The 288,358-nt window shown below is 45.4% G+C and overlaps 5 protein-coding genes, 1 long non-coding RNA gene and 1 other non-coding gene across 11 annotated transcripts in view; 5 read left to right on the top strand and 2 right to left on the bottom strand.

Moving 5' to 3' along the window:
• The window catches only part of LOC129839818 (mitochondrial Rho GTPase 1-A-like), a 24,694-nt gene extending 563 nt beyond the window's left edge, over positions 1–24,131 (top strand). The window contains exons 2-20 of one of the 2 annotated variants that reach the window (XM_055907475.1): positions 6,217–6,275; positions 6,536–6,617; positions 6,784–6,827; positions 6,927–6,980; positions 7,095–7,147; positions 7,796–7,904; positions 11,611–11,712; positions 11,832–11,930; positions 12,096–12,204; positions 12,417–12,540; positions 13,360–13,444; positions 13,627–13,772; positions 17,048–17,148; positions 17,639–17,769; positions 17,996–18,079; positions 18,200–18,322; positions 18,564–18,766; positions 20,118–20,240; positions 22,706–24,131. In XM_055907475.1, coding sequence (XP_055763450.1) covers positions 6,217–6,275; positions 6,536–6,617; positions 6,784–6,827; positions 6,927–6,980; positions 7,095–7,147; positions 7,796–7,904; positions 11,611–11,712; positions 11,832–11,930; positions 12,096–12,204; positions 12,417–12,540; positions 13,360–13,444; positions 13,627–13,772; positions 17,048–17,148; positions 17,639–17,769; positions 17,996–18,079; positions 18,200–18,322; positions 18,564–18,766; positions 20,118–20,240; positions 22,706–22,823 — 1,949 coding nt within the window. In that variant the 3' untranslated portion in view covers positions 22,824–24,131. The remainder of the gene's footprint in view (positions 1–6,216; positions 6,276–6,535; positions 6,618–6,783; positions 6,828–6,926; positions 6,981–7,094; positions 7,148–7,795; positions 7,905–11,610; positions 11,713–11,831; positions 11,931–12,095; positions 12,205–12,416; positions 12,541–13,359; positions 13,445–13,626; positions 13,773–17,047; positions 17,149–17,638; positions 17,770–17,995; positions 18,080–18,199; positions 18,323–18,563; positions 18,767–20,117; positions 20,241–22,705) is intronic. The other variant, XM_055907476.1, reaches the window with a different exon arrangement.
• Positions 24,132–24,172: 41 nt separating this feature from the next.
• Positions 24,173–26,508, bottom strand: LOC129839821 (uncharacterized). Its single transcript, XR_008757103.1, has 3 exons — positions 26,421–26,508; positions 24,944–25,076; positions 24,173–24,567 (listed from the first exon to the last, which is right to left on the bottom strand). It is a non-coding gene; the product is annotated as an uncharacterized LOC129839821 (long non-coding RNA).
• Positions 26,509–26,708: 200 nt separating this feature from the next.
• LOC129839819 (rhomboid-related protein 3-like) lies at positions 26,709–92,584 on the top strand. 2 transcript variants are annotated; one of them, XM_055907477.1, is made up of 9 exons: positions 26,709–27,700; positions 28,596–28,619; positions 75,472–75,630; positions 77,937–78,164; positions 78,636–78,784; positions 83,500–83,612; positions 89,215–89,315; positions 90,274–90,334; positions 90,831–92,584. In XM_055907477.1, the coding sequence occupies exons 1-9, from the start codon at positions 27,581–27,583 to the stop codon at positions 91,100–91,102; spliced, it is 1,227 nt and encodes a 408-aa protein (XP_055763452.1). In that variant the 5' UTR covers positions 26,709–27,580; the 3' UTR covers positions 91,103–92,584. The 2 variants fall into 2 exon arrangements, with proteins under 2 accessions (XP_055763452.1, XP_055763453.1); XM_055907478.1 differs by lacking the exon at positions 28,596–28,619.
• Positions 92,585–99,630: 7,046 nt separating this feature from the next.
• LOC129839113 (BUB3-interacting and GLEBS motif-containing protein ZNF207-like) lies at positions 99,631–105,955 on the top strand. 2 transcript variants are annotated; one of them, XM_055906380.1, is made up of 11 exons: positions 99,631–99,814; positions 100,365–100,491; positions 100,596–100,731; positions 100,858–101,049; positions 101,284–101,365; positions 101,576–101,640; positions 102,218–102,351; positions 103,509–103,607; positions 104,350–104,574; positions 104,807–104,963; positions 105,118–105,955. In XM_055906380.1, the coding sequence occupies exons 1-11, from the start codon at positions 99,774–99,776 to the stop codon at positions 105,261–105,263; spliced, it is 1,404 nt and encodes a 467-aa protein (XP_055762355.1). In that variant the 5' UTR covers positions 99,631–99,773; the 3' UTR covers positions 105,264–105,955. The 2 variants fall into 2 exon arrangements, with proteins under 2 accessions (XP_055762355.1, XP_055762356.1); XM_055906381.1 differs by lacking the exon at positions 103,509–103,607 and having other exon boundaries at positions 99,632–99,814.
• Positions 101,668–101,798, top strand: LOC129840046 (small nucleolar RNA SNORA49). The gene has a single exon (XR_008757164.1). It is a non-coding gene; the product is annotated as a small nucleolar RNA SNORA49 (small nucleolar RNA).
• A 52-nt stretch (positions 105,956–106,007) lies between the features above and the next one.
• On the top strand, positions 106,008–113,092 carry LOC129839114 (uncharacterized). The gene is made up of 8 exons (XM_055906382.1): positions 106,008–106,016; positions 106,967–106,994; positions 107,243–107,288; positions 109,893–109,925; positions 110,560–110,916; positions 111,184–111,549; positions 112,004–112,107; positions 112,608–113,092. The coding sequence occupies exons 4-8, from the start codon at positions 109,910–109,912 to the stop codon at positions 112,854–112,856; spliced, it is 1,092 nt and encodes a 363-aa protein (XP_055762357.1). The 5' UTR covers positions 106,008–106,016; positions 106,967–106,994; positions 107,243–107,288; positions 109,893–109,909; the 3' UTR covers positions 112,857–113,092.
• A 5,503-nt stretch (positions 113,093–118,595) lies between these two features.
• LOC129839509 (trinucleotide repeat-containing gene 6C protein-like) lies at positions 118,596–261,248 on the bottom strand. Of its 2 annotated transcripts, none has more exons than XM_055907006.1 (20): positions 261,010–261,248; positions 166,075–166,169; positions 164,103–164,124; positions 156,403–156,765; positions 143,986–146,823; positions 142,093–142,302; positions 141,302–141,549; positions 140,943–141,000; positions 140,692–140,837; positions 140,144–140,287; positions 138,924–139,064; positions 138,632–138,751; positions 138,014–138,097; positions 134,656–134,887; positions 134,303–134,467; positions 127,256–127,453; positions 126,869–127,018; positions 125,547–125,768; positions 124,667–124,880; positions 118,596–124,262 (listed from the first exon to the last, which is right to left on the bottom strand). In XM_055907006.1, exons 2-20 carry the CDS (start codon positions 166,132–166,134, stop codon positions 123,887–123,889), a joined length of 5,991 nt encoding a protein of 1,996 aa, XP_055762981.1. In that variant the 5' UTR covers positions 166,135–166,169; positions 261,010–261,248; the 3' UTR covers positions 118,596–123,886. The 2 variants fall into 2 exon arrangements, with proteins under 2 accessions (XP_055762981.1, XP_055762980.1); XM_055907005.1 differs by lacking the exon at positions 261,010–261,248 and adding an exon at positions 176,637–177,458.
• Positions 261,249–288,358: the final 27,110 nt, after the last annotated feature.

Below are 288,358 nucleotides of genomic sequence, written 5' to 3'. Positions count from 1 at the left end.
TACACTACTCAGCTAGTAGTGTCATAACATAGTTATCTAGCTAGCTTTAGATCCAAGTGACATTGGCTATTTACCATCTGAACTTGATGTTGACTAACTGCCTGTCGACATGACATGTTTGTCATATGAATGCATGGATTGCCTTTGCTATCTAAGCTATTTGCTCTAGCTAAATGTCAGCTTTAGTTAATGTGTTCAAAATATTCACTGACTCACCTAGGCAGCACCTGTCCACTTTAAATATACGCTACATGGCCAAGAGTATGTGGACACCCCTTCAAATTAGTGGATTTGGCTATTTCAGCCACACCCTTTGCTGACGGGTGAATAAAATCAAGCACACAGCCATACAATCTCCATAGACAAACATTGGCAGTAGAATGGCCTATTCTGAAGAGCTCAGTGACTGTCAACGTGGCACCGTCATAGGATGCCATCTTTCCAACAAGTCAGTTTGTAAAATTGCTGCCCTGGTCAACTGTAAGTGCTGTTATTGGAAGTGGAAATGTCTAGGAGCAACAACGGCTCAGCCGCAAAGTGGTAGGCTACACAAGCTCTCAGCACGTGACCGCCGAGGGCTGAAGCGCGTACAAATAGTCTGTCCTCAGTTGCAACACTCACTACCGTGTTCCAAACTGCCTCTGCAAGCAACGTCAGCACAAGAACTGTTCATCGGGAGCTTCATGAAATGGGTTTCCATGGCCGAGCAGCCGCACGCACACAAGCCTAAGATCACCATGTGCAATACCAAGCATCGACTGGACTGGTGTAAAGCTCGCCGCCATTGGCTATGAAGCAGTGGAAACGCGTTCTCTGGAGTGTTAAATCACCATCTGACAGTCTGACAGTCAAATCTGGGTAGTGCCAACTGTAAAGTTTGGTGGGGGAGGAATAATGGTCTGGGGCAGTTTTTATAGTTTGGGCTAGGCCCCTTAGTTCCAGTGAAGGGAAATCTTAACGTGACAGCATAAAATTACATTCTAGACCAGTCCTGGGCAATTATTTTCCATGGAGGGCAACATTAGAATATATTTTTGCCATCGCGTGCCAGAATCATATTACAGGATTATACATCATGTATATGACTGTGTTGACAGATATATCTACTGTAAATCACGTCCAGATATGCTAATTATTTAACTTTTTTAACATGCACAGAAATAAACCACATTCATGTTCTCCTTTTGGTAGGTATTTCCATTATTAAACATGCAATGAACTACACGGAGGGAAAAGTACACTGTGCATTCAGCACCACGGACAGAACTCTTGATAACGTGTATGCACAAAAACACAAGAAAGTGAGAGCTCAACATTACATTTAAACTACTCAATCAGTGTGAGGAGTGAAGTCTCTGATGGGCATTGACTAGAGCAGTGAAGTCAGGTATAGTTTCTGACGTCGCTATGCGCAGGATTGCTGAGAGTCAGTAAGAGATGATCTGTGCCTTGACTTGTTATATTTCATCACTGAAAATGTCTCTTCACATACATAGGTTGACCCAAACAGTACAAACATCTTCTGAGCATGACTCCTAATCTTTGGAAGGTTTTGTTCATCGAGAGATGCATAGAACCTCGTCAGTGACATTGTTCTGAATAGTTCTCCAATCACTGCATCAGACTGAAGATCGATAAGCTCAAGTTGCAGGTCAGTGGGAGCGTTATCCGCATTGAAGGTGAAAGGAGAGGAAACCAACAGCATGTCATTTTCCAACATTTTGAAATCCTCAAAACGACAAGAACTCACTGTTCAATTCACGCAGCAGCGATGTATAACGTTACTTCTCCCGCTGGTCATCTGATAGGGAACAGACTAGTAGTGTTGGAAAGTGGGTGAGATTGTTGGCTTCTACTTGGCGGGTCAGGAGTAATTTTCCCTTAAATGTACATCTGATGTGGAATAGACCAAAAAACACTCTACATTCATTGTCTACTTTCCTTTCCTTTTTGAAAAACAATGTTTGCGCTATTTCTAGCTAGCTACTATTTGTAACTGAAGTGTGTCAGCCTGTCAGTCACTGTCTGTCCTCTTGCAGTTATTTATACGTGCCTTCAAAATAAATGTCCCACAAGCGGTGGGAGTTAAATCATTAAACAAAGGCGAGTATTCATTGGGCTTTTAATTTGAATAACAAATACTTTTTTCAAAACTTTACTTTTGCAAAATCTTTGATCTGAGCATGATTCCCTTCCAACTTTGTGGCAACAGTTTGGGGAAGGCCCTTTCCTTTTTCAGCATGACAATGCCCCTGTGCACAAAGCGAGGCCCATACAGAAATGGTTTGTCGAGATCGTTGTGGAAGAACTTGACTGGCTTGCGCAGATCCCTGACCTCAACCGCATCGAACACGAATGCTCTTGTGGCTAAATGGAAGCAAGTCCCCGCAGCAATGTTCCAACATATAGTGGAAAGCCTTCCCAAAAGATTGGAGGCCGTTATAGCAGCAGTGGGGGGAGCAATTCCGTATTAATGCACATGATTTTGGAATGAGATGTTCGACAAGCAGGTGTCCACATACTTTTGGCAATGTGTATGATTCTCTCTAATAACAGGGTTTCTTATACAGTGCCTTCGGAAAGTATTAAGACCCCTTGACCTTTTCCACTTTTTGTTAGGTTACAGCTTTATTGTAAAATGGATTAAATAAAAAAAATAAAATCCTCAGCAATCTCCACACAATACCCTATAATGGCAAAACGAAAACAGGTTTTTAGAAATGTTTGCAAATTTATTAAAAATAAAAAACACCTTATTTACATAAGTATTCAGACCCTTTGCTATGAAATTGAGCTCAGGTGCAACCTGTTTCCATTGATTATGGAATGGAGATGTTCAGATGTTTCTACAACTTGATTGGAGTCTGCCTGTGTTTAAATTCAATTGATAGGACATGATTTGGAAAGGTACACACCTGTCTACACCACAGTTGACAGTGCATGTCAGAGCAAAAACCAAGCCATGAGGTCAAAGGAATTATCCCTAGAGCTCTGAGACATGATTGTGTTGAGGCACAGATCTGGGGAAGAGTACCAAAACATTTCTGCAGCATGGAAGGTCCCCAAGAACACAGTGGCCACCAAGACTCTTCCTAGAGCTCGCCACCCGGCCAAGCTGATCAATTGGGGGAGAAGGGCCTTGGTTAGGGAGGTGACCAAGAGCCCGATGGTCACTCTGACAGAGCTCCAGAGTTCCTCTGTGGAGATGGTTATCCTTCTGGAAGGTTTTCCATCTCTGCAGCACTCCACCAATTAGGCCTATATGGTAGAGTGGCCAGACGGAAGCCATTCCTCAGTAAAAGGCACATGACAGCCCGCTTGGAGTTTGCCAAAAGGCACCTAAACACTCAGACCATGAGAAACAAGATTCTCTGGTCTGATGAAACCAGGATTGAACGCTTTGGCCTGAATGCCAAGCGTCACGTCTGGAGGAAACCTGGCATCATCCCTACGGTTGAAGCATGGTGGTGGAAGCATCATGCTGTGGTGGTGTTTTTCAGCGGCAGGGACTGGGAGACTAGTCAGGATCGAGGCAAAGATAAACAGTGCAAAGTACAAGGGAGATCCTTCATGAAAACCTGCTCTAACGCACTCAGGAACTCAGACTGGGGCGAAGGTTTACCTTCCAACAGGACAACGACCCTAAGCACACAGCCGAGACAACGCAGGAGTGGATTCGGAACAAGTCTCTGAATGTCCTTGATTGGCCCAGCCAGAGCCCGGACTTGAACCTGATCAAACATCTCTGGAGAGACCTGAAAATAGCTGTGCAGCAGCGCTCCCCATCCAACCTGACAGGACTTGATAGGGTCTGCATAGAAGAATGGGAGAAACTCCCCAAATACAGGTGTGCCAAGCTTGTAGCGTCATACCCAAGAAGACTCGAGGCTCTAATCGCTGCCAAAGCTGCTTCACCAAAGTACTGAGTGAAGGGCCTGAATTCTAACAGATTAAGTCGGAGGTTTACATACACTTTAGCCAAATACATTTAAACTCAGTTTTTCACAATTCCTGACATTTGATCAAAACATTCCCAGTCTTAGGTCAGTTAGGATCACCACTTTATTTAAAGAATGTGAAATGTCAGAATAATGGTAGAGAATGATTTATTACAGCTTTTATTTCTTTCATCACATTCCAAGTGAGTCAGAAGTTTACATACACTCAATTAGTATTTGGTAGCATTGCCTTTTTAAATTGTTTAACTTGGGTCAAACGTTTTGTGTAGCCTTCCACAAGCTTCCAACAATAAGTTGGGTGAATTTTGGCCCATTCCTCCTGACAGAGCTGGTGTAACTGAGTCAGGTTTGTAGGCCTCCTTGCACGCACACGCTTTTTCAGTTCTTCCCACAAATTTTCTATGCGATTGAGGTCAGGGCTTTGTGATGGCCACTCCAATACCTTGACTTTGTGGTCCTTAAGCCATTTTTCCACAACTTTGGAAGTATGTTTGGGGTCATTGTCCATTTGGAAGACCCATTTGCGACCAAGCTTTAACTTCCTGACCGATGTCTTGAGATGTTACTTCAATATAGCCACATAATTTTCCTACCTCATAATGCCATCTAGTTTGTAAAGTGCACCAGTCCCTCCTGCATTAAAGCACCCCCACAACATGATGCTGCCATCCCCGTGCTTCACGGTTGGGATAGTGTTCTTCGGCTTGCAAGCCTCCCCCTTTTTCCTCCAAACCTAACGATGGTCATTATGGCAAAACAGTTCTATTTTTGTTTTCATCAGATCAGAGGACTTTTCTCCAAAAAGTACAATCTTTGTCCCCATGCGCAGTTGCAAAACGTAGTCTGGCTTTTTAATGGCAGTTTTGGAGCAGTGGCTTCTTCCTTGCTGAGCGGCCTTTCAGGTTATGTCAATATAGGACTCGTTTTACTGTGGATATAGATGCTTTTGTATCTGTTTCCTCCAGCATCTTCACAAGGTCCTTTGCTGTTGTTCTGGGATTGATTTGCACTTTTCGCACCAAAGTATGTTCATCTCTAGGAGACAGAACACATCTCCTCTCTGAGCGGTAAGACGGCTGTGTGGTCCCATGGTGTTTATACTTGCGTACTACTGTTTGTACAGATGAATGTGGTACCTTCAGGTGTTTGGAAATTGCTCCCAAGGATGAACCAGACTGGAGGTATACCATTTTTTTTCTGAGGTCTTGGCTGATTTCTTTAGATTTTCCCATGATGTCAATCAGAGGCACTGAGTTTGAAGGTAGGCCTTGAAATACATCCACAGATAGACCTCCAATTGACTCAAATGATGTCAATTAGTCTATCAGAAGCTTCTAAAGCCATGACAACATTTTCTGGAATTTTTCAAGCTGTTTGAAGGCACAGTCAACTTAGTGTATGTAAACTTCTGACCCACTGGAATTGTGATACAGTGAAATAATCTCTGTAAACAATTGCTGGTAAAATTACTTGTGTCATGCACAAAGTAGATGTCCTAACCAACTTGCCAAAACTATAGTTCGTTAACAAGAAATTTGTGGAGTGGTTGATAAACAGGTTTTAATGACTCCAACCTAAGTGTATGTAAACTTCCGACTTCAACTGTATGCAAATGTGATATTTCTGTTTATTTTTAATACATTTGCAAACTTTTCTAAAAGCCTGTTTTTGCTTTGTCATTATGGGGTATTATGTGTAGATTGATGAGGGGGAAAAACGATTTAATCAATTGTAACGTAACAAAATGTGGACAAAGTCAAGGGGTCTGAATACTTTCCAAATGCACTCTAATTGTTTATACAGGGACCCAGGGCTCTATCTTTCACATTTGCTAATTTCAATTCCCTTCCCTTCTAAAGCAAAGCCCTATTGTGATTTAGTAAGCTGTCAAGTAGCTCTCTCTGGCCACGAATGGATTTAGAGCCAATGCTCATATCTTAGATTTGTGAGGCAAGTTGGTGTAGGAGACAAATATTCTATCTCACCTTGTGTGTGTGTGTGAAGCACAGACTGCCAATTTGTACAAGGCAAGCCTATCTCTTCATGCTATCTATGCTGTTTGAAGTGTGCAGAGAAACAATGCATGACAGGCTGCAGCTCTAAAACATTTACTTTACATAAATATGATAATAATGCAATATGAAGTGAGGATGAGCAAATTGCCTCTCCCTCTGCCAATTCTAGAATTGAAAAGAGGCATTGCCAGGTGGGACACACAGCCTATATGACTTCCTCCTTGTCTTTTTTCCCCCGACAGCCAAGGTGGGGAAGACTTCCCTGATCATGTCCCTGGTCAGCGAGGAGTTCCCACAGGTGGTACGTAAAGAAGCTTCCTGTAACCTCTGTGTTTATTAAAGAGATTTATTCATGTCTATTCAGCCTATGAAGCACCTTTCTCAGAGTGCTTTGAGTTGTATCGGGTAGACGGATAACTCCCCGTGGGAGATGCACGTCTTGATGATCAGCAGTCGTACTAATAAACAGTTATACATGCATTACCTATGTAGAATGTACGTTTTGAGTATCCCATTGGTGTCTTTTTATGATGGTCATCCTTGGTTGGTTCCTTGTAACAGGTGCCCTACCGGGCTGAAGAGATCACCATACCGGCAGACGTCACCCCAGAGAGAGTTCCTACACACATAGTAGACTACTCGGGTACTGTAACTGTAACTAACAGTGTAGCTATATAATGTGTACCTTATCTCTGTTGCACTATGCAAACCATGGGTAAGCATGTTACTGTACATTCAAGCCATGTACACCGAACTACTACACTAATACTGTCCTGTTGTTCACGAACTGCGTGTTTTAACTCGCACAGAGGCGGAACAAACAGATGAGCAGTTGTCTTCAGAGATATCAAAGGTAATATTAGAGTCAATGTCCAGTATTGTAGAAAGATGTGTGTAGAGATTTGAGAGTACTGCCGAGTCCAGATTGTAATGGTTGTCGCTCCCTTTACAGGCCAATGTGATTTGCATAGTGTACGCCGTCAACAACAAGAAGTCCATTGAGAAGGTGAGTTTAGCCGTAGTACTTGAAGTACTGTATGCACATTATGTTATGATATCAGCCAGTTCACACTCATGTTTGCTTTTTGTAATGTATCTTTACCATCTTGTTTTCCTTTAGGTGACCAGCCATTGGATTCCACTTATAAATGAAAATACAGATAAGGACAGCAGGTAGGGGATACAGTCTAGGTTTAGTTGTGGTTCTTATGGGTGGTTTGTATGTAGCCCAGTTGCTGCATGAGCTTTGCAATGGTGACGCTATCGTCTTAATGACCTATGACATGAAGAGTATGGGGGTTGCAGTGTAGTAGTGGTATCCAATGGGGTATGTGTGTTGCAACACTCAACCACTACCAGGGTTTACCCAACTGGGTCACTGTAAAAGGCACTCTACATGAAGTTACATGAATGCGGTTTCTCCTAAATACATGATATATGCATGGCTGTTTTCCTAAAGTTTTGAAAGAGGAGATGGGCACGAGTCATAGACACAAGTCCACGCTTTTCACAACGAGTCATTTCAGTAAATGTACACATTTTCTCAGTAGAACAGCAGTCTAGAAGTGCAAGTCATGATGAGCCTAGCTTCATGCATGCAGACCCACCACTTGATCATATTATTTCTAGGAAGTGCAATTGAGATCAAAAGTATCTATTTTCCGAGGGAGACTTCACCAGAATGCAAAACTATCACACACTACAATTGCATGATTTGATGTCTGGATTGGGAAAACAGCCCTGAATGTACAGCTTTAAGCCCTAGTAAATAACTATATTTATAAGCAATCTAATCAACCATTTACAACCCTCCCCCTATAGGGTTCCTGTCATCCTGGTCGGGAACAAGTCTGACCTGGTGGAACACAGCAGCATGGAGACCATCCTGCCCGTCATGAACCAGTACGCTGAGATAGAGACATGTGTAGAGGTGAGACTGCCAGAGGGCTTCTGTACTGAGTCACCCACTGTGTTGTAGCACTGTGACGTCACTACCCAGAGTAGTGATGCATCGCCAGATATTGCATAGAGGCTGCTGGGTAAAAGCCACTGACCTACAGTGGTTCGTCCTTTTAAAAGTAGCAGCGTATTGCTGCACAGCTTGCATGGTGCCGCAGAATTCTATGGCATGTTATTTAAGTGTCAACCACTGTCACCATTAATGCTAGTTAGTGCTAGTTTGATCACCAGAGGGCGTCTTTGAAAAGCATTTGATAGCCTTCAATAGTGGCTGTATTAGAGAATTTCATATCTGTTTTTGTAAGAACATAGTATATGGGACTGATCTTAATTAATTTGATTAACGTTATGGTGTTTCTATTCCAAAAAACGAAAAACCCTCTGGGTTTTAAGATGGAATGGAAAATATTGCGCTGTACAACGTGACTGTCGGGAGTAGGCTACATTACTGGGCTATTTAGCTAAAGAATCCCTGTGTCGTGCGGGCACGTGGGAGACCGGGGTTCAATTCCCAGACGGGGAGGAAGGAGTAGGCTGTTCTTGTAAATAAGAATTTGTTTTTAACTGACTTGCCTAGTTAAATAAAGCTTACACTAAGAGCATAACATTTCTATACCCTAATTGTGTAATTCTAGTCTAACCAATACCCAAACAGAGATTCAGTGAAAATAAAAATCTCATTGATTTATCAAGACCAGTCCCCATGCCTGTCTCAGAGCAGCGCGAAACGGTGCTAAAATAGTTGTAGGCTATTGCTTCAAATCCTATTGCTTCTAATTTCAATATGCTCTTTAAATAAATAAGACCTACACCACTTTCAACAGCACATTACTCAACACTAGTGAGACTCATGTTGCCTACGGTAGACCTACAGTATATTGAAAAATATGACGTGACTCTCCGCTAATAATTTTATATAGAGGATTGTAAATTAAAACCAAAAGCCGCCTCATGGGTCTCCCGGTACGGGTATCGAACCTGCAACGCATTTTGCGCTGCGATGCGGTGTCTTAGACAGCTGCTCCACCAACACAGAGAGGTGTTGGTAAAGGTATATTGTCCTGCTAATAGCCCATTATGGGCTATTATAATACTGTACATGGTGTCCAAATCAGGATAACCAAAACATTTATTTTTTAAAGACTATCAGAAAGAGTGTTGGTACTTATTTATTTTGATCCAAAGCCATGAATGAGTGAGTCACGAAAGTGAGCGATTGTAATCTGAATAAAGGACAAAATAATATTTGTAAAGGCCAAAACATTTATTTCTGTTTTTAGAGGGAGAGAAACGCTGGGCCAATTGTGCGCAATTGGACTCCCAATCACGGTTGGATGTGATGCATAATAATAATAATACTTTTTGTTATATTATTTGTTTTGTCTTTTTTGGTAGATTAAACTCAAGTTGTAACCAATCATGGGCGGTTGTGATACAGCCAACCTAACTAAGAAATACATTTGACGATAGAATTCTCCCCCTACCCTCCTAGGCAAGTCTATTGTCCAGCTACCTGCTAATAGCCATAATGGTGCTGTATAACATTACCATGTGTGTTTGAAAGAGTATTTTCCAGTAAGCAACAATTCGTTTACCTTCATTTGTTGATTTGGCTATAGCAGAACAACATAATGGTCCAGATGGCCCTTGCTGTGCCGGGGTGAGCAGTTAGTCAAATTCTGTTGTCAAAAGAGGAATGGAAATGTCAGGGTGAACCGATGACCTGATGAACCTGCCAGGTATATTGACTGCCTGTCGAAGGTGGAGTTCTAGAGCTCACAGGTGTGCCTGGCATGGATTGTGACTCCATCTCGTTCCTTGCCCTCTTCAACGCGTCATTCTCCGCCTGACTCTCTGCCAATGCCGCCTTGCTCTGGACCAATGCATCACCTGTTGTGCGTATCTCTGCCCTCAGAGAATGGTTATCTTTCTGCTGGTCTGCCTTCGACGACTCGATCTCGGTCTTCAAAGTTTGAATCTGATCCATGTGTATCAGATCGGCAGATTGGTACCGTGACTCCAACACACAAATGCTGCGTACACATTCCAAAAATCTAGCAAAACTAACCTCTTTCTTGGCAACCATGCGTTTTTTCGGTGCTGCCCGTTGTCCAGGCCTTTGTCCACTGATCTCCACGGATGGTTGTCGGCATTGCTGTATGCTCTGCAAAAACACATTGACTGCTAATTTTTAAGTCCTCTTGTGGTTATGGTCCTAACCCTGGAATGGGTAGCACCATAGAAAGAAGCTGGCTTGATGATAATTATGTACATTTTGTCTGTTCTCTTTGGTCGTAATTATTATTATTTTTTGGTGATGATGATGATGAACAGCTCGTTTTTGAATGGTAAGTGTGTTAAGGGTGGAGTTTGTGGTGGGGTGATGAGCACTGGAAAGGTGTGACTTTCACACCTACAATAGCTGAGCAATAAAGAGTCTGTTGTCCTGCTAATGAACTAGCTTGAACAGTTCCACTATCTATTAAAGATGTATAGCGGGGGTGGTGATTATATTATAGCAGTCCATCTACAGCTTTTAGTGTGCTGCTGTAAGAGCTTACAAATGGCACATGTTGTCAATCTAAATCTGTAGGGTTTAAAGCTGGTCCCAGATGACATGCTCTATCTCTGTAGCTTTTTTCCTATCATCATGCAGGGTGACAGTGAGTCCATACAAAGTGTATATAGTCTAAGACTATATGTTGTGCTTGTTTACTGTATATGCACTTATTTTCTATAGCCTATGTTGGACATTTATTTATGAGCATGACCTTCACCCAGACACTCTTCGTGCTATTTGTCTCATGAGGGGAATTCCATGGTTCAATCATGTGCTTAGCGTGATGCACGGGGTCAGTTTGGTATTGGTTTCAGTCTAGACTCTTAATGGAGCTATTGCTAAGGGATTTTCTATAGCTTGCTCGAGTCGGTATGTGAGTATACATGCCTCTTTCGAGGAAAATCCATTAGGCCTAATGGACAGCGCTCCATGTCCAAGAGGTGTACTAGGGATACGTTTCATTGTCAATTCAAGGAAACAGACTTGACAATCAAACTGATCCAATCAAGCCTGGAGTTTGACCCCCATGGCTCTCCTCCACCCAGCTAGCCATAGAGCCATGTCCACGGTTCAGCTTGGCTGCTAACTCCTCCATGTTTCACAGACTGTCTAATTAGTATTGGCTTATCCCTCAGACCAATCCCGGCTGGTAGATCCTCCCAGGCCCCAGCCAGCCAGGTCACTATGGAGACGGATCTTGAACACTACTATACTCTACTGTAAACAACTCTCACTTTCCTGACCCATCTAGTGGAAAGCGAGCGAGAGGGAGGGAGTTTACCGTGCACAGCTTAAAGACGGAATCCGCATTAGGGGGAACAGCGGCATTGTTTTTGTTTTTGTGGACAAAACGGAGGTGAGCTGCGCCGAGCAGCTTGCAGCGTTCGTTGTTTGCAGTAACTTCTTTGATGTTGTAATATCCCGAATGGACGTGGCTGTTTCACCATTTTAAGGATTCCAGCTCTAAGTGCTTTCTGCACTGAGATATATATTTTTAGGTATTTTAGTTCTGCACAGGAACTGCATAGTTTTTGATATGTTGGTAAATATATATATTATTATGAAAATTCATATTTTGTATGCTCTTTCTGTATTTCCATATTATTCTTTTTTTTAGTGTTCAGCAAAGAACCTGAAGAACATATCTGAGTTGTTTTACTACGCCCAAAAGGCTGTCCTGCACCCCACTGGCCCGTTATACTGTCCAGAGGAGAAACGGGTAAAGAGTGAAGAAGCCCTGTCGACAGAATGTTACAGAAATAAGAATTGTTCATAAAGTCTCACGTTTACTTTGAGGCCACCTGTGTCATTAGACTGTTGATTGGACTTGATTCCCAGATGAAGCCCGCTTGCATCAAAGCGCTGACTCGCATCTTCAAGATATCCGACCTGGACAACGATGGGATTCTCAATGATAATGAGCTCAACTTCTTCCAGGTGAGTTTTCAACTCTGACTCTTGACTCCTACAGCAGCACAGCGCACGTTTTTACAGGACTAACAAGTTCACTAGCCCTTTTTCTTTCAGGTGAAGGGTTCGAATAGTTATTTCAGTGTTTTCCTTGTCCGCTTTGGTGATTTGTGTGTGTGTGTGTGTGTGCAGAGGACATGCTTCAATGCCCCACTGGCATCCCAGGCCCTGGAGGACGTGAAGAACGTTGTGAGGAAGAACGTGATCGACGGTGTGTGTGACATCGGCCTCACACTCAAAGGTATGATCTATTGACAAAGGGAGGGAGCGAAGACAATGAACTTCCTGTTGATCCAAATGTGTGTCCTTTTCTGTTTCTTTGCCATCTCAGTCCTGCATTTCTTATCAAACTAGTCACACCTTTCTGAAGCACCATGTTTGAGCATGTTGGGGTATGTTTGAATAATGTCCACACACACTGTAGTTGACCTGTATCATGGTGGTGGTCCTCAGGGTTCCTGTTCCTCCACACCCTCTTCATCCAGAGGGGGAGACATGAGACCACCTGGACGGTCCTCAGGAGGTTCGGCTACGACGACGACCTGGAACTCCACCAGGACTACCTGTTCCCACTCACGTGAGTGTGCTGCCTGTTTCTGCACGTCCCACTACAACGTGTTCCTCCAGGGTGTGCTGCCTGTTTCTACACGTCCATTACAACCTGTTCCTCCAGGGTGTGCTGTCTGTTTCTACACCCATACCAACTAACTATGTCCCCTTTTAGTAGTGATGGGGGGGGGGGGGGTCAATACAGTTTCATATCGGGATTTTGTTATTGATGAAATGCTGTGTCGTTTTGACAATATTGCAAAATATTATTTTTGAGTTTGTTGGCTGTACCTGCACCAAAACTCCAGTATTTTTCATTCATAGCTTGTTCTCCATCTTGTTTTTAAATAGGGAGCCAACTTGTTTTCAGCACTTTTATTTCAATGACTGATCAAAAGACGTTTTTTCTTGTCCTTCTGCAGCAGACATATGGTGAGCAGTATGTTTGGAAAATTGAATCGCAATAAAAACACAGTGTCAAATCGCAATACATATCGTATCGGCACCTAAGTATAGTGATAATATTGTATCATGAGGTCCCTGGCAATTACCAGCCCTACCTATTAGTTTGGCTTGACCCAGTACAACAAAATATGTCTGTCTCCCTTCTTTCAGATTGAGATGGGTCACTAAATCCCCAGTACAGTCAGGATTAACATCCATCCCCCTTCTGGCTCTGACCTCAGTTACCCACAAGTCTCTCTCTTTCCCCCCTGCAGAGCTTCCATTGAGGACGCTATAATTGAATCTGTGTCCTTATTTATCTCGTAATCTCTGCAGTATTCTCCATCTGACGTGTGTGTGTGTGTGTGTGTGTGTGTGTTCCCCACCTCTACCGTACCTCCAGGTTGAAAGTACCTCCAGACTGCACCACCGAGCTGAATCACAATGCCTACCTCTTCCTCCAGAGTGTCTTCGACAAACATGACAAGGTATTGACCTTTCCTGTGGTAAATGATACCATTTGAATTTGGAGCCAACATTTCAGACTAACAACAGTCAAACTGTTTCTAAACCCTGCTGGCAGTGAATGAACCATAAATCGAGTGGTCAAGCTAGTGTGTGTCCTTATGTTTTAGATGCCAATGACCCGTGAGGTGTGTGTGTTTTTCAGGACCGGGACTGTGCCCTGTCCCCAGAGGAGCTGAAGGGCCTGTTTGACGTGTTCCCCTACATGCCCTGGGGTCCCGACGTCAACAACACGGTGTGCACCAACGACGAAGGCTGGATCACCTACCAGGGCTACCTGTCCCAGTGGACGTAGGTTACAGCCACACGCACAAACAGACCGGTACAGACCGACACACCTGAAGACACGCACAGACCGACACACCTGAAGACACGCACAGACCGACACACCTGAAGACACGCACAGACCGACACACCTGAAGACACGCACAGACCGACACACCTGAAGACGCGCACAGACAGACACACCTGAAGACACGCACAGACCGACACACCTGAAGACACGCACAGACCGACACACCTGAAGACACGCACAGACCGACACACCTGAAGACACGCACAGACCGACACAGCTGAAGACACGCACAGACCGACACACCTGAAGACACGGACAGACCGACACACCTGAAGACACGCACAGACCGACACACCTGAAGACACGCACAGACCGACACACCTGAAGACACGCACAGACCGACACACCTGAAGACACGCACAGACCGACACACCTGAAGACGCGCATAGACCGACACACCTGAAGACGCGCACAGACCGACACACCTGAAGACACGCATAGACCGACACACCTGAAGACACGCACAGACCGACACACCTGAAGACACGCACAGACCGACACACCTGAAGACGCGCACAGACAGACACACCTGAAGACGCGCACAGACCGACACACCTGAAGACGCGCACAGACCGACACACCTGAAGACGCGCACAGACCGACACACCTGAAGACGCGCACAGACCGACACACCTGAAGACACGGACAGACCGACACACCTGAAGACACGGACAGACCGACACACCTGAAGACACGCACAGACCGACACACCTGAAGACGCGCACAGACCGACACACCTGAAGACACGCACAGACCGACACACCTGAAGACACGCACAGACCGACACGCCTGAAGACACGCACAGACCGACACACCTGAAGACACGCACAGACCGACACACCTGAAGACGCGCACAGACAGACACACCTGAAGACGCGCACAGACCGACACACCTGAAGACGCGCACAGACCGACACACCTGAAGACGCGCACAGACCGACACACCTGAAGACGCGCACAGACCGACACACCTGAAGACACGGACAGACCGACACACCTGAAGACACGGACAGACCGACACACCTGAAGACACGCACAGACCGACACACCTGAAGACGCGCACAGACCGACACACCTGAAGACACGCACAGACCGACACACCTGAAGACACGCACAGACCGACACGCCTGAAGACACGCACAGACCGACACGCCTGAAGACGCGCACAGACAGACAGACAGACACGCCTGAAGACACGCACAGACAGACAGACAGACACACAAATCAAATCAAATAAAATGTTATTGGTCTCATACACATAGTTGTTAGATGTTATTGCGAGAGTAGCAAAATGCTTGTGCTTCTAGTTCTGACAGTGCAGCAATATCAAACAATTCCACAACTACCTAATACACACAAATATAAGTAAAGGAATGGAACATGAATAAATACATATAAATATATGGAGGAGCTATGATCGAGCGGCATAGGCAAGATGCAATAGATGGTATAAAATACAGTATATAAATATGAGATGAGAGTCATGCAAGATATGTAAACATTATTAAAGTGGCATTATTAAACTGACTAGTGATCCATGTATTAAAGTGGCCAATGATTTCAAGTCTATGTAGGCAGCAGCCTCTCTGTGTTAGTGTTGGCTGTTTAACAATCTGATGGCCTTGAGATAGAAGACATTTTTAGTCTCGGTCCCAGCTTTGATGCACCTGTACTGACCTCGCCTTCTGGATGATAGCGGGGTGAACAGGCAGTGGCTCGGGTGGTTGTTGTCCTTGATGATCTTTTTGGCCTTCCTGTGACATCGGGTGCTGTAGGTGTCCTGGAAGGCTGGTAGTTTGCCCTCGGTGATGCGTAGTGCAGACCGCACCACCCTCTGCAACTGGGACCTGGACTTCCTGACTGGCCGCCCCCAGGTGGTGAGGGTAGGTAACAACATCTCCACCCTGCTGATCCTCAACACTGGGGCCCCACAAGGGTGCGTTCTCAGCCCCCTCCTGTACTCCCTGTTCACCCATGACTGCGTGGCCATGCACGCCTCCAACACAATCATCACGACACTACAGTGGTAGGCTTGATTACCAACAACGACGAGACGGCCTACAGGAAGGAGGTGAGGGCCCTCGGAGTGTGGTGTCAGGAAAATAACCTCACACTCAATGTCAACAAAACAAAGGAGATGATCGTGGACTTCAGGAAACAGCAGAGGGAGCAGCCCCCGATCCACATCGACGGGACAGTAGTGGAGAAGGTGGAAAGTTTTAAGTTCCTCGGCGTACACATCACGGACAAACTGAAATGGTCCACCCACACAAACAGCGTGGTGAAGAAGGCGCAGCAGCGCCTCTTCAACCTCAGGAGGCTGAAGACATTTGGCTTGTCACCAAAAACACTCTCAAACTTTTACAGATGCACAATCGAGAGCATCCTGTTGGGCTGTATCACCGCCTGACGGCAACTGCTCCGCCCACAACTGTAAGGCTCTCCAGAGGGTAGTGAGGTCTGCACAACGCATCACCGGGGGCAAACTACCTGCCCTCCAGGACACCTACACCACAGGAAGGCCAAAAAGATCATCAAGGACAACAACCACCCGAGCCACTGCCTGTTCACCCTGCTATCATCCAGAAGGCGAGGTCAGTACAGGTGCATCAAATCGGGGACCAAGAGACAGAAGCTGTTTTTCAATCTCAAGGCCATCAGACTGTTAAACAGCCATCACTAACATTGAGTGGCTGCTGCCAACATACTGACTCATCTCCAGCCACTTAAATAATGAAAAAATTTATGTATTAAATGTATCACTAGCCACACTTTATATAATGTTTAATACCCTACATTACTCATCTCAAATGTATATACTGTCTCTATACCATCTACTGCATCTTGCCTATGCCGTTCGGCCATCGATCATTCTTATATTTTTATGTACATATTCTTACTCATTCCTTTACACTTGTGTGTATAAGGTAGTTGTTGTGAAATTGTTAGGTTAGATTACTTGTTAAATATTACTGCATGGTCGGAACTAGAAGCACAAGCATTTCGCTACACTCGCATTAACATCTGCTAACCATGTTTGTGACAAATACAATTTGATTTGTTTTAACACGAGAGATGTACTACTGTGTTAAATGCACAAAGTGTATCGTTTGTTTATCTAAACTATGGAAGTCTGAATGAACCCCCAAGACAATGTTTCTTACAGTGTATGACAGTTTCCATTCACTCCTCTGTGTTTCCCTGTGCCCAGGTTGACCACCTACCTGGATGTCCAGCGCTGCCTGGAGTACCTGGGTTACCTTGGTTACTCCATCATCTCTGAGCAGGAGTCCCAGGCAGCGGCCATCACAGGTGGGAGGACAGCCCGTTGTCATGGCAACTGAGACGGCCACTAGATTAGATATGAGCAGAGACCTATAGATATGGCTCTGAATGTGGGACAGTATATATTACGGTGCTATCACTCTGTTATTAGTGCGCCTGCGCAGGACTCTCGTTTTCGATGAACCTGGCCTGCGTGCAATGGCAGCCATGTGTTGTGGTAATACGGTTGAGTAAACGTTGTTCGACTGGAACCTTGTTGTGATTTGAGTTAACAGTATAGAAGATGACTTCTACCAAAGTCAGCTGTAACCACTAGACTACAGCTAACCTGGAAACATTGTGTGTTAAAACTTTGCGTTGTATTAACTTCTCTATCTAGAGAGCAGGGGCGAAGTTACACGTACTGAAACCACATTCTGCACAGGACTAAAGACATCCGCAGCATATAAAGCATTCAATCATATACGTTCATTTGCTGTAAACTTAACAGTGTGTGTGCGTCCTCTCCGTTCTACAGTGACGAGGGACAAGAAGATTGACCTGCAGAAGAAGCAGACCCAGCGCAGTGTGTTCCGCTGTAACATCTTCGGGGACAGCGGCAGTGGCAAGAGCGGCTTCCTGCAAGCCTTCCTTGGAAGAAACCTCACGGTCAGTGTCAACATTAAATCATTCCCTCAAAGAGTAAGTTGTAAGTCGGTGGCAAGGAAAACTTCCCTGGACGGAAGAAACATTTGAACGACTTAAATTGAAACAACTCCACGCCACTCCAAATACTTCAGTCTACTGCCTGTTTAAAAAATGTTGGAATTCCTCTTGGTATTGGTAAACTCTTTGTGTGTTTTGAAGTTTTTTTCCCCCTCCTTTTTTCTCTCAGCGTCAAAACACTGTTAGCGAAGAGCACATGTCCTACTATGCTATCAGCACAGCATATGTATATGGTCAGGAGAAATACCTACTGGTGAGTCATCTGTTTTGACTTACTCTTAATCGATTGGATGGTGTTTATTTGTCCACAGCGTTTCAGCCTAAACGTTGTGTGTGTTCATTAACTTCTTCCATTTGGTTTCCTCTCCCTCAGCTCCACGAGGTCTTCTCAGACTTTGACGTCCTCTCGGACACTGACCTGGCTTGTGACATTGTGTGTCTGGTGTACGACGCCAGCAACCCCCACTCCTTCGAGTACTGCGCCAGAGTCTTCAAGGTATGTGCCGTTCACAACCAATACCCTGTTTGTCTATTTAGTATTTCAAGATGGCTACCCAACACTATTCTAATCTACCACTGAATTAAAGTGAATGTTTTTAAAGCGGAAACCATCTTATTACCATCTTATTACCAATATGTGCTTCTCTGGAGCGTTTAAAAATGTTCATGGTCTTTAAAGTATATTGCTGAATGGAATACGACAGTGTCCAATAACAATATCCCTCTGCCTTTTGCAGCAGTACTTCATGGACACCAAGACGCCGTGCATGATGATCGCAGCCAAGTCGGACCTCCAGGAGACCAAGCAGCTATACGCCCTCACCCCTCTGGAGTTCTGTAGGAAGCACAAGATGCCCCCTCCGCAGGCCTTCACCTGCAACACGGCAGACGCACCCTGCAAAGACATCTACACCAAACTCACCACCATGGCCATGCACCCGTGAGTAGTGGGGGCACTCTGTTGAATTAGGCCCCATGTCGAGCCTTAAAATCCCTCGCTCAAACCCTAAAGCTCTACCTTAAGCCCTTAAACCCTCTCCAATCCCTAAAGAAAATCCTTTAAAATATTTTAAGACCCCATCTCATGCTGTAAAACCCATTGCCCCAAAACCCCACCTCAAGCCCTAAAACTGCCCCTAAGCTGTTAAATTCTACCTCATCCCTCACTTCCCAAATCCCTCACTTCCCAAATTGGTGCCACTTCACATTTGAAATATAGAGACTCTGAACTCTTGGTTAGACGTTGTAGGTAATGTGGTAGATTCAATTTGCCATTAGCTGCTACTGTATGTTTACCGCCCTTGTGTGCCCCTTCTCCCACTAATCTCTCTGTCAGGCTGTTGTCCACACTGATCACCTCTCTGTCACGGTGGACTGGACTCATCTGAACTGTACTTCTCAGAACTGTAGCCAACACAATGGGGACAGCATCAACATACTTAATCTAGTGCCTTTTTTTTATTTAAATTTTTTTTTACCCCCTTTTTCTCCCCAATTTCATGGTATCCAATTGTTAGTAGTTACTGTCTTGTCTCATCGCTGCAACTCCCCTACGGACTCGGGAGAGGCAAAGGTCGAGAGCCATGCGTCCTCCGAAACACAACCCAACCAAGCTGCACTGCTTCTTAACACAGCGCGCAATCAACCCGGAAGCCAGCCGCACCAATGTGTCGGAGGAAACACCGTACACCTAGCGACCTGGTTAGTGTGCACTGCACCCGGCCCGCCACAGGAGTCGCTAGTGCGCGATGAGACAAAAATATCCCTGCCGGCCAAACCCTCCCTAACCCTCCCGACGTTAGGCCAATTGTGCGTCGCCCCACGGACCTCCCGGTCGTGGCCGGCTGCGACAGAGCCTGGGCTCGAACCCAGAGTCTCTGGTGGCACAACTAGCACTGCGATGCAATGACTTAGACCACTGCGCCACCCAGGAGGCCAATCTAGTGCATTTTGTTTTAATATATAGACCTCTAACTCTGTGGTGGCATGAGGACACAATGTTGAAAATTATCCAAATTGATCCAAAGTGGCTATTTGGAGATTACTAACCCCAACAGTGTGAGGTAAAGATTACAATGGATCAGACTTGTGGTCATGCTCTCCCGTTGTTTAATTAGACAATTATGCTCATCTCTTCCTGGGTGGGTGCACTTGGTTTTTACCCTGATAAGAGATGAGCTCTATGGACCAAAGAGCTCAAACCTTCTGGTGACATCGGTCTTTGTTCTAACTCTCTCGTCTTTGTGCCTGTGTATGTGTGTGGGTGGGTGCACCTCTGTCTCTCTCCTTAGTCACGCTCGGCTGCGCTGTATGTGTACCTGTAACAGGTGCACCTTCTGCCACCTGCAGAACTTCATCAACTCAGAGCTGGTGCAGACGGTGAAGGCCAAGCTCTACTCTGCCATTCTCAGCAGGTCCTTACTCTTTCAGAGACCTTCCAACTCTTCTGTTTCACAATCCTCCTTTACGTTATTCCTCCTCTTCTTCTTCTTCGCTTGCCGTTTCATTTTGCCCCCGAAACGTTTTGTCCTTTTGTTAATCATGTGGATTCTGTCTTTTTTCTCTCTCTTTCTCTCTCTTTCTTTCTCTCTCTCTCTCTTTCTCTCTCTGAGAAACCTGTCTTTGCCTTCACACTCTTCTGTTTAACAATCCTCTTCTTCATTTGTCCCTCTTCTCTTCATTTGCTGTTCATCACCTCTGTTTTGTCCCTGTTTTGGAGTTTGGGCGTTTTTCTTGTGGATTTTGTGCTGTAGATTGTCATAAACCACTGTTTGTTTTCCTGTAAATCTTCATGACGTCTCACTCTTATTCTTTTGCCTCATCCCAACATTCCCTGATTCTGAGTTCCTTGATCCTCTCTGTCATTTGTCACTTGTTTTACCATCTTGTTCTATTCCAACCTTGTTCGTTATGTTCCTCTTCATTAATGAATAATGCATATGTAGTCTAATAATGCGCATTTCTAGTGTCTCATCTGTTCATCCTGTTGGACGTTCATCTTTTGGCAGCTTTAGTTGTGATTAGTACATAGGACTGTACGGAGGTTCAAAGTCACGCTGTTTTGAGTGAACTCCTACATACAGTGCATTCGAAAAGCATTTCACACCCCTTGACTTTTTCCACATTTTTTTTTTATGTTCTAAAATGTATTAAATTGATGTGTGGGGGAAAAAACAATCTACACACAATACCCCATAATGACAAAGCAAAAACAGTATTATTATTATTATATATTTTTTTTTTGCAAATGTTTAAAAAATATCAACTTGAAATATCACATTTACATAAATATTCAGGCCCTTTATTGAGTACTTTGTTGAAGCACCTTTGGCAGCAATTACAGCCTAGATTATACTTGGGTATGACGCTGCAAGCTTGGCGCACCTGTATTTGGGGAGTTTCTCCCATTCTTCTCTGCAGATCCTCTCAAGCTCTGTCAGGTTGGATGGGGAGTGTCGCTGCACAGCTATTTTCAGGTCTCTCCAGAGATGTTCGATCGGGTTCAAGTCCAGGCTCTGGCTGGGCCACTGAAGGACATTCAGAGACTTGTCCCGAAGCCACTCCTGCATTTTCTTGGCTGTATGCTTAGGGTCGTTGTCCTGTTGGAAGGTGAACCTTTGCCCCAGTCTGAGGTCCTGAGCGCTCTGGAGCAGGTTTTCATCAAGGATCTCTCTGTACTTTGCTCCGTTCGTCTTTGCCTCAACTTGACTAGTCTCCCAATCCCTGCAACTGAAAAATATCCCCACAGCATGATGCTGCCACCACCATGCTTCACCGTAGGGATGGTGCCAGGTTTCCTCCAGACGTGACACTTGGCGTTCAGGCCAAAGAGTTCAATCTTGGTTTCATCAGACCAGAGAATCTTGTTTCTCATGGTCTTGAGAGTCCTTTAGGTGCCTTTTGGAAAACTCCAAGCGGGCTGTCATATCTTTTACTGAGGAGTGGCTTCTGTCAGGCCACTCTACCATAAAGGCCTGATGGGTGTAGTGCTGCAGAGATGGTTGTCCTTCTGGGAGGTTCTCCCATCTCCACAGAGGAACTCTGGAATTCTGTCAGTGACCATCGGGTTCTTGGTCACCTCCCTGACCAAGGCCCTCCCCCGATTGCTCAGTGTGTCTGGGCGGCCAGCTCTTGGAAGAGTCTTGGTGGTTCCAAACTTCTTCCATTTAAGAATGATGGAGGCCACTGTGTTCTTGGGGACCTTCCATGCTGCAGATATGTTTTGGTACCCTTCCCCAGATCTGTGCCTCAACACAATCCTGTCTCGGAGCTCTACGGACAATTTCTTCGACCTCGTGGCTTGGTTTTGCTCTGTCATGCACTTTCAACTTTGGGACCTTAGATAGACAGGTGTGTGCCTTTCCAAATCATGTCCAATCAATTGAATTTACCACAGGTAATGTTTCTACAATCAAGTTGTAGAAACAACTCAAGGATGATCAATGGAAACAGGATGCATCTGAGCTCAATTTCAACTCTCATAGCAAATGGTCTGAATACTTATGTAAATAAGGTATTTCTGTTTTAAATCTTATAATATATTTGCAAAATTATTATTTTTTAAACTGTTTTTGCTTTGTCATTGTGGGGTATTGTGTGTAGATTGAGTATTTAAAAAAAAATATATATTTTAGAATAAGGCTGTAATGTAACAAAATGTGGAAAAATGGAAGGGGCCTGAATACTTTCAGAATGCACTGTAGCGTGTATCATGATCTGTGTAAGCAGAGAGGTTATGTACAAGCATTACATATTGTTGCTTAGTTGTCTCTGCCAACTCTGACCTATGTGCTCTCACTCTGTTTATTTCTCTCGCTCTCGCTCTCTTCTGTATCTCTCTCTTCTGTATCTCTCTCTCTCTGTATCTCTCTCTTCTCAGACATGTGACACAGGCTGACCTGAAGAGCTCCACCTTCTGGTTGAGAGTGAGCGTGGGAGCCACCATGTTCGCCGTGCTGGGCTTCGCCATGTGCAGAGTGCTGCTCAAACAACGGTGATCCGCCCACCACCGTGCAAATCTAACCTCTGCGATACTTGTACCCAAATTTGTTTGTGCTGTTTTGCCAACTACTAGGGCTATAAGTGAAACGCTAGGATTCACTCCAGTCTCCCATTGACATCAATACATGACTAAGTGAAAATTCAACTTAAGTGCAAGTTAGGATCTGCCACATAGGCGATAGGATTTGGCAGAACAGCAGTAACAGATCTGGGACCAGGCTAAACCTTGTACCCTCTCCCAATAAATATCTCTCTGGGGACATACTGGATGTTTTATGATATCAATGTGATGAGGGGAAAAGGCAAACCTTATTTAGTTATACACCTAGAGATTTCACAAGAAAATTACGTTTTGGTGTCTGCGCACTCAGTATGTCTATATATAATATTTATATTGAGAATGTGATTATACAACTACTGATGAAGCTCGGAATTTCTTCTCTTTGCGCAATATATATAAAAAAAATTGGGGGGCATACCTGTGTGGATTGAAATGGTGAAACAACTCAATCTTAATCAGTTGAAGTAAGGGTAGTGAAATGGGTACGCAAAAGAACCAATACCATACACAAAAACATATGCTTTAAAACAAATACTGAAACAATGTGTAAATAATGTGTATATATATATATATAACTGCTTGTATATTTGTTTTATTTGAACAAACGGGACATTACGAAGTTCACGTGCTGAAGCTATAATTGTACAACAAAGCCACATTCGAGGCTATAAAGGGATTAGCTTTCACTCCGTTATTTAGTATTTTCTAATATCCTCAAACCTGTTCAGGCTGTTCTGCTGTTATTAAAAGAAGGTTGTTCTTTAGTCTGCCTTCCAGGGCCAGAAGCTTGGGGGCACACTTACACATCTGTAAGTCTGAATCAGCCCATGTTGTGTGTCTGCACCTTACCCCTAGAACTCAGTAAGGCCGAAGTATCCTCTGTGGCCCACCCATGGCTTCCTGTATGGGTATGGACCGCCCAGGTGGTGTGTGTGTGTTGGGCATGCATGTCATTGTGTGTGTTGGGCATGCATGTCATTGTGTGTGCTTGCTATGTGTGTGTGTGAGGCTGAGCCGTTATTATATTTGCAGGAGCTCTATTTGCATGCTATGCTTTTTTTCTGATCATCCTCCAATATTGTTATAATATCAAATATACTGTTATTATGAAGCCAACATTCTTCACAATGGTACTATTCCTGTTATCCAAATGTTATCCAGCACCCCCAAATCCCAGAACATTAGGACAATTGTGTTTGACATTTTGCCTTTCCAATGTTTATAATAAATAAATCCACTTTAATCCTGTGTCAAGAATGTTTTATTGCATTTGGGATCCATCCTTTTTTTTCCCCATTATGCACTTTATATAAAAAGCAGAGCAGTTGATGCTCATCCGAATAGTCAGAGGTGCTGACAACCGAGAGGTACATTTAAATAAAGTCGCATAATATATACGCTTCCAATGATTTATTGGGTATCGCCAACGTTTTCGGGAACAGTACCTTCGTCAGAGCACATTATGCAAGTCATCTCCAGAAGTGATTGGTGTAATTTTGGCTAGAGTATTTGTTGTCTTGAGGTCATTTCATTCCAGGGCCTCACTACATTGGTCAGGGAAGGTCCAACTGAGGGGTAGGGAAGGAAGCAGCCAGTGATGTCATTACCCCTGATTCTTGCTCCCAAAGTTCACGTGAAGGATGAGGTCATGTGATGAGGTGATGTAACTGTAGGTCTGCCTGTGGACACATGGTGGCAGTATTGTCATAATGATTCCAATATCCACAGACAGCACAGACTGTACACCACCACGGCTACCTAATAGCAATATGCAGGGCCCAAACGGGTCCCTCAGGGACCAGATGTAACTAGTCTCTCTCTAATGATCCCCACCAGACTGCATAAAATTGCCTGTTAAGCCATGAAGATTATTCCCTCGGGCCTAACCGATCGGTCTGTTTATTTTTACTCTGTGTTTTTGTGTGGGAGAGTTGCAAATACATGGAACGCAGAGCCTTAACAGTGTGTACGTGTGAGTGAGTACATGTGTGTCTGGCAGGTCGTATGTACCTGTTTTCACCAGTTAACACCTACGCAGACAGAGCTACTACTCACATTCTGAGACAGAGTTGATAAGCATTCCTCTCGCAGTGCAGGTGTTTTTCCCACGGTTCGCCTCCGTTCCTCTGCTCTCTCTTCTGTTCCGTGGGCTGTTCCACTTTCAGAGCTGACACCACCAGCAGTTGACCTGTGAAAGTTGACATGTGAACGCTTCACCCAATTAGATCATTTAAATTGATGGTTGCCTGCCAATGGTTTGAGTCACTCGCTGGTGACATGGGGGATGTGGATACTATGATTGTCTCCCAAGTGTCGCTGTAACTCATGAGTAACATATGAGTAAGTGTCTAACTGACTGGCCAAATTGCCTAGATTTCAACATGTGCAACCAGCAGGGGATTGGAATGCTTTCCTCATGGGTTAGTTAAGCCAAGGCTATCTGACGGTGATACTCAAGTGAGCATGATCTAAGTAGACGTTTGAATGGAAACCACAGCAGTGTTAGGCAAAAGTAATAGGAAAAGTCATTAGAAATGGAGACCCCACATTCAGTATACTTATAGAGTAGTTGAGATTTGGTTCTGGGTGATGAGATTAGTTTAATTGTGATCTCACACATGGTAATTGTACAGTTGACTGCAGATGGCATCCCAACAGTTTAGCTCTCTCTCGGAGGAAGCGTTTTGAGGCCAGTTGAAGACTGTAGGGTTGGTAGTATAGTATTTCGCTGTTAAAACATTGTAGGCTGCAGTTTCATCCAAAAGTGCTGTGTAGGTGTCAGAAGACCCATAAGGTTAAAAATAACCTTTGCCATATTGTTTCCATGGTAATACTATCGAATAGCGTGGGGAAGTTTTGTGAGAGAGATACAATCTCTTTACAGTGCTACCCACTCAAAAGCAGCTGCACCCCACAGCCACAAAATAACTTACGTGGGCACACACAAGCACATGCATGTGCACACAAACAACACAACACACACACACACACAGGTTGATCTTAAATGAATGGTTTGTTTGAAGTGATTATAGATAATGGGTAGGTGGTCCTCTGGAATGGAAGACCCATCATTTTGCTGATTGTCATTGCAGGCCTGCAGGGGAGTGTTTGTTTATGACCCTAAAACGCAACCTGGAATTTACAGGCCCTTATTACCCTCCTCTGAACCTCAACCCACTTTACCACCCAGATACAGAGAGGAAGGAAGGTGAAAAGAAAAGTAAAACATTGGTTGGTACTTGGTACTATAGGTGTCCTAAACTGACTATGATAGTAGATCAGTAGGTGCTATGCTTCATGATTGAATGTACTACCCTTTCAGTGAATGTTGGATGGAAATATTACAGGATAGAATTGGCCCTCTTTGAATTAGATCCGTATCAGGCACTTCCACTGTCTGAATACTATGTTATGTATTTTAATAGCCTACACCCAAATTTGTGAGAGTTGAATTTGAATAGTCTTCAGCCAAGTCTACTCACTGAGTCACATGCGCGCACTGTCTATCTGATGACATAACGTGATAAAGTACCGGAGTGAGAGCCAGCTGGTGTGAACCGGGGTTCCTCGAAGCCTTCTGTGGGTGTGGGTGGTGTTCTCACCTCGCAGCCAAAAATCCATATTTCTCTGCGCCGGAGGCACGCATGCGGCAGTGCAACGGAGCCGAAGGTACTTGCCTGCCTGCCTACCGGCTTGAACAGGGCCAGATTGCAGGCTGGTCCCGATCCAACTGGGGGAGCAGAGTCAGTGTGTTCCTAGAGGCTGCTGACTGTGCGACAGCGGAGCTCGGCAGCTGGCTGATCTGCGTCGCTGTAAACAACTGCGAGGGTACAATGACGCACCTGAATTTACATTTGCGCGACTTTTGGACGGTCGACTAGACGTCTTTGGAGTGAATGTTCAGTGACCGACTGACATGACATTTAGGCTACGCATGCTGATTTTTGCGAAGTAGACTGAGTTGCATTATATGCTGTTTTATGCTGTTGTTTTTTTTGTACAACTATGCCTATTGCCTTGTAATACACTATGACGTCTTCTCTTATTCACTATTGAAGTGAGTAGCCAATTGCTTTCATTATCGCCACACACACCTCTATTCTATTTCATTTTCAGGTGAGTCACATTGGAATGAACAATCACTGCAGTCAACTTGGATAGTTGCCTTTTTGTCCGTCCCAATGACAATTCAGTACTTCGGCAGTGAAAAATGCCGTGTCTGTCAACAGAGAGCTGGACTGAGGTGCAGGTGGGCTGTCGTATGAAATAGGAGAAGGACTTGGTGGCCACACACACCCAATTCAGTTGTTACACATACACACTGTCGATCGGAGTGGCGAGATGCAGATGCGCACTCCACGGACACTCAACTCGGCACTCAACTTTTTCTCTGTGCGTGGATCTATTGAACATATCTTTTCTCGTCAATGAGCTTGTGAACAAACGGAGGTTAGATGTTATTTTGTGGGCTAATATATTTTTCCAAATAGCCTCAAAGGACCAGGGTTGGAATAAGGATACCCAATTGTGTTTGAGACACCTGCGTTGATTAGCCTCGTTTGGGATTTCTCAAATATGGATTATGTGCGTAATGTGTCTCAAATATCAGAGAATGGATATTGTTTGTCGGTAAGGATTTAATATTGAATCGCCCAGTAGAGGATTGAGGAGAGGGGCAGCCGCAGCCTGACGATGCCGGACGCGTCTCGGGACATACCGGTGCATTCCTCTCCAGCAGTGGCGGCGAACGCGGAGGGAGACGAGATAGAAGTGCTGGAGAGTATCGATGTCCTTCCCGTGGCCCCAGAGGACGTAAGCATTGAGCCATATTCATATTGTCATCAGCGTTTTTCAATTTCATCCTAAAACAGAAGATCACCCTAAAGGCACATTTTTCCCACGGTGTATTCTACACTAGCGCATGTTTTTATTTAACAAAACAATTCAAATAATAACTCATTTTTATTTACAATGATGGCCTATGTTATATCAGCATTATATCATACTGTGTTATGGTTGTAAGCTATGAATATTACTATGCCAGCGACCATTCTCAGACAGCTTCATAGACAATAGTCATTATATCATCACAGTCAACAATCCATTGACTATATGTGTTCATTACAGCTAACTGAGCAGGCGTAGCATGGCTACTACCATACATAACTGATGATGTCCTCAATTGTTCAATGATATTGATTCATTGAATGAAGGAAAGCCCTTGTATGCTACCTGCTGATATCATTCCTTAATGACAGGTGTGTCTGTCTGTTAAATGGCACCTTCCTCTCTGAAATCTTTTCTTTCCTCTTTTCTCTCTCGCTCTTTCCCTCCCCGCTCCTTTCCTCTTTCCCTCCCCGCTCCTTTCCTCTTTCCCTCCCCGCTCCTTTCCTCTTTCCCTCCCCGCTCCTTTCCTCTTTCCCTCCCCGCTCCTTTCCTCTTTCCCTCCCCGCTCCTTTCCTCTTTCCCTCCCCGCTCCTTTCCTCTTTCCCTCCCCGCTCTTTTCCTCTTTCCCTCCCCGCTCCTTTCCTCTTTCCCTCCCCGCTCCTTTCCTCTTTCCCTCCCCGCTCGTTTCCTCTTTCCCTCCCCGCTCCTTTCCTCTTTCCCTCCCCGCTCCTTTCCTCTTTCCCTCCCCGCTCCTTTCCTCTTTCCCTCCCTGCTCCTTTCCTCTTTCCCTCCCTGCTCCTTTCCTCTTTCCCCATCTCAGCAATGGAAATCTCTGTTCGACAAGGTATGTATAGTTGTTGTGTTACAGACTCTCTCTGTTGCATGCGCACTCATGAAGGGTGTCAACTTACCTGTCTTGTTATGTGAGGAGCCGTTTGCGGTCCTAACTTTGTAACTTGTTACAAGTTAGCATGTGCTTTATTACTGCCGTGTTTAGTACTAAAACTGTGACTTATGAGCTGAGCTTAATCTTCTCCCCAATACTCATAGAATAACAAGTCAACTATCCTTGCCATTATTATAAAGTCTAACTCCTGTCATTCCTGTTGTGGCGGTGAGTTGGGCCCTTGATGCCTGACGAATGGGAAGCGGAGAGCCAGCTAAAAGAAGCAAGCAGGTTGTGATGGGTGTGTCCCTCCTCCAGTCCTCCTGACATCGACCCTCCCAAATGCATTTAGAGTAATACATAATCCTGGTTACAGTTGCCGTTGCTCCGCCTGTGGCCCTGTGGGCTGTCATGTCAGCGACAAACAAGGGGTGTGTATGTGTTATGCCCAGGCCATCAGGTTGTCCTGACAGATGGAGAACCAGACCCCCCCCCCAACTCGCACACCCTCTCTCCCACCACTCCATCCCACTGGAGCTGCCTCAACACCTGCCTGCTCCAGCCCGGCCGACGAGCCCTACACTCACTCCTGGTCCCTCAGGGGGGGACAAAGGAAGTATAATGGGGTTAGGGGGGGGGAAAGGGGGGGAAGTCAGAGACTCGTGTCAGGCTCGCTCTTTCAGGCTCTGGGAGGACTGGCCGGGGACTCATGGGATTACGGGAAAAAGGGGTGGGGGTCTTTGGTGTGTGTGTGTATGTGTGAGTGTGGGGGGGGGTAGACATTGTGGACAGGCATTAAGCGGGCCTCTCAATCCACTGCCTTTATGCAGCGCGGCGTCGCTTTGAATTTCTCAAGTGGCCTTCAGACTAGATGGGAGGGGGGCGAACCAAATATAGCCTATAGAAGGGGTTGCTGTCCAGTCTGGCAGCTACAAATGCCCTTTCACTCTTTTATTCCCTCCCCCGTTCACCTCTTAAATGACCCCTTCCATTTGTCATACATTGGAAATGTTGACCTCTAGGGTCACTCAGCTCCTCACAGTGGACACTAAGGAAGATAAATGATAGGTTGGATGGTGGACCAGAAATGGGGATTTTTACTGGCAACCATTGGGTGACTGAAAAAAAAGGAATAGTTGGACGTTCATAAATGGAGGAATAGGCCTTGCTCGTTGGATGTTTAGTTCATAAATGGGGGAATAGGCCTTGCTCATTGGATGTTTAGTTCATAAATGGAGGAATAGGCCTTGCTCATTGGATGTTTAGTTCATAAATGGAGGAATAGGCCTTGCTCATTGGATGTTTAGTTCATAAATGGAGGAATAGGCCTTGCTCATTGGATGTTTAGTTCATAAATGGAGGAATAGGCCTTGCTCGCTGGATGTTTAGTTCATAAATGGAGGAATAGGCCTTGCTCATAGGATGTTTAGTTCATAAATGGAGGAATAGGCCTTGCTCGCTGGATGTTTAGTTCATAAATGGAGGAATAGGCCTTGCTCGCTGGATGTTTAGTTCATAAATGGAGGAATAGGCCTTGCTCATAGGATGTTTAGTTCATAAATGGAAGAATAGGCCTTGCTCGCTGGATGTTTAGTTCATAAATGGAGGAATAGGCCTTGCTCATAGGATGTTTAGTTCATAAATGGAGGAATAGGCCTTGCTCGCTGGATGTTTAGTTCATAAATGGAGGAATAGGCCTTGCTCGCTGGATGTTTAGTTCATAAATGGAGGAATAGGCCTTGCTCGCTGGATGTTTAGTTCATAAATAGAGGAATAGGCCTTGCTCGCTGGATGTTTAGTTCATAAATGGGGGAATAGGCCTTGCTCGTTGGATGTTTAGTTCATAAATGGAGGAATAGGCCTTGCTCGCTGGATGTTTAGTTCATAAATGGGGGAATAGGCCTTGCTCGTTGGATGTTTAGTTCATAAATGGAGGAATAGGCCTTGCTCATAGGATGTTTAGTTCATAAATAGAGGAATAGGCCTTGCTCATAGGATGTTTAGTTCATAAATGGGGGAATAGGTCTTGCTCGTTGGATGTTTAGTTCATAAATGGGGGAATAGGCCTTGCTCGTTGGATGTTTAGTTCATAAATGGAGGAATAGGCCTTGCTCATAGGATGTTTAGTTCATAAATAGAGGAATAGGTCTTGCTCATAGGATGTTTAGTTCATAAATGGAGGAATAGGTCTTGCTCGTTGGATGTTTAGTTCATAAATGGAGGAATAGGTCTTGCTCGTTGGATGTTTAGTTTATAAATGGGAAAGTTTGTGCCCCAAATAGCACCGTATTTCCTATATAGTGGACTAATCTTGAACAGAGCCGTGTTCAAAAGTTGTGCACTATTTAGGGAATAGGGAACCATTTGGGTCACAGGTAATTTGATACAGGGATAACATTTCCCATAATTCTCTGCCTTGTCATCTTGAGAGCACAAACTGTCCATCCACATCACCCAGATTGTTTAGCTGGCCCATGTGCCAATGCCTCTTTCTAGGCTCTTTCCCAAATGGCCCCCTATTCACTATGTAGTGCACTACTTTTGAGGGTCCTGGTCAAAAGTAGTGCACTATAAAGGGAATAGGGTACCATTTGGAAGACTTAACTAAATGTCTCCCAGGCTGGTGTTTTAATCAAAGTGCTGTGTGCTCTGTTCAGTACCCACACTGTCCCCCGAGAGGGCTTTGTTGCAGTGAAAGTGATTTCTCTTCAACCAGGAAATAAGATAATAAAAATACGATAGCTCTGATTTGTGTTACCCATCTAAGATCTCTAAACATACTAGGGAATGGGGACTACTACTACTACTACTACTACACACACACACACACACACGCGCACACACGCACACACAAACAACACACGCACACACACACACACACACACACACACACACACACACACACACACACACACACACACACACACACACACACACACACACACACACACACACACACACACACACACACACACACACACACACACACACACACACACACACACACACACACACACACACACACACACACACACACACACACACACCACTAGCCTGATTAGTGATGATGGTGAAACCACTCAAGAAGAAACAGTCTGAGTATTCGTGTCTTGCCCTCACAGATTTTCAGCTTGTTTTCCAGGATTGGACCGATGTAAGTAGGAATGTATTAAGGGCTTGTTGTTATTGTCACGTTCCTGACCTGTTTTCCTTTGTTTTGTATTCATTTTAGTTGGTCAGGGCGTGAGTTGGGTGGGTTTGTCTATGTTTGTATTTCTATGTGGGGTTTTGTGTTCGGCCTGGTATGATTCTCAATTAGAGACAGGTGTGTATTGTTTGTCTCTAATTGAGAGTCATACAAAGGCAGCCAGGGTTTCACTGGTGTTTTGTGGGTGTTTGTTCCTGTGTCAGTGTTTGTTCCTGTGTCCTCACAGGACAGTTGAAGGTTAGTCACGTTTGTTGTTTTGTAGTTTGTAGTGTCTTGTTTGCTGTGTTCATTAAAAGATGGCTTATTTCCCTCAATCCGCATCTTGGTCCTATCCATGCTCCTCCTCGTCTAAGGGGGAGAACAACAATGACTGCCTTTACAGAAACACCCACCACAACAGGACCAAGCGGATTGAGGAGAGAGAACAAGAACTAAAGCAATGGAGAGAAGAGGAATGGAGTTGGGAGCAAATTTTCAATGGAGAAGGACCCTGGGCTAAGGTGGGAGAGAATCGCCGCTCTCGGGAGGAGAAGAAGGCAGCCACAGCCCAGGAGCGCAGGTATGAGGGTACGCGGCTAGCACGGAAGCCCGAGAGGCTCACCCAAAAATTTCTTGGGGGGGGGCTAAAGGGGAGTGTGGCGAAGCCGGGTTGGATACCTGAGCCAACTCCCCGGGCTTGCCGTGGAGTAAGAGGGCGTCGTACTGGTCAGACACCGTGTTATGCGGTAAAGCGCACGGTGTCCCCAGTATGCGTGCTTAGCCCAGTGCGGGCTATTCCACCTTGCCGCACTGGGAGGGCTAGGTTGGGCATCGAGCCGAGTGCCATGAAGCCGGCCCAACGTATCTGGTCTCCAGTACGTCTCCTCGGGCCGGTGTACATGGCACCAGCCTTACAGGTGGTGTCCCCGGTTCGCCTGCATAGCCCAGTGCGGGCTATTCCACCTCGCCGCACTGGCAGGGCTACGGGGTCCATTCAACCTGGTAAGGTTGGGGAGGCTCGGTGCTCAAGAGCACGTGTCCTCCTTCACGGTCCGGTATATCCGGCGCCACCTTCCCACCCCAGCTCAGTACCACCAGTGCCTACACCACGCACCAGGCTTCCAGTGCATCTCCAGAGCCCTGTTCCTCTTCCACGTACTCTCCCTATGGTGCGTGTCTCCAGCCCGGTGCCTCCAGTTCCGGCACCACGCACCAAGCCTCCTGTGCGTCTCCAGAGCCCTGGACGCACTGTTCCTTCTCCCCGCACTCGCCCTGAGGTGCGTGCCCTCAGCCCGGTACCTCCAGTTCCGGTACCACGCACCAGGCCTAGAGTGCGCCACGAGAGTCCAGTGTGCCCTGTTCCTGTTCCCCGCACTCGCCCTGAGGTGCGTGCCCTCAGCCCGGTACCTCCAGTTCCGGTACCACGCACCAGGCTTATAGTGCGTCTCAGCCGGCCAGAGTCTGCCGTCTGCCCAGCGGTGCCTGAACGGCCCGTCTGCCCAGCTCCGTCTGAGCCATCTGTCTGCCCAGCGCCGTCTGAGCCATCTGTCTGCCCAGCGCCGTCTGAGCCATCTGTCTGCCCAGCGCCGTCTGAGCCATCTGTCTGCCCAGCGCCGTCTGAGCCATCTGTCTGCCCAGCGCCGTCTGAGCCATCTGTCTGCCCAGCGCCATCTGAGTCAGCCGTCTGCCACGAGCCATTAGAGCCGCCCGTCTGTCCCGAGCCAGTAGAGCCGTCCGTCAGTCAGGAGCCGCTAGAGCCGTCCGTCAGTCAGGAGCCGCCAGAGACGCCCGCCAGTCAGGAGCCGCCAGAGACGCCCGCCAGTCAGGAGCCGCCAGAGACGCCCGCCAGTCAGGAGCCGCCAGAGACGCCCGCCAGTCAGGAGCCGCCAGAGACGCCCGCCAGTCAGGAGCCGCCAGAGACGCCCGCCAGTCAGGAGCCGCCAGAGACGCCCGCCAGTCAGGAGCCGCCAGAGACGCCCGCCAGTCAGGAGCTGCCAGAGACGCCCGCCAGTCAGGAGCTGCCAGAGACGCCCGCCAGTCAGGAGCTGCCCGCCAGTCCGGAGCTGCCCGCCAGTCCGGAGCTGCCCTACAGTCCGGAGCTGCCCTACAGTCCGGAGCTGCCCTACAGTCCGGAGCTGCCCTACAGTCCGGAGCTGCCCTACAGTCCGGAGCTGCCCTACAGTCCGGAGCTGCCACTCAGCCCGGACCTGCCGGAGTCCCTCAGCCAGGACCTGCCGGAGTCCCTCAGCCAGGACCTGCCGGAGTCCCTCAGCCAGGACCTGCCGGAGTCCCTCAGCCAGGACCTGCCGCCCCTTATCCCGGTGCTGCCCCTTGTCCCGGTGCTGCCCCTTGTCCCGGTGCTGCCCCTTGTCCCGGTGCTGCCCCTTGTCCCGGTGCTGCCCCTTGTCCCGGTGCTGCCCCTTGTCCCGGTGCTGCCCCTTATCCCGGTGCTGCCCCTTATCCCGGTGCTGCCCCTTCATTTAGGTGGGGTTAGTGGGAGGGTGGTCATTGGGAGGGGGATAAAGAAGCGGGGATTGATTATGGTGGGGTGGGGACCTCGTCCACCGCCAGAGCCGCCACCGTGGACAGACGCCCACCCAGACCCTCCCCTAGACTTTGTGCTGGTGCGCCCGGAGTTCGCACCTTAAGGGGGGGGTTCTGTCACGTTCCTGACCTGTTTTCCTTTGTTTTGTATTCATTTTAGTTGGTCAGGGCGTGAGTTGGGTGGGTTTGTCTATGTTTGTATTTCTATGTGGGGTTTTGTGTTCGGCCTGGTATGATTCTCAATTAGAGACAGGTGTGTATTGTTTGTCTCTAATTGAGAGTCATACAAAGGCAGCCAGGGTTTCACTGGTGTTTTGTGGGTGTTTGTTCCTGTGTCAGTGTTTGTTCCTGTGTCCTCACAGGACAGTTGAAGGTTAGTCACGTTTGTTGTTTTGTAGTTTGTAGTGTCTTGTTTGCTGTGTTCATTAAAAGATGGCTTATTTCCCTCAATCCGCATCTTGGTCCTATCCATGCTCCTCCTCGTCTAAGGGGGAGAACAACAATGACTGCCTTTACAGTTATAAATAGGATGGATCTGGAAAAATGAAACAAACAAGTTGCTGTTTTCCCTTGAAAATGGCCCAGGGGATATTTTGTTTTTGTTTTTATGACTGTGTAAGGCAGTGCCGTGTGCATTACAAATGTTATAGCGGATATTTGTTGCGTTACCTCATCCAGTTTCCTTAGTGGTTGGTGGAGAGGGAGTAGGAGCTTATTGTGTTTCTTGCTTGTTGCGCTGTCAGATTTCTGTGTACAACCCAGACTGTGTACACACTCAGTCATTATCTGGAATGGGAATGTCTCCATTAGTCACCCCCTCTTACCTTCCCATGGAAGTGCCCAGAGGAAGTCAGCACCAGACATGGAATAGTAAGTCCGTATATACTGATGCAAATGGTTTGGAACTCATGGGTGAAGGAACATATGGAGGCTAGCCTGCTTGCTAATGTTACAACTCTCCGGCTGACCTTTGAATGACTTAAACACAAGCTCTTAACACCATTTTATTTGAGTCACAGAGTACACACCATAGAAATAGAATCTATAGGACAGTTCCCAGCCCTATCTACAGATGATATTTCTGTGGTACAGACTGTGACTGAACCATTGACCAGTAACAGAGAGAACCCGTGCTGAAGGAGTGCTGTGCGATAACACTTGTTCTGCAGGCCCCAATCCCGTTTATTACCCCATCTGCCTACCCTGTGTGTCCCCACAATGGCCAGTTGTCCCCACACTGTGCCCTTTGTGTTGACATGTGCCACTGCACTGTACACACAATCCTGCGCTGCCTGCCTCTGACCTGTTAAGACGCCAACAGGCACGTGTTCAGAACAGAGGGAATTATGGGGATTAAGATTTTTTCACATGGGCACACAGTGTACACCACAGGAGGTTGGTGGCACCTTAATTGGGGAGAACGGGTATTTGGTAATGGCTGGAGCGGAATGGGTGGAATGGTATCAAATAAATGAATTAAACACATGATTTCCATGTGTTTGATGCCGTTCCATTTGCTCCATTCCAGCCATTATTATGAGCCGTCCTCCCCTCAGCAGCCTCCACTGGTGTACACACATCCAGTTGTTTTAACCAGGATCCTGTCACATTACACGCTACAGTGAACTGGGGACATGAACCAGTCAAATGCTCTTTGATCGGAGTGGGGACCCACCTGTTTTTAGTGTGTGTGTGTGTGTGTGTGTGTGTGTGTGTGTGTGTGTGTGTGTGTGTGTGTTTTTGTGTGTGTCTGTCTGTCTGTCTGTCTGTCTGTCTGTCTGTCTGTCTGTCTGTGTGGCTGCGTGTGTGTGTGTGGTGTGTGTGTGTGTGTGTGTGTGTGTGTGTGTGTGTGTGTGTGGTGTGTGTGTGTGTGTGTGTGTGTGTGTGTGTGTGTGTGTGTGTGTGTGTGTGTGTGTGTGTGTGTGTGTGTGTGTGTGTGTGTGTGTGTGTGCATGCCTCTCAATCTGGGCTCTTTATCTCATGCTGTTGTATGTGTCAATGAGCATGTGAAGTGGAGCATGGCTGCCATTGACAGAATAGGAAGACAGGCAGGCATCATTTCAGGAATCTTTTGTTTAGCGCGACTCCCTCGGTCCCCACATGGTACAGCTGCCAGCCTCTCAACCCTGTCATACCTCTCCATTGTCATGACTCAGAGGGTTGATTGTCAACAGTCCAGGTAACTGGTACTAATTGGGTTTGAGACAAAATGGTGGCCCTGGTCTGATTGTAGGGTTGCCGTACGTCCTCTCTCATCCCATTTCTCTCAGCATTTAGCTGTTTACTTCCTGTTAGTTCCCCAAACTTGCATCTGTATGTCTGGATGCTGGTTTACCATACTTCCTCTCTGCCCCTCCCAAACCACTGTTCTCTCAGTATTGAGGTTTTCATCATAGAGATAGATCAGTCTATATGTAAAGCTCTGTATGTAGGCTATAGTCTATCTCTATCTTTTTATTTAGAGACCCAATCTGTTTGCGTCTCTCTTACTAGTCTCTAAAGGCTTTAAATACATTTCCTTATTTCCCTAATGAAAGGGAGTTCCAGTCGGTAAGTTGTGAGCAGCTCTTTTAATGTTGCACTATAAGTAGCCCCTCCCCTGCCTGTCGATCTGTCGATGGACAGAAAGATGTGCTGCTGCTTCAGTCATAATTGGCTGCGGACTGCAGTGTGTACACATGGAGAGATGAATGATGGCAGCATCATGAACGTGTATCTTTTGATGGTTCAATGCCATGTGCTCTACCCACATGGTGCAGGGTGGTCCCCTCTGTTTGTGTGTGTGTGTGTGTGTGTGTGTGTGTGTGTGTGTGTGTGTGTGTGTGTGTGTGTGTGTGTGTGTGTGTGTGTGTGTGTGTGTGTGTGTGTGTGTGTCTGTGTGTCTGTGTGTGTGTGTGTGTAGAGCATATGTTTGTTTAATGTGTATTTGTTTGTACATGTGTGAGTGACTGTGTGTACATACAGTATGTCCCTATGTTTGTCTTCGATATGTTCATCCGTTAGAGGGGGTCAGCGGGGTGGAATCGATGCCAGTGAGTGGTACTCTGTGGAGAGGGGTTGACTCTGTGTGTGACTGTGTGGGTGTAGGGACACGCCAGCTGTAAGTGCAGATATCCTGTGTTCTCTCTCTTCCCCCCCACCCCCCCTCTCTCTCTGTTTAGTTTTTCGGACGATTTGGCTTCGGTTTCTACAGTGAAGTGGATAGCATTGCTGAGGAGAGGAGAGTACCCATCATCCACTTACAGGCTCTCTTAAGTTCACCGCCGCTTGAGTACATTTACACACACTTCAGTAGGTTACTGCAGGGGTCTGATGGGGTGACATCCTGTTAGTGACATCCTCTGGGGTTTGTTAACTTGAGTTATTACATTCAGTGTATCATTCCCTTTTTATGCTCAGTGAAAGTTAATCCTCTTAATTTCTCTCTGACTGTGGGAGCAAGTTACATGTCACTCAAAGCTCCCAGTCTAGCCCGTATGTTGAGTACAGTAGTAGAACCTACCCTGCAGTGTCTGCAATATATTTTGTGAATTCCCCTGCTTCCACAGAAACCCTTGACATACCGATCGAGATTCCCCGAACTTGGGAGCGGGCAGAGGTGCTAAACGTCTCCTATTTCAGCTTGTCACTCAGATCTATTGGGATCATAGACACTAAGGTCCATTCATTCCTTATGGCTGAAACTGTGATACCTTCCCACAGGTTGTGGTTACAGGGGATACTATACTGGGAGAGTCCTCTCCTGACAGGGACCCACCACTCTGCTCTAAACACCTGGGGGCCTGCAGTATGTGTGGGTTTCATGCCTTTTGTGCCAAAGTCTTTCTGCGGTCTTTGTGTTTGTTGGAGTTTCTACGTTTTACTCACTGGGTTTGTGTGTGTTTCTTGTGAAAGTGTGTGTTTGTGAGAGTGTGTGTATCAGGGTTCCCGGATCAGTTATACTGGGGTTTAGGTGAGACAAAAGGTCTAGTGCAGTGGTAACCAACCTTTTCTGAGTTAGGATCACTTTGTGAGTTAGGATCACTTTCTGAGCCAGGATCACTTTCTGAGTTAGGATCACTTTGTGAGTTAGGATCACTTTCTGAGCCAGGATCACTTTCTGAGTTAGGATCACTTTCTGAGCCAGGATCACTTTCTGAGTCAGGATCACTTTGTGAGTCAAAATGCAAGCCGAGATCTACCGCTCAGATTTAGTTTTAAACACGTCTTAAAAAGCGTAAGCCAGTGCACCATGAACCTATTAAAAACAGTTCTGTATCAATCAGGTTTGTAGTAGGCTATAGGCGCAATACATTACCACTGCATATTGGCTATGCTTGAATTGACCTGCCAACATTGGCAGATTTAGGTTTGGGCGACATGGGCAGCCGACCAGGGGGGCATCTCGCCAGGGGCGGCACGGGGCGCCCGCACAAAAAATAGATTTTCTATCGCTCATTTGCACGTCACGTCAATGATATCATGTCACCATGTGGGACTGTGGGTCAAATAACCTTGTCGGAGTGGGAGCCCTGATTCTAGTTTGTGAGCTAGGCAGGCTACTGCCTGGGAGGTCTCCGACTCAGAAGTATGAGATGGGGAATGGGGCGGGGGTAGGTTGACCTCAGGTCTCCCCACTGGAAGCCCAAGGTAGGGGGAGCGGGCAAATCTATCAAATAACGCACCTCTAACTTTGTACAGTACTAATGCTTTTAGTAAAATCAGTCACACTGCAAATTGCTACCAAATAAACCACAAATCATTCATAATACTGTGAATATATACTGTGGTTTGGCAGACATTTTGTTGCATTTGTATACTGTATTTCAATGCAAATTCAGGGGCACTTCTGAAATACTTTGGAGCACCCTCTGGCACTGGCCAGAATGAGGAGCCATCTACCTCCTCAGCCACACAGGTGTCTTCACAAATGTTGTCTGAGCCTGAGGATGAAGACCCATTTGCTTCCACTTCTCCCCAGCAGGATTCTTCAGGTGTGTTTGTGAGCACACGCACGTGTGTGTGTATCCCTGCATAACATAAACAAAACAAATAATTTCCCTTTTGCAAAGTTCTAAGTTTCCATATTGTAGGTAACAAGGATTTTATTATTACTGGGTATGTATGTGGGATTTTCCACCACAATACATGCTGTGAATAATGTGTGTAAACTACTGCCCATGTGATCTCCATTAGAAATGCCTGTAGCAGCATCCCCACCAAATCCTGCTGCTGAGGATGAACCACTGTCTACAGACCCTGCTGGCTGTCCTTCAGTTCTGACTGACAGAAATCAGACACAACTAGTTTGCAGAGGACTAATTGAGGTACCACTTTGTTTCCCCAAGGAAGGAGAGTGATGGAAGAAGTTGCCACCACCAGTATTTCAGGAAGACCTTGGTGAGTGGTCAACAAATCCCTAGAAGTTGGTTGGTGTATTCTGAAAGAAAAAACAGCCTCTTCTGCTTCTGCTGCAAACTCTTTTCTAAGAAGAAAATTATTTATCAAACTCAGGACTGACAGACTGGAAACATGCAACTTCTTTGCTCACTTCACACGACAACAGTCCAGAACACCAAAACTGCATGAAAACATGGAAAGAACTGGCAATGAGACTCACAAAAGGGGAAACAATTGATAAGCATGAGATGGCATTTATGGAGGCTGAGAGGATAAGATGGAGAGAGAGGTGTTGACACATCTGACTGCTATTATGTAGTCTCTGGAAATGAGAAATCTGGCACTAAGGGGACACAGAAGCACTGTACTCTCCATCAAATGGACATTTCCTCAATGAGGTTGAACTGATGGCACAATTTGATCCAGTCATGAAAGAGCACCTTAACCGTGTCCAAAAAGGGACCTCGAGTCACACCACCAGCAACCTTGGCCACCAAATACAGAATGAACTCATTGATTTGTTGAGTAGCAAGGTCATTTCAATAACGGTGAGTGACATCAAGCTGGCAAAATTCTTCGCTATCATTCTAGATTGCACCTCAGCCACACTGAACAGTTGTCAGTTGTGATTAGAATTGTTTCACTGAAGGAGGAGCCCCACAAAATGTATGGGTTTTCTGGAGGCAGAGGAGTCCACGGGCCAACATTTGGCATCCCTGATTCTCAAAAGATTAGAGGAGCTAAAAATGCTTTTTAAGGACTGCAGAGGACAGTCTTATGATAACGGGGCCAACACGAGAGGCAAAAACAAAGGTGTCCAAGCCAGACTCTTGGAAATGAATCCAAGAGCTCTATTCGTGCCATGTGGGGTTCGCACATTGAACCTGGTTGTGGCTGATGCTGCTAAAAGTTCTGTCGATGCCACAGGTTACTTTGGCATCTTACACAAACAGACACCTTGTTCTCAGCCTCCACACAGCGATGGGCCATCCTGAAAAAACATGTGGACGTCACTTTGAAGATGTGGACTGAGACAAGGTGGGAGAGTAAAGTCAAGAGTGTCGAGCCACTGAGGTATCAGGCAGCAGCTGTGAGAGAGGCACTGATTGAGGTGAGGGATCAAACCAAAGACCATGTGATAAAGATTGAGGCCCAGTCCTTGTCAGAGGAGGTGGGATCATACTGCTTCAGCATCTGTACAGTGGTGTGGTTTGACATCTTGAGCCAGATCCAACATGTGAGCAAGCTGATGCAGTCTCCCAGTATGCATGTGGATGTTGCAGTCAGTCTCAGAAAGACAGAGAGAGGTCTCAGCAACTACAGGGCGACAGGCTTTATGACCGCACAAACGGTCCACAAAGCGGTAGTTTTCATACGGATCATTTGATGAGTCTTTCAGTGATGCTCTGAAGAAGCTGGAGGGAACATTTATCAACGTCGTTGTTGATGCTGCAACCTCAGCCCTTCAGGAAAGATTTTCCACATTGGAAAATGTGGGAGAGAAGTTTGGAGTGCTGTCAACCTTCCAAAGTCTCTCAAATGAGGAGCTGACAGAACAATGTGAGGCCCTTAGTATAACACTGCACTATGAAGAACACTCAGACTTGGACGGCAGAGAGCTTGCACAGGAACTGAAGAACTTGCCTGACTTGCCGTCGAAGACCATGACCCTGCTTGAGCTGCTGATATTTATAATTGATGGCTTTGCATCAAGGAAGACAAGAAAGGTCAGGGTTTAGATGGCAGTTGTGCAATTTACTTTTTGTGTTTCTTGTTTGAAGTGCAATAGTGTAATAATCAGGTTCTCTTCTTTATAAGTGTGTCATTCTATTTGTGTATTTGTGTGATATAGGATTTGTGCAATTTAGTTTTATTTGGGTGTTTTTTTGTTAGCAATAGGGTAATAGTGTAATAATTCGATTCTCTTTTTTATTTGTATTTATATACTACAATTTGTTTCTATTTGTCTTTGTTACTTATTTTTTTATAGTTATGAGACTTCTTTTTGTATATATTTGTATATTTATATAGTTTTAATGTTATGATTATTTATTTGTGTTGTTCCAAATGTCTGAATAAAAATGACAGTTAGTGCAGAATGGTGCTTTTTGGGGGGGGGGGGGGGGTTGTCCAGGGAGCCATACAAGCTAGAACCACCACTGCCTGCCAATGTTGTTCTTCTCAGACCGTTTAGAAATGACATTACAACATTTTAGGTATATGATCACACTGGTAATATATTTGTTGTTTTACTTATGAGGTACAGCTGAGTGAGCATAATCATTTCCTTTTTTTACTGGACTGATGACCTGCATCTGATGGTTAGTCTGAAGGGAGGGAGGGCGCAGCGGTGAGGCTCCGCTCTCCCTCCCTCTGGGGACACGGTCTTCCGTTGATGGAGAAACTCGAGTCGCACTGCATTATTTCTGCCTCATGCACCAATTCACGTTGTTACTCCGATGACCAGAGAAATTGAAATATTCATTGATATTAAAAAAGTCAAGCAGGAAGCTGCTAATAATAGCAACGTAAGCTTATGGAAACACTTTGGTACTCATTCATTGCAGCTGCAGTGCTGGTTGTAGCGCTAGTGGAAGTAGGGAGAATGCACATTTCATGGCTTTTAAAAGTGTTGAACAAAGTGTTGACAGTGCTGAATAACAACTTAAACATGAACATACTCATAAAAACAGCAGCTCTTTGCTGTATTCGTTGACAGTCTCTCTCTAGTCATGGTTTTACAAGTTCAGCAATCTCACAGTATCAAATTTGCTGTGTGCTCGAGGCTTCTTTTTAGTCTATGGCTCAAGGAAACTGCAGACACGGTGATCTGAGCTATCTGATTGGCCAGCGGTAGGCCTATAAGTGCGCGCGATTTGCTCTCTGGGCCTGCAGGGTAGGCGGAGTTCCACCTTCAGACACATGAAATGGTTTAAAATGGGAACACATTACCATCTCGGCACTAAGACTGCTGAAAAAAGTGCACCTACTGCCAACAGCGCGACTTTACATAATAAAAAAATATATAGGAACGAAAGTCCACAGAGTTTTTAAACCCAGAGACGCAACATCGCTAGACTTCCGGGAATGCTTGAGAAGCAGACTAAACAGACCAGGCCGGGGTTTGGGGTTTGAGAAGTCAATGAGAGAAGTGAAAAATTCTTCCTTAGTTGTTAATATTCTCATAATCTAAAGACTCAACGTAGATTCAAGCCAATGTCTTTGAACATGTTATTGCTCCAACTTTGTGAAACTGAACAACTGACACTTTTTATTTTTGTCAAAAACAACTTATCCTGAGTGGCTCAGCGGTCTAAGGCATTGCAGTGCTAGAGGCGTCACTACAGATTTGGGTTTGAGCCCGGGCTGCGACGCAGCCGGCCGCGAAGGGGAGACCGGCACACAATTGGCTCAGCATAGTCCGGGTTAAGGGGGTGTCACGTTCCTGACCTGTTTCTGTTAGTTTTTGTATGCGTTAGTTGGTCAGGACGTGAGTTTGGGTGGGCAGTCTATGTTTTCTGTTTCTATGTTTGTTTAAGGGTGACCTAATATGGCTCTCAATTAGAGGCAGGTGGTTTTCATTTCCTCTGATTGAGAGTCATATTAAGGTAGGTGTTTTCACACTTTGTGGTGGGTGGTTGTTTCCTGTGTCAGTGTTTGTTGCATCATACGGGACGGTTTCGTTCGTTCATCGTTTTATGTAGTCATTTTTCCTGTTGTGCGTTCTTCGTGTTTTATGTAAGTTCGTATGTTCAGGTTTGTCTACATTCGTTTTGTTATTTTGTAAGTATTCAAGTGAAGTTCGTGTTTTTCGCCTACACTTAAATAAATTCATTATGTCTAAATACAACGCTGCAGTTTGGTTCAATTCCTGCTCCTCCTCTTCGGATGAAGAGGAGGAGGAACGCCGTTACAGGAGGGTTTGGCCGGCTGGGATGTCCTTGTCCCATCGCGCTCTAGCAACTCCTGTGTCGGGCCGGGAGCATGCACGCTGACACGGTCGCCAGTTGGATGGTGTTTCCTCCGACACATTGGTGCGGCTGGCTTTTGGGTTAAGGGAGCAGTCAAGGAGTAGTGCGGCTTGGCAGGGTTGTGTTTTCGAGGACGCATGGCTCTCGACCTTCACCTCTCCCGAGTCCGTACGGGAGTTGCAATGATGGGACAAGACTGTAACTACCAATTAGATATCTCAAAATATGGGGTAAAAAATATATATATATTTTAAATAACAACTACATTATATTGAAGGAGTGCCTTTGATTTGATGGCCTGTGGATGTGCAGTTTGGCACTAGACGACCATTAGACCCAACAACGTGTTTCTGCAGCTAGCCTACAAGTGTGATCTGGGATTTCTATTGGAGAAGCAGTTTTAGCCTTCATACTGTACTGTCTTTGGCAAGGCTTATCGTTGTTTTTTTCACAAAAATGTTTGGTGATCGACTAGGAATGCCTTGGCGACCACCGGTCTAGTGAATCAGTGCACACACACACACACACACACACACACACACACACACACACACAGACAGTCTGTCTCTGTGACACATTCCTGCACCGCAATCCCTACTTATTCAACACCGAAGCAATGCAGATGGACTGTTGACACTAAACAGTGTGTTTACCCATCCATGTGGTGAACAAATTTGTGTATATGTGTGTGAACAGATTTCTGTCTCCCATCTCCCATCCTCACTCAAGCACTTCCCATTAGTGGCTGTGCCGCGTGTACAACTCAACATCTTCCAATATCAAACTCTGCTATCGTCTCCCTCGGTAGAACAATTGAGTCTTTATTGAGACAGATGGTACATTGACTACACGGACAAACAGAGGCTGCAGACAAAACCTCTGCAGATGTTTCTCTCTCTGACTGGTTAATGCGTAACATTGACGATGCAGCATTATGCATTTAAACACTAAACCAGCGTGTGTGTGTGTGTGTGTGTGTGTGTGTGTGTGTGTGTGTGTGTGTGTGTGTGTGTGTGTGTGTGTGCATATGTGACTGTGTGTGTGCGTATGTGACTGTGTGTGTATGCCTTTAATTTAAACCTCAAACCAGTGTAACTGAATACTTGCCTTGTGTTTACCAGGCCAGGAAGCAGTCCTCTTTAAAACACCTCGCGGTCTACCTGTGTGTATTGTCTCCCTAGACATTACACTAGTGTTGAAGTGAGGACAGCTTACGGTTTAGATTAAATAAAACGAGTGGCAGGCAATTCAAAAGTCATGTTGTTTCCTGACGCAACTTTTCCTTCCACTCACAAACCTTTTCCTCCCACTCACAAACCTTTTCCTTCCACTCGCAAACCTTTTCCTCCCACTCGCAAACCTTTTCCTCCCACTCACAACTTTTCCTCCCACTCACAAACCTTTTCCTCCCACTCACAAAACTTTTCCTTCCACTCACAAACCTTTTCCTTCCACTCACAAACCTTTTCCTTCCACTCACAAACCTTTTCCTCCCACTCACAAAACTTTTCCTTCCACTCACAAAACTTTTCCTTCCACTCACAAACCTTTTCCTTCCACTCACAAACCTTTTCCTTCCACTCACAAACATTTTCCTTCCACTCACAAACATTTTCCTTCCACTCACAAACCTTTTCCTTCCACTCACAAACCTTTTCCTTCCACTCACAAACCTTTTCCTTCCAATCATAAATTGAATATGAGGTCTGATATATACAGACTCAGACAGGAAGAGGTTGAAAATGTCAGTGAAGACACTTGCCAGTTGGTCATCGCATGCTCGGAGTATACGTCCTGGTAATCCGTCTGGCCCAGCTGCCTTGTGAATGTTCACCTGTTTAAAGGTCTTACTCACATCGGCTGCGGAGAGCGTGATCACACAGTCATCCGGAACAGCTGATGCTCTCATGCACGAGTCAGTGTTACTTGCCTCGAAGCGAGCATGGAAGTTATTTAGCTCGTCTGGTAGGGACGTGTCACTGGACAGCTCTTGGCTGTGCTTCCCTGTGTAGTCTGTAATAGTTTGCAACCCCTCCACATTCGCCGAGCGTCAGAGCCGGTGTAGTACGATTTGCTTGTTTGATGGTTCGACGGCGGGCATAGCCGGATTTCTTATAAGCTTCCGGGTTAGAGTCCCGCTCCTTGAAAGCAGCAACTCTAGCCTTTAGCTCAGTGCAAATGTTGCCTGTAATCCATGGCTTCTGTTTGGGGTATGTACGTACAGTCACTGTGGGGACGACATCCTCCATGCACTTATTGATAAAGCCAGTGTGTAGCAGGGTGCGTAATTGGCGGCAGGGAAGTCAGGCGCAGGAGAGCAGAACTGGGTAATAACCAGAGATTTATTAAGCAAAACCGCCGGCATCCAGAACAAAAAGATAAATGGGCACTAAAATAACCCGTCGTAGGCTCACGGGGAATGTGCACAAGCACTACAATAAACAATCCCACACAAAGACATGGGGGGGAACAGAGGGTTAAATACACAACAAGTAAATGAGGGAATTGAAACCAGGTGTGTGGAAAAACAAGACAAAACAAATGGAAAATGAAAAGTGGATCGACGATGGCTAGAAGACAGGCGACGCCGTCCGCCGAGCACCACCCGAACAAGGAGAGGACCCGACTTCGGCGGAAGTCGTGACACAGTGACTAATGTGATGTACTCCTCAATGCCATTGGAAGATTCCTGGAACATATTCCAGTCTGTGCTAGCAAAACAGTCCTGTAGTTTAGCATCTGCTTCATCTGACCACTTTGTTATAGACTGAGTCACTGGTGCTTTCTGCTTTAATTCTGGCTTGTAAGCAGGAATCAGGAGGATAGAGTTATGGTCAGATTTGCCAAATGGTGGGTGAGGGAGAGCTTTGTACGCGTCTCTGTGTGTGGAGTAAAGGTGGTCTAGAATTCTTTCCCCTCTGGTTGCACATTTAACATGCTGATAGAAATTAGGTCAAACTGATTTAAGTTTCCCTGCATTAAAGTCCCCGGCCACTAGGAACGCCGCCTCTGGATGAGCGTTTTAATGTTTGCTTATGGCGGAATACAGCTCACTGAGAGTGTTTTAGTGCCAGCATCGGTCTGTGGTGGTAACCTACGAAAAATACAGATAAACTCTCTAGGTAGATAGTGTGGTCTACAGCTTATCATGAGATACTCTACCTCAGGCGAGTAAAACCTTGAGACTTCCTTAGATATCATGCACCAGCTGTTGTTTACATATATGCATAGGCCCCCGCCCAGTGTCTTACCAGAGGCTGCTGTTCTATCCTGCCAATAGAGTGTATAACCCACCAGCTGTATGTTCTTCATGTCGTCGTTCAGCCATGACTGTGAAACATAAGATATTGCAGTTTTTAATGTCTCGTTGGTAGGATATACGTGCCTTCAGTTCGTCCAATTTGTTTTCCAGGGATTGAATGTTAGCTAGCAGAATGATAGGCAATGGGCAGATTAGCCACTCGTCGCCTGATCCTCACAAGGCACCCCAATCTCTTTCCGCGAAACCTATGTTTCCTTTTCCAGCGAATCGCGAGGATCTGGGCCTGGTTGGGCGTCCGTAGAATATCTCTCACGTCCGACTCATTGAAGAAGTACACCTCGTCCAATTTTAGGTGAGTAATTCCTGTTCTGATGTCCAGAAGCTGTTTTGGGTCATAAGATACAGTAGCAGCAACATTATGTACAAAGCAAGTTACAAACAACGAGAAAAGACAAACAAAATACCATGGTTGGTTAAGAGCCAATAAGACGGCAGCCCTACCCTCTGGCGCTATCTTACATTGTAGCCTATGTGATGATTGCAGAGATCCGTTTTCTCATTGCAACCAATAATGTAGTTTTTCTGTCCCCTAGCTCCACACTCTTCATATGGGAGCGAAGAAACAATTATCAAATGGCACCCCAATCCCTACATAGTGCATTACCACCAATGGATCCTGGTCAAAAGTAGTGCACCATATAGGGTGCTGTTTGGGAAGCATTTTAATCTACTGGGGAGCTAAAGATATAGTGTAACCGATGTGAAATGGCTAGCTAGTTAGCGGTGGTGCGCGCTAATAGCCTTTCAAACGGTGACATCACTCGCTTTGAGACCTTGAAGTAGTGGTTCCCCTTGCTCTGCAAGGGCCACGGCTTTTGTGGAGAGATGGGTAACGATGCTTCGTGGGTGACTGTTGTCTGTGTGCAGAGGGTCCCTGGTTCGCGAGGGGACGGACTAAAGTTATACTGTTACAATAGCATGAGAAGTTAATAGAAATAGAACACTGTATTTTTTTTAAAAATAGAATAACGTATTCTATACTTACTCATGTTTATTTCTCTCCTCTAACTGAACTTCCATTGTCCTACCAAGAGTTGCTATCTTTATACCTCCGCTTGATGTGCAGTTCATTCACCTTGGTTGAAAAAGCAAAGTGGCAACTGACAGCAGAATTGACTTTTCTCTCTTTTGAATTCTCTGCAAAGTCTTGGAGCATTGTGGAGGTCTCAGGTCTGTTATTCTGGGAAGCCGTCTCGGTCCCCCCTCTTGTTTTGTCGTCGTCATGGTCACCTCGTCGGCTGAGCACATGCCCAAGGTGATCGACAGATAGTGCTTAGCTTTCACTTGGACCGCCGGGCCGTCTCCTCTTACATCTTTCTGTCTCTATCTCTATCTCTCTCCGTGCCTCTATTCATCTCTCTCGGTCTCTCTCTCTTTATCTCTCTCTACACATCGCATCACTGATGTGAACTAGCCACCGACAGAAATTGCTTAGTTTTCACAATTCCAGTGTGATGGTGTGGAAGCGTTCTGTAGCGTGAGGCAGCATGATGTACAACTACACCCTCTGGGCAGAATGCTTGTCTGTCACAGGGACACAGGGTTTGTGCTCTCATATCTAGACTGAAAGGTGTCTCTAATGGTTCAGAGGTCATGCACCATTGCGTATAGGAGCTCTACACTGCCCTATCAAGCAAACGGGCAGTAACTGCTCACTGAGTGTAACTGATAAAAATGTCTTTCAAGTATTTTCAGTGTTCAGCCTGAGTTGCAGGCAGATCACTGACAACATCTGTTGGCTTACTATGAGGTCATGTTTTATTCATATTGACCCTGACCTCTGACACGGCAGTTACTGCCTTCTTGCTCGGTACACCCACTGGAATACGTTTCCATGACGATTTTTGTTACACGAACTTGTGTTCATAAATGTAAGTATTCAGAGCCCTTGACATTTTCCAGATGTTGTTACATTACAGATTTATTCTAAAATTGATTAAATTGTTTTCTTCCCTCATCAATCTACACACAATACACCATGATGACAAATCCAAAAAAGATGTTCAGACATTTTTTCTAATAAAAAACGATATGTCATATTTACATAAATATTCAGACCCTTTACTCAGTACTTTGTTGAAGCAGCTTTGGCAGCGATTAGGGCCTCGAGTCTTCTTGGTTATGAAGCTACAAGCTTGGCACACCTGTATTTGGGGAGTTTCTCCCATTCTTCTCTGCAGATCCTCTCAAGCTATGTCAGGTTGGATGGGGAGCGTTGCTGCACAGCTATTTTCAGGTCTCTCCAGAGATGTTCAACCAGGTTCAAGTCCGGGCTCTGGCTGGGCCACTGAAGGACATTCAGAGACTTGTCCCGAAGCCACTCCTGCATTGTCTTGGCTGTGTGCTTAGGGTCATTGTCCTGTTGGAAGGTGAACCTTCACCTCAGTCTGAGGTCCTGAGCGCTCTGGGGCATCAAGGATCTCTCTATAGTTTGCTCCGTTCATCTTTCCCTCGATCCTGACTAGTCTCCCTGCCTCTTAAAAACATCCCCACAGCATGATGCTGCCACCACCATACTTCACCGTAGGGATGGTGCCAGGTTTCCTCCGGACGTGACTCTTGGCATTCAGGCCAAAGAGTTCAATCTTGGTTTCATCAGACCAGAGAGTCTTGTTTCTCAAGGCTGTCATCCTGGTAAGCGTGTAATTGGAAGCATCTGAGAGCCTGGGAACTGTGGATTCCTTCCTGGTTTACTAGCTTTACCGCAGAGGCACCAAATTATGTACATAGTGCACTTTATTTGGTCAGAGACCTATGGACCATGGTCAAAAATACGACACTTTAAGGAAAAGGTTGCAATTTGGGACGTTGTCACAAAATAAGAACTGGAATTTCTCATCAAGGTTACTGTCAAGGAGTTGCCTTGAAAGTGTCAATATGAGTTTGAATATGAGGTCTGATATAAAGTTTTGTGGTCTTCGCTTCTATGATAGTTTGAATATTTTAGGTCTACTGGGATAGTTTGATTATGACATTTTGAGGACAATGTGTCTGCCAAGAGGATCTTTCACACAACGCTACAGATGAAGGGATGCCTTACGTGTTGCTTGGACATTGTGGTCTTGCCTTTACATAATAGAAAAGTGTTTTTGTGGGAAAAGCCTGACAGATATATGTCCTTGATTGAAAGTTTGGGCACAAGGCCGTCTTTCATTTCAGGGTTGTGGCACTCATCTTTTCATTTTATCCTCAGCGTCTTCCCAATGTATCTGTGAGAAAATGAAACTAGTCACGAAGATCATAATTCATCTTGGACTTTTATGAAATTCCTGGGTCTCAATATGAGAGGCTAAGGGGTTGAGCCTAATGCTGCTATAGCCCACAGTGACCTCTGGCAGGCTAGCTGTGGAGACCTTCAGCCCTTCTGGTGGTTGTCTATAGGTCATAACTCTGCTGAGCCCCATGGAGGTTAGAACCATTAGGATACTCCCCAACTCTTGCCTTTCTGTAAGTTTCTTTCAACCTTTGGGCCAAAGTTTTACTCCCTTTTACCTTTAAAGGAGAGGCGTTCTGGTGGGAGAGAGAAGGAGAAAGTGCTCTGTGCTCCTTGAACTTTCGGGATTATGGTAATAGGATTATGAAATAGAGGGTGATCCACAACGCAGCAGGGCTCTCAACCAGGCCACCACAGATCAGGAGACTGACTGACTGGCTTATTGTTATGGGTGGAGAAAAAGCCCCAGGTGGACAAGCAGTCACCACCACCAGGGCTGTGATAGAGGGCATCTGTTTCCCCCAGTTGATGTTGTTTTCCCTTTCTCCTCCTCTGCGGCTTTATCCAGGGGGGGCAGTGTTGCTTGAGATGTTGACGGACAGTTGAAGGCTCCCACTCCCTGCCCAGATGGCAACCTTAAAAATGTCACAGACAGAGGACCCCATCCCACCCACCCCGATCGCCACCTCCCTCCCCCCAATCCCAATTCCAAACCTTCTCCTACATTTTTGTAGAATTTAAATCAGGCCACCCTGAGGGCAACCCCGGGCCGGGTCCATTTCCCCTATTAAAGACCATAAATCTCTATGGTGAATGGAGCCGCCGCCCCCTCATAAAAAGGGGTCAGTTTAGGGCGACCCCGAGAAAGAAGGACTGAATAGAGAGAAAAACAGACAGACAAGGCTCCAAAAATAAATGTTTCTCCCTCTTTTTGTTCCCTCGTTCTCCGAATGGCCTCTGACGGTGGTTGCTGTAAATGAGGGCTTGGCCTGCTGGTAATGAGGGTTTCTCACCCTAATGTTATGTGGAGATTTGTTTGAAGAGTTTTATGGCCTCCTGTCTTTGTCTCTGTGCTGACCTGCCCATGCCCTGTGTCTGAACAACATGCACTCTCCATCACCCTCTCTTTCTTCTTCTACAACTTTTCTTTTGTAGGTGTGTCTGGGTGTGTTTCACCAAGACTTTGTGTCTCGTGGCATATGTATGCGTGTTTGTTTGTGTGTGTATGAATCAGTCACCACGTGTGTGTGTGTGTGTGTGTGTGTGTGTGTGTGTGTGTGTGTGTGTGTGTGTGTGTGTGTGTGTGTGTGTGTGTGTGTGTGTGTGTGTGTGTGTGTGTGTGTGTGTGTGTGTGTGTGTGTGTGTGTGTGAATCAGTCATCACATGTGTATGTGTGTGCATATTCCACAAACTCCTTTCAGACTCAGGCGACTGTGAGGTAAACTGTTTATTTGCCCACATGCTAGGGAACCTGCGGAGGACCACTCACCCAGCTGTCTGCTGTGTTAATCCCTGTTACGACAGGAGCCCTTCTTTCTCTCTGTTCCCCCATCTGTGGTACCCCAATTTTTAGACAGACACACACACACACCGGCCTCTAGCGCCCAGCTAACAGGAGTTTGTTACATTTCAGCCCCCAGCCTCTTTGTTTTGTGTTGTTGCTACAGAGCAGCATCTGTCTAAGCCTTATGATAGTACTGTATTCCATTTTACACTAGGCCTGTAGCCATTATGATGTGTGCGTGTGTGTGTGTGCATGTGTGTGTGTATTGTTTAAGGCCTCAGCCCCCGTAATTGAACCAGGGACATGTCTCAGTGCAATAAGACGGTAATTAAGTATTGGTGCCATCAGGGTTTTGAGAGGAGGAGGACAAGGAGTGGGCGAAAAGTCGTCTCACTCCCAGTAGTAGATCTTGGCTGTCTTTAGCTGTACATGTTGGTGCTGCTGGTTGGAAATAGTGGACGGATGGATCACATACTGAACAGATGAATTCATTTTCTACTTTTTTTTTTTTTTTTAAACAGTATTTTTATTGGAATTTCACAATTTTCACCCATATTAAGAGATACAACAACAGAGACAAAGCAACAAAAAAAACGGCACTCACTTACACATACCTGCGCATATATATATACACATACACATACATACATACATACATACACACCCACACACCATTTTCCTCTCCCCTCTTCTCTCACCCCATCCCCATCATTGCATCTCTCAATACACACATTTTAAACAAACTTACAAACAGAAATTAAACAAAAGAGCTCAGTTTAAACTAAGAAGTTAGGTTCCACACATGGAAGGTACAGTGTAATTCTGAAATACATAGATCACCACCATTCTAAGAGAATCCTTGCAGCATAATAGCTGATACCTCAGGTTCTAGGTAATTTAGTTAGGGTTCCCATACTTTGTAGAACTGATCTGTTTTAGAATGCAATGTACATGTCAAATATTCCAGAGGCACCCATTCAAATAGTGTCTTATGCCAATCTTTAATAGAAGGAACCTTATCACTAATCCACCGTACAAGGATGTTTTTCCTCGCTGCAAAGGTAAGGATGTTGTAAAGCCTCCTCTTACTCACAGAAGTAACATGCCTACTAGGGAGACCTAACAGTAAACAAACTGGGTCTAATTCTAGATCAACCTCTAGGATCTTTTCAATTTCTTGCAGAACACCAGACCAGTATCTTTGTATTTTGGTACATGACCATAAACAATGTGTTAGGGTGCCTGTATCAGTTTTACATTTAAGACACTGAGGAGAAGAGGCAGAGGGGCTAAAAGCATGTCTGCCGTTTGGGGATATATGCAATCTGTGTATTATTCTTAATTGAATTGCTCTAGTACGATTACATATAGATATTGTTTTTGCATATCTCCAAATGTCCTCCCACATCTCTTCGTCAATAGTAACAGACAATTCTTTCTCCCACACTTGTTTCACCCTCTGTGTGTCGACAACAGAACAGGACCTTGAAGCATCATAACACAGACTTACAGACATTTTCCTTTGTGGGAAAAAAAGCATTCTCTCAATGACAGACATATCAGGGTTACCAATTAAGGTGGTGCTCTTCACAATATAATTTCTTACTTGTAGGAAGCGGAAAAAGTCCTGCTTTGGGAGTCGATATTTCTCGACCATCTGCTCAAATGACAATAAAATCTTATCAGCAAATAAGTCATTTAGTCTGCGTATGCCCTTATTAAGCCAAAAGTTAAAGCCAGCATCCAGCAATCCTGGACCAAAATCTGGGTTGTTAAGAATTGGGGTAAGAGCAGAGGTTAGTTTGGACCTTCCCAGGAAGCGCTGAACTGACCTCCATACTTTGAGTGTGTTAAGTGTAATAGAATTATTTCAGTGATCTTCTACAGACTTGAAACTTCTGAAAAATAAAAGATCCTGTAAGGGGTATTTTGAAAGAGAAGTCTCAATGTCTAACCAAATAGAGGAGTCATCGTTTGTGATCCAATCAGAAATATAACATAGGTGGGCACACCACTGATAGAACCTGATATTGGGCAGATCCAAGCCCCCCATAGAACTTAACAGCTGCAATATTGCCATCTTAAGTCTTGGCTTGCGTTTACTCCATATGAAGGAACTTAGCCATCCATTTACATCCTTTATTACCTTATTGGAGAGTAATACTGGGATCATTTGGATTGGGTAAAGTAGTCTAGGTAAAATGTTCATTTTCAAGAGGGATATTCTACCAAACCAAGAAATCGGGAGAGAGTTCCAGCGCTCCAGATCCTGTCTTATTGTATCAAACAAGGGAACAAAATTGGCTTTGTACATTTGCTGGAATTTAGGAGTTACAAATATACCCAGATACGTAAAACCTGAGGGAGACCATTTAAAAGGGAAGGGGGGCTCTGTATTAGGTACGGCAGCGTAGCCTAGTGGTTAGAGCGTTGGACTAGTAACCGGAAGGTTGCAAGTTCAAATCCCCGAGCTGACAAGGTACAAATCTGTCGTTCTGCCCCTGAACAGGCAGTTAACCCACTGTTCCTAGGCCGTCATTGAAAATAAGAATTTGTTCTTAACTGACTTGCCTAGTTAAATAAAGGTAAAAAAAAAAAAAAAAAAAAAAAAAAGGTACAGAGTGAAGGCTACCAAGTGGCATAGCCTCTGATTTAGTTAAGTTAATCTTGTAGCCTGAGAATTCGCTGAATAATTCAATAATTTTAATAAGAGATGTAGTTGAAGTCTCGGGACTAGAGATGAATATCAGGACATCATCAGCATACAAGCTTATTTTATGGTGAACATCACCAATGAGCAGCCCCTGTATAGCAGGCGTTACCCCGATGGCCTCGGCCAGTGGTTCCATAACGAGTGCAAATAGGAGAGGGGACAAAGGACAGCCCTGTCTGGTACCTCTGTATATAGAGAAGCTATTTGACCTTAGCCCATTAGTAAGGACAGCAGCCTGAGGATCATCATATAAAACTTTCACCCATTTTATAAAGTTGTCCCCTAGACCAAATGTATTTACAGCAAAGAATAGGTAAGATCACTCCACACGATCAAATGCTTTCTCAGCATCTAGGCAGAGCACAAGACCATCCCTAGCACTTTGTTGGTAGGCTTGAATTACATTAAGAAGCCGCCTGACATTGTTGCATGACTTACGGCACTTAATGAAGCCAGTTTGGTCTCCTTTCACAATTAGTGGCAGTGAGTCCTCTAATCTTGTGGCTAGAATTTTAGAAAGCAATTTTCTATCCACATTCAGAAGGGAAATTGGTCTGTACAAGGAACAAGACTCTGGACATTTTCCCCTTTTGAGAATAAGTGATATGTTGGCTTCCCTCAGCGTTTGAGGGAGCTGGTCATTTGAAAATGAGTGGTTAAACATATCACGCAATGGCTCAAGGATCAGGCCATGGAACTCTTTATAGAATTCACTACCAAACCCGTCTGGTCCTGGGGCCTTACCATTTTGCAGATTCTTAATTGCGAACATTATCTCTTCCTCGGTAATAGGGGCATTAAGGAGAGACCTCTGTTCTTCGGAGATAGTAGGGAGCTCAATCTTAGAAAATAAGTTCTTCATTAATTTGTGTGCATCATTTGGCAGTTCTGAGGCATAAAGATTTGCATAAAATTACTTAAATGAGTCATTTATCAATTTATTTTCATATAAATGATTGCCATCAGAATCAGTAATAGTAGCAATTGACTGTGAGTCAGCTCTCTTTTTAGCTAGGTACGCCAAGTACTTTCCTGGCTTATCGCCATGTTCATATAGCTTTTGCCTGACAAATCTCATTTTCTTTTCAGTGTCCTGTGTTAGGAGAGAGTCCAACGTTGATCTAAGAACTGATATTTCCTTTAATAGGGCAGGAGTGGGAGTTTTAATATAGTCCTTCTCTTTAGTTCCTAATTCGCCCTCTAACGTTTTTTGCTTTTCACGCTTTTTCCGCCTCTTAGTGGCTGTGTATGACATAATCAGACCCCTGGCGTACGCTTTACAGGTTTCCCAAAGGAGCGAGGGGTTTTCTGTTGATTGAGAGTTAATAGAGAAAAATGCTTTAAACTCTGTAATAAAATATGATGTGAATGTATGGTCTTTAAGGATGGTTGTATTCAACCTCCAATGTCTTGACAGATTGAATGCCCCGTTGAGTTTTATGTCCAGGATCACCTCTGCATGATCAGATATGACTATGCTTCCTATCCTAGCGGATAAAACAGACTGCAAAGACGTCCTGGGCATAAAAAAGTAATCTATTCTAGTCTGACATCCATGAGGTGCAGAGAAAAATGTGAACTATCTGTTGGAGGGGTGAAAAGTTCTCCAAACATCAGCATACCCCAGATCATCACAAATAGCTTTAAGTTACTTAGCTCGAGGAGAGAGTGGAGCTATATCGCTGGGAAACTTATCAATAAGGGGGTTCAACAAACAATTAAAATCTCCTCCAACCACTGCAGTGTCTGAGTTTAATTCTGAAAAGTCTAGAAATACCTTAGTGAGGAAATCAGGGTGGTGGGCAAGGGGGGGGAAGTAAATATTCATTATGGAGATGTTCTGCCCTTGTAAAGTACCATTAATTATAACAAAGCGACCAAATTTATCTTTCACACAATTCAATACCTTAAGTGGTAAGTTCTTTCTCACAAGAATTGCTACACCTCTACTTCTGTAAATGATGAGAAAAACACTTGACCAAACCCCCCTTGTTGTAATTTCAGATGCTCCTTATCATCCAAATGAGTTTCTTGCAACAGGCCAATATCAATATTTTCTTTTTTCAAAAAAGACAGTACCTTCTTCCTTTTAATGGGGTTATGGCTCCCTCTAATGTTCCATGTACATATACGCAGTCTGTTACCTGCCATTGCACTTTGACCATTCAATATCCAGACTGAATCCTACTGTAAAAGTGGGGTGGTACCTTTTTCCATGTGTTGAACTCTCTTCTATCTCACCGAGCATAAACAAACGATATGAACCCTGAACTCTAACTATACCAAACCCCAAAATGAAACATGTAAAGATCCAAAAGGGGGTTTTCCCACTAGCTAACATGCAGGGGATTTCAACTTTCCAATGTAGACTCTTAAGTCTGCATTGCCACTCAATAGCCTCGTCCTTTATACATATGGAAATGAAAATCAATAGGAGATTGAGGCTCTTCCACCTAAAACCAAGTCTGGGCACCAATATAGATTCACCCATATCTCAGCCTGAGCTATAGCGGCAGTTACTTTAGCAATAAAATAATAACAATAAAAATATTACTGAACCGGAGCACGTGAGAACTCACACCACTGTTTCATGATCAGATTCAAATAAAATAAAAAAAGTTATCCCATACTGCGGAGGTGCAGCTTAAAGTTATTTACCCGAGAGAGTCAATAAACGCAGCAGCCTCTTCAGGTGTGTAGAGTTTCTTAGGCGATCCGTCGACCATAATCTTCAATGTGGCCGGGTACAGCAGTGCGTAGTCCATCTTCATTCTCTTGAGTCGAGCCTTCGCCTCATCAAACCCTTTGCGTCTTCGTACAACCGCTGTGGAATAATCATTGAAGAATGAGACCTTTGGACCTTTTCGTTGACTACCGTCAGAACCGATGTTTCTCGCCGCATCCATAACGCGCTGCTTGTCGGTGAAGTTGTGGAACTTTATAACCACTGGCCGTGGGCGCTGGTTGGGACCGGGTATCGGTGCTTGAGAGCGATGGGCTCTGTCCAGCTTCACACGACCAGCCTTAGTGTCCATTTGTAGGTAGTCAGGGATCCATTCCTCAAAAAAAAATTACTGAACATGTCCCTTCAGAATTGTCCAGGAGTCCCACAACACGAATATTGCGTCTGCGTCTTCGATTATCCAAGTCGTCAATGTGCTCCGCCATTTCGCGCACCTGTTTCTCAAGTGCTTTCATCTTAGCGTCCATAGATGTAATTGAAGCTTCCACTGTAGCAATTCTTCCTTCCGCCTCATCAACACGTTTGACAACCCTCTGTAGTTCAGCTGAATGGCCTGCTATTGCTTCCAAGACCGTTCTTATCTTAACATCGATCACTTTAGTCATGTTATCCGTCATCTTTTGAATCACCAGGTCCATTGTGCCTGAATCCGCAATGGTGTTAGCTTCGCTAACGTAAGCTAGCTCCTCCTGCACATCTACAAGGATGGTGGTTTTGGTCGAGTTCTTAGTAGCTCTGCTGGGCATGTTGTCGGAGATTTTTGAGAAATAGCCGTCAAGACTCATTGTAGGATAACTTATTTAGCCAATTCTACCACTTTTTCAAGCTAGGAGATTAATGAAAAAATATACATTTAAGAATGCCACGGGAGCTCGCTGAAACACAGTGTTCTCTCTACGGCGCCATTTTGCCCCCCCCCCCCATTTTCTACTTGTTGATGAGGCCTATTAACGCTGATTGTTTCGGTTGCTGACCCAGCTACACTGGATGATTACAGCCAGGCGATGGTGTCGTTTAGATGTGATTGGATCAGAGGGCATGACTTGTTCAGCTATAGGTGTAATATGAGTGTGGTTCAGGGTTAGAGGAAGACCAATCAAGATGTGGGAGTGTTTCAGGGATATGGTATTACATTTTACATTTTAATGTTATTCATTTAGCAGATTCTCTTATCCAGAGCGACGTACAGGAGCAATTAGGTGAGTGAATTAGGTTAAGCAATTAGGTTAAGTGCCTTGTTCAAGGGCACATCGTCGTTTTTTTCACCTAGTTTACTTGGGGGTTCGAATCAGCGACCTTTCGGTTGCTGGCCCAACGCTCTTAACCGCTAGGCTACGTAACAGCCAGAAAGTAGTGTAATACCAGAGACTCTGACATCTCAACCTCTCTCCATAGGGAGGGACTTGTACCTGGCTGTGACCTGTCCCTCAGGGTGAAGTCATCACATGTCCATGTAACATGGCAGTGTTGCTAGGTTACACACTTCGGGTGGCGGGGTGTGACAGGCTGTGCTAATTTGTGGCGGCAAGCCTGGAGCCTGATGAGAGTGATCTGATGAATGAGAGACCCTAAAACGCTGTCAGTCCGACACACACACACACACACACACACACACACACACACACACACACACACACACACACACACACACACACACACACACACACACACACACACACACACACACACATACACACACACACACACCACTGCTAAAAGACCAACTGGGCGAGGCGACACACACCCAGCCAGCATCCATTACCCCAGACAGAAAGGCACGTCACTCACCCCCTCTGCTAGCAGCATAACCCAAAACATGACTACCCAAAAACCTCTAGCCTGATCCAAGATCTGTTTCTGCTGTTTTGCCAACTAATATATGGTCGTCAGGCATAACAACACAAACAGATCTAGGACCAAGCTAATAAACCAATGTACTACCCTTGTACAGCTCTGAGAGGAAAGAGAAAGATCACAGGTGCATGGTCTGAAAAACCATTTCAGCCAGTAAATTGGACTGTATGTAGAGTTATGAATTGTATCAGCCTTTTTGTGCTTTTAAAGAGATTCAAATGAAAGAGGGAGGAGAGTGAATGAGTTCACCTGGAGAGAGAAAGCAATCCCCAGGCCAGGCTAATCTATCTCTATTCACTTCCCATCCAGCCAGGGAATAAAGAAGATAATGATGCTGTGTGTTTGTAGAAGGGGACGGTCTGTCTGTCTCTCCTCCTTTCATCAGGGGCTGGTAGGAATGGATAGAATGTTGAAGGGGGAAGGAGATTGGTGGACTATACTGTCAGACACTGTATCCTTCTCCTAGGTCGTGTTCATTAAAGCACATCGTAGCAAAACAACCCCACGTGGTCCCTCCATGTTTTACTCCGTTTTCTTCCATTTGGTGTGCTAACACAGTTTGACCTGACATTTCCCACACGACAGGTCTAGAGACAGTCCTCGTCCATTAAATTAACCCATGTTCATTAGACAGAAAATCCTTATCTCCCAGACACACTGTCATTTCCTCTCTCTCTCTCTCTCTCTCTCTCTCTCTCTCTCTCTCTCTCGCTCTCTCTGTCACTTTTTCCTTTTATCTCTTGACAATTATTCCATTGTACCCCAGAACCCCAGTAAAAGACAGAAAGGTGCTGAAGGGTGGGCACTATAACTTGTTATTTTCCCGCTCATTGTGTGAAGAGATGATTATGGCAGAAGGAGAGTGGACCCAAATCCACTTACCTTTGATGTAGAAGAGAAAAGGTACAGGAAGAGAGAGAGGGAAGACTTAGAGTAACCACTCGTTAAATATATAGGCTACACTCTTAGAAAAAAGGGTTCCTAGAGGGTTCTTCAGCTGTCCTCATAGGAGAACCCTTTTTGGTTCCAGGTAGAACCCTCTGTGGAAAGGGTTTTACATGGAACCCAAAAGGGTTCTATCTGGAACCAAAAGGGTTCTACCTGGAAACAAAAAGGGTTCTTTAAAAGGCTCTGTTATGGGGACAACCGAAGAACCTTTTTAGGTTCTAGATAACACCTTTTTTCTAAGAGTGTACACCCTTAGTAGAAATCATGAGGTGTTTTGGAATGGAAGGGGGGGGGGGGGACTAGGTGGGGATCTTGGAAAGGGTTGGTGGATGGGATGTTTGGATGGTGGGTTTTTCATGCTCTCCGGGTGACAGAATGGAAAGAAGTCTTCCTCTCTCCCATATCTTTGTTCAACCTCCCAACTGCAGTATGAGAAACTCTTAAGTAGCATTGCTGTGGTTTCCACACGTTGCTTTATACTTGGTAGACTAAAATAGTTGCACATTGTCTAAATCTCTTTATGAAAGAACATTCTCCTTCCCTAAAGGAAAAGCATATTCTTACCTCAAAAAACTAAGTTCTTACTTTGGTCATTGTAGATGTCAGTGTGCCGCCGTAGACTCTCTGACCTGTCATCAGGGAACTGTGGGCTCAGGCCTTATATTAGCTAGCTCACTAAGGTGGATACAGCGTTGTACACAGGAGGATAATACGACTCACATCTAGACACAGTCATTTATCACCTCATCTATTTTTACCTCTATTCTCACTCTCCCTCCCTTCTTTTAACGAGTGAACCTCCTCACAGACAGACAGACAGACAGACAGACAGACACACACCTTCCCTCCTGCCCTCTATGGATTAACACAGTCTCTTAGTGAGTGTGGACTTGCGGTTGCGTTATCGGACATTGGCATGGCATTTGAAAGGCTATTAGTGTCCTGTCAAAGCATTAGTCATCGCTCAAGTCACCGTGGTGTAGGAAGTCTGCGAGCCTGGTCGTGACACGCATGGCTAACAGGGCTCCATTTGAGCCAGACGCTGACCTTTCCGCCGAGACGTTTGGCGACGGGAGAGATGATGTCTGGCGACAGGAGAGATGATGTCTGGGTAATTGACGGTCTCGAGACGATATCCTTCTCCTAGATCCACCTCAATCATCAGCAGCTGCGCTGATAGTAATACTGATGTATTGGTGCTGATTGGATGCAAGACAAATATACTGCCTTCTGATTGGATGAAGTACTAACATATCGGCGCTTATTGATTAAAAGACTAATGTTAGCACTGATTGGCACTGATTGGAAAAAATGCTGATATATAGGCACTGATTGGATGAGATGCTAATACATTGGCACTGATTGGACCAAATTATTAGACTGATATATTGGTTCTGCCAATCTCCATTTGTTGGTACCAGCTGAGATGAATGCATAGTTAAACCAAGACACCCAGCAGAATGAGAACGAATGTGGAGATTCCAAAAGTGAATCAATGTGAATCTATCCCACAAATGAGCTTGAATGGAGCTTTTAGCTTTGAACCGTGCAACTTTGGAAGTTGGTGTATTACAACAAATAACATGCACACACACACACACACACACACACACACACACACACACACACACACACACACACACACACACACACACACACACACACACACACACACACACACACACACACACACACACACACACACACACACACTTACTTTGAAAAAACAACAATCTCCTCATCATCTCCTATTGTATGGTGCTTGGTAAGCTCCTCTCCTTGAGGTATGAAAAGCACCGTTCTGTTCTGCAGAATTGACACCCTATGTCGATATCGCGCCTGACGCACATTCTTGTACCCCATCAGTGTCTGAGACAGCCAGCAGCTGTCAAAACACAACCTTTGGCTACGTCGACTTAACTTGGAGTGTGAAGTTGGTGTCAGATCTGGTCTGGTGAACACAGGGCCAGGTTCTTACAAACTGCCCAGGCTGAAGACTAGCTTTCCACAGACAATAATAGCCTCTATGTTCCATTCATACCACCCAGTCTGACTGAAGAAGACATATTTTCTTTACGCTGTCTTATGGTTTGGATGAGACATCTTTACGTTGTCTTATGGTTTGGATCACACCAACGGCGGAGGGATTAGAGTCAGATATTAGTGCAGATGGGACACACTGACACACCACAGATCATGTTCCCATTGATAGCAGGACTACCTTCCATCATTTTTTGGTGTCATCCAATCTTGTCTGTAGGACTGACTGGGGTGACTCTGTGGACCCAGTTGCCAGTCACAGCCATGACCCTTCAACCCTGGCTGTCAGGTCCTAGCCACGCCCCCTTTGTCCCCGTCCCAGCCCACTTGCAAGCTGCTGTCTGCACTCAAGCTGAACTAGTCTCCTAGACGACACCGAGGAGAGAGTAAGCGCCATATTTCTCTCTGGTCAATGGAGGTACAGATCATCTCGTGTGGTTTTCTATAGCCAGCCAATGGGAGTAGTGATGTAATCTAGCATTAGTGTTGCCTCAGCTGTAGATTGTGATGTTTGTGTGTGGTGTATGTGTGTGTGTGTGTGTGTGTGTGTGAGAGAGAGAGAGAGACTCGGATTAGGCAGATATCACACAGGAAGGGCCCCTCGCTGGTGTCAAGGTCACACTTAGAAACCCTGAATTAGCATTCGAATGGCAGTAGAGCCACAGTGTGTGTGTCTGAGTGTGTATGTTTGTGTGCGTGGGCGTGTGCGTGCATGTGTGATGAGAGGGACGTAGAGTATGGGGCTTGAAGGGGTCCCCCCCCTCTTTAGTCATGGACCACCCTACCCCCTGCCTCACACCATCCCTTTTCATCTTTCCCGAAAACCTTTGAGTCACAGGAGCGTCCCATTTCCCAGCTGTCAGCTGACCCCTTTAACACCCCAACCTACAGAGTCAAGCCCCTAACAGTGGTGCATGGGCCAAAGAAAACTATACTGAACAAAAATATAAGCACAACATGCAACAATTTCAAAGATTTTAGTGAGTTACAAGTTCATATAAGGAAATCAGTCAATTTAAATAAATACATTAGGCCCTAATCTATGGATTTCACATGACTGGGAATACAGATATGCATCTGTTGGTCACAGATTCCTTAAAAAAAAGGAAAGGGGGCGTGGATCAGAAAACCAGTCAGTGTCTGGTGTGACCACCACCTCATGCAGTGCGACACATCATAACCCCACCGCCACCATGGGGAACTCTGTTCACAACGTTGACATCAGCAAACCTCTCGCCCACATGATGCCACACGCGTGGTCTGCGGTTGTGAGGCCGGTTGGACGTACTCTAAAGCAACGTTGGAGGAGGCTTATGGTAGAGTATTCTCTGGCAACAGCTCTGGTGGACATTCCTCCAGTCAGCATGTCAAATGCACTCTCCCTCAAAACTTGAGACATCTGTGGCATTGTGTTGTGTGACAAAACTGCACATTTTAGAGTGACCTTGTACTGATTGTCCCCAGCACAAGGTGCACCTGTGTAATGATCATTCTGTTTAATCAGCTTCTTGAAATGCCACACCTGTGGATGGATTATCTTGACGAAGGAGAAAGGCTCACTAACAGGATTGTAAACAAATTTGTTCACGAAATTTGAGAGAAATAAGCTTTTTCTACATAAGGAACATTTCTGGCATCTTTAATTTCAGCTCATAAAACTTGTGTGAAAACACTTTTCATGTTGCATTTATATGTTTGTTCAGTGTACATCTGCTGCTCACTTAGATCACTCACTCCATGTGTGCGTGCGTGTGTGTGTGTGTGTGTGTGTGTGTGTGTCTCCGTGAGTGATCTAATAGTAAATGTAGCTAAGTGAAGAGAACACACACACTCCTCTCCATCTCCCTTTGGAGTCAGATCCTATCAGTCTCCATGACTGGAGAAAGCCATCATTACAATCACATCCCTTACCAGGAGAGATGGGATAGTGTGTGTGTGTGTGTGTGTGTGTGTGTGTGTGTGTGTGTGTGTGTGTGTGTGTGTGTGTGTGTGTGTGTGTGTGTGTGTGTGTGTGTGTGTGTGTGTGTGTGTGTGTGTGTGTGTGTGTGTGTGTGGGCGAACATGCACATGTGTGTGTGTGTGTGTGTGTGTGTGTAAAGCATGCGTGGGTGGTGTGTGTGTGTGTGTGTGTGTGTGCGTGTGTGTGTGTGTGTGTGTGTGTGAGAGAGAATAACAGCCCTGAGACACTTCTGTCCTCCCCAGTGTTGCTCTGTAATTAGCAGAGAGAGAAACAAGCGTCTCCCCCACCAGTCTAGTAGCTTTTAATTAGACCAGCTAATTGGATCATTTTAAGGGAGCACTCTACTATTGTGTGTGTGAACTCGTTTGTTCATGTGTGTGTGTGAGGCTCCCAGTCCCATGACCCTGCTGCATGTTCAGCTGCCTGCCCCTTACCAGTTCTTCATCTATCATGATGATCACTGTTGATCCATGGCATAATGAACATGTGTAGTAATGGCCCACTGCAGCTGACACTTCTAGGCTGTGTCTCAAACGGCACCATATTCCCTATATAGTGCACTACCTTTGACAGGGGCAGACTGGTAGCAGAAATTGTCCCTGGCAACACAACGGCCCCATTTTCTTCCCTTGAGGCCCCCACACTGGCCCATTTTTTCCCCTTGAGGCCCCAGATGGCCAATGACTTTTGACCACGGCCTATAGGGCTCCTGTCAAAAGTAGTGCACTACATAAGGAATACTACGGGCCTACAGATAAATATATTCCCTATATGTTAATGCGTTTATAATTCTGTATGACGTGACTGTGTAGGTGTTAGGTGTTATCCTACAGCAGTATAATTCTGTATGACCTGACTGTGTAGGTGTTAGGTGTTATCCTACAGCAGTATAATTCTGTATGACCTGACTGTGTAGGTGTTAGGTGTTATCCTACAGCAGTATAATTCTGTATGACCTGACTGTGTAGGTGTTAGGTGTTATCCTACAGCAGTATAATTCTGTATGACCTGACTGTGTAGGTGTTAGGTGTTATCCTACAGCAGTATAATTCTGTATGACCTGACTGTGTAGGTGTTAGGTGTTATCCTACAGCAGTATAATTCTGTATGACCTGACTGTGTAGGTGTTAGGTGTAATCCTACAGCAGTATAATTCTGTATGACCTGACTGTGTAGGTGTTAGGTGTTATCCTACAGCAGTATAATTCTGTATGACCTGACTGTGTAGGTGTTAGGTGTTATCCTACAGCAGTATAATTCATTGCATGCCTTGAGTGATTGAGCTGGTGAGGTCGATCGAGGGTCACATAAAACACTTTGATCTTTTATCGATCGTTTCATGTAGCTACTGTAGACTGTCATTAAGTTGAAGCCCATAGGATAGGGTAGAACCCTCCTCTAGAATAGAACGTAGACCATATGCTTCTTCAAGTTTTATAAAGCTGGATAGAGAACAATTTTGACTTTGCCGGTTGTTGGTGTCTTGTTAAACTTTCACAAGCCTTGAGATAACAGCTTGCCTAATCACCTGTTAAAGGTCCTCACCCATCATGCAGAGTACAGGAAGCCCCCAAAGGGAACATAGATTCACTAATGGCCTCCCTCAGCTCCACAGCAGTATTTTGGCATCTCTATGGGGTAACATTAGTGCCGTAACATTACAGTTCTGTGAATTGTGTACCCCTGCTCTCAGGGTAATGCGCGTTATTGCACCCCCCATCAGTCAGCTCACGCATGTTATCACGCGTGTTACTGTGCCGATCGGCCAAGTCATGCATGTTACCACGGCAACCTGTCTGTGGTAAAGCAATGGGAAGGAGACGTGTCTATTTGTTGTTGATAATATCATTGTAGGTGAAACTATAAAGTACTACTTTCATTATTTAACTTCCCTGAATAGACTATGTAGAATTGTGAACTTATTCCAGTGTTTTTGTGATGGACATAGAGCGGGGACGATAAACCGGAAGTTACCGACCATACCGATCACTTATCATTACGATAAGTAGCCTATACTAGAGAAATGTGATATAAGATAGTTTGCTAATATGGGTGATTGTTTATGGGACAATTGATGGCTACAATCATCAAGCTAGTAGCAGTAGTTTAAAGGATAATTAAATAAACTGTGGTGCACATTGTTCTAAACTTATCGTTCTATTCATCGTTATCGCATCAATTCAGCCAATTTATCGCAATACAGAGTTTGGTCCATGGTAGTTTTTCCATTGTTCAGGGAGTTATGAATTTGAACCATTTGAGTAGGACATGCACCCACAGGTGTCATGCTTCATGGAGACACCTGGCATGGTAGTTCACAAAAGAGAGGATTTAAGATTTTTTTTAGCCTAAATATCAACTAACCACATACCAATTTGAGAGCAACCAGGAGCACAAAACGGAGTTGTAAGTTGTCTTTTCCAATTGAACTTCATTATCCTACATCATTACCCAACATTATCCTACACTCCAGTTAACCGCTCTCCTTTGAGGTGGTGGTCACTGTTCCAGAAGATGCCTCATGGGTTTATCTCAGCGCAGGGCAGGGGGCCTGTTGGAGAGTGACCCATATTAGTTCAGGTCAGAGGTCACTAGATGAGTGGAGCAGCTTCCTGGGGTGAGGTTAGGGATAAGGGATGTGGTGGAGTCGTTATATCAGGGTTGACTGGTTTACAATCACTCCAACATGTCTGTAGCTGCCTGAACATTCTACTGTTTGTTAGGGTGGCTGGAGGGCTAACAGAATCACATTTCCCACGTGTTGGATGGATTCATCTGTTTGATTAATATTAGAAAGATATTAGATCTAAATAGGTCGGCGGAAGGACCTTGTGGTCAGCTCATACAGAGGGGAAAAGGTTGCTCAAAATCAGACTTGAACCAATGATATTTCAGACTGTTCCTGTGGGCTGTTACGTAGGCTTGGTGGACTCCCTAAACTCTCCATGGCATCTGCCTCAAGCCTCTTAATATGCAGCATTATAAAAATGAGGCTAAGGACCCAGCCTAGTATTGTCCCCAATCTTCTCTGCTCTCTTCTCTTGCCTTCCCTTCCCCTCCCTCCTCTTCTGCCATCTCCTCTCATCTCCTCTACTTTCCTCTCCTCTCCTCAGCCCTTGAAGCTAGGCGATGGAGTAGCCCAACTGGCAGGAGTACTGGATGTGTTCCCTCGTGCGTGTGTATGTATCAAATAAAGGCCTTTGTCTGCATAATACTCTATCATTGGTCGGTGGAAACAATCTGTCGGGTTTGTCTCACACCCCACACCCCTTTGTTGTGCCCAAAACAACCCCCATGGTCAGGAGGAAGCGGTAGCAAGTCCTGGCTTAGCTGATATTACATTTTGGGTGGAGATTGACATTTGAATATGGACAGTACAACATAATGATATGTCCCTGTGTGTGTATGCCAGGGTGAAAGAGTTGAGCAGGTACTCACACTCAAACCATAAAGACGAAAACCTAAGGAAGCCTGGATGGAATTCCATACTCAAAATAGTTACACATGTACCAGTGCAAAGTGCAATAAGTGCTAAACAAAAAAGAACACACGTTTCAGCGTCTATGTCATCATCAGTGTTGTTCCCGTTTTCTAATGTGTCTATGTCATCATCAGTGTTGTTCCCGTATTCTAATGTGTCTATGTCATCATCAGTGTTGTTCCCATATTCTAATGTGTCTATGTCATCATCAGTGTTGTTCCCGTATTCTAATGTGTCTATGTCATCATCAGTGTTGTTCCCGTATTCTAATGTGTCTATGTCATCATCAGTGTTGTTCCCATATTCTAATGTGTCTATGTCATCATCATTGCTGTTCCCATATTCTAATGTGTCTATGTCATCATCAGTGTTGTTCCCGTATTCTAATGTGTCTATGTCATCATCAGTGTTGTTCCCATATTCTAATGTGTCTATGTCATCATCAGTGTTGTTCCCATATTCTAATGTGTCTATGTCATCATCAGTGTTGTTCCCATATTCTAATGTGTCTATGTCATCATCAGTGTTGTTCCCGTATTCTAATGTGTCTATGTCATCATCAGTGCTGTTCCCGTATTCTAATGTGTCTATGTCATCATCAGTGCTGTTCTCATATTCTAATGTGTCTATGTCATCATCAGTGCTGTTCCCGTATTCTAATGTGTCTATGTCATCATCAGTGTTGTTCCCATATTCTAATGTGTCTATGTCATCATCATTGCTGTTCCCGTATTCTAATGTGTCTATGTCATCATCAGTGTTGTTCCCATATTCTAATGTGTCTATGTCATCATCATTGCTGTTCCCATATTCTAATGTGTCTATGTCATCATCAGTGTTGTTCCCATATTCTAATGTGTCTATGTCATCATCTGTGCTGTTCCCATATTCTAATGTGTCTATGTCATCATTAGGGCTGTTCCCATATTCTAATGTGTCTATGTCATCATCAGTGCTGTTCCCGTATTCTAATGTGTCTATGTCATCATCAGTGCTGTTCCCATATTCTAATGTGTCTATGTCATCATCAGTGCTGTTCCCATATTCTAATGTGTCTATCCTATGTCTTATGTGAAGCCCTCAGAGGGACGAGGGGAAACAGGGTCTTCTTGGGGGAAAGGGATTGGGTAAACCGTGCATGAAATTTCCGTTAGGCCCCCATTGTTAAGGAGGGGTTCCCCACATCACACTCATCCCTTCATGCCAGTGAGCCTGTTGACTGCAGAGGGTGAACTGGAGTATGAAGGGCTGGATGTGGAGCTGGTGTGTGGGAATGTGTATGTGTGGGTCTTAGTGACAGTGTGTAGGCATGTGAGAGAAACGGTGGGTGTTAGTTTCAGTTTGAGAGAGAGTTGTAGGAGTGTCTGTCTAAGAGAGATGGGTGTCTGAGATCTGAATGTAGGCTAAAATGGGGTTTGGGGCTGGGTTGTATTGTAGGGGGCTGTGGGGGTGGGGGTGGGGGGGGGGGGCTGAGAACAGGGGGTTTAGGGGGTGGGGGTTCAGTATGGGACTGTAATCCGTCAGAGGGGTAAACAAGCTCTCATTCTGGACCAGACAGTCTGGTAGATACAGAGAGAGACAGAGAGCAGTGGGACTGGACTAGACACACAGACAGTAGTCTCTTATGACATTATTAACTGGCGAACACGCGTGAGATATGGTTCTGCGTTCTGGGATTACACAAACTAGAGACATGACAAGATGTCCCCGGCAGAAACTGGAAGACATCCTGCAGGAGAAGGTTAGTTTGGTCCACTTTCCCTTTCAGGGAGGTTGTGTGTGTGTGTGTGTGTGTGTGTGTGTGTGTGTGTGTGTGTGTGTGTGTGTGTGTGTGTGTGTGTGTGTGTGTGTGTGTGTGTGTGTGTGTGTGTGTGCGTGTGTGAGCACGGCATCAAGAGAGATAGGGTGTTGGAGTGTATGTGTTCACACAGTCTCCAGTGTGTGAAACTTGGGGGTTGAGGTTCAAGAAAGAGTCAATGTGGCCGATTTCAACGTATTTATTTAGCACCAACGCAGTCTTTCTAGTTATCAGTGATCATTTCACCAAAATGCTCCAACCGTATTGCCGCGTCTTTAAACGATGACTTTTTGAATCACCATTAAAAAAAGGACCTCGTGAGAGTCAACTGTCATCTCTCAGTTGTTTTCCTGAAGAGCAGAATGGAACATCCCTTCATGCCCACCTGTCATTCTATTGCCGTAGAAATATAATCAAATCAAACCCATTTGTGCTCATCACATGCGCCGAATACAACTGGTGTACAGTGAAATGCTTGCTTACGAAAGCTTTCCCAACGATGCAGAGTTTAAAAAATTTAATAGTCAGATAAAATAAAGTACACAAGAATGGAGCTATATACAGGGAGTACCGGTACCAGATCAATGTGCAAAGGTACGAGGTATTTGAGGTAGATATGTACATGAAGGCAGGGTAAAGTGACTAGACATCAGGATAGATAATAATAAGGTATTTGAGGTAGATATGTACATGAAGGCAGGGTAAAGTGACTAGGCATCAGGATAGATAATAATAAGGTATTTGAGGTAAATATGTACATGAAGGCAGGGTAAAGTGACTAGACATCAGGATAGATAATAATAAGGTATTTGAGGTAGATATGTACATGAAGGCAGGGTAAAGTGACTAGGCATCAGGATAGATAATAATAAGGTATTTGAGGTAGATATGTACATGAAGGCAGGGTAAAGTGACTAGACATCAGGATAGATAATAATAAGGTATTTGAGGTAGATATGTACATGAAGGCAGGGTAAAGTGACTAGGCATCAGGACAGATAATAATAAGGTATTTGAGGTAGATATGTACATGAAGGCAGGGTAAAGTGACTAGGCATCAGGATAGATAATAATGAGGTAGGTATGTACATGAAGGCAGGGTAAAGTGACTAGACATCAGGATAGATAATAATAAGGTATTTGAGGTAGATATGTACATGAAGGCAGGGTAAAGTGACTAGACATCAGGATAGATAATAATAAGATATTTGAGGTAGATATGTACATGAAGGCAGGGTAAAGTGACTAGACATCAGGATAGATAATAATAAGGTATTTGAGGTAGATATGTACATGAAGGCAGGGTAAAGTGACTAGACATCAGGATAGATAATAATAAGATATTTGAGGTAGATATGTACATGAAGGCAGGGTAAAGTGACTAGACATCAGGATAGATAATAATAAGGTATTTGAGGTAGATATGTACATGAAGGCAGGGTAAAGTGACTAGGTATCAGGATAGATAATAATGAGGTAGATATGTACGTGAAGGCAGGGTAAAGTGACTAGGCATCAGGATAGATAATAATAAGGTATTTGAGGTAGATATGTACATGAAGGCAGGGTAAAGTGACTAGGCATCAGGATAGATAATAATGAGGTAGATATGTACATGAAGGCAGGGCAAATTGACTAGACATCAGGATAGATAATAATAAGGTATTTGAAGTAGATATGTACGTGAAGGCAGGGGAAAGTGACTAGGCATCAGGATAGATAATAATAAGGTATTTGAGGTAGATATGTACATGAAGGCAGGGTAAAGTGACTAGACATCAGGATAGATAATAATAGGAGTAAAACAAAGAACAGAGTGACAGCGGCAAATGATGAGTGGAAAAGTGTGTGCGTGTGTATGTACAGCATGTGTGTTTGTGTTCTGTCGGTATGGATGTGTGTGTGTGCATATGTAGTGTTTGAATGTGTGAGGGATTTGTGTGGGAGTGACAGTGTAGTGTGAGTGAGTGTGTATATGATGTGTATATAAAATCTAGTGAGTGTGTATATGGTGTGTGTATATGGTGTGTGTATATAAAGTCTAGTGAGTGTGTATATGATGTGTATATAAAATCTAGTGAGTGTGTATATGGTGTGTATATAAAGTCTAGTGAGTGTGTATATGATGTGTATATAAAATCTAGTGAGTGTGTATATGGTGTGTATATAAAGTCTAGTGAGTGTGTATATGATGTGTATATAAAATCTAGTGAGTGTGTATATGGTGTGTATATAAAGTCTAGTGGGTGTGTATATGATGTGTATATAAAATCTAGTGAGTGTGTATATGGTGTGTATATAAAGTCTAGTGAGTGTGTATATGATGTGTATATAAAATCTAGTGAGTGTGTATATGGTGTGTATATAAAGTCTAGTGGGTGTGTATATGATGTGTATATAAAATCTAGTGAGTGTGTATATGGTGTGTATATAAAGTCTAGTGAGTGTGTATATGGTGTGTGTATATGGTGTGTGTATATAAAGTCTAGTGAGTGTGTATATGGTGTATGTATATAAAGTCTAGTGGGTGTGTATATGGTGTGTATATAAAGTCTAGTGTGTGTGTATATGGTGTGTGTATATAAAGTCTAGTGAGTGTGTATATGGTGTGTGTATATAAAGTCTAGTGGGTGTGTATATGGTGTGTGTATATGGTGTGTGTATATAAAATCTAGTGAGTGTGTATATGGTGTGTGTATATAAAGTCTAGTGAGTGTGTATATGGTGTGTGTATATAAAGTCTAGTGGGTGTGTATATGGTGTGTATATAAAGTCTAGTGTGTGTGTATATGGTGTGTGTATATAAAGTCTAGTGAGTGTGTATATGGTGTGTGTATATAAAGTCTAGTGAGTGTGTATATGGTGTGTGTATATAAAGTCTAGTGAGTGTGTATATGGTGTGTATATAAAGTCTAGTGAGTGTGTATATGGTGTGTGTATATGGTGTGTGTATATAAAGTCTAGTGAGTGTGTATATGGTGTGTGTATAAAGTCTAGTGAGTGTGTATATGGTGTGTATATAAAGTCTAGTGGGTGTGTATATGGTGTGTGTATATAAAGTCTAGTGAGTGTGTATATGGTGTGTGTATATAAAGTCTAGTGAGTGTGTATATGGTGTGTATATAAAGTCTAGTGGGTGTGTATATGGTGTGTATATAAAGTCTAGTGAGTGTGTATATGGTGTATGTATATAAAGTCTAGTGGGTGTGTATATGGTGTATGTATATAAAGTCTAGTGGGTGTGTATATGGTGTGTGTATATAAAGTCTAGTGGGTGTGTATATGGTGTGTATATAAAGTCTAGTGAGTGTGTATATGGTGTGTGTATATGGTGTGTGTATATAAAGTCTAGTGAGTGTGTATATGGTGTGTATATAAAGTCTAGTGGGTGTGTATATGGTGTGTGTGTATATAAAGTCTAGTGGGTGTGTGTATATAAAGTCTAGTGGGTGTGTATATATAAAGTCTAGTGAGTGTGTATATGGTGTGTGTATATGGTGTGTGTATATAAAGTCTAGTGAGTGTGTATATGGTGTGTATATAAAGTCTAGTGGGTGTGTATATGGTGTGTGTGTATATAAAGTCTAGTGGGTGTGTATATGGTGTGTATATAAAGTCTAGTGAGTGTGTATATGGTGTGTGTATATGGTGTGTGTATATAAAGTCTAGTGAGTGTGTATATGGTGTGTATATAAAGTCTAGTGAGTGTGTATATGGTGTGTATATAAAGTCTAGTGAGTGTGTATATGGTGTGTGTATATGGTGTGTGTATATAAAGTCTAGTGAGTGTGTATATGGTGTGTATATAAAGTCTAGTGGGTGTGTATATGGTGTGTGTATATAAAGTCTAGTGAGTGTGTATATGGTGTGTGTATATAAAGTCTAGTGAGTGTGTATATGGTGTGTATATAAAGTCTAGTGAGTGTGTATATGGTGTGTGTATATAAAGTCTAGTGGGTGTGTATATGGTGTGTGTATATAAAGTCTAGTGGGTGTGTATATGGTGTGTGTATATAAAGTCTAGTGGGTGTGTATATGGTGTGTGTATATAAAGTCTAGTGGGTGTGTATATGGTGTGTGTATATAAAGTCTAGTGGGTGTGTATATGGTGTGTGTATATAAAGTCTAGTGGGTGTGTATATGGTGTGTGTATATAAAGTCTAGTGGGTGTGTATATGGTGTGTGTATATAAAGTCTAGTGGGTGTGTATATGGTGTGTGTATATAAAGTCTAGTGGGTGTGTATATGGTGTGTGTATATAAAGTCTAGTGGGTGTGTATATGGTGTGTGTATATAAAGTCTAGTGGGTGTGTATATGGTGTGTGTATATAAAGTCTAGTGGGTGTGTATATGGTGTGTGTATATAAAGTCTAGTGGGTGTGTATATGGTGTGTGTATATAAAGTCTAGTGGGTGTGTATATGGTGTGTGTATATAAAGTCTAGTGGGTGTGTATATGGTGTGTGTATATAAAGTCTAGTGGGTGTGTATATGGTGTGTGTATATAAAGTCTAGTGGGTGTGCGTAGAGTCAGTGCAGATAGTTCAGGTACCATTAATTGACTCTTTAGCAGTCTAATGTCTTGGTGGTAGAATCTGTCTCTTGGTCCGAGAGCCGATGCTCCGGTACCGTTTGCCAGACGGTAGCAGAGGGAACAGTCTATGACTTGGGTGGCTGGAGTCTCTGGCTGAGCCTTCCTCAGACACCGCCTGGTAAAGAGGTCCTGGATGGCAGGGAGCTCGGCACCAGTGATGTACTGGGCTGTCTAATAACTAGATGGAGAATCCCCATTCAAGTCAATTGTCTGTGATGTTATTTCTATGGCCTCTGCCTGTCTTCCGTTGTGCTGCCTGCCAAACGTGGCATATGGTGAAGACAAACAAACTGTCTGAGGCTTTGCTTAGGGCGATGGAATTAGATTCACTGCTCATTTAGTCTGTCTGTCACAGACACACACTGTACGCGCGACAGCTGTATTCTGACCCTATTCACAATCAACCTGACATTCAAATCAAACACAAGCGCATCCAGCAATAGAAGAGGACTCAAATCTAGGCCATTTTACAGTCCATTGAACAGACTCCACATCTGAAGTCTAAAGTGGCTCCATTCAATTCAGTTTGAGTTCCAATGGAATTACTATCACTCATAGCAGAGAGGACTGAGGTAATGTGTACGAACGTTCGCTCATATAACATTTGGTATGAGAAAAAGCGACCACCTATTTGAAGGAGATGAGTCTTGACTTTAGTGTCTCTGTATTTTGACGTTATATAGCTTCTATTGAGACTGTTCTCTTTGATTCACTGATGCAGACACTGTGCTGTGTATGCGTCATTGGTGAGAGAGAAAGAACTAAGGAGTGAGTGTGAAGAATTCCTAGTGTGGGATGTCTGGCACTTGCTTCTGCTGAATGTGAGAGACTGTTGTGTGGGTGGAGCCAAGGACTTGTGACCCTTGGAAGTGCTTGGTGGGTAGCAGGGGAAAGGCCATGATTTAGACGACCAGAATGTAATTGGTCAAATAGTCAGATAAAATGTAACTTTATTTAAAGTGCATCTAAACGTTTCAGGACACTTGACAGTATAATGGAATACACAACACTAGCTAACTTCTTTAAAGTGTGAATATTCTCATTAGTTATGGGCTCTTTCCTCAGCTACTGACTGTGATTCATGAAAATAATAAATGAAACAAAATGGCCGTTGGTTAGATAAGCTTTTCAGGCTCATTTAAATTCTTTACAAAGTAGCTCAAACTATGAACAAAATGTTATTTTATTGCTTTTTGGCTTGTTTTTTTGTCAGTGTTGAATGTTCGGTACAAGGCTCCACTGTGAGATTATATACTGACTTCGTTTTATAATTCACTTGTGACAATAACCTTTGTGTGTCTCTATGCGATAAGGCTTGTGTGTATGTGCATTGTATCTTTGTTAATGTGCATTATTTGACTACATCTGTCAAGTCTCGTGTGTGTGTGTGTGTGTGTGTGTGTGTGTGTGTGTGTGTGTGTGTGTGTGTGTGTGTGTGTGTGTGTGTGTGTGTGTGTGTGTGTGTGTGTGTGTGTCTCTCTGCCTGCATGTGTCCATGTCCTTGTCTCTGTGTTCATCTACGGAACTTCTAATCATACGCCTTTCCCTGTGTGTTCCAGTTCGACTCAGAGAGTTCAGGCTTCATCAGTACAGAGCGGTTCAGGGACCTGCTGGCGGCCCACGGCTCGGAGCTGGACCCTCACAAGCTGGAGGTTCTATTGGCCCTCGCCGACGGCAACGCGGACGGAAAGATCTGCTACCAGGACTTTGTCAACCTGGTGAGAGTCCCGAGTCACTTCCTGTTACCATAGTAACTGATAATAGTGATTGTATAAGCATAACATTAATTATACTGTACACCGATTGGTCATGTTGAGACATACAGTGGAGAGGAAGTGGTCTTATGATATCAACCCTCTATAAAAGCATCTACACTACTATCATCCTACTACTCACCCAGGTCTCCATGGATATTCCACAGTATTAGACACGACAACACAGCTTGGTTTAAATGTGCACTTTCACGCGGTGTCTAGCTCCTGTTGTGTTTCACGTGAACTCTTGACCATGGACGGTGAAGTCATCTGGAGAAATAATCAGTTGTTTGGAAACGTGTAAAGTTGTGGTCGGTGGGTGGTGGGTTTGTGAAGGTTCCCCAACTCTCCCCTCTCACTTTCCCTTTCTCCTATTCTCTCTTTTGTCTTCTCCGCTTCCTTCAAAGCTGTCCATTGTCTTGTACAGTGGGCTGAGAATGGGCCTGTGGGAACTTGTGAAAGGGGATCTTTGATTGGTCGGTCCAGGTCATGTGACAGGCCAAAGGTCAGGGCGAGGCACTGGAAGTGGGACAGAGAGGAATGAGGAGCATGTACTCAAGTAATGTGTGTGTGTGTGTGTGTGTGTGTGTGTGTGTGTGTGTGTGTGTGTGTGTGTGTGTGTGTGTGTGTGTGTTGGGGGGGCGTGGCTGCTATTGTTACCCATAAAAACCGCCCCTCACCCCCCATTGCTTTCACATTCACTGGAAACAGAGGCCAAGCAGGGTGAGGGAAGGATAGGTTGGAGAGAGAGAGGAGGAGGAGTGGGAGACAGAGTCAAGGTTGCTGGGGTTTATTTGCAGGTCCATCTTTACTTTGCTCAGCTGCCTATTCCATAAAGCTGTCAGCATGATTGGGAGGTATTTCCTAGCTCTCTCTTTTCTCTCTTTCTACTTTTCCGTCTCTCTCTGTTATCTCTCTCGCTCTCTTTATCTCCCTGCCCCTTCTGTCCCTCTCCCTCTCCTCGCTCTCCTCTCTCTTCCTCTCGCTCCTCTCCCTGACAGCATCTCCCAGTACAGCAGTAGATTGTCCCTGGTCCCACAGTCCTTGTTGGATGAATACCAATCTCTCTCTACCCTGCTCTCTTCTTTGCTGTGGGTGAATAGATAGAACGTCACTCCTTTTCTCTCTCTTTTTACTGAAAAGAAGAGAAAAAAGGAGAAGAATCACCACAGCACTGCTGGAAGAAAGAAGACTGTGTCTTTATGGGGTTGGGCCACGTGGGGTAACCTAGAGAGGTGTGTGTGTCCGCGTGGGTGTGTGTGTGTGGGGCATAATGTGTATGTTTGGTACCGTTTGATCCCACTCTCTGTTTGGCTTTGGGCTGGGAGTGGCCATGGTAACCTACAGTCATGAAGAATCCCACACTGTCTCTTGACTGCAATCAAGACTCACATAATTGGAGATCTGTTCAATTCGAATGGTCATTATAGATTGAAGAATGGTGCTATTGTAAACTACTTTTAGGATCGGAGAGAGAAAGAGAGAGAGAGAGAGAGATGTGGGAATGTGAGAGAGCAAGAGAGAGAGAACGAGAGAGAGGGGAATGAGAGGGAGAGGAATGAGAGAAAGCAAGAGAGAGATGAGAGGGAGAAGAATGAGGGGTGAGAGGGAGAAGAATGAGGGGGGGGGGAGAGAGAGAGAGAGACTTGTCCACATTCCATGTTCCATAGGAGGACCATGACAATTGCTAATCTGGGTAGAAGGGCTACGTTGCCAGGCAGCTGCCGCCAGTACTTGGGATGAGGAGAAGAGCTCAGCGGTTGCTAGGTGATGACGGAGGCATTCTGTTGCTGGGGCGAGGTGGGAGGGTATGGCAGCGTGGTTGCTGTCACAGTGGGATGAACGATGGGGGGGCTCACGACTTAGGGGATCTATGACGACATAATGAGGTGTTGTAGGGAACCCAGCAATAGTTACAAGACCTGTAAGGTTGGAATTTCAGAGAATTGAAAATAGACACTTATTTTATGGCCATGTTTCTATGAAGTTTCTATCGCTCACATAAGATAACTAAATTACTTATTGCAATGAAAGTCTCACTGAATGGACTGACTGTCCCTGAACCCTGACCTGCAGATGGACATTGGGTAGCTGATGATGTATTTTGACTGACATCTCTCTCTCTCTCTCTCTCTCTCTCTCTCTCTCTCTCTCTCTCGCTCTCTCCATAAATCTCTCCGTACTTCTCTCTCTCTCTCTCTTTCTCTCTCTCTCCATAAATCTCTCCGTACTTCTCTCTCTCTCCCTCCCCCCTCCCCTCTCCCTGCTAGATGTCCAACAAGCGCAGCAACAGCTTCCGGCGGGCCATCCTCCAGGGAAGTCGTCAGTTGAAAGGGGCCGGGGCCCTGGGGGAGGAAGTGGGTCTGGGTCTGTCCCAGAGGCTGGTGAGGCACATCGCCTACGAGACCCTGCCCCGGGAGATCGACAGGAAGTGGTACTTCGACAGCTACACCTGCTGCCCACCACCCTGGCTCATCCTGGCTATCACCATCGCTGAGGTAATGTTCCGCTCATGGAGGGATAAATCCTCAATTCCACTTCAGTCAAATTTCTCTTTGTCATGCATGAATGTCAGTAGGAGACTAAGTGAATATTCGACTGAAGTGTAAAGTTAGGACGTGCCCCTGAGAGATTTAGGGCTTAGGTTCTTCAAGCATCTCTGATGAGGGTTTGAGGCTGTAAAGTATTGCTTTTGATAACAAAGAGAACCCTATCGTTCAACTTTTGTTTGTCTTTCTTTTTTTCTAACTTGGTAGGACTGAGGGATAGCAACAGTATCATTTATCTTTTGCCCTTGGCGTCAACTCTCCATCGAGATAAGCCTTTGAAATCAGTCTAGACTACTGTGAAACTCTACATTCTTTATGGAGACAGCCTAAATATCTCTGTGAACTAAAATGTATCTCTTAGGCTAGTACCCAGGCTAGATCTGATATTCCTCTACAATAACTTCCCCTCCCGTCCTCTAGGTGGCAGTGTTCATGTACTATGGCCTGCAGTTGGACCGCTGGGTGCTGCAGGTGTCCAGTCCCCACTTCCTGAGGGGCCCGCTGCCCTACCACCCCCAGCTACGAATTCAGGCCTGGAGATACCTCAGCTATGCCTTCATGCACGCAGGGTGGGTACCTAGCCAGATGGCCAGTCCGCCCCTGGGGAGGGCTGATCAGACTGTCCCAATATACACACTTGCATACTACTTAGTATATGGTCATGTATTGACCGTGCATGCTAATGCTAAGTATGAATATTGGCACAGTCTGATCAGTCCTCCCCAGGGGCGGACTGGCCATCTGGCATTTCGGTCAAATGTCAGATGGGCTGGTCCGTTTTTAGCCCAGTGTGCCTGTCTAACTTGGGTTTTTGCACAAAATTATCATTATCTGGATAATAATGGGGGGCCTCAAGCGAAAAAAAATTGTCTGGTGTGTTCGAAATGCTAGGGCTGATTTCTGGTCCCAGTCTGCCCCTGGCCCTCCTCAAATCCTAAACTCTGTAACGTGTGTCCATAAAGTCCTGGATGTGCGTGTCACAGTCATATAAAGTCCTACATAGCATTCGGAAAGTATTCAGACCTCTTGACTTTTTTGCAAATGTATTAAACATTTCAAAAACTGATATCACATTTACATAAGTATTCAGACCCTTTACTCAGTACTTTGTCGAAGCATCTTTGGCAGCGATTACATCCTACAGTCTTCTTGGGTATGATGCTGAAAGCTTGGCACACCTGTATTTGGGGAGTTTCTCCCATTCTCCTCTGCAGATCCTCTCAAGCGCTGTCAAGTTGGATGGGGAGTGTTGCTGCACAGCTATTTTCAGGTCTCTCCAGAGATGTTCGATCGGGTTCAAGTCCGGGCTCTGGTTGGGCCACTCAAGGACATTCAGAAACTTGTCCCGAAGCCACTGCTGCGTTGTCTTGGCTGTGTGCTTAGGGTTGTTGTCCTGTTGGAAGGTGAACCTTTGCCCCAGTCTGAGGTCCTGAGCGCTCTGGAGCAGGTTTTCATCAAGGATCTCTCTGTACTTTACTCTGTTCATCTTTCCCTCGACCCTGCTCATGAAGGGGTAAATCGTAAATTCTACTTCAGTCAAATTTCCCTTTGTCATGCATAAATGTCAGTCGGAGACTAAGTGAATATTCGACTGAAGTGTAAAGTTAGGACGTGCCCCTGAGAGATTTAGGGCTTAGGTTCTTCAAGCATCTCTGATGAGGGTTTGAGGCTGTAAAGTATTGCTTTTGATAACAAAGAGAACCCTATCGTTCAACTTCTGTTTGTCTTTCTTTTCTTCTAACTTGGTAGGACTGGGAGATAGCAACAGTATCATTTATCTTTTGCCCTTGGCGTCAACTCTCCATCGAGATAAGCCTTCGAAATCAGTCTAGACTACTGTGAAACTCTACATTCTTCATGGAGACAGCCTAAATATCTCTGTGAACTAAAATGTATCTCTTAGGCTAGTACCCAGGCTAGATCTGATATTCCTCTACAATAACTTCCCCTCCCGTCTCCCAGTCCGTGCCTCTGAAAAACATCCTCACAGCATGATTCTGCCACCACCATGCTTCACAGTAGGGATGGTGCCAGGTTTCCTCCAGACGTGACGCTTGGCATTCAGGCCAAAAAGTTCAATCTTGGATTGATCAGACCAGAGAGTCTTTTTTCCCATGGTCTGAGAGTCCTTTAGGTGCCTTTTTGGCAAACTCCAAGAGGGCTGTCATGTGCCATTTACTGAGGAGTGGCTTCTGTCTGGCCACTCTACCATAAAGGCCTGATTGGTAGAGTGCTACAGAGATGGTTGTCCTTCTGGAAGGTTCTCCCATCTCCACAGAGGAACTCTAGAGCTCTGTCAAAGTGACCATCGGGTTCTTTGTCACCTTCCTGACCAAGGTCCTTCTCCCCCGATTGCTCAGTTTGGCCGGGCGGCCAGCTCTAGGAAGGGTCTTGGTGGTTCCAAACTTCTTCCATTTAAGAATGATGGAGGCCACTGTGTTCTTGGGGACCTCCAATGATGCAGAAATGTTTTGGTACCCTTCCCCAGATCTGTGCCTCGACACAATCCTGTCTCAGAGCTCTTTGGACAATTCCTTCGACCTCATGGCTTGGTTTTTGCTCTGACATCCACTGTCAACTGTAGGACCTTATATAGACAGGTGTGTGCCTTTCCAAATCATGTCCAATCAATTTAATTTACCACAGGTGGACTCCAATCAACTTGTAGAAACATTTCAAGGATTATCAATGGAACATGACACATCTAAGCTCAATTTCGAGTCTCACAGCAAATGGTCTGAATACTTATGAAAATGTATGTTTTCGCTTTGTCATTATGCGGTATTGTGTGTAGATTAACGAGGGGGGAAAAAAACAATTGAATCCATTTTAGAATCAGGCTGTAACGTAACAAAATGTGGAAATGTCAAGGGGTCTGAATACTTTCCAAACGCACTGTATACTGTATATACATTGTCATATCTACTCTATGGCTCTATAGAGCAGTGTTTCTCAATCTATTCCTGGATGTGTGTGTATCAGCTGTCTCCTTTCCAAATGATTGTGCTCCCACACACACCACATCTGCTTCCTCATGAGAGCACATGGTCGAGGCAAGGCATTCATCACTAAACACACACACCTCTGAGAGAGACGGAGGCTGCTGGGAATTTAACCAACTATCTAATGTCCCAAAGCTCTGGCTCTCTATCAGCAGTGTGTGTAGGAGAGGTTGTTCAGTGTTGTGACTGCTACACACACACACCCACAATCCACACATATGTCCTTCATGCCCACAGGGACCGTACTCAGCGCTGACACGTGTGGATGCCACAGCAGAATCCAAAACACAGGAGTTCTCCTAGTTCTCCCAGCTTAGTGGACGTACTTTAACCGTCCCATTTATGCCATAGCAACAATAGCATGCCAAAACCAGGCCAAAGAACCCCAGTGTGTTTCAGCCTCAGATATTATGTACACATTGGTTTAAAATCCCTACAGCGGAGGTATCCCTAGAAACAAATACCCAAACAGAATAAAATCTATGAGTTGTTTTGTTGAAGCGTACAAGTGCCCTCTTGGTGTAGTGAGAGAACGAGAGAATCATTCTAGTTGACAATGAGACAAGGGCGATATTGATTGGCTTGTGGAGAAGCAAGGCCCTGTCCAAATACACAAGGACGTTCCACTGGAGATTAAAAGGACTGTTCATTTTCCAGTGCTAACCAGTCCCAGGGGAATGCTTCCCCACACGCGCACACACACACACACACACACACACACACACACACACACACACACACACACACACACACACACACACACACACACACACACACACACACACACACACACACACACACACACACACACACACACACACACACACACACGCGTTCCTATGAGAAGACATCCCGTTGTCTCTTAACAATGGCACAGACAAATACATGGATCACTGTCATTGTCTAGACAACCACAAAGGAAAACAAAGAACGCAATGCTGTTTTCACTGAGCTGCTGTACAGTACACTCAATGCCAGCTTAAAGGCGGGAAAAGAAGTCAATTCCTGCTTTTACGTTGATGAAAACAGAAGGAGTTAAGCAGCCAAAACGTGATTAAACAGAGATGCGGATCAAATCTTAAGTGGCCGGGAAATGGCTTAGTCTTTGGTCATTAGTAATCTATTAATGTTGTCCTAGACCCCCTAAAAAAAGTACCAAAAAAAATGCTGTAGGTTTAGTGGAGTGTTGTCCTGTGTTGTTTGTGGGCTGATATGTGCATTCTGTTTGTGTTGTTGTCAATTGGAAGGGATCAGCAGTGTTGTTGACCCAGTGAAGGGATTGCATTGTGGAGGGGTGTAATATGCCGGACTTATCACAGTCAGACAGATCACTACACAGCCGGTCAGATAGATAGATAGAGAGAGGAGAGGAGGGACACTGTAAAAGCCTGTTAGGGATCCAGCACCATCGTTGGACTGAGAGGACAAAGCTAAAATCTCAGCCAATGAGGACGCATCAAATGTGTCAACTGCCAGCACATGGCAGCATGAGCCAAGCAAAATGCTGGATCAATACTGAGACATTGGTGTGTTCCCAGAATGTTGATGCACTAGCACTAGAGCCAAAACCAGTGGATAGCACTGCTGCAATACAGTTGGCCTAGTTCTGATGTTGTAGTAAAGCCTACATCCTAACTCCTTTCCCTCCAGAAGCATATGATCCCCAGTCACCATTGGCCTTTAGTCATGTGCTGTTGTTGATAATGGCGGTATGAGCTGCTTCCTAGAGCTACTGTAAGTCCCCCCAGGGGAGACTATTACAGTATGTTCACTGGATAATCAATATCTGTTAAATGTCTTATATGCTCTGTGGGCACGATTATCTTTCAGTAACACATTGCCTGCTATCCCACCCTCCCTCCCTCCCTCCCTCCCTCCATCCATCCATCCATCACTTTCTACGACCATCGGGTGGGGCTAATTTAATGATAATGAATTTAGCCTGGTGCTCATTGAGGGAGAGGTTACAGGGGGGTAGAGAGTATTCTGATATAGATGAAATTATTTTTTGTCACTTACTCTCCTACAAACAGATTCTAAAAGCTATACAGGCATCCAATATAGAGGCTTTAAACAAGTATTCATAGAACGTCTCAGAGTAGGAGTGCTAATCTTGGATCATGAGATTACATGAATTGGGGGACCTGATCCTCGATCAGGCCTCCTACTTCCAGGACTGAAACATTGCTCTACAGATGAAATAGATAATATGACCATAAACTGTATATGAGTGTGGATGCGTCCTGTCCTCTAACTGACGGCTGTGTGTTGTGACCCAGCAGGATAGAACACCTGGGTCTGAACATGGCCATGCAGCTGCTGGTGGGAGTCCCTCTGGAGATGGTCCATGGAGCGCTGAGGATAGGACTGGTCTACGTGTGTGGTGTACTGGCAGGTGAGTACTGGACTAGGGTACACACACACACAGACTGACGGATGGACACACACACAGGGCGCAGGTGCACGCACGCACGCACGCACACACACACACACACACACATATTCAACCCCCTGCTGTCAGGCTTCACCCCATTGTGTTTGGATAACAGTCATTCAGAAAACACATATGTCTGGGACAGATGGGCTTGTGTTCTGACAGGCTTTCTTGTTGTTCCCCCACCGGTCCAGAACAACAGAGAGAAGTGGAAGTGGATCATCTCGAAACACACTCCAGAGAGAGAGAGAGAATGGGGGAGTGAGGGAGGGAGGTAAAGGAGAGAACGCAAGGGAGAGAGAGAGAGAGAGAGAGAGAGAGAGAGAGAGAGAGAGAGAGAGAGAGAGAGAGAGAGAGAGAGAGAGAGAGAGAGAGAGAGAGAGAGAGAGAGAGAGAGAGAGAGAGAGAGAGAGAGAGAGAGAGAGAGAGAGAGAGAGAGAGAGAGAGAGAGAGAGAGAGAGAGAGACTTGTCCATGTTCAATAGGAAGTCCATGAATATTGAGAGAGAGAGAGCAAAAGGACCAAGCCTACTGGGATGTTATGCATCAGAGAGAGGAAGAGGCTTTGAAGGCAGTTGTCATCGCTAGCTCCCTAGTGACATTAGCTGCTAATGTCATTTGAGCGCCCAGGGCTCCCCTTTCTCCCTCTGCCCCTCTCCCTCCTCTCTCCCCTCTCCGTCCTTTCCCTCCTCTCTCCCCTCTCCGTCCTCTCCCTCCTCTCTCCCCTCTCTCCCCTCTCCGTCCTCTCCCTCCTCTCTCCCCTCTTTCCGTCCTCTCCCTCCTCTCTCCCCTCTCCCTCCTCTCCCTCCTCTCCCCCCTGGCCCAGCACGGCTTGGCTCAGCATGGCTCAGTGCTCACTAGATTACCATATGACCATGGGGTATGTTCTACACTGCGTGTTCATCATGCAGTGTACATGAGGAGTGGAGCGATAATCCAGCTTTAGTTTGAACTACCTCTGGAGCCAAACAAACATTATCAGGGATTTCTGCCGTTGCCCTCTGGAAACTAAATGCTCAGGAAACATTCGGAGTGGAAATATTTGGATGCAAATTGTTGATGTTTGAGAGACGTGTGGGGATATTTAGCAAGGATATAATAGCCCTGTGGGTGGGTGGGAAGAAGCTGTAGAAGGGCAGGGTAAGGGATTGCCAGCAGAGAGTGTAATTGTGTACCTTTTTTTTAACTAGGCAAGTCAATTAAGAACAAATTGTTATTTACAATGACAGCCTAACCCGTACGACGCTGGGCCAATTGTGCGCCGCCCTATGGGACTCCCGATCACGGCCGGTTGTGATACAGCCCGGGATCGAATCAGGGTCTGCAGTGACGCCTCTAGCACTGAGATGCACTGCCTTAGACCGCTGGCTGCACCACTAGGGAGACCCGTTCCGTGTGTGTGTGTAAAGTTTGTGTGTGTGTTCATTTTACATAGGCGTGTGTGTTTGTGGAGATAAATACTGTATACACACACACACACACACACACACACACACACACACACACACACACACACACACACACACACACACACACACACACACACACGTAGTGGTGGTACTGAGAGGGTCACTGTCCCCACGGGAACCTGTTGGTTAATTAGATATCGACCCACTGGAAGGAGGAGTGTGTTTGTGTGTGTATGTAGGGAGGTTGTCTTCTGTGTTGTTTTGTCTGGGTACATTTTGTTATGGTGGAGAGGAGTGCTCAGCTGTACCAACAGGCTCAGGGTCAGAGGTCAAAAGGGACTGGATTTTTAAGGCTGTAATACAAATCAAATCAAATTTTATTTGTCACATGTGCCGAATACAACAGGTGTGGACCTTACAGTGAAATGCTTACTTACAAGCCCTTAAACAACAATGCAATTTTAAGAAAAATACCTACAAAAATAATAAATAAAAGTAACAAATAATTAAAGAGCAGCAGTAAAATAACAATAGTGAGGCTATATACAGATGTTACCAGTACAGAGTCAATGTGTCAATGCACCGGTTAGTCGAGGTAATTGAGGTAATATGAACATGTAGGTAGAGTTATTAAAGTGACTATGCATAGATAATAACAGAGAGTAGCAGCAGCGTAAAAGAGGGGGGGGGCAATGCAAATAGTCACCTAGAGAGACTCATGATCGAACGCAGGCACAAACAACAAAAACACACATCATATGTTTTACTATCCTTGTTGGGACCTAAAATTGACTGCCATTCAAAATCCTATTTTCCTTAACCCCTAACCCTCAACCTAACGCTAACTCCTAAACGTTACCCTAATGCCTAAAATAGTTTTTGTCCTCGTGGGGCCGGCCAAATGTCCTCTTGTTTTACTATCCTTGTGGGGACTTTTGGGGATTTACAGAATCCACGAGGATAGCAATACAAGCCCAAACACACACACACACACACACACACACACACACACACACACACACACACACACACACACACACACACACACACACACACACACACACACACACACACACACACACACACACACACACGTAGAGACACAGAGAGAGTAACACTCAATTACCACTTTCAGTATCTGTGATAATTATAAGATGACTCTGAAGTTTTAAAGGACAGCCAGTGACTTTGAACTCTCTACCGGTCTCTGATGATGAGTAGCACTGATGCTGTGTAGATAATGTGGCCAAACTTAGTATTCCCTCATTGGCAGCAGGATTCCTAGTTTGGTGTCCTAGTTTGGAAGTTTAACCAACAAACAAGATAGATGACACGTCAGTTTCTCACCCAACAACTGACCCAGAGGGCCTCCAGAGAGACTACAAAGGGAAGGAAGTCCTTTAGTGGGTGTGGGGGTTGTTACAGTGATAAAACAATAATATTAACAGAGATAATAGTGGCAATAATGGTCTTCCCATCTGTCTACACACACACACCTTGAGCAGAGGAACCAGAGCGGTGTGTGTTGTCTAACAGGTGTGTGTGTATCTCTCTGTTTGTGTGTATTTCTATATTTCTCGCTATCTGTGTGTGTGTGTGTGTGTGTGTGTGTGTGTGTGTGTGTGTGTCTCAGGAAACATGTAATCATCTGCTTAGATCTCCATTCAGTGATTGATGCTTAAATACATTTTAATTACACACACACCTCCGCTGCTTTGATCTAAATGACACCTGGTAACAGCCTACTTCAGGAGGAGCACTAACTACTACAACTAGTTCAGGTATTTCAGATAATACAGTACATTCATACTTTTCTAGTTAATTGATGATGTGATGTGCTGTTAAACTTCTAAGTGTAGTGGCTGCTTGGTCTCAGTGTGTGTGTGTGTGTGTGTGTGTGTGTGTGTGTGTGTGTGTGTGTGTGTGTGTGTGTGTCTTCAGTGTCTCGTTGCTCTCTCTTTTAGTCTGACATGCAGTACTTCCTCACTGTCCTCCTTAAAGGAATATTGATGTTACACTGAAAAAGGTAGATCCGATTTGTCCTTCATCTCCCTCAAATCAAACCATTGACAATATGGTGGTACCAAGGGAATGGTGTGTGTGTGTGTGTGTGTGTGTGTGTGTGTGTGTGTGTGTGTGTGTGTGTGTGTGTGTGTGTGTGTGTGTGTGTGTGTGTGTGTGTGTGTGTGTGTGTGTGTGTGTGTGTGTGTGATTTGTACATGCATGTGTATTTGCTTGACCTAACATATGCAGTATACTTTACTATTTATATTTTTGACAACTTTTACTTTTACTTCACTACATTCCTAAATAAAATAATGTTCTTTTTACTCCATACATTTTCCCTGACACCCAAAAGTACTTGTTACATTTTGAAAGCTTATCAGGGCAGGAAAATGGTCCAATTCACAGACTTATCTAGAGAACATCCCTGGTCATCCCTACTGCCTTTGATCTGGCAGACTCACTAAACACATGCTTCATTTGTAAATGATGGAGTGTTGGAGTGTGTTCCTGGCTATCCATAAAATGCAAAAACAAGAAAATGGTGCTGTCTAGTTTGCTTAGTATAAGGAATGTGAAATGATTTATACTTTTACTTTTACATTTGATACTTAAGTATATTTAAAACAATGATTTTAGACTTTTACTCAAGTAATAGCAGCCTGATTGTGATGACTTATTATCATATGGTGATTTAACCTTTTACTGCAGTGGGCTAAATCAGGGTCACACAGAGTGTTTCTTGGTAGTCTTAAACAAATCTACTTTGAGACAAAAGTATACACCTCACACACATGGTTATGGGATTAAAAACAGAAGACACCTGTACCATGTCAGATATAGAGTTGATTGTATTACATTTTGAGTTTGCGTCCCAATATTACACTTTATATACATCACAGAAGACTGAAATATAACAAAACCTTTTGAAATAGAAACACCGGATTTTCGACGGGATTTTTGAAATAATGTTGATTAATTATGAAATTATGAAAAATATGAATAACATTCCACCCATGAGGCCGCTAGGTCATTTGACTGCAGGAAAGGGGTCTACTATAGTAAAGCTCACACAGAGCAGACTCTTCATGACAGCTGCCATACCCACACACACACACACACACACACACACACACACACACACACACACACACACACACACACACACACACACACACACACACACACACACACACACACACACACACACACACACACACACACACACACACACACACACACAGTGGAGATCATTCATCACCCCACATGTTCCCCAGTGCTGCGTAGGCAGGTGCGTCTCATGTAGTTAGCATCCATAATTCAAGCAAGCCGGCCAATGGACGCAGAGCTAAGGAGTGGGGAAAATACACCCCTGGGGTATAGTGTGTGTGGGTAGGCGGGCGTGCATGTACACTTGTGTTTGTGTGTGTCTGCGCACACATGCCTGCATATAGAGTGTGTCAGAACTCCTCTGTCCACACACCCTCCTAGGGAACACTAGGAACTCTCTCTATGTGTAATTCCATACTCCCCCTCAGCAAGCAGTTCTCTATTGCTCTGGTTGTGTCTGTTGCTCTGGTTGTGTCTGTTGCTCTGGTTGTGTCTGTTGCTCTGGTTGTGTCTGTTGCTCTGATTGTGTCTGTTGCTCTGGTTGTGTCTGCTGCTCTGGTTGTATTACACCAATTTTCACTGGGTATTCAATCTTTCACTTGCCCCATATTCACTCCTATCAATGCCTGGTTGACTCTTCTGTGAATGGGGGTGAATTGGTGCCACCATGGGACCAGTGGTAAGCTCCATTCAGTATAACACCAAGAGTCTCCTAACAGACTGTGTTGATACATATTATTCTTAAAATGATCAATGGTGACTCATTGGCCAGTGTAAGCCTCTGTTTGTGCTTAAATACAACGACAAAAAACATCAGGAGTGACTGTGTTCATATACAGTATCTACTGTTTCTAGCTGGGAATGCTATTTATTTGAAGCTGCTCATTGAATCAATTATCATTTTTCGAAGCTGCTCTGAGATACATTATAGCTATGGATATGAATTGACATATTCAATATGAATTTTCTCTATTGATCCAGTGAATATGAAGGTGATTGATTATTTGATTGATTCTAACCTCTGACCTCTGACCCTGGCAGGCTCCCTGGCCGTGTCTGTCACTGATATGACTGCTCCGGTGGTGGGGTCGTCTGGAGGAGTCTACGCCCTGGTCTCAGCACACCTGGCCAACGTCGTCATGGTAAAAGTGTGTGTGTGTGTGTGTGTGTGTGTGTGTGTGTGTGTGTGTGTGTGTGTGTGTGTGTGTGTGTGTGCGCGTCAGAGCAGGAGCAGCCCTCTTGTCATGAGATGACTATCATGCTCAGACATACATCATGTGGCATCAAAGCAGGGCATTCTGGGGCCCAGCAGGTGCTCTGTCAGTCTAAGGATTCTATTCATTCCTGCCTTTCAGCTTTCCCATTTACAAAGAGTGGAAGGGTGTGTCGTCTACCTAGTGTTCAGTGTTGAATGTGTGTGTGTGTATGTTGCATGTGAGTGTGTGTGCACTGCGTAGTGTTAAAGAGTGTAATTAGATAGTTGTCATATAACTTGATTTTCTCCCATTCTGAGGCTGCATGTAAATTCACCTTTGACCTTAGCTGTGCTCTGATTGATTCGATCCATGCATACTACCCTACAAAGTCATAACCTTAGAAGTAGGGGCTAATAAGGCCATACTGCTGTCTATATGATTGGATGGTCCCTGTCATCAAATATTTACACTAGTGGGCACTTTACAACCCTCGGGGGTCCTTCCTCCTCTCAGACAAATTTGATTTCCTACAACAGCAAGAAAAGGGAGAAGATCAAGGGTCATCACATGATATCTTTGTTGGCTCTGAAAGCTATCATGGAAGGGGAAAGATATGTTATTGTTGTAATCTATGTGTCACTCTGAATGTTGACAGTTCTGTAAGGCGCTTTGGATATAGGTGTCTGTTACATTACTATCTTATGAAGGTAATGAAAGAGGCTTAGTGTCGTGGATCATTATTAATAGGGCCAGGGGTTTTTCCTGGTCAGGTTACATGGTCAGGGACAAACCCAGGTCCATGTTATCTAACATGGGAAAACTCCTGGCCTGAATCATAAACCCTTTATCTTGCTCTCTCTCTCACTCCCTTTCTCATCAACTCACTCTGCTCCTCTTTCCCCAGAACTGGTCGGGTATGAAATGTCAGTTTAAGCTGTTCCGGATGGCCATGGCTCTGGTCTGCAGTAAGTCTGTCTAAACTCTGAAGTTTCTCTATATTCAAATCCAAATTCCTACACCACTGTGTGACTAGCCACAGCCTGCAGGTAACCAAATCCAACACACGGCTTATTTGGATCATTAAAAAACAAAGTCGCTAGAGGGACCTCCGGTCTTGCGTACTGTTACAATAACCTTGCTGTTGACCTAGTTAGTACCGTGGTGGATGTAGGTTTGGAGACAGGAAGGGCCCTGTGGCTAGCAATAGAAGCTTAGAAAGAACATACCCACTCATGTAAGATTAATGTGAGCAACGAGGACGGGTTTGTTGTGGTCTCAACCAACTTCTTATTTTTCACTTTAGTATAAGCATACGATTACAATTTGGCAAGTTACCATGATTTGTAAGAGATAAACATACCAGTATTTACAATAAACTAAAAATAACAAAATCACTTGTTCACTATGGAAACAGGACTATTAACAGCATTATGGTAACACTTCTCTCTCCCCCCTCGTCAGTGAGTGTGGAGTTTGGCCGTGCCGTATGGCTGCGGTTCTACCCGCCGGCCTTCCCGCCCTGCCCCAACCCCAGCTTTGTGGCCCATCTGGGGGGTGTGATGGTGGGGCTCACCCTGGGGGTTGTAGTCCTCCAGAACTACGAGCAGCGTCTCCAAGAGCAGTCTCTATTCTGGATCTTCTTCTCCGTCTACTTCCTCTTTGTCCTCTGTGCTGTCTTCTGGAACGTCTTCGCCTACAGCCTGCTGGACGTCCGGCTCCCCCCCACGCCGTGAGCTCCCCCAGCCTGTGAGGGCAAACTGAGAGGGCCAACTACGTACATCAGATCCAATGGAACATAACCATCTAGGTCCAAGACTTCAGAATTTGTATCTTCATTTTAGAGTACTGTATTGAACAGAGTATGGCAGCATCTCCTCTTAAACCCAATGGTGCCTATAACTGTAAGAAAGAGGTTATTATGACAGCTAGCTTCAATGAAGGACAATTTCATAGGGTTGGAGATTGTTATGATACACATGTCTTCGATCTGTCATGCTATAGTACTATTCTCTGTAAGTCTGGACTGAAGCTATGAAATGTTCCACTGTTGACATGTTACACTGTACTGAGTACATCTGACGTGATATGGTTTTGTTCCAACTTCCTGATTTTTCTTTGGTTCCCTGACTGTTTATACATTCAACGATGCTACATTGTTGCCTTTCACAATATGTCTGGCAGAGACAAATGGCTAAAGCAGAAAGAGATCGGTACTCAAACTAGATATTTGCAGGGTGAATTGGCTTACGTTTTTGTTGTTGCCTTTGGTGTGTGTGTGTGTGCCATTTGCAGGAGAGGACAGTATTGGAGGAGTGGTCAGTATCATCCGGGTTACACTGACTTACTTTATTTTGTCATGTGCAAATGGAAATGCAAGTCGAAACAAAGATATATGTGATGTTCAAACCCTCTGTGTTCCTGACTGTTGCCAAAACCATCCCTTAACCAATAGCATACAAAAGACAGAGCACTACAGAGAACATGTACTGTTTAATTAATAGGGGAATATGTTGCCTTTTGGGATGAGTACTGGTTGAGTTGAACGTCAGCATTCTCCCTCTAGCACAGACTTATTGATAGGTATTCAATATTTAACTCTGTTACAGACTGTGGAAATGGTGCTACATGTAAATAGGTCCCTCTCTCCAGAGTTAGCCTTCAGTTAGTACTGTACTGTCAATGCCCTTATTAAGGAGAAAGCTAAGTCATGTTGTATTGGATGCTGTGTTTGCTTCATCAGGAAAACACGTCGCATCTCAACCAACCAAGGCTCAGATTAGCCTGGTCCCAGATCTGTTAGTGCTCTTACCAACTCCATTGCTGTCATTGTCAAGCCACAGATGTTTGGCATGACAATGAGTGACATGGAGTTGACATGGTACCAGGAACAGACTGGCACGCAGGCTAGCTCAAGCGTGTACTTTAACTTAACCTCGCGTTATGCCGCTTCACACAAAATAAATCATAAGAAAGACTGTAATTATTAACAAATTAATATTTTAACATACAATAGCCGGTTGTTGATTCTTGAATTGGTCTACAATGTGATGTGTAAAATATCCTGTGTATTTAGCATTTGTTGATTGTATATAATAAGGTCTATGATACGGAACATAGTGGTAACTGACAATATTTTAACAAGAGCATATTTTGTAGATTTGATATGTAAATACTGAATACTGGAATACATTCAACTGTTTTTATAATGAAACGTATTCTGACCTCTTGGTGTTATTTATGATTCAACCTGCACAAGTGTTTTGAAAGACCATTTTCATTCAATGCCTTTTGTTTTACTGCCCCCCCCCCCCGCCCCCCCACCACACACACACAAACACACATACAATAACCCTACTTGCACAACTACCCCAGCCAGCCAGTTTTTTAGCAACACATTTTAGCTGAGATGACTGTTCAGCAAACTGATTGTCTAGAGTAGACTAAGGCCTCTTTCACATAGACAAACCATGGAGACAACAAAGGGACCAATAGAGAAAAGGCCTCAGCGTTGTGAAGATATCTAAACAAACCCAATTGTATTTTGCCTCGCTCCAAACATCATAGTGTCCAGACATACACACACCAGTCTTTCTCTGTGGTCAGGGCTGTTGTGTAAAAAGACCTCCTCGGACCAAAGCTGGTTCAGTCACAAAACCGGATTAACTTTCCAAATGTTGTTTGGCGAGAGCTGTAGCCTGAGTGGCCGAAGAAGCCTTGAGGAAAACAGTTGATGTCAAAGTAATCAATGAAATACGTGAGGACATCAATAATGGCTGTTGATGTGGAAAAGGCTTTCGACCGACCGTCTTTAGTGGTGTTTTCTATTCAAAACTTTGTAAACATTCAACTTTCCAGCTGAAATATTACATTTCATAAAAATATTATATAAATACCCTGAAGCAAGAATATACACAAATAATACATTCTCTGAAGAAATAGCTTTAGAAAGGGTCACAAGACAGGGGTGTCCTCTCTCCCCCCTCCTGTTTGCACTGGCAATTGAACCGCTTGTAGAAATAATTGGACAGGAGGACCCAAACGTAACAGGTATTGGTACCATGAATATTTACTAAACTTATTTGCTGACGATCTCCTGATATACCTGACTAATATTGAGTTTAATGCCTCCTTTCTTAAAAATATTTTTGGGAATACTCTAAAAACTGAAATAATGGCAATAGGAAAAATAAAAACAACAACTCATGATCTACAGCAATCCATTAAGTGGACCACAAAAAAATATGAAATACTTAGGATGCGTAATAGGTTAAAACAAAGAAAATATACATAAAGATAACTTTATCTCATTACTTAACAAGTTGAAAGTGGATCTAATTAAAATGATCAATCTCCCCATGAATCTTAAAGGTAGAATAAACCTCTTTAGAATGGCAAGGCTCCCGAAGTTTTTGTATTTGTTTTCAGTAACACTAATTACCCCACAGAGGACATTCTTAGTATACTTGGCCATAACAGACTTTATATGGGCAAATAAAACTCAGAGAATAAATAGGAAAGGTTTACATTTCCCTAAGTCTAAGGGTAGTTAGAGACAAAGTAGAGTCGCATTTCAACAGCTCAAACGTGAGACGTTGTCACGTTCCTGACCTTGTTTTCCTTTTGTATAGTTGTGTTTAGTGGGTCAGGACGTGAGCTGGGTGGGCAGTCTGTGTTTGTTCTATGTTAAGTGTCAGGTTTAATTGACCTTGTATGGCTCTCAATCAGAGGCAGGTGTTTTACGTTTTCCTCTGATTGAGAACCATATATAGGTAGGTTGTTTCACATTGTTTGTTGTGGGTGGTTGTCTTCTGTGTTTGTGTCTGTGCACCACACGGGACTGTTTGTCGTTAGTGTATGTAGTCTGTAAGTCTACATCGGTTATTTGTTTTGTAGTTTGTTGAAGTGTTTTCGTGTTTCGTCTTTACTTTAATAAACATCATTATGTCATATAACTATCACGCTGCACATTGGTCCTCTGATCCTTCTCGCCTCTCTTCGTCTGAGGAGGAGGACGAAGTAGACGATCGTTACAGAACCACCCACCCAACAAGGATCAAGCAGCGTGAGAGGAACCAGCAACAGCAGAAATCCCAGGACTCCTGGACATGGGAGGAGATCTTGAACGGAGAAGGACCCTGGGCACAGGCTGGGGAGTATCACCGCCCCAAAGCTGAGCTGGAGAAAGCGAAAGCTGAGCGGTGGCGATATGAGGAGGCAGCAAGGCAGCGCGACAGGTACGAGAGGCAGCCCCATAAAAAGAAAAATTTGGGGGGGGGGGCTAGAGAGGAGTGTGGCTAAGCCAGGTAGCAGACCTGAGCGCACTCCTCGTGCTTATTATAAGCAACGCGTCACTGGTCAGGCACCGTGTTATGCGGTTAAGCGCACGGTGTCGCCAGTGCGTGCCCATAGCCCGGTGCGCTATAGGGCAGCCCCCCGAAAGTGTCGTGTGAGTGTGGGCATCCAGCTGGGGCGTGTTGTGCCTGCTCAGCGTGTCTGGTCTCCGGTACTCAGTTTCGGTCCAGGGTATCCTGCGCCGGCTCTGCGTGCTGTGTCTCCGGGGCGCTGGGAGGGTGCAGTGCGTCCTATGCCTACGCTTCGCTCGTACCGGGCAAATGTGGGAGTGGAGCCTAAGGGAGAGGTGCGCGTAGTAGGCACTAGATCTCCAGTGCTCATCCACAGCCCGGTTCAACCTGTGCCTGCACTCTGGAGGGTACGGGCTGGAGTAGTATTCCAGCCTGGGGGAGTGGTGCCAAGGCTGCGCACCAGAGCTCCAGTGCTCCCTCACAGCCCGGTCCTTCAGGTGCCTCTTAACATCAAGCCTCCTGTAGGTCTCTCCAGCCTGGTGGGTCCTGTGGCAGCCCCACGCACCAGGCTGTCTCTCCGTCTCCTCCCTACAGGTGTGCCAGTCTGCCCAGAGCCGCCTGCACTGCCAGTCTGCCCAGAACTGCCCGTCTGTCCCGAGCTGTCCCGAGCTGTCAGAGCGGCCCGTCTGTCCCGAGCCGTCAGAGCTGGCCGTCTGCCCAGCGGCGCCTGAACTGCCCGTCTGCCCAACGGCGCCTGAACTGCCCGTCTGCCCAACGCCGTCTGAACTGTCCGTCTGCCAAGCGCCGCATGAACTGCCCGTCTGTACTGAGCCTTCAAAGCCGCCCGTCTGTACTGAGCCTGCAAAGCCGCCCGTCTGCCATGAGCCTTCAGAGCCGTCCGCCAGACAGGAGCCGCTAGAGCCGTCCGCCAGACAGGAGCCGCTAGAGCCTTCCGCCAGACAGGAGCAGCCAAAGCCTTCCGCCAGACAGGATCAGCCAGAGCCTTCCGCCAGACAGGATCAGCCAGAGCCTTCCGCCAGACAGGATCAGCCAGAGCCTTGCGCCAGACAGGATCAGCCAGAGCCGTCAGCCAGCCAGGACCAGCCAGAGCCGTCAGCCAGCCAGGACCAGCCAGAGCCGTCAGCCAGCCAGGACCAGCCAGAGCCGTCAGCCAGCCATGACCAGCCAGAGCCGTCAGCCAATCCGGTGCTGCCCCTCAGTCCGGTGCTGCCCCTCAGTCTGGTGCTGTCCCTCAGTCCGGAGCTGCCGTCCCTCAGCCCGGAGCTGCCGTCCCTCAGTCCGGAGCTACCGTCCCTCAGTCCGGAGCTGCCGTCCCTCAGTCCGGAGCTGCCGTCCCTCAGTCCGGAGCTGCCGTCCCTCAGTCCGGAGCTGCCCCTCAGTCCGGTGCTGCCCCTTATCCCGGTGATGCCCCTTATCCCGGTGATGCCCCTTAATTTAGGTGGGTTTAGTTGGAGGGTGGTTATTGGGAGGGGGATACGGAAGCGGGGAGTGACTATGGTGGTGTGGGGACAGCGTCCGGAGCCGGAGCCGCCACCGTGGACAGATGCCCACCCAAACCCTCCCCTTGAGGTTGAGTTTTGCGGCCGGAGTCCGCATCTGGGGGGGGGGGGGGGTAATGTCACGTTCCTGACCTTGTTTTCCTTTTGTATAGTTGTGTTTAGTGGGTCAGGACGTGAGCTGGGTGGGCAGTCTGTGCTTGTTCCATGTTAAGTGTCAGGTTTAATTGACCTTGTATGGCTCTCAATCAGAGGCAGGTGTTTTACGTTTTCCTCTGATTGAGAACCATATATAGGTAGGTTGTTTCACATTGTTTGTTGTGGGTGGTTGTCTTCCGTGTTTGTGTCTGTGCACCACACGGGACTGTTTGTCGTTCGTGTATGTAGTCTGTATGTCTACATCGGTTATTTGTTTTGTAGTTTGTTGAAGTGTTTTCGTGTTTCGTGTTTACTTTAATAAACATCATTATGTCATATAACTATCACTCTGCACATTGGTCCTCTGATCCTTCTCGCCTCTCTTTGTCTGAGGAGGAGGACGAAGTAGACGATCGTTACAGACGTATGTGGCAGGGTCTACAGTCAATCACGGTTTACGAAAAGAAAAGCTTATTACACAACATTACACTTAGTATTACTTTCTTAGCTATAGTATACATATCTCCCTGGAATATTACATAATTTATGCAGCAGCATACAATACATTTTTTGGACTCACCTTGTTGTGCTGTGCTCACTTGAACAGGAAGGTGTCGCGGCGGTCCTTTGTGGGCAGATTTTGTCATCAAAGTTAGTCATCAAAGTCTGGCATTCTCTGGATTTATGGTGCTTTCAATACAACTGGGAACTCAGAAAAAAAACAAGGTTGAATGATGATGACGTCAGTGATCTTCAAGTCATAGCTCTAGAAAAAGGCCAGAGTTCCCGATTTACAACTCCGAGTTGGATGACCGTTCAAAAAGTATATTCCCTGTCGGAGCTCGTTTTTTTCCTGTTTTCCCAGTTGACTTGAACTCAGTGGTGAGATTTCCCAATTACGAGTTAACAGTTGTTTTGAGCGCGACAGAAATGATGCTGGATTGACAGCATGGCCAATGTTGAATGTTTATCATTTTAAGCTTGGAAAAAGACCCTTAACCCCAGATTTGGGACCACACAGCCACCACTGAATAGCAGGCTAGTGATTGCTTTGCAATGCTTGCAGTTAGCCACTGATTCCTTCCAAACCACTCATTGCTGAATTTGCGATTTCCAACTTGTTGTGTAATGTTTAGGTCCAATGGTCGATGAGCACCGATACGTTTTATCTATAATTTCTCTTCATCATTTCTCTTCATTAGACAAGGATTGAAAAGGATTTGCCAGTAGATTGTCGTCTTGATTCATGATGATGACTGCTAGCTAAGATTTTGAAAGTATGATGTTGACATGATCAGTCCAATCAAAGCTACTGTAGATATAACGGGATTTGAGGTCATTTTATCTGTGGCCAAAGACCTTGAGTCTTCTTGGATGGGCACTTCTAATGTAACTCTATGGCAGCACCCCAAGGGTCTTGAGTTTTCGAGCTCCCCATGAGAACACTACAAACTGCTACGCTCTGTATTTTCCGCTGGCTGCCCCACCACAGAAAGTACTGAGTTAGGCTGAAACACCTGCATTTTGGAGCTGCCTTACTCAAGAAAGCAAAAAAAAAGTTTGGATGTGGCTTTATTAGCTCAATTATTTATTTAATTTAATTTAAATTGTTTGCAAACTAATATGTGACACGTATTAATGCCAAAATAACATGCCCCACATTAGCTAAAAATGACAGGTCGCCATTGGATAGGCCAGATATACAAAACCTTGCAGACAGTCTACTCAACTGACAATCTATTCAAAACATATAGAAACTATTGGAACCAAGACTTACAAATGACTGATATTGACGGAGGGAGTGTTGGAACATAATGAACGAAATTACATGCCTTATTATTTAAATATATATTTTAAAATCTGGCTACAGACAGAAACAACATAAAACAATTTGAAGTCTTACAAGCATTAGAAACAACATTGGGTGTGGATATGGTGGGAACATGTGGGTCTGAGCAAGTGTGATATCATTCATAATTGTGGAAATGTATGTAGAAAGTTAAGTTGTCTATTGTTTTTGTTAATGTGTGTTTTTGTTTATTGTAAAAAATAAATACAAGTAAAATAAAATATATACAAATAAAATAAATGCTTGAGTACAAGAGTCGGCCCTAATTCATTCAGAGAAGGGAGGCCTGCCACTGTGGTCTCTCTTCAGTCTAGTCACTGCCTATGGGAAACAACAGCAGTTCCCAATGCATACAATTTAACATTCATTAGGAGCCCTGAAATTGGCTTCTGTTGTGTTTACTCACTTGCATAAATATCCCATTTTCCAAATTAATCATTTACCTAGGAGAGAGAAAGGGAGGGAGGGGGAAGAAAGAGAGAAAGGGAGCGAGGGGGAGGGAGAGAAAGAGGGAGGGAGGGTGAGATGGACATTCTCTGAAGTAGATGTATTGTTTCCTTTCTGCTCAGATTGCTGAGCACAGCTTTGGGTATATTTATTTTCAGTTATTCAAATTAGTCTGGCTTATATGCAAGGCACTGGGGACTCACAATATAGGCCCTATTGAGTCTCTGTGCTGATCTAATACATTTTTCTAGAAAATGTTATTGAATCAAATGAAATTGAACATCCATATCATAATGCATGGCATGCATTGCAAGTTGGTGCTGTTCAGTATTATAAACTGGGTGATTCGAGCCTGAATGCTGATTGTCTGACAGCCGTGGTATATCAGACCGTATACCACGGGTATGACAAAACATTTATTTTTACTTCTCTAATTACGTTAGTAACCAGTTTATAATAGCAATAAGGCACATCGGGGGGTTGGGCTATATAAGGCCAACAAACCACACCTAATCGGCTGTATCAGGCACTCCGCGTAAGAAAAGTCCTTAGCGCTGGTTTATTGGCCATATACCACACCCCCCATGTCTTATTGCTTAATTGTTGTTGTTGTTGTTGTTCTATTATAAGGAGGGATAGGCCCGCAACTCAAACTCAATATGTTCGTATTTATTCAAGTCACGACATCAGTCAGCAGGTCTCAGTCAATGACTATATAGATCTACATTTGAATTGATTTCAGCATTGACGCATTCATCACCACACAATAGTATGGTGCAATGTCGCGCCCATGTGGACATTACAGTTATTACACCAGCACAGAATACATTGAAATGACGCGAGCAGAAAAACATTAAAAAATATAATATTTTGGTATGATTATTAAATTCCGATTATATCGGAGCAAATCCCCCAAAAGGTACAACTTCGTCAAAATGCTGGAAATACGTATTTTAATCACTTTGTTTAGGGAATTGTGCACGTGTTCCAACAGCACAGCATTGTGGGTGCAATCATAATCCACTTCCTCCACTTGAAGAAGCGCCATTTTCGGCGTTGTCATACAGCATGTCGCTAATGTTTATGACATAATAAAAACGGATTTCAGTGTTTGTTATTATACGGTAGCTTTCCAAGTACTATCTGAAAGATGGGGAGAAAGAAGAAGAAGCAGATGAAGCCATGGTGCTGGTATCCTTTGGTTTGGGGAATAGACCAAACGCAAATCATGAAAGGAAAGTGAGGGCTCGAATGCTTAGCAAGGTAGCTACTAAGATAATGTAGGCCTCACAAGACCTGTTCGGACTTTTGATACTTTGTCGTATGTTTTTTAATATTGTTGTGGCAATTTAATTTTACAACACTTTCTTTTAGTTTTATCTCAACAAAGTTAACCTAAATGGTGTATATTGACGAACATTTTTACCGGAAATCTAGCTATGTTCGCTAACTAGCTAACGTTAGCGGATTTATTAGTTAGCAAAGTAACTTATTGTATTCATTATGTAGCTATCTACAACTACCCAGTTTGACGCTTACTCGGCATACTTTGTCTGTCACAGATGGTGGTCAGAAGTTGTGCTCAAAGAGTAACTATACCTTACGTTCAAATAAAGGAGTAACGTCAATAGCAGGGAGCAGGCACCATCGATTGAATTAACTGAAACCAACCAACTAACGTTAGCTAGTTTGCTAACGTTAGTTTATACTCTATGACATTTCCTTAATTCACAACTTGAAGGTATTGTAATCGAGATTTCGATGATGAAAAGATCCTCATCCAACATCAAAAGGCCAAACATTTTAAGTGCCATATATGTCACAAGAAGTTGTACACTGGTCCAGGGCTGGCAATTCACTGTATGCAGGTTGGTATTCACATTAACAACATGTTGGTTATTCATTCATCTGTGTTGTCATACCTTTTATTTGTGATATGAATCATTGGTGGTGTGGGTCGTGTGTCTTTCAGGTTCACAAAGAGACCATCGACGGGGTCCCCAACGCTATACCTGGAAGGGTAGACATAGAATTGGAAATCTATGGCATGGAAGGAATTCCAGAGAAGGATATGCAGGAGAGGAGACGGACATTGGAACAAAAGCAGGGTTAGTTAGTGTTAACATTTCTTGCATTTGTACTGAGAAATGTGGGGGTTAGACCATAGAAGTCTACAGCCAGAACAAATCATCTTAAAGAAATATTGTGTGGCTAAAATACCCCCTTGTGTTCAGAGAGCCAGAAGAAGAAGCAGAATCAGGACGACTCTGACGAGGATGACGACGATGATGATGCTCCAGGCCCTTCGTTCGTTCAGCAGCAGATGCCTGCTGCCCAGCCCCAGGCTAGCTACGTCCCTCCCATGGCCCAGCCCAGCATCCTCCCCGGGGCCAGGGCTCCAGGCATGCCACCAGGAGCTTACTCAGGTAGAACATGGGCTGAATGGCCATACGATTGCTCTGTTCTGCCCGTAAGACATTTGCATCAAGTAATGATGATTGGCAAAAATGTTCAACTGCTCTGAATTGTGAATGAATCATGCCCATTCTGAACAAATCACAAACTGGAAAAAATACATTCCCTTCATCACCATATAATGGCTGATAAACTATACCTGGTGTGTTTAAAATCTATTTCTTTCCCTATTCTCCCCAATGCAGGAATGCCCCCTATGATGCCAGGTCATGGTGTCCCGCCCATGATGCATGGGATGCCCCCTGGTATGCACGGAATGCCACCAGGGTGAGTACTAACTCATACTAATCAGTGGGTGACATTTTCCTCTCTCAATGACACACTTAGCCATGGTGCGTTTGCTCACTCTTTGCAGGAGTTAAATGTCGCCCCGAACTGGTCCATTGTTGCAGAATCTGCCTTATTATTAAAGCTTCAGACAGTTGGATTTGATCATTCAGATTGTAACTCACACCTGTTGGTTTGATCTCCGTACAGCATGATGCACGCGATGGGAGGGATGATGCCTCCAATGATGCAAGGGATGCCCGGTATGCCGCCAGGTAAGCACTGTCCTAGGAGGTACTCCTCTTCCCCTCCCTTACTCCAGTCACTCAGTGGGGTGGTCTGGCATTGACAGGGGATACAGCACCGTGGCCTTCTCACCTCTCATCTAGGACTATTCTCCTATATGAGGCTTGTGAGTGAGCGAGTTGACAATTTCACAAGACTAGAATAGTGCATAGAGCTGGCGACATGGCAAAACTCTTATTTAACGATAAGCTTGAAACATGAATGTGCACCATAGTTGTTTTAATATTACCCTTAAAAAATACTACTACTTTGAATGTTGTAGCTATCGATTGTTCGGTTATCAATCACCTATATGAAACAAAATATTTTGCTGAAACGTCACATTTCTTTAGTAAGGCCCTATAGGTTATTTATTGTAATGAACGATATCAGCAAAATGCCCACGATAAGTGGTGGATGTCGATCATTTTCGGTTTATCGTCCTAGCTCTAGTAGCACAAAATCATGTTCACTCTCCATTCTATCATGACCTAGAAACCATCTGCTCCCCTAACTTCTTGAGAAAGAACTGTGATTTGATATTGAGACCTGATGTCTTGTCTTCAGGAATGCCACCACACATGGGTCACCGTCCTGGTATGCCCCACATGGCCCAGCCCCCCACCCCGGCAGGGATGCCCCGGCCCGCCGCAGCAGCCCCTGCTGCCGTCAGCAAGCCCCTGTTCCCCAGCGCAGTACAGGTGGGTCACCTTGCCTAGAGGCGAGGTGGGATGGAGCTGTAGCTTGTCATATCTGACTCATTGGTTTACCTTCATTTTAAATGGTGTCCATTGAATAATTCACCAAGAGGATTTCCTCTGTAGTAAGATGGTTGTACTGGTGTGCTCATCTCAGGCACATGCATACTATCAGAGTATCATCATTAATGATGGGGAGTAGGCTTGGGCGGTATCCAGATTGGCATACAGACCTTGTGCCATATCGATATATTCGGTAATACCGGCACTGAACACAAGGGGCACTATTTTCAAACCCCTGCTGAGCTTTTGTAATCCAAAGATTAGCAATGCTAACAAGTACATGTAAAATCCCATAGAATGCTAACTAAATGCTAAAGAGCATATCGAACATTTAGACAGCCTTTGACCTAAACTGTTTTAAGGACAGACATCCCAGCTCACAAAGTTATAAAAGTAACTTCGAAATGCTACAGTTTGCTGCACGCACAACACAATTATGAGACGGCAAGGCTTTTGATCCAGGGGGGGGTTTCTGCTGTTACCTGCAATATAATTAATTTTGTAAGAAGCTAACCACTTAGCTAGATAGCTAACTAGCTACTAAATTAGCAAACCAAACGTACAGCTGCAGAGCATTTAGCACATTTTATAGACTTTTTACTTAAAAGTTATAAAACATCTAGCTGGTGAACATTTAGTTGTGAATTCCATACTGTAACCTGATCACCTGGCGCGTTCTGCACAACAATGAGTGACTCACAAGGCTCTGGTCTTGTTATTGTGTGCTTGTAAACAAACACCATGTGACTGGGTACTAGCGGTAATAACATATTGCACAATTTGACTGCCGGTATTTACTTGAAATGTAGGAACAAATATTAACATTTATGCAATCTCAAAAGAAATAGTTTCAACGGTATTGAACGGTACATCCTGTGGCTATTTCCAAATACCCCGGTATATGGTATACCGTCCAAGCCTAATAGGGCGCAGCAATAGCAAAGTTGTATCGGTAATGCGTCCATAGTAAGGAACAATAGTCAACTATAGCTCATTATCAAACTGCCCTCTCCTCGATTTCCTCTCTAGAGCTGCTGGTATTCACTCTAGGTTCTGCTAGTGTTGTTCACACTCTACCTCTCTTCTTTATGCTGCAGATGGGCTCTCATGTTCCAAACACCATCACATCCTCTCCCAGTAGCACTGCAGACTCTCAGTCTGCTGCCTCTAAGCCTCTGTTCTCTAACACTCCACAAGTAGGCAGGACTCTTTCACTTCCATGTCCCATAGATGCTTGTGGCATGCAGCATATCCGCTTAATTTGGTTGGGAATGCTACAAAATCTGTGTTCTGACATACACATAAGTTAACATATTCAGCAGGCTTTTTGTCATTCCTTATGCATTTTTATGAATCGCTCCACCAAAAGGATGAGCTGCCGGTCGGCTTTCCCTTAGGAGGACTTTCTGCATGCCTGTGTGTGGCCTGCCTTAGTTTTCTAAGCACTCGATTGGTGATTTAAATATGTATTTTGTTTAGGCACAGCTTGCATTTTAGTAATTTTTCCCTTTCCCTGACTTGTTAGCATGATTTCCTCAGATGGTATTTTGCACAATGCAATGCTCATCAGCAATGTGTGATATGACAAGTTTTTCTTGAGTGTTTCAGCTGAACTGACGTTTCAATCGCTTTTTCAAACTGCAATTTTATATGAATATAACCACCTGTGGAATCCTGATATTTTCCAGTCATTTCAAGTGCTAATTGGTTCAGCGTTAATTTGATGTACAGTGCACTCTGCTTATAAAAATCTGAGGAATCAACCAATCACTTGTGATCAAAAATCATGGGACAAATTCTGTTTAGAAAGCACTTCTAAGGAATCAATAGGTCAAATGTCTAAATGACTGATCCCTATGAGGAGAGCATTGTAATCTGTGTGTGATTATGATGAGTCGCTCACCCATCTGACGGTGCCTCTTCCTTCCTGTCTCCCAGGCCCAGCAGAGTGCCTCTGGAGCTGTGCCCCACAGCGCGCCCTCCACCTCCTCTGACCCTCCCAAAGCAACATTCCCTGCCTACACCCAGTCCTCTGCCTCCTCCTCTAACCCCCCTAGTAACACTGTAGCCAAGCCCCCTGCCACAGTGACCAGTAAGCCAGCCACCCTCACCACCATGAGTGCAACCAGTAAGTTGATCCACCCTGATGAGGATATCTCACTGGTAAGTTGCTCCTGCTTTGCATTTTGCCCTTTCACAGTAAGTAATGAATGAGATAAAGTACATTTATCTGTCACATTACTGTTTTGATACTTGTAATATTTGTTTAAAGCAAATTAGTTAAATCTAATTATAATTGAGTTGTGTGATTTGTCCTTGCCATTGCACTGAAAGGGATAGGCTAGTGTTGCGTCCTGTCTAAGAATCCTCTCTGTGTTTGTCTACCTGGCAACAGGAGGAGCGACGGGCTCAGTTGCCCCGGTACCAGCGTAACGTGCCCAGGCAGGGGCAGGTCCACATGTCTGCCCCTCCTGTGGCGGCCGTGGGTGGCATGATGCCCCCACAGCAGGGCATGCCCCCCCAGCAGCCTGGCATGAGGCACCCCATGCACGGTAAGAGACGTTATGGCATCACTAGACCAGAAACTTTTAGTCTTTGATGACACGAAAGACCCAAGTATCATACCAGTCAAAACATGTTTCTTTTTTTGCTTTTGCCACTTGCATTGTGAGTGTGATGTTTCAAAAGACTTCCTCCTCCCTCCAGGTCAGTATGGTGGTCCCCCCCAGGGCATGCCTGGCTACATGCAGGGCGGGATGCCTCCGTATGGGCAGGGCCCTCCGATGGGATACCAAGGAGGGCCTCCCATGGGCATGAGGCCCCCCGTCATGTCTCCTGCAGGACGATACTGAAGAAGTCGCAACGACCTGGCCCCTCACTAGGTTTGGCGGTTAAACCTTTTCTCACCTTGTGGTTTTTAAAACTAGCCCAAGCCAATGAGCAGTAAGACCAACCAGTGATGGTGAAGAAAAGTATTGATGAAAAAAAAAATATATACGCAGCACACGGACATTTAACATGACATCTTTAATGGGGGAAAAACATAGAAAAAACAAAACACACCAACTTGATGATAAAGGCAACATTGTCATTGTGCAGATTTGATACATGTATGGTGTTTCTCTTCTCATGTTTCACTCAGGTTTGTAGAAGTGAAGTGTGTTAAATATGGTTCATATTGTTTTGACTGCTCGCTGCTGGAGTAACATGATCGTACCGCCCCCCCCTTACAAAAAGGCAAGTTTCCTGTAAATATATGATTTTCTGTTGTGTAGAGTAAGTCGGTGACGAGGCCCTCACAGCACACTTTGTGTGTTGTTGGACACCCTGTCCCCAACCGTATGGTTGGTGAGGGTCCTCCTTTATGATGATGATTCCAACTGTTTAGGAGTTTACCACCAGATCTATGGATTATTATTATCTATCAGTCTCTAGCTTCATTCTTATTTCAGGTTTATTCCATGATCAAAAGGGTAACTTGTGTGAATTTATTCTCTGTACTGTTTTAAACAATCTGTTGTAATAAAACTCACTTAAAATCCAACACTGTTTTCTTCCTGACCCGTGGATGGGGATGAGGCTTCATGAAGGTTTGTACCATGGAGGTTAGTACCTTCATCATGAAGGTTTGTACATAAATGTTGTATTTATGAAATATTGCTCAAATAATAGGATGTCAACTTTCTAGGTCTCTGGTATTTTTAAAACATGTTTTAATATACAAATTGTCTTGATGCAGATAAGTTTATAGCCTAGACCTTCTTTAATAGGAATCCAATCATTTAAACCTGCACCCTGAATCAGTTTATCTTCCTCACCTTAGGTTCACTAACAGTTGCATGCAAGTGCTCTATACTGTGTGTGTGTTTGTCTGTGAGTAGTTGATGATAAATATACAGTTTACTTGATGTCAGGTGTATTTTTCCTGAACCACCTACTCATGTCCTCCGGTTGTCTAGCTTTTCAAGTCAGAGGGCCTTATTTGGTGTTAGTTCACTATGGTGCATCAGTGTTTCCCCTATATGCATTTAGCAGCAGCACAATGCCGCTGCTAAACCATGGCCACCACTGCAAAAAAAAATATTTTAATGACTAAAACCAGGAATATAGAAACGATAATGGAGCAATATATTTTTGAATTAAAAATTGCCAAAATAAAATTGAGACAGTATCTAAAATTCCTAAATGTCATGACATAGGTCCCCCTTTGATTTTGTGTTTGAGTCGTTTAGATAAATTAAGAACAATGCATAAGCCCTGGCAAAATGTGTAGAATTGCAGGAAATTAGCTTTAAACCTGTAAATTGTTCATGGCAAAATGTGTAGAATTGCAGTAAACTTGCTTTAGAACAGCTACAGTTTCTCTGTGGCTGAGAGGAGGGCCTCTAAAATTTGCCATGCCCACTACCCCCACACGCTAACTTTGCCACCGCTGTTGGAATAAAATACTAGGGGAAACACTGCATAGCATATTCAAATCGAAAAACCATTACTTTGATACTTTTTTTTGAAGCCCATGTCTATTTTGATGGTAATGTCCTTATCTGCTTTTCAGCCTAAAACACAGATTTCTTGCGAAACAGGTCAGTTATATCTGTAAGTACCCATTCCCTTATCATAGTGTGGCTGTATCTTGCACCGGATGTACCGTTTTAGTAGTAACTAGTTATTGAATCTGAAATAATGTATTTTGGGAGTTTTTCCAATATTTGTATGTATTGTAGAGTTATTCTAAAGTACTTGCTCAAGATTTGTTACACCATTTGGTTGCATACAAATGTAATGAATGCTGTGGTGTGCCATTGTTGCCTCTTTCTGTCTGGTGGTGAAGGGGGCTGTTCGGTGGAAACTGGACACATTTTTATCCCACTCATTTGGTAAGTAGGATTTCACATCAGCTTTGAAAGTATTCATACCGCTTGTTACAGCCTGAATTCAAAATGGATTAAAAAGATTCTCACCCATCTACCGACAATACCCCATAATGACAAAGTGAAATCACGTTTGAAAATGAACTGCATATCTGATACATAAGTATTCAACCCCTTGAGTCAATATGTTAGTCACCTTTGGAAGCCATTACAACTGTGAGTCTTTCTGGGTAAGTCTGAGCTTTGCACACCTGGATTGTATTATATTTGCTAGACAGCCATTTTCAAGTCTTGCCATAGATTTTCAAATCAATTTAAGTCAACTCTTAACTAGGCCATTCAGGAACATTCAATGTCTTCTTGGTAAGCAACTCCTGTGTATATTTGACCTGTGTTTTAGGTTATTGTCCTGCTGAAAGGTACATTTGTCACCCAGTGTCTTGGAAAGCAGACTGAACCAGGTTTTCCTTTAGGTGTTTTCATGTGCTTAGCTCTATTCTGTTACTTTTTATCGGATTTGTTGTTGGATTTGCCCCAAACATAACGCTTTGTATTCAGGACATAAATTTGATTTCTTTGCCACATTTTTTAAAATGCTTTACAGCCTTCCTTTTCACGCTGTCATTTAGGTTAGTATTATGGAGTAACAATGTTGATCAATCATCAGTTTTCTATCACAACCATTTAAACTCAAATGTTTTATTGGCCTCATGGTGAAATCCCTGAACGGTTTCCTCTCCGGCAACTGAGTAAGGAAGGATGCCTGTATCTTTGTAGTGACTGGGTGTATTGATACACCATCCAAAGAATTATATGCTCAACGGGATATTCAATGTCTGCTTTTGATTTTAATTTTACCCACCTACCAATAGATACCCTTTGCGAGGCATTTGAAAACCTCCCTGGTCTTTGAATCTGTTTTGAAATTCACTGCTCGGCTCGGGAACCTTTTTCTCTGTATGTGTGGGGTACATGAATGAGGTAGTTATTCAAATCATGTTAAGCACTATTATTGCACACAGTGAGTCCATACAATTTATATTGTGACTTAAGCTAATTTTTTACCCATCATTTATTTAGGCTTGCCATAACAAAGGGGTTGAATACTTTTTGATTCAAGACGTTTCAGTTTTCCATTTAATTAATTTGTATAAAGTAAAAAAACAAAAAAAACAATTCCACTTTGACATTGTGTCACTGGCTTGCACAATATCGCACAATCTCAATTGAATCCATTTTTAAATTCAGGCTGTAACAAAGTACAAAAAGTCAAGGGGGGTGAATACTTTTGGAAGGCACTTGCCGACAATGGCAGTTATAAAATAATGATTGACAAGTTCATTTGAAAACACTACCAAACAATATTACGGTAACTTGTTTTTTCCCCAAGTTATGATCATTATGTTTACAGATGAATAGATTATTAATAATTATGGATTATAGTATTTGGGCTGTTAGATGTCGTCCTCAACACGCGTCCAAACTCGTCTTCCAACTTTCGCAACAATGCTCAAAACTGTCTTGGATATGCTGCTGTCATTAATACTTAAAACGGTTACTCCACAATACTCCATAAAGCTGTTACTAGGATTAGCTTCACCATTATAATTGAATTCTCTCCAGTTATAAATAATTGTCAACATGCATCCTATAACATCCTTTTAAAGGGAATATTGGCCTGTTTGTTCATTAACTATACATTTCACATAAAGCAAATGGACATGATATTTCACAAGACCATGTAGGCAGTATCACAGTAGCTCTCTCCTTTCTGATGTGCATACATGTATCCTAATATAACAATCCAAATGCTTTGTATCAAAACACTCACTGTATAATAATAAATCATGTGTATACTGTACAATTTTCAGTGTGTTTTTTTTCCAAGCCTATCTCGTTAACCCCATTTTATACCAGGAACCGGACACATCTGAAGCGTCTTTGTAAGAGGACCACTAGATGGTCTTGTTGGGTCGTGAACTTGACTTCCTCAAATAACTGTTTCCAATATCTCCCACGACATTACAGTGAATAGTTAGTCTTGCGGTATGTTGTAACTTTTATAACATTGAATAGTTAGTCTTGCGGTATGTTGTAACTTTTATAACATTTTATAAACCTTCAACACATTTAGTTACTTTGAAGTTGTTTGGTTGATACCTAAATATATTCTCTTAATAGCAGTATTTGGCTGAAATTGACAGATTTTTGCAGCTTTACAAATGGCTAAGAACTCAGTATTTTATACTCTTAGTGTAAGGTCTTTGTCTGGCTTCAGTATTTTGCAGTTGCAGAACCATCTCATCTTTGCAGATACATATTTTGTAGTAATGGTGGGTGTGGCTATTTGCTGTGACACTAGTGAGAGAGTAATTTAGAAACCTCTCTTCCTCTTTAGAGTTAAGGTTTGGGGTGGAGCATATTAGAAGTTCCTGTAACTAGTCACCAATTTCCCCTCATCTGGCTGAGACCCCCCCCCCCCCAGTCAGTGAACCACACTCAATAATTTTAGTTTGCTTCGCCACTTATGTCTGAGGCTCACTGCATGCTGCTCAGTGTGATAGCATCATATAAGAACAAGGGAAATCATTATGACTTTTCGTCTGACAGGTGTTTGGCTGCTGCTCATGACATGTACTCTGGGTAAGTTGTGTTTTTGTAACTTTTGGTGTGGGTTTAGTTTATTAGGAACTGTTGGCCACAGGAGGCTGCTGAGGGGAGGACGGCTCATAACGGCTGGCGTGAATGGAATGGCATCAAACGCATAACCACAGGTTTGATTTATTTGATACCATTCCACTCATTCCTCTCCAGCCATTAACACGAGCCTGTCCTCTCCAATTAAGGTGCCACCAACCTGTGGTGTTCATTTTTCTTCTGCCATTGCACGCTTTGGATGACTTTATTAGGGAGTAGTTTAATGCCTATCAAAACAGCACTTGTTTGGTTTAGTCTAACCAGAGCCCTGCAACTGTTCCAGAATCACTACATTGATCATTATGCAGATGCTTTCTTGACCAGGGTAGGGAGAGCCAAACGATGCTGTCAGTACAGTCGGCTTCCCTTATACGATCACCAACAAGCCATAAACAAATGACACTAACGGGGCTCCCGAGTGTTGCAGTGGTCTAATGCACTGCATCTCAGTGGTAGAGGCGTCACTACAATCATTGTAAATAAGAATTTGTTATTAATTAACGGACTTGACTAGTTAAATAAAAGTAAAATAAAAACGGGGAGCTAACGTTGTATTACGTTCCTATATGTTGCCTCCTAGTGTTCTGTGATATGGAATTCCTGGAGAGAACGCAGGGTGACTCTATAGAGTTCTACTGTATCGCTGAGTTCAATGCCTCCAAGCCCATTGGGTTCTACCTGAAACGCAAGTGGCTGCAGCCCAACAGAGAGGTCCTGTTCATGTTTACTGAACAAAACCCTGTGTTTCACCCTGACGTCAAAGAGCGTATCCATGCCACGGGAGACCCGAGTACTCACCGGATCAAAGTGACCCTCAGCCAGCTGAAGGGAACAGACACAGACCTCTACTACTGTGAGTTTGTCTTCCCCGATGCCTCTAGCTTAGATCAAAAGATTCCAAGCAAGATGGAGTTCTTTCTGTACGTCGTCGATGCTGGTGAGTATTCTTTATGGATTCCTCCATTGATTTAATTTATGTTTCTTGCTGCGAGTGGAGTTGTTATCATGATGTGTGTCAAACAGTCACAGTAGCCTGCCAGTTTCCCCCTTTTTTGGTAGTTACTCCAGATGCCATAGCTGAGCCGCACTGTTCATGTTATGCATCCTGCCACTGCTTCCTCCTTAGAATAGCCCTGGCTATAGCAGTAGACTCTCCTCTCCCACATCCTCATAGTCAGTCATAGTGTTTGTTTCCCATGTGGAGAAGATGTCCCAGACAGCAAGATGGATGTAGGCCTAATAGAGACGTGCGCCGGGGGGTCAGCTGTCCTCCCCTGCCTCGCCCCCTACGGTTCTCCCTCGGCCATGGAAGGGGTATGCCTGAAGAGGCGGTGGGGCCGGGCTCCAGTGGAGGTGCTGTTCCACTCAAAGCGCCCCTTTTCCTCCGCATCGTTCCCCCCAGAAGAGAGGCTTCACCTGGGCACGGGGCTGGGCGGCCTGGCCTACAACCTCACCCTGCTAAAGATGCAGCCGGAAGAGAGCGCCTTTTACAGCTGTGAGCTGCTGCTCCCCGGCAGGCCCGACAACAGTGCCAGGCTAGGGAGACACGTGTACTTTGTGTCTGTGCAAGGTGGGTCTTTATCTACTTCCCCAGAGTCAGATAAACTCATGGATATTTTTGTCTGCGTCTAGTATGAAGGGGAAGTTGGAGGTAGTTTCGCGAGACAATACTAGCTAGCGTTAGCGCAATGATTCAAACTGCACACAGACATAAAATGGTATCCACAAGTTAATCTGCCAAAATCCCAAACTATCCCTTTAAAACTAAATTCATGCCAGAAAATGTCCAGTTTATCTGTGGAAGCTGTTTCTATGACGCTGTAATTGTTTATTAACTCTAGTAGCCAAATGAGCAACCCAGGTAACAATTATCAAACAGACAATGTTAGTAATTCATTTAATGTTCATCATACACAGTATATGAAGGGTTGTCGATGTATTTTTAATTCAGGAAGTGTGTTGACATTCTGTGATAGGCTTTTAAGTCTGACACCACATTTAGGATTTTATTGTTGTTTCCCCAGATGTTACTTGTAGCTGTGCTGGTTATGCTCCACTGCTCTATGCCCTTTCTGCTGCTGTGGGGCTGCTACTCATCTTCCTTATGGCCCTGGGAGTGGCTCATTATGTGAGTAGGACTGTAACCTACTTACTATGAACAAAAAGATTGACACACAGAATATTATTTATAGAAATGGTAGCCACTCCAGTTTTTTGCTGCTTTCATCATGTCACAATTTAAAAAGCATTACAACCTCACATTCTGCAAAATTCTCATACAAACCATTCTTCGCTATGAGTTTATAAAGCCACAATCTAACCTTTTACAGCCACACCTGTAACCTCTATGGTTGTAGACTGGGGAGACATGATATTGTAATGTTTTTAGATACTTACTCATTTGGTAGCTACTGTATTCCTCAAGTGACAAATGTGGCAGTACCATAACACTGATTTCTGACTGGTATGACTAGGTACCAGTGATTTGTCAAACACATCAAATTGAGGAAGGATGCCACTTTGAATCAAAGCATCCATCCTCTTACTATTCACACAGGAAAGATACTAGTTTCACTAGTTGTTTTCTCCTGCTGCCTTCTCTGATTGGCTTCTGTCCTCTGTTGTCAGGGTAAGACCCGAGGCGACCGTGTCAAACCGCAGCCCCACCAGGTCTCCATCTACGAGGAGATGGTCGGGGTGCGGCCCCCCAACCGGAATGGAAAAGTGTCCCCCTCTTACCACCCGAGGCCCCCCTTTCATCTGGAGGAAAAGGATGCTTCCGCCTATGACACCCCTCCTCTGAGGTCTCGACAGGAAAACCACTATGAGAGGCCTGAAGGGGTACCGCTAGTATCTGAAACTGTTGGGGAGATGTGAGGAACAAGGTCGGCCCAATCTCGCCAACACTGTGTTTAACTATTCATTCATAAACTGGAGTCTGAACTATAACTACAACTTATTCACATAACTTTCAATTTGGACAACCAACATCCACCTTAGCCCACCTAACTTAGTTTGTTGTACTGTAAATGCTGGCAGCTGAATGTTGTAGCTTTGCTTTTTTTAAAGGAATGGTATTCCATTTTATTTTTTTTATAAACAAGAAAGTGTAATACTTGTGTTGTGTAGTATTTTGACATTTACATGTATCCATGCCCTTTCCTCACTGTCCAGTCCACAGGGAACTGTTATTATTGCCAATCATGGAGATGGGCTCAATATTTCTGCTGGATCAGTGCTGGAAACAGACAACAATCGTGGCCATCCCATTATACCAGGACTTACAAAACAAACAATTTCAGGGATGCAACTAGTCACCTTATGGCGAAATTCGCCGTTTTGAATCTAAAATAGGTGACATACGTTAATCGTGTAGTTCAGATGAGAAAAGTTTGGATCACAACTAGCTGTAAGCGAACGAGTGATGCGCGTTTGGCGCAACACTGGCTGTATTCAAGGCTCAACCAATCGTTCACATGACAACAGAATGCCGCGCGCGACTGAAGAGAGAACCAATTTGCTAGTTACAGAATCAGCGCGCGCTCTGGAGAGACAGCAGTATGGTGCAAAGACAAGTTTGCCAGTTACAGCAGCGCCTCCCCTGAACGATAACGAAGAGGTAGGTGAGAGGCCTAACCACAGAGACGGGGTGAGAAGGTGATGAAACTTACTCCCGGAGCTGTAACCGAAAAATAACTGGCATTTGAGTTGAGGGGGAAAGTGTGGTAGAACAAGTATTGTTTAGGTGACCTAAACTGGGATATGCTTAACACCCCGGCAGTCCTACAATCTAAGCTAGATGCCCTCAATCTCACACAAATCATCAAGGAACCCACCAGATACAACCCTAAATCCGTAAACATGGGCACCCTAATAGACATTATCCTGACCAACCTGCCCTCCAAATACACCTCTGCTGTCTTCAAGATCTCAGCGATCACTGCCTCATTGCCTGTATCCGCTACGGGTCCGCGGTCAAACGATCACCCCTCATCACTGTCAAACACTTCTGCGAGCAGGCCTTTCTAATCGACCTGGCCCGGGTACCCTGGAAGGATATTGACCTCATCCCGTCAGTTGAGGATGCCTGGTCATTCTTTAAAAGTTACTTCCTCACCATCTTAGACAAGCATGCTCTGTTCAAAAAATGCAGAACTAAGAACAGATATAGCCCTTGGTTCACTCCAGACCTGACTGCCCTCGACCAGCACAAAAACATCCTGTGGCGAACTGCAATAGCATCGAAGAGTCCCTGTGATATGCAACTGTTCAGGTAAGTCAGGAACCAATACATGCAGTCAGTCAGGAAAGCAAAGGCCAGCTTCTTCAAGCAGAAATTTGCATCCTGTAGCTCTAACTCCAAAAAGTTCTGGGATACTGTAAAGTCCATGGAGAACAAGAGCACCTCCTCCCAGCTGCCCACTGCACTGAGGCTAGGTAACATGGTCACCACCGATAAATCCGTGATAATCGAAAACTTCAAGCATTTCTCAACGGCTGGCCATGCCTTCCACCTGGCTACTCCAACCTTGGCCAGCAGCCCCCCCGCTACTCGCCCAAGCCTCCCCAGCTTCTCCTTTACCCAAATCCAGATAGCAGATGTTCTGAAAGAGCTGCAAAATCTGGACCCATACAAATCAGCTGGGCTTGACAATCTGGACCCCCTATTTCTGAAACTGTCCGCCGCCATTGTCGCACCCCCTATTACCAGCCTGTTCAACCTCTCCTTCGTATCATCTGATATCCCTAAGGATTGGAAAGCTGCCGCGGTCATCCCCCTCTTCAAAGGGGGAGACACCCTGGACCCAAACTGTTACAGACCTATATCCATCCTGCCCTGCCTATCTAAGGTCTTCGAAAGCCAAGTCAACAAACAGATCACTGACCATCTCGAATCCCACCGTACCTTCTCCGCTGTGCAATCCGGTTTCCGAGCCGGTCACGGGTGCACCTCAGCCACGCTCAAGGTACTAAACGATATCATAACCGCCATCGATAAAAGACATTACTGTGCAGCCGTCTTCATCGACCTGGCCAAGGCTTTCGACTCTGTCAATCACCATATTCTTATCGGCAGACTCAGTAGCCTCTGTTTTTCTGATGACTGCCTTGCCTGGTTCACCAACTTTGCAGACAGAGTTCAGTGTGTCAAATCGGAGGGCATGTTGTCCGGTCCTCTGGCAGTCTATGGGGGTACCACAGGGTTCAATTCTCGGGCCGACTCTTTTCTCTGTATATATCAATGATGTTGCTCTTGCTGCGGGCGATTCCCTGATCCACCTCTACGCAGACGACACCATTCTGTATACTTCTGGCCCTTCCTTGGACACTGTGCTATCTAACCTCCAAACGAGCTTCAATGCCATACAACACTCCTTCCGTGGCCTCCAACTGCTCTTAAACGCTAGTAAAACCAAATGCATGCTTTTTAACCGTTCGCTGCCTGCACCCGCACGCCCGACTAGCATCACCACCCTGGACGGTTCCGACCTAGAATATGTGGACATCTATAAGTACCTAGGTGTCTGGCTAGACTGCAAACTCTCCTTCCAGACTCATATCAAACATCTCCAATCCAAAATCAAATCTAGAGTCGGCTTTCTATTTCACAACAACCTTCACTCACGCCGCCAAACTTACCCTAGTAAAACTGACAAAAAAATATATATTGCTATAGTACTGTAGCAGCTGGATCGAATTCTCCGTTAGCTAGCCAGATAAATGTTGAGCAACATTATCTAATTTAGCTGATCAAATAGAGTTAATTGTTTGAAAATTAGCTGGCTAATAAAGTCAGACAGCTAGCTAACGTGAGTAACCTAACCAATTCGCGATAGTATTAACTGGTAACGTTATACGACTCGTTGATGTGCCTCTGAAGTTGGAGACTTTTATCTCCCTCAACAACTTTAAACATCTGCTATCCGAGCAGCTAACCGATCGCTGCAGCTGTACATAGTCCATCGGTATATAGCCCACCCAATTTACCTACCTCACCCCCATACTGTTTTTATTTATTTACTTTTCTGCTCTTTTGCACACCAGTATCTCTACTTGCACATGATCATCTGAGGATTTATCACTCCAGTGTTAATCTGCTAAATTGTAATTATTCGATTTATTGCCTACCTCATGCCTTTTGCACACATTGTATATAGATTCTCTTTTTTTTCTACCATGTTATTAACTTGTTTATTGTTTACTCCATGTGTAATTCTGTGTTGTTGTCTGTACACACTGCTATGCTTTATCTTGGCCAGGTCGCAGTTGCAAATGAGAACTTGTTCTCAACTAGCCTACCTGGTTAAATAAAGGTGGGGGGGAAATATATATATATTGCTATAGTACTGTAGCAGCTGGATCGAATTTTCCGTTAGCTAGCCAGATAAATGTTGAGCAACATTATCCAATTTAGCTGATCAAATAGAGTTAATTGTTTGAAAATTAGCTGGCTAATAAAGTCAGACAGCTAGCTAACGTGAGTAACCTAACCAATTCGCGATAGTATTAACTGGTAACGTTATACGACTCGTTGATGTGCCGTAATCCCCCCCCCACCTGTTATTTTACCTGACATGCACAAGGTCCTCTACTCCGACAATTAATCCACACATAAAACGGCCAACCGAATCGTTTCTAGTCATCTCCTCCTTCCAGGCTTTTTCATCTTTGAATTTATATGGTGATCCATCTAAACTTTCATAGTATTACCATGACAACCGGCAACAAAGTTCGTCTTTCAATCACCCACGTGGGTATAACCAATGAGGAGATGGCACATGGGTACCTGCTTCTATAAACCAATGAGATGACTTTCAGCGCGATCTGTGTCAGAAATAGGAACGACTTCTATTTTAGCCCATGGCATCGCATACGCTCTTTGGCGTGCACGAGCAGTGTGGGTGCAATAATTGAATAACATGGATTTCAAAATGTATTTTGCAATGTGTCCGGTCTGGTCAGCATGTTAGTCCCTGTCTGGTTACTAGCTTTCTCTGGGGGTTGTGTCAATGCTGTGGTTTCTTTGTCTCTAGAGGTGCATTAATAACTAATGTCCACATGAAAAATCAAACCCACAGTGAAGACTACACAAGAAAATCGACAAGACGCCTTTTAACAGCCAAGAAAAATGTCAATTTATTAATATAGTCCGAAAGAAGCGCCATAATTTATGTTAACATGTTTTTTTCAGGTGCATGTCATTAACAATTACATTCTATGAGGAGAAAAAAAAGAACATTAAAAGCCACAACTTTCTCAGCACAGACATTTCTCCTTAATGTTTTTTTAAATAATAAAGGCTGAAGGCAGAGTACCACCTCCTCCCCCTTAAAAACCGGACTGCCTTAAGTCATGGGCTTTTTCTCAGTATAACCCACAGTGCTTTAGCAGAAAGATAAGCGCTCATTGGTTAAGGATTACACAGCATGGTGAAGCAATACAAAGTTGCCATAAATCTGATGAGGGGGAAGAAAATCTAACATATCACAAAAGACACACCCCTACATCAAACCCTGAACCCCAGAGTACGAGTCCTGGGCCCCAAGAGAAAAGCAGGCCTGGATTCTCTCCCTCCCACTTGTGCATAGATCATGAGCCTTTAAAAACCAGCTTTCCCCCCTCCACTTCAAACCTGTCTCCTGAAAACCATCTATTAGACATTAGAATCTCTTAACTCATTGAATACCTGCCACAGGAACAGAGACATAAGAGTAATGCACAATGCTCCTGAACGTTACAGGATGGAACCTCAAAGAAAATACATAAGTAAAACTAAAACCATTGATAATTTGTTTCAATGTAAAGCAATTTCTACATCGATTTTACATGTAAAGCACTCCACTTTCAGTCATTTATTTGGTAAATATGTAACCGCTACGGATTTTTAGAATCAATGGTATTTCATATTCTATTTAAATCCCTAACTTTCAGTGCTTGGAGTTAGATTTCTCAAAGTTATTCTAATTTAAATAAAAATGGTGGAGTTTGAACTCTGGAAAACCTGGCCTTCCCGAGACAAGATCCACATCTTTACGAGTGTGCAAGATAGTAAGCAGATTGCGTTGCCTTTTTACAAGACAAAATTCAAATAAAATCAATACATACGTCTGTCGACATCAAAAAATAGAAATTAAAAATTGAAATACGACACAACACTGATCAATCCCAGAGTTCTGAAAGTAGCATAAATCTTAATTTTGCAAAGTTGGTTTAATATTCATTTGATGGAAGATAAATTCTATCTTTTTCAACATTTATTATAAAATTCCTTTTTCCTCAACTTCAGACAAATAATGTTTGTAAACGACAGGTGGCTTTGCAAAAAAAAGAAAAAAAGATAGGCACCTCTGAAATGAGTCCTGTAACAAACTCACATCCCACATTATCCCTTTCCTTTTCTCCATGAAGTTAACATAGGGATTACTAGTCATACTACTATCTATGGCCACAATTCTTAGATTGTTCATTTTTTGTAGTCTATTTATTACATTTGTATGTAAATTGGAACAAAATGGTGCAATACTCAATGATAATCCTTGTTTTGGATTATTCCACAATAAAAGCCACTATAAGGTAGATAAACATTTTACAGATAAAACAAAAACTTTTTCCCCATTAAGTCCTTGAGTAAACATTTACACATGAATTTATCACCCTCTCCCCTCAGTACTTAGTCTCGTTTGTCTACGATTAGCTGAGTGAGGGGTAGAAGACACTCAGTGCCATGTTAGAAGATAATAACAATGTCTATCAAAATATAGTTGACAAGCAAAAAATAAACTGAATAAAAGGACAGACAACAATGTCAATACACAACATACTGAATGGAACATGACAGCAGTCCTAAGCCTGCCAAGCACACAGTCGTTTGCACACATACATTTGACTTTCAAGCACACAACAATTTTAGCACATTTTTTTTCTCCAATATTTTTTAAATCTTTTATATATATTTTTTTCAACTGATGACCTCAAAAAGCTTGGAAGTGTACAAGTCAGACTTTTTAAAATCTTTCAATTTTTTGTAAATTTTTTTTTTTTTTACAAAAGACTTCACATTACGTTATTGGTTCTCCTTGATTCAAGTATTTGTGTATTTTTGTGTTGATATGTTTAATGATATTTTTCTCTACTGGGAAAGTATACATAAAAAAAACAGGTGATTTTCAGGTTGGGCTGTTTAGACAAATTCACAAACAAGTACTTCAAGGTACTTACTGTAATATGTTCATAAATCCACAACGTGCATATCCAACTCCAGGTAGGAAAGACATTATTCATGATCCATCAAGTACCAGTTTAACCCCTAACCCCATTCCATTTCCTTCGTATCACTTATTTGCAGAGGGGAATAAATATTGCTCATCTTCAGTTTGTATTGAACCCAGACCTTTTAAAAAGGAACAAAAGGTTTTAGAGGTTGAGATCCAAGGTGTCTGTTGATGTGCTACCTACCACACACCGTACGTACATATCCGTATGTATATATATACATACACACATACATCTATCTATAGTTAAGCTGTAGAGAGAGTGCACGGCGTGTCCCTCAGTGCTGGTGCAGCAGGGGGACCCCCCCACACAGAGCGGACGTTTGGAGGCCCCCACCCGGCTAATTGGTCTCTGAGCTTGGATCAAGGCAGTTACAGAAACAGGCAATAGTGATTTTTGCTAGTGTGCTGCAGGACACCTCAGAGTCCCAAAAGGTAGCCTTGTCCCGTTTTAGTTTTTTTTTGTTTTGAAATGCGTCCCCTCTCGTTGCCCGGTGGGCCCGAGGAAATATACAGTTGTGGGCCTGCTTTGGGCGGAAACACTAACAAATAGGATAAAATATAGCATCCACAAAAAGGCTCCCCAGCCTGCATTCTGGAAGTTAGAGGACTGGAGACATTTCAGCTAGAAGTGCAGCGCTTTAGTTTTAACATATTATAGATCTTTTATTGATTTTTGTACATTTTATTTTTTAGATTGTGTCAAACGTCATATTAAAAATGACATTAAAATTGAATTTAATATTTGGTTAAAAAAAAATATGTACCCGGGATTACCCGTCAAACTGACTGTGCACCGTAGCATACTTGGATCCCGCAAACTCAGTAAAGATTTTATCCTCAACAACGGGGCATTCCCCACTAAAGCAAAGACTGCCTAAATGGCACCCTATGTCCCTATATAATGCACTACCTAGTGAACAGGGTGCCATTTGAGACAGACATTATCTCAGGAGTTCAGGATGAGGTGTGCTGCCCCCACCCATCTGTTTAATCCCTCCTGCCCCCCTGCCTCCATCACAAAGGTTATCAAAGATCCTCCATCCAGAGAAGAGCTCATTCTCCAGATCGTTTAACATGGGCTAGTTTTATAGATCTATATATTTTTGGTATTGGCACATAGGATAACATTGGCATCTTACATGCAGAATGGGCCTCTACATTGTAACATTACAGTAGGCCCATAGGTGTGAAGGGAATTCATTACTATTCCATTCCCAAATAAACAATTATCCAGCCAATACAAGTCTATAGTACTACTGCACAGCTTGCCATTAGTTAGTGTAGAACTTGGCTCTCTTACACTACAGCAAAAGGACATACATACAGAGAGAGCTGCATCTTTTAATGTCGTCTCCTACCCTGAGATCAAGCTGACAGGAGATCAGTCTTCTTCAGCACAGTAAAGAGAGGCCTACTATACCTCCACTCCAGTGGTACTAACTCCCCATAGAGGGAGGGTGGAAGTTTGGAATACGACAGTGTTGTGGTTTAAACCCAGCTATAGGGACCAGGAGCGGACATGTTCTAAGTGCTGAAGGGTACATACATCAAGAGGTCGTTGGGTCTAGCTCTGTGAGTCGGTGCTCAACCCTTAAGGCAGGATTGGCACGTTGGCTGTAAAGGGCCCGCAGCCTCTAGTCTTTTGCATAGAAACAGAACTGAGTCGCTTTTTATGTCTGGTCAAGGGGAGGGGCATGGCCCTGGTCTAGGTTGGTTGCCTTGGAGGGGACTGGAGGGTGTAGCGTAGCAGCTGTGTGAGGGGGCGAGGGGACAGCCCTGGTGGAACCCAGGTGGAGCAGCTAGGGTCAGGCAGGACACACTCACCCATCTGAGACACCCTATTGGTCTAACTTACACTTCTTGAGATACTACCTGGAAGTACTACAGCATACTGTCCAAAACAAAGCAATGATCAATCAATCAGTTAAGATACTAACTAATAATAGACAATCAATGACGGGCTGTAGTATTGATCCTCGTTTGCATTCAATACACAGGATGAACATACAGAGGCACCTCTGACCAAAGTGTTTCTGCATATGAACAGTGAAAAGGGCTAGTTTAAAGCAGCCACCTTGAAGACCACTGCATGTAGACAAAAATAAACAACTTCAAATGAAAACTAAATAAAATTCATCAATCACTGGCAAAATTCCAGAAATTTGACTGTCTCTTGAATTCCAGCTAAAGTGATCTTTGTGTGAAAGACGATTAGGGGAAATGGAGAGGGTTCGTTGAAACAAGGTCGAGTGCTGCTGGCGCGGTCGTTAGCTAGCTAGCTCCATGCTGATTGGCCAGTCTTGGAGGGAGCATGATTTCCTGCCGGGCTGAGGGTGTCCAATGAGAGCTTGGTGCAAGCCCAGGAGGAAATGCTGCTGTGGGGGTAGCCTTGCCTAGCGACCGTCGCCATGGGCACCACAGCAGAGAGGCACTCAGTGGACCGTGACCATCCCCCTCCCCACTCTGACCGACCGTTGGCCGGAGACAGGTAACATTGCATGTCTAGTGTCTCCAGACAAGAAAAAGGCTAAACATTTAGGAGTAACAGTGATATTCACTTTGATATAGTTAAAAGAAAATGTCTTTAGAAAAAAATCATACACTGCAGAATTTTCCCCCCAGATAAAAGTAGATTTCCATTTTTTTTTTTCATCCTGCTACCATTTCAAAGTTCATACAAGTCCTTGGACCAAAGAGGAGCAAACAAATACCAGAAGTTATTTCCAAGTATAGATACAGTACAAAAAGAGCAAGTTTTTTTGTTGTTGTCTTTTTCAGTTTTCAAAGTTGCTGCTCCATTTTTCTGATTTATTGGTTTGCAAGTTGAAGCGTTTAGCTCTCTTCATAAGTGCTATGATAAAACCCTTTGAAATAGATAAAAGGTTAGTCTCTCTTTTACATTTCTGTACAGTACCAAATACAAGGAACACTCGTAGTAGATCTACTGCATTAGGAGAAACCCCTCTTATTTGGTATTGTGCCCCTCCAGTGACTCCCCCATCTGGATTCAGCCTGTTCGGTGTGGCTGTGGCAACGCGGAGAGGAAGGGCTTTCTGATGGTGCTTTCTCATGTACCCCAGTTCAATGTGTACGTATATGAGGAGTTTCAGGGTTGCTTTCTGGACCGTTTCTGAACGCACAGTTATAATAGTAACACCATCCTCGCTCCTCTCCGCAACAGTTTCTTAGGAAGTGGCCTGGTGGGAATCAAAAATGAGAAAAGGTGACGTTTCTGTAGTTCTTAAATTCTTTGCTTTGATCAACAACAACAAAAATCAAGAACGAAAAATGTAAAGATACCAGCTCCTGCTTTGACTTGAGTGTGGACGGAAGAAGGGTCTGTGGCGTATATATTGCACAATGTAACTGTCACATCAAGTTGAAGCATTTTTTTGTCGTCGTTTCCAGAAATTGGTGGACCATAATTGGGACGAGAGGGTCAACAACGGAATCATCTGATAATGTTAATTGACAAGAAGCACCTGTAAGTCCCGTTAGGTGAGTTTTGCGGAAGTCGTAGTTCTTCTGAGCAGTGGTAATCTGAACTCCCAGACGTGAATGATTAGGTTCCATCAGACATATACTCAAGTACACACAAAACAGACGCAGCTAGGTCGGTCGATGTGTAATAATCTCTCAGTTTATGTTGCGATAGATATTATAAAAATGCGCCTGGATATACAAAAATAACATAAACAGCAGTGTAAATCCCTTTAAGAACAAATGAACGACCAAAAAACGGAAAAGGTTTCAACTGATGATTGGTTGGGTCAGTGTTGACAGGCCTCATACTGCCGAGTGACTTGGGGGGGTCGTATTCATTAGAGCACACATGGCAAAACGTTTTGCAACAGCATGCGAAAACAAGCTTTTCTTATTGGACAAAGTTCAGGTAGTCCCTCAGTTTCGGTCCGCTTGCTCCCATTTCGTTCCTAGTGAATACGACCTTGGTTGATCACACTTGTTCTCTCCATTCACTGGCTCAGAGATGGGAACTGTGCAAGCTTTTAAACTCATACAATTTCAAAACAATGAAAAAGGCTTGAGATTGAAGGAGGACCTGGGCCGCAGTAGAGACTTAAGGCTAATGTTAGTGCTTGGAAACAAAACAATAACATAAGTAAAAGGTCTTTGAACCACATCATTGGCCACGGGCATGCTGGGAATGGTATTTTTTATTTTTTTTTAAATCAATTTGGAGTTTCGTGGGCAAAGGAAAGATTCAAGATGGCAGCTTTTTCGATTGCTTCTCCTTAAAAACACTTCACACAGAATGTGCGATATTCATGGAAACTTAAAAACACTTAACGGTTCTCTCTTCATTGAGTCTTTGACATTTCATTTGTTTGCTTCCAACAATTTATCAAATACTAAAAACAAAATCCCCGTTTAAAAAGACGAAAACGTAAAAACCGAAGGGTGTAGGGGTCAGCAGTCTTGTGTCGTCGGCCCCAGCCTTCCGGTACACGATTCACAGTTCCGTTGATACTGATTATCGCCACATGATTTGCTTGGTTTTGCTCTTGTTCATTGTCATTTTTTTGTATAATTCTGTATTTATTATTAATATTTTTCCACTCTGTTCCAGCGTTGAAACATCCATTCTCATGGTTGGTTTGTTAGTGTGTTGTCCTACATGGACTCTCCACTCAGCAAGTCGCCTGGCAACAGTGTGTTGATGGGGTTGGGGCTCCCGATGACACCGCGACTGTCATCGCCACTAGGGGGCCCCCACAGGCTGGAGTACTGGGGCACGCCCCCCCACAGGAGGTCTCCGCCTCCGCCCGTCTTGGTTCCTCCCCCCAGGCCTCCACCGCCGCTGCTCCAGTGATGGCCAATAGCGTGCTGCTGCGAACCTCCGCCTCCTCCCATGCGCGTCTGATTGGTGCCGGGGTTGGGCTGCCAGCTGGTGGTGGGCGGGAGCTGCTGCTGGCCTTGTGCAAAGTAGCGGTTCACCTCCTCCTCCCCAGCAAACTCTGCCAGGATGGTGGTGTTCCCCAGCACACACCTAAGAGGACAGGGCTCAGTTATACATCACATACTTACAAGTGTTACAGTATCAACATGGATTTTATTACACCTGGTGAAGTACAGTACAAGTATTTCCTCATAGGCTTTGACAATTTGTCAGTGAGATGTGTATAGCCTAGAAGTTGAGACAATATTTTGTGTTTTGTTTTAGGTCAGACGGAGATAATCACTACCCTAAACAGCATTGAGTATGGGTGAAAGAGAAAACCCACTCCAAATCTTTTGGTATTTTTTTCATTAGTCCACACACATACAGTCCCACAATGCTTTTTCATGTCAGCAGTCAAGTTTAAGATATTGGACTTTCAAGAAGAAAATGAGTCACCGGCCACATCATCATGGCGATGCATGTTTTTTTCCCTTCAAGTATGGGAGTCTTACATGTGCAGGGACTTCTGGGCCTTGGCAGCCTCCTCCTTGGAGCTGTATCGCACCACAGCGTTTCCCTGGGTCAGGAAGAGGTGGAATGTGATGAGGGGGCCGTGCTGCATGCACAGCGTCCGCAGGGTGGAGCCGTCTATCTGGGGGGTGAGGTTCCTCAGTACCAGCCAGCTACTGGTCCTGTTGGAGCTGTCTGTGCTCCAGGTGGTGCCCTCTGAGAGAAAGAGAGGGGAACATGATCAGTCAATATTCAGGTCCACAAAATATAAATCAATCCTTTTTGGTCAATAACATGACAACATATTTGTATGCATGTACATAAGTTGTCCATTGTTTGTCTATGCATGTTCTCTTTTTTTCTTTTTTACAACATATTTGCATCGTCTCATGTAAGCACTTACACTACTACCACCTCAGTGTGACTTTAGGTTCTCTTTGAAGCCATGACAACAGTCCTTTAAGTCTTCTCTAGTAAGCCGCAAGACTTCAGTTTAACAAGGGCCTCTAACCACAGCGGGGTGTGTATTACTCCAGCGAGTGTCGAGGGGAGAGGAGCTCAAAACAAAAACACGGGGGAGAACCACACTCTACAACAACCACACCTAGGAACATTACACGCCTATGTGGTGTCCTACGCTATGCTTTAGGTAAATGTGTCAAAAACATTATGTTAGGGTAGGATGTTGACACAGCACAAAGTAGGGTCAGCTCAAATCCACAGTCCATGGTTTTCAATGAGCAGCAAGTCATGAATTGACTTTAAAATCAAATCTCAAAACGACTAACTGATTTTCCTCTACTAGGTGTCTTTCCAGTCTTGTTACAGAGGAACTCCCCCGGTCTATATTTCAGGCTGGGGAGTTGTACTGTGGCATCTCACCTGAGGTGTACGAGCTGCTCCAGCCTTGGGCCAGGCCCAAGGAGTTTCCTCCCCAGGTGGAGGAGGGCTTGGCGGGGTTGGTGAGGCCAGGAGGTGGCCTTGAAGGGGCTGTGTTGTTACGGGGCCCCTGGGGGACCTTCCACAGCTCGTGGGATAGAGAGGCCTGGGAGGGATGGGAGATGGGCCCGGGTGACCAGGTGGACTTCATGTCAGATAGTTTACCTGAGAGAGAGAGAGAGAGAGAGAGAAGAGGGGAACCTATGAGATACTGTTGTAGAGATAGAGACCCTCTATGGAAGCCTATGTTCTATAACAGATTCTTCGAAATCTAACTTCTTCGAAATCTAAGTTTTAAAAGAAGCCCCCTATTAACAGTTGTTCATCAACAAGAAACCTCAATCTTGACTTCATGGGTTTATATGAGTCATAATGGAGAACGCATTGAGGACTACAGGAAACGAATGTAAAAACAGAATCACTCAGACATTTAAAGGGGGGCATTTTTCAAGTATTCATAGCAATTCTCAGTGGATTGCTTAACGGCAACAAAAATGTCACGTCAACACATACTTATGAATAGGGGTCTAGGGCCACAGCATTCAAAGCATTTCTTGATTCAAACACTCAAAATTTTCATTCCATGAGGAATACAATGCAATCACATCGTGGAGCACTTGATACACCGGCACTGGGTAGTTGGTGTAAGATTAAATTAGGCAAAGGAAGGACCTATCTACCGTAACACTCAACAAACACAGACCACACACAAACAATAGGATAAAGGTGTGTTGCTATGGTGGTAATTAGGGGAAGGGGGGGGGGGGTCTAGCTTGGGGACCATGGGTCAGCATGTCCACATAGGTTGGCTGTGATCTGTACCTGCACTCTCCTCATCCGGGGAGGACAGACTGAAAGAGCTAGTGTAGCAGCCACTGACTGGCCAGTCCGTGGAGGGGGGCAGAGCACCGTTCTGAGGCGGTGAAGGAGGGGAGGAGCCTAGCCGTGGTGGCCCATTGTTATGGACAGAGGGGGTGGTGGGGAAAGAAACATGTACAACTTGATTTAAAGAAAGTGTATAAATACAACAGGGCCTGTGCTACTGGATGACACAGTCACAACAAAGTAGTACTGTAACCACTTCAGTGCCATGGAAAGGAATAGGATAAGCTTAAAGTTGTCAATATAGTAAACACAAGTCAACACCTGTTTGAGAATCAAAAGCAGAGACCTGCCCTGTTAATGAGCGTATACAGTCTATTTGACAATCTGTGTATCTTAAAGCCAACTACAGACCCAGTCTCCCTGATTGACCCTCTCCTCACCTCCGCTGCGGTCCCGGAGCAGGTAGCGGTTGACATCCTGGATGTTGGTGTTGATGGTGGGGCCGCTGGGAACACTTCCTGGGGTCATGTTGGGGTCGTTCTCAGGGTCAATGTTCTGCAGGCCCTTCCAGGGCACGCCTGGACAGAACTCTGAGGAGACAACGGAGGACAAATGGTTATTTATCCTTTAAACTCAACTGATGTTGTGGGGAACAATTTAAATCATTTTTTTTCCATTTCTAAATCTTTCTTTTCGCTCTAAAATCAAAACAGTTTAGAAGTTAGGAGTTTTAAATCTCTTTTCTTTGTCCTCTATCAGTAAAGTGTGTCAGGATCACGTGTGAAATAACGTTTGATCTGATTGAAATGTCGGTCTTCTCTACCAACCTGGGGGCCAGTTGATATTCGTTCCATTTGTGATCTGGTCCTTGGGGCTCTTTCCTGGTACCTGGCCCCAGCTGTCAGGGGGAACCAGGGGGGAGGTGGGAGACTCAGACCCACCCATCATACTGTATGGGCTGTAGGAGTCATCCATGTGGGGGGGCTTTCCAGGGGGGCCCAGGTTAGAAGCAGCTGAAATGGCACCTAGGACAAGTCAAAGTAATTCATTAATTCATTTAGAATGCATACAGTAAAAGTCAAAAGTTTGGACACATCAACAGGTGTGCCTTATTAATTTTCGCTCTTAACGCGTTTCAGCCAATCAGTTGTGTTGTGACAAAGTAGGGGTGGTATACAGAAGGAAGACCCAGAGTTACCTCTGCTGCAAAGGATAAGTTCATTAGTTACCAGCCTCAGAAATTACAGCCCACTGAGGCACTACGTCGCTGTGCCACTAGAGATCCTGGTTCGAGTCCAGGCTCTGTTGCAGACGGCCACGACCGGGAGACCCATGGGGGGGTACACAATTGGCCCAGTGTCATCTGGGTTAGGGGAAGGTTTGGCTGGCCGGGAAGGACTTGTCCCATAACTCCTGTGGCGGGCCTGCGCATGCACGCTGACACGGTCGCCAGGTGTACGGTGTTTCCTCCGACACATTGGTGTGGCTGGCCTCCGGGTTAAGTGGGCATTGTGTCAAGAAGCAGTGGCTGGGTCGTGTTTCGGAGGACACACAGCTCTCGACCTTCGCCTCTCCCGAGTCCATACGGGAGTTGCAGCGATAGGACAAGACTAACTACCAATTGGATACCACGAAATTGAAAAAAAAGAGAGAAAAAAAGTACATTAAAATTGCAGCCCAAATAAATGTGTCAAGGTTCAACTAACAGACACATCAACTGTTCAGAGGAGACTGCGTAAATCAGGTCTTCATGGTCGAATTACTGCAAAGAAACCACTACTAAAAGGAAATAAATAAGACTTGCTTGGGCGAAGAAACACGAGCAATGGACATTAGACCGGTGGAAATGTGTCCTTTGGTTTGTTGAGTCCAAATCTGAGATTTTTGGTTCCAACCACTGTCTTTGTGAGTCGCAGAGCAGCTGAACGGATGATTTCCGCATGTGTGGTTCTCACCGTGAGGCATGGAGGTGGTGGTGTGATGGTGCTTTGCTGGCGACACTGATTTATTTAGAATTCAAGCACACTTAACCAGCATGGCTACCACAGCATTCTGCAGTGACACACCATCCCACCTGGTTTGCCCTTAGTGGGGCTATCACTTGTTTTTCAACAGGACAAATCAAACTTGTCACATGCGCCAAATACAACAATTTTGTCACGAAAGAGTTAAGATTTTATTTCCAAAATAAACCATAATATTATTTGAAAAAGTAACAAAATGGCTATATACAGGGTGTACTGGTACCGAGTCAATGGGCAGGGTTACAGGTTAGTCGAGGTAATTTGTACATGTAGGTAGGGGTGAAGTGACTAATAATAATAAACAGAAGCAGCAGTGTACTAAACAAATGGGGGGGGGGGGGGGGTCAATGTAAATAGTCCAAAGGCCATTGGATACCAATTGTTCAGCAGTCTTCTGGCTTGGGGGTAGAAGCTGTTAAGGAGCCTTTTGGACCTAGACTTGGCGCTCCAGTAACGATTGCCGTGCAGTTGCAGAGAAAACAGTCTATGACTAGGGTGACTGGAGTCTGACAATTTTGAGGGGTTTCCTCTGACATTGTCTAGTATATGGATTAGAGGTCGACCGATTAATCCTAATGGGCTATTAATTAGGGCCGATTTCAAGTTTTCATAACAATCGGTAATCAGCATTTTTGGACACCGATCATGGCCGATTACATTGCACTCCACGAGGAGACTGAGTGGCAGGCTGACTACCTGTTATGCGAGTGCAGCAAGGAGCCAAGGTAAGGTGCTAGCTAGCATTAAACTTATCTTATAAAAAAACAATCACTAGTTAACTAGACATGGTTGATATTACTAGTTTATCTAGCTTGTCCTGCGTTGCATATAAATCGATGCTGTGCCTGTTAATTTATCATTGAATCACAGCCTACGTCGCCAAACGGGTGATTTAACAAGCGTATTTGCGGGGAAAAAAAGCACTGTCGTTGCACCAATGTGTACCTAACCATAAACATCAATGCCTTTCTTAAAATCAATACACAAGTATATATTTTTGAACCTGCATATTTAGTTAATATTGCCTGCTAACATGAATTTATTTTAACTAGGGAAATTGTCACTTTTGCGTTCTGTGCAACAGAGTCAAAACAAAAACAGTAAATACAACTACAGTAGTTATATCTAGTTCAACTAAATATAACACTTTTAAGGGATGAATTGTTCAAATGAAAGGTTATGCAGTAGTTTGGGCCACCTGGCTCGTTGCAAACTGTGAAGACCATTTCTTCCTAACAAAGACAGACAACTTCGCCAAACGGGATGATTTAACAAAAGCGCATTTGTGAAAAGGCACAATCGTTGCATGAACGTACCTAACCATAAACATCAATGCTTTTCTTAAAATCAATACAGAAGTATATATTTTTTAAACCAGCATATTTAGTTAAAAGAAATTAATGTTAGCAGGCAATATTAAACTAGGAAAATTGTGTCACTTCTCTTGCCTTCATTGCACGCAGAGTCAGGGTATATGCAACAGTTTGGGCCGCCTGGCTCGTTGCGAACTAATTTGCCAGAATTTTACGTAATTATGACATAACATTGAAGCTTGTGCAATGTAACAGCAATATTAAGACTTATGGATGCCACCGGTTAGATAAAATACGGAACGGTTCCGTATTTCACCGAAAGAATAAACGTTTTCGAAATGATAGTTTCCGGATTTGACCATATTAATGACCTAAGGCTCGTATTTCTGTGTGTTATTATATTATAATTAAGTCTATGATTTGATAGAGCAGTCTGAGTGGTGGTAGGCAGCAGCAGGCTCGTAAGCATTCATTCAAACAGCACTTTACTGCATTTGCCAGCAGCTCTTCGCAATGCTTTAAGCATTGCGCTGTTTATGACTTCAAGCCCATCAACTCCCAAGATTAAGCTGGCAATACTACAGTACCTATTAGAACATCCAATAGTCAAAGGTATATGAAATACAAATGGTAGAGAGAGAAATAGTCCTATAATTCCTATAATAACTACAACCTAAAACTTCTTACCTGGGAATATTGAAGACTCATGTTAAAAGGAACCACCAGCTTTCATATGTTCATGTTCTGAGCAAGGAACTTAAACGTTAGCTTTCTTACATGGCACATATTGCACTTTTACTTTACTGATTTTATTGATGTATTATATTAAAATAAAGTGTTCATTCAGTATTGTTGTAATTGTCATTACAAATAGACTTTTTTAATAAATAAAAAATATATAATTCGGCATCGGCTTTTTTTGGTCCTCCAATAATCGATATCGGTGTTGAAAAATCATAATCGGTCGACCTCTATCCTGGATGGCAGGAAGCTTAGCCCCAGTTATGTACTGGGCCATACGCACTATCCTCTAACACCTTACGGTCAGATGCCGAGCAGTTGCCATACCAGGCGGTGACGCAACCGGTCAGGATGCTCTCGATGGTGCAGCTGGATCTGGGGACCCATGCCAAATCTTGAGGGGGAAAATGTTTGTCAGGAAGTCCAGGATCCAGTTGCAGAGGGAGGTGTTTAGTCCCAGGGTCCTTCGCTTAGTGATGAGCTTTGTGGGCACCATGGTGTTGAACGCTGAGCTGTAGTCAATGAACAGCACTCTCACATAGGTGTTCCTTTAGTCCAGGTGGGAAAGGGCAGTGTGGAGTGCAATTGAGATTGAGTCATCTGTGGATCTGTTGGGGCGGTATGTAAATTGGAGTGGGTCTAGGGTATCCGGAAGGATGCTGTTGATGTGAGCCGTGACCAGCCTTTCAAAGCACTTTATGGCTACCGATGTGAGTGCTACGGGGCGGTAATCATTTAGGCAGGTTACCTTCACTTCCATGGGCACAGGGACTATGGTGGTCTGCTTAAAACATGTAGGTATTACAGACTGTCAAGGGAGAGGCTGAAAATGGCAGTGAACTTGCCAGTTGGTCCGCGCATGTTTTGAGTACGCGTCTGGTAATCTGTCTGGCCCCGCGGTTTTTGTGAAAATGACCTGTTTAAAGGTCTTGCTCACATCGGTTACCGAGAGTGTTATCACACAGTCGTCCAGAACAGCTGGTGCTCTCATGCATACTTCAGAGTTACTTCCCTCGAAGCGAGCATAAGAAGGCATTTAGTTCGTCTGTTGCCTGTAATCCATTGCTTCTGGTTGGGATATGTACGTACGGTCACTGTGGGGACGACGTCGTCAATGCACTTATTGATGAAACCGATGACTGAGGTGATATACTCCAATGCCATTGGATGAATCCCGGAACATATTCCAGTCTGTGCTAGCAGTCCTATAGCGTAGCATCAGCGTCATCTGACTACTTCCGTATTGAGCGAGTCACTGGTACTTCCTGCTTTAATTTTTGTTTGTAAACCGAAGGATAGAATTATGGTCAGATTTGCCAAATGGAGGGCGGGGGAGAGCTTTGTATTCATCTCTGTGTGTGGAGTAAAGGTGGTCGAGTTTCCCCCCCTCTGGTTGCACATGTGACATGCTGGTAGAAATGAGGTAAAACGGATTTAAGTTTGCCTGCATTAATGTCCCCGGCCAAAAGGAGCGCCGTTTCTGGATGAGCATTTTCTTGTTTGCTTATGGCCTTATAAAGTTGGTTGAGAGCGGTCTTAGTGCCAGCTTTGTTTTGTGGTGTTAGATGGCTAGGAATAATATAGATGAGAACTCTTGGTAGATAGCGTTGGAGTCTGGAGTAAACTTTGAACATTGTTATACTCAGAGTATAGGAACATTATTTACACAAGAGACATGAGGTATGCCATAATAAAGCGTAGGAGGGGCTGAGTACAGGGAAAACAATCACGTGACAGTACTGATAAGGGGAGAAACCGTTGAAGGCTCATATCACTTAGGTCCCTGCTTAGCAGGAAGGATGCAATGTTTAGGGATAAGGAAGAGACTCCACCCAAAGTGGGGTATGAACACCATCATGGGGGAAGCCATGTCTTTTGTCTGAATACAGCTGTGTCGACCCTTTGGGAAGAATTAAACTTGGTTAAGCTTCTCTATTGTCCGTGAGTTATATACTCTGAAAAGTAAGAACCTAACAGCTTCAGCTGTCTACAGCTTATCATAAAGTACTCTACCTCAGGCGAGCAATACCCTGAGACTTCTTTAATATTAGACATTGCGCAACAGCTGTTATTGACAAAGGCACACCCACCCACCCGTCTTACCAGAGGTAGCTTCTTGTCCTGCCGGTGCATGCAAAATCCCGCCAGCTCTATATTATCCATATCGTCGTTCAGCCACGACTCAATGAAACATATTACAGTTTTTACTTTCCCGTTGGTAGGATAATCTTGATCCTAGGTCATCGATTTTATTTTCCAATGATTGCACGTTGGCAAATAGAACGGATGGCAGTGGGAGTTCTCACTCGCTTATGAATTCTCAGAAGTACCTCCGCCCCCCTTTTCTCAGGCTTTTCTTCATGCAAATGACAGGGATTTGGGCCTGCTGCCGAGAAAGCAGTATATCCTTTGCGTCAGACAGGTTAAAGAAAAAAGCTTCTTCCAGTTCGATGTGACTAATCGCAGTTCTGATGTCCAGAAGTTATTTTCCGGTCATAAGAGATGGTAGCAGCAACATTATGTACAAAATAGGTAAAAAAAGAAATACGTTAAATGCAACAAAAAAAAAATTCTAAATAGCAGTTGGTTAGGAGCACGTAAAACGTCAGCCACCCCCCCGGCGCCATTCTACTAACTACACTGACAACACACTTCCAGGCTGTGTAAGGGCTATTTGACCAAGGAGGAGAGTGATGTAGTGCTGCATCAGATGACCTGGCCTCCACAATCACCTGCCCTCAACTCAATTGAGATGGTTTGGGATGAGTTGGACCGCAGAGTGAAGGAAAAGCGGCCAACAAATGCTCAGTATATGTGGGAACTCCTTCAAGACTGTTGGAAAAGCATTCCAGGTGAAGCTGGTTGAGAGAATGCCAAACGTATGGAAAGTTTTATCAAGGCAAAGGGTGGGTACTCTCAACAATCTCAAATATATTGATTTGTAACACTTTGTTACTACATGATTCCATATGTGTTATTTCATAGTTTTGATGTCTTACACTATTATTCTACAAAGGAGAAAATAGTAAAAATAAAGAAAAACCCTTGAATGAGTAGGTGTGTCCAAACTTTTGAATGGTACTGTATATAGATGCCTCAATCATAGAGGCTTAAAAACATGACAAAGTAAGAGTGGTTGTCAGTGTTGCTCTTAGTGGAGTATGGAGGGCAAAAGGAACACTGGGTCGCAAGGATACATCCAGACGAATATCAACGTGAGACATCACTTAAGAAATAGATATGGATTTAAATAGTCATTTTAAATGTCAGACACTAAAAGAGATAAACAATTGATTTCATACTGAATACCACCAGTTGAGATTTCCCCACATCGTTTCATCATTGAGATATGTGCAAACATACAAAAGCCTTTGAGTAATGACAACGCCTGTTTACTGGTACAAGTTGATTACTATAAGAAGGGCAGCACAGCAGCTTGTTGCTCGCGCCACAGTCGGAGAGGTTAGGGGAGGTGGTGTTTGTGGCTCACACGTTATATTTCCAGTGTTAACGTGTCTGTTGTGAATGCAAAACCGTGTGACAGAAACCAAGAGAATGTCTGTGTTGGGTGGTGAGAGAGTTGGTGTGAAATACATTAATGTTATTTAGAGCGAGTCAAATAAGTCACTATATCGTAGAAGAAAATCGACTAAGTGAGCAGAAAACCCAATATTCCTATCGAGATGACTAATAGATTGATTTCTTGTTTGACAGCGTGTATATGTTTATTTATTGCACCCCCCCGAGGGAAAAACTAAATTGAATGAGTCTTCAAAGTTCCTAGTGTTCCTCCTACCGTGCTTATTGAGGTTGGTCTCCATGTGGGAGGAGTTTCCAGAGAGGCTGTCCATGGAGTTGGGGTGGGTCCACTGGGACAGACGGGACTGGGGCTGGGGAGGCTCCTTCATGGACAGGCCCCCCACCTCCATGCAGTTTACATTCATGTTTGGATTGAGTCCAGCTAAGAGAGAGAAAAAGTCTAACATTGAATACAGAGCTCAACACAAACCAGATAAATAAAGTAAGGGACTTATACTGACGTATATAAGGCTTACTAGTTATACAAACAGCTTGTTTGTGAGAGATGTAGAGAGAGCGTAGGGGCTGAAGGAGTGCACGTGTGAGTGACAGTGTGAGTGCTGGACTCACAGAGGGGGTAGGGGCTGTAGGAGCTGGGAGAAGACTGCGGCTCTTTGGTGTGCAGGTCGGAGAGGCCCGGTGCCTGGGGGTGGCCTGGGAACGAGTCCAGGGCTGATTTGCCTTGGCCGGGGTGCAGGCCGGAGTGGGAGCCGGGGGGCTGCTGCTTCATCAGCAGGGCCTGGTACAGCTGACGCTGGTGCTGTTGGATCTGCTGCTGCATGTTACTGATTGTACGTGCAACCTGGAGGTGGGGGGGGGATTGAGAAAGAAACAGAACAGGAGAAAGAGGGGTACAAAGGAGAGAAAGAGTGAGGGCATAAGGTTACAATGACCAAGACCAACAGACCGTGGCATGACTCCTACAATCAGCACTACAATCAACAGTCACTTATCTGGTGAGAAAAGACAGCCTTTAGTGCAGCGGTTCCCAAAACTGGGGTCTATGAAAATGGGGTCAGGTTTGTCTTTCAAAATCATTGTAAATGTGTTTAACTTCTTATGGCTGCAGCCCGACGCCGGTACACTTATGACAACAGCCCCTTCAAGTGCAGGGCGCGAAATTCAAAAGATATTTTTTTTTTATATTTAACTTTCACACATTAACAAGTCCAATACAGCAAATGAAAGGTACACATCTTGTGAATCCAGCCAACATGTCCGATTTTTTTAATGTTTTACAGCGAAAACAGCACGTATATTTATGTTAGCTCACCACCAAATACAAAAAAAGACAATGAACGCAAGAGAAGTGACACAATTTCACCTGGTTAATATTGCCTGCTAACCTGGATTTATTTTAGCTAAATATGCAGGTTTAAAAATATATACTTCTGTCTATTGATTTTAAGAAAGGCATTGATGTTTATGGTTAGGTACACGGAGCAACGACAGTCCTTTTTCGCAAATGCGCACTGCATCGATTGCATGCAACGCAGGACACGCTAGATAATCTAGTAATATTACCAACCATGTGTAGTTATAACTAGTGATTATGATTGATTGATTTTTATAAGATAAGTTTAATGCTAGCTAGCAACTTACCTTGGCTTCTTACTGCATTCGCATAACAGGTGGGCTCCTCGTGAGGCAGGTGGTTAGAGCGGTGGACTAGTTAACCGTAAAGTTGCAAGATTGAGTCCCTGAGCTGACAAGGTAAAAATCTGTCGTTCTGCCCCTGAACAAGGCAGTTAACCCACCGTTCCTAGGCCGTAATTGAAAATAAGAATGTGTTCTTAACTGACTTGCCTAGTTAAATAAAGGTGTAAAAAAAAATAATAATCTGCGTCCAAAATTACCGATTTCCGATTGTTATGAAAACTTGAAATCGGCCCTAATTAAAATCTGCCATTCCGATTAATCGGTCGACCTCTAGTTTGGACCATTCTAGTTTGTTGTTGATGTGGACACCAAGGAACCTGAAGCTCTCAACCTGCTCCACTACAGCCCCATTGATGAGAATGGGGGCGTGCTCGGTCCTCCTTTTCCTGTAGTCCACAATAATCTCCTTAGTCTTGGTTACGTTGAGGGATAGGTTGTTATTCTGGCACCACCCGGCCAGGTCTCTGACTTCCTCCCTATAGGCTGTCTCGTCGTTGATCAGGCCTACCACTGTTGTGTCATCTGCAAACTTAATGATGGTGTTGGAGTCGTGCCTGGCCATGCAGTCGATGTGACCATATGTGCAGACAACACATTCACGGGTCACTATTGAGGAGTTTCGGTTCCTGACTCAAAAGGAATACTGTGCCGTCTCCCTCCAAGAATAAAAACTCATAGTACGCCGATTCAGTGCGTTTGTCTGCATTAAAAACAAATATCAATCCAGGTTGGATGTGACCGGAGAGATGAGGTGCGCACTGTCGACCACGCCTCTTGACTTTGAGAAGCTCAGACACGGCATGCATCAAGCACACCCATGTCATTAGTGGTGGTGACATAATTTATCTTATGTCAGACTAATTTGTAATTGACTCTCACAGCCCCACATTAAAAGTATGTGATGGTGAGTTGAGAATACAAATCAGAAATACTGTCAGAATGTTTTGCAATTGACTGCCATAGCCCCAATTTAAAAAAGTAAACATGAGCTGTTAATCACATGGTTGGGGTCGCGAGAACTTTCAGATATCAAAATGGGGTCGCGTGCCAAAAGCGTTTGGGAATCCCTGCTTTAGTGTCTTAACACAAATTATTTTACAGAAGTTCCCAATTTGCAAGAAAAAAAGGATCCAACCACACAAGCAACCAACTTCTGTAACCACTTCTCCATACATTCTAGAGAAATAGCAAGTTTGAGCAACTGGAGGTGCTTTTGACAAACACATTTCCCCTGACTCACACGCAACTTTAAGTAAGCATATCCGGTCTATTTCAACACTCATCGTAAACAATACAATTTATAGCACATATCTACAGGTATTATAGATTCTTGGTCAATGATCAAAAAATGTGACCGCTGATTATTTTCGCAGATGTTGTAGCTCAGACCCTATTTTGATATTATCTTTGGTGTTTGAGTTGTGCCTGCAATTGGTTGAGACACCATGTTCTTCAACACAGGGTGGATGTTCTGAAATGGGAATACATTTTAAAATGTCAACTTTCAAAATGGTAGCAGGTCCACACACCAGAATGTTGACTTGAACGCTAATATCAGTTGTTTTACATCATACTTTAAGTCTTCCATAGGAAACATAGAGATAAAACAAATAATAAAACAGACATTTATGTTGACATTCAACGGTGGGTGGACCAGCAGCCATCTTTGTCGTAGCAATTGGAAGTAAACATTTCAATTCAAATGTCAATGACGTACCAGCTAAATTTCACCGGATTTGTAAGGGATAAGGGATATGTCCATTCTGTTTCTATGATTGAAATGACACACCTTGATATCAAGAGCATGCCGTCTCAATCGATTGTGAGCACAACAAAAAACCTCAGATGACGTCAAATCGGGTCCAAGCTACAACATATGCCGAAATGCAAAAACAAAAACGCTATATATAAATATATATATAATAAATCGAGGTTATGCAGTTTTAGATAAACGACATTAAAGGATGTATTTAAAAAAAAAAAGTTTTACATTGTCTTTTGAAATTCTAAAATAGTTTGTAAGCTTTTAAATGATATCACGCTCAACGGTTGATCTTCTCCAGTGATGAAGATATGGATGTAGGTAGGGTATGCAAAATGGGTAACTTTGAGCACCTCCATCTTCTCACTTTCTGACCACTTGTACCATGGGCAAATACGTATGGAAAGTTAGGTTCAAAATCAAAAAGTGATTGTAATCAAAAGGAACGAGCCAGAGGGTCACACACTGTGATGGGAATGTATAGGGGTTGAAACAGGGGCCAATTACTTGCTGCTCTTGTTGTCTGATGGGGCCGGAGACGTTGCGCTGAGCTTGCATCATCTGCTGCTGGATTTGTAAACGCTGGTACGCCTAGAAACAGAGAGAGGCAAAGAGAGAAAGAAAGCGATGGAAAGAGGCAATGCAAGAGAGCGAAAGGCAGAGGGAGACAAAGAGAAATAGAATGGGTCATCACCTTATCCAAAAGACTGTGGGGTACCCCTGAGGGTGTCCATAAAAAATACAATAAGAATAGCCCATCCTGTCTGGTTCAGTTATTAGAAACAGGGTTCGTACTGCAGACAGGCCCATCCTGTCTGGTTCAGTTAGAACAAACCCTGTTTCTAACACACAGGCCCATCCTGTCTGGTTCAGTGAGTACAAACCCTTTTTCTAATGCAGACAGGCCCATCCTGTCTGGTTCGGTTAGAACAAACCCTGTTTCTAACGCACAGGTCCATCCTGTCTGGTTCAGTTAGAACAAACCCTGTTTCTAACACACAGGCCCATCCTGTCTGGTTCAGCGAGTACGAACCCTGTTTCTAATGCAGACAGGCCCATCCTGTCTGGTTCAGTGAGTACGAACCCTGTTTCTAATGCAGACAGGGGCCTTTGGCTTGTACTCACCATTTGCAGTTGCTGAAGTTGGTACAACAGGGTCATTTGTTGAGGGTTTATTGGTGAGGTTAAAAGTGCAGGGTTCAGACCAATGTTTTTTGCGGCAAACTGCAAGAGCTGTGCTTGAACCTGGAGGGGAGGACAAGGAGACAGAGAGAGGAGATGAGAGTTGGTCAGAACATCTCAAAATATCTTCAAACAACAGAGTAAAGGAGTCATGAAGAGAGCCTGGGGCTGGGGGACAGAAAACGTGCTGTGTGTGAACGGAGAGAAACTTGGCTGAGGCATAGTGTGTGTGTACCTGAGGGGTGAGAAACTGAGGCACTTGAGCGCGTAGACTAGGCTGGGAGGAGCCGAGAGGCGGCACTGACGGCTGAGGAGGCGGCTGCTGCATGGCCCGGGATAGTGCTGCTCCACTACTGCCCAACATTCCACTCTGCATCTAGACACCCACACAAACACGAGAGGAAATTACTAAATGTAAATAAGAGTTGACATGGCAATCACTCATTCCCTACAGACAGCCGATGAATAGGATGTCCCTCACAATACACAACTCTAGCTCACGCAGTCTCAGAGAAACCACAAATAAAGACAAGCTATTTCTCCACCACTTCCCAAATCATCCAGGGTCCATTTGAAAGAAAATAGTTGAAAACCTAAGGTCTACCGCATTGAACCACTGACCAATATTGGAGAAACTGGCACATTTGGGGTGCATTCAGTTGGATTAAATGGTGATTGTGATTAAATGATAGTGCTCTTTAAATGCCTCCAGCAATATGTCAATAAAGGAAAATGAGACTTATGTAAAGAGAACTATGTTCAGTGTCAGACAAGAAGTTGTTCAATTCAATACTGTTATGACAGAGTTACAGTGCTTTGTTGGCCTTTCAAGGACTCTCATGTTCTATAAAGGACTCGTATTTCTATGGCAGCGCCTCTCTGTAAAGTTGACGATACAGAAACTATCCCATTTCAATGGGCTCCGCAGGCAAGGTTACGGACGTAACGACCCCTGGGAGAGTGGTGGAGAGCGGAATGGAATTCTCAACTACGTTCAAAGTGTTTTCCCTTTAGTGTCGCATATTGAGGCCCCAATGAACCCATTGCCAGCTCCTGGCAATGGGTTCATGAAGTGTGTGTGTGTGAGAGAGAGAGATTGTCATGTAAGCATATGTGTGTGGTTGTGTATATGTGTGTTACTGTATACTTATCTACAGTAAATGTGTTTGTGGTTATGTATACATGTGTGTGTTTGAGTGTTAGTGTATACCTATGGGTGTGTGTGTGTGTGTGTGTGTGTGTGTGTGTGTGTGTGTGTGTGTGTGTGTGTGTGTGTGTGTGTGTGTGTGTGTGTGTGTGTGTGTGTGTGTGTGTCACAGACGGGACCTGAAACAACGTCTTAACCGTTAGCCATAATAGGACACTCGCTCTCAGGCCGAGGGTGACACTAATCGCAGGAAGGGCTACCTCATTACGAGACTGAGGCACAGCGCATGCGTTTCACCCCCCCCTTACCTGTCTGTTGTTCAAGTTCTGCATGTTGAGCCCCGGGGAGCCCAGGGGCAGCCCAGGCTGCAGGTTGTTAACCAGGGGGAGCTTCAGGCTGACGGGAGAAGGCAGAAACGGTGAGGGGGGGACGTCATCTGACAAACCACCGTCCTGGAACCAGGGAGGAGAGACTAGATCAGTCAGTCAGCAAAATAATTTCAGTTAAATCAATCACTTTTTGTGTGTATGGCACGCTTTACAAAGGACACTGTAAACTTCTCAGAATCCCAATCGCGGTAATAAGAAAAGGTGGGACTGAAACATGCCCAAGACATGCCCTGTATTTTCACCATTCATTTTTCATAGGCACGTGCATTTGTGGTTTAATCCTTCGTCAATGGACATGCCTTTCACTAGCTGTCTTTCTATTGTACAGACACAACGGCTGTCGATTCCTGATACAACGGCTGTCGATTCCTGATACAACGGCTGTCGATTCCTGATACAACGGCTGTCGATTCCTGATACAACGGCTGTCGATTCCTGATACAACGCCAGTGGTATTCATATAGTACCTTGTCTAGGAATGGGCTGCGGTCCGAGGAGGGGTCTTTGGAGAGGGCCTGGGGACGGCAACCCAGCGGCTTGTTCATCCCGTTGTTGTAGTCTGACATGCCCATGCCCCGCTTGTCCAGTTCAGTCTTCTTCTCCAACAAAGCGCCTTGGGAGAGAGGTCAGATAAATATGGAATACACGTGCACAGCAACAAGCAGAAACACACGTAGATGTGCGCCCACACACAGTCAGACACACAGGGAAAACCTACTCATGGCCTGATCCAGGTTCATGTTGTTGCTCTTCAGAGCCTCCTCGGCAGGATCCCTCTGTAACACAATGACAACATGAGACACCCAGTCAGTGACAACTTCAACTATACAATACACTGACTACATGCTTGATACATACATTTAAAATACATGGATTCTGAAACAATTTGAAATCATTTCAAATACTTCATATCTGTGCTCGACTGAAATTGCCTGGCTTAAATGGACAAAATACTAACCCCAAAACCGTACTCGTACCCCCCCCCCCCCAGGAGGCTGGCGCAAAAGTAGTTTAAATATCAAATAGTATTTGAACCCAGGTCTAATTCTGAAATTGCAAAATGAATCACATTCATACCGGGAAGCCCATGTCAGTGAGCTGCTTGATGAGACGGTTCATGATCCAGGCTTCGTCTGGCTGGTTGCCCATCTTGCCCTTGGGCGGGCCCTTCTTGGGCGGCTGGCCCCACGAGTTACAGGAGGAGCTGCTCTCCTGGGAGGCGGGGCTGTTCCACATGTCTCCGGCGTCAGCATCCCATTGGCCAGAAGACATGCCCATCTCCTCCTCCCTCCCGCCTCCCCAGCCGTCTTGCATAGATTTGGGGGCTGGAAGAGGAGCAGTGCAGGGTAAATGTCGTGGAGATGAATACCAAGTAAAAATGATTTAGTAAGTGCCTTGTTGTAATATAGCTGGTTCACAGAAATCTGACTATAGTGCCTTAACAGTAGTATCAAGCTAACCTTAGTATTTGTGTTTCTGCTGTACCAGTATACTGCAGTCTTGAGTCTAACCATAGCACGTAGACAAGCAAGCATTTCACTGTATCATGTGACTAATACACTTTGATTTGACTTTTGACTGCTTGCAAAGATCAGGGGCAACCCCTTTGCGTGCAATTGTAATGCAACCACTTGGTGCCAGTATTGTCACACAAGTCCCTCCTTTTCTTGCTTGCCTTCTAGTATAAAAATTCATGCAATAGCAGAAATAGTACAAGGGAAACCGCCAGTGACACCATGTTCCTCAAGACATCTAGAAAAGCAAATATTTAAACAGAACTTTCAGGTGCATACAAACACAGAGTATTTTTTAATTTATTTGAAGTGAGTGTTAACCATGTTTGTACACCAACGGCGTGTGGTCCTAACCTGGCTTGCAGGGTGCAGGTCCAGAGGGTCCGTTGTTTCCCCTTCTGTAGGGTCCATTGGGCTCGTGCCCCCCATCGCCCCAGCCTCCAGGAACACCAGGGGGTTTGCCCCAGGCAGAGGTGCCGTTGTCCACTGCAGGAGAGGGGCCAGCGGGTTCCCCCCATGCCGGCTCTGGCTTGGGCTGCTGGACACTGGGCAGCTCCCCCCAGCCTGGGAGAGGAGGGAAGGACATATTTATAAATGTATGCTTTAAAGTGATGTGTGCGTCACTTTATTGCAAGTATATTCACTTACAAGACCAGCAAAGAGTGATCAACAGACATATTGTTAGTAGTTACAGTCTGGCAGTCTAGTTTTACTGCCAGCCAACTGGTTCCATTACTGATGAAAATGTAACCATAAAACTGAGGAACAGTGTGTGCTAGCTTCCATTCATTCACTTGCACTACACCCCGTTCTATTCTCAATCCTCAGGCTTTTCCTCCTTGTAAAACAGTGAGCCAAGTTGTTACATGTTAATCAGGGGCAGTATGGCTATGTACCAAATGGCACCCTATTCCCTATATAGTGCATTAATTTTGACCAAGGCCCTTTGGGCTCTGGCCAAAAGTAGTGCACTATATAGGGAATAGGGTGCTATTTTGGACGTAAGCATAGGTTGATGCGGTGCCATGATGCTGCTATATATAGTCAGAGGGCTTTCAGGCTCCGACAGAAGAGTCCGGCCAGGAGGGAGGGAGAGAGGTAGGAAAGGAGGCAGGGAAGGAGGGAGAGAGTGAGTACAGAGGAGGCAGAGAAGGAGGAGGACGGCAGCCGTGACTGTTTAACTCCTGGCCCAGCTCCCAGACCCTCTTGTCTGAGCTGGCTGAGTCCACCGAGGAGCACTGTGAGCAGGCAGACTAGAGCAGTGTGTGCCAAGCCTGGTTACTGGGGTTGTACACAGAGATAAACAGCAGGGGGCACTGGTCTCACTCTCATCCATAACCTTTCAGCGAGAACAGTGCCTTCCTGCCAGTCAGCTTTCACTGAAGCTTTTGTCTTTGCAGTGGGGTGCCTTGAAAAGCCCTGGCACGGTGCATGTTCAATAATGCTGAGCGATTAGTGCTTTTTAAGGTCGGTTCGGTTTCGGTTATACACATTTTCAATTCCAATAATTTAACATTAAATGCACTATGCATTATGTGGGTTAAATGCTGCAACATAGAATAAAACAATTAATAAAAGTCCCATGATGGCAGTGACTGCCCATTACTGCTTATCAACCTTCATTCACAAATATTTCACTTGTGTTAATTAAATGGGTTTTATTTGATGACAATTATTTAATTCCAAGGCATCATCTCATCTCTATAGAGCTGCTATCTATATTGTCTGACAAGCCCACTATTTTAGTAGTTCTTCAAAGTAAATAAGGCATACTTTTATGACTGCTGAATAGCAGCTATCAATCACTTAGATCATGCATTTTCAGGTAGAGAGACCTTGCTATGCAACTGTTCTCTATCCCTCTTGATCACACATTCTTCTGTCTCTTATGTAGCAGGCGTAAGAGAAACAGACCGGACAAGTAGGCACGTAATGGATTATGATCATTGTAGGTAATTACCAAACTCCTTACCACATCGCACAGTTCGGGCTTCATCTGTTTCATATCTAAAGAAACTGTGCAATGTGCACATTGAGCTCACAGAAAAACCCAAACAAAATGGAATTTAAATGACAAAATATATATACTTGAACGTTGGATATTTCCTCAGACACAAGACATAAGTCTCTCACTTGTAGTCTTTCCAGTATAGGTTAATCACAGGGCTAATACCACAATACATTACAGCGGTGCATAATAACCAATTTAACAGACATTTCAGACAGTGAGTGGGGTCAGTTTCTTACCTGGGTTGGCCATAGGTGGCCTGCCCTGGGGTCCTCCGCCCTGGTGCGGGGCGGCGGTGTTGGGGGATCCATTGTTGTTGCCGTGGTGCTGGCTGTGTGGCGGGGGTGGTCCGTGGTGCGGGTGGTGGTGGTTCATGTGGTGGTGATTGTTGTTGCTAGGGGGGACAGAGGAGTGCTTGTGGCTGTTGTTGACGGCCATGCCTCCATTGCTCTTGCTGGTCGGCGGCTGGGTGGGGTTGTTGCCTTGGTTACCATTACCTCCAGTGGGGTTGTTGCGGTCCCACATATTCACGGTCTTGTTGTAGGCGCTAGGGTCTCCCCAGGTGGACGTGCCGTCATCGATCTCCATCTTGCGGCGGATGGAGGGAGGAGAGGGTTCCTCCCAGCCGGTGGGCTCCATCGCTGGGTCGGGTTTGGCTCCGGAGCTCCCTGGGCCCCAGCCGGGGTTGGAACTCTGCCTTACAGATGCAGGGCCGCCCCAGGACCCCATGCTGCCGCCTCCCGTTCCAACACCACCACTATTTCCGTTGGGGCTTTCCTGGGGCTTGGAGCCCCATCCTGGTGCTGGGCCGTTGTGGCTTTCCTGGGGCTTGGAGCCCCATCCTGGTGCTGGACTGTTGGGGCTTTCCTGGGGCTTGGAGCCCCATCCTGGTGCTGGACTGTTGGGGCTTTCCTGGGGCTTGGAGCCCCATCCTGGTGCTGGGCCGTTGGGGCTTTCCTGGGGCTTGGAGCCCCATCCTGGTGCTGGGCCGTTGGGGCTTTCCCGGGGCTTGGAGCCCCATCCTGGTGCTGGGCCGTTGGGGCTTTCCTGGGGCTTGGAGCCCCATCCTGGTGCTGGGCCGTTGGGGCTTTCCTGGGGCTTGGAGCCCCATCCTGGTGCTGGGCTGTTGGGATGCTGGGTCTCCCCCCAGCCACCACCTCCAACAGCAGGAGCAGGCTTCGACGCCCAGCCGCCCCCATTTCCTCCACCTCCTCTGGGGCTGTCCTTCCACCCTCCTCCTCGTCCATTTCCTCCTTCTCCTTCCCACATGTGGCTGGAGAAGCCATTCTTCTTCACCTCGGCCGGTTCTCTCCACTCTCCTCCATTGGAGCCGTTGGAGCCATGGCTGCCACTTCCGTGGCCGGAGCCCCAGCCGTGGGAGGACTTGGGACCCTCTCCCCAGCTCTGGGACTGGTTCTGCTGGGTCTTGGTTGGCCCGTCGTCCCAGGTAGGGGAGGACTTCCCCTCAGGGACACCCCAGGATTGAACTCCACTCTTGGGGCCATTGTTTGTGGTGTTGTGGCCTTGGGCCATGGGCTCCCCCCAGCCACTGACGGAACCGTTGGGGGCCTTGTTGACAGGCTGCTCCCCCCAGTCTGAGGGTGGAGGGCCTCCCCAGCCTGAGGGGCCCTCGCTCTTGCCTCCGGAGTCCCCTGAGCCTGGCCTCTGAGATGGTCCCAGGTTGGGGTTGGCTCCCCCGTTCCGGGGGTCCGGTGGGGATCCGGAAGAGGGGCTGTTGGAGCCCTTCCAAGTGTCCCCTCCAGCGCCTCCCCTTATCTCGCTGGTTTTCCTCTCGTTGGCGGCGCGCTGCTCCTCCATCTCCCAGGAGGTGTGCTGGCGGACAGGCGTCTGGCCCCAGCCTGTGTTGCAGAGCACCCGGGGGTCCAGGTCTTGGCGAGGCAGGGGAGGGGGGCCTCCGTCCTCGCTGCCGGTCCCGTCTCTGCGGTGGGAGCGCCCCTCGCTGCCCCCGCTTCCGCTACCCTCACTAGTCGGGGCCGGGGTTGGCTGGCCCCAGGAGCTTACCTGCTGGTCCTGGGGTTGGCCATCTGAGGCATCCCAGCCTCCTTTGGCCTCGCCTCCACCGCTGGAGGGCTTCCCCCAGTCTCCTCCCCAGCCTCCTTCTCCACCGCCACTCCCGTCTCCTCCGCTGCCAGAGTGGCCCCAGCCGGACATGCCTCCGGAGGGTGCTGAGTCCCAGCCTGCGTTCTTGGAGGAGGAGTCAGCGGATGTCTTGGTGTCTCCGTTGCCCCAGACGGAGCTCCCTGCGTCTCCGTTGAGCTGGGAGGACTCTGTAGGAGACTGGCCTCCCCAGCCAGGCAGGCCGTGGATGGGGCTGAGTGGCTGCTTAGTGTGGTGGCTGTTTTGTCCGTCAGTGTTAAGGTTGGGATGTTCCATGCTGCTGAAAGACACATTCTTATTGGAGGACGGGGTGTCAGGGCTCATCATGCCTCCCCAGGTGCTGCTGTTGTTCTCGTCCCCTCCCAGGCTACCGTTGCCCAGGCTGCCGTTGGAAGGTAGTGAGGCAGGGTTGGGGCCACCTCCAGCCCCCTCTTGCCCCAGCACGGGCCAGGCCGAGGGGTTGGCGTTGGGGTTCAGGTTCAGGCTAAAGCTGGGCTGGGAGTTCCAGCCGGGTGCTCCTCCACTCCGGCCCATGTTGGGCCCTAGGCCGTCGGGTTTGGCTCCCTCAGTGGGGCCCATGGTGATGGGGCCTGATCCGGAGCCCCAGCCCCTGCTGCCGATGGCTCCAACTCCCTGGCCACCGCCAGGCTGCATCATGCTAGCTACGTTAGTTTTGAGAGAGGCGTAGTGGGCCTGCTGGCTAGTAGCCCCCGCGGCCATGCTCATGTTGCTGCTGGTCTCTGGGTTCGTACAGTCAGCGGCTGTGGCACATTCTGAAGGATTCGCTGGTCGGCTGTCGCTGCTGCGACTGATGGAGGGCCAGGCCTCGGTGTCGCTCCCGTCAATGATTACTTGATCCCAGCTACTACTGGTGGTGCTGCTGCGGTCGGTGGCTGGTGGTAAGGCTCCCCAGTGGGGATTCTCATACTGAGCACCAGGACCACTCTGGAAGGGCAGGTCTGGAGGAGAAAAAGAGAAAGATGTATTTAAACATTTGAGAAAGAGAGGGACAGAACACCATGTAATAAACTCCCTCAGCTCCTAGAGGAAGTCATTGTACTGTCTCCCCTTGGTTGGTTAAACTGTTACCATCCGACATGGCAGCAGTCAGAGGAAAGCGATGGTCACGCTCTCCTGATCTGTTCTCCAGTCAGATGCCTGCCATAATCAGAATGTACAGCAGACCGTGCCCCATATCCTATTAGCTATGGAAAATCCATATATTCCTGCTTTGGGGCAGTCAGATGTGGAGTGGCTGAGGGGCGATAGGAGTCCTCCCTCTCCTACTTTCACTCCCCCTAACCCTCCTTCCTACTCTCCCTCTATGTGAGTGGGTGAAATGGAACCCTCCCTTTCCTCCCACCTGCTCTCGCCCTCTCCCCCTGAACTGAGAGGCCCATCAGTCTCCCCTAGCTGTGGCTGTGAAGGGAAGCCCAAGTGGAAAGCTGCTCACTTATTGGAATGAAACCAAAATGGCTCCCTCATCATCCATCACTCCCTACGCTCCAGCAGGTCCCCTCAAAGCACTAGACGTAGCGACACTGTGGAGACTGCAGAGTACACACATTAATACTCCGCTTTCTTCAATTGTATCTTTCAAATGCTTATTTTAATATATTTCCTCAGACCAAAAGCAGGAGAAAAACAAGGTAAGTCTAGCCCACACTGTGCAACATAGCCTCAGCCTACAGACACACAATACTCTCCTTAACGCCGATGAGAAAAACAAGTCCCGGTAACAACTAATAATAGGCTCACTTCATGCCATGTGGCTGTAATGAATCAATGAGAGGCAGCTAATCAATGGACTTATTAATGCTGTTGGAGAGAAGAGAGGAGGTATTGATCCACCGACCACCATGCAAAGCCAACCACTAAACTGGTCTTATCTACAGAGAGGACCTCAGAACACTGCTGTTCCCACTCGTCTTCATTACTTTAGCGCGGGGTCGGGGCCAATTGCATTTCAAGCCGAGTAAATTCAGACTGAATAGAAATGAGACTGACCTCAACTTTGCTTACGTTATAAAACTGCACATTGTTGAAGGCTGTATTCTTATAATCTATTTGTTTTTGTAATTCACAAATCCAATTAGCTCATCAATTGTCATATCAAAAATAATGTTATCCCATTGCTAGCTATATTATCTATGAAAAAAAGAATTTACAATGTCATCTTAGACATTTAGAAAACGTATAGCCTCCGGCTTCCCTGCTTAGACGCTTCACTGAATTTATTTAGTAACGTGTGAAAGTCGGGTGGGCTGTATTTGGTCATCACCTCGTTTCAAATAGAGATTCTTACCTTCTATTAGCTCGCTATTGGAGTCCACTGGATTCTATCAGACCGTTCGGTGATTTGCATGATTGCCTGGAGTTTATCCATCACAGATAAAGCTATGGTCAAAACTATCCGGTCAAATAGTGCTGGGGGACTAGCTTCTGTTTGAGACACACTGACTGACAGATATGTGGTTAGGCTTAAGATACAGCGCAACACGCCTCCGAGTCCCTCCACACGCAATTTTCCCCTCAACATACTTATCTCCTCTTCTCAGAATGCCTTATCACACAGGGTCGTCAGTGCGTGTAGAAAGGCACACACACACACACACACAGAGTCTGTAATCAGCTCTACACTTCCTAGAAAGTGTAACCAGAGGTACCACAAAATTCCCATCTCAAATCCTAACTTCAACAATGTTGAAAAAGACTTAAGTTTCTCCTACTACATTTTGAGAGAAAAAAACAAGCGCACCGCCCGGCCGATAGGCTCCGCCTCTCGCACCGCCCGGCCGATAGGCTCCGCCTCTCGCACCGCCCGGCCGATAGGCTCCGCCTCTCGCACCGCCCGGCCGATAGGCTCCGCCTCTCGCACCGCCCGGCCGATAGGCTCCGCCTCTCGCACCGCCCGGCCGATAGGCTCCGCCTCTCGCACCGCCCGGCCGATAGGCTCCGCCTCTCGCACCGCCCGGCCGATAGGCTCCGCCTCTCGCACCGCCCGGCCGATAGGCTCCGCCTCTCGCACCGCCCGGCCGATAGGCTCCGCCTCTCGCACCGCCCGGCCGATAGGCTCCGCCTCTCGCACCGCCCGGCCGATAGGCTCCGCCTCTCGCACCGCCCGGCCGATAGGCTCCGCCTCTCGCACCGCCCGGCCGATAGGCTCCGCCTCTCGCACCGCCCGGCCGATAGGCTCCGCCTCTCGCACCGCCCGGCCGATAGGCTCCGCCTCTCGCACCGCCCGGCCGATAGGCTCCGCCTCTCGCACCGCCCGGCCGATAGGCTCCGCCTCTCGCACCGCCCGGCCGATAGGCTCCGCCTCTCGCACCGCCCGGCCGATAGGCTCCGCCTCTCGCACCGCCCGGCCGATAGGCTCCGCCTCTCGCACCGCCCGGCCGATAGGCTCCGCCTCTCGCACCGCCCGGCCGATAGGCTCCGCCTCTCGCACCGCCCGGCCGATAGGCTCCGCCTCTCGCACCGCCCGGCCGATAGGCTCCGTTCCACCCCCCCCCCCCCCTTCAAAACTGCACAAATAGAAAATAACATCTGGGGCATCTAGGGTCAAGCTGAGCTGCACGTCCAAGACACATTCCACAAAGCACAGTGACAGACCAGCCATCTAACAAAAGAGTGCATTAGGCTGAGTAATCCTTATGTAAGCACACCATGGATCCTTATGTAAGCAACCTGCATGCTCTGTTCAAAAGTAGTGCACTATAAAAGGGAATAGGGTGCTATTTGGGACAATTTTTCTATGGCTTTGTTCACTTAGGAATACATATCTCCATACCACATTGATCATAACTCTCCCTTGATTTAAATAGTCCCGGTAAGTAACATCTTAAACCCACAACTGAACCACAGCCACCATCTCTTCCTCTTGGTCTTCGAGAACAAACACATCAAAGTCAGTACACAACATCTAATGTCAGTGGACAGCGCCCACAACAAACAATGAGGTTTAGCATGACGTGCATATTTTAGGAGTCATTCCAACAAAGAGCCCTGTGTGGGTGTGTGAGAGATTCAGTGTCTTTGGCAGGATTTTGCTTTGGTAGGTTTGGCACCGTTTCAACGCCATTGTTTTGGTGCCGTACGCCTGCCTGCCTTTGTCAAATCGGAGAGATAGCTAACCGCTAACCTAACATACAAAAGCTCATTGTTTCACTGACGCCAACACCCACAATGTCAATCCATGTACCTGGAAGGCTGCTAGGTGTTTGTATATATGTGAGGAGAGTAGGACGACAGCACCAGCGGTTGACGCACACAAGCGTCGCTCCCCCTCTCGCTCACTCTCTGTCTGTCTTCAAGCCCGCCGAGCAGCAAGGAACGCCATTTTATCAGGCAGAAATGAAACTCAGCCAATAGCTGAGAGGCTGCTGCCTGCAGCAAGAACGTCTCGCTCTGCCCTCTGCTTTCTCCCTTTCATTTATTTGCTCCCCCCCCCCCTCTCTCGCACATTTTCTCTGAAGGGGCATAAAAAAAGGTTGCATGATAAATCAATCATTTACTACACAGAAAAGCGTGCAGTTCAGCCCTATTTTTTTCCTTTCGTCACTGTCCGTCACGGATACTACAACTCCACGAGCAAAACAAAATAACCCTGGAGTAGAGAAAGAAGAGATAAGAGCTGATGGCAGCTGTAAAGAAGGGGGTCAGGGGTAGAGTGGAAAAATACCTGAAGAGAGGTGGTGCTGCTGCAACACCATGCTGTGAGGCGCTACGCAGAGCAGGGAGATGCGGCAGCCATCGCCATCCTCCATTTAATTCAATGTTTCTGCTACTGTTCGCTGCAAAGCATTGCAACTGCTTACTTGATACGATGCCAAGAAATTGAGGCTGGCTGGCTGCGTAATGTGTGTGTCACGTCTCTTAGGTCTACTCAACCTTGCCCACTCTTTTCCTTACAACTCTGTACAACCTTATTTCTGGTAGGCATTCCAATAGATTAGTGAGAAATCTTCCTGCTTCGGGGAAAAAGGTGTGTGCCTGTGTGTGAGAGAAACAGGGGACAAAACCAAGCTAAGGCAACAAGGGAAAAAAAGGGAACAATTCTATTCCGTCTCTGTGTTCAACCGTCAGTAATGTCTAGCTGCTTCCATTCTAGTCCCAATTAGGAGGGCAGTGGGTACGATGGTGCTCGCTGAATGAATAGCGGCGACAGAAATAAAAACAATAGGGCTTCTATTCTTTGGTTCTGCTGCTGCTCCCTGGCACCAAAGATGCAGTGCTGTGAGAGCACGCACACACACACACATCTGCATCAACAAAAACGCTTCATAAAGCAGCTCAGCTTCCTATCATAGAGCACTCAGAATACTACTCAGAATAAGACAAGGCGACCGTGATGCTAGCCTTGCCGGGGAAACAACTACCGGGAGATCAGGCTGCTGCTGATGAGGATGCTACTAGCAGGCAGCCAAAAGTTAGCCAGGGTGACAGGGAGAATGGGGGAGGGGTTGACAGTGGCAAAGGGAGAGACACAGAGACGGCATGTATGAAGAAAAAGAAAGACACGGTGCACCAAAAAGGATTAAGTGCTTGTAGTCAACATCTTGAGCAATAGAGTAGCCTTGGAGCTAGCTGTGAAATGCAGCCAGGAGCCACACAAATGGGACCGAACCGGATGCCATTATTCTCCCATTCATTCAACACCGCCAATCCACCACATTATCTCCAGCCAAACCTCACCGTGACACACCACAAGCAGTAAACGCACCATTTAATCCCTTTTGTTCTCAAAATGGATCCTCTTTCAGGAACTTCTGAGTTCCAGTCTCCGGGATCAAAAGATTCTGGTTTGTTTTCCAGAAATGGAGAGACAGAAAAAAAGAGAGAAAAGGAATGAGTGGGCACAGGAGGGTTTAAAACCAGAGAGGTAGTTTCCTCTTGGTTCCCTGGCAGAGTCTGAGCTAATGAGGCCACTAGGGGCTGGAGGAGAAGGGAAAGCGAGCGGTCCGGGCGAGCGAGGAGGGCAAGCGCGAGCGAGGCGAGCGAGAGAGAGAGGGCTGGCATTCTCTCTAAGAGCGAGCGGTCCGGGCAAGCAAGCGGGGAGGGCGAGCAGGGAAGACGAGGGGGGAAGGCGAGAGAGGGCTGGCATTCTCTAAGAGCGGGGGAGCGCGAGCGAGAGAGCGGGGGAGGGCGAGCGAGAGAGCGGGGGAGGGCGAGCGAGAGAGCGGGGGAGGGCGAGCGAGAGAGCGGGGGAGGGCGAGCGAGAGAGCGGGGGAGGGCGAGCGAGAGAGCGGGGGAGGGCGAGCGAGAGAGCGGGGGAGGGCGAGCGAGAGAGCGGGGGAGGGCGAGCGAGAGAGCGGGGGAGGGCGAGCGAGAGAGCGGGGAGGGCGAGCGAGAGAGCGGGGAGGGCGAGCGAGAGAGCGGGGAGGGCGAGCGAGAGAGGGCTGGCATTCTCTCTAACCTAGATTTTATTTATTTAGGGGAAAAAGCTATCCGAACCTTCATGGTCCTATGTGAAAAAGTAATTGCCCCCTAAACCTAATAACTGGTTGTGCCACCCTCAGCAGCAACAACTGCAATCAAGCGTTTGCGATAACTGGCAATGAATCTTTTACATCGCTGTGGAGGAATTTTGGCCCACTCTTCTTTGCAGAATTGTTTTAATTCAGCCACATTGGAGTGTTTTTGAGCATGAACCGCCTTAAGGTCACGCCACAACATCTCAATCGGATTCAAGTCCAGATTTTGACTAGGCCACTCCAAAACCGTATTTTGTTTTTTTTAAGCCATTCAGGAGGTGGACTTGCTGGTGTGTTTTGGATTGTTGTCCTGCTACAGAACCCAAGTGTGCTTCAGCTTGAGGTCATGAACTGATGGCCGGACATTCTCGTTCAGGATTTTTTTGTAGAGAGCAGAATTCATGGTTCCAATCAATCACAGCAAGTCGTCCAGGTCCTAAAGCAGCCACAGACCATCACACTACCACCACCATATTTGACTGTTGGTTTGATGCTCTTTTTCTGAAATGCTGCGTTACTTTTACGCCAGATGTAACGGGACGCACACCTTCCAAAAAGTAAAATTTGTCTCATCAGTCCACAGAATATTTTCCCCAACGTCTTGGGGATCATCCAGATGCTTTTTGCCAAAAGTGAGACGAGCCTTTGTTCTTTTTGGTCAGCAGTGGTTTTCGCCTTGGAACTCTGCCATGGATGCCATTTTTGCCTAGTCTCTTTCTTATGGTTGAGTCATGAACACTGACCTTAACTGAGGCAAGTGAGGCCTGCGGTTCTTTAGATGTTGTTGTGGGTTCTTTAGTGACCTCTTGGATGAGTCGTAGCTGCGCTCTTGGGGTAATTTTGGTTGGCCGGCCACTCCTGGGAAGGTTCACCACTGTTCCAAATTTTCTCCATTTGTGGATTATGGCTCTCACCATGGTTCGCTGGAGTCCCAAAGCTTTAGAAATGGCTTTGTAACCCTTTCCAGACTGATAGATGTCAATTGCTTTGTTTCTGATCTGTTCCTGAATTAGTTTGGATCGCGGCATGAGGTCTTGCTTTTTGAGATCTTTTGGCCTACTTCACTTTGTCAGACAGGTTCTATTTAAGTGATTTCTTGATTCAACAGGTCTGACAGTAATCAGGCCTGGGTGTGGCTAGGGAAATTGAACTAATCTTTCCAAAAATGTGATTAACCACAGTAAATTCATGATTTAACAAGGGGGGGGGGGGGGGGCAATTACTTTGTCACATAGTGCCATGAATGTTCGGATAGCTTTTTCCCCTTAATAAGTAAAATGATCACTTAAACTGCATTGTGTGTTTACTTTGGATTATCTTCGTGTAATATTAAAATTTGTTTGATGATCTGAAACATTTAAGTGTGACAAATGTGCAAAAAAATATGGAATCAGGGAGGGGGAAAACACTTTTTTTCACAGCACTGTAGCTCTGAACATTGTTCACTTACGTGGCCCTGACAACGACGGTCAAAGGAATCGCCTTACGGCTAAAGCACATCAGGCAGTGATCACTGACGGGAATACCTGGCTGAAGAGTCATCAATGGGACGTGTTACATATTGGTCTTTATACGCAGACAAAACAATCGCGTCTGGAAGTGGAATCAAAAGAACAAATATTCCACCTCATCCAGGCGTTTGAAGACAAAGCCAAGGGGCCAAATGAGAAGGGCGGCAGGGCCAAGGCGTGTTAACATCTAGCCAACAGTATTCCTTCTGGCCACATGCTACGTCACCCAGGGACTTAGGAGACAGAGAGCCATGAATGAACCAGCTGTTGTAGAGGACTGAGTGCGTTTCCCACAGCACGGCTTGCATCTCAGACCCCCACTGTAGCACCTGCTATGCTACGAGAAGAAGGCCAGACAGGCTGCAGCACTCACTGGGTTGTAATCGGCTGTTGTATTGAAGGGGGGGGGGGGGGGGGGGGGGGTCTAATGAGGACCACAATGGAAATAGGCCTATGACTTGTGTCCATTATGATTTTTAATGCATTGATGTTCTCCCTCGAGTCTTGTGCATTTTAAAAATGGGCAGATCAAATTAATTCATTATTGAATTGGTTGATTGTGTTGTGACCATCCAGGCCTAGTGTGTAGCCAGCTGGGCAGACAGATGTGAGAGGACTTAACTGGGTCAAGGCAGTAACAGTGGATCTCCTCACTGACTCTTGTCCAGTCACAGTAGGCCTCGGGCTAGAAGCGTCAGTGTCCTCTCTGTACTCTGAACCATGATGACTTCACTAGCAGGGAGGTCAAAGGGAAGCTGACCACAAAAGCAGAGCTCATCTACATACAGTGTCTCACATTCAGCCTGGGGACAAATTAGATTGGCCCCATGTTTGCATGAATTTTGTACCATGCTGGCAGGAAAAAAAGTTTCCTCGTAAACTTGAGTGCTGCTCGATACCGAAATCAAAAGCATGCTTCTCAAAACTGCATCCATCCCAAATCTGTATTCCTGACTGTCAATGCCAAAACTAATGCTGTATCTCTTTCCGTAATTGGCAGTAGAGTACAGCTGTAGAAAAAAAAAGAGCTATTTATGACAAGGCAGACAGACGCAGGGAAGGACAGTTGATCAGAAGCCCCCAGGGACCCCCAGGGACTTAAAGCCTTCCCCAGCTCGGGCCTCTCCTGCCTGGGGCGGTGTTGCGCAGAGGGCCCCTGGGAGAGCTGTCCAGCCAGTCAGTAAAAAGAAAAAAAGGTTATCAGTCCACCAGTGTGCGCGCTTGAGTGCGTATACACACACTGTATGTGTGTGTGTGGCAAAATTTGTCTGTAATGCCCTGTGCTGCCCAGGGCTCTGCAGAGAAATTATGTTTACAGCGATGCTGCAGGTAGCCCCCTCAGAGTAAACATGGGAGTCAGTAATGGAAGACAGCACCAGAGGGAAGGGTTGAGGAGGAGTAAAATAAAATAGTATGTGAACAGACACCGCAGAAAGCTCTTCGTCTCCCTCCGCCTCGTCCTCTAAGTGCCGTACAACAATTTGCGGTGCGGTTATCTCTATGTTCTGCATTTAACATGGAGGTAAACCATGTCAATAAAGAGAATAGATACTAGAGGTGTTGGTTGAAATAGCTTCCATTGGGATGTGAAGACTGGTGGTGGTCAGAGAAAAGCTGCAGGGTCGAGGCTTAAAAAGGAAGACGGTAGGCTAACATGGTGGTTCACCAGATAGCTTGCAGAGACAGCACGACTCCACTCCCTCACTGGAGAGAAAACAATGCTGAGAGAGATCTACTCAAGGATCATATTGTTTGTCCACTCACTCTCTCTTTCGCTCTAAATTAAAGCCCACTGGCAGGTTTCTCCGCAGTCCACAGACCCGGTCGCTGGGAAGTTCATTTAAAAAAGGTGACCGCGGGCGGTAAAGGTCCCGAGCGCTCTCCAATCGCCACAGCACCTACTCAGTGGCTCAACACTATCACGGCCATGTTTCAATAGCGTCAAGCTAAAGCCTCTCTGCAGTGCACAGAGCCCCTGTAGAAACACAGTTGAACCAATGGGTCAGAGTGAGAGATTCTCAGAGTAACACACCATCATCAATTCCCTAATGTCAGTGCTCTAGTATAGAGAGAGAACAGGGGTAGTAACACCAAGGCTTTTTGGACTGACCCACAGATGGACCCATCATACGGATTTGCGATTCGCTCCATTCTTCCTCAACCTATTGCAGGAGCTCTAACACTGAACATTTTACTCACATACGTGCCTAAATATTTCTGTCGACCTGGAACTTGAATTTTAGCGCACCTAGAACATTTTGGGATTATAGCTTTAATATTTCAAATAGTATTCGTTGCGCTACTAAATGTATTTGTGTGCGTCTACATTTTTCAAGTTAAGCGCACACGTGTGCCTTGTAAAGGTCAGCGTGGAGCCCCATGTTGAACAGCTTTACCCATCTACCACGATGACCTGTGACACTTCATTTCATGGGACCAATTTAGTAACATCAGCTTCTCTATCAAGTTACACGGAGATACAGGACACATTCCTACTGAGGAACCAGATCTAGCCAAGGAGCCAAGGGTAAGACTCAATAAGCAGGGAACTGACCTGTGTGGCGCTTGCCTGCGGAGGAAGAAGCGGGGGCACCGGGGGTGAGCGGGTCGGAGGCAGGGGTCACGGTGAGGCTACTCAGGGCTCCGGCGGGCAGTGGCTGGCCCCTCTTCAGTAGCTGCTTGTGCTCCTGCTGGCGGAAACGCGGGGGCACCTCACGGGGCGGGTAGCGGGGGCCTGAGGACGACGGAGGCTGAGGTGGGGTCTGCTGCTGTGGTGTTTGCTGGGTGCTAGGGGGGGCGCGCTTCCCATTGGTTCTGACTGAAGAGGAGGAGGAGGGGGGGTGTGAGGCCTGGGGCAGGGTCACACAGGTGGTGGGGTGGTGGAGGGGACCGGGGCTGGGCTTAGCTGGCTCTGGCACTGGAGGAGGACGCAAACACAACACAGGAAGCAAGGTATTAGCTAATGCTGCACAGCACACATCACTAATCCACTGTACTTTACAAGACAACATTGTTGGTTGAATGAGGTTAGTGTTATCATATCCCTGATCGAGTACGACATGAACACACTGATCATTTGAACATGTTGATTTGAACGGATGTTCATAGGTTGAAACATTAAATGACCTCTAACCTTAGAATACATATGGCAAGGTTTTAGTCTCAAAAACGTTACACCCCAAATATCTGACACCCGTATAACATGGATTGAAAACATATCCCTTGTTTACTAAGGAGAAATCAAGCGAAACGTGGTTAGCATTTCCAAAGTAGCGTCTTAGTAATAACCTTCCCTATGAGCCGGCCTGTGCTTGAACACCACGACAGACAGCCCAGACAACATGAAAGGGCAAGTTCTCACACACACACTCACCTCTGCCTGACCCTGTGCATTCTTCTGTCTATTAGTTTCCCAGGAGAGAACAGCCCTCTAATCAAGCCTTGCCCAGACTGAGTGGCATTAGCAGTCGGTACTTGCAGGACCTACTGTGTCAGCCTACTGTAGCTAAAAGGAGCTTAACTGAGCCCTCTGGGTGAGCACGAGGCTGGGGCTGGACAGGCTAAGAGCTGCCCGCGAGGGAAGGAGTGGAAAAGGCACAGAGGCTTACGGAAGCACAGGTGTGTATGCGTGTCTCCACAACAAGGCTTATGGAGCACAAGTGTGTGTGAGCATTAAGCAACTGCATTGGAAAGAGGTTAACACCCTACATATCTGATATGGTATGTGTGCTCCCTGTCCACGCTGAGCAGGAGAGCACGGCAGCCATATTTGTCTCACAACGCTTCCTGACCTCAGTGTTGAGTTGATCTGCTACATCAGTTTGGTGAATGTGAATACTGTTTGTTGTGGTTCTATACTCCCTAGGTGGCTACAGAGGACAATTCATAGGTTGGTTTTAAAAACAACTGGCTGGCAGCTATGCCTCAGGGGAGGAGAAAGAGAAGAGAAGACAATCACAGACAGCCAAGAGAGGAGAAGGGAGAGAGGGAGAGCGAGAGAGAGGGAAGGGATTGGCACAGGAGAGATGCAGATTAGCAGGCAACAGATTAGCAGGCAACAGATGTCACTCTCCTGGGAACACAGGAGCCACTGTCAGGACTCTTGTCAAGACACGCATACAAATGCACACAATGACATTCGAGGTTATATCAGTCTGACCAGTTAGGACAACTGAAGCGTTTGTCATTCGTTCATGTTGACCAAGTTGTGGCTCCAGAGAAATCTAACAGGGTGGGACTGTGTAGAATCCCACACGAGAACAGTAGAGGACTGATGTGGCTGACTAGCTGTCCTGCGCTGCAGCAGCAGGGGTTAAAGCAAACACTGCAGGCAGGCCCACGCATTCCCTCTGCCTGCCAAAGGCCTGTCCCACTGCCAACACCGTTTCTATAAACAGAGCACCCTCTGCACATGAGCTGTGCACCCCTGTAGCTCTGACACACACACACACACTCAATATACTTCAAATACGCGCAGACAACCAGGTTCTCGCGCTCACACAAACTGCATACTGCCTGCTGATCAACCTCCCTCTCTGGTCAGAGCTGGCCCCTCCAGCAGCAGGAGCTAGCTAGCTGGTTGGGAGCTGTACCAGGCATCGGGTGGCGCACATACCTGATTAAATTCAGCCCCAGCCCGCCTGACACGGTCACAGCCAATCAGCAGGCAGGGTGCTGCGTCCTCACAACCCACCCCATCCCTTGGCTTTCCCCTCTCCATCTTTCTCTCTCTTGCCTTTCACAATGTCCACCCTATACTGTTCCGTTTCTACCTCCTCTCAGCCATTCCATTCTCTCCCTTCAACCTGTCCCTCGCCCCCCCTCCCTTTTATTCTCTGGTGCTCCCTCCCCCTCGTTCATCCAATTCAGCCTCTGTCATTGTTCACTGCTGCTCTGAATCCATTAGGAGGAAGCAGATGGACTGCTGGGCTGTTACTGCTCACACAGAGGCCGGAAGCCTCTCTCTCACACTATGAAGCACAGCTTCTATGACATAGGGGGGAGGGTGTGTGAGTGTACGTTGTGTGTGGATATCCCACATTATGCGAGTGTGACTTGGGGGGTTCGTTGTGTGTTCCACTATTCTCCAGTAGCCTCAGTTTATGACAACACTGGTGCTTATATAACACAATGAAATAGCTATTAAACCACTATGTGGTGCGTGTAAATGATCAGTTTATCTAGTCTGATGTGAAATTGCTGTTATTCCATTATTCCATGTGTAGCCATCTTTGTAATAATCTCGGGAGAGAGTAGGTGTGTGTGTGTGTGTGCTCGCACGAGAGTGTGTGTGTGAGCATGAATGACGGTTACGATACGATAGGACGTCTCGGCTCAAAACAAAGACTGTGCAAAACATTAGTCTTTTTCTTTTTGGGGAAAGAGTTCATTTTTAATCCATAATGGACGCTAAAGTGCTTTGTAGGAGATTTCCGAGGCGAGGGGAAACCAAATCCCTTCACCAGGATGAGAGAAAGCCATATCAAAAAGCTGTCTAGTCAAGTTCCCTAGCGCCATCATTTGTGAGAGAAAACTTTTTTTAATATGGGAGATTCACCTGCATATCTGATGGGAGAGATAGCAGGTGATACGTGTGACACTGTCATACACCAAAGACTTGGAGGGGAGATTGAGAGATAGTAGGAACACCCAGAGCGAGAGGCACAGTAAAGGGAAAGAATGAAATATGTAATGAATGGAGAATGAGTGTCAGAATGGTATAGAGAATTCGAGAGCGAAAATGAGTGTGTGAACGAGAAAACGAGATGGGGAGCAAACAAACTGCAATACTAGACCCTTTGGGGTCGCTAAAGCCTTAAAACACTATTTGATGTTCAAAGGAGAGTCAATTAAATAAACCATTATAACGAGTCGCACTGTAAATTCCATTAAACCCTCTGAATGGAGAATCACTCCTAGTCAAACATGTAATTATGGCCTCCTGTCCCCCACTCTCAATGGTTAATTACACCGAAAGAGAAGAAAAAGCTTGAGCGAAAAGGATGATGGTCAAGAGGGCAGGCCCTGGTGCATAAGGAGCCATTGTGATTGGCTCGGTTATGGAGTGCGCACGCCTGGCTTTGAAGGGTTCTGGGAATCGTCCATGTCAGAGGTTAGCTACGTGCTGCCATTGTGTGATGAAGACACATTTTAATACGCGACCGTGTTTACAGCGGGGGGAGGGCTGTGTGTGGAACACATAAGTGGACTATAGAAGAGGTTTTACCAGCCTCCTGTATTGAGTTACATGACTCACTGAAAATCAAACATTATGAGACTTCATGAAAAGCCATATTTTTCATATCCAAGAAACACATTGGAAAGAAGTGATGTAGCGGAGACTTAACTAAACCATCTGACCGATGAGGTGTATTAGTGTTTAGTGGCCGTGTTTAAGTGGATACAGGGTAGTTGAGAGGACCGACAGTACTAAAGGTTAAGAGGGGCTATAGATTTTAGTGGTACTGAAGGAGCAGTAGCTTTGAGTGGCGATGGTTGCTTGTTAAGATGCACCCAGACAGTGTCTTGTGAGAGTGGTTACATTGGGGGGGTCCGAGGTTCCATCTGTCAGTAGTAAACCCTGTAGCGGGTCAGAGACGCCCCCCCCCCCCCCACACACACACACACACAGACTAAAAAGGCACAGCTTTCCACCCCTCACCATTCCCTGGGTACGAGGCCGTCACCATGGAGATGAGCACTGTTCCCATGCCTAATGCACCTCTGCTCTGTGGGCCCCCTGTGAACCCCCACCCCCCGACACACACACTAATGAGCAGAGGGCTCATCTCAGCAGTGTCGACCCATTCTCTCCACACTTTCTACGTGTTTTAGGAGTCTGGTTGATCCATAGAGACGATTCATAGAGACGGCTTGTTAGATTTCGCTATGGGTAAATAACACTATGGGTAGTTAACACTAAGCCAAAGTCCCACACTTAGATACGATTCAGTCAGTCTTCCCTTATCCATACAGTTTATCCAAAGTAGGAGGTAGCACAAAGACTGATCTAAGGTCAGATGTGTATTTTCTACACCTTATGGTGAGGAGAAGGTAAGCTGATCCTAGATCGGTGCACAAGGACAGCTTCTACCCATGTGCCTTGGGAGTCAGGTGTATACCACTGAGCCAATGCTTCCCACGTAGATATGATTAGTCAGTAAATCCCCATCAACACACAAAATGGCTGAATGGTGGTTTGGACATGAAGAGGCAGAATGTGACCTGAAGCAAAAGACAGGAGGGCTGCCTCTTCCAGACATACCAGGCAGTCCTGCTCAGCAACACACACCCTCTTCCCCCACACAAAGAAGCCTCTTCGTTAAACGCCATTAACATCAGCACATGCACTTCACTATTAATCTGCCTTTAAATGTGACATGAGCCTTCTCAGCTGTGGTATAACTGAGGGCGTATTGAATTGCCTCTTCTGTCTGCAGTGTGTGAATGATAATCCAACATGAATACACGCAGAAAATCCCCCCCACCCCCCTCTTTCTCTCTCTTTGTCCCCTCCCTTCACCCCCCTCTCTCTACCCCTAATCAACCCCCTCGACTTGACATGCAAGCAAAGAGAAAACAATTATCCTTCACATCCATAAATCCACGGGACGTACACCAGGATCCAGTCACTCACTATTCATTTTACAGAGTATTTATTAATGTTGCAGTTCGACACAGAAAGGCGACGGCGCCCCTCCCCCCCCACGGGAAAGTCAATTATCCCCCAATTAGATTGCGATTCAAGAAATACGACTAAAAAGTGTTGACACAATTAATTGAATGTGAAATCGCAAATTAATCCAATATGCATATTACGATGCGATGTCGTCCAGTTTCCCGGGTGGAAATAATGCAGTTCTCCTGTGGTAGCGGTGGCGCCGTGTAAATATGTCAGTCGCCGTGGCAATTGGTGGGTAGCCATGGTAGCAGGGCAGGGTCTACCCGGAATGGGAGAGAACAGCCTGGGTAAAGGTGTCCTCATGCTTCCCTGCCGAAAACAGTTCGGAAGAGTACGTGCATATAATAATATGACGACATTGTGACGTTTTTGTTCATTTTTTATTTGGGGCAGTTCGATGCACAGAAAATATTTTCTTCTAGAGGCAAGCTAAAGTCAGTAGCCGAAGTCCACGCCCCTTCGTCGGTGATTGGTCAACAGTAGGGATTCAACGAGAGAACTCCCTATCCTGCACATTTCCTCATTGAGAAATACTGCGCCAAACATCATGCTTAGATGTAAAATTGCGCAACTAAGAGCTCTCAGATGAATTATGGCTATTTTAAAGGAAGTGTATACTGGCTACAGCGTCGCAAAATGGACAAACCGTACTATTGCTGCTTTTTTCTCTTTTTCAAGCGAATGTCTTTTAAGGAAGTATGCAAGCACTATTGTGTGTGCGCAGCTCGATGGGGTTTGATTGTGGGGAATAATCAGCGCTCCCCTGCCCTCCATACTAATAGAGGGCTGAGGCACTCATTCTACCCCAACATGGACTGCCTGGATGGGGGAGGTCTGGTGGCTGGTCCCCCGTCTCACTGGAGCTCCATGGCTAATGGGGGGCACAGGAGTTCATTCCGCAGCGCCTTATCTAATTTTCAGACATACGAACGCGCCAGGCAAGATCGATTACCGCAAACAAATTGAAACGTGAGAGGAAGGGAGGAGGAAGCGGGAGAGGTGATGAGGCTGGGGGGTTGTGGGTGTACAAACTTCTTTGTTCCACGTTATGTTTGCGTGATCATTACTATGGATGAAGAGACACCACAGCTGCATACTGATTTGCCCACACACACAGAGTGACATGGATGCTAACTGAAGTAAAACAGGCATATGCTACTTAGTGGGCCCTGCAGCAGATTGAGCAGATAACATGTTCTCTCTTGCTTACTTTGAAAGTAGACTATACAGTGTCCATTTATTTGTTTCAGCTCTACAAGTTCCTTTTTGGTCCTATTCTCTGTAGGCTGACGCTTGAACACACTCACCCCACTTCCTTTCTCACTCACTTCCTTCCTTCCTTTCCCTCTCTCAGATTTGACACCTCTGTCATTTGACTTCAAACTAACCGTCTCAGTCTGTTGTTAGACACCCTCCGTCAACCCTCGGCTTAAAATGGTTCCTTCACACTGGGTGACTCACCAACACCAGACGGAGCAGAGTCTCCCCCCCAGAGATGAGACAGACCTAAATGAGGTCAGAGGTCAAGAAAGTGCCATTGACCTCTACACAAGGCCAACGGACGTCGGGCCAATCCCCAATGGCTATTGGCGAGGGCTGTTAGTTAGCGGTTAGACCGCTGGGGTGTGTTGGGGCCAATCCCTGGTAACACAAACACCTTTTAGAGGGCGAGGTGCTGACCAGTGCAACCTGAACAGATGCTCTAATTGGCTTTAGAGTGGACCAAAGCCCTGGCCCCATCTGTCTAATGCCTGCCTGCAGGGGTTTAACACCTACACGCACTAACAACGACCCCCTGGCTTATTCACACGCAATGACACAGATTCTTCTCACACGCTAGACTAATTCGTTGGCTAAATACAATAGGAAACGCTTGACATGGGGGACCGAGTGGCGCAGCGGTCTAAGGCACTGCATCGCAGTGCTAGAGGCATCACCACAGATCCTGGTTCGATCCCGGGCTGTATCACAACCAGCCGTGATTGGGAGTCCAATAGGGCGGCGCACAATTGGCCCAGCAACGTCCGGGTTAGGGGTTTGGCCAGGGTAGGCCGTCATTGTAAAGAATTTGTTCTTAAATCGACTTGCTTAGTTAAAGGTTAAATTAAATAAAGTTAAAAACGTGCCAATTTGAAACTGATGCAAAAATAGCATACATACTACCGATGTGAGGACACGCTGCTGAGACAGCGTGGAACAAGGTACCGTAAGGCAAGATGCCCCTTAAAGACTGTGGCCCCTGGAACTGACTGAACTCCTTACCCTCCCCATTCCTCCCCAAACCCCCCTCTCCCCACTGTTAGGAGCAAATCCTTGGCCAGCACTGCTGATCTCAGAGGAGGAGTTACTGTGCATCAGTGTGTGTTAGACGACGCTGGACTGACTCGATAGCTGTAGGCTACAGGGGCCCCGCTACTACACAGCCCTTGTCTGTATGTCTGTATGTACCTTTATAGCTCATATGAACTCCCTTAATCAGAGCTGATTAGGGCCATGTGTGTCTATCATTTTCAGGTATTTAAAAAAAATTAATAAATGTGTGGCTATGAGCGGCAGTTAGTCATTCCACTCACCTTTGGTTTTCAGGTCAGCAGCCTAGAAGACACACAGGGAGATAGACACAGAGAGAGAAGTCAACAGCTGTAAACGTGTTGTTTTTGTTCAATGATTAATGTGGAGCTAGCAAAACGATGATGATGATGTTTATGTTCCCAGTAGATCTTCATTACATTGCAGGCTGCCAAATTGGATGCAGCCCACAATCACATATTCATACAACGAATGGCTAAATACCTCAAATGAAAATCCAATTGAGAGATATTGAGACATGCTATGTGGGCCTGACTAGACCTGCAAGGTAAAACGCCTCAGTCTTCAAGACCAAAACAGCCCCACCTGGGAAGACGCCTGCTATAAAGTGCCTTGGCACGGCTGCTGGCTAGTGGAAGTGATAATTACAGGCTGTCTAATCTATCTGTGAGTGCAAATGTGTGTGTTAGCAACCCGATCAATATGGGATTTTTGGGTCCGATACTAGGGAGGCAAAGGTCACCGATTCCCAATATACGTTCCGTTTTTTATTTTTTTAGGAGGAGGAATGAAAAACAAATGTTAAAATTAACATTATTAAAGAACATTTTATTTGTGGTTTATATAACCACCAAAAAGCCACTACCGGTATATCGTCTACGAATACGAAAGTAAATACAAAAACACTTGTTCAGTTGACCGTAGGTACAACTAAGTCCGTGGATAAGAATGCAGAAGTGTTTGTGCTGAAGCACCACAAGCACATTAAACAAGGCTGAACGTTACTAATGTCGCCACTAGATGTCAGCATTTGAATTGAGTAGGTTCACTACCGTGCTTTACAACAGGGAAGTAAAGAAACACTATGGCAACCTCGCAACAAAGCACAAGCTAGCTGTACATTATGAAAATGTTTTCTTACTGAAACCACCATGTGAATTATACTGTTATTCAATACAAAATGTATGTATTTGGCTATATATTTCAACTGCAACTAGCATGCGCTGATGACTGAAAACGTTCACACAGGAAAATGCTTGCCGCACTGGTTTTAGTCACACACGTTCACGGATGTCTCACGGATTAGTCTGTGTTCACTTCGGCGTCAATCCAGTGTTTGCACATAAGTAGCACAGATTGCTAGCTAGCTAGAATAATTACATAAATAGCACAAATTGCTAGCTAGCTAGAATAACTACATAAGTAACACATATTGCTAGCTAGAATAACTACATAAGTAGCACAGACTGCTAGCTAGCTAGGCTAACTACCTTGCTGGCTAGCTAGCTAAGTGAGCATACGATGAGGACAGGGCTCCTTGCTTGGTAAAGGGTACTTGTGATTATTAACTCATTGAAATACGCCGTCGCTGGCTGTGGAAAGCCACCATGCCCACTCTCTCACGTCCTGGCGGGCTGAAGGATGTTCAAGGAGCAGCTCTTAGCGCGCCCTCTTCAGGCAAACATTGAAAATGTATTTGTTCATTCTATGTATATAATATCAGTGCATTTCTCTGTGGCATAAAGACCGAAACAAATGTCTGTGAAGAGGCTAATATCGGCCGATAATATCGGTCAACCGATTTATCTGTCGGGCTCTAGTCTATGTTTGTGCATATCATTGTGTTTTTATATGCCTGTGTGTACAATTGTATGAATGTGCGTGAATGGCGTGTGTCTATGTGCGACAGCAACATCTCCTTGGTTACCAGAGCCAGGCTAGTGTTTCCAACAGAGCAGTGTGTGTGTAGCTACTGTGCCAGCTCTAATCTGTCTTTAAATAGGGTCCATACACCTGGCAGTGAGCTGCCTACAGGGTTATAGGCTGTAGGCTAATCCATGAGGTTAAACTAGGGAGGAACTCCCACACTCAGTCATATAGAGACTATACTGAACACACCTACCTGGGGAACAGAGGTGAATGAAGGAGAAGGAGGGAGAAGGTGTAGACTGATGGAGACGTTTTTCAGAAGGATGTACTCGGTTTGAGGAGACAGAGAGACTTAACACAACTCACCTGTTTCTGAGCAGCTTCCTTCTTGGTCTTTTCTTGCTTTTTATTTTTATTTTCTTCCATCAAATGGTTCTCTTCGTGTTGTTAGCTTCTCTCAGCTGCAAACAGAAAGGGAGAGGTTTTCAGAGCAGAGCAGCAGTCTAAGTTCAGTAACCTAGCGCTACAATTTCCCTTTCATCCGCTTAGAGGTCAATGTCAGAGCTAGCAAGCTTTTTCCAGAGAAGACCTTTAGACACCAAGCACATTCAGCATTTCAGAAGTAACAGATTGAGTTGCTTCTTAAATGCAATTTCCTTCATGGCCAGAAAGAGATTGGGGGTGGGGGGAGCAACAGAGAGATACCCGGAAACTGACAGAGGGAGAAATGGGGGGGAAGAGATAGAAAAAAGGAAAGAATGAGAAAAGAACAAACTCAAAGCCTTTCCCAAAGTCTGTCTCCAATGGTCTGCCAGGCAGCCAAAGGAGAGATCAGATAGCTGGAGAACCAGTGAGAGAAAGTGGTTTATTTAAGCCTTTATTTGTTTTGGCTGAAGTTTGGTGACGGTTCCTGGAAACTATTAAAGGTATGAGGAGAGGACTGGGGGAGCCTGTGTGTGTGTACATACGTGTGTTTGTGTGTCTAAAGCCTGCTAATGCAGGTTAGCCATTCCGATCTGGTCAGTGTTGCCAGCTAAGTAAGTGCCACTCACAGTGGACATTCTGGTTATTATCTGGTCAATGGGAAAACTCAAGTGTGGTCAATACTAGACAGCTTCCAACTGACTGGCTGTTCCTCTCACTGCAAATCCAGCATGCTATCGTGGGACTCTGGGATCTCACCGTACTCTTCAACTCCCTCCACACACACACAAATCGGCCATTGTGCTCTGTCCTCAGCAATAGGACGGGCATAAACAAACATTTTTATCAGTGCCTGAGTGACTGACACACACACAGGAGCAGACCTGAGTTCCTCCAGCCTCAGACAAAGTGTCTGCAGACAGTGTCCATAGGGGCCTGCACATGAATAGATTGATGAATTATCATAATAATGAACGGAGAGTAATGACAGGCCCGCCTCCCGGTGTGTTGCCTGTTGGTAGGGGAATGGAACTGTCAATCAAAGTGACAGGCAGGGGCAGGCTGAGAGTGAGTAATGGTGGGGGGGTGTCCATAGGGACAGCCATGTTCTGACACAGAGAGTGGGGGGCCTGTTGCCTCAAGTTAAGGGCAACCAGTGAAGAACAAACACCATTGTAAATACAACCTGTTTATTTATTTTCCCTTTTGTATATCATTACAACATCTGAAATGTCTATTCTTTAGGAACTAATGTTTACTGTAAATATGTTATTGTTTATTTCACTTGTTTATTATCTATTTCACTTGCTTTGGCAATGTAAACATATGTTTCCCCATGCCAATAAAGCACCTTAAATGAAATGGAGAGAGTGCAAGGGAGGGAGACAGACAAGAGATTGCGAGAGAAAGAAATTGGCAGGCATGGCCATTAACAACTGTCAATCTACAGTACAGCTAGTGTACTGCTTAACAGCAAGGAATACTGACAGAGGACATATACAGCTGTAATGACTGAGGGAGGACAGTACAACTCACTATCAAACACTTATTCATTATAGAGGGAACTGTGTGTGTGGTGCACTAGTATCTAATCAGGCAGAAAGGCCGGTTGGTTCTCTGCCTGGTAATAAGAGGGAGCTCAATAGTGTCTCCTCTCTCAGATCTGCCTATTAACCAGACCAGCGCTCTTGCACAGCACTAACAATCCAACAACCCTATAGGCTACCACTCCCCCTTCACCCACCCCCTAGACCAATCACAATGCCCCGTCAGTCTAACTGGCATCTCTCCCCACCACCCCCCCTGCTCTGATATTCCTTGGCACCAGTCCAAAAAGCAGGGGGGGGTTAGGCTTGCTGGCACTGTTCTGAATGTTGAAATCACCCTCAGAATAGGAAGGGGTGGAAGGAGGGAGAAGGGGACATTGGATCAGGATATAAAAATATCCGGCGGGAACCCTTTGTGTGCTGGAATTTTCCAAAAGAGAGCCTCCGACTCAGTCACGAAGCAGTAGATGGACTACTAGCCTACTGCCGCCCTAGCTGTTGTTAACATGGGATCCCCCATACAGCCCATCTGGTGAGCCAGCTTATGAGAGGAGAGAGAAGCGGGGGAAGGGTTATGACAATAATAGTACACCACACGTATTTATTTATTGACCTCATTTCCTAGAAAATACACGGTTAAGGAAACTGATAAAGGATGATGGTCGGTCTATTTTGGTAGCAGGCTAGTAGAGGTTGATCTAACAGACCACGCTGTACAGTACAACTGCCTGACTGGTCCTGTATCCAAGATCATAACAAGCCATTGTTCACTGCTGTGCCCCAATCATCCATAGGAGCAGCATTAGAAATCGAAACCTAATTTATTGATGTGTAGCCTATATTTTGGGTAATTACAGGACTCATCTGTAATAGAGACCTTGGTCTCAGCATGACTTCCTGTCCAAATAAAAGGTTAAATAAAACATTTAGCTTATGTAGGCTATTCCCAAAATATCATGTCAGATATCCATTTCTGCACCGCAGCACAGACCAACTGAAAATAATGTATTGTTATTGTGCTAAATGTCCACTACTGTCCTTCATAGAAATAGATTCAATAGAACGGGCATCCTCATTCAAGTCAATGTTCTATTCGTCTGGTCTGAGCCAGAGATTTAACATGACAGCACAGTGCCAGTGCTCTGTCCCTAACAGAGTCTTAGTGTTGTAACTGTCTCACACTAAATCCAAAGTAGTTGCCATTCAATCTAAATCCTAGAAAGCACAGTACAATTTGAAGACTTAAAGAGCAGCTGGGCCTAACCCGAAAAGAGCCAAAAAAGCAGCATAATTGTGTCGACTAAGACAGAGACAGCACTGCATCCAGCTACAACGCTGAAGCAAACGCTCTGTCTGCTCCAGGAGTTCCTCCTCACAGGAGTTCCCTCCAGAGACAGGACAGAGTCACAAGGGGTGGTGGTGAGCATGGTGCCCTGCTTCTCACTTCTAATTACCCTCAAGGGAGCCAGGTGAGAGGCGAGAGGAAGAAAATGAGAAACGCAAAAGGGGATGAGAGAATGAAAAGCGAGAAAGAGAAATGTACAGTATAGATTGTCAAATAGCATAGTTGTCCAATGACAGAACGAGAGAGAGAGAGAGAGAGAGAGAGAGAGAGAGAGAGATGCAGACAGAGGGGGCACCAGTTTAGGGAAAATGACAAGGGCAGTGTGACTGTGCCCTTGTGTCCCCACTGAGCTGCTGACACCTTCACCCCCAGAGTCAGGCTGACACATTGGGTTGGCTGGGGATCAAGTTACACCTGCCTGGCAGACGCACTCCACACAGAGAGAGACTAGCTGACATACTCTGGTGAAGCAGCGCTCTCTGAACCTGCCTGGCACTCCAGTCTAGTAGGCATATACAGTGTCATATGCCAGTGTTATATACTGTGGAAGACATATAGCCTAGATACATGTATATGGCCCTTCCCCATGTTTTTGGATTACACACTCTTTGTATATACAGATTGATTTGTTTAGCCGCTTTATAGCACACGTCTAACAATTGTTTATGAATAAAAATAGTAGCTGAGTTGAGCACTCAAAGGCATTGTATTGCAAAGGTTTCCTTCCATCTGTGAGCTGCATATAAACTCTGCATGACCAGAATCAAAGCAGACAAAGCATAACAGGGAGGAAAGACTTATATGGTCTGTGAAGATCCTGCTACACAAAAATAGCAGTGCTTGTTAAGAGGGATTAACTGGTGTGTGTGTGTGTGTGTGTGTGTGTGTGTGTGTGTGTGTGTGTGTGTGTGTGTGTGTGTGTGTGTGTGTGTGTGTGTGTGTGTGTGTGTGTGAGAGAGAGAGAGAGAGAGAGACTCACAGCGGCACAGGGAGTCTGAGACGTGTTCACAGAGATGCTGGAGCTGCTGCTCACACCGGGGAGGAGGAGAGGAAAACCGGAGGATGAAAAGACAGGCAGAGCAACACCAATTAAGAACGACAGCCGTCGGGAGAGGGAGAGAGGGAAAGAAGAGAGCAGAGAGGGAGAGAGGAGAGCATATGTGAAGAGAGAGAGAAAGCTCACTGTGGAGCAGAGGAAAAACGAAAAACACAGCAAGATAGAGGAAAGCGAGAAAGAGATATGGAGAAAAGAGAAGCTTAATTATATCTGCGCACCTTGGGTGAGCAAGCAAGGAGGAAAGCCTGAGGAGAAGAGGGGGCTATAGCAGGGGGGAGAGGGAGACCGTCAGGCTCAGGCTGTAGGGCAGTGTGCAGAGCAGAAGTAGACGCCCCTGACAGAGACAAGGTTGCCACGATAGCCGCAAGGCAAACAGTGCTGCGGCGTGCTCCGGAGCCCTTCCGGCTAACACCGCCACTGCACGAACGAACGACGGAGCAAAGCCATGTAGGATGAGGAAGGGAAGAGAGGGGGGTGAAGCCACCACAGTCTCCATCCCCCTTCCTTTTGCTTTCCTGCAGCCAGGCATTAGGAAAGCCACAGCTCTCCTGAGCCCTTTCACACGGCCATTATCCAGGACGGCTACCCACAACCTGGCTGGAGAGTAGTAATTAAACAGCCACCATTAAAGACTGAAGAGACTAGCATAGTCTTAGGCTGTGTCCGAACTGGCACCCCATTCCCTGTATAGTGCACTGCTTTTGGCCAGAGCCCCTACTCCCTATAAAGTGCACAGCTTTTGACCGGATCTGGCACGAGTCTTAGTTTAGTCCAGCTTAAACTTCTAAATGAATGATATGTACCCATTGATTCTTGAGAGATATAACTTATAAATGCCTCATGCCCTTAGTTTAACTGTCGTACCGCATCAGAACCAAAAATAAGCTTGTTTTAATTCAATGTTTGTAAACAAAGTAAATGTAAACACTATTTAGCCTCAAAACATGCATAAAAATATACATTTTGAAGTCATGGATGGTCAGTACTTGCATCCATAGCCCTGTCTATGAATTTGAGGGTGGTTACATTTCTCCAGCCCCACCCCGCATCCTTTTACCGAAACAGGGTTGGGGAGTTGGCTTTGTTATTGTTTCAACGGCTCATTGCTGCTTTAATGCTGATGGACGGGAAAACACGCCTGTAAATTCCCCAACTGAAGTAATAAAAACAGTGTGTCAGTCTCAGTTTTGGAGCATTCTGCTCATTCCAGTCACCAGTGCACTGCTGCTTTAAAGCCAGGTGAAGATCAGCATGTGGAAATATGCCGCCTGCCCTTATGAGTGGGAACAACAGCCATCTCAACTATGCTGCTGGGCTGACTCAATGAATGGAAAAGAGGGGGGTGGTTTTCATGCTCTTGGTTGCTGGCAGCGAGAGCCCAACGAAAGCTAAGAATAAAACTCCTTTGAAGTTTCCTTTTAGAAATGATTAGACGTCAATGTCTACGCTAGCTGCTTCCTCGCTAAGTCAATAGGGAACTTATGTTCTGGCAGTTCATTAGGTAAAGAACTCAAACTTTAAGTTGATAAAAAGCTTCTGTTGTGCCAAAGGCATATGGACTAGACTATCGGGGATACTGCAGTGTATAGATACGGCACGGGGAGTCCGTCAGTTTCTATACTTTTATTTATTTAACTAGACAAGTCAGTTAAGAATAAATTCTTATTTACGATGACGGCCTACCCAGGCCAGACCCTCCCCTAACCCGCACGACGCTGGGCCAATTGTGCGCCGCCCTTTGGGACTCTCGATCACGGCCGGTTGTGATACAGCCTGGGATCGGACCAGGATCTGTAGTGACGCCTTAGAACGCTGCGCCACTCGGGAGCCTAAAGGACAAGGCTGTCAATGGCTGGTCTGATCACATCAGATCTTTTTCGAAGCTGATCCGATTGGTCAGGAGAAAAATAGATCAGAATTGGGCTGCCTGTTTAAAAGCAGCCTAAGCTGCCAGAGAAATGTGGATTGTGGACCGTGACGCCGACAATAAGGAAAAGTACCCGTACTTTTTTCTTAGGCTGAGAAGAGGTACATGACCATAACAGTAATTGAGAAAAGCTCTTAGTAGAGCACTGTACTCTGATAACCTGTACTTCAGCTGGGTTGACAAGCCACATAGGCCACTAGAGAGGTGAGAGAAAAGTGGGTCTATTTGTGAGACAGTCATTCTACTTCAACCCAAGATAGAGTGGAACATTGGCTGGTTGACAACAGTGCTGGAGCAACCTTAACAACCTCAGCTTTTGTTAATGATATGAGGTTGTTTTTACTACTTCATCAAGATGTTTATCAGGACTAAGACGAATGTAAACTAAAGCTGCAAAGCGAAGACTCTAGTATCTACTATCTAGGCATTGGACTACCTTGTTCCAGTACTACTATAGTCTAATAAAACTGTCAAAGCCTTGAGGACTCAACGAAATGAAACCGACAGGAGAAAAAGGCAAACAGTTGGTCTCCTGAATGGAGCCAGTTACCTACATTCCCTCAAGGTTGCTCTGACATTGACTGTCTGCCTTTCATTGCTGCCAACCACAACAGAGAGACAGGATCTGTCAAAAGAAAAAAAAGGCAGAAAGCACAACAGTCTGAGAAAGAGGAAAAATAATATAGCTTAGGTCTGATGTGTTTGAAAGGTGCTGCGAGGAGACAGACTGGGGGGGTCTGAACTTACTAATGCCTTCATGGCTGACAAGATGGATGGGAATTGAGCTAATGTGCAATAGGACAAACAGGCCATCTTATCAAGGTACTTCAGTTACCCCATAAGTAGCTTATTGCAAAAGCTGTGTGTCATTTAGTGCTGTGTTCAACTCATGGAAATCTATGAGGTATTGGAAGAGGCTGAGAAACAGCTAACGTGCATGTAGGCTAAATACAAACATGGACTCCAACTGGAAATACAAGCCAATGTTGAAATATTTTGCCATTCAAAAGTGAAGTGAACAAACAAGACTCAATTGCCATGTGCACTAAAGCACTCAACACTTCGCAGTCAAACTATGCCAAGTATGAATGCCATTCATGTCACTGGGCTGATTCAGACAGGTATCAATGAAGATGCAGGTGGGGATTTGACAGGTATGTTAAAAATAAACAAAGTCTCAACCTAACCTGGAAAAGCCTTAGCACACACATGAATTATCCCACAGCATGTAGCCTAATATAACTTCAGTTATCCACATAACTGCAAACAAACATTGACGATTTTTTTTAGCGTAAGTAAGTTGTCATTACATTGTCTAATAGTCTGACAGAAACAGTACGGTAAGTCCAGCTTCTCTCTGTCCTCTACATGTGATGATGCCCCTCTGCCTCACATCTCTCCAATTAGCCAACATAACAGGGAGGGGGTAGAGGGAGGCCCCCACCAGTCCCAGCCTCGAAACTGACTGGACATTCCCCTAGATCGCTGCCAGATAGTTCCTGCTTGGGTTCCCCCTCCCGATCCCCACTCCTGTGCCCCTGCCAGTTCCTCCTCTCTCACATGGACCAGACGTGCGCAGGCAGGCTGCACCATCGTTAGTTAGTTACAACCTTCTACATTAGGGGTCCTGGCCGATCGACCTCACGCACCCCGTTAACATAAGCAACGGTTATGGCACTTTGAAGGGAGGGTTTCCATTTCCCACTTTCAACCTCTCCTGGCCTCACACACAAGAGGCCGACTCCCCTTGAAGTAATGACATATTGATTTTGTTTACTTTCAAGGAAGACTGCCTTAGTAGGAACTGACAAGTGTTGGCAGGAAAGGAACTAAACTAGCCACCACCGTCCACCCTATTGAAAGATCTTCAATTCATTCTAATTTTGATTACATTACACCAGTCAGACAACAGCTGTTTGGCTAAAGCTTTACCCCGGGACTTATAAAGAACACCATACTGCTATAGGATAATGGGTTTGGCAGAAGCCTTCATTGAATTAAGTTGATTTCACTGTTGACGCCCCTCTACCGCCAGTCCCTGACCAGCCTCAGCCATGACGGCCCCTTGGCACACAGAGAGCATGTTATCCATCAGGCCTGTGTGTTTTTTTTTTAATGCTCGTAATCGCCAGGCTTAGAATTGCAGCGGTGCGCGGAAGCCTGGGTGAGACTGAGATCAGTGTGGGATCTGGATGGATAGACTGAGGCATACGGCACCCCGTGGATTTGCCTACTCTGCTCATGACGTTTTGTCTGCAAGGCTGTTGAGGACATCGACGGAGAATCCAAAGCGGCTTGTGTTTTTACATCCGCCTCAGGCAGCCTTCACTCTAATTTCAAACAAATGATCCTTCTGAACAGGAGATAAAGGGTTTTGGTGTAGTGTTGCTAGGCAGCCATCCCTTGGCTCCTTTACAAGACTCTAATCAAAACAAACGTGTCGTAATCAGTCTGGTAATGAAACAGCTCCCTCTCCAGTTCCATGCATATTTCATTCCCTAAGCACAGCTCTACACTGTTTTATAACATCTATCAGAATTGTCATGTCAATAGTTTAATAAAAGAATGCTTTTTTTCCTGAAGGTCAAAATAACACCTGTAGGTTAAAGTAACGTCATAAGTAGCCAACATCCTCATCATGTTAAGACAACATGCCCAGTCAGTCCCTAGACTGCCCCTTCCTTCCCCATTGCCCTATCACCTGCTGTTGTCTGGAGAGGGCAATGGTGTTCACATGCTTCCAATCCCAAACAGTTTGTGCATATATTATGACGATTGTGACTTTTCGTTTTGGTCTACGGCAAGGGTTTTTCCCGGCTGTTCACAGAGCCAAAGTCAACGCCCCTTCGCCGGTCATTGGTCAACCGTAGGGATTCTTCAAATAAGTGTTTGTTGTCCATAAACAATGTTCGGTGCAGTATTCTCAAAATACACTTGAGAAATACTGCACCAAACATCTTAGTTAGATGTCAAATTGTGTGACTAAGATCTCCTTGACAAAATCATCAACATTTGTGAAAGATTTGTTGAGTTATCCTAGATTAATTCAGACTATTTTGAGGAACTGTATACTGTTACGGCGTCTCCAGATGGACAAAGAGTACTATCTCAGCCTTTTTTAAATTTTCAAGCCAAGTTCTTTTAAGGGAGTACACGAGCACACTCGTTCGGCCAGCTGAACCGAAGCATGCAGAAACCTTAAGCCACCAAACAGTATGGCAACAGACGTAACGCCCCTTCACCAGCGGCTGCCCCCCCCCCCCCCACAGACCCTTTTCACTTCCACTGAGTGCTTACAGACCCCAAAAACGTCTTTACAATTTTCCCATCCCCTCCACTCCCCCTTGAATGCCCAAGGGGGTTGAACAGGGGTGGTGAGTGTCCCCCTGACAGAGGGAGAGAAAGGTTGCTGGGGTGTAGGGTTTAGTTTGGGGACTGTCAGTTGGGCTAGAGCGTCGCAGGGTGGAGGGGCGGCATCTTCACAAACTGATTAAGAACCGCAGCACGTTAACCAACTGGCAGCCAGAGCCTTCAGATTGACATTAAATGGTCACACTCCTCCCGGTAAGCACGTTAAGCATTCTATATACCCACCATGTCCCCCACTCCCCGGTCTCTATCCCCGCTCGCTATGCATTTCATTATTGCCCCACTGGTGTGTGAAGATTGAGATAAAATGGGGGGGGTTGGGGCTAAAGGATCTACTCCACCACTTTGGTATGGGAGGATGCATAGGGATAGTAGGGGGAAATCAACGGAAGGCGACAGTTCAATCACAACTCATACCATCCTCTACTGTATGAAAAGGGGGTAGTGATGTCTAACAAATAAACAAACACTGCCCAGTGCCTTCCAGATTATTGTAGCAATTTGATGGAATGGAATCAACATAGAGGAATAATGAACGTCTCAAATATTACTTGTGTGGGGTATGCCTTTTGCCTATATTTCAGGATGAGTATGACACAGTCAATTGACTTATTTGACATGGAAAGTATTCCCACCAAGAAAAATCTGCGCTTTTCCCACAACAATTGTATTCGCTCGAATCAGGACAGCCAGTCCATTCCAGTGTCATTTCAATCCGCGCTAAACTGACCATTAATTAGATTATATTGCCTGCCTCTGGTGCTGCTGGTTTGCGATTCTTAACACAAAACTCGCGTGCATTTCCATCCAAACCAATGGATAAATCATGGTGTGTTTTAGAGTAGGCAACCCCTGTCAATAACAGCTAACGTTACCAACGAGATATCATAATTATTTATAACCGTGAAACTAAGCCGATCAGCAATGTACGCTGCCCTTGTAGTCATATTTAAAGTTTCAGCTTGTTGGCATCAAGTCTTATCAGCCTAACTACTATCATTGACATTGGCTCGTTTACTGTAAAGTAAAATAATATAGCTGACGTTACCCTTTCCCATAATGTATTGCTATAAATCATCAGCTAATGCAAGTTAGTAAATAAAAGCAATGTAACTATGAAAACTGGAACAGTAGAAAAACACTAACGGTAGTGTTAGTGCTCGAGTCACATAATAATAGAATACAATGTATGTGGCTTGAGCTGGTGTGACGCCGCATGTCAAACAATCTGTGGTTGGATATCAATAAAGTATTCCTTACCTTGCGTAATCACACGTTGAGCTTTGGCAGCTTTCAATACAAAGTTGGTGCATGGCAGAGAATGATGCAGAAAAGCATTCTCCTGTGCCTTTTCCGAAAAATACCCGTAAATGACAAATCAGGAATTTTGTCTTCGCAGTTATCCAGCTAGCTAGCATTAGCCACCTTCAGCTCTCGTGCTGCAGGGGCTTACTGACTGACTGGATAACTGTTTGAGCAGCTTCATAACAAAAATACCGAGATCGATACTTGAAAAACACACAGCAAGAACTTTGTATTTTAGCGCAACGATGCACTAAAAGGACAATTTTCGCAACACAAAGCAATGCTAAACGTCAAAAGTATCACGTTATAGAAAAAAATATCGAAAAAAGCAGCAAAACGAAAAAACAGAAACAATTCGACTCAAAAAGTAGCTGAGTTGTTAACGTTAGCTAGTTGGCATTAGTCATTGACTGTTGTAAGGAGTCATTTGTAAATTAAAGAAAACAGGCAGATTTCAGTAAATTGTCGACGAAAATTGCTAGCTAGCTAGCCGACTTGGGTTAAAGTGCAAAATGAAATATTTTGTGTTTAGGCCGCTAGCTGAGGAGCTAGCAGGTTAGCAACAACATCTGACCGACGACCTTGCTACTACGAATGCAAATTGAAAAACGAATCCAAGAAAATACATTCTCGAAAAATCCAAATGTAGGAGTGGACAGTCATAATGCGTTCAGTGAGCTCTCGTTGACAGCGTTCTTGCAGCCATTTTGTTCAAACTAAGACCGCTCGCTCTCTCCTCTGAGCAGAAATAATGTAGGAAGTGGCCCCTATGCCCAAGCAGCCAATCCACGTGATCTCCCACTAACAACACAGCATGATCCCGCCCCGTCGTACCCTTGACAATGGCAGTCTGATTTGCTCACTATAATAAATGATGGACAGGCAGATATAGAGGCTGATAAAATTGTGCATGTTTTATTTGCAGCCTACCTTGGGCACTATTCAGTTGCATATGTGTGGTAAATATGTGGTATTGACTACCATATAGGTTATTTCTGTTAGGCCATGTAAGTCACCAATATGTTTATATTTACGGCAATGCAAAATAACAAATTTAGTTCTGTGAATAAAAGGCTAAATACTTTCAATAATGTATCAAAATAGTATGTGATTAGTTTGCAAATTAGAAGTTTATGCTAGAAGAATAAATAATTTTACAAGGGCCCTTGATTCTATCACATTACCTTCCTTAAAATCTTGAAGTCACATGAAGTCCACCAAGAAGGAGCATATTTCAATTCCAGACTAATTGACAATTGATTGATGAAGGACGACTATTCCCCTTGTTCTGCTTCTCAGATTCAAGAAAGGATTGTGGCCCCAACTCATTCTCGATGCCTCTTTTCTTATGGAAATGACCATGCATCGTGCAGTATGCACACAGTGGGAATAGGTCAAAGTTGTGGTCCACAAAGGGGAGAACTGACCAGTGAGAACAGCCTAGACTAGACTGCACAGCCCCATAGATCACAGCAGAGACTGTCAATGAGAAAGCCAGAGCCCAGAAAAAGTTTCTTCCTATTCAAGGCAAGCTGCCCAAAGCTATTGCGAAAGCCAACTCTAGCTGAATGGGAAAAGCAGCTGTTTAAACTTGGGGGTTAAGGGAGGTGAGCAGAGGAGGCTGCATTCCTTGGAGTTTTCATGTGATAACAAACTTGTAATACTGCCACACACAGTGAGCTCCAAAAGTAAAACTATGAGGTTAAAGTGCAGACCGCTAACTTTAATTTGAGTGTATGTTCATCCATATTGGGTGAACAGTTTAGAAATTATAACCCTTTTTGTACATCGTCCCCCCCATTTTTGGGGACCAAAAGTATTTGGACAAATGCACTTATATGTGTATTAAAGTAGTAAAAAGTTAAGTATTTAGTCCCATATTCATAGCACGCAATGACTACATCAAGCTTGTGACTACACATTTGTTGGATGCATTTGCTGTTTGTTTTGGTTATGTTTCAGAATATCTTGTGCCCAGTAGAAATTAATTGTAAATAATGTATTGTGTCATTTTAGAGTCACTTTTATTGTAAATAAGAATATAATATGTTTCTAAACACTTCTACATTAATGTGATTTCTACCATGATAATGTGGATGCTACCATGAATCCTGAATTAATTGTGAATAATGATGAGTGAGAAAATTAGACGCACAAATATCCTACCCCCAAGACATGCTAACCTTTCACCATTACAATAACAGGGGAGGTTAGCATTTTGGAGGGGTATGTGTCACTGTCCCAATACTTTGAGGTCACTCTATATACTGTAGGTAGGTGTGAGGTTATTCACATTACAATACTGCACTTTTGTAGAGTGCATTTTGCAAGCACTTGCCAGCATCAGAGCAAGCCTGCCATCCAGGCAGGCTAATGCAGAACTAACATCCACGTTTGCAGAACTCTCACCACAAAGTCATTAGTGCACTTTAAAAAGAGAGATGGAGATCTATGCCCCCACGTAGGACACCATCACATCTCCCACTTTAACAGTGAGTGGCAAGTACCTGGACGTGAATGCAGAGAAGAACAAAAGGGTAAACAACTGACATCTATTCTGAGTTTACATCCTAAATGGCACCCTTTTCCCTACATAGTGCACTACTTTGGACCAGAGCCAGTCAAAAGTAGTGCACTACATGGGGAATAGGGTGCCATTCGGGACGATGTTTAATCAGTGCCGCATTTTATTTTTTAGGTGTCTCAGATGATTCTTTGACTTGGGCCAATTTCCCTAATTGCTTTCACATTTAAGCTAGCCGTCTGATGGAGGGGCGGCAATGAGAAAGGTCTGGTTGATATTCTGTTAAGAGGAAATCCAGACATGAAGCGAGGCGGACGGACTGCGGCGCTGGCAATCACTCACTTTCTCCTCTCTTCTGCTCTCCTGGGATACTCCTCTCCTCCGTCTTTCTTTCCCTTTCTTTCTTTTCTTCATTTAAGCACCCTGTGCTCATGTCTTTTGTTTTAATTCCAGTTCAATCATGAGTGCGTTCCACAGAAGGTTTTAATTTCTTGCCTGCCGTGAGATCTTGCTACCAGAGAGACACTCCCACACACAAGTTACTGTATATCTGCGCACACACACTATTGTGGTTACATGTATATTTGATGCATGTGCTTTCGCTACAGTTGAACATTTTTTAAATGTTATACTTTAAACATGCTTGCCATGAGGGGAAGTATCACTCCCTTCTGAAACATTTCTAGACAGTCAAAACTGAGACAGACACAATCAAGAACCAATTGTACAAAGCAAATCTCAATAGGTTTGGCATTTCTTTAATAAACAGACTGAGATATTCCATGTGTTATGATGATGAAGAATACTAGCCTGGTCCCAGATCTGTTTGTGCTGTCTTGCCATCTCCTATTGTCATTGGAGAGCTAAACATTCAAGCTGTCAAGACTGCAGAAACAGATCTTGAACCAGGTCAGAAGAAAAGTACATATAAATGACAATCCAGCCAAAAGTCTACAATTTATCAGTTCTCACGACACGAAAGCCCCTCTCCCAATTTTCAGTTAATTGCCTTATCTTGTGGAATTAGGAATTAACAAAATAAATATGACCGGGTGAAAAGCCAAACAATTCACTGAACGACGAGCCAAAAAGTGGATCTTTGTTTACACTCCCTCCCTTGTCATTACCTCTAAAAATGGCACCCTATTCCCTAAGTAGTGCACTACTTTTGACACAAAATGGCACGCTATTCCATATATAGTGCACTACTTTTGACCCCAAATGGCACCCTATTCCCTATATAGTGCACTACTTAGTATTTTGGGTCGGCAGGTAGCCTAGTGGTTAGTGCATTGGGCCAGTAACCGAAAGGTTGCTAAATCAAATCCCCGAGCTGACAAGGTAAAAATCTGTCATTCTGCCCCTGAACAAGGCAGTTAACCCACTGTTCCTAGGCCGTCATTGTAAATAAGAACTTGTCTTAACTGACTTGCCTAGTTAAATAAATAAAACAATTATGTAAAAAAATGTTTAACTAATGCAGTAGACAGGGAACCCATCACTGGTCCCCTGTCTGGTGCAGAATGATAGATGCTAGGCCAGGTTTTTGGTATTGATCATGAATCCTGAATCCTCCAGTCTGGAGATTACGCCTAGGAGTAATCAAAATGCAGACGGTGGCTGCCGCTCCGTTCAAAGTGACATTTCCAAAGGCATGACTTGACGTATGCTAAATGTAACAGCGATGATAATTCCGACATGGGAGTACCAAAAGACAACAACCAAACTAGAGCCTGAGTGTGCCCAACTCTGCAGTTTTCACCCTATTGAATAGAGAGGTGACTATCAACGTTCCACGCACCAATAATACAAATCATAACATCATTCCATGCTGCTACAGGTATAAGATTCATTCAGCAATCCAGAAACCATGAAACTAGTCATTTACTGTAGTAGTGGTAGGGCTGTCATATAACCTATACTGTCATCTTCTCTGAGGGCCATACCATTGTAATGTGAGAAGAGGGCCTTTAGAAAGCATATTGCCATACCCATCAGGTGGACAGAGCCTTTTTTATTATAGACCTTGTAAAGATTACAGTGAATTACCCAGAGAACAGAGGGAAAGGACAATAAAATCTGTGAAAGAGAGCGAGAGGAATAGAATCTGGAATAGAGAGCGAGAGAGAGAGAGAGGCAGAGCCTGTTTACCGGTGCAGTGCGTAGTGGACCTTGGCCACAGGGTGACTGATTCAATTTCTATACAGGGGACAACAACAAGCAGAGCTTCTACAGAATAGCCGGTTACAGCAGCAGGCCTAGGGGACTGTATCGACTGAGGGAGGGGTGTGTGTGTGTGTATTGTAGTGCTGGTGGTGTGTTATATGTGCCGAAGGGAGAGTGGAGCAGTGCGGTGCAGTAGGACAGCGTTTCTGAGCTGTGGTAATTTCCCCAGAGAGTACTGGCCAGGGAGAGGGAGGAGAAGGAAGGAGGAGTGGAAGAGGGAAGGAGGGAGGAAGAGAGAGGGAGTGTGTTCAGAAATAATGAGGGATGATACAAACAGCATAGGCTGGAGTAATGGAAAGTGTGGCGAATGAGAGGAAAGGAAGGTTCTTCCAACGCACAGCATCATTAAAAACTCTTTTCAAGCTTTATTTTTGTGACCACTCCTGTCAACACATTTAATAAGCCCATTTCTATTCTCATTTCCAACGTGTAATTTTTATCAATAAGCAGTTTAAGTGCCCTATTGTTTTTGTTGCTAATTCCATCTATTAATTACACTTCAGGTTTACTGATGACCTTGCATATTTTGTTGTTCGTGGTGCCCCTTAATATTAGCATACATTAATCCCAGCTTATCTTTCATCCCAATAAATAGCTCTTTGCATATTGTTTTGTGTGTGTGTGTGTACATGTGAGTGTGTGTATACCGTTCTGTTTGTGTGTGTACATGTGAGTGTGTGTATACCGTTCTGTTTGTGTGTGTGTGTGTGTACATGTGAGTGTGTGTATACCGTTCTGTTTGTGTGTGTGTGTGTGTGTGTGTGTGTGTGTGTGTGTGTGTGTGTGTGTGTGTGTGTGTGTGTGTGTGTGTGTGTGTGTGTGTGTGTGTGTGTGTGTGTGTGTGTGTGTGTGTGTGTGTGTGTGTGTGTGTGTGTGTGTGTGTGTGTGTGTGTACAGTGCTTGACTTGGGCAGGAGCTCACCGGAGCAGAGTATCGGCAACTTATTTTCTACTGCTAGAGCTCCTGTTCCTGTTATAGAATATTATTGTGGAGCACCTGTACCTAAATATAAACAGTACCGGCACCCAAAATGAGTACTGGGACCTATTTCTGTCATAGTCAAGCACTGTGCGTGTTTGTGTGCATACATTAACGTATGCATGGGTATTTGCCCCCGCCCTCTCCACAAATTCATTAACGGGAATAAGACCTGTGTGGATTTTATGGTGTTTTGGGAACCGACTGGCTAATCAGATTTATTGCACACTTAAGCTTAATTAATTGCATTTATGGATTCAAATGAATAATGAAGTGCTCACAAGCGTTGTTTCTGTTTCATCAACCTGCAGAGAGGCAAGCCACTGGAACGATGATAATGACATGGGGATGGGACAGGAGAGCTGTCAATCAACTAAGGTTCAACTCAACAATATCTACTCTTATAGAATGCCATGTTCCTCTAACTACCAATGAAATTAGCCAAATGTAGCCTATTAGATGTATTTCAAATGGGATTGGATTAATTTGTTTTGTATGCAAATATGGCTTCTGGTTTAGAAATCTATGATTATAGGAATAGACAACTGATTCAACCACTAACAGATTTACAACAGAGGGGAAAAATAAGTGTGTGTGTCTGCACGCACGCTCTACGTCTTTGTCCTCATTGGACCTCCCCATACGCTCCAAGCTTTCCATTAGAAAAGGTGGCACTTGTCCAATGAAAGCCAATGTGTATTACTGTGTATTACTACCTGGGCCTCCACAAACAGACAACATATCCTGACCTTCATATGATCTACCACCAGATCAATAGCATCATCATTGCAGAGGACTGTCCACAGATTAACCCAGCCAGGGCTCCTGCACGCACGCACACCTTCCCCCAGCAGGGCCCCATCGTCATCGATCAGCCTGTATTGACTGACACAGAACTGCCGTGTGTATTGTACACACACACACACACACACACACACACACACACACACACACACACACACACACACACACACACACACACACACACACACACACACACACACACACACACACACACTGCTGTTGACTCTGATTTTTACTGGCTGCCTGGCTGGCATGGTGATTACTGGGGGGAAGGGAGAGTGTGGGTGTTTTGGAATAAGAGCAATGGCGGTGGAGGGAGGAAATGATTTTTTTTGTGGGCACAGTGGCTTGACCTTTGACTTGAGGGCACATACTGTACACAATGTTGGTGGGACGTGCTGTGGTTTTTTCATTAGCTGGCAGAGTTACAATGTTATGGCTATGGATGGAAATTATATTACGCACACACACAAAGACAAACCACATCTCCATAAACATGCACCCACACACAAACAAAACAACAATGCGAGGGACAAGCAAATCAATAACAACACGGCTTTTATCCGCCAAAAGGCAGCCAAGTCATTCCCTCTCCCATATAAATGTAGGTGGCATATCCAAAGGCTAGGGCTGATATTTAGGAGTCCATTAACAGAGGTCTGAGATGGGTTAATTCACTGTTTGCAGCACCAGGAACCCCAGGGCCTCAGGGCACAGAGAGAGAAGGGAGGGATGCAGAGAAGATGGAGGGGGTAGGGTGTTGGTTGGGCGTTGGAGAGAGGGGTTTGTGTTGAGCAATATCATCCCTTTCCCCTCTTTTTCTCTTTGCCTCTCTGCCCACCACCGTGTCATTTTGATTAATGCTGCTTTCCTTTGCGGTCACAGGAATAGTGCCCCCCCTCCCACACACACACGGACTGGAGGGGGGTAATGGCGGCTTAATTCACTCCCTGGTGAAAGCTGTGCTCTCTCCACGGCGGCTGTGGCTCTAATCTGAAATGCAATCAAAACTGTCCGTAATACAATGGTGTTTCAAGAGGCTAGAGAGAGAACCCTAATGGTATATTTTATATTTGAGATTCTTCAAAGTAGCCACCCTTTGCCTTGATGACAGCTTCGCACACTCTCAATTAACAGGTGTACCTTTGTGGAATTTCTTTCCTTCTTAATTCGTTTGAGCTAATCAGTTGTGTTGTGACAAGGTAAGGGTGGTATACAGAAGATAGCCCTATTTGGTACAGGACCAAGTCCATATTATGGCAAGAACAGCTCAAATAGGCAAAGAGAAATGATAGTCCATCATTACTTTAAGACATGAAGTCAGTCAATGCGGAAAATGTCGAGAACTTTGAAGGTTTCTTCAAGTGCAGTCGCAAAAACCATCAAGCGCTATGGTGAAACTGGCTCTCATGAGGACCGCCACAGGAAAGAAAGACCCAGAGTTGCATAACCCCAGTATATCGTGGACAGAGAGGAGGTTGTTGGGTTGGTCGCAGGAGTGTCAGGGGAGGTGTCTCTCTGTGTCAATATGTGCCACCTCCGTGGAAAGTCTGGACCTGGCCACCCACGTCCCTATCCTGGAGGAGTACCGGGACCTACAGGTGGCTTTTCCGAAGACTCGTGCAACGTGCCTGCCCCCTCATCGCCCATGGGACTGCACTATCGACCTACTGTCTGGTTCTACCCTCCCGCGGGGGCACATCGACCCTCTCTCGCATGCAGAGACCAAAGCCATGGAGGCCTACGTCCAGGAGGCGCTGGCCCAAGGATTCATCCTCTCCGGCCACCTCCAGCTTCTGTTTCCTGAAGAGGGAGGGAGGTCTCCGCCCCTGTATCGATTACCGGACACTGAACAAGGCTACTGTTAGATTCAGTTATGCCTTGCCTCTCATACCCACTGTGACCGAACAGATGCATGGTGCTAAATACTTTACTAAATTGTATTTACTCAGTGCCTACAACCTGGTGCGCATCAGAGAGGGGGATGAATGGAAGACCGCCTTCAGCACCAGCACAGAGTACTACGAATACAGGGTAATGCCTTACGGCCTGACAAATGCACCCTTGGTGGTTCAATCATTCATTAACAAGGTGTTTAGAGACATGTTGTGTTGCTGTGTAGTGGGGTAGACAGACAACATCTTGGTGTACTCCACTACACACGAGCAACATGTCTCATGTCAGGTCCGTTTTGGAGAGGCTGATAGGGCATCCCCTGTACTCCAAGGCGGAGAAGTGCCTTTTCTTTCAGCAGGCTGTCTCCTTCCTGGGCTATCGGATATCCACCGCGAGAGTGGAGATGGAAGAGCAGAGGGTCAATGCAGTACGGTCGTGGCCTGTTCCATCCAACATCAAGGCGGTGCAGCGCTTCCTTGGTTTTGCCAATTATTTCAGGCGCTACATTAGGGGTTTCAGCAGAGTTGTGGCCCCTCTCCCCTTCCTCCTGAAGGGAGGTCCTCGACAGCTGCGCTGGACTGGGGTGTCCAACGAAGCCTTCTGTGCGCTCAAGGAACGTTTTACTAACGCATCTGTTCTGGCTCACCCTGACCCGTCTCTGTCTATATTGGAGGTGGACGCCTCTGAGGTTGGAGGTGCCTAAACTCCATCCATGCACCTTCTATCCACGGAAGCGGTCTCCCGCAGAGCGGAATTACGGCGTGGGGGATCGTGAGTTGTTGGCTGTCAAGAAGGCGCTGAAAGCATGGCGGCACTGGTGGCTGGAGGGTGCTAAACACCCATTCATTGTCTGGACAGACCACAGGAACTTGGAGTACATTCAAGCAGCGAAGAGGTTGAACCCGCGTCAGGCTAGGTGGGCCCTATTCTTCACCAGGTTTGACTTTACACTCTCCTACCGGCCGGGATCAAAGAATGTTAACCTGTTGGGGATGGGGGCGCTGTTTAGACTATTTATGCTAATTTGGCTAATTTTTTAAACGGCTTCCCACAAAATCCTTGATCGTACAATATGCATATTATTATTATTATTGGATAGAAAACAGTCTATAGTTTCTATAGGAGTTGAAATTTTGTCTCTAAGTGGAACAGAGCCCATTCTACAGCAATTTCCCTGACATGGAGTCAGATTTGAGAAATGTTGGCCACTCTTCTGAAGTCAGTTAAAAGGGCACTGTCGTTGCTATGACTATACGGACACTTCTTACGTCTTCCCCTGGATGCCTTTACGTGATGACGATTCCAACGGGGTCGATTGCGCGTTCACAGGCCCTACAAATGAAAAAACCCTGAAGCTAGTCATTCTTTGGGAGCTGCGTCATGAGCCTAGAGGACACCGGCGCGCACCTGTTCCAAGCGTTAGTTTAGCCTGTTATATTTCTCCGGTCATCTTTTCACTCGTTATAGGAGTTAAAAACATCATAAGGTAGTTAATTTAAAGCGTTTTATAGCAATTTATATCCGTTTAGTGCGATTTTGGGACATTTATTTTTGCAACGATGTGAAAAGTTGGGCACGCTTTTCAGTTCATCCCGAACGCAGTTGACATTTCCACATGGCAAGAGGACAGCTTTCCACCAAAAGACGATTTCTCCCAAGAAAGGATCCTTTGCCCAAGATACTGATGGAAGAACAGCTCAAGGTAGGACATTTTTATTATGATAAATCGTGTTTCTGTCGAAACATTTTAGTGGCTTAGGACGCCATGTTTTTTGACGTAGCTTCGCTTGGCGCAAACTGTATTGAAAAGTAAGGATAAATTAAAAAATGTAATAACGCAATTGTATTAAGAATTAAATTGTCTATCAATCCCTGTCCACCCTATATTTTTTAGTCACGTTTATGAGTATTTATGTATAAGAGTAGATCACTGTCTAAGTGGCGCAAGGACTTTTTCTTTACCAGCTTGTCTACATTTCACATTGTCTAACCATGATTTTGGTGGCTAAATATAAACATTTTCGATCAAACTGTATATGCATGTTGTAATGTGATGTTACAGGAGTGTCATCGGAAGAATTCTGAGAAGGTTAGTGAAAAAATTAATATCTTTTGGCGATGTTGACTTTTATCGCTCACTTTGGCTAGAATCAATGCTGGGCTGCTAATTGCTATGTGCTAAGCTAATATAACGATTTATTGTGTTTTCGCTGTAAGACACTTAGAAAATCTGAAATATTGTCTGTATTCACAGGATCTGTGTCTTTCGATTCGTGTATGCTGTGTATTTTTACGAAATGTTTGATGATTAGTAGTTAGGTAAACACGTTGCTCATTGTAATTATTCTAGTCCATTTGTGATGGTGGGTGCAATTGTAAACTATGCCATCTACCTGAAATATGCACTTTTTTCTAACAAAACCTATCCCATACCATAAATATGTTATCAGACTGTCATCTAATGAGTTTTTTTGTTGGTTAGGGGCTATAAATATCTTAGTTTAGCCGAATTGGTGATGGCTACTGGTGTTGGTGGACAAATAAAAGATGGTGGATTATGCTAATGTGTTTTTAGGTAATAGATGTACATCTTTACATATTGTGTCTTCCCTGTAAAACATTTTAAAAATCGGAAATGTTGACTGGATTCACAAGATCTGTGTCTTTCATTAGCTGTATTGGACTTTAATGTGTGAAAGTTAAATATTTTTAAAAAATATTTTTTTTGAATTTCGCGGCACTGGTTTTTCAGTGGGGGGGGGGGGTGTGCCGCTAGCGCCACGCTGATCCTAGACAGGTTAAGGCCGATGCGTTGTCCCGGGGGCATGACACAGAGGATCGGAGCGAGAAAGTGACACCCATTATTCCCCTGTTCCGCATTGTGGCTGTTGTGGTGTGGAATGTGGACGCGGACATCCGTCGAGCCCTGCAGCAGGAGCCCTCACCTGCTCACTGTCCCGAGGGGTGTATCTACGTGCCCTCTGGTATGCGGGACTGTCTCCTCGCCTGGGCACACACAGCACCAGTGTTGGGGCACCCGGATATAGCCAGTACTATCGACCGTCTCTCCGCTAAGTAATGGTGGCCCACCTTGGCCCGGGACGTCCGGGTTTATGTCTCTTCATGCTCCACCTGCGCACAGAGCAAGACACCTAGACACCTCCTCTATGGCAGACTCCAACCCCTGGCGGTTCCACAACAACCCTGGTCCCATTTCTCCGTGGACTTTGTCACAGACCTTCCCCCCTCAGAGGGGCACACAGTTTTTAAAAGCCTGTCGTTTGATTCCTCTGCCTGGTCTCTCTACAGCCCTGCAGATCGCGGAGGATCTCTTCTCTCACGTCTTCCGGCACTACGGGATCCCGGAGGACTCCCGTGTCTGGAAGGCCTTCATGGAACGACTGAGGATCACGATCAGCCTCACCTCCGGGTACTGTCCCCAATCAAATGGGCAGGTGGAAAGGGTACATCAGGAACTGGGTAGGTACCTTCGTAGTTACTGTCAGGACCGGCCCGGGGGAGTGGGTTGCGTTTCTGCCTTGGGAAGAATTGCGCACAAAACTCCCTCTGTACCTCCTCCACTAACCTCACACCCTTTCAGTGTGTTCTACGCTATCAGCCGGCCCTGGCACCGGAGTCAGATAGAGGCTCCTGCGGTGGACGATTGGTTCTGTCGCCAAGGCACACACCGCGCACATCCTTCTCCAGCGCGTCATCCTCCGGCAGAAGGCGCAGGCCGATTGTCACCGCAGTGTGGCCCCGGTCTTTCACTCCGGTGACAGGGTCTGGCTTTCTACGAAGGACCTGCCCCTCCGCCTGCCCTGGTGGAAGCTGAGCCCACAGTTTGTGGTTCTGTTCAAAGTCCTAAGGAGAGTCAATGAGGTGATGTACAGATTACAGCTCCCCGTCAATTACCGTATCTCACCCTCATTTCATGTATCTCTCTTCAGGCCGGTGGCAGCTGGTCCCTTGTCTAGTGCTGGACTCCACGACGCACCTCCCCCTCCCTTGGATGTCAAGGGGGCCCCGGCGTACTCCGTCTACAGCCTGTTGGACTCTCGGCATCGTGGGGGCTTCTCCAGTACCTGTTCGACTGGGAGGGGTATGGTCCCGAAGAGTGGTGCTGGGACGTTGGGTCGTTCTTTCATTCAGGACTTCCACAGGCGTCATTCCGACCGACCCACACCGCATAATGAAGAGGGTTAAACGAAGGCCTTAAACCTTTTAAAGGGGTTAATAAGTTATGTTATGATAAACTGTAAAGGTCTCCTCTTCAGGAGACCTCTGTGTGTGTTAAAACCTGTTTTTGAGTGTTGTGACCTTCAGACACTATCAGAAGGCGTCTACATTCAGACTCTTCCTGTCTGGATCCCACCGTGGTTATCTGGTTTTCTGAGGCTGCCACAGACCCGATGAAACCAGCCACCTGTCAGAAGATGCTTGGAATGGTTCACCTTGTTATGACCCTATACTTGTGATGAAAAGTCAAGTTTCGGTCAAATCCACTTCTAATTGCTGATAAGATGGTTGCTGCTGTCAGGTGGAGGTTAGATTGATTAAAATGTTTTTGCCAGGGAAACTCACGCAAGGAGGACTGGGAGAGGCTATATGAGTTACAGGATGTCTTAGACATTTTGCAGAACTTGGGGAGAACTATCATATACTGTTATACTGTACCAACTTCTGCCTACAATTGTATTACTAAAGGAGTATTTTACTTAAACAAAGAGTCTGTGTTTCCTTTCCATTACTAATGTATGTTTGATAATTATATAAACCTGATCATTTGTTGAAGAAATTGACAAACAGTCTCCGGGGCCGTCCCCAAGGTCGGCGAAGCTCCCCGCTGCTGGGGCAGCGCCTCGGGGGGGTGGAGGGGGGGGGGGGGGGGGGCTCAGGCGTTCGGCGTCGCCGGCCTTCTAGCTGCTGCCAACCTACTGCTGGCAAATGCCCTTCACTCATCAAGCCCGGACTTGTCTCGTCATCATTACACACACCTGGTTCCAATCCCCACTCCATCACTGTATATATACTCCCTCTGCCATTTGTCTTTGTCGGTCATCGTAAATGTTACTTGTTTTCCTGAGAGGAATCTCTCCTACTATTTCCTGAGTACTTTATATTTTGCACTTTGGGTTCACCCTGTGCCTTTTTGTTTATGAAGATCTATTTTGAGCACAACAACTATTGGGTTTTGTTCCGCTTTGGTCTATGGTGCTTAAATAAATTCAGTAGTTCTAAACCTGCGACTGCCTCCTGCCTACTCCTCTCTACACCAGTGACAAATAGACTCCCGAAGACACATACTGGCACACACAAATACAAACACACATACTGTAGCCTGCATACAACCACACAAGAATACAAGCACATCCTAAATGGACACTGACACATCAACATTCTATGTTTGCTTCAAAGAGACAACACGAGTCCTCCTCCTCCTTTCCCATACCCATTCCCAGATGACTACCAGAGTGATGTCACAATCTTATGAATAGAGTTGTGTTGGCTTGGCTCTGTCACCATGCTTCCTTTGGCCATGGCAGCTCTTAGCAATGCCTCAGTCAACCCCCCCCCCAGTCTCAGTCTGCCCCGGTTTGGCAAAAGCCTCATAGAATGCATCCCAAATGGCAACCTATTCCCTATATAGTCCTTCAAAGGTAATGCACTATAAAGGGAATAGGGTGCAATTTAGGACGCACCCATAGACCAGACTGGAGCACGGGCACAAAGAGTGTGCCAGCCTGATTAACGCCATCATTATCACAGCACATGTTAGTACAGCAGACGCCCTCTGCTCTCTCCGTCTGCTCTGAATTCAATGCTGGTCCATCAGAGAAGCATGGAGTTCTATGGCCTACGGTCTATTTGAAAGCCCATTAGAGACAATGCTTCAGTAACAATAGCTGACAGAAAGAGGGCATATAGGTTATGTGAGTCAGTAGTGTGCGTGTGCGACCCTTGCATGCGTTTGATGTGTACGTGTGTTTTTTGTGTGTGTGAGGGGGTCAGTGGCCAGTGCAGTGAACCGCAGGCCTGTCCAACCAAGATGGCTGCCTCCAACTGTGGTCAAAGGAGAAGCCTGTAATCTCAGACTGGAAGCCAGTCCTGCTGTGCACCATCAATTTGTCTCTCACTTCTCTCTCCCCCTCCCCCTCTCGCCTTTCTTCTCTCCCTGCTCTCTTTTTCCAGTCGGCGCACACACACACACACACACACACTCCGGATCGTCATGAATCTTTCATGGCATCACTCTGTATAATCCCTGAGGCGTGCTCCCCCGAGACCCACACACACACCCCGCCTCCATCACCTTATGCCAGGCGAGAAAGAGGGAGGGAGGGATGGCGAGAGAGAGAGAGAGAGGTAGGGAGAGAGATGGGGAAAAGGCGAGAGGGAGAGAAGGGGGAGAAGGGCGGGAGAGCGAGAGTGACAGAAAGGGGAAGGGAAGATAGATGGAGAGGGGGAGAGGGAGGGAAGAGAGAGAGAGAGAGAGACAGAGAGAGAGAGAGAGAGAGAGAGAGAGAGAGAGAGAGAGAGAGAGAGAGAGAGAGAGAGAGAGAGAGAGAGAGAGACAGAGAGAGAGAGAGAGAGAGAGAGAGAGAGAGAGACAGAGAGACAGAGAGACAGAGAGACAGAGAGAGTGAGAGAGTGAGAGAGAGAGAGAGAGAGAGAGAGAGAGAGAGACAGAGAGACAGAGAGACAGAGAGAGAGAGAGAGAGACAAATTGTAGGTTTGCAGAAGTACGGGCTTCACAGGGGTCTGAATCCACCACACCTTGGACCAAAGAAAACGACTGACTGATGAAAAGACTAGGAGATAACAAAATAAAGGTTTGTTCTTTTCTTTCGCGCTCCGGGCATCAGTGCCAAGTCAATTGGCTGAGGAATGGTCTGAGGGAAACACTGCTGAAGATACCGATCCCTATGATAATAAAAGGGGCTGTGTGTGTGGCGTGATTAAAAACGTACACATGTACTTAATATGTATTGTGTAATAAATGTGTAACTTACACGTGATAAATGCTACGTAACTAAATTCTTAATAAAGGCGGAATATTTTAACCCTGTGATGTCACATAATTAACGTAATATAATACATGCATAGTATGCTTAAATGCTTAACAGTAGATTCATTCCGGTTCACTGGGTTTTTGAGAGAGAAAATATCTTGGGGACATAAGTCAACGTGGGAGCAGCAATGCACCCTGGGAGAGCTGAGGTCTAGTGTGTGCATGATGTACTCATGGTAGGAGGAGGGATGGATTAGATGCGTTAATTATGAGGGAAAAACACACGGGAGGCGTCAAGGCATGGAGAATATCTCACCTCACAGCCCAGATGAGCTTATCACACCGCCGCTCCTGATTTACACTGACACTGATTAAGAAGGCTGTCCAGAAGTCAAAGTATGTGTGATAAAACGATAGAAAGAGGTCACTGATGTTGCAAGGTGCCCATACATGCAGAGAAAAAGAAAGAGAGAGAGAAAGAAAGAAAGAGAAAAAGAGAGAAAGAAAGAGAGAAATAATGTCATTACGCTGCTGAGGTTACAAGGTCCTGATATGCAGTATGTGCCATATATACTCAAGACATAAGGCACCCCTCTCACCTTAAAGGAGGAGGGTACACTTCAAGGTCTTTGGCAAACGGGTTAGATAAAGGGTAACGTGTGTGTGTCGTAAATACCAGTGCATTTGGAGGGTCCAAAGTAGTGCACTATATAGGGAATAGGGTGCCATTTGGGATGCAAGCTAAGAGGTCAGTAATGTGTCCCTGCTGGACCTCTGCCCTTCTTTCCATTACGGCTCCCACAAATCCTGCTGTACTAAACGTAGCAGAGGCTCTTTGCACATCACACACACTGCTCTGCCATGCGCTCTGTGTTTGAGCACTACCTACGAAATGCAATTAGGGTGAGTTATGGCCAGGCTGTAGTGGTGGGGGAAGGGGGTGAGAGGGGGATGCATCCCCTCAGCAGCACAGCAACAACCTCACCGCTGCAGCCCAGCCCAAGGAGCTCCAGCCCAGTCAGCCAGCCAGTAAGCCAGTCAGCCAGCAAGTAAGCCAGCCAGCCAGCCAGCCATCTACAGTCCATCCAGTCAGTCAGACCTCCAGTCAGTCAGTCAGCCAGGCAGCAGCTCCTTGGCAAGCAGAGAGAGAGGGGGCAGTGCCAATTTCACGCCTCTGCTCCTGCCTCTTCCAGCTGCACGTTTCCTGCCTCGCTCTCTTCAAAACCCCCCTATCCTATCACCCTTCCTCCACTGACTACACCCTCTCTCTCCCTCCCTCCCCTTCCTCCCTCCCTCCCTCCCTCCCTCCCTCCCTCCCTCCCTCCCTCCATCCCCTCCTCCCCCGGTCAGAGAGTGACAGTGCGGTGGCATGGGCATCCATCTCCAGATAATAACCCAGCTACATAATAAACCGCCGCCCGCCACATCTGAGCTGCCGAGGAGGAATAAAAAAAGAAACATTTAGCATCATCCAACAGCAGCATGACAAAGCACGTCCCCTTTAGCAGCTCTGCAGCGATGCCTCGCTACGAGGAGACAAATGCCTCGCTGTAGTCACTAATACATACCCAGTACAAGGGCAAAAGGAGGGCATCAAAACACCTTTATTTACATGCGTAAAGGTAACATTTGTTTGCCATTTGCGCAACACAACGCCTCTTAACGACCCTCCCTCTTCCCCTGATTGAAGAGCCTGCTAGTTAGCCATAATTGCTCAACAATAGAATCAGCAATTAATGTGAGATGCAGATGTACGTTGACATAATCCCACCTGTGCAAATGTCAAAAATGCATTACTAAATGCCTGTTGTGGCTACAGCTATCTAAGCAGTCAAACATTAGTTGTGAAGGTGTGTATCTTGTAGCACTATAGGACTACAATACATTCTCTTCTTCCCAGTAACATGGCAAGCAACACGCCTGAGTTTTTCTGCCGCTAATTGTTGGCAGCAGTTGGATTTTCAAAGGCAGGAGCCGGTGAGGGTTTCCCTTTTTAGTGGCACACTGTTTACAGCCTCCACTGCAGAGCAGAGATGTAGGCTGAGTCCCACATGGCACCCTATTCCCTTTTGAGGGCACTACTTTTGACCAGGGCCCTGGTCAAGAGTTGTGCCCTAAATAGGGAATAGGTTACCATTTGGGAGTCAACCAGAGCCAGGGCCGCATGGCTGCCTTTGTTTGTACAGCAGCTCCTCCACGCAGTAACAGAGATAATCTCCACTGCTGCTCAGAACAATAGACTGCTGGCTAGCAGAGAGCCCTGGTAGTCTAGAGAGAAGCCCCTCGAGGGAGAAGGATTGTGGGGATGGAGCGGTGTGAATGTCTGGGTGGGAGGATGGAGGTAAGGGTGATGAGGAGAGGGGTAGAGTAGCATGAGGCAGCATGGATGTCTGGGGTGGGTCGGCTGGGTGGTGGATGTCTGGGGTGGGTCGGCTGGGTGGTGGATGTCTGGGGTGGGTCGGCTGGGTGGTGGATGTCTGGGGTGGGTCGGCTGGGTGGTGGATGTCTGGGGTGGGTCGGCTGGGTGGTGGATGCATAGAGGTGTGGAATGGTATCAAATACATCAAACATTGGTTGATGCAATTTCCAACCACTCCGTTCCAGCCGTCCTCCCCTCAGCAGCCTCCTGTGGAGAGGGGGTACTGTACAGGGAGGGAGTTTGGTGGGAGGGGGGGGGAGGGGTTTGACCACTTAGAAACCAAGAGCGTCCCTCCCAAGGCCATCAATGGGATTAAGCAGTGCTACCAAGATACTTTTATTGAACCAGGGGGACCAGTTGAATCCGGGGACTATTTTTATCCATATTTTCTCACCATTATATCTATATGGTGCCTTGCCCATTTCCCATGATTTAAGGGAAAGAGACAGCCAGTTTGTGATCTACAAATTAATATAATCACCAACATGGATTGCCATGACCACCTCAGAACTACCTGAAAATTCCATGATTCCCAGGAATATCCCTGGAGATGACGCCAGAAATTACACCAGAAAAGGATTTCACACATAAATGAACTGTGAGATTCCCTCTTTCCCCTAAGGCGTCTATCAGAGCGTTGAGAAAATCCTGCCTTCTCTGGTCAATCTTTCCTTATTCCCTGGCACGTTGCCCCAATTCCACATTAGTCTGGGGATTTTCCAGAAAAACGTGAATAGTCTACATTAATGGTCTAGGAGGGGTTCTTTTGCAAATGACACATTATCCATGTCCAGGAAGTGGAGGCCTATTAAAGTTGAATCAGACATTGATGCTGCGCGTATCTGTAGAACAATCTCCCGGTTACATTAATAACTGACAATTAATCACCGGTCACTTAGCAGACGGATAACGACATGCTGTTAAAGACGTCCTAATCTGTCCGTCCGCCCGCCGAGGGAAGGATGGAAGCAGAGAGTAGGATGAGGAAATTCGCACCGTGTAATCTGTCCGTCAACGGAGAGAGAGGAGAGAAGGATGGGGGAAATTATCACAAATTGTAATCTGTCCGTCAGTCGACAGAGGAAAGAGGTTGAGACAGATGGAGGGAAATTCGCAAAGTGTAAAATCTAAGAGAGCTGGGTGTTTCTCCTTGACAGCCTGCCAAGGTGAGGGGGTTATAGCCTGCTCCCAGATCTGTTTGTGCCTTCTTGCCAACTTGGCTAGATAGCAATAACAGATCAGGGACCAGACCATGAGGGGGTAGCTGGCTGCTGAGATCCCTTGCCATGCCCAGTTTCTGGGCACTGATCTGGGCAAGGGATGAAAGCTGGAAGGGGGATTAGATATGGGCAGTAGCACTGGATACGCTCACTACATGTCTCTATTGCTAAGAGTTCTGAGGATGGACCTGCGACAGAAAACCACCATTGTTCTGTCAGAAAACAGAAAGAAGAGACGAGGGAGTAGGCATGGAGAGAGTAAGGGACAGAGGTGAGGGGAGACAAGCAGGGAGAAAATTCACTTCCACAGTTGGCTAGTACAGGAAATCCTGCAGTCTCTCCGCAGTGAGAAACCAGTGGCGTAAGACGTTTTGCATCAGAGCTGCATCCCTTCTCCTCTTCATCACCCCCTTTCTTTAACCCCTTTAACCCCCCCCCCCCCCATGGTGGTCTACGCCAGTGACACTTCCCTATAGAGTTATCATTGTACAACAACAAACCACCTGAACCTGTGAAGTCTACCCCGCTCTCCAAACAAAACAATGACTACATTTCCACCTACGGATCCTACTACAATACCTGATAGATGGGAGGGGTCAACCGAGGTTAAAACAGAGCATTGAATATTAGAGTGGGTGAACGGCGCACAACAAAGGACATAATTGAGACGATCCAACAAAGCAATTACATCCTTTAATAAAGCCATAATTGTGTTTCATTACGATGCACGCGGCAGCGACATCTATTTGCGGCCTCCTTTTATTCTCACCACTTCGAGTGTTGTGTGGGCCGCTCACCTCCGAGTGCCTCAAACAATACCTACTATTCTTCTGCGGGTGATCAGAGCTCACACACACACACACACACACACACACACACACACACACACACACACACACACACACACACACACACACACACACACATACACACACACACACACACACACACACACACACATACACACACACACACACACACACACACACACACACACACACACACACACACACACACACACACACACACACACACACAAACGAGACACTCTGCTCGCAGCGACACCGTGGAGATCTCTCCATTGAGAACCTGTAATTATAGACTCTCAAGATAAATCAATTAACGAGAACATATAGCCTTTAATTGAATCCACGGCTAATTAAAGAGGGATACGAGGGTGAGGAGAGGGAGAGGGACTGAGTTATGGGTGGTGTGTGTATCCAATGTTGTGAGTGAACGAGGCTGGGGGATTGTTAGGGTATAGAGAGAGTATAATTGCATCGCAAATGGTACCCTATTCCCTTTGTATTGCACTACTTTTGATGAGGGCCCATAGTGGCTCTGGTCAAAAGAAGTGCACTATATAGGTAACATGGTGCCATTTGGAACATACAATATGAATAGCCTGACTGAAGCCAAATCCGTTGGTAATTAAATCTCCAACGTTAGTTCAACCAAATAAAACATCACCTGGGGGTAGAGAGACTGACAGGTGACACTTTTAATTGAACTAAATGAGAAGTTGATTAGAGAAAAGGTAGGTCTGATGGGAGTGTGGGGTAAGAGGGGTAGAAATGAAGGCTGGAGACAGACACAAAAGAACCTTGCTGAACGAATTGTCGGGAGCTCGATTCCTTGACTCCCCCGTGGTCAGAAAAACATGCAATCCTTCATCCTGCAGACCGAATCCCTTTGCTCAAATAAACATTCATTCTCACCTTCACTTCACTATAACAGCAGTCTATTTGCAAGATGGTACGCGTCTCTTGCAGTGGTAGTCAATGGGAAGCTTTTTAAACAGGACATGACAAGAGTGTGTGTGTGTGCATATTGGAGAAACTCACTCCGCACATATCCCCCAACCGGGGATGGGAATCTGCATCAGCTGGTTGTATGTATGCGGCCCTGCTCTGCGCTGATGGCAATCTCCAAGTTTCAATTTAGCCGAGCGGCACGGAGATGCCGGTGTGTTCCGGTCCCGCTGACTATCTCCTTTTTCAATCCCCCTCACCTCCACATCTTGCCGCGTCTGCCTCTCACACTGGCAAATTGAACAGAGTGGAACCGGAAGGAGGTGACAGACATCAAAGGATAGGTTTGGACAGTTGAGTTAGGATAGGTTTGCACAGTTGCGTCCCTGGGATGGAGAGATATCAGGGGTGGGGGTGGGGGGAAGTAGGTCTAGTCTTGTGATAAAGCTAGAACCACTGTTTTCAGTGTGATACCAAGGTGCAAGGCAAGGGTTATAGTATAAGCCCTACCATTACACTATTTGGACCTGATAAAACTTAATTTATGATAGCAACTGTATTTTTACAGAATTTTGAAAGGTAACGTTAGCTGGTATTACTAAAAAGTGTATTACTATCATGAAACTATATCGAACTAAGAGGGACTTACAGGAATCTCTTTGATCGATAAGAGAATGAGGGGGAAAGAAAGAAAGGATAGGAAAAATGAAAGAGAAACCTTGACTGTGTCAGTGTGAAATGTGATGGACTCCTCCCACTTACGGTTATTTCTCTTCCTGACGTGGCGTGCTGAGCATGATGTCACCACAACACTACCACTACGTTGTGTCTCTGGTCTGCCCCACGCTGGGCACCAATGGTGTAAAGTACTCAAGTAAAAATACTTAAGTAGTTTTTTGGGGTATCTGTACTTTACTATTTATATTTTTGACAACTTTTACTTTACTACATTTCTAAAGAAAAGAATGTACTTTTTAATCCATAGATTCTCCCTGACACCCAAAAGCACTCTAATGGTCTAATTCACACATTTAACAAGAGAACATCCTAAACACACGCTTAGTTTGTAAATTACGTCTGAGTGTTGGAGAGTGCCCCTGGCTATCCGTCAATTTTAAAAACAAGAAAATGGTGCCGCCTGGTTTACTTAATATAAAGAATTTGAAATTATTTATACTTTTACTTTTGATACTTAAGTATATAAGCTACGTTTACTTTTTATAATTAAGTATATTTAAAACCAAATACTTAAACTTATACTCCAGCAGGATTTTACTGGGTGACTTTCACTCTTACTTGAGTCATTTTCTTTTAAGGGTATCTTTACTTTTACTCAAGTATGACAATTGGGTACTTTTTCTACCACTGCTGGGTACATTAATCTTCATTTGGAACTAATGCCTTTAGTCAGGAGGATTTGGGAGACCTGAGAGTCTGTGTCTATCTGACAAAATCCACAAAAAATACCATACCACTTAAAATGAGACACTGTATATGGCATACATTTGGCGTAGTCGGCAGGATTAATTACTCAGATCTATCAGTAAATCCTCCTAAGCGGTGTTCTAAGTGTTACGCTAGTATGGACATTGGTACGAAGCCTGTAACTGGAAGGAAGCACAGCATGGTTGAGGCTGGCTGACTGTGGAACGACTGACTGGCTGGCTGAGCTGCCTTTCATTGGTATTAGTGTAATTACAGCCACAAATGAGCTCTGTGATGCTATTGATTTTCTCTGTTCCAAACACTGGGGATGGAGAGAGCGAGAGAGAGTGAGAGCGAGGGAGTGAGAAACTGAGGGGATATGGAGATTACAATTATGGACAACCTTGAACCACGATAAGGACAAAAGACAACCAGTGTAAGAGAAACAATATAGGCATCTGAGCTGTATCTAAATGTATATGCATCATAAAGCTACCTTCAAGCTAACAAAGACAGATTTAGCCAGGAAATTCCAACCAACTGCACTACATCTAAGGTAACTTATAGGCTATTGAGTGCATATAGATGGATTATAGGCGTATATTCCGCACTGCGAACACACTCTCCCCCCCGTGCCCTCTGGGCTCATAGAGAGCTCATTAATTCCTTGAATTAGTTTATATGCCCTTATTTGATAATACCTTTCATGATTATTTGGACCCTTAAGTATTCCCTAAGTGGGCCGCCGCCTGCGTGCCTCTGGTTCTGACAGGTTAGGGTAGGGGCTGTGTCCCAAATGGGAACCCATTCCCTATAGAGCTCTGGTCAAAAGTAGTGCACTACATAGGGAGGCAGGGCAGCTAGACCTCTCTTGCCAAGCACAGAGGGTCTTCACTAGCACGGTTACCTAGGCAACGGGCATCTCACGGTTGGCAGCCGATATAGAAGCTGCCAAATGGAAAATGTCAATTACAGGAGAATATGTAGATCTAGAGGAGAGAGGCGGTGGTGGAGGGAGGGAGCCTGGTGCAGCGGAGGGGGAAGAGGTAGACAACAAGCAGAGAAAGGCAGGGAGGATGGCGAGAGGGATGGGAAGGGAGGGAGGGGTGTTAATGCAGAGATGAAAGGCTGGCTGGATTCGGAGAGAGAGCACAATGCTGACAGGGAACGTCTGTCTACATCCATTATAACACCTTTCCCTCTGGAGAAGAGCGCCTGCTGTCTGTGTGGAAGTCTCACCTAACTCTCTCTCCCTTTCTTTCTCTCTCCCACTCTCTGCCTCCCACATCTCGCTCTCTCGCTGCTTTCCCCACCACCGCCTGCCACCTCGACTGGCAATTTGATTATGCTTGTGAGATAAGGTCGGAGGGAGTAGCGGGGGATAGCGAGAGCGAGAGAGAACAGGATAGAGGGAGGAATAGAGAGAGAGAGAGAACCATTCTGTGGGTAATCAAAACATTGATCTCCTACCATGTGGCAAGTGCTGATTGTGGAAGAGAGTTAGGTCCATCATGGGGTGACTATAAAATGTAAAGACCATGGGGAGGGGAGTGTGTGTGTGTGTTCTACTGATCTATACAGCAGGAGTGATGAGATAATACTGAATTAATCTCCCCCAAAACCCCCTCAACCCTATCACCATGTGAGGTTCCTTGACCTGAGCACTCACTGGAATACACAATGGTTCATTCGAGGTTTGGAGGAGACCATTGCTGGAGAAAACAGGGCTGAGGCTATTTCCATAACATTGGGAAAAATACAGGTACTACCCCACTCCTTATTTAACCTTTATTTAACCAGGCAAGTCAGTTAAGAACAAATTCTTACTTTCAATGACGGCCTAGGAACAGTGGGTTAACTGCCTTGTTCAGGGGCAGAATGACAGATCTTTACCTTGTCGGCTCGGGGATTCGATCTTGCAACCTTTCAGTTACTAGTCCACACTCTAACCACTAGGCTACCTGCCGCCCCTTTGTGTCTGGGTGGTCACATGTGGGATGTCTACTGGGGACCACACAGCACACATGATAGGTAAAAGAAAAGGATCACAACGAAGAAGACAAATAGATGTTAGAAAGGCAGACATATATTTAAGCAATAAAAGGTCCGAGGGGGTGTGGTATATGGCCAATATACCACGGCTAAGGGCTGTTCTTAGGCACGACGTAACGCAATTTAATATTGTCTCATAGTCGACATGCTCTCCCTCTCTGCTTACCTAGTTCGCAATGATATCTTCAAAGAACAAGGGAAAAGATGAGTAAGAAGAAAAATAAATTAAAAAGGCAATTTCAGTTTCTATTAGATCTGAGTTTGTCTGGGGTGCTGGTAGCCTGGAGGCAGGAAGTCTCTCCATTCATTTTTTCCCATGGCTTTTTGAAGTGGGATTCACCTGGGTTTGTGACAGATGGCTATTTCATCACACACAAGGGGGAATAATGTTGATGAAGGGAGAGCGAGCTCATGATGTTGTTGTGGGGGATGGGGAGGTGTGTGTGTGTGTGTGTGTGCGTGTGTGTGTGTGTGTGTGTGTGTGTGTGTGTGTGTGTGTGTGTGTGTGTGTGTGTGTGTGTGTGTGTGTGTGTGTGTGTGTGTGTGTGTGTGTGTGTGTGTGTGTGTGTGTGTGTGTGTGTGTGAGACAAAGAGAGAGAGAGAGGGATCCCTACATATGTTTATTCCTGCATAATTTTGCCACTGGACCAATCACTAATTTAAATGTATATACGTGTCCCCTCCATAGGGCTTTTGGGTATTGTGGCGTTCTTCAGGCAGATACGTAACGCTAACTCCCAAATGTACTATGTACTTGTCTATGAAGGTACTCAAGTGTATTAGAATGAGGAAAAGGAAAGTTAGTAGTGCAGCTGGTATGAGACATGCTGCCACCTACAGCGAACTCTCTAAGCCTGCACTGACTAAGGACTTGTGCTCCCACAGTGCTAACAAGAGCCTGTAGCACATGCAAAAAGACTCCTCATTTTCTTCAACAACACGAATAAAGCGTGGCAGTTCCTCAACATACCGTAGACATGAGTGAAAATGGAGTAGCAGTAATCCAATGGAGTCATTTGAGAGGCAGACCTCTCTGACAACGTCATTACGTGACATTAACTTGTCCCCTTATATCCTACTCCACGTCTTTCCCCCTCGCTCAATCCCTGCTCATTTACTCCTGTCCATGCTGACTAATGATGGGGAATGGGGGTGAGGGGTAGGCAGGGGGGAGTGAGGGTGAGGCAGGGTGGGAGAGGGGAGGCGGGCTGGGAGAGGGCAGGGTTGGAGGCCAGACAGACTCGCAGCATTCAGAAGACCCAGCCTGGACCCCCTCCAACTGACCTGGAGCCAGTGTCTGAGACGCATGTGTGTGTACGTGTATGTGTGTGTGTATGTGTGTGTGTGTGTGTGTGTGCGCGCATAGCCAGACTGAGGCACTGTAGACTCTAGACTGAGGGAAAATGTGTGTGTAATGTGTTTGTGTGCTTGAATGTCTGTATGCAAGTGTGCCCTTGAGAAAGAGTGTGTGTGCGCGTCACATGTATGTGTGTGACATGAATCATAAATAAATCACCCAGCCAGAACGTGAGATATTACCTTGAGCTGAAACGAAAGGTAAAGGACCAAGGTGACCAGAAAATGTCAAGGAGAAAGAAGGGAAGGAGGATATGGAGAGGAAAAGGTTGACTAGAGTGTATAAAACAAGTATATTATGGAGGGAGAGAAGTGGAAGTGAAAGCAGAGTTGGGGAAACCTTGTTCTGTCTGTTGACAAGGCTGGGCTCCGTCTGTTCTGTCTGTTGACAAGGCTGGGCTCTGGGACACCACTCTGAATAGTGGTTGACAAGGCTGGGCTCTGGAACACCACTCTGAATAGTGGTTGACAAGGCTGGGCTCTGGAACACCACTCTGAATAGTGGTTGACAAGGCTGGGCTCTGGAACACCACTCTGAATAGTGGTTGACAAGGCTGGGCTCTGGGACACCACTCTGAATAGTGGTTGACAAGGCTGGGCTCCGTCTGTTCTGTCTGTTGACAAGGCTGGGCTCTGGGAACACCACAGAATAGGAATGTCTGTTCTGTCTGTTGACAAGGCTGGGCTCTGGGACACCACTCTGAATAGGAATGTCTGTTCTGTCTGTTGACAAGGCTGGGCTCCGTCTGTTCTGTCTGTTGACAAGGCTGGGCTCTGGAACACCACAGAATAGGAATGTCTGTTCTGTCTGTTGACAAGGCTGGGCTTTGGGACACCACTGAATAGGAACGTCTGCTGCGAGAGAATGATAATGAAATGGGCCTGCACATTGGATAAGTATGAAAACAGCGAGAGAGACAGGAGTGACAGTGAGCAAGAGAGTGACAGACCCAAAGAGAATGAAAGCCAGAGAGAGACTGAGGCAAACAATCCCACGGCAGAAGTCAATCTCAACAAAACATCCGCTTTACATGAACGACAATCAAACGAACACATGGCGCGATAATGACATTGAATCACATTAAATCATAAACGCGTTCAAACATATGCAAATATATCATCTCAGAATGAATCACATGCACAGTACACACGATTTGATTAGGCTACGACGCTAACGTGATTGATGCAATCCTGATTATCATTGTCATAATCACAAGCGTCGCACACACACACACACACACACACACACACACACACACACACACACACACACACACACACACACACACACACACACACACACACACACACACACACACACACACACACACACACACACACACACACACACACACACACACACACACAGTCCCATGCTAGAGTACTCTTCCCTTTCAGTATATCGAGGTGAGGCCTTTTTGTCACATACAGGGGGCCTTAGCTAGATTTACTTAATTCATCCACTCATAATCTCTATCAATCTGCCTTTCACAAATTGGGCTAATTTACCCTCTCTCCCGCACAGTTTATTAGCGAGTTTGCGCTAAGGCCCAGCAGTGCATTACTATCGCCGCTAATCCAATTAGCGCAATGTGTTGGTGGAGGCCTACAGGGGAGGGGGTAGGCAAGGCATGCAGCCGAGGCAGATCCCTGCTGGGGGGGGGGGGGGGGGGGGGGGCGCATTAGGGAGACCCTCTCCGTGCTCCCGGTGCCTTTTCTGTTGTCGTGATAATGGCCTGAGAACCCATGTGTGATTGTGTTGGGATAGGGAGGAAAGGTAGTGTGTTGTGGGTGTGTTTATACAGCTAAGGCTTGGTGATCACAGAGGCCTCATGGGGCAGCCCCATTTCACAGCTAGCGCACATACCTGTAACATCCTTGTCTCTATCCCCCCTAACTCAACTGGTCACCCTGAACAAGGGCTCTTGTGTATTTGGGGAGTTTCTCCCATTCTTCTCTGTAGAACCTCTCAAACTCTGTCAGGTTGGATGGGGAGCGTCATCGCACCGCTATTTTCAGGTCTCTCCAGAGATGTTTGATCAGGGACAAGTCTGGGCTCTGGCTGGGCCACTCAAGGACATTCAGAGACTTGTCCTGAAGCCACTCCTGCGTTGTCTGGCTGTGTGCTTAGGGTCGTTGTCCTATTGGAAGATGAACCGTTGCCCCAGTCTGAGGTCCTGAGCACTCTGGAGCAAGTTATCATAAAGGATCTCTCTGTACTTTGCTCCGTTCATCTTTGCCTCAATCCTGACTAGTCTCCCAGTCCCTACCGGTGAAAAACATCACCACAGCATGATGCTGCCACCACCATGCTTCATGGTAAAGATGGTGCCAGGTTTCTTCCAGACGTGACGCTTGGCATTCAGGCCAAAGAGTTCAATCTTGGTTTCATCAGACCAGATAATCTTGTTTCTCTTGGTCTGAGAGTCTTTAGGTGCCTTTTGGCAAACTCCAAGAGGGCTGTCATGTGCCATTTACTGAGGAGTGGCTTCCGTCTGACCACTACCATAAAGGCCTGATTGGCGGAGTGCTGCAGAGATATTGTCCTTCTGGAAGGTTCTCCCATCTCCACAGAGGAACTCTAAAGCTCTGTCAGAGTGACCATCGGGTTCTTGTTCACCTCCCTGACCAAGGCCCTCCTTCCCCGTTTGGCCAGGCGGCCAGCTCTAGGAAGAGTCTTGGTGGTTCCAAACTTCTCCCATTTAAGAATGATGGAGGCCACTGTGTTCTTGGGGACCTTCAATACTGTAGACATTTTTGGGTACCCTTATCCAGATCTGTGCCTCGACACAATCCTGTTTCAGAGTTCTACCGACAATTCCTTCGACCTCATGGCTTGGTTTTTGCTCTGACATGCACTGTCAACTGTGGGACCTTATATAGACAGGTGTGTGCCTTTCCAAATCATGTCCAATCAATTGAATATACCACAGGTGGACTCCAATGAAGTTGTAGAAACATCTCAAGAATGATTATTGGAAACAGGATGAACCTGAGCTCAATTTCGAGTCTCATAGCAAAGGGTCTGAAAACTTATGTAAATAAGGTATTTCAGTTCTTTGTAATACATTTGCAAACATTTCTAAAAACCTGTTTTCGCTTTGTCATTTTGGGGTATTGTGTGTAGATTGCTGACAATTGTTGTTGTTTTTTAATCCATTTTAGAATAAGGCTGTAAAGTAACAAAATGAGGAAAAAGTCAAGGGGTCTGAATACTTTCTGAAGGCACTGTGTGTAGCTCTGACTATATATTTCTAGCTGCTATTCATACACAGTGTTAACCTGCTGGACGGCACACTGAAATCTGTCAATCTTCAGACTTAAATTGCATATTTGAAAAAATGCATATTACTTACCCACTCCTTTGAACACACTACTCTGAGCTCATCAGAGAGAGAGAGAGAGAGAGAGAGAGAGAAAGAGAGAGAGAGAGAGAGAGAGAGAGAGAGAGAGAGAGAGAGAAAGAGAGAGAGAGAGAGAGAGAGAGAGAGAGAGAGAGAGAGAGAGAGAGAGAGAGAGAGAGAGAGAGTTATCTCATACAGAAAGAGAGTGGAACTGTTTGCTGCACTCTAGACACCAATTAGAACACAACTAATTAAACAAGCCTAGAATCATCCTCTAGGGAGAACCAGGTTTTCTGACATTAAGTACAAAACCCCAAGCATTACTCTGTCTGGTGATTATGATGTGACAACAAAAAATATTAGCTGCAATATTTGAAAGAGAAAAATATTTGTTTTGACTGTAAGTAGCCTTTGGTGTATAGTTGTGAAATTGATCCATTAAAAACAAATTATACTACCGTATGGAAATATATTTTGATTTACCTAGATGGACTAACGGCAGTTGTTACGTGAAAATGCAAGACTACATTCTCACAAAACAATTTTATATACTGCGGCGTAAAAAACAAGACTGAAAAGTGGTCTTAAAATACTTTGTTCTTCACAAAATAAACACACGTATGCACGTCACACACACACACACTAGCATTAGCACTTGAGTGCCAACCAGTCATCTCCTGTTTTCCACATCTCTTCCTGCTCTCTCTCCGTGGAACGAGGGAAGGTAAACAGAGCTCTTGAGACAGAAAATAAAAAGACAGAGAGATGAGAGAAGAAGAGCCCATTTTGCTGGGTGTATTATAACGCCCTTCTGAGCCTCTCTCTCCCAGACCAGCCGGACACACTAATAATCAGCACTATTGTCCTGGTTCCATTGTGAACAGGAGTGCAGAAGGACACGCACGTGTGCGTCTGTGTGTTGTAGAGTGGAGAGCTCTAGTCTAGTGCAATTATATTGTGTGCATTGAGGATGTGTGAGGTTCAACGCCAAACAAACAAGACCTACTAAGCCATCATTATAAAGAAACACCCGGCAGTGACGTTCTCTCAGTGTCCTTGCCCTCAAGAAATATTCATTTCTCTCAACCCACTTGGCTTCAAATACGATTTGAAATCATTTAAAATGCTTTATTTTGTGCTTGATTGAGATTGCCTGGCTTGAATGGACTGATACAATAGTCCCAAACCCCACCCACCTAACACTCCAAGCAGGCTAGGGGAAACGCTCAAAGTACTTGAAAGATGTCAAATGTGGCTTGAACCCAATACTGGCACGCTAGCTGGATAGTAGATAGGTTCGTCAAAAAGGCTTCATGTACGCTCATCCAGTGTGGATAGAGCAATTACCCAAGGTGCATTAGCAACCCAACATCCATTTCCACGTTATTACCAAGCACCTATGAATACAACAACCCCACTTTGGCTTCTAAGACCAACCCTTCATTCCGCCATTTTCTCCCTCCTATTTCCCTAAAAACGACTGGAGGGCAAATGTTAAAAATGGGGTGATTGTCGAAGCTATTCATGGCCTTCCAACGAATTCCATTGAAGGCAGCTAGCTAGTCTTTCTTCCATTAACAATCATGTCTGCTTTGTGTCAGGACTAAGAATTGAGGCCTGTAGAAACTGGGCCTCAATCAGGAAGCCACCGAGGGGAATTATACATGACACGCCTAAAATGGAGGGAAATCAGGCCCTGTGATTGGACTAGGGCATTTACCTCTATGATGGCTGTTTGGGAGCTCTATTTCATGGAGTTATTCGCCTGGGTTGGATCTATCCATCTGGATGGTCATTACAGATGGAGAACCCAAAACTCCCCATTGGGAATTGTACAGAGAGGTACTAGAAAAGTGCTGACTCAAAAACATGGGAGAACAGAGAAATAACACAGGCCAACACACAGATATACCCCACCCACCTTGATTTATTAGGTATAGTAACAAAGGGCAACAAAGGGCTAACTTAAAAACATAGGAGAGCACACAGGCCAACACACATAGAGACATTGAAACACACACACACACACATCGACACACACATTGACACACACATCGACACACACATCGACACACACATCGACACACACACACACACACACACACACACACACACACACACACACACACACACACACACACACACACACACACACACACACACACACACACACACACACACACACACACACACACACACACACACACACACACACACACACACACACACACACACACACACACACACCCACACACACTGCCCTGGCCTGCTCTGATCATGAAGCCCAGTGTGTTTCTATGTAGTTGGTCTGAAAGAGGTGTCCCATGCTGGCCCAGAGGCTCCCTGGTGGACAACCAGTCAGGCTTTTTCTTCTTGATCATCGTCACAACTGAATCCTCCGACATAAAAAACAGACTGAACTCTGTATTTGACGACACACAACGGCGCAGGTGATCATGTGAAGCGTATCATGGCAGCATTACAGTCAGAGGAAAGACAAACAGCCCTGGATAGAAGAGCCATATACACCTTTTAGATAGAACCAAAGGATGTACACAGTGCCTTCAGAAAGTATTAAGTATTACGTCAAAGTGTAATTATGTTTTTCAACATTTTTACAAAATAATTACTACTGTAAAGTAATGTTTTGAATCAATAAGTATTCAACCCCTTTGTTACAGCCTAAACAAGTATAGGAGTAAACATCTGCTTAACAAGTCACATAATAAGTCGCATGAACTCCCTCGTTCACTAGTGTTTAACATGATTTTTGAATGACTACCTCATCTCTGTAACCCACACATAGAATTATCTGTAAGGTTCCTCAGCCGAGCAGTGAATTTCAAACATAGATTCAACCACAAAGACCAGGGAGGTTTTCCAATGCCTTGCAAAGAAGGGCACCTATTGGTAGATGCGTAAAAATAAAAAAGCAGACATTGAATAACCGTTTGAGCAATGGTGAAGTTATTAAATTACTCTTTGGATGGTGGTATCAATACACCCAGTCACTACAAAGATACAGGCGTCCTTCATAACTCATTTGCCGGAGAGGAAGGAAACCGTTCAGGGATTTCACCATGAGGCCAATGGTGACTTTAAAACAGTTACAGAGCATAATGGCTGAGAAAATTGAGTATGGATCAACAACATTGTAGTTAGTCCACAATACTAACCTAACCGACAGAGTTAAAAGAAGGAAGCCTGTAGTGAAAAAAATATTCCAAAACATGCATCCTGTTTGCAACAAGGTTCTAAAGTAATATTGCAAAAAAATGTGGCAAAGCACTTCACTTTTTGTCCGGAATACAAAGTGTTATGTTTGGGGCAAATCCAATACAATACATTACTGAGTACCACTCTCCATATTTTCAAGCATAGTGGTGGCTGCATCATGTTATGGATACGCTTGTAATCATTAAGGACTGGGGAGCTTTTCAAGATAAAAAATAATAGAGGAAAACCTGGTTCAGTCAGCTTTCCTCCAGACGCTGGGAGATGAATTCACCATTCAGCAGGGCAATAACCTAAAAGACAAGGCTAAATCTACAGTTGCTTACCAAGAAAACAGTGAATGTTCCTGAGTGGCCAAGTAACAGTTTTGACTTAAAACGGCTTGAAAAGCTATGGAAAGACCTGGAAATGGCTGTCTAGCAATGATTAACAACCAATTTGACAGAGCTTGAAGGATTTTGAAAAGAATAATGAGCAAATCTTACACAATCCAGGTGTGGAAAGCTCTTAGAGACCCAGAAAGACTCACAGCTGTAATCGTTCCCAAAGGTGCTTCTACAAAGTATTGACTCAGGGCTGTGAATACTAAATGTAAATGAAATATTTCTGTATTTTCATTTTCAATACATTTGCAAAAAGTAAAAAAAAACAAAAAACATGCTTTCACTATTTAATTATGGGGTATTCTCAATGTAATCAATTTAAAATGCAGGCTGTCACACCACAAACATGTCTTTGGATCTGAGGGGTCCTGATCGTCTGGTCCGGGGGACAACGCATCCGGAGGAGCAGCTGTATAATCAGCGATCCCATGGGGACGTCAGAGCTGGCTTAAGCGACTATCTATCACCAGGCAGTACGCTGCATGCAAGGGAGCACACACCCAGGGGTCTAAGAGAGGCTGACTTCAAACACACAGAACATGCCCCCCTCCCGTGGCCTCCTCTCCACAGCCCTGTGGGAGGCCTACACACACACAGTCTATCTGTCACACACACACACACACACACACACACACACACACACACACACACACACACACACACACACACACACACACACACACACACACACACACACACACACACACACACACACACACACACACACACACCTATGATTAGGCCTTCTTACATCTGCCAATCATCCCATTTCAAGCCCTGTCTGTACGGATGACTAAAATGGATAAGGAAACTGCTTTCTGCAGTTAGGATTGGATTCCACTGTTCAAAAGCCACAATTGATACGCTGCTTTGGGATTGATGGCTTCATGCTAACACTACTGGTGAGCACGTAACACATCTCCATACATTACGCTACACAAATATTGCTACTCATGTGTGCGTACGTGCATGCAAGTTTTATAATCGTCTACGTACCCCCAGTGTGTGTGATAAACATCTGCGAGTAGCGGATGCTAATCTGCAGTGAAAGTCATTAGCTGTGTTTCCTGGGCCATTAGCGTAATGCTAAGGGATTAGCACAGGCTGTGAATGAGGCTACATTGCTAACAGGAGCTAATCAGGGGGCATGTTTGGGCTGCTGTAAATGGGTTGTGAATCCCCTAAACCGGAGCAGTTTACATAGGACGTTTCGCAAACTGGTATTATACAGTCAGTGTCTCTGCATATTATTGGACCAATGAAGAGTTTCCATTCTCTCTTTTTCAATCACTGCATTTTACCTAGCAACAGAAAGTCTCAAAAGCTTTCCTCTGACATTGAAGGTAAAAATCAACCTGGGCTTTTACTAAATGATCAAATCCGTCAGCTAACGAGGCATGTTTCACAGCCGTTTTACTTTTTAATGAGCTGCTACCCGCCGCTCTGCAACGGGCCGCTGGTATCGTACGCACCGCCAAGAATGAATCAAGGCCATAACTCCATATTAAACAGTCACAGATCCATATTTACTGAGGGTTAATTCACAAGCCCGGCCCCATGAGATATATACTAACTCACTATATGGCGGTGAGTAGTGTCGGTGGAGGGGTGCTTGTGTGTCTGTGTGTGTGGGGGGGATACTTTGCGTGTGCGTGCGTGGGGGGGAGGGGCTCGTATGGTGTGACGAGAGGTAGCCTGACGGTTAGAGCCTTGGGCTAGTAACCGAAAGGTCGCTGGTTCGAATACCTGAGCCGACAAGGTAATTTTTTTGTTGTTGATGTGCCCTTGATGTGCTCCAACAACACATCTCACTGCACCTATCCGGTGTATGTGACAATAAAACATCAACACAAAAGTTTGGACACACCTACTCATTCAAAGGTTTTTCTTTATTTTTACTACTTTCCACATTTTAAAGTTTCTTCAGCATATGTGGGAACTCCTTCAAGACAATTGGAAAAGCATTCCAGCATTGAAGCAGGTTGAGAGAATGCCAAGAGCGTGCAAAGCTGTCATCAAGGCAATTTTTTTTATTTTTTTTTATTTAACCTTTATTTAACCAGGTAGGCAAATTGAGAACACGTTCTCATTTACAATTGCGACCTGGCCAAGATAAAGCAAAGCAGTTCGACACATACAACAACACATAGTTACACATGGAGTAAAAACAAACATATAGTCAATAATACAGTGAAAAAAATAAAAAATAAGTCTACAGTATATACAATGTGAGCAAGTGAGGTGAGATAAGGGGGGTGAAGGCAAACAGATATATGTATAAATAAATAAAAATATAAAAAGGCCATGGAGGCGAAGTGAGTACAACACAGCAAGTAAAATAAAAACTAAAAAAAACACTGGAATGGTTGGTTTGCATTGGAAGAAAGTGCAAAGTAGAGACAGAAATAATGGGGTGCAAAGGAGCAAAATAAATTAATAAATAAATACAGTAGGTAAAGAGGTAGTTGTTTGGGCTAAATTGTAGATGGGTTATGTACAGGTGCAGTAATCTATGAGCTGCTCTGACAGCTGGTGCTTAAAGCTAGTGAGGGAGATAGGTGTTTCCAGTTTCAGAGATTTTTGTAGTTCGTTCCAGTCATTGGCAGCAGAGAACTGGAAGGAGAGGCGTCCAAAGGAAGAATTGGTTTTGGGGGTGACTAGAGAGATATACCTGCTGGAGCGCGTGCTACGGGTAGGTGCTGCTATGGTGACCAGCGAGCTGAGATAAGGGGGACTTTACCTAGCAGGGTCTTGTAGATGACCTGGAACCAATGGGTTTGGCGACGAGTATGAAGCGAGGGCCAGCCAACGAGAGTGTACAGGTCGCAGTGGTGGGTAGTATATGGGGCTTTGGTGACAAAACGGATGGCACTGTGATAGACTGCATCCAATTTATTGAGTAGGGTTTTGGAGGCTATTTTGTAAATGACATCACCGAAGTCGAGGATTGGTAGGATGGTCAGTTTTACAAGGGTATGTTTGGCAGCACGAGTAAAGGATGCTTTGTTGCGGAATAGGAAGCCAATTCTAGATTTGACTTTGGATTGGAGATGTTTGATGTGGGTCTGGAAGGAGAGTTTACAGTCTAACCAGACACCTAGGTATTTGTAGTTGTCCACATATTCTAAGTCAGAGCCGTCCAAAGTAGTGATGTTGGACAGGCGGGCCGGAGCAGGCAGCGATCGGTTGAAGAGCATGCATTTGGCAAAGGGTGGCTACTTTGAAGAATACAAAATCTAAAATGTATTTTGATTTGTTTAACACTTTTTTGGTTACTACATGATTCCATATGTGTTATTTCATATTTATTTTATTTGATGCCTTCACTAATATTCTACAATGTAGAAAATAGTAAAAATACAGAAAAACCCTAGAATGAGTAGGTGTGTCCAAACTTTTGACTGGTACTGTATATATTTTTTACATTTGTTATTACTATACGTGCATGCACCTGTGTCAACATGGAGGGTAACGGTCTGGATTAGGAAATCCCCTTCCACTTCAGACACACTCTTTAAAGCTTTAAAAGCAGAGACAAAATGGTGGCTTCTTCTTAGACCCTGGGCCATCAACATCTGCCTGCATTTCAAAGCTGGACCTGGAATAGATGACTGGCTGATGCAGAGCAGAGCTGAAGGAGAGCCAGGACATTTGATGGGGGATACAGAGGAACAAACTCTGTGGCCAGGTGGGGAGATAGACGGCTCCGATAGCGGCCCCGCGGCGTAATAGGTGATGAGAGGTGGCAAAAGGAGCAAGCGAAGGAATGAGGCAGAAAATGAGGGAGAGAGCTTCAAACGGTTCCAGGATGAAAATAAACAGAAAAGGAGAGGAGGGATGAGACGAGTAGACGTCCTCAGCGGCCGCCCTGATTTGCATATTGGCCCCTTCATTAGGCAGGTCTACGCTGATGGGGGAGCGATGGAGGGATGAATGGAGCGATAGAAAAGAGAGGAGCGGGAGGTCAGGAGCAAACCCTATTAGCACGGTCCTTCACCTCTTCACCCCTGGGTCAGCTCATCTCCATAAAGGAGCTGACCCCCTGTGTTAGTGGCTCATTAGACCAGGGGGAGGGGGAGGGGAGACAGACGCCTGTCACCTCCAAGACAGATGACACAATGGAGGCTGGGAGAGGGGAGGAGGAGGGGATGACAGGTTTGATCCTCAGAGGGAGGAGAGGGGAGAGCTGAACGGAGCTGACCCAACTGGGGGAGGCGGGGGACCACAGAAGGTGGGTGAGGACGATGGGAAAGAATGGGGGCGAAAGGTTAGATCCCTAGACGTAGGAGAGCGGCGAGGTGAGGTTGACCCATCTCTTCTTCTTCCCTAGCTGAAGCTATAATACACAAATGGACTGGAGGACGGCTCTCAATGGCACTTCCTTTTACTCAGTGCTCCTTATTCATTCTGCCGTTACTGTGGAACCAATAATGTAAATGAGAGAGGGTTTTCTATAGATCTGGATACCAGGTAAAGATGTGTTTTGTAGAACAGGTCACCTCAGCTGTGTCTATATCTATAGTCTTACTTCCACACTGAACCGCAGATGAGAACACATTTGTAGTGAGCTGGTACACGAGGATATGGAGCGCGAGAGATAGATTGACTGACAGGCTGTCTGGCCATTTGGGTCAGTCCAATGTTTTTTTGGGATCCTAGCTAGGGAGCCCAACTGGTCCTGACACTGTCACCTCCTAACCCGCAATTGATTAAGCCTCGCGTCCCCACGCCAGACTCCCACAGGACCAAACCAGGACAAGGGTCATAGATTAGAGGTCAAGGGTCAGGGACCCAGTCTGGCTCGCTCATATTGGATGTTGATCACCTCATTGCAAACAGATTGATAGATTGCAGACTGACCAACTGACCAATCGATATATAGCAGCTGGGCCCGACAAACGAGCATCTGATTCCTGATTAGTAGTGTTTGATCTCCATTGCAAATGAACAGATGTGTGACAAATGGACGTATTTGGATCGAAGACCTCTTGTCTCTTGCCTACCATCCAGAAGAATGCTCTTGATGCTTTGAGGCCATAGCTTTAAAATAATGTTACACAATCTCTAATACTATACGAAAATGTAATGGTCCTCTATTGGTTTGTAAAAACAGAATTGATGTTGTATTGGAGATATTGCAAGTCTTCTCTGGCTAGTGAGTAACGGCTAGAGATCCTTCATGTGTCTTGCCTGCCTTCTTCATGTCCACTGTGATAGGATCTCCTCAGAGAGTTGTGTTATAGACTGCAGAAAGCAGAGAGGAATCAGAATAACCTCAGCTCTGAGGCTTCACGGCCCACTGGCAGAGAGGAACAATGTCAGAGCAGAAAGTGTGCACGTGAGTATGGCACTGTGTATTGGCGTGCATGCATCTCTGTGCCAGAGTGTGTGTGTGTGTGTGTGTGTGTGTGTGTGTGTGTGTGTGTGTGTGTGTGTGTGTGTGTGTGTGTGTGTGTGTGCGTATTACCCAGTGTGTGTGTATCTCCCCTGTTAGCCCTGAGCGTCTGGTCCAGTGTGATTACTGCTGCCTTTCCTCTTCACTGGCCTCGTCTCTCCCAGCTCATTTCCCCTGCAGCTCCGCCGGCAATTGATAAGCCTGATCTCATCTCACCCCTCTCTCTCTCTCTCCCTCCACCCTTCCCTCTCCCTCCATTCTCTCTCTTTTGCTCCCACTCCCTTTCTTTCTTTTTTCCCTTCTCTCTCTGTACCCTTCTCTCCCATTTGAATGCTTTCTCCATCTCTCCCCTTAATGTTCTCCCTCCACCTGCCTCCCTCCTTTCCAGGTCTGTGCGCCTGCTTGCAATCTGCAGCCTAACACACAGAGGGCTCCCCAGAGAGCGGTGTGGGCTGGTTCATACTGTATGTCCGATTGGCTTTGAAAGGTGTATCATCTGTGCTTTCATGGATCTGAGTGTGAGCTCCCCTCAGGCGATCGCTTCCTCCCCAAAGGGTCCTCTAAGGATTAAAGTGTAAACAGCACAGCCCTCCCAGCAAGGTTCCCACCTTTATGTGTGATACTGGAATATTAGTGCGCTTACAGTCGCTCTCTCACACACACGCGCACGCACACACGCACACAAACATATGTGCGTGTTGCAAATCAATACACACACACAAACATGCACTCCTCCCTACCCGTCCCCACACATCTACCTCTGAGTGGATTAAGGATTCAGTACCTCTTCTCACCAAAGGGAAAACAAATTTGCAGATCTCACAAACCGCTCTCTCTCTCTCTACCTCTCACATTCCTCCTCTTTCGGTCTACTGTTTTAACGTGTTCCCAGGGACATTTAAACATTTGAACAGGCGCACCTGCCTGTCAAGGGCTAGAGAATGGAGAGATAGAGATGGAGAGAAGGAGGTAAACTAAGAGTCTCTCTTCTCCTCCTCTCACCCTGTCCCTCTGCCACCACAACACCACCCTGACTTATCTAGGATGTATCCCAAATGGCACCCTATTCCCTTTATAGTGCACTACCTTTGACCAAGGCCTACTGGGCTCCAGTCAAAGGTAGTGCACTATATATGGAACAGGTTGCCATTTGGGATGCATCATCTAATGTTTGCTTTAATTTGCTCAGCGGGCTGCGGCCCCTCAGCTTCTTATTTATTTTGATAAATCCAAGGGGAAGTCCTGCTAATAAATCAGCCTGGATGATGAATACAAGCCTTAAATAGGATATTAAGATTTATATCAGCCAGGCCTGGGACTCGCTGACAAGTACACAATCGTGGAGCGATTCTCTCTTCAAGTCAAATTGGCCTGCCTGATTTTCATGGCGCCGACAGAGAGGAGATGGACGGAGAGAGAGGTAGGAGCGAGAGAACGAGAGAGGGGAGCAAAGGAAAGAGAGAGGGGGAGCAGAGAGTGAAGGGGATGTGGAAGAGAGAAAGAGTGTTAGCAAGTGAGAGGGAGGGAGGGAGTGATAGAGCGGAGGGGGCTCTTTTTGCTGCAGCCTGTGTGTTATTGGCTCTGTGTGTGTGTGTCCCTCCCTGGGTCTGCAGTGTGATCACACACAGCCTTACTTACTGTGGAGGAGAGGCTCTGACCCCAGGTACTGAAGCCCCGCCTGGAATAATTGCTTTTTCCCATCCTCCTGTGGCACCAATCCCCTTTGTTCCTAATGCCAGAGCTCAGATCTGTTTGTGTGTATGTGTGTGTCCAGCTGTGTGTGTGTGTGTGTGTGTGTGTGTGTGTGTGTGTGTGTGTGTGTGTGTGTGTGTGTGTGTGTGTGTGTGTGTGTGTGTGTGTGTGTGTGTGTGTGTGTGTGTGTGTGTGTGTGTGTGTGTGTGTGTGTGTGTGTGTGTGTGTGTATGTGTGTGCTCAAGCGTGTGCAACCGAATAAATGAGTGACTGTGTGTATTGTTGTGTGTGTGCGGCTGTTTCTTTAGGTGTACGTGCTTTCATCTTCACATGTCCCCTCTCTAAATGATGCACGGGCTCTATTGAATCCCCATGCACGCCGCACGCACACACACACACGTGAGTAATTGCTGTTGCCGCTTTCGTCCAGTCACTCCAGTATCTGCTCTATTAGACTGTTGAGTAATGCAGCTTTTAACTCGGTTCCCATAATTAAGCCCAATGTACAATTGAACACTCAGAAGTGCTGGGTATGTTTCATGGGTAATGATTACAATTAAGGGTCACGCACAAAGCTGGAGGCTGGCATTGGAGGCACAAGCGTACAACGCCGCAATGAATTGAAAATGCAGGGTGGATGAGAACTAGGTGTATGGAAAGTTACTGGCTGAGACGGAAAGTTCATATTCTGTTCAAACAAGTTATTGTTGAATATCAATGTTCCTAAGGAGGGAGGCAAAGGGCAACAGTCTAGCTTCAGTTCCTGATAAGGCAGGCCAGCTGCGGAACGAGGGAGGAGTGATGAATTTGGCTCGAGGTCAAGTCAACAGATGAAGTGAGAAGAAACCTCTGGGAGGGGAGCCAAAGGGGCCGACCAATCTTACACACATACACTTCCACGCCCACGAAGGTTCCAGCATCAGGCAGGGCCATGACTACACCAGTGAGAGGAGCAAATTCAGTTCCTGCCTAGCAACAGAGCTGTATTGGCTGTCTAGATGTGAAAGGAGTTGACCCCGCCTAGTAGGAGGTTATACATATATATGCTTGTGTAATCATACCTTCCATTTGCAGCTGTGTGACAACAGTGGGGGAATAAACTTGGTTTGAGCACTTCCTAGTCGTCCGTTTGAGTTTTTACTCTGTTAGTTCAGGACCTAACAGTATCTATCCATCTACAGAAATATAGCATGGATTTGTCATTAGAGGTACACGTTGAGGTTACATACCAATGATCCAGCAATCAAACCATCCCCTGTTAGTGTAACCTGATTGGAGTGAAATATAGGGTTACCATACGAGAATACACCCCGTCAAGGTACGCATGAACACAGGTCTGCTGGTACGCAGGCATAAACACACACAGCGCTGCAGTGTGCTGTTGTCTTGACAACAATGGAGGCACAGTGGCTGGACCCTGAGCTTTGGGTAGTGTGAGGAGAATGAATAAACAGAGCGAGAGAGTGAGAGAGAACTAACAGAGGGCAGGGGAGCTACATGCATTATAGTCTGCACACATAGAGACAGCCAACGCAACACATCCAACACAGGCGTGTGAATGAACATCAGTCTCGACACGCAAACCTCAAAACGTGCATGCACTCAGGCACACAGCAACAGGAACCACAGTCCTACGTAGACCTCATAGACCTGGAGGAACAGGCTCAGTGTGCGTCTAAAATGGCATCCCATTTCCTAAACAGTGCACTAATGTTGACCCGAGGCCAACGCACTATATTGGAAATAGGGAGCCATTTTAGTCGCAGCTCCAGTCTCCTTCTCTCATTGGTATGTAGTACTCCAGACAGAGCTTCGCTGTATATTCCCAGTGTTCCCAGTCATTAAGCCAGATATGGGGAAGGGTACCAAAACATTTTTGCAGCATTGGAGGTCCCCAAGAACACAGTGGCCTACATTCTTAAATGGAAGAAGTTTGGAACGAACAAGACTCTTCCTAGAGCTGGCCGCCCGGCCAAACTGAGCAATCAAAGAAGAAGGGCCTTGGTCAGGGAGGTGACCAAGAACATGATGGTCACTTTGACAGAGCTCCAGAGTTCCTCTGTGGAGATAGGAGAACATCTCAGAAGGACAGCCATCTCTGCAGCACTCCACCAATCAGGCCTTTAGGGTAGAGTGACCAGAGGGAAGCCACTCCTCTGTAATTGGCACATGACAGCACGCTTGGAGTTTTCCAAAAGGCACCTAAAGGACTCTCAGACCATGAGAAACAAGATTCTCTGGTCTGATGAAACCAAGCTGCTTGAATGCCAATCGCCACTTCTGGAAGAAACCTGGCACCATCCCGACGGTGAAGCATGGTGGTGGCAGCAGGGACTGGGAGACTAGTCAGGACCGAGGGAAAGATGAACGGAGCAAAGTACAGAGAGCTCCTTGATTAAAATCTGCTCCTGAGCGCTCAGGACCTCAGACTGGGGCTAAGGTTCACCTTCCAACATGACAACTGCCATAAGCACACTGCCAAGGTTTCAGGACAAGTCTCTGAATGTCCTTGAGTGGCCCAGCCAGAGCCCGGACTTGATGCCGGTAAAACATCTCTGGAGAGACCTGAAAATAGCTGTGCAGCGACACTCCCCATCCAACCTGACAGAGCTGGAGAGGATCTGCAGAGAAGAATGGGAGAAACTCCAAGAAGACTCAAGGCTGTAATCGCTGCCAAAGGTGCTTCAACAAAGTACTGAGTAAAGGGTCTGAATACTTACGTAAATGTGATTTCAATTTTTTTTATTTTATATTTTTGCAAAAAATCCCAAATTTTCCTGGGGCCCAGAGTTTTTCCTGATGTGGTAGGCTAACCTAACCAACTCCGGACCCTAGTTGTAGCGTATGATATGGTAATACATCAGCTGTAATAGACCGTTTTATATGGGCTATGATGGGACCAGATTATTTTAGGGGGAAGAGCTGTTCGACAAGCGTGATCCTCTGTGTGGCTCCCGATGGCTCCACACTGCAATGGGTCTAAGACCAAGCCACTGGTGGTAGTGGATCTAATTGAACTACTGCTATGGGTTAGAATAGGGAGTTGGGTGAATCTGCCCCATGACATTTGATCTAGGATCAGTTTGGCGTTTTACCCCCTGGTAGGGATGATTCTAGAACTGTGCCTAAGGGTAACTTCTAACTGGAGATTGCTTTATAGCAGCAAGGTCAATGAGAGGCCAGTCACTGTAGGTGGTTTCTGATGAAAGGGGAGAGTGGAAAGAGGGGCGAGACTGGCAGACTGGTCCTCTCAAAGGGAGGGTTGTGTGTGTGCCCATCTATCTAGGACTAGATGAGCTTCTCTCTGTGCCAAGTCTGCACCAATGCCCCACATTACTGCCACTGGTTAACCCCGGTCGGTTTCTGGGCTGTGGTAGGGCATGGCTGGTTGTGCATGGCAGGGAGTGGGATGGCACCTGGCTGGTGCCAAACCTGATCTATGTCAGCGCCAGCCTTCCTCCTAATGGGCCTCACTGAGACATGAGGAACTAAGGGGGTTGGCAGAACAAAGGGTTATGGCATGAAGATAAGACGAACCCTAAGATTCTACCTCTACTTGGGGACAACAAATGCTATTATTACGAATTACACCACTTCTTTATACTGTATAGTACCATAGAAAGAAAGGTCAAGAGACAGGGAGAAAGAGATTGAAAGAAACAGAGAAGAGGAAGCAATAAAATTGTTCCTTTAGAAAATCAGTGCGGGTGTTAAATTCAGAGATGAGAGAGTGAGATGGAGAAGCCCAGTGACTGGTGTCTCCCTCACACGAGAAGCGGCCCGTCTGCCTGTGTGCATCTGTCTGACAGGCCAGATTAAGAGGAGTTTGTTTTATGCACGGCGGCTAATTGAGTTGGTTAGATTGCAGTCATCCCCCTGCCTCATTCCCTCCTTTCATATCTCAGTGCTGCAGCAGTCTAACCCATCTATCTCCATTCCTCCCTTCTCTCGCTCCTCCTCTTCTTCGTTTGAGCTTATAGTTCTTTGTTTTAATTAGAGCCCTCACCTTCCCTCCATCACCAACCGCCCCATGGACACCCTGGCCTGCCTCATCCTCTCATTTCTCGCTCCCTCCATCTCTATGACCCCCTCGTTCTTGTTATCTCTTCCCTTCTCTGAATTCCACCCCCTCTCCATCTTTCCCCTCTCCATTTCTACCAATCCTCACCCCTTCTCTCCATCTTCCACTCAACTGTTCTTCACTGCCCTCTCCATTTTTCACCACAACCTTCTGTTTCTCTACCCTTCTTTCCATCTTGCTCTCTACCCCTACTTCTCTCTTCCTTTTTCATCGCCCTCTCATTGTCAATGAGTTAATTAGGCTCGTCTTTGGCACCCTCTTGCCAAGCCCTGTACCCAGATGGGCAGCTGCCTGCCTGATGATTCGGGGCGACTTTAAGAAGACAACAGAGAAAGAGAGGAGGTGGAGAGAGAGAGAGAGAGAGAGAGAGAGAGAGAGAGAGAGAGAGAGAGAGGATGTGGAAAGAGAGAGAAAGAGAGAGAAAGAGAGGAGGTGGAAAGAGAGAGAGAGAGGAGAGAGAGGTCATCCAGTATACATTTCACACTGTGTGTGTGTGTGTGTGTGTGTGTGTGTGTGTGTGTGTGTGTGTGTGTGTGTGTGTGTGTGTGTGTGTGTGTGTGTGTGTGTGTGTGTGTGTGTGTGTGTGTGTGTGTGTGTGTGTGTGTGTGTGTGTGCATGTGTCTGTGCCTATGTTTGTGTTGCTAAGGTGTTTTCTTATCTGTGAAGAGACCTCTGGTGGCATGTCTTGTGGGGTATGCATGAGTGTCCATGCTCTGTGCCCGTAGTTTAGACAGACAGCTCGGTGCATTCAACATGTCAATACCTCTCATAAATAAAAGTAGTGATGATGTCAATCTCTCCTACACTTTCAGCCAGGAGAGATTGACATGCATATTATTAATATTAGCTCTCTGTGTACATCCAAGGGCCAGCCGTGCTGCCCTGTTCTGAGCCAATTGCAATTTTCTTAAGTCCTTTTTTGTGGCACCTGACCACACGACTGAACAGTAGTCAAGGTGCGACAAAACTAGGGCCTGTAGGACCCACGCTAAAATGCTATCATGTTTAGAGTGGGTATGCAGCAGCAGGGACATTTCAAATATGGCAACTGTATATGACTTCTGGTAAGTAATTTCCTTTTCCCATATGTCCCCCTCGTCTTCCTTTTCAATCCATTCAATTTACCCTACAGTAAATTGGGGTGGCAGGTAGGCTAGTGGTTAGAGCGTTGGACTAGTAACCGAAAGGTTGCAAGATTGAATCTCCGAGCTGACAAGGTGAAAATCTGTCGTTCTGCCTCTGAGCAAGGCAGTTAACCCAATGTTCCTAGGCCGTCATTGAAAATAAGAATTTGCTCTTAACTGACTTGCCTAGTTAAATAAAGGTCAAATAAAAAAATAAGCGATATCCAACCAATTTGGTGTCGTTACGAAACATTTTCCGCGTTGTCAGGACTACCAGGCGGTTCTAATTCCCATGATCAGCTGAACCCTTGTACGTAAACAAACGCCTTGTCTAGGCTTCCGGGTGCAATTCTCCCTAACAACTGAGCCCTTACTGTAGGAAAACAAACAGGTTCAGGCTGTTGATCATGCATCATGACAAATATAGAAACACGAGGTTTAGAGAGTGGTGAGTTGGCCAGGAGATCATTTCCCTGCCTCTCCTCGATAAACAAAGCAATCAGTGACAGTCGGTGACACAACGAGGTAATTATAGAAAATAACTATTTCCTCTTCAACCTTTCACGCTTGTTTCATATTCGTGCGCGCGCACCCCCCCCTCCCAAGAACCCCTCTTAATTAGCAGCCAATAAGCCATCTCACGGCAACACGCTTGTCAATCTCACTCTGCGCCGTGGAGAGAGAGTGCTAATTAACAGATTGAAAAAGTGAGTGTGTAACAGAGTGACACAGAACACAGGTCTCCTCTTCCCCCTCCCTCCTTCCTCCATCCCTCGATTGACCTGGCTGATTACTGCTGTCACAGCGTGAAGCGCCTCTCTGCCAACTGGCAAGCCCCATGCTCTGTGCCGGCATCGCTGGTTGCATGGCTGGCTGGCACAGGCTAACACGTTTCACAACATGGTCATTATACAATGGCTGGGTCCGTTGGGAGGGGATATGCTAAATGTATGAATTAGAATGACATCGTGGTTTCAGAGAGCAGTAGTGAGTGACTGAGTGTTCATGAAAGCTAGGCAGAAAGCCTGAGGGTGGATTGAGCAAAAAACTGCAAATATATGAAAATAATAGAAATAGCTTGGGGGTACTAAGACAAGCAAACAGTCATTTTTTGTAAGACGGGAATGAACAAGATTGACAGTCTCTAGACAGACATTCTCTGTTTTTCTTAGGGCGTCCAGGCTACATGGGCCTAGTACCAATGCAGAGGGGGCAGATACACAGGGGTACACGGAGAAGACAAATCTCTGTTGTCCCCTCCGGGTCCCCGATCCTAACTAATGTTGAAGCCCTGTTCCACCAGAGAGGTGTTAGCAGCATTAGGAGGATAAATGATGGTCAATAAATCCTCCTGACCAACTGGGAGACCAGCACCACCTCCTTCTCCAGATGAGGTCTGGGAGGAGGCGTCGTGGGAGGTCCTGGCCTGGGCGAGGGGTCACCTCGGGCCTCTCTGAGTTGCCCTGGGGCCCCCCGGATCCGCTCTCACGCCTCAATTATCCATGAGCACGATGAAGCACTACTATACCACAGGGCCACAGAGCTGGCGGTGGGATCCCTCAAGGAACAGTGCTGAGTCTCATCAATGTTTCAGATCCTGGAATATCTATATATATGGCTTGTTTTTTCTTGAGCGGATGGTCAGGGGGCCGAAACATAATAAAAAATTATTTGTAGCCTGCAAATTTTACACAAGATGCCAAATATATATAACATTTGACTAAAAACAATAATTTCTAATATTTTTGTATACGATCACATACACTACTGGTAAAATGTTTTAGAACACCTACTCATTCAAGGGTTTTTCTTTCAAAGTTCTTGACATTTTCCATATTGACTGACTTTCATGTCTTAAAGTAATGATGGACTGTCGTTCCTCTTTGCTTATTTGAGCTGTTCTTGCCATATTATGGACTTGGTATTTTACCAAATAGGGCTATCTTCTGTCAGATTCGCGTTTATTGTCGGAATGAGCGTTACACCGAGGTCTGTACTCTGGAGTGGGATTGATTTGGAGGTGGAGGGTCCGTCATGGTCTGGGACAGTGTGTCACAGCATCATCGGACTGAGCTTGTTGTCATTGCTGGCAATCTCAATGCTGTGCATTACAGAGAAGACATCCTCCTCCCTCATGTGGTACCCTTCCTGCAGGCTCATCCTGACATGACCCTCCAGCATGACAATGCCACCAGCCATACTGCTCGTTCTGTGCGTTATTTCCTGCAAGACAGGAATGTCAGTGTTCTGCCATGGCCAGGAAAGAGCCCGGATCTCAATCCCATTGAGCACGTCTGGGACCTGTTGGATCGGAGGGTGAGGGCCAGGGTCATTACCCCCCCAGAAATGTCCGGGAACTTGCACGTGGAAGAGTGGGGTAACATCTCACAGCAAGAACGGCCAAATCTGGTGCGGTCCATGAAGAGGAGATGCACTGCAGTACTTAATGCAACTGGTGGCCACACCAGATACTGACTGTTACATTTGATTTTGACCCCTCCTGTGTTCAGGAACACATTATTCCATTTATGTTAGCCACATGTCTGTGCAACTTGTTCAGTTTATGTCTCAGTTGTTGAATATTGCTTTGTTCATACAAATATTTACAATATTGCTGAAAATAAACGTAGTAGACAGTGAGAGGATGTTTCTTTTTTTGCTGAGTTTAGATATTTTGGCTCAGAGAACAAATTCGGCCCATGGGCCACCAGTTGGAGAACCCTTCTCTAGTATCTACCCTTAGCTGGACTAGCCTATGGCGGTGTCCCACTAGTCTACGGTGGTGTCCCTTGTCATGGAAATTCAATACTGAGAGAGATTTGGTCATTTATTCAAACAATCATCTTTATTTAATATCGATGAATTATTGCAATAATGAGACTGGTCGATCCCCCACCCTTGAGTGTTGGACCGAGTAACCTAACCTTTACACAAATGCAGAGTGCTATACATAGCTGACACTAACAATGCTCAGTCATGGTTGGTTCAACCCCCCCCCATCTAGACCAAGGAGCATCATAAGCCACTCTGGCTTCATCCTGTCGTTATCTGCACGTGGGTTGTTGTCTTAACCACACTCTGACTTAGTTTCCCAGATGCAAGGAGGATTTTGAGACAATGAGGGATTGTTCTACTCCTAAGCTATCTCTAGTAAAACACATTCTTGTCTATGTAATGCAGTCTTTAACCCATTTGTCAACTCAAGCCATCTCCAGTGACCATACGCCCAGAATAGCTGCAGGGAACTAGAGTGGAGCCCATGAAAACACAGACACTAGCAGGACGGAAATGTCTTACTATTAAATATTAATTTTTAACCATTAATATCAAATAACCCAGGTAAATATGTAATTTTTTACATATTTATATGTAAAAGTCTACAGCGGTATATATACAAGTCTACAGCGGTACAAGTCTACAGCGGTATCCCTCTAGTCCACGGCGGTGTCCCTCTGTTCCACGGCGGTGTCCCTCTGTTCCACGGCGGTGTCCCTCTGTTCCACGGCGGTGTCCCTCTAGTCCACGGCGGTGTCCCTCTAGTCCACGGCGGTGTCCCTCTAGTCCACGGCGGTGTCCCTCTGTTCCACGGCGGTGTCCCTCTGTTCCACGGCGGTGTCCCTCTGTTCCACGGCGGTGTCCCTCTAGTCCACGGCGGTGTCCCTCTAGTCCACGGCGGTGTCCCTCTGTTCCACGGCGGTGTCCCTCTAGTCCACGGCGGTGTCCCTCTAGTCCACGGCGGTGTCCCTCTAGTCCACGGCGGTGTCCTTCTGTTCCATGGCGGTGTCCCTCTGTTCCACGGCGGTGTCACTCTGTTCCACGGCGGTGTCCCTCTGTTCCACGGCGGTGTCCCTCTGTTCCACGGCGGTGTCCCTCTGTTCCACGGCGGTGTCCCTCTGTTCCACGGCGGTGTCCCTCTAGTCCACGGCGGTGTCCCTCTGTTCCACGGCGGTGTCCCTCTGTTCCACGGCGGTGTCCCTCTGTTCCACGGCGGTGTCCCTCTGTTCCACGGCGGTGTCCCTCTGTTCCACGGCGGTGTCCCTCTAGTCCACGGCGGTGTCCCTCTGTTCCACGGCGGTGTCCCTCTGTTCCACGGCGGTGTCCCTCTGTTCCACGGCGGTGTCCCTCTAGTCCACGGCGGTGTCCCTCTGTTCCACGGCGGTGTCCCTCTAGTCCCTCACTTTGCTTCTTAATATAAATCCACTAGCATTCTATAATTACACTATTAGTTGGTATTTCGTAGGCTACATCTACAAACAGCTAGTTTGTCTTTTCTTAGCAAGTTGGGCCTGAATCTTGTTAGCAGCTAATACTAAAGACTAATGCTAATTGCTAGCTAACTAAGACATATACTGAGTCAGAGCAAACATAACTAGCTATACAGCATGATAATACCAGTGATGGTGTAAACCTACATCTGCATGTTGTTTGTGCAACAGTATCTTCTAAATCAAAGAGGAATATGAGAAGCAAGAATATGTTAGCTACAAGAAAACATCCAATGTAGCCAAAGATTGTAGAGTCCCCTAGGAAACACTTGTCAACACGTTGGTTCCTACCTCATCACATTAACTCCAACCTGGCATTTTCATTTGTTGTCATGTCAAACACTGTATTCAAAGTGCCTACTATTATATTCTAACTATAGAATTAGAATAATCATTCTATTTCCATGATTCCAACAGTTCACCCAAGTGTTTTGCTCAAAATCACAAGTCAAATCGTAATTGCAACATTTGGTTAAAAGTAAGGCCTAGATTGTTTGCCCACATCGAGCAGCCCTACGTGGCAGTGTGGAAATGATCTCAAATGAGTGCAGGAAATGCAGCAATTTTGGTTGAAGTTGAATTGAACAGCATAAAACAATCAGAATGGAGAAAGTCTTCTTGAAATCACTTAGAATGTATGTGTTGCCACCCTTAGGTCACGCACTACTCATAAAGCAAATGTAGAACTTTTATTATTCAAAAACATAAAATACCATCTAATACCGTCCAATTTTTTAAAACGTACTGTGATATGATACTTTGGCTGTGTCCCACTAGCCTATGGCTGTGTCCCACTAGTCTATGGCGGTGTCCCACTAGCCTATGGCGGTGTCCCACTAGCCTATGGCGGTGTCCCACTAGCCTATGGCGGTGTCCCACTAGCCTATGGCGGTGTCCCTCTGTTCCACGGCGGTGTCCCTCTGTTCCACGGCGGTGTCCCTCTAGTCCATGGCGGTGTCCCTCTAGTCCACGGCGGTGTCCCTCTGTTCCACGGCGGTGTCCCTCTGTTCCACGGCGGTGTCCCTCTGTTCCACGGCGGTGTCCCTCTGTTCCACGGCGGTGTCCCTCTAGTCCCTCACTTTGCTTCTTAATATAAATCCACTAGCATTCTATAATTACACTATTAGTTGGTATTTCGTAGGCTACATCTACAAACAGCTAGTTTGTCTTTTCTTAGCAAGTTGGGCCTAAATCTTGTTAGCAGCTAATACTAAAGACTAATGCTAATTGCTAGCTAACTAAGACATATACTGAGTCAGAGCAAACATAACTAGCTATACAGCATGATAATACCAGTGATGGTGTAAACCTACATCTGCATGTTGTTTGTGCAACAGTATCTTCTAAATCAAAGAGGAATATGAGAAGCAAGAATATGTTAGCTACAAGAAAACATCCAATGTAGCCAAAGATTGTAGAGTCCCCTAGGAAACACTTGTCAACACGTTGGTTCCTACCTCATCACATTAACTCCAACCTGGCATTTTCATTTGTTGTCATGTCAAACACTGTATTCAAAGTGCCTACTATTATATTCTAACTATAGAATTAGAATAATCATTCTATTTCCATGATTCCAACAGTTCACCTAAGTGTTTTGCTCTAAATCACAAGTCAAATCAGTGTCCCACTAGTCTATGGCTGTGTCCCACTAGTCTATGGCTGTGTCCCACTAGTCTTTGGCTGTGTCCCACTAGTCTTTGGCTGTGTCCCACTAGTCTTTGGCTGTGTCCCACTAGTCTTTGGCTGTGTCCCACTAGTCTTTGGCTGTGTCACACTAGTCTTTGGCTGTGTCCCACTAGTCTATGGCTGTGTCCCACTAGTCTATGGCAGTGTCCCACTAGTCTTTGGCTGTGTCCCACTAGTCTATGGCTGTGTCCCACTAGCCTATGGCTGTGTCCCACTAGTCTATGGCAGTGTCCCACTAGTCTATGGCTGTGTCCCACTAGTCCATGGCTGTGTCCCACTAGTCCATGGCTGTGTCCCACTAGTCCATGGCTGTGTCCCACTAGTCCTTGGCTGTGTCCCACTAGTCCTTGGCTGTGTCCCACTAGTCTATGGCAGTGTCCCACTAGCCTATGGCTGTGTCCCACTAGTCTTTGGCTGTGTCCCACTAGTCTTTGGCTGTGTCCCACTAGTCTATGGCTGTGTCCCACTAGTCTATGGCAGTGTCCCACTAGCCTATGGCTGTGTCCCACTAGTCTTTGGCTGTGTCCCACTAGTCTATGGCAGTGTCCCACTGGTCTATGACTGTGTCCCACTAGTCTTTGGCTGTGTTCAATGCAGGCCATCAAAGGATGATTCTGAAATGGCATCCTATAGGGTGCCATTTCAGCTGGCATTGAATCCAGGGCCCAAAGCAGGGGGTTAGGATCCCATAAGGTGCAGTCTCATCAATATTCTCCTTTATCAGTCTCTTTCTCAACTATTCTGTATTGTACCATTTGCTGGACTAGACTATAACAGCCTGCTTTGAATTGCACCCCCCTCCAAGTAGTAGCTCTACCAAGGTGGATGAGGAATAAAAGCAATAGTCAACACCTGAACAAAACGCACGACTATGCCACAGATGTGGTTAAATCAGGAGGAAACAAGCCCGATTGTCTGTAAAGTGAAGCCTGAACACAGCAACAGGCTCAATAGAAGGTCTATTTGTCCAAAATAAAAGCCTACAGTGGGGAGCTTGGCCACCCCAGGAGATTGTGCCACAGAGCCATAAAATCACCCAGGCTGCCTGTCCGCTTGGGATCCTATCAGACCTGGTTGTTTACAAATCACTCTCTCTTTTCAGGACAGATGGGGGAAAATGAGAAAAGAAGTATGAAATGAAAGTAAAGGGGTTTTGCAGTGCTGGGTCTGGGCAGCCCGGTTTAGGAGGGCATTGTCCGTTGGCCATTCATTCTCCACAGTAGCTACTGCATATCTAAGATCATCACAATCCCCAGTAATGCCCACAGTCTCTTCCTCTCCTCCTTCCTGCGCCAGGCTCTACATCACGTCTTGAGATCCTCAGTTTTTCATCATTTTATCGCGGATAACTAATTCCGGCCTTATCCCCGAGTAATATTGCCCTTATCATGGGGGGAGGCGAGAGGAGACAGGAGCCGGTAGGAAGTTGGAATGTCAGTATGGCGGAACTGATTGCGAGCGCCCAGCGAGGCGTGTGTTGCCGAGCGGCTTCGGCGTAACCCAGCGCTGCTCCATTAACTCCCCCAGGTCCCCTGCCCTCCTAAGCCCCACAATATTGCCACTGATATTGCCCTGGCGTTACATCACTCAGCCCACGCACTGCCACTACTGTCACACCAGCCCCGCTTGCCCACCACACACACACAGAGAAAGGCTAATACACACACGTCTGACTGACACAGCCGCGGGAAAGCCATTTCATTCCCTCAAACCCCCCTCACCCCACCACTTCTATTTTCTCCTCCCTCCTCCTTTTCTCATTCCACTTCTCAATTACTGGCAAGATACGGTGGGTGCAACCTTCAGCAACCCCCCCCCCCACACACACACCACCACACACACACACACACACACACACACACACACACACACAGTAAACAAGGTATAGATGTCAGGGAGCATAGGAGTGTAGAGTACACCACCACACACTTATAATGTAGCCTGTATACACACACACACACACAGTAAACAAGGTATAGATGTCAGGGAGCATAGGAGTGTAGAGTACACCACCACACGCTTATAATGTAGCCTGTATACACACACACACACACACACACTCGTGTGCACGCACAGTACCAGGATGATTGTGTCCCAAAGGCTAGTGGGACAGTTTATATTGCTGTGAAGTAAATGACACAAGAGGATCTCACTGCATACAACATGTACTGTACTGTATGCAAATCATCCTCCCTCCAATGTTTTATAAAGTACATTGAATTTGACACACATCCCTCAAACCGGGGACCTTCCAGGACACACTTTTACTGGATTAATGAAGAACTATGACAACTGTAGAGATGACATTTAAAGACATTCTTCATCTGTCCTCTGGCACCATTTTGTCCTGTGTGTCTGTCACTGGTTTTGGGCCGAGACACAGAAAAACAGACCCTGTAATGGGGAATCAAGCTCTGCCCTTGGCTACTACCCTCTCCCCTCTTTTCATCACCCTCCCTTTCTCCCGGCTCTCTCCCTCTCCCGACTCCCCTCCTCCTCTCCCCCTCTCCGCTCCGCTCTGAGGGCACAGGCACTGGGTGATTGATGTGGTGAGTGAGCGGATTGCCATGGTGCTGTACCTGATGGGGAGGAATATGCTGCGGTGGTGTGTGTGCTGCTAGCGTTGCACTCGTCGCCTGCCAATGAGAGAGCGGTTAGAGAAACTCTTGTTTCACACACACTGTCAGAAACACATACACACACAAACGTGCAGAGACATACACAAACACGCACTCTCGCACCATTCTCTACCAGAATGAAATCATGGTAGCTCCCAGACAGTAGTGCAGTTGAATTATTTATGGGTGCCCGTCGCTGAGGCTGGCTGTAATAAAGTTACCACGGCGACTAATTTGCAGTTTGATCAGGTGGGCTTTTAGCAGTGGATCCTGGGCCCCAACATTAAGTAAATATTGTTTTTACAGATTTGATTACTTTTTTTATTGTTATTTTTATTAATGTACTGGGTTTGCACAGTGTAAAGTAGGCTAGACCGCCCAGCCTGGCTAGCCGGCTCAATACAAAACCAACGGAAGCTTTTAGCTTAGACTGAATGTCTACTACCACGTAGGAAGCACAGGAGGCTGGTGAGGGGAGAACGGCTCATAATAATGGCTGGAAGGGAGTGGTATCAAACGCATGGAAACCCTGAGTTTGATGTGTGATACCATTCCATTAAATCTGTTCCAGCCATTCCTATGAGCCCTTCCTCCCAAATTAAAGAACCTGCACCAATTGTAGGAAGCCATACAACATTATATAGGGATATCATCTAAGCGCTTTAAGCATCCCAATAAGCTCAGGGCTATGTGATTAAAAATACATAAGGCTGAGTATGAATCAGAGCTGAATTGGACCTAGCGGGTGGGGGCGTGTGCGTGTATGCATCCCACAGTCGACGTGTTGGGTGATGATAAGGACTGTATAGGACAGAAATGGGAATGGCAATATATCCTACACCAAATCCTCTTAGCCATTATGAATGCTATGAAAATCTGTACTATTATTTAATATGTACCATTATTTATTATTATAATAACCTAATAATATTATTACTTTTAGTGACGTTAATACTACAATGAACATTATCCTCATTATTGGTGTTGGTATTACTTCTCTTCCTACTTGTCGTCATTACTGGTATCTTCAATAATTTTTGTTTTCTTCAATACTTAATTTCTACTGACTGCTCCTGGTTAAAAGTTATTCTCTTTTTGTAGTAAGTGCCTACATTATTACGTGTATTGTCTAATTTGAAAGGAATTCATGCTTTCAGGGATATATTTTTTTCACAAAAATATATTTTCAAGGGAAGGGTTCCAATTTCTTATGGGCCCTAGGATCCATGTGAAAAATGGAAACCGACTGATCCAAAACGATTAAAAAAAATAATTAAAAACAAATGAAGTCGGAAAATATAGAGATTTTTTGTCGCGATATTTACTAAACAGAAATATTACAATAGTGGCCCAAAGGCCCAGAAATTACTAACATTTAAACCGAGAAAACAAAGGGGGGCCAACATTCCAGAAATTCAAAATGACTAAAATCCTCCCGAAAAGAACCTAAATAACTAATGAATTTGACAGATACTAGGTACAAGAAGAAGAAGGTACAAGAATCTAACAGAGAAACAGAGAAATTAAGTAATATAATTCCAGATATCATAAACTCTGACCAAACGGGTTGTCCAGCAGACTCCTGAGTGATAACGTTTAATGTAATGCAACAACAACAAATGAAAAAACATAATCTGCTTATGCGAACTCTAGATGCAGATAAAGCCTTTGACAGGGTGTCATGGCCTTCCATCTTTGAAACATGTAAAGACATTTTACTTTTGTGAAACCTTCCTGAACTGGCTGCAAATGATGTACAAAACACCAAATGGCAGAACAAGGATAATGGTACAATTTCGCGCTCTATTTGACCTCCTTAAGGCTTCCTCGTGATTCGGTTCGGCTGGCGCCCAGCCTAACTCGGCTGGGTGAACCGAACAAGTGTGCTCATATAACTTCCTTTAAAAAAATTATAAGACCTAAACTTGAAAAAATTTAAAAAGTGGCAATAGTACTGTTTGTCCATCTCGAGACGCCGTTGCCAGTATACTCTTCCTCAAAATAAATCTAAGATAACTCAAGCAAACGTGAAAATGTATGACAGTTTTACGTTTTTGCCAAGGAGATCTTAGTCGCGCGATTTTACATTTAACTAAGTTGTTTGATGCAGTATTCTATAGGGATTAAAAAAAAATGAAAACCAGTCTTTCATTGAAATACAACAAACACTTAATTGAAGAAACCCCTGTTGATCAATGACCCAGGAAGAGACGTAGTGTAGACTTCGGCTACCAAAATTCGGCTAAAAAACCTTTTCTGAAGACCACAACTAACAAAAACGTCAAACAAACTGTTATGGACTGTTTCAGATGGGAGCATGGCTTAAGGGGGACAAGACAGGGAGAACGTCTGTCATCTTTAATCCAAAATATAACAAACAATCGGCAAATACAAGGTCTACAGATCGACCAGAAAGAACACAAATGAGAAATGTAGGCAGATGACGTGATTATCTACCTAACAAACATACCTCAGTCAGTTCCCGCCACTATGGATGAAATGAAACAATAGTGTCGTATCTGGGTACAGAATAAATACAGGGAAATCATGACGGTAGGTCAACCAACATCCCATCAAAACTCATTTTAAACTTAAATGGGATTCAAATAAAGTTACATACTTATGGATTACTATCCTTCAAGATCTGATGAAACTACACCAGTATTGCTTTAGAACATTGGAAAACCAGTTTAAACAGGACCTTCAAAAATGGAAATTAGTACCTTTAACAATAACAGGAAGAATTTAAACTATTAAAATGAATGTCCTCCCCAAGATTTGTATTCCTGTTCCAAAATCTACCAATAACTATTCCTCCAAACACTTTTAAACAGTGGGACAAAGTCCTGAGTAAATGTATCTGGGAGGAAGAAAAGCCCGTGTCAAACTTAAAACAATCAAACAATGTAAACAAGCAGGAGGACTAGCACTACCGAATCTAATTATTACTTAGCCGACCAACTAAATTCAATTATTGCCGTACTTGGCCAACTCTCCTGCTATCTCTCTCAGAATGACCTTCTTGATCCAAATCAGTCAGGTTTCAAGACTAGTCATTCAACTGAGACTGCTCTTCTCTGTGTCACGGAGGCGCTCCGCACTGCTAAAGCTAACTCTCTCTCCTCTGCTCTCATCCTTCTAGACCTATCGGCTGCCTTTGATACTGTGAACCATCAGATCCTCCTCTCCACCCTCTCCGAGCTGGGCATCTCCGGCGCGGCCCACGCTTGGATTGCGTCCTACCTGACAGGTCGCTCCTACCAGGTGGCGTGGCGAGAATCTGTCTCCGCACCACGTGCTCTCACCACTGGTGTCCCCCAGGGCTCTGTTCTAGGCCCTATCCTATTCTCGCTATACACCAAGTCACTTGGCTCTGTCATATCCTCACATGGTCTCTCCTATCATTGCTATGCAGACGACACACAATTAATCTTCTCCTTTCCCCCCTCTGATAACCAGGTGGTGAATCGCATCTCTGCATGTCTGGCAGACATATCAGTGTGGATGACGGATCACCACCTCAAGCTGAACCTCGGCAAGACGGAGCTGCTCTTCCTCCCGGGGAAGGACTGCCCGTTCCATGATCTCGCCATCACGGTTGACAACTCCATTGTGTCCTCCTCCCAGAGTGCTAAGAACCTTGGCGTGATCCTGGACAACACCTTGTCGTTCTCAACTAACATCAAGGCGGTGACCCGTTCCTGTAGGTTCATGCTCTACAACATTCGCAGAGTACGACCCTGCCTCACGCAGGAAGCGGCGCAGGTCCTAATCCAGGCACTTGTCATCTCCCGTCTGGATTACTGCAACTCGCTGTTGGCTGGGCTCCCTGCCTGTGCCATTAAACCCCTACAACTCATCCAGAACGCCGCAGCCCGTCTGGTGTTCAACTTTCCCAAGTTCTCTCACGTCACACCGCTCCTCCGCTCTCTCCACTGGCTTCCAGTTGAAGCTCGCATCCGCTACAAGACCATGGTGTTTGCCTACGGAGCTGTGAGGGGAACGGCACCTCCGTACCTTCAGGCTCTGATCAGGCCCTACACCCAAACAAGGGCATTGCGTTCATCCACCTCTGGCCTGCTCGCCTCCCTACCTCTGAGGAAGTACAGTTCCCGCTCAGCCCAGTCAAAACTGTTCGCTGCTCTGGCACCCCAATGGTGGAACAAACTCCCTTACGACGCCAGGTCAGCGGAGTCAATCACCACCTTCCGGAGACACCTGAAACCCCACCTCTTTAAGGAATACCTAGGATAGGATAAAGTAATCCTTCTAACCCCCCTCCCCCCCCTTAAAAGAGTTAGATGCACTATTGTAAAGTGGTTGTTCCACTGGATATCATAAGGTGAATGCACCAATTTGTAAGTCGCTCTGGATAAGAGCGTCTGCTAAATGACTTAAATGTAAAATGTAAATGTAATTGTATGGATGAACCCGGCATCAACAGCTAAATGGAGACAGATGGAAATCCAACTAATGGGAAAACCAATAAGTACAACTATATTTATGAAGACAACCAATACACACACTAGGAAGATAGAAAACACCTGCATCAATAACACCTGGACAAATATCACCAAAACAAAATGCATCCAAACAGACCTGATCTACCTGCGAGAAATTGTTATAGACAGCGACTTTAAGTCAAGTATGATTCGCGATACATTTAAAAAAGGACAGACCAGGTATCAGATGTTCACAGACATTTAGATCCATTTGAGAATCGATCAAAAAAAAAAGGTACAACCGCCAGAACTCTTAGTTTTATAAATATTTACAAGAAGTTATCTTACTAAGTGACAGTTCATAATTTACTGGATTTTTTTCATGTGCACAATAAAGTCGGGGACTTATTTTCATTGTGGTCCCTATAATTTACATAAATACATATACAATTACATGGATACAGACAAAACATGCTCAACCTCCAGATGAGTACGAGAGGGGAGTTTAAGTACAAATCTTACAAGCCTGTTTGGCTGGTCTGTAGCTTATTCTTTAGATGTTTGGGGCTGCTGGTGAACCATGATGTGCAGGCATAATGGATGTGACACTGGACTAGCCCACTTACCAGAGTTGTTAGGGTGTCTGTAGCTAGGTTTCCATCAGATTTTCATGCAAATATTCAAAAATCTGCATATAAACAATATGTGCATTTTTCAATCAGAGTCGTTTCCATCAAATTGTCTTGTTGCGGATAAAAGTGTAAATACTTAGTGCACATAAAAACAACAGTTCAATTCCCATGTAGAAAATAACAGGTACAATGGGTTTCGATCACGTTTTCCATTCTAGACCCACTGATGATTTTGTCACTATAAATGTTGCCTAGGTATAGCCACTCTGGTATTGTCACGTGTGCTCTGAAGGCTGGACAAAAGTGCAAGACCATTTTTATCTGGCAGGATCGATCTTCATGTCACCAGAATAAGAGAGCTTCAAGCTCATCAACGTGCACTTTCACCACCCTTTGAAGTTCATCATAACCCACTTCATGTGTAGCCTAAAACGGCATGCTTTCCCATGATGTGGTGACATTTTCTATCCGACATAAGTAGTAAAAATACAGCCAGACTGGCCTGCTGCTGTGCCTTTCTAGACCTTATAAAGTGTCGAGAATAGACCCACAACTGATCCAAACAGAATGAAACATTCAAATCACATGACTTACGCCCCGTTATTCAAATTCCATTTTCACTGGAGCCTGGAGTAGAATGTTGTACTCCGGCATTGTAGGTTAGTCTAGGGTAGGATACTTGTATTGTGCCTAAACAAGATCAATAGGGGAGCTTTTTGAGATGGGTGTCTCGTGTCTTCACTGTTCTTTCATGCGCAATGATGTACCTGGCCTCTTCGCTGCCTATCAGCTATTCTTATTTGTTCTTGTGGATTCATACTGAAAATGTATGCAGCTCTGAATGCTTGTATGATTGCTAGTTAGCCTATTGCAGATGCTCACCCCCAAAAGCAGTGGGACCTAAATAAAACGCTTAATGATAAACATCCTTGAAATTAGATATAGCAAAGGCATATAACAATGTAAATGCCAAGAATGTGCCGGGGCACATACAGTATACAGAATTATCGAAGAAAGAAACAAAAGATGAGAATATTATAGCGGTAACCAGTTGGAAAGATGAGCTGTATTTAGTGATAACCCAAGAGGACTGGGAGGAAATATCTAGAACAACTTCCAAGACAATCGACTCTCTACTCTGAAGGGAATATTTCTCATAAGGCCTATAATACAGTCAAAATACATCCGTGACATCACACCAAGTTGCTAGTGTAACAGATGGGAGAGCAGGGCTAACCACACCCACATACTATATTCCTGCCCAGTCCTCAAACCCCTCATGCAATGCTCCTTGAATCCTCTTCAGCATTCTGAGAATAACTGCACTTAAACAGATGACTAGAAACTGGCTTAAACCGCTGGCACCACAAATAAGCAATTGGAAATAAACAATTATTGAAATCTATAGTATGGAAATGATAACTCACAGAATACGACACCAAATGACTATTTGCATGCATGAGTGGGTGTGTGTCTGCGTGTGTGTGTTATGCATGCAAAGACTGTGAAAACGCAATGCAGATAGGGATGCCAACACTACGCAATATGGGATTTAATCAACAAGTACATAAATGAAAACAATAACAATTCAGATACATGTCCACTGCCCAAGCAAACGGCAAACAAAGACCTTGCTTTTGCAGTATTTATAAATAAACACAGCTTTTATGTGTGTGTATGTATGTACAGTACCAGTCAAAAGTTTGGACACACCTACTCATTCAAGGGTTTTTCTTTATTTTTACTATTTTCTACATTGCAGAATAGTGAGGACATCAAAACTATGTAATAACACATATGGAATCATGTAGTACGCAAAAAAAGTGTTAAACAAATCAAAATATATTATATATTCGAGATGCTTCAAAGTAGCCACCCTTTGCCTTGATGACAGCTTTGCACACTCTTGGCATTCTCTCAACCAGCTTCATGAGGAATGCTTTTCCAACACTTGAAGGAGTTCCCACATACTGTACGCTTGGCTGCTTTTCCTTCACTCTGAGGTCAAACTCATCCCAAACCATCCCAATATTGGTTTGAGGTTGGGTGATTGTGGAGGCCAGGTCAACTGATGCAGCAGCATCATTCTCCTTCTTGGTCAAATAGCTCTTACACAGCCTGGAGGTGTGTTTTGGGTCATTGTCCTGTTGAAAAACAAATTATAGTCCCACTAAGCGCAAACCAGATGGGATGGCGTATCGCTGTAGAATACTGTGTTAGCCATGTTGGTTAAGTGTGTCGTTGAATTCTTAATACATCACTGACAGTGTCACCAGCAAAGCACCCCACACCTCCTCCTCCACGCTTCACGGTGGGAACCACACATGCGGAGATTATCCGTTCACCTACTATGCGTCTCACAAAGACACGGTTGTTGGAACCAAAAATCTAAAAATTTGGATCAGACCAAAGGACAGATTTCCACCAGTCTAATGTCTAATGTCCATTGCTCTTGTTTCTTGGCCCAAGCAAGTCTCTTCTTCTTATTGTCCTTTACTAGTGGTTTCTTTGCAGTAATTCAACCATGAAGACCTGAATCACACAGTGTCCTCTGAACAGTTGATGTTGAGATGTGTCTGTTACTTGAACTGAGGTGCAATTAACTCTAATGAACTTATCCTCTACAGCAGAGGTAACTCTGGGTCTTCCTTTCCTGTGGTGGTCCTCATGAGAGCAAGTTTCATCATAGCACTTGATGTTTTTTGCGACTGCACTTGAAGAAACTTTCAAAGTTCTTGACATTTTCCAGAATGACTGACCTTCATGTCTTAAAGTAATGATGGACTGTTGTTTCTCTTTGCTTATTTGAGCTGTTCTTGCCATAATATGGACTTGGTCTTTTACCAAATAGGGCTATCTTCTTTATACCACCCCTACCTTATCACATCACAACTGATTGGCTCAAATGCGTTAAGGAGGAAAGAAATTCTACAAATTAACTTTTAACAAGGCACACCTGTTAATTGAGAGAATGCCAAGGCACACCTGGTTGAGGGAATGCCAAGAGTGTGCAAAGCTGTCATCATGGCAAAGGAACTCTGAAGCATTTATTTGGGCTGCAATCTGAGGTGCAGTTAACTCTAATGATTTATGATTTAATGATATTGATATTTGATTTAACTCTACTTTGATTTGTTTAACACTTTTTTGGTTACGACATGATTCCATGTGTTATTTCATAGTTTCGATGTCTTCACTATTATTCTACAATGTAGAAAATAGTAAAAATAAAGAAAAACCCTGGAATGAGTAGGTGTGTCTAAACTTTTGACTGGTACTGTGTCTATACACACACACACACACACACACACACACACACACACACACACACACACACACACACACACACACACACACACACACACACACACACACACACACACACACACACACACACACACACACACACACTGTACCAGTCCAAAGTTTGGACACACCTACTCATTCCAGGGTTTTTCCTTATTTTTACTATTTTCTACATTATGTATTTATATTTTGTTGTGATTCTGTTGTGATCTAAGACCAATAAACGGTTTTACACAATTACAAAGAACTCTATGGTAGTGTTAAGTTGTGTACTGAAATGACACTTCTATAAACCAACAGAGTGACAACCAATGAAGTTTCCATTCAAATTATGATGCTTATCAACGGCAGCTAATTAACTATCCAATGCAATCAATATCTTACAGTATCTCTCCAAATAAGACTCCCACCAATTTAAGCTACACAATTATTTGATTAATGACACCAAGCCATATTAATATATTTTTAATACACAAGAAAGAAACAAGATGACAAGCTTAACAATTAGGCCCATTACTGCATGACAATAGTTTTGTTGGGGTTAATGAGCAGCTCTCTTCATGAGGACGCTGTTCATCCGAGTGCCAATGACACGTTACAAAGCACACATGCTAATGAGTTAGCTCACCTACTGCACCTACAGACATGCATTGTGTGTTATTGACGGGTTGGTTTGTGATGTGCGTGTGCAGAATGTGTATCTGTGGTGTGTGTGTGTGGTGTGTACAGAATTTGTATGTGCCTGTGCAGTACGTGTGTATAGGTGTATATCTGTGTGTGTGTGTGTGTGTGTGTGTGTATGTACGTGTGTGCCTTGGTATATGAGCCCAGGCTCCAGTGTGTTATCCTTGCAGTAGCTGTAGGTATTAGCCTATCCCTATCTCTTTATCCCTTTACACTTGGGTGTATAAGGTAGTAGTTGTGGAATTGTTAGGTTAGATTACTTGTTGGTTATTACTGCATTGTCGGAACTAGAAGCACAAGCATTTCGCTACACTCGCATTAACATCTGCTAACCATGTGTATGTGACAAATAAAATGTGAATTGATTTTTAACTGTTCTCCAGATGAGCTGAGAGATAAGGCGAGGCGGTGCTCTCAGCCTGTGTTAGGGGGGCTAGCCCCAGCCTGTGGAAGCCGATTAATTAATCAAAACAGGACACTTGAATCGCAGCGAAGCCACTCCACAGGGCTCATCATCCCATCGCTCCCCCTCTTTTCTCCCTCCCATCTCTGCACACACACATAGGCTATTCATATACACTGCATACGCTCGCTCGCTCGCACACACACACACACACACACACACACACACACACACACACACACACACACACACACACACACACACACACACACACACACACACACACACACACACACACACACACACACACACACACACACACACACACACACACACAGTGTGCTATAGCGGTGAGTGCAAATGACAAATCCAGGGAGGTCATTTCCATATTCACTTAACAGTGGAGTGTCACAGCTCCCGCTCCTTTTTCAACTGAAGCGGTTTTAATCAAAGAGCTACACTACGGTGCCACAAGGTCGTAAATGGCCCTGAAGCACCTTTGAAACACAGTAAGCATTGACACTGGTGTCGCCCGTGAAAAGGACAGGCTTTTTATCCCCTTAAATGGCTTGTAAAAGGGCCCCATAGACTAAACAGTCTTTATTTCTTTGGGGCGCCATTGTTGTGAAAAGCGACGACTGAAGCAATGAAACCTCGACGACAAGTCAGTTCTAGCGGCATGTGTGTTTGTGCATGCGTGTGTGTGTTTGTGCATGCGTGTATGTGCTCGCGCGCATGTGTCTTTCAATAAAGCAGAAAGCACCGGAGGTAGGAAATATTTCTTGACATTTCCTCTCTGCTTTAGAATGAGGAGTCTGGATCCCATAGAGCAGAGTAGTAGCAAAACAGATGGAATGCTATTACTGGAATGTAAAATTCCCTCCTTCACACACACAAAAGTCACACACACACAGACAGTCACAGACAGTCACACACAGTCACACAACGGCGGCGAAAGAAAGAAAATAAAAGCCATGGATCCTAACGGCTTCAATATGAACGCTGTCATCCATCAGAGGTTATTGCCTGTCCTTGTTATGAGTCCTAATCCACTTGTTTCTACCAGTTACTCTCCTGATAGTAGACTAGCTCTTCTCAAGACTAATGGCTATGGAGTGCTGAGAATAGAGATATACTGTATAGAGAGAGTGCACGCACACACCCACACACATGTACACACGCACGCACAAAAGCATGCCAACCGGCACACACATCACGCACACACAGACATCAGATCCGCTCACTTCCGCAAGGCACAGATATAAAGTGCCTTCATCAGACTGAAGAAGGAGAAGGTACAGCAACACCACACAACAATGCATCGACTATTTGGTTACCCCAACACCTGAGTACTCACTGATGTCGTTATCAAGTGCAGTCATCTCCAAAGGTGTGATTATGGTGTGAGGTTACGTAAGCGTGTGTCTGTGTGCTTGTGTGTGTGTGTGTGTGTGTGTCTCCCTCTGTGTAATTGAGCCTGTGTGAGTGTGGCTCTATCAGCCCTCTCTGTGTAGTCTCTCAATTAGCCCTGAGAGGAGGCCCGTGGGGAGGCATTGTTTGAGCTGCACTGGAAGACAAACAGGGCTGCTACTACTGAACACTCCCTGGGCAACACTTGAGACTGCAGCAGCACTCAGTCTGTACACGCACGTACACACACAATTACAGTTGAAAGCACACACACACAAACTATCTGGCGAATGAACCATAACCAAAGACCCAGAAAAATAGAGAGGGCCTAGTTGTTTTCCCACAAATTGTACCCAGTGGGATGGGCCCCATTTCAACAAGGACAGACCAAACAGTATTTGACGAGTGAATCGATATTCTCTCCTGCCACTTTCCATACACACTTCAATGATAACAGCAGTACCAGTGGTCATAGTAATATTTCACTTTGTAACATTGGTCCAATTTGGAAAGGAATACAACCGATTGTTATTGATTTTGTCTCTCCAACTATCTATGTTTCTCTCTCACTCTCACCCCCCCCAACTCTCTCCCTCTCTAGAGACCAAATAGACCAAATTTATTTCATCCATAATGAGCGACCGTGTACTTTTGGCCTTTTGGAGCTCATCCCCAGTTTTAATACTCCACTGAGAGGAACGGAAGAGAAGGGAAGACATTCAGGTAGGTCTAATAGCTCTCTCTTCATCTATTCTAGGATGCGTTCAGTTATTTTCATCCTCTTCCAGGGTCAACTAAAATCTCTAGAGGGAGACGAAGATGCACGTTTCATCTCCTTCCAGGAGTCTATTTAGCCATCTGAATGTAGAACTGTAGTGATGACAGTATTGGAAGGGAAAGGAACGCTCAGTGGAGGATGTTACTAGCCCAGTAAGCCCACGCAGGCTTTGGCCCTCGGTCAACTAAGCCCGTTTGTAGTGAAGGAAGGACGTTCCTGGTTGATTAAGAAGTGTCTTATTCAAAGCACAAGAATAGTGTGTTAGAAAGCATGCGAATAGAATACATTGTATTACATTAACTACATTTCCAACCACAGTTTTTATGTAAGGTCATACCACAGAGTTTCTCAACCCAGATGCGCAACATTGCGAGACTTGAGACTTCCTGGAATGCTTGCGAAACAGACCAGGCCGGGGTTTGAGAAGTCAATGAGAGAAGTAAATAATTCTTCCTTAGTTGTTAATTGTCTCCAAATCTAAAGGCACAACCCGTATGCGAGACAATGTATTAAGTAGCTGAACATGTTATTACTCCAACATCGTATTAGTGACAAACTGACAAGTTAAACATTTTGTAAAAAAAAAAAAAAAAAGTCTATCGATGGAGTACCTTTGATTTGACGGTCTGCACATGTGCAGTTCGGCGCAAACCGACTGTTAGACCGAGGACGTGTTTATGCACATTAGCTTAGCTAGCCAATGTCACCATGACGATGTCTATAAGTTTGATCCATGATTTCTATTGCAGAAGCAGTTGATGCCCATCTTAATATTGAACTCCTTGGTCACGGCAGTTGTGATGGTAACAGGAAGTTTCCGTACAATTTTATAAATGCCAACAAATAATTTGTTCGTTCGACATGGCGGGATCTTTTTGTGTCAGCATAATTAATTATGCGGGAAATTGTGATTGAAACGCCTTTATGCGGAAATATTGATAAAATAACCATCATATCAAAGTAAACTTGGAGTCACGCAACGATATAGTGTGGTTCTCCCACTACAACTCGGAAAACCAAGCGGTTTATTAGGCTACAGACGAAATGATGAACTTCATACGGTGGTGAAAGCGCACGGTGTTGAGCTTGATGCTCATTTCCAATAAAAATCAAAGATCTTACTTTGGTGACATGATGATCAATGCTTGACTGCCGTTTGACAAATAAAAATATTCTCGCTTTCATCCATAATAACCTCATCATGTAGACTAGCCTACCCGCACTGTATTTGCTGTTGGCCAGAGCACACGTGCAAATATCAGATTAGGCACATTTGCTATTTAACGCAAAAGTTTGTGAAAAAAACTATCGCTAGAGTTGAAATTGTGATGGAAACACATTGAACTTTGGGGGGAAAAATTGGCACATGAAAACTTAAAGCTCCAAAATCTAACTTTATGGCAACCTGACAAAATTCACATAAAAATGTTAGTTACAGACCTGTCATTTTCAATGAAAGCAAGTCTAAGAAGCAGTAGATATGTTCTATGTACGCTATTTCTATGCATCCCATTTTTAAGTGGAGTTTTTGCATCTTTTACTTCGGTTGTGTACACCAACTTCAAGCAGCTGAAAACACAATATTTTCGGTTACTGTATGGGAAAATATATTTCACAGCGGTTTAGATTGTATAATGATTATTTCCACTATATTTGCTTTTTTTGTCACAAAATGAAATTAGGTGAACAATTAGAATTTTAGCAACGAGGAAAAGGCAGAGCGATTTCTGCACAGTGCATCTTTAAGTACATTGTGTGCACTACTTCATCACTCACTGATTCTTATCGACAACAAGTGGAAACACCACTGGTGGGAAAATGCAACTACCGGTATTTAATTTATGCAGATTTTAGAATATTTGCATGAAAATCTGTCGCCAATTGGATGGAAATCTAGCTAATGGCCATCTCTATTAACTCATTAACATTTTGATACTGGACTCAGAAATCTTACATGACTGACTGGTATTCAGTTGGTATTCATGCCGTGGCATCTTGTGCTTTCTGCCTTCCCCATGCCAATTGGAGAGAAATAACATACAGTGAGCAGGGCAGCAACAAGAGAAACTCATTTCTGGACAAAGGCGGCAGAGCAGAATGGAATGCATTTCTCCTGAGGCTAAGGGGGTGGGATTGGGGGGTGGGTGACGACAACAGAGCGAGAGAGGGATGGATGGAGAAAGTGAGGGATGGAGAAATCACCTTGCGCAGCAGCCCCATATCATTTGCATGGTTTATACTCTCCAAGGCCCTCCATGCAAATGAGTCATAAAGTAGGAATAGAGAGACTTTGGAAAGGGTGTCGGAGGGAATTTATATATGATTGCCGAGGCGCTGAGTGTCCTAAATCATTTTCAATTAGGTGACACTTTCAATATCGAGCGGCTGATTTAGAGATATTAAAATTTCTCCCCTCACTTTGGTTCTCTCCCAAATGGCACCATTTCCCCTATTTAGTGCACTACTTTTGACCATGACCCATAGGGCTCTAGTTCAAAGTAGTACACTATAAAAGGAATAGGGGGGCTTTTGGGACACAACCTCTATCTTCGGCAGAGTTGAAGGAAGGCAGGTGATGCTATTCCTGCAATACTGGGGTCCCCCCTTCTCTCCTCCGCCCTCCTCATGTTTGTCTCATCTCCCTCTTTTTAAAAGTGCATATCAAAAAGATATTTAACAGGAATAAAACTGGTTGAAAGTATAAAGAATTAAGCATATTTTTGGGCGAATACAGACTTTTATGTTGAAGGAGGACATCTGGACAACCATATGCCAGGGCAGCAGCTGATCCCTTAAAAATACTGTCCATAATGTCTATACACACACACCATCAGTTTCTGACTGTCCTTGAGTGGCCCAGCCAGAGCCCGGACTTGAACCCGATCTAACATCTCTGGAGAGACCTGAAAATAGCCGTGCAGAGCTTGAGAGGATCTGCAGAGAAGAATGGGAGAAACTCCCCAAATATATATTCCGGAGATATATATTCTGGACTCTGACATTGCTCGTTCTAGTATTTCTTAAACATTTAATTTTGGGGATTTACATGTATTATTTTGTATTGTGAGGTATTACTGCACTGAGCTAGGAACGTAAGCATTTCGCATCGACCGCAATAACATCTGCAAAATATGTCACAAATTTGATTTGAAATACACATCAGAAAACAGACACACAATAGACTAAAAAGAAACCGTTATTTGCATGCCGAAAATTCATATTCCACCAACCAACGGATAACCCAATGGACATCAACCGATAACCCAATGGGATTCAACCGATAACCCAATGGGATTCAACCGATAACCCAATGGGATTCAACCGATAACCCAATGCGATTCAACCGATAACCCAATGCGATTCAACCGATAACCCAATGGGCATCAACCGATAACCCAATGGGCATCAACCAATAACCCAATGGGCATCAACCGATAACCCAATGGGCATCAACCAATAACCCAATGGGCATCAACCAATAACCCAATGGGATTCAACCGATAACCCAATGGGCATCAACCAATAACCCAATGGGATTCAACCGATAACCCAATGGGATTCAACCGATAACTCAATGGGATTCAACCGATAACCCAATGGGCATCAACCAATAACCCAATGGGCATCAACCAATAACCCAATGGGATTCAACCGATAACCCAATGGGCATCAACCGATAACCCAATGGGCATCAACCAATAACCCAATGGGCATCAACCAATAACCCAATGGGATTCAACCGATAACCCAATGGGCATCAACCAATAACCCAATGGGATTCAACCGATAACCCAATGGGATTCAACCGATAACTCAATGGGATTCAACCGATAACCCAATGGGCATCAACCAATAACCCAATGGGATTCAACCGATAACCCAATGGGCATCAACCAATAACCCAATGGGATTCAACCGATAACCCAATGGGATTCAACCGATAACCCAATGGGCATCAACCAATAACCCAATGGGATTCAACCGATAACCCAATGGGCATCAACCAATAACCCAATGGGATTCAACCGATAACCCAATGGGCATCAACCAATAACCCAATGGGATTCAACCGATAACCCAATGGGATCCAACCGATAACCCAATGGGCATCTGCATTCTTATTACCTCCACATCATGACAACATGTATTGATCTCAGTCACTTCAAATCACCCTGGCTAATTCTCATTACAGACAGGCTCCTCCATCTCGACCTTCCTCAATAAAGACCCATCATTAAGTCAGGGGGCATACTGATATAGCTCTACTACCACCCTCTCTCGATAGGCTCAACCCCAGCACCTTGAAAGACCCCATAGACACCGTCCTCCCACCTTTTTGAAGGCAATAAGGGAGGTTAAGATGGACATCTCCCATCTCCTCCTCCTCCTCCCTTCCCACCTCCCTCCCTCCTATCTCCATACAGTTAACCCCAACACCTTACGAGACATTACATACAACCTCATTCTGAGGCAATAAAGTCAAGGCTTAGATGGACGTCTCCCATCATCTCCTCCCTGTTTGATTGTTCCTCACCCGGCCGAGGCGGCTGGCCGACAGGTCTGGGTTCAGGTGATAACAGTGGCGTCTGAACAATGGGAATATTGTAAAGCTAATGAAAGAACTGGAGGTGGAGGAATCAGACACATAAATCAGCCTAGCTTGGCACTGATGGGGGTTTTCAACAGCAATAAGGGAGGCAATGCCTCTCAGAGAAATGGAGGCCCTCCACACCTCCTCCCAATCTTGTGTGAAATAAAATGTAAAAAAGCCTTCCAGATGATTGATACTCGCAGCCGCCTGCCAAAAGCACTCTAGAGTGTGTTAAAGTGGCAATGTGTCAATCTAGGAAGGAGTTTAAGCTTGCGAGAGTAATAAGCACAGCGAGGGAGTCATTTTACCTTTACAGTCTGTCACGCACACACACACACCTTGGCTTTTCAGAGTTAGCTAAGATAATGATGGGGGCTCTTAGTAATCACTGCCAATTAAATGTTTCCTATTGTGTTCTGTCTTACCGCAAAGCGTTTCTCTCTCTGCCACAATGTCCAATTATCAGAACATGTATCACACTTGCCTCTATTGCATTTTTTATACATTCCCCATAGCCATCTAGGGGTGTGCAGATTGAGTAATTGCCCGCACACTCTCATGGTTAGGTCAACGGGCAAATGGCCTCCTCTCTCACAGGTTGCTGCCTGAAACAACTTGAGCTAAAGTCACTGTCTTAGTGTCTATAGACAGCATGATACAAGAAAATATAAAGCCATGCCATTGCACATCCGTATGAAATGAGACCCAGCAACTTGCTCTAACCGCTCAAACACAGGCGTACGCACACACAGGAAACTGGCAGTGTAAGATAAGTATCTTCGCCGGTCTAACATCTCAACACTAATTGGCTATGGTGTAATTTCCTGACGGCGGCAAGCGGTCCATAATGAACGTGGAGGGAGGGACGGAGAATGAGAGGGGAAGAGAGAGAGAGAGAAACGGGAAAGAGAGCGAGAGAGAGAAATAAAGCGGGTGAGAAACAGTAAGAACGAGAAGGAGAGAGAAAAAGAGTGCGGGGGGGGGGGTAGAGCGAGAGTGATTAGACGTCTTCCACAGGCCTTAAATCTCCATTAATCATTGGCGTTCCTTCCATTCATTCCCAGTCTGGGGCCTCTGACACTGATAAGGGCCTGTAGAAAAGAGAAGGAAAGAGAGAAGAAACGGAGGGGAGATCCCAGACTTGTTAAAAATAATAAGCTGCTAAGGAGGAGCCACGTGGAGTGGACCGGCGAGATGGGAATCACGGATTCAATTAAAGGCTCGTTAATCAGCCCTCCTTGACGACTCCCATTTTTCTTGTTCATCTACATCGCCCCAGTGGGTTGCCAGGTCTACATGTCCACCCCTCACGGTCCTGGAGAGGGTCAGGGTCAAGATTCAGCAGGAGGGGGATAAAGGGTGTGGAACCTGGCAACCCGCTCATGTCATTAACCAAATACCATGGCTGTAAGGCATGAGTAGGCACGGTGGTTGTGGTGATGAAGGAGGCGGCGGGTGGGGGAAAGGCAGCGTGTTTCATAACAATGCTAAATTTGCTGATTATGCTGCTGAAGTCATTACGAATACTGCATATTATTATTACGTCACTCTGCCAGAGAGGGGTTCCCCAGAATCAGTTCACAATGTGAAATCCCCCCATTACCATAATGAAATCCTGAAAAAGCGATATCCTTGTGCCTGTGGGTTGGTCTTGCAGTTAAAGCAGTCTACGTCGCATGTAGCCTACAATCCCCTGCCTGTGTGGGATCAAATTCCTTCTGCAGTGGTACCCCTCTATCCGTCTCCCCCTCATTCAACCAATCACTGTCAGTAAAACACTTTTAAAAAAAGAGAACCATCCCCATACTTTACAATGAACCAAGCCCTTTAACCATTGTCTTGTCAGTGGACATCATGTATTGAATGGGAAGAAAACTAGGTATTAGACAGACTGGCACACCCACTCTCACATAGCCCTGTGAGATCCCCTTAGGATCACCATATAAATTGAACAGAGCCCTTGACATATATGACAACACCCACTTCTCTCCTCCTCCACAGCCCCCCCCTCTCTCTCCTCCCCCTCCCTCTGCCACAGCCCCCCCTCCCTCCCCATACCTCGCTCCGCCACAATCATCCCCATCCCTCCCTCGCTCCGCCACAGCCCCCCTCCCTCGCTCTGCCACAGCCCCCCCCTTCTTTCCCTCCATCCTCCCCCTCCCTCACTCCACCATAGCCCCCCGTCCCTCGCTCCGCCACATCCCCGCCCTCCCTCCCTCCGCCACAGCTCCCCCTCCCTCCCTCCCTCCCTCCACCACAGCTCCCCCTCCCTCCCTCCTCCCCCTCCCTCGCTCCGCCACAGCTCCCCTTCCCTCCCACACCCCCTCCCTCGCTCCACCACAGCCCCCCCTCCCTCCCTCCCTCCTCCCCCTCCCTCGCTCCGCCACAGCTCCCCTTCCCTCCCCCACTCCCTCCCTTGCTCCACCACAGCCCCCCCTCCCTCCCTCCTCCCCCCGACCACAGCCCCCCCTCCCTCCCTCCTCCCCCTCACTCCGCCACAGCCCCCCCTCCCTCCCTCGCTCTGCCACAGCTTCCCCTCCCTCCCCCACCCCCTCCCTCGCTCCGCCACAGCCCTACCCTCCCTTCCTTCTCCCCCGCTCCGGCACAGCCCCCCCTCCCTCCCCCACCCCCTCCCTCGCTCCGCCACAGCCCCCCCTCCCTCCCTCGCTCTGCCACAGGGCAGTGGAGTAATAGGATCCCTGGGTGAACTGACCCCCACATATCTAAATGGCTGACACACACACACACAGTTACAAAGGAAATGGAATGGAGGCGAAGACGGAAGAGAGAAAAAAAAGAGGGACAGAGCGGAGGAGTGTGATGGGAGAAGAGAGGGAAAAAAACAAGCGGCCAGCCTTGTGTGAAAGACATAATTGAAAATGTCAAAAGATGTAAGGAATGACAGCAATGAACTGGCTGAGCACGGCGATGCAGTCTGTCAGAGCAGAGAGAGGCTGCAACCCTGAATGGATTTGTTCAATCTCTCTCACACACACACACACACACACACACACACACACACACACACACACACACACACACACACACACACACACACACACACACACACACACACACACACACACACACACACACACACACACACACACACACACACACACACACACACACACACACACACACACACACACACTTTGTCTATTTCCTCCCATTGTAATCTTGTGTCTCGGTGCTACCTAACTCACAGTATTAACAGGCCTTATTGGCACATACTGTATATCTGCCCTCGTGATAATGGGTTTGTTGGTGTGTAAGCAGGCACATGTAGACACTAACAGGTGCATGTAAGTATAACATAGAGGGGTCGTCTCAACAGGTGGTGAGGAGAGACACATCTCCGGCCCTTGAAATAGACACAAGGCCTACTCCCCCCTCTTCTTCTCTCCCTCCATCCATCGCTACTTCTTCAAAGATGTGACGCTCCACGTGCGTAACCACGTGCGGCATCAGATCCTGAACATGTCTCACGGGTACAGGGCAGCTCTCTGAGAAACATTGAACTGGGAAACATTGAACTGAGAAACATTGAACTGTGGGTAGCCCAGAGGTGTTGGGCCAGTAATCGAGAGATCGCTGGTTCGAATCTCCGACCCGGCAATGTGGAACAATCTGCCATTGAGCAAGGCAGTTAACCCCCAACAACAACTGCTGCCTGGGTGCCGATGACGTGGACGTTGATTAAGGCAGCCTCCCACACCTCTCTGATTCAGAGGCAAAGAACCGCAGAATGAAGACCCATTTCAGTTGAATGCATTCAGTTGTGCAACTGACTAGGTATCCTCCTTTCCCATCCTTTAATGGAGACTCTTCTTCATATAAGCCCTTCTAAGTTCCATGTAGCACCACTCCTCTGCACAATCCACTGGCTTCCAGGCGAAGCGCGCATCATCTTCAAGACCATGGTGCTTGCCTACAGAGCAGCAAGGGGAACTGCCCCTCCCTACATTCAGGCTATGCTCAAACCCTACACCCCAAACCGAGCACTCCGTTCTGCCACATCTGGTATCTTGGCCCTCCCACCCCTATGGAAGGGCAGCTCCTGCTCAGCCCAGTCCAAGCTCTTCTCTGTCCTGGAACAAGCTTCCCACTAATGTCCCGAAAAGTTGAGTCCCTGCCCATCTTTGGAAAACTTCAGAAACCCTTCTTCTTTGAAGAGCATCTTAAATAACTCATGGTGCCCCGACACTCTCTTTCCCCACTAGTACTGACTTTTCTAATAAATACTTTGTTGAGGGAAAATGTACATGATACATTTGTGACGTGTTGCTGCCTCACCTAGCTATCTTAAGAGGAATGCACTAATTGTAATTTGCTCTGGGTAAGAGCGGCTGCTAAATGACTGAAATGTAGAAAACCTCAGGGGGAACTTGGAATCAAAACAAATGAAAACAGCATTATGATCAAAAAAATCTGCCAACTCCTTGGCAGATGTGTTTTATAGCTGGGGAAAGTTAACAAAAATTACTGTTGTCTGTTAATATTCTTCGCCACAATGCATATTTGAAGACAATTAGCTATCATTTTCCCTTGAGAGAGAGCGCTGAGCGAGCGGGGGAGAGCACTCTGAGAAGGAGAGAGAGAGAAGGAAAGATCACAATGTAGCGTCTCCTGGTTACAATGATCTCTCTATATGGAAATAGCAAAGGAGCAACATATAATTATAATTATTTTATTTCGATCTCAGTTCGTCTAATTTGGCAGAGCGATCAGTTGTCTCTGTCTTTATAATAGGCAATCAATTCCCTAACATGAACTTGTGGCATTTTTGTTCAGTCCATCAATGACGTGAATGACAGAAAGACCTAAAGCTTGTGCAATTTCCCAAAAATATATAACGTTTGTCCATCTGTTCAGAAACATGGTGTGTTGATACGTCTCTCTATGGACAAACTGCCTAAAGCTATTGAGTGTACAGTAAATCAAGCTATTGAGTGTACAGTAAATCAAGCTATTGAGTGTACAGTAAATCAAGCTATTGAGTGTACAGTAAATCAAGCTATTGAGAGTACAGTAAATCAAGCTATTGAGTGTACAATAAATCGAGCTATTGAGTGTACAGTAAATCAAGCTATTGAGTGTACAGTAAATCAAGCTATTGAGTGTACAGTAAATCAAGCTATTGAGTGTACAGTAAATCAAGCTATTGAGTGTACAGTAAATCAAGCTATTGAGTGTACAGTAAATCAAGTAATTGAGTGTATCGTAAATCAAGCTATTGAGCGATGCTCATCCACCACCAAAAGGTCGGATAACCCCAAGGCCTACAAGGGTTTTCACAGTGCACTTTATTAGCCTCGGACTATCTGTAAGTTAACTCGGGGTTAAAACTGGCCCCAGGGCTAGCTTAACCCTTCTCAGCCTAGCAGGTTAAGCAGAACAAATGACTATATCACAAGCTGAGCTATGCTACAGTAACTCTGCTCTGGACTAAACAGGGTCAGCGAAGTCCTGGGCTCAGGATCAAAACGAAGGTGTGAAATGTTCCTTAGACCTGGGCTATAAGAAAGCCTAAAATGGTCCAGTCACACGCCCTTATGTGAAAGCTGTGGTGGATCTCCTCATGCCTAACAGTAGTAGGAATGATTGAGGTGGTATACCGTAGGCCTATCAGCAACAACAATTCGATTCAGTAAAAAAGTGACATCAGTGTTTCTTACCAAAAACCAAAGTGTAGCCTCCGGCCAGGAGGAGAGACAAAGGAAAGAGAAAAGCCCTGAACACACACAATACAAAGGCTGTTCCTCCTCACCGCCTGTAGGTATCAGTTCTATTTACATTGTACCCTCCCAGAAGAGAGAGGGAGAGAGAGGGATGAGAGGGAGAGGGTAGGTAGGCAGGAATGGCTGCAGGAAGCGCCAGGGAGGGAGTTTATTTGAGATTTGAATTACACAGCTAGAGCAGAGTCGCCAACCCTAATTACACCCTTAATGGCCATATTAACACCCCTCCAAATACACAGTGGCTGAATGGTTGATGGTGTGTGTGTGTGTGTGTGTGTGTGTGTGTGTGTGTGTGTGTGTGTGTGTGTGTGTGTGTGTGTGTGTGTGTGACAATGCATGCATGTGTGTATGTTTAAGGGTGGCAGGAGAGAGTGGCGAGATAGTTTGATAAGATACGTGTTGATTTTGGTAAGATGTGTTTAAATAATGTACCCCCTTGATCAGACTTCAACATTCCTCGGGGTAAAAACTTCAGGACAATCAGATTTGTCAATGACAACTCATTTTATGTAATTACTTGAGCTTCAATATGGACTACTGTATAATTATTATCCAATATTCATTCATGCATATGAACAAATTCCTAAAACACAATAAAAAAGGTAAACCATTGAAGATGTTTGTGTCCATTCAGTGATGAATTTTTATTTTAATGACACGTGTGTGTATGTGTGTGTGTGTGTGTGTGTGTGTGTGTGTGTGTGTGTGTGTGTCACGTGTGTAGGTGCGAATTTGCATATGTGTTTGTGTGTATGTGTCACATGTGTGTGAATTCACATTGTGGGAAAGCTGAGCGTGAGAAAGAGTGCAGACACAGCAGACAATGCAGAGGCGAGGGACACCCCGGTAATGGGATAAGTGGTGGGTTGCAAACGTGTCAACTAGACTGTGACCACTGTGTTAAGTATGCAAATGAGACGCCAGCCAGAGCCCCGGCATGGGCCATCTAGCCTACCACTGTGACACTGTGTGTGTGAGTGTGAGAGAGAGAGACAGTGTGTGTGAGAGAGGGTGAGGGTGTGTGTGTGTGTGTGTGTGTGTGTGTGTCACAGTAAGGGTTAACATACAGTAGCATACTATACGGGAGAGAGAGGTTTGACCTTGATTGTCTGTGGTTGTGCCAGGAAAGGTCAAAGGTCAATTCCATTTCAATTCAGTTCAGTTAAGAGATTAATTGAAAATGTATCTCCAATGAGGTTATTTTCCATGTTTCAAATGAAATTTCAATTCACCTCCTGTATAGTGAAATTGAAATGGAATTGACCCCAACCTGACCCTGGTATCCAGTCAAAGATTATAATGGAAATACGTTCAACCAACAATGACCTCGTTCCATAGAAATGGAGTTTTATGAATAACGTATGTCTGACTGTTTGGATAATGCTGCTGCTGTCCAGGTTCTCCCGACTTCACAAGGAGATGCACTGTTCACTAGTGAGTATTGTACAGAAGCTCACCATCGCCACATCTCCATGCTATCCAAAACCAAACCGTTCCCACAGTGTACCGTAGCATTCAGTCACACGCTTGTGATATTTCACAGACAAACCCAGGATATTCAAATCTTACGCCTTTGAGGATTCTCCTCTGGAAGTACAACGTAGCTCCGATTGTAGGCTAAAATGGCTGAATAGGAGAGGCAATTCAAGGCTGATATTTTTTACGATGCCATTCACATACTCCCTCTTACATCCCTCCTAAATCACATGCAATCTTGGCAGTGGTTTGTGTTTTGTTCTGTGTTTGCATAATCAAAAACCTTGGCCCAATGACATCGTTGTGGCGGTTCTGCATTGTGTCGATATGTTGTGTTGTTGTGTGAAGCCTGGTATCACAGTGCAACATTACTCGGTGAGCCAATTTGCACACTGTCTTTTTGATCTGCCAACCTTACAGCAGGGGAGTTTGTTTGTCCCTTTGTCCATAAACAAAAAAGACAAAAAGGGGACAATTATGGCGAGTGACTGAAAAAGAAAAGTCAAAAAGAAAGGAACGGCTTCCTGATGAAATGGCCACGACTCTTTTGAAGAAAAGTCAGGAGCCCTTAGGATTCAGAAGGAAAAACCTCCAACACATTTTTCTTTGTCCTTTCAGCCCTCTCCACCCCCTTACTCCATCCTTCCCCTCTCCTCCTCCTACTCCCCCTTTCTAATTTTCCCGAGGACGGAGGAGCCTGGCACATGACATTGATTTCCATCAGGCTTGGAAATAACCTCCGCCTGCCGTCAGCCTTTACCTTTTTGCGTTTTTGCATATTGCTGCAAGTTTTCCATCAGCGGGAGGCTGAGGCCGGGACTCATAAAGCAAATCATCAGTATGACAAATGCGCTCAGGTGGGGCGGCGATGTGATGGCAGGGCTGGGGGGAGAAGGGGGCAAGGAGAGAAATAGAAACAGATGGGCATACCAAACAGGAGCAGGGGCGCCACTGCAGCTCTCTATTCTGTTATAAGCTGTGTGTGTGTGTCTGTGTGTCTGTGTGTGTGTGTGTCTGTGTGTGTGTGTGTGTGTGTGTGTGTGTGTGTGTGTGTGTGTGTGTGTGTGTGTGTGTGTGTGTGTGTGTGTGTGTGTGTGTGTGTGTGTGTGTGTGTGTGTGTGTGTGTGTGTGACTGATGGCCTTCCATCTGATTCCGGGGCCGAGAGGGGGGCCGAGAGGGAGTAATAATAAAACACTAGAGCTCACCAGAGCGAGAGAGACAGTGTGCGAAAGAGAGAGACAGTGTGCGAAAGAGAGAGACAGCGAGCGAAAGAGAGAGACAGTGCGTGAGAGAGAGAAAGACAGCGCAAGAGACAGCGCACGTGAAAGAGAGAGAGAGACAGCGCGAGAGAGACAGACAGCGTGCGAGAGAGAGCGAGAGAGAAAGACAGCGCGCGCGCACGAGAGAGAGAAGGACACAGCGCACGAGAGAGAGAAAGACACAGCGCACGAGAGAGAGAAAGACAGCGCACGAGAGAGAGAGAAAGACAGCGAGCGAGAGAGAGAGAGAAAGACAGCGTGCGCGCGAGAGAGAGAAAGACAGCGTGCACGCGAGAGAGAGACAGCAAGAGAGTGAGACAACGCGTGAGAGCGAGACAGCACACGAGAGAGAGACGGACAGCGCACGAGAGAGACAGTGCACGAGAGAGAGACAGCGCTTGAGACAGAGACAGCGCGCGCGATAGCGAGAGAGACAGCACGCGAGAGAGAGACAGCAAGAGAGTGAGACAACGCGTGAGAGAGACAGCACACGAGAGAGAGATGGACAGCACAAGAGAGAGAGAGACAGCAAGCACCAGAGAGACCGGGTGTGCCCGAGAGAGACAGCGCAAGAGAGAGAGAGACAGCAAGCACCAGAGAGACAGGGCGTGCCCGAGAGAGACAGCGCAAGAGAGAGAGAGACAGCAAGCACTAGAGAGACAGGGCGTGCCCGAGAGAGACAGCGCAAGAGAGAGAGAGACAGCAAGCACTAGAGAGACAGGGCGTGCCCGAGAGAGACAGCGCAAGAGAGAGAGAGACAGCGCAAGAGAGAGAGACAGCACAAAAGAGAGTGTGAGAGAGAGGAGAAAGTGCAAAACAGAGAGCGCTAGAGAGAGAGGAGAGAGAGAGAGAGAGGAGAGAGTGCGAGAGAGAGACATAGAGAGTGCGAGAGAGAGACAGCGAGAGAGATAGAGAGTGCGAGAGAGAGAGTGAGACAGACAGCGCGCGATAGAGAGAGACAGCGCATGAGAAAAAGACAGACAGCGCATGAGAGAAAGACAGACAGCGCATGAGAGAGAGACAGCGAGCACCAGAGAGACAGGGAGCGCGTGAGAGAGACAGCGCAAGAGAGAGAGAGACAGCGCAAGAGAGAGAGAGACAGCGCAAGAGAGAGAGACAGCACAAAAGAGAGTGTGAGAGAGAGGAGAGAGTGCGAGAGATAGAGTGCGAGAGAGATAGAGAGTGCGAGAGAGATAGAGAGATAGAGAGATAGAGAGTGCGAGAGAGAGATAGAAAGTGCGAGAGAGAGATAGAAAGTGCGAGAGAGAGAGAGAGCTATAGAGAGAGAGAGAGCTAGAGAGAGAGAGAGCTAGAGAGAGAGAGAGAGAGAGAGAGAGAGAGAGAGAGAGAGAGAGAGAGAGAGAGAGAACAGGATTTGTGATGGGATTAAAACAAGGAAGCCTATACCGCTTCACGTCATCCCAACACTAACACATCACCACATCTCATGTTACACCTCACACGAGCGTCTCTTCAACTCTCTGGGGATTCAGTACACGATGTTCCTCCACTCTCTGGGGATTCAGTACACGATGTTCCTCCACTCTCTGGGGATTCAGTACACGATGTTCCTCCACTCTCTGGGGATTCAGTACACGATGTTCCTCCACTCTCTGGGGATTCAGTACACGATGTTCCTCCACTCTCTGGGGATTCAGTACACGATGTTCCTCCACTCTCTGGGGATTCAGTACACGATGTTCCTCCACTCTCTGGGGATTCAGTACACGATGTTCCTCCACTCTCTGGGGATTCAGTACACGATGTTCCTCCACTCTCTGGGGATTCAGTACACGATGTTCCTCCACTCTCTGGGGATTCAGTACACGATGTTCCTCCACTCTCTGGGGATTCAGTACACGATGTTCCTCCACTCTCTGGGGATTCAGTACACGATGTTCCTCCACTCTCTGGGGATTCAGTACACGATGTTCCTCCACTCTCTGGGGATTCAGTACACGATGTTCCTCCACTCTCTGGGGATTGAGTACACCATGTTCCTCCACTCTCTGGGGATTCAGTACACGATGTTCCTCCACTCTCTGGGGATTCAGTACACGATGTTCCTCCACTCTCTGGGGATTCAGTACACGATGTTCCTCCACTCTCTGGGGATTCAGTACACGATGTTCCTCCACTCTCTGGGGATTCAGTACACCATGTTCCTCCACTCTCTGGGGATTCAGTACACGATGTTCCTCCACTCTCTGGGGATTCAGTACACGATGTTCCTCCACTCTCTGGGGATTCAGTACACGATGTTCCTCCACTCTCTGGGGATTCAGTACACGATGTTCCTCCACTCTCTGGGGATTCAGTACACGATGTTCCTCCACTCTCTGGGGATTCAGTACACGATGTTCCTCCACTCTCTGGGGATTCAGTACACGATGTTCCTCCACTCTCTGGGGATTCAGTACACGATGTTCCTCCACTCTCTGGGGATTCAGTACACGATGTTCCTCCACTCTCTGGGGATTCAGTACACGATGTTCCTCCACTCTCTGGGGATTCAGTACACGATGTTCCTCCACTCTCTGGGGATTCAGTACACGATGTTCCTCCACTCTCTGGGGATTCAGTACACGATGTTCCTCCACTCTCTGGGGATTCAGTACACGATGTTCCTCCACTCTCTGGGGATTCAGTACACGATGTTCCTCCACTCTCTGGGGATTCAGTACACGATGTTCCTCCACTCTCTGGGGATTCAGTACACGATGTTCCTCCACTCTCTGGGGATTCAGTACACCATGTTCCTCCACTCTCTGGGGATTGAGTACACCATGTTCCTCCACTCTCTGGGGATTGAGTACACGATGTTCCTCCACTCTCTGGGGATTCAGTACACCATGTTCCTCCACTCTCTGGGGATTCAGTACACGATGTTCCTCCACTCTCTGGGGATTCAGTACACGATGTTCCTCGTCTGAGGGATAGCCTGCAGTAGCACTGGCTGTTGTTTTGTGTGTTTGTGGTGCCCAGGTCATCTGCAGTGACGAGTGACCTTTGAGTCTACTCTGGGGGTTGATTACATTCGTCTACTGTTGTTGGTCACGTCATACATTGGTCCAGCGTGGAGGGTGGGTTGTGGTGGCAGAAGGGTACGTGTGTGTGTGACAGGGACACAGAGTGTGGGGGGGGGGGGGGGGGGGGGGGGGGGCATAATGGGGTCAGTGAGCCAGCGGAGTGTCAGCCAGGAGGGCTAGTGGTGGTTCACTCGAAACATCCTGAGAAATCCCTTGACTTCTTCACCTTGTATCAACACCCCAGTCAAAGTGCAGCCAGGGAGAAAATTAATTTCTTATTACCTGATTATATTATTGGGTTTGGCTTGGAGTGTCTGTTAAATATTCCACATCAGCGTTTCATCAGTGGCAGGGCAGGGCAGGCAGACCAGGGCGGCATGGGATAGGGCTGAGCCTGGGAGGGGAGGGCTGTAATCACCTGAGTCGTCCCCATGAATATAAAGACTGGCGTTGGCAATATGCTGGCAGAAAGTAATTTTCTACAGTGCTATTCCCTCTAGTCTACACTCGGCAGGCGTGCGCACGCACACACACACACACACACCCAAATCAATGCCCATTCTTTCACAATGGGCCCGGGGAGTTCCGCTCGAGCATCGAGGTGCACACACCCACACCCATACGGACACACACCCCCACGGACACACACCCACACGGACACACACACAAACCCACATGAGCCGTGGCCTTTCTTTCAAATAAACTTGAGCTGACTGGATTCATCAAGCCAGCCCTTAGACCTCTTTTCGTTCTTCCATTTCCCCCACTCCTCTCCTACAAACAGCAAGGGTTAAAGACATGTGCCTCTGAGCGCCCCCCCCCCCCCCCCCCCCCCCCCCGCCCCACCAAGATTCTTGCCAACATTCCACAAACACACCACCCTCATGATGGAATTTAGAGGCCATTAGAGAGGAGAGAAAATGAAAAATGATATTTTGAAGACCGCCCCTGGCAGCAACAACCAAACAAAATAAATAAATATACACAGCACAAGAAAGATGGACATTTCTAGCCCTAAATCAAATCTTAGGTTATGTACCCATGACTCAAAATAGACTGATAAGAGCTTTAAGGGGGGTAGGGTAAACAAAATGTATCATTACCAAATTCATGAGGTCCAGAAATCCCAAACGTGGGTCTGCATCTTCCTACGGGGCAATGTTATTATTTTTCTCTACCCGGGAACAAATCTGTGTGCTCAGTGACCAAGTCTCGGAAAAGGGCACATTTGCATAGTCCATAAGGAAGCGAAAATCTGATCATATAAATGTAAATAAGGTGAGCTTAACTTATATTTTCCTTGAAAAAACAGTGATGTGTATGGTGTATGGAGTGGAGAGGGCTCAGAGCGGGAATATGCATTATTGTCAGAAATAAAATAGCTTCAGCCCCCCATGGTGAGGGTAAACAGGTAGGAGGGTGTAGTACTACCGACATACAGCAGGGGGCAGTGTAGAAACACTATCAGCTGAGCAATAGCCTATACACATTGGTACTGGAAAGCATGAGCACGGTCAATAAATGAAACCCCACCAAAACATAGGCGGTGAACTCTTAAAATGAATAACAACCTGTCCATTTCCCCCCCAAATAAACTGCATTCACTGAATTTGCTCCAAAATAAATATTGCCGCAGCAATTTGCACAAGAAAACAGAGTTGTACCGTGCCTTCCTGCACTACAGTATGTGATGTGAAAAACATCAATCTTCTCAGGAAATGAAAGGACACAGCCTGAAGCGCCGCTGCCCATCTTAGACGGCAAGAAACAAAAATACAATCCGTGTGGATGCCAACCTAGTCCATCCGTATAACTGCCTATTTCAGTGACATGACTTTCACGGCACCATTTCCTCTGGTTTTTGTCCTTGGTCTATGTGGCCACCCTTGGCTTGCACCTGCCCACCCCTTACCAACCCCCTACTCCCTTGTCTCTCTACTTTCATTGTTTGTGATTAATTATGCATCACCATCCCCCCATCCCGAATACATTCCACTGGAGCTGGCTGCATGCCAACAGTCCCACCCTCCTATTCTCACCCACCCCTATGGCCTTACAGTGTGCACACTCACCCATACATCGCCCATGCCCCCTAAGGGGACCCATACACCACCACCTTAGCCCTCAGGGACGGCAAAGAGGACAAACTGAAGAAGACAATACAAGCTCTCCTTAACTTGGCTCAAGGACGGTGAAGAGAAAGTTGCACATTTCACCTGCCAGTGTAACCAAACCTGAGACTTTGCAAAGCGTCTGTGACGTCACAGAACCACTGCATTCTAGCGTCCGTCTGTGTGTTTTCACTCTCAATTTGTCTTGCTATCGTCAGACAACACATTACTACAGTGTTAGCTTCACCCTCAAACCAATGAGCCAGTGTGGTCCATTACCCCCCAAAGCAGGCCCTGGGCAGCTCTTCTGTTCCACTCTTTCAGCTCCCTGTTTCCATCTGAAAACAGCAAACACTCACAACATTCACTAAGCTAAACAACCCTCCACCTCCCTGGAGACGCAGCATGCCTCATCCGTGCTTCCTGTGTGTGTGTGGTGCCAAGTTTAATCAAATATGCAGCTGTCTTTTAATCAAAACTAGGCTAATTTGTATACCGGCAGGGCGGGGGCGGCAGCCCCTCCTCTCCGAGGGCCGTCTGAGGGCTGGCTATTAGCCAGGAGATGGAAACCAAGGGAGTGTCCTGACGTGGTTATGAATGCCGGTAATGAGGTGTGTGTGTGCATGTCGAAGGGTGATAACATGGCTGGAAACAAGCAAAATCAGAATTAAGCAAACGAACAGATGGACGATGGGGCATTAACATAGAGCAACAACAAACAGGGGTACGGAACGCTCTTCCGTTCGCGGAGCGGGGCTCTCAAGGGTAAAGTGGGCAGAATGAGGGGGCGACTGGGTGTCTGGGGGGGGGGGGGGGGTCCCGCTGCCACCAGACAAACCGGGGTGTCGAAAACCACCCAAAACACAGATTTTCAAGCGGCTTATTAACAAACGGCGAGGGACAGAAAAACAAAACATTCATGCATGCTTTAAATGCGATGCCATTAACAATCCCTCAATTAATTAGCGACAAATTACCTTGTGTTGATTATTTGCGTCGGGCGGGGGAGAGGAGCGGGCGGAGCTGGCGATCTTTTGTTTTGGTGGCGATCGTTTGTTTTGGCTCTAATGGGCTGTTTTCCACAGACGACGAGGATGGGGAGTAGTGACGACAGACTGACTAGACTGACTTCTCCTGTGCTGCGTGTCTGAGCCTCTGGATGAGAGACTGAGGATGAGACTCATGGGGAGTAGTGACGACAGACTGACTAGACTGACTTCTCCTGCGTGTCTGAGCCTCTGGAAGAGAGACTGAGGATGAGACTCACTGAGGAGGACGTGGGATCGTTAAACATGGGAGAAAAGAGAAGGAAATTTCCTCTGGTGCAATATTACCAATACAGACCGTGTATCAGCCTATGAACTCTGCCTAGCAACGACATAGCGAGCAATCAGTACATGCAGAGTGATTATAGAGGCACCAGACAGTCAGCACTGTGACTGTATGTACGCCACCTTCCCTCTCTACTACCCAAACAATGCTTCCTCTATACGACGACACGTCTGTGTATACACGATGGCGGGTTTCAGAAGCGAACCTTCTCGGTGCCAAATGACCATGGCACAATGCCACGTTAAAGCAATACGTTGTGAATACGGTGTGGCTGGCAGTCTGGCATGCATTGATGCGGTATATGAGTCCCTATAGGCCGATCCCGATGTTGGCATGAGTACCAACGTTAACTCAGCACTGGAGGGAAAAGGTGTGGTTTGGTCAGTTCCCCTTCCTGAACGCCACCCTCAGCTCAACATCGGTGCTCAAGATGCCATCCCTCACTTTCCCATTGCATAGTTTCTCATGACAGACTGACTGTTGACATAAACGTTAACAAAATCAAGATTTAGTTCTGGGTTACCCAAGACTACCCATTGCATTTATGTCGTAACATAAGTATCAATTTCAATGCTTTATTTATGAGCAACAATGCTGAATTATCCGACTGACTCCCATCCACTACAAAAGGCACAGAAAGTCATCCACAGACCACACACCCTGTCAAAAAGTAACTGAAACCCTATTGAAACCCTGCCAAATGTGCATGTCGACGTCCGCTGCCCCCAGCCTCCAGCGTATGTACATTAGGCTGTGTGATTGTCTCATTAATGCAGACCACCCAGTGTTTCTCAGTGTACCACAGCATGTTGACTCCCCTGGTGCCGTGTAACAAACAACACTGGTACTGCAGCAACATGGGGGCATCGCCCTGACACACACAGCACGAGTGCACACACACACACAGCGCCGGAGAGAACTGTCTGGGAGAAAAGACTAGGGCTCCCTTGAGCGCTATATGCTCAATGGGGGTTCTCGCGCTGTCTGACAAGGGTCGCAGATACATGGTGGAAAAACAAACCAATCTACAGCTGTTTGATTACTAACTAACAAGAATGGCGCCACACTGCCCAGCCTCTCGCGAAGCACAAACACTCCATCGGGTCTCCGCGCCTTAAAAGTTTCACTGAATGGCAAATTAATTGAATTACACAGCGACACAAAAGCGGTGCTTTGGCAAATAAAAAGGTAGGGGAGGAGGGAGTGTGTGTGTTCGGGAACTGAGTGAACACTCTGTTGCTATGGATCTGAGGGCAGCACATGTCTCTCTCCCTCTCCGTCTCTAAGGGATACGCCGGTGGCACTGTGCTGGAAAGAGTGTGAGATAATGAGCTGCTCTTTACCTGGCAGTGGCAGACAGAGCAAAATCCAAAATGTACTAGCCAGAGGAAAGGGCGTGAGGGAGGGAGCGAGAGCGCCCACCCGGCTGGATGGTTCAGGAAAAAAGGTGAGAGAAAGAGCCAAGGCGGGCGCCATTTTGAGTGCTGCCGACCCCGACGTCTCGCCATTTTACAAGAGAAGAGAAGAGAGGGAGAATGAAAAGTCCCTGACCCACACACACTTCTAAACAAAAGCATTTGCATACCAACACAATAAGCTTCGCTCTTCACTGCCAAGAGGACCCCGTTAATTAGCCAACAGACGTCTTGGGTTAAGTACAGAAGGTTTTCAAGGCGTCCTTTAACGATGGTTGTGGAGTGGTTGAGATAACTACTAAGTTATTCTGCATTCATAACAAGTGGGGAACTAAATGTAGACTAGGAGAAACGAGTTGTGTGCGTTCACGTGCTTGGAACTCGTTGAGAATGCCGTTTGGCTAACGGCAAACAAGCTCCGTCAACTATAAACAAAAAGTACAGCTTTCGTGCTCGTAAACAATTTACAGTGTTTACATACACTGTAAATAGATTGTCATTTATTTCATACATAAATGTTTTGTTGTTCCATTTAACTGCTGAAAATGCTGTGATCAAGGTCATTTCCTTGGTAGGTGACGTCAGAGCTCAGCACGTGGGAGAAGTTGGAGCCCAGAGAGGAGACGAGTTCCCCACTAGTAATTACGGGTTGGAGGGGCATATGCTCATATCTGCGAATGTACGAGATGTTTTCAACACAGTATTAGGTACCAATCTGGTATATGTACAAATATATCTACAATATGGCAGGTGTCATTCATATATACAACATTTACACAGCCAGCACACCTTCTTAACTTGAACACAGTTGTGTATAACCCATCACCCACCTCTTTTCCCTAGTAGTAGTCAGCATCAATGTCAGCAGAGTAGATGATTAGGCTTATTAGTTTTCAGGCAGGTATTTCTAGCCTGGGAAGAGGCAGGGAAAGGCAGAGAGCGAGTGTGAGATAGACTGACCAGCTAGTTAAACATGCCAACATGGATTTAGGAACTGATGGGACTTGGCAGCTGAGAAAAGATGACAGGAGAGGTATGAATGAGTGTACCCAGCGTTGCGTGAACAAGGTGTGCCTCGTGAAGCGTTGTAACCCCGCAGGACATGGCCTGTCGTGAGCTAGTTGCTATTTTCCCACTCTACAGTACCTGTCTGGCGTTGACAACTGAAGAGTTGTCAGAACTGCAATTGTATAGTCTGTGAAATGAATAAATCCGTTCTAGAAAACAAAAAGTAGCCTAATGTCTTCTGTTATAGCCCAGACCTACACTTGTTTGCCTTGGAACATTTTTGGAATAACATTGTAGCTTCTCTATTGTAGTTTATTATCCAACATTGTTTATTAGGCCTACGAAGGCAGTTAAATACAATGACCACCTTCCAATACTAGAATGTTTCCATTAATTATATTCGCCAAAGATGTGACTGATGTTTACTTGCAACGGTACACCTACATCATCACCAAACTGAAAATATTTATAAGTTGTTTACTTTTTCATTGCAATTTGGGAGGCATATTTTACCCCATCAGACCACTTCCAGTATCATATTGTTTGATTGTTTTTGAAATACCTTGTAACTTGGTTCTCCTCATTACGACTTTGAAAAAAATACTTCGTTATGACAATAAAACCCAAACTTCAATGGTAAAGCTTTGGCAAAAAGCCTTTCTGCTAGTTTTTCGAAATGAACACGTGAACTTGTTTCGCGGGGTTTCAGACATGCCAAATTGCATATGAGGAAAGGGGCTTTTGTGATTGGTTGAGTCAGGTCAATAATTGGCCATCAATACTGAATAAGTGTAAACAATAAAAGTCTTTATTTCTTTGCGATAGGTTAAGATGTATCTTTGATATGCTATCATACCCTAAATTACACAACAATAAACATTGTATTTACTTTTGTCATTTATGTTATGCGAGCTACATTGCTGAATGAATAGTACTCTCGGTTTTGACCTCTGTCCATGAGTTTTTAGCTGAATGAATTGTGTTTGGCTGAAGGGCACATTTATGACTTTTTGGAATGAATGTTTAGTAGGGAAGATATAAGTCGACGACACCGGGAATGCAAAACTGTCAGGGGAACTAAATATTATTTCAAGCTGTGTATATAGGTAACATATTCAACCTACCTGTAGTCCTATTCTGTATCATGTCCAAAAAGACAGAATATAAATCTAGATTCATACAATTCCCTATAAATAAAGGGGACAAAAAATATGAGGGCAAGGAGATACTGCTAAATACAACCAAAGAGGGTCTACATTGGTTTTCCTTGCCTGGCTACCCAGACTCAAAGGCTACGCCGACGGACGTTAGTTTCTTCTCCGTAGCGAACGACAGCAGGAGAATGTCAGGAGAACAAGGGGTGTGTTTAGAAGCTGGTAGCCTATGAGCATCATCTAACTCAAAAGGATACATAAGAAACAGAAGAGAAAACACATAGGGAGAAAACAGGTGTGTTCCCTACACCCAAATCTAGCTAAAAACAACACAATAATATTATAATAACACTGCATTGCTGTTTTACTGTGCAGAGCAGATGTGTCAAAATTTACAAAGAACCTAAACCCTACCTCCTAATATCTAGATGTAACGGATGTGAAATGGCTAGCTAGTTAGCGGGTACGCGCTAGTAGCATTTCAATCAGTTACGTCACTTGCTCTGAGACTTAAGTAGGGTTGCCCCTTGCTCTGCAAGGGCCGCGGCCTTTGTGGAGCGATGGGTAACGATGCTTCGTGGGCGACCGTTGTTGATGTGTGCAGAGGGTCCCTGGTTTACGCCCGTGTCGGGGCGAGGGGACGACGTAAAGTTATACTGTTACATAGACAACACTATACAGCACAACCCAGACGTAGACCAGGCCATTTCGGCCAGTTATTTCTAGTTTAGCTAATTGATCTGCTAGATAGCTGGTCTGTACACTTCTGTATGTTAGAATGCTGTGGCATCCCATCTCCCTAGGGGACATCTTGTACTGTTTATCCAACAGCTCTGACCTACAACGACCCACACTAGAACTTCCAGCTAACAGAAACTCTTTTGGCAGTTGACCACGTAAAAATGTGTGTGTGTGTCACATTAGTTGCCAGCCATTAAAGAGATGGGCTGTTCCACAAAATGAGTCCCTTTTGCATCCCTTTGATATTTAAAGTTGAAATTGTGCACCAATTAAAAAAGCCTGTTTAAATGAATGAAATAAAATTAGACTTTTTTTAATGAATAAGACTTGACAAAGTGCCAAGATTCTGCATTTTGACATGTCTCTCTGTGCATCCTCTGTGATTTCTAGGAAGATTTTCACTATCGTTGTAAAGGCCTAGTTATTTTTTGTTGCTTTGACAAAGTCATTTCTAAAGAGTATTATTTATTTCATGTGATTCGTGATTCATTTTAAGGGAGAAAAATAATAATAAAGAAAACCCTGTTCCTCGTTTTAAGGTCAACCCTGTTACGTGAACTGAACTCTCATTTTAATGATGAAACTATTCATTTTTTAAAATTCAATAGAAACATTGAACATAAATAAACTGAGCAGGTCGAGCAGAACACGTAAACCCTTTTAACCACATATAGACAGGCAAGAAATGTTTTAACAATAAAATATGTTTTCTGAAGCTTGCATTGAATTGCCCCTCTCTGTTGCACACAACCTTCCATTCCCCTGTTACAAAGAGATTTATGGCTGATTTCAGATTAAATAGTCAACCCTGTTATGGCTTTTAAAAGGGACTTACTATAGTCATTTTTTATTTAACCATTTGCGATAGGGAATACATGCTTTTTAAATGTTGACCATGTGCTCTTTATGACAGAATGTTAATATGAGGTAAAATGAAACTCTTCACCAAGTCACACTACCCAAAAGGGTCTCATTTTGTGGAACAAGCCATATGTGCGTGTGTGTGTATCTGGGGAGGTTAGACGTCTACATCTCATGGGTCAGAACTTGGTGCTGTACTGCCGCCCCGTTGGCCTGCTGTGGGTTGACTAATGTGTTGGGTGGCTGGCCATTGGGCTGGGCGTTGGTCTCGTTCAGCCTGCGGACGCGGTACACCTCGTAGTGGATGCTACTGGTGATGTCCTTGATGTTCTGCATGTGGGTCCTGACAGAGAGGAAACAAAGAGGAAGAGTTAGTGAGAAATGTTACCCAGAGAAACATCAACCTACTGGGCACACTGGTTGAATTAACGATGTTTCAACGTCATTTGTCAACCTATTTTAACGTGGAATCTACGTGGATAATACCTTTGGATTTGCAAAAAGTCTGATTACTTTCAACCAGTGTTGTAAAAATTGAAATATAATTGCTTCACCTGACTAACAGGTTGTTGCATAAATATTTCAACATAGTCATCAAAACTATGTATACGTTGAAATTAACGTTAAATTCCAGATAGAAAAATAAAACATGTTTTTCATGCATTATTCAATATATTTTGGGTGGTTGAAATGATGTTGAATTTCATAATTTGATTTGAAAGTTGATTTGACCTTGTTTCAATGTTGATAGTGAAATGGTATGGTATGTTCGAATCAACATCATAGTTTCAAGGTCACGCCATCAACCTAAATAGAGGTACAGCATATTGAAATAAAATGTGAAGCCGCAGTCCAACAATTCCTGCCTGAACAGTGACTCCTACTGGTATATGAGGGGTAATGCACTTCAGTGAGAACAAGTCTACCATCCAGATGCCTGCCTCTATGTACCTTGCTTAAACTTTGGAAACAAGCTGTGTTGGTTTTAGCTGAGCTATCATGTCATAACATTTAGACATTGATCAGCTTCCATACTCATTTGCGCAGACTACCTAAATAACATTGAATAGTTGAAAGTAGCCTAACTAACTTTTTTTACACAAGCTGTATGTGAAAGTACATTTGGAGTGAAATTGGGTTTATGTAGGCTATATTGACATCTGATTTGCCAAAAGGTCTACTTTCATTCATCCATGGTTGATTGGAACTTTGGAAGTTATCATTAGCCCTATGAATTGGATGCCATATTCATTATCTTAAAACTAGAATCCGCCGTTGAAACCACAACAAAGCCGCAACCCCGCCTCTGTTTTGATTAAAAGCTGAGTGATGGGCCTCCAGAAATGTAATCATTTTTAAATTCATAGACCGAGCTATGGCTTGCAAGGACGGGCCATCCATTATATCAAAATTATAGTTTTAACCATGTTTTGAGGCTATACAGTGCTTGCTTAAATATACGTTGTATACAAATATTGGAGCAAAACAATTTTAGATTTAGAGTTCTGATGGGGTACAACAGTTGAACTAAGCTCATGAGGCATTTATAAGTTATATTCTCGAAGAATCAACATGGTATATACAATTTATTTATGAGTACCAAAAGGAATTAAGCAACTGCAGATTACCACTTTAATATTACACTTTTACATTTAGATAATACTTTCTGAATGCACATAAAATACTAACACCCCAACTTTTTCCTATGATTGAGGTGCAGACGTGCCCAGCAGCTCTCTTCCCTCTCTCACTCCCTCCCGTCATAATAGTTTGTAGCTCAAAGCGTTCAGATACTACAGACCGAAGTTGGCACAGTCAGTACAGACTTCAGACAAGTCCCGTGAAGCTAGTGGGGGTCGTGAAGCAAGTGGGGGTCATGAAGCAAAAAATGCCCAAACTCTTTGGACTCTGCAGACGTTTTAGTGAGAAAAATAGATTTTCGAGGATGTCTCCTGGTCTGACAAACACCGCTGTAACTCTGAAACCTTCCAGCACAGATGCGGAAGGACGATTGAGAAGCAGACGTCTAGCTTGAATAGAAAGATTTGTATTGTTATGCTAATCAGATTGAAGCACAGGCAGAGGAGACCTTGACAGTTCCAGAACAGGAACTAAGTACCAGAACACTAGGAAGCTATGTATGCTAAGCTCTGGTTGGTTGGTTCTTTGAACAGACCTAACAGGAACAGAGGTCCAGAATAATATAGTTGTTCTATACAAGTGTGGAGTGATGAAAGGAGCATTCACCAAGGGCCAAGAGGGGCCCTGAAGGGGCCAGGTGCAATCTGGGAAGGAAACAATCAGCCCTCCAGTGAACATCCCCGCCCCGCTATTCCCCCCCAGCAGTGAGTCAAGGACGCTCACTTGGTACGACCCCGAACTTGGCAGTAAGAATGCTCAGCGGAGTCTAAAAAACGTAAACACTATGATACTTTGTGTGTGCGTGAGTGCACACATGCTCTCAACTACAGTATAGTACACCCGTGTCTGTCATAGACATTCAAACCAGTAGATGTTGATAGCGCTGACGTCATCCATGTATTCCTATGGAAAACTCCTGATGGCGCATGAAGCCGGAAATCCGATTTGAAGCGCGCCATGTTGCTGAATGGGACTGAACGGTGTTGAATGTGTGTTGAATGACCTTCTATGGTTCCCCACTTTGTTTTTCTGCCCAGAAGCCTCTTTCCATTGACCTGGTACTCCTGGTCGCTCCCCACCACAGCAAATGGGATCATCTCCTGACGACACACGTCAGAATCCATGCGTCGGTCGGTTGGTCGTGTGTGTGTGTGTGTGTGTGTGTGTGTGTGTGTGTGTGTGTGTGTGTGTGTATATACAACACTGTAAACTCACCTTGATTTTCTCACTGATCCATTCGGTCATCAGAATCCTCGTCAAACTCGTCGATCCCGTTGGCTCGCAGTCCTTCCCTGATCTGCACAAACATAAAACAGAAACACGTCACAATCTGACACCATGTTGCAGGGTCACACCAATGTACTGTAGAACAGCAGTCAGGGCAAAACAATGGCCGCTTCCACCTCATGTCATCTACCAAGTCATCCTGGTAGTCCTGGAGGTGGAGGAGTGTGTGTCCTGCCCAGTACATCACACACCAAAGCCTTTCACTCACCACCGGGTCACGTCAGAATCCACCGACAGTAAATAAGCCTACTCATTCTTCCAACTAAACTTTCACTGGCTAACTGCCAACAATAAAAACAGAGGGAGGCTTTGTGACATCATAAAAATTCTTCATGTAGATCTCCAGATACCCTGATTGTTTGGACCAGTGTAAGGTCACCCTTACTGAAACAATAAATATACAAGTATTTAATCTCAGAGAATATGAAATGATTGACTACATTTAGACCGTACTGTAGCTCACTCGGATTCCACCATAAATACTCTATCATGCTGTTAAGGCTGGTGAAGACCTTAAACAACGTAATGTGGAGGTTAACAACCATTAAACAAATATACAGCCAGACACAAAATGGCCGCCTTTTGTATAATGACAAACACAGACAGGCTTCTTCTGCCAGCGGTGATGGCCTTTAAATGAACGAACGTTCCGCTCACAGTTTACACTTGGCCGATGATCAAACAGATTTTCTACATTTCTCTGTTTATACTTTTTGAAAAGTTTAAACTTGTAACTTTTTAAAAAACTTTCTCAGCCTTAGGCCTACATTATAGGATTAAATGTAAACTGACTACATTTTTTAAAAGCTACAACAGAGCATGCACCCACACACTGTTGGACACAGATCGCAAAACCATAATAAAAAGCTCTCTTGTTCCCTTTGCTTGCATGTCAACTGCTTCAGGGAACAAGAAAAAAACGTCAAAAAAATGTTAAGATCACAATCCCAGGGTCGTACATTGCCCAGCCCATGCAGCCAACCAAAACAAGCAGGGTTACAAGCCCCAGAGCTTCCACCTCGCTCGGCCTTGTTCTCATTGGCTGTTGTCGTGGGAACGGTAGCCAAGTAGCCAAGTCGCCCAATGTGTATCCTCCTCCAGAATTAATAAAGCTGTCGCAGGATGCCAGCGAGTGGAGACTAGCGTCCCTCTAGAGAGTGTGTGCGTGTACATGTGCATGTTCCTTTTCTTCTATGTGTGTGTGTGTGTGTGTGTGTGTGTGTGTGTGTGTGTGTGTGTGTGTGTGTGTGTGTGTGTGTGTGTGTGTGTACATGTGCCTTTTCTTCTGTGTGTGTGTGTGTGTGTGTGTGTGTGTACATGTTCATTTTCTTCTCCCAGGCTGACCACTGGCCAACAGAAACAGAGGAAGAGAAGGGGGTGCAGAGGCCTCTTTAGACTGAGCTAAGCAGGTAGTTTAGGCCTGTGTATCCTGCTATGGTGTAGAGTTAAAGTGACAACAGGAAGAGAAAGCAGCATTTGAGAATTCCATTGAATTCCAAATAAGATAAACTTCCATTTAAATCGTCAGAGGGCCTCTAGTCTCTATACCATAAGCATGACTCAGTCATCAACAGAAAGGGTTATGCTTTCTATCATGGAGGACTAGACAGCTACTAGACAGCCTCTACCACTAGACAGCCTCCACCAAGTAGCTACTAGACAGCCTCTACCACTAGACAGCCTCCACCAAGTAGCTATTAGACAGTCTACGACTAGACAGCCCCCACCAAGTAGCTACTAGACAGCCTCTACCACTAGACAACCTCTACCACTAGACAGCCTCCACCAAGTAGCTACTAGACAGTCTACCACTAGACAGCCTCCACCAAGTAGCTACTAGACAGTCTACCACTAGACAGCCTACACCAAGTAGCTACTAGACAGCCTCTACCACTAGACAGTCTGCACCAAGTAGCTACTAGACAGTCTACCACTAGACAGCCTCCACCAAGTAGCTACTAGACAGTCTACCACTAGACAGCCTCCACCACTAGATAGCCTCTACCAAGTAGCCACTAGACAGCCTCCACCACTAGACAGCCTCTACCAAGTAGCCACTAGACAGCCTCCACCACTAGACAGCCTCCACCAAGTAGCTACTAGACAGCCTCCACCAAGTAGATACTAGAGAGCCTCCACCAAGTAGATACTAGACAGCCTCCACCACTAGACAGCCTCTACCAAGTAGCCACTAGACAGCCTCCACCACTAGACAGCCTCCACCACTACACATCCTCTACCAAATAGCTACCAGACAGCCTCTACCGAGTGCTGCATAAACCTTACTCTAAACTCTGGAGGGGAACTCCTCATCTGAGGTCCAGTGTGGTCTCTCCATCTCCTGTACCCATTAGCTTATTGCTAATAAGAGACTAGCCTGCTACAGTAAACTGGCATCTGTGCAGACATCAGCTGCCTCAGAGGTTTACAGAAAGCTGCAATACTGTAAATAAATCACTTCTTAAAACACTCCTTTCTGGCTAAAAACATCCGTTAAGTTTTCCAGGGTTTCATACCGCTACTCCCCAGACTGGGCAGAGTACAGTAGTTTACAGTTTTTTTTTACAGTAGTGTGTGTGTGTGTGTGTGTGTGTGTGTGTGTGTGTGTGTGTGTGTGTGTGTGTGTGTGTGTGTGTGTGTGTGTGTGTGTGTGTGTGTGTGTGTGTGTGTGTGTGTGTGTGTGTGCGGCGTGGTGTGATCTTACCCTCTCATTACCCTGTTTTTACCCTGCTGTAAGGCCCAGGTCAGGTTGTTGTAGTGCAAAAGGGACTAGTTTAAAAGCAAATCTACAGATCAACGTCATAGGCTTTTTGTGTACACACGTGCATGTATACACATCACACACATCACACACACACACACACATGCGTGCACACAACTGTTTGAAGAAGTCCCTCTCCTCCAGGGTGAGTGTGTCTGCCTTAGCGATGACAGGGACTATGTTGACCACTTTACTCAGACGACTCATAAACTCCACATCCAGGGGCCTCAGACTGGAGAGAGACAACATGGAGGGAGAGAGAGAGAGGGGAGGGGGGAGAAGGAGAGAGAAAGATGTTAATAAGATAACTTCCAGAGAAAAGGAGATATTTTCTGATTGGTAGGTTATATTGTAATGCAGCACGGTGGTATAATTGAAAACATGTCCAAAACGTTTATTCAATCACAAAGGACATTTCTTTTGAGACGTATGATAAAGCAGTTGTGAGGCAATGAATGTCACATCCACTGAAGACTTTTCAGTCATGGATGTTATGAGACAGATATACCACTAGAGGGCAATGATGGTCCATTGTCTATTATTTTCTGATCGATGACAATGTGATTGTGCAGCAGTGTGCCAGTATAATCCTAATTCTTAAATTTAAAAGACGAATCACAACCTCTTTAAAAGATTAAACACAAAATGCACAAAATGGTTAAGAAGTAAAACTGATATAAGCCTGGAAACAGACAATGGTCCTCAAGATTTTCGTCATGGATGGCAGTTTTAGGAGGTGAAATGTGGGGATAATGCAACTGAATACATATCTATATTGAGCATCATGTGATGAGAGTGTCATCCTGAATGTGTAATCCTAAAGGTGGGATGCGATTGGTTAAGAACCTATAAATGTTCATTTCTATGTAGAAAATGGTTCGTACCAGAGAGCCAACTCTGGAAATGTGATGTGTATGAAGACTATAGTGTTCCACACAATAGGTCTAAAATTAAGGGATAAAAGCTACATCAAAAACGGTAGTGGAGATATTCATATTCATAGTTTTAATGTTGAATAAATTAATGTGAAAATGTTTATTTCAGAATCTGAACATACTCCATGTTAGAGCACACTATAAGTTGTATAAATGACTCCAAGATGCCTGTATCATGTACTGTTCACAGATCATTGGTCTCACAGGAGGCATGTATAGGTCTAAACATGGCCTAAAATGGCCACTTTCATCATGTGATTCGAATGTAAAAAGCATTTCAAACACCCATTTGGGATGCAACCATAGTCATATGTATTTATCTCAAACCGCTCCAGCTAGTAAAAGGAAACCTTGAAGCAAATTGCTGACACTAAACCAAGGCCTAATCAATTCAGGTTGCAGTCAAGAAGCTTGACACTCAAAACACAAAGCCACAACCATTGGGCTATAAAACTTGATGTCTCTGCTATTATTTGGTGATACGGGCTATCAGTATTACTGAATATTCAGCGTAGTGTCTACCATCAAATGTTTTTTTCTCCTAGACACATGGGTTCATTCCCAAATGGCATCCTATTCCCTATGCCTTGCAAAAGTATTCATCACCCTTGGCGTTTCCCCTATTTTGTTGCCTTACAACCTGGAATTAAAATGGATTTTTGGGGGGGTTTGTAACATTTGATTAACACAACATGCCTACCACTTTGAAAACGCAAACTATTTTTTTTATTGTGAAACAAACAAATAAGTCAAAAAAACTGAACTTGAGCGTGCATAACTATTCACCCTCCCAAAGTCAATACTTTGTAGAGCCACCTTTTGCAGCAATTACAACTGCAAGTCTCTTGGGGTATGTCACTATAAGCTTGGCACATCTAGCCACTGGGATTTTTGCCCATTCTTCAAGGAAAAACTGCTCCAGCTCCTTCAAGTTGGATGGGTTCCGCTGGTTTACAGCAATCTTTAAGTCATACCACATATTCTCAATTGGATTGAGTTCTGGGCTTTGACTAGGCCATTCCAAGACATTTAAATGTTTCCCCTTAAACCACTCAAGTGTTGTTTAGCAGTATGCTTAGGGTCATTGTCCTGCTGGAAGGTGAACCTTCGTCCCGTTATCAAATCTCTGGAAGACTGAAACAGGTTTCCCTCAAGAATATTCCTGTATTTACCGCCATCCATCATTCCTTCAATTCTGACCAGTTTCCCAGTCTCTGTCAATGGAAAAACACCATGCTTCACATGCTTCACTGTGGGGATGGAATTCTCGGGGTGATGACAGATGTTGGGATGGCGCCAGACATAGCGTTTTCCTTGATGGTCAAAAACTACTTTTAACCAGAGACATAGGGGCCCTGCTCAAAAGCAGTGCACTACAGGGAAAAGGGTGACATTTGGAATGCACATATGGCTTTGGCATCGTGTCTATGTAATTGATTACAGGCCCTTGTTTCAAACCTTAACCGACTGATGATAATCCATTTGTGAAAGCAATGAATAATGAGGGAAGAAAAAGGGAGAAAGAAGAATGGGGAGTATTTGGGTTTTGGGGAGACATTTTTAAATAGTTCCAGAGCTTCTCAAGTCTAGATCATGAACCAGGTTCCACCCACAGTAAGATGTATATTGCTTATAGAACAGCAGAATTCAGTTATACCCTCATATTGCCCTAAAGAGCAGCATTGGCTACTCAACACATTATTTTAGTGTCTCTCCCTTCATCGCCTGTCATGCCATCTGTTTTTGTTGAGTGACTAAGTGTGTGTGTTATGTTGTTTCTATTCATGTGTGTGCCTGCCTCAACACCAGGAAGGCCCAACCACCCCTCACCCCAGTCCACACTGCACCAAAATATGTGGCTTCCGGCTCAACCTCTACAGCCATCTGAAGACCCACAAATACTAGACCCTACGGGCACGTGTGAGACTAACCAGGGTGCACACAAAGACACTTTCTTCCCTGTTAAATTAATCTAACAAACTGCAGGCGTGATTAATGGGAACATTTGCTAAATCACTAGCAGAGCGGAGTGTGTGTCTATGCAAACGTTATGAAAAATTAACAAATAGCCACCACCCGGGTGTTTAATCTGATTATATTTGCTGCTAGTTGCTCACTAAATTAACTGTGATGATTCACATGCATGCTGATGTTTTAAGTTTTAATTATCCATTCCTGAAATCACAAGAAACAGCACATTTTAAACATTTAAATGGTTGTGACCCCATTCCTAGTCATTGTTAGGCACCTCACACAGTATTCCCACCTAAACATATACAAACGTATTCTAAATGTATTGTCATATACATTGTCTCAGTCTCCCCGTCACTCCCTGCCTAATGGTTTCTAGACTGGGTACTATAGTCTACAAAAGTATCTGCAGTCAAAGGAGTCTTTGTGAAACTTGATTCCTAAAGCGATACCTCAGTGTCTCTGTGGACAGAATGAGTTCCACATGTGGTCGAAAGAGAGAGGAAGGGGGAGAGGATAGTGTAGGAGTGAAGAGGGAGGGGAGGAGAAGGAGAGAGGGTAGGAGAGGAGAGGGAGGGGGGCAGTTTAAAGGAAGTGGTGAGGAGCATCTAATTTGTAAACATTTGTACGGTATTAAAGTTATAACTTTTTTCAGTTTCACAGGAAATTAAGTTATTCTCTTTCTTGTGATGCAAGTGCCGAGACGATGCGTTAAAACAACGGAAAGACAATATTCTTTAAAAAAAAAATATATATTTTTTTTGTATTTCATTGAGTGTTTGACATGTCATTACGAACATTTCCGCAGTCATAGCGTTAACGTGAAAAACTACAGGCACAAGCAAGAGTATGAAAGAGTCGCAGTAGTAAAATTGAAGCAATCAATGCATCAAGATTTAAGTGACAATTGGATTTTGCACCCCTCAAACACAGGAAATAGATGGCTGAAACATACAGATCCTCAGGTAGGCGGGGAATGTGCATTGCTAAGATTTATGCCATATTTCATTGTAGCCTACAGTATGTATATCTGTATAAACATTTGAGAATACTGTTCAAAATTACCCGATCTGTGACTTGGAGGTGGGGAGAGGGTACTCGTGGCAGGTGTGCCCTCTATATCACTCAGGAATTTAAACGGGCAGCCATTGAGGGTGCCTCCTTTTCAATCCGGGTGTTTCGCCGAGAGAGAGTTGAGCAGTTGAACACGCCAAACAACTCCTTCACAAGAAACATAATGTTCTTTGCATAACCTAAGACATCTCAGTGGGATTCACCAGAATCGAAGTAGCTCGAAGGACCAATCATACACATCTGTCGGAGACAGACAGGTCAAGTGGTGAATGAGGGAGCCCCTCCCTTCATACTAACATACTATAGAGCAACTCGCCTGCCCTCTGATCATTCTTGAGCTTGCTGAACTTCCTCACACTCGGGCGAGTAGGGGAATGTGGCGAGATGTCTCTCATAATATCAGACAACCGGGGTTACGCAAGTAACCCTAAGTTCTCTTTAAATTATTTGTTTTGACATCTGGGCTTCGGCCAACTCCCATATCACACATGCTTTCTGGAGCCAGGGAGTCTCCATTCCCTTTGATGGGAATTCCCTCTGGACAATACATCTGCTCCTATGTTCAGTATGCCCGGAACATGAGTCGGGCATAGGGACAGTAGGTGTGACCTGCGCCACAGAATAATCCTGATGGATAGTCTAAGCACAGGGAGTGAGTGCCACCCAGGCGCATAATGTACTCCACTACAGTCGTGTTGTCCGTTCTAATCAAAACATGCTAATTCTGTAGGGAGGGTAAAAAATGTTTCAGTGAAAGAAGCACCATCAGCAACTCAAGGTAATTTATGTGAGTAATACGGATTCCTGGGGTCCATACTCTGTTTATTACGTTTCCCTTGTGAACTGCACCCAAGTCCGTGAGTGACGCATATGTCGTCACCACTTTCCTCGTTGCCACTACCCCTAGGGGAGAGCCAGAAAACGAAGTTCAAGGGGATCTTCCAGTGACTGGGAGCCAAGAGACATGAGGATGTCACCTCTATCCGGAGATTGACAGAACAGGCAAAACCCTCCGTAGGCCGAGTGGTACTACTGAGATGGTGGACGTCATCAAACCCAGCACTCAGGGGCACGTCTCGAACATGACCGAGCGCCCCTGTGTAACAGGGAGAGGCACTGTAAGAACGAGGCGATGCAGTCTTCCGAGTGTTGCCCGATAAGAGAGTACCCAGCATTATGCCAAGGTATTCTATTTTCTGTGTTGGCACCAAACGGTTCTTTTTCTGATTGATCTTGAACCCTAGCTCGGAGAGTTGGGTTAAGCTTACTGTATACTTCTCAGTCGAAACAGTTTGCACATATGACAATTTTACGTTTTTGTTCATTTTGGTGTTCGGCATCGTTCGGCAGGGGTTTTTCCAGGCATGTTCGAGCACACAACCATTTCTCTTGAGGCAAGCTGAAGTTCGTTAGCCGAAGTCTACGCCCCTACGTTGGTGATTGGTCAACAGTAGGGATTCGTCAATGAAGTGCTTGTCATTCAACGACAGACGACTAGTTTTCATGCAAATTTTGTCACTTGCACCAACCATCTTAAAACCTCCTCTGCAAAAACTTCAAAATGAATGATATTTCTTGACTTATCTTTGATTAATTATAACTATTTTGAGGAAGTGTTGCTGTATGTTATTTTGTACGGCGTCTCAAGAGGGACTAACAGTAATATTGCTTTTTTTAAATTTTCTTAAATCGAATGTCTATCTAAACTCAGCAAAAAAAGAAACGTCCTCTCACTGTCAACTGCGTTTATTTTCAGCAAACTTAACATATGTAAAAATGTGTATGAACATAACAAGACTCAACAACTGAGGCATAAACTGAACAAGTTCCACAGACATGTGACTAACAGAAATGGAATAATGTGTCCCTGAACAAAGGGGGGGGGGGGGGGGGGGGGGATCAAAAGTAACACTCAGTATCTGGACGCCATCAAGCTGCATTAAGTACTGCAGTGCATCTCCTCCTCATGGACTGCACCAGATTTGCCAGTTCTTGCTGTGAGATGTTACCCCACTCTTCCACCAAGGGACCTGCAAGTTCCTGGACATTTCTGGGGAGAATGGCCCTAGCCCTCACCCTCTGATCCAACAGGTCCCAGACGGGGTCAATCGGATTGAGATCCGGGCTCTTCGCTGGCCATGGCAGAACACTGACATTCCTGTCTTGCAGGAATCACGCACAGAACGAGCAGTATGGCTGGTGGCATTGTCATGCTGGAGGGTCATGTCAGGATGAGCCTACAGGAAGGGTACCACATGAGGGAGGAGGATGTCTTCCCTGTAATGCACAGCATTGAGATTGCCTGCAATAACAACAAGCTCACTCCAATGATGCTGTGACACACTGCCCCAGACCATGACGGACCCTCCACCTCCAAATCGATCCCACTCCAGAGTACAGGCCTCGGTGTAACGTTTATTCCTTCGACGATAAACGCGAATCCGACCATCACCCCTGGTGAGACAAAACTGTGACTCGTCAGTGTAGAGCACTTTTTGCCAGTCCTGTCTGGTCCAGCGAAGTTGGGTTTGTGCCCATAGGCGACGTTGTTGCCGGTGATGTCTGGTGAGGACCTGCCTTACAACAGGCCTACAAGCCCTCAGTCCAGCCTCTCTCAGCCTATTGCGGACAGTCTGAACACTGATGGAGAGATTATCCGATCCTGGTGTAACTCGGGCAGTTGTTATTGCTATCCTGTACTTGTCCCGCAGGTGTGATGTTCGGATGTATCGATCCTGTGCAGGTGTTGTTACATGTTGTCTGCCAGCTGTCCATCCTGTCTCCCTGTAGCGCTGTCTTAGGCGTCTCATAGTACGGACATTGCAATTTATTGCCCTGGCCACATCTGCAGTCCTCATGCCTCTTGGCAGCATGCCTAAGGCATGTTCACGCAGATGAGCAGGGACCCTGGGCAGGGACCCTGAGTCAGTAGAAAGGCTTCTTGTGTCCTAGGTTTTCATAACTGTGACCTTAATTGCCTACCGTCTGTAAGCTGTTAGTGTCTTAACGACCGTTCCACAGGTGTATGTTCATTAATTGTTCATTAAACAAGCATGAGAAACAGTGTTTAAACCCTTTACAATGAAGATCTGTGAAGTTATTTGGATGTTTACGAATTATCTTTGGAAGACAGGGTCCTGAAAAAGGGACGAGTTTATTTAAGGGAGTGTGCGAGGCACAAATCGAATCTCCTTTTATAGTTTTTTTCAATTGTTTAAGCACAATTTTGAAAACAGGGCCCTGTTTGTCAAAACACTACACACAATTACCACAACCCTACACCAAAGTAGCACAACACTTCAGATCATTTGCAAAATTGAACACTTTTGTCAAAACTATACACGACTTCATAAAAAGAATATTTTGTTACCATACGAAACACACACATTTCATATGACTTCAATCTTTTTGAACCAGTTACACACTGCTGTTGCTAACCTAAAACACTTTTAGCAAGTCTAATTGTCAGTGATTAGAGTAGTGTAAATGAAGTACACAGAGAAAGTGCAACTATACAAACACTACACAAGACCAACGCTGCAGACTGAGGAAAATATCATTTATTTCTCTCCATATACCCAAATCAGTCAACATGTCAACATGGAGAATCACAACAAAACATGTCCCAGTTTTCATGCTACTACAGTAGTGTGCATAACACTGTTAGCTCAGCAAACAGACAAACGTAAAATACTGTATCCAGTACAGGTTACAATTACAGTAAATAACAAAAAAACTGACAATATTGTACAGAAAATACTACAGTAAACATACTATACATTATCTCTTCGCCTAGTTGGATCTGGCCAGAGAATTTCATCAACATCACAAGCAACATCGTCATTAGCCAGACAACGCGGGAAGAACCGTCTTGAATGTCGAATCCATCCTTGCACAGCTGCGGCGTCAACTTGGTCACAGGCGTCCTCCATGGCCTGAAGGAGGGGTACCTGAGCCTGGGGCTGGAGATTGTAAACCTTCCACCGCCATGCAGAGAAAAACTCTTCGATAGGGTTTAGAAACGGAGAGTATGGTGGAAGGTATAGTACTGTCAACTGTGGATGGTGTTGAAACCAGTTCTGGACCAAAGCAGAGCGGTGGAATGACACATTGTCCCAGATGACCGTGTATTGCATCTGGTGCATTTCATTTCCTGCTGTGACGATGTGGTGCAATCGGTCCAAAAATGTGAGAATATGAGGTGTGTTGTAAGGGCCCATTTTGGCATGCCGGAGGACAACCCCATGCTGTGAAATGGCAGCGCAAAGGGTGATGTTACCCCTGTTCCCGACCCTCAATCCTATGTAGAGAATAATACATGTAACTTACTGGACAATGTCACAGGAAGGGGTATCACAAGTGCTGATATGGTGCATACAATAAGCGGCTGATTACTGTAACTGTAGACAGATCTTCTTTTACCTGTTTTCCTGTCGAAAAGTCCTTATGACAGATGCCACTGTATATCTGCTAAGATTTGTCTGAACTCTCAGTCCAGCCTCCCTCAGCGTCAATCCGTGGTTCACAACATGGTCCACTAGTGTTGCACAAATGTCATTTGATAAGTTTGGTCCTCTTCTTCTTTGTGCACGTTCTCCTCCTGCCTCAGGTTTTCCTTGACCTCTGGCTCGGGCTCTGCCTCTTCCTCTATCTCCTTCTCCTCCTCCTCTGTGTACTCCTCCTCTCACCCTCACTCTTCTTCTGACTCCTTCCATTTTGGTTGAACCTACCTGCTGCATTTTTTATAGTGCTTAAACCTGATTGGTGTGTCTACAATTTAGCAATCATGTGTTTGTGCAACTGATGGCTGTGTTTAACAGATTGGCTCATAGGTGTGGTAATTTGACAGTCAGTGCTTTGGAATTTCAAGGAAGTGACATCATGATATACTTCTGTGTCTGATGTATACAAGTGTGTTTAGTTTTTTGCAAATCACTGTGTGTAATGTTTTGCAAATAGTGTGAAGCTGACAATGTGCTTAGAGTTGTGCAAATCTAGCCTTGTGTTTTGCTCCTTGAGTGTAAGGTTTTGCTAATTGTGGGAAAAGTTCAAATTTAGTGTGTAAGCAATCGTAAAAAGCTGTAATTGTATTTTCAACCTGTGTCTGTCTTGATACAGCAGAGGCTTTTTTAGTGAGAAAAAAACAAGTGAATGCATCTAAATGGGTCGCTGCACAAAGGGAAGGGTTTTAGGAACACAGATGTGCCCCTCCCCCCATAATGGGGTGAACTGTTGGTTGTCCCTCTCTGCCGTGTACCCTTAGGTTGGGCACCCATTCCCCTCGGGGAATCAAATGAGCGGGACCTCGATGTGGCTGCAGGGAAGGAACAATTTCCTCACTGTCAGCCCCTGTTAGGGGATCCGAACTGTGGGGTCGAAGACCGCTGTGTCGCTGGGGGCTTCTCGTAGAAAGCTCTGGTGCCAGCAAATTTCCCTCTCTCTGGCACGAAGCCTTGGCTTCTGGAGGGGGTTGGCCGGGTAACCACAATTCCCAGATCTACAGAAGTTAAAGGCTTCGCCTGCTTTCTTTGGAAGTTTGCACTTCTGCCGAATGATGGCGACAGGTGGTACAAACAGTCCTTTCATCTCGACAGCATTAAGGAAATGTGCTTTCTCCTTATCTGTTAGCCACAGTGCTCTCTTCCTTACCAATGCAAGGCTCATGGCACAACCACAGGCTTGAATGGCACCCCTGGAGGCTCGGAGGTTGAGGTTTGTGACGACACATCTCTTCCCAAAGGTTTGGGTTAAGCTTGCCAATCGATTGGAGATTATGCATCTCCAGCATCAAATTGGCCTGGTAAGCCAGTAGTAGGGACGTAACGTTCAACGCCCGTAAATAATGTGCAGCAGACACTTACACATTTTGGTAGATAGATGGGGAGAAGCTGTTCGTCTTAACAGGGAGAGAAGTGTCCATCTTTGATGAGGTACTGGGGTTGAAGTGGTTGGCCAGTGACCGCTCAACCGCTCAACCGCTTGTCCTTGACATTCATTTTGGCAAAAAGTCTGGTTTGGACATTGACAGTCAAAGGTTTTCAAAATTGCGTTTGGCTTCAGCCATGCAGGCTGAGAGGGGTTGTTTTCCTGGGACGGTGCTAGAGGAGAGTTTACTCCTGTCATACCAGTCCCTCTCTGATGCCACCCCCCATGGGTTCAGACCACTCAATATGCTGCCCGTTTGCTGATATCATTGAGCGAATATGTCATCCGCCATCGATGCCCAGCTAAGCTAGCAGGTTCTATGGCTCCAAAAAACATCTAAAAAAGTGAAACATAACTAGCGTTCACCACTTGGGCTAGTAGCCTAGCTAGTTAAGACAGTGCTGGCCGGAAAAGCTAATCCTTTTACAATGTCAACGTAGCTAGCGTTTGCCATGAGGGTTAGTAGCCTAGCTAGTTAGTGCTAGCTTCCTTTGGCTAACTTTGTGCTATGTTGGTCTTCCAATGTACAAAAGCGTGGCTCTCGACCGATAAGCAGTGATGCTAGGATGGTCGGTCTAGTCAATGCCGATGAAGGGTCGAACTAAACGAGAGAGCAAACTAGTAATTCTACCCTTCCAAGTAGAAAAGCTAGCCGTAGGATAGCTAGCCTTGCAGCGAGCTAGCCAGGTTAGCTAAGCCTTGCAGCTAAGCTAGCCATGTCTCCGCAGTTAGCCGTGTGATGCTAGCTACAAAAGGAGACAAAGGAATAAAGGCACTGAAGCTAATTCTTACCCAAAAATGTCACTCAACACAAAAGACATGAGCTGATAAGGTTACGCCACCGAGTGCAGGGTTAAAGGCACATGTGAACAGTGCCGAAAAAGTATCAAGTCGCGCTGAGGAGAGCCAAGTAGAACTCTTCTGTGAGGAAGAGAGGTGAGAATGAGAAGAGGGCAGGTGAGTTGCTCTTTGGTATGAGGGGGAAGGGCTCCCTCATTCGCCACTTGACCGGTCTGATTAGTCCTTCAAGCTACTCATGTAGATTAAGTCGAAACAAATAATTGAAAGTGAACCAGTGTGCGTCTTTGACATTTAAGTACCTGCCCTTTTATCATGTAGAAGAGGATAAGAAGAGAACTCCCTCACCATTGTTGTTCATAGGCCAAAGAGCTACAGTATATTTTCCTCTCATCCAACAAATGTAAACAGAGTTTGCATGGAGTTTAACTAGAATTTTCAAAACGTTGGCATTGAGTAGAACAGGTGCTTTAGTCAGATGACATGAAAATAGAGCTCTTTGGCCACGCACAACAGTGGTGAGTTTGGCATCGAAATGAGAATGCATGAGCAGAAATGAATCCCATACCTACTTTAAAATATAGTGGTGAATTTTATTGAACCTGTATTTTATCAGGGAGTCATACTGTGACCAAGGTTTCTTTTACAGATGAGCCCTGAATTACAGAAATTACAGAAAAGAAACATAAATATAAATACAAAATGCAAGCAGGAAACCAGGTCATAAAAAACAAACACATGATTCAGTAATACTGTCCTCAATTAGCCTCCTGACTTGCCCTAGAGGCACCACAGCATCACATTTAAGAACATGTTGAAGATTGTTTCAGAAATAAGGTGCAAGAAAACTAAAAGCTGATTTATCTAACTCAGTAGAGAGCAAAGGAGTTTCCAGAGTCAGCCATCCCTGAGACTGGGTGTTGTAACTAGTATGTCTAAAGTTTAGTAATGATGTTAGGTACAGTGGGACTTTTTGTAAAAGGCTTTATAAATGAAAACATCGCAATGCATCAACCTACATGTTTGGGCTATTATGCTTCCACTGGTCCTGGGGCCTTTGTTAAGGTCAACAGCATAGTGAACTTTACCCAGTACCGGGACATTTTAGCCAAAAAGCTGGTTGCCTCTGCCAGGAGGCTGAAACTTGGCCACAACTGGCTCGTCCTACATGACTATGACCCCAAGCACACAACAAAATCCACAAAGAAAGGGTTAATTGGCCACACATCAACATTTTGAAATGGCCATCTCAGTCTCTGGACTTGAAACCTATTGAAAACCTGTGGTTTGAATAAAGAGGGCAGTCCATTGGCGCAGACGAAGGATATCAAGGATCTGTAAGGAGGAATGGTATAAGATCCCTCCCAATGTGTTCTCCAACTCATAAAATATTTTAGAAAAAAGTTCAGTGCCATTATTTATCGCAAGGTAAGGTATTGACAAGGTATTGAAAACAGGGGTGTCAATCACTTTGATCCCTACGTTTTTGAAGAAAAAAAATGTATTACTTGTTAAACAAAATCTCTTTCTCTGAGCCATTGTACTAGTATAAAACAATATCATTTCCACATTATTTGAACATACAATATAGCTCAGTATTAGAATTATTTATTTTATAACGTAAATGTTTGCTCGTCTTTATCAAGGGTGTCAATATTTTTGGGCACCACCGTATGGGTGTGTTACCGTGACTGATGGACTTGATCTCGATGGTCTTGGTGATCCTCTCCTCGGGGGTGGTCACCAAACCCAGAGGTTAGTTAGCTATAGTTTTGGACGGACGGACGGACACGCACGCACGCACGCACGCACGCACGCACGCACGCACGCACGCACACACACACACACACACACACACACACACACACACACACACACACACACACACACACACAATCTTCCTAGTTCAGACATGACGGCAATGAGAGAAAGTAATACTTTTTGACCTTGCCCAGATAGGTCTTTATTGACTTGGTGGCATGAGATGCCACCCTTATTTTAAACAACATTCACCAATCACTGTTTGTAATGGTTTAGGATCTCCTCAGAACCACTATGACATCTAGTATGTATACACACTCCCACAGGGCTCCTATACAAGCACACTATATGTGTGTGTGTGCGTGCATGTGTGCACATTCTCTCTTCTCTACCAGCATCACCACACAAACATAAATACATGGCTAACGGTACCGGTGCATCAAGTCTGACACCAACAGGCTCCTAAACAGCTACTACCCCCAAGCTATAGCTAACAGAATGAATTGGCCCTTGTATTTAATTTATTTTTTCACTGACTCTACACACTCACACTCCATCACACACAACATGCACACACATGTATACCAACTCCACACACCTGACATTAAAACTTGAACCTTAAAACACAGTGATATCTAAGCTGGGAAGAAAGACTCAAGGTCTTTCAACACGCTCTTTGTAGCTTCAATCACTTCTCAGTGTGTTCTCATCCTCCTAGACCCATCTGCTGGCTCAGACTCTGCTCTGCACACTCTTGGGTTGCATCCTACCTGGCAGGTCGCTCCTACCAGGTGACGTGGAGAGGATCTGTGTCTGCACCACACGTGCTCACTACCGGTGTCCCCCAGGGCTCAGTTCTAGACCCTCTTCTCTAAACACCAAATCACTCAGCTCCATCATATCCTCACAGTTGCACCTATCAACTTTTCTCCTTCCCACCCCTTCTGACACACAGGTGGCGACATGCATCTCTGAGTGCCTGGCAGACATCTCAGCTTGGAAGTCGGTCCACCACCTCAAGCTCAACAAGAAGGAGCTTCTCTTCCTCCGGCGGGGAAGGCCTGCCCGCTCCAAGACTTCTCCATCACAGTTGACGCCATGGGGTTTCCCTCCCAGACTTCAAAGAACCTTGGCGTGACCATGGACAACAATCTGTCATTCCCTGCAAACATCAAAGCAGGGACTCGTTCCTGCAGGTTCATGCTCTACAACATCCATAGAGTACGATCTTACCTCACACAGGAAGCGGCGCAGGTCTGTTGGCTGGGCTCTCCGCTTGTGCAATAAAACCCCTGCAACTTAACGCCAGAACGCCGTAGCCCACTTTGTGTTCAACCTTCCCAAGTTCTCCATTGTCACCCTGCTCCTCCACACACTCCACTGGTTTCCAGTCGAAGCTTGCATCCACTGGTGCTTGCCTACGGAGCAGCAAGGGGAACTGCCCCTCCCTACATTCAGGCTATGCTCAAACCCTACACCCCAAACCGAGCACTCCGTTCTGCCACCTCAGGTATCTTGGCCCTCCCACCCCTATGGGAGGGCAGCTCCCGCTCAGCCCAGTCCAAGATCTTCTCTGTCCTGGCACCCCAATGGTGTAACAAGCTTCAACCTAACATCAGGAAAGCAGAGTCCCTGCCCATCTTCCGAAAACGTTTGAAACCCTACTTCTTCAAATTGGATATGTCACGTGCGCTGAATAGACTTTACCGTGAAATGATTACTTATGACCCCCTTCTCAACGACGCAGAGTTAAAAAGAAAAATTAACTAAATACAAAATTAAATAGTAACAACAAAATAGCAATAACAAATAGCTACTCAGATGTATAGCCGTTCCCTAGCCGTTCCCTAGCCGTTCCCTAGTCGTTCCCTAGCCGTTCCCTAGTGGTTCCCTAGTCGTTCCCTTGCCGTTCCCTTGCCGTTCCCTAGCCGTTCCCTTGCCGTTCCCTTGCCGTTCCCTAGCCGTTCCCTAGCCGTTCCCTTGCCGTTCCCTAGCCGTTCCCTAGCCGTTCCCTTGCCGTTCCCTAGCCGTTCCCTAGCCGTTCCCTAGTCGTTCCCTAGTCGTTCCCTAGCCGTTCCCTAGCCGTTCCCTAGCCGTTCTCTAGTCGTTCCCTAGCCTAGGGCTCTCCACTGGGACACACTTAACTCATACTACAACCAGGAAGCCCCAACTGGGGGATTTTATGTGGCCTCCCAAGTTTGTTATTGGACATAAGACTAAAAACACCAGCAAATCAGCTCCAAGTGATTTTAATTCAGGAAATGTGTTACGAAGTATTCCCACGCATAATAAAATAGATATATGCAATCGTATACAAATGTAAGCAAGGTTTGAAATGATGTTTTAGTCAAATATTATATCCGTTTGGGCTTTTTGGAGTCAATTTGCAGTCTACAAATGATTTGTAATAATGTTCCAGCCCCCTGACCATCCACTCAAAAAAAGTATAATTGGCCCGCGGCTGAATCCAGTTGATGATCCTGGTCATACACATACGCAGGCGCCCACACACCCACACAAGAAGTGCATGCAACATTTTAAAAAGGCGATGTTCTAAGAGCCCTTATCGTGTGTGTGAAGGGCACAGATTTGGTGGTGGCTTTTAATTGGCCCTTTTGAGCTGTTGATGTTCTCTTAACGAGAGTCTGCTAGAGCTTGTTACAGTATGGGCATCATTACTCCACCATATCTCTGCCTGACAGCTTTCTTTCATCTACTGAAGGATGCACGCCACAATGTGTAGTGTATACCAATCTCAGGAGCACTCGGGGTAAGGGTTCCATGCTAGTACTCAAAGAACAAACTGGAGTGTGTGTGTGTGTCTACGTGCATATTAAATGCCACTCACCCACAACCATGTCTAACAAGAAGCCAACTGTAGCCACAGGACTAAACACTCATACTCCAACACAAAACATTGAATGAAATGACTCAGACCCCCCACCCTCCCTCCCTTTAACCTGTTAAAATGGAAGATTCCAGATCCCCGAGGGATCAAACAGAGCCAACAACCTGCAGAGAATAGTAAATCACACAGAGCAGCTTACAAAACACATCCGCTCCCTAGCGTCGCATAAATCTGAAGATATATATTCAACTCGTCACGCCTTACAATAGCCATTCATTTTGTTTGGATTCAGACTGTTCTTCCCCAGAAGAACATTTGGTGAACAATGAAGGGAAGCTGTAAAGTGGAGTGTGTGTATGTGTAACTGACTACAATGTGTGTTGTGGGTGTGCGTGCACACACCTGACTCTGTGTGTGGCACTAGGAGGTGGAGCAAGGTCCCCTACTGCAGGGGTTCTCAAACCTCTCCTCGGGGACCCCCAGACGTTTCACCATTTTGTTGTAGCCCTGAACTAACTCACCGGATTCACCTACAAGTCAAGGGCTTGATGAATAGTCAACAAGTTGAATCAGGAGTTCTAGCTTTGGAATAGTTCAAATACATGGAACGGCTGGGGGTCCCCGGGGAGAGGTTTGAGAACCCCTGCCCTACTGTGCAGGCAGCCTCGCTGAAAACTGAGAGACAGGATACAAATAGGCACTAATGATGATATTAAAGTTCAATCTATAGCCCCGGATACCACGACAGCGCCAGTCAGCTCCCCCTGTGCCATCTGCTGGGTTATGTGACATCTGTGTTCTCCAAGAACACACT

The sequence above is a fragment of the Salvelinus fontinalis genome, chromosome 40 (assembly GCF_029448725.1).
Source record: "Salvelinus fontinalis isolate EN_2023a chromosome 40, ASM2944872v1, whole genome shotgun sequence".
NCBI classification, from domain to species: domain Eukaryota; kingdom Metazoa; phylum Chordata; class Actinopteri; order Salmoniformes; family Salmonidae; genus Salvelinus; species Salvelinus fontinalis.
Note: the sequence above shows the minus strand (reverse complement) of the source record. Positions and strands in the feature narration are given on the sequence as shown.

Bases quoted from the DNA above. Each gene is read 5' to 3' on its own strand.
- LOC129839819 (XM_055907477.1), top strand. From the start codon at position 27,581: ATGCCGGACGCGTCTCGGGACATACCGGTGCATTCCTCTCCAGCAGTG. The intron at 27,701-28,595 runs GTAAGCATTGAG...TCCCCATCTCAG, and splicing joins TTCCCGTGGCCCCAGAGGAC to CAATGGAAATCTCTGTTCGA. The intron at 90,335-90,830 runs GTAAGTCTGTCT...CCCCCTCGTCAG, and splicing joins GGCCATGGCTCTGGTCTGCA to TGAGTGTGGAGTTTGGCCGT.
- LOC129839113 (XM_055906380.1), top strand. From the start codon at position 99,774: ATGGGGAGAAAGAAGAAGAAGCAGATGAAGCCATGGTGCTG. The intron at 101,050-101,283 runs GTAGAACATGGG...TCCCCAATGCAG, and splicing joins GCCACCAGGAGCTTACTCAG to GAATGCCCCCTATGATGCCA. The intron at 102,352-103,508 runs GTGGGTCACCTT...TTTATGCTGCAG, and splicing joins TGTTCCCCAGCGCAGTACAG to ATGGGCTCTCATGTTCCAAA.
- LOC129839114 (XM_055906382.1), top strand. The intron at 111,550-112,003 runs GTGGGTCTTTAT...TTGTTTCCCCAG, and splicing joins GTACTTTGTGTCTGTGCAAG to ATGTTACTTGTAGCTGTGCT. The intron at 112,108-112,607 runs GTGAGTAGGACT...CTCTGTTGTCAG, and splicing joins CCCTGGGAGTGGCTCATTAT to GGTAAGACCCGAGGCGACCG.
- LOC129839509 (XM_055907006.1), bottom strand. From the start codon at position 166,134: ATGGAAGAAAATAAAAATAAAAAGCAAGAAAAGACCAAGAAGGAAGCT. The intron at 138,098-138,631 runs GTGAGTACAAGC...CTCTGTTTCTAG, and splicing joins AACTTCAGCAACTGCAAATG to GCGTACCAGCGTTTACAAAT. The intron at 134,468-134,655 runs GTGAGTCCAGCA...TCTCTCTCTTAG, and splicing joins CTACAGCCCCTACCCCCTCT to CTGGACTCAATCCAAACATG.